The 288,358-nt window shown below is 43.7% G+C and overlaps 4 protein-coding genes and 1 long non-coding RNA gene across 11 annotated transcripts; 2 read left to right on the top strand and 3 right to left on the bottom strand.

The window, feature by feature from the left end:
• Positions 1 to 45,705: 45,705 nt before the first annotated feature.
• Positions 45,706 to 47,195, bottom strand: LOC116965464. The gene is made up of 2 exons (XR_004409373.2): positions 46,633 to 47,195; positions 45,706 to 46,039 (listed from the first exon to the last, which is right to left on the bottom strand). It is a non-coding gene; the product is annotated as an uncharacterized LOC116965464 (long non-coding RNA).
• A 224-nt stretch (positions 47,196 to 47,419) lies between these two features.
• IRF2BPL (interferon regulatory factor 2 binding protein like) lies at positions 47,420 to 51,013 on the top strand. Its single transcript, XM_042791198.1, has one exon. It carries the CDS (start codon positions 48,052 to 48,054, stop codon positions 50,272 to 50,274), a length of 2,223 nt encoding a protein of 740 aa, XP_042647132.1. The 5' UTR covers positions 47,420 to 48,051; the 3' UTR covers positions 50,275 to 51,013.
• A 105,977-nt stretch (positions 51,014 to 156,990) lies between these two features.
• On the bottom strand, positions 156,991 to 176,601 carry LRRC74A (leucine rich repeat containing 74A). Its single transcript, XM_009964135.3, has 14 exons — positions 176,547 to 176,601; positions 172,743 to 172,850; positions 171,360 to 171,535; positions 170,624 to 170,731; positions 169,800 to 169,896; positions 169,323 to 169,372; positions 168,444 to 168,525; positions 166,725 to 166,810; positions 166,183 to 166,377; positions 164,406 to 164,501; positions 160,336 to 160,479; positions 159,059 to 159,166; positions 158,340 to 158,425; positions 156,991 to 157,066 (listed from the first exon to the last, which is right to left on the bottom strand). The coding sequence occupies exons 1-14, from the start codon at positions 176,599 to 176,601 to the stop codon at positions 156,991 to 156,993; spliced, it is 1,467 nt and encodes a 488-aa protein (XP_009962437.3).
• A 2,504-nt stretch (positions 176,602 to 179,105) lies between these two features.
• Positions 179,106 to 270,196, top strand: ANGEL1 (angel homolog 1). 5 transcript variants are annotated; one of them, XM_033008724.2, is made up of 12 exons: positions 179,171 to 179,354; positions 181,015 to 181,614; positions 182,144 to 182,370; positions 182,981 to 183,050; positions 183,460 to 183,893; positions 184,563 to 184,689; positions 185,556 to 185,666; positions 186,448 to 186,517; positions 186,949 to 187,112; positions 187,974 to 188,138; positions 220,301 to 220,381; positions 270,138 to 270,196. In XM_033008724.2, exons 1-12 carry the CDS (start codon positions 179,291 to 179,293, stop codon positions 270,179 to 270,181), a joined length of 2,157 nt encoding a protein of 718 aa, XP_032864615.2. In that variant the 5' UTR covers positions 179,171 to 179,290; the 3' UTR covers positions 270,182 to 270,196. The 5 variants fall into 5 exon arrangements, with proteins under 5 accessions (XP_042647064.1, XP_042647060.1, XP_032864615.2 ...); XM_042791128.1 differs by lacking the exon at positions 270,138 to 270,196 and adding an exon at positions 225,179 to 225,252; XM_042791130.1 differs by lacking the exons at positions 179,171 to 179,354; positions 220,301 to 220,381; positions 270,138 to 270,196 and adding exons at positions 179,106 to 179,163; positions 208,527 to 210,241.
• VASH1 (vasohibin 1) lies at positions 190,638 to 211,261 on the bottom strand. 3 transcript variants are annotated; one of them, XR_006165171.1, is made up of 8 exons: positions 210,671 to 211,261; positions 205,545 to 205,633; positions 204,401 to 204,457; positions 203,248 to 203,322; positions 201,824 to 202,205; positions 201,324 to 201,436; positions 200,534 to 200,737; positions 190,638 to 191,811 (listed from the first exon to the last, which is right to left on the bottom strand). XR_006165171.1 is itself a non-coding variant. In XM_033008725.2 (7 exons), the coding sequence occupies exons 1-7, from the start codon at positions 210,935 to 210,937 to the stop codon at positions 200,665 to 200,667; spliced, it is 1,056 nt and encodes a 351-aa protein (XP_032864616.2). In that variant the 5' UTR covers positions 210,938 to 211,261; the 3' UTR covers positions 195,602 to 200,664. The 3 variants fall into 3 exon arrangements, 1 of the variants encoding a protein (XP_032864616.2); XR_006165170.1 differs by lacking the exon at positions 190,638 to 191,811 and adding an exon at positions 195,602 to 200,317; XM_033008725.2 differs by lacking the exon at positions 190,638 to 191,811 and having other exon boundaries at positions 195,602 to 200,737.
• Positions 270,197 to 288,358: the final 18,162 nt, after the last annotated feature.

The following is a 288,358-nucleotide window of genomic DNA, read 5'->3' as shown; positions in this document are numbered from 1 at the left end:
AACCCCCAAGTTAGCAGCACCGAAAGGGTCACATTAGCAGTCTGAACTGTGGACCTGTCAAGGGTACTCCAGAAACAATGAAACCAAAAACCAGGGGATAGTCAACAGAGTCTGAATAAAACAACAGAACTGAAACTGTTACTAGTCTAAATCAGCCTTCTGCATCAGCAATCAGTTTGGCCAGTGTTTCGGGTATTCTGCTGAAGTATCTCGGGGGTGAAAGATTCAGGAACAGTAACTCCATTAAACGCTGCTGAAGACTGTGGCTTTCACAAGTACCAACTTCTCATTTTTTTTGTCATACAGATAATGCAGCTCTGGTATCATGTACATTTTCTGCAAGAAGATGTTGATTACATTTTCTGGTTTGTTTTTCCTCTTCAGAAATAGCTCAGTTGTGAATGACCCTGTGTGATGAGTAAGAGAAGTTCAGTATGCAGTTTTGGTGCTACAAAAGGGCCTGTTGGTAATTTCAATGCATGTTCCCAAGTCCTTGGAAAGGTCATTGGGGGTCTCCATTACGTGCAGTCTAGAGCCTACTACAATTTTCTCATACAATTTAATCTGCTGCCTGGATGGCCTCCAGTGTACAAGCAACTGACAATCTACAGTCTTTGGAATTGATTTCCTGGAATCGTGGAAGGCCTGCTTGGCCTCCAGATGACAGATGTGTGCTGGAGCTCTCAGTGCAGCAAGATGCTTTACAGAGATGAGAGAAAATCGGCCTCATTTCAGCATCTTCTGTAAGCTTTTAAATCTTCTTCAAGTGATTTTAGGGATAAAGTTATTGCTAAAATACAAGCATCATTCTGAGTGGGTATTATTGATAATAATCCTTTGCTTTCTGTAGCACTTATCATCTGGGGAGTCTTTATGGGTTTATAAATATTCTTTAAGACAAACACCCCACTTATGAATTTGATAACTGTTGTCATAGTCATTTCACAGCTGGGGAACGCTCGACCTACTGGCCACACTTCTCTTGATACACTTCAGGACACAGTTGGCTTTCTGGGCTTCAAGTGCACGTTGCTGGCTCATATTCAATTGTTCATCCACTACTACTCCCAAGTCCTTCTCCTCAGGGCTGCTCTCAATCCACTCATTGCCCAGCCTGTATTTGTGCATGGGATTGTCTCAACCCATGTGCAGGACCTTGCATTTGGCCTTGTTGAATTTCCTTAGGTTTGCACATACCCACCTCTCAAGCCAGTCAGGGACCCTCTGGATGCCATCCCTTCCCTCCAGAATGTCAACTGTACCACACAGCTTGGTGTTGTCAGGAAACTTGCTGAGGATGCGCTCAATCCCACTGCCCATGTTGCCAGCAAAGATGTTAAAGAGCGCTGGTCCCAGTAATGAGACCTGAGGAATGCCACTCATCACTGGTCTCCACTTGGACATTGAGCTGTTGATCACAGCTCTTTGAGTGTGACCATCCAGCCAATTCCTTATCCAATGAGTGGTCCATCCATCAAATCCATGTGTCTCCAATTTAGAGACAAGAATGTTGTGCAGTATAGTGTCAAAAGCTTTGCACAAGTCCAGGTAGATGATGTCAGTTGCTCTTCCCTTGTCCACCAGCCCTGTAACCCTGTCATAGAAGGCCACCAAATTTGTCAGGCACAATTCGCCCTTAGTGAAGCCATGTTCACCTCCTTACCACCATGTGCCCTAGCACAGTTTCCAGGAGGATCTGCTCCATGATCTCGCTGAGCACAGAGATGAGATTGACCAACCTACAGTTCCCTTGGCCTTCTTTATTTCCCTTCATAAAAATAGGGGTTATGTTTCCCCTTTTCCAGTCAGCGGGAACTTTGCTGGACTATCACAACTTCTCCAATATGTTGGATAGTGGCTCAGACTTCATCTGCCAGTTCTCTCAGGACCCACGGATGCATCTTGTCAGGTCCCATGGACTTGTACACCTTCAAGTTGCTTAGATGGTCTTGAACATGATCTTCTCCTACAGTGGGTGGTTCTTCGTTCTCCCAGTCCCCATCTTTGCCTTCTGTGTCTTGGGTGGTGTGATTGGAGCACTTGTCAGCGAAGACTGAGACGAAAATGTCTTTAAGTACCTCGGCCTTCTCCAAATCCCAGGTGACCAAGTCTCCCTTTTCCTTCCAGAGAGGACCCACATTTTCCCTAGTCTTCCTTTTACCACCAACATACTTGTAAAAGCTTTTTTTGTAAAATCTTGATGTCCCTGGACAGATGTAATTCTATCAGTATTTTGGCCTTCCTAACCTGATCTGTGGCTGCTTGGAAAATTTCTCTGTATCCCTCCCAGGCTACCTGTCCTTGCTTCCACCCTCTGTAAACTTCCTTTTTGTGTTTGAGCTTGTCCAGGAACTCCTTGTTCATCTACACAAGCATCCTGGCAGTCTCACCTGACTTCAGATAAATGAGTTGCCAAAGTTCACACCAGGGTAGTGTCGTCATGAGAAAAAAAGGTTTTAATCTTAGAGTTTACTTCAAGGAGTTAATGTAGATTCATACTATAACTCTCTTGTCTTCACTAGGATTATATCTGTACTTTATTTAAAGCACATGAGAAGTACATGATCTTCTCAGTAAACACAATGCCCACATAAGTAACAGAGTGAGAAAATAAATTGAGATTTCTAACTTATTTTCCAATTCTAAGGCCAAATATTCCTCCTGTTTATCTCCTGTATATAGCAAATGCTACTAAACCCGGACTATAGGTGCCATTCCTTTCTCTCACAGTATATAGCAGCAAAAACCACATCTCAGACTGAGGGTCACCAGAAAAAAGCCCTAGTGGTGAATGCACATCGAGAAAAGTTTTTTTTTTTTTCATTGAAAAATAAAAATATAAACAGTTCCATGAGAATGGGTGTTAATTTTCTCTGTTGATGACAGGCTACACAGGCAATCTTAAGCCCAAATGATCTGCTGTACTTTCAAATCTAGAAATGTCTCTTCGAACATAGAAATCAGGAACAGAAAATAGGAACAGAAAAGCTGGAATTCTTAATACAAAACTCCAACTCAACTAGCATAATAATAGCTTGTTAGAATGGCTCATATGACTAAAATATGAGTATAAGGGCACATACGGTGTCTTGTCCAGAAAGAGGATACATACACCTGTTATAAGATATAGGAGATTTCTGTTGAAATCCCAAACCAGAAATATCTGTTGTAAAAGGCTTGAGTTCAGTTTTGGCTCTTTTGTTGGGGTGGCACTGTTTTGGATGGTTTTGTTTTCTTTGAGAAACTAGCCAAATCCTCTAGGGCATGGAAATTCATAAAAACAGGCAAAAAAGTTTACGTAGACTTCAGCTGGAAAGGAATATAACAGTTTACAGAGAGAGAGCAAAGTATATATATTTTTTGTGGCAGCCTTGGTACAGAAAGTAACCAGGGAGGTTTGAACACAGTCTACAGCAGCCTTGTGCTAAATAGGATGTGGATGAGAACATGAGAGTGGAAAAGAGCTTGTGTCAACATGAAACAAAAGTATCCATGGTCCTTTTGAAGGAAAGGAGGGAGAACAGCAAAATAAAAGAAGAGGATTTCAAGAAAGCGGACTTCAACAAACTCGGGATACTGGAAGATCACATGTCATGGAAGAGAAGTTTAAAGGAATAAAGGAATTGAGCACTTCCTGATGAAAAACATGCTATTCGGAATTTAATGATCCCAATGCAAGGAAAGAATAGAAAGTATATTGCAAGAAATCATCTGGTTAAATCATATACATTGACCTCAAACACGTGAAAGAGTCATACAGGAAATGAAAATTATGTGAGATTACTAGGATTATCATAAAGGAATGGATAAGTATATGGGGGACAGAAATCAAAAAGAACAAGGCACAGAAGAAGGTATAATTAAGAGGAACAAGAAACCTTTCATAAGTGACCAGCTTAAAAAATATGTTTTTATAAAGAACATTACAGTTCATGACTATTGAGTTTCTATTTGAATTCTGTAAGGAGTAAGAGAAAGACTGAGGAACTATTCGATACTCAGTTGAGAGAGAATACTAGTAATGAAAGATGTCTTAGGCCAATACATTTAATGCCTTTTTTGCTTCAGTATTCACTAAAGAAATATACTGTAGTCATGCAGCTAATACAATTATTATGAAAAACTAAGGAGCATGATCTTACAGCCTAATAAAATGGACTGTAGTGTATTTAAAGCACTGACCAAAACTATTTAATGCTGTCATCAGGCATCTCTGATAACCTGGAGTTGCTTGCTGAGCTCTAAGAGATTGAAAAAGGACAAATGTAGCTATTAAAGGGTAAAAAAGAAGAAGACAGGAGATGTTACATCAGTCAATTTAACTTCCATTCCTAAAAAAATACTAGAACAAATAATGAAAAAATAATCAAACAAGTTATATGTAAACATCTGGACAACAGCAAAAAAATGTCTAACAGATAGAATGGATCTGTTGAGAGCAGCCCATGTCAAACCAGTCTGTTTTCCTTCTGCTTTGGGCTAACAGGGCTGTGAACAGAAGAGCAATAATAGATGTTGTGTATCTTGACTTCAGCAGGGTTTCTGACCATCTTTACATGTAATATATGTATGCCACATTTTTATAAGCAGGAAAACTTGATATGAACACCATGAGAGTAAGATGAATGTAGAATTATTCAGAAAGCAGATGACAGCAATACTAGTAGTAGCAAAATAACAAAAGTAATCAGCACTGACAAATTGTAAGTATGTATCAACTAGGTTGAACAAGCGTCTCTCCTGTGTCTGGTACTATTTAGTATTTTCAGTAGTGGCATGGGGATGGAATACAGAGTATGTTTGTTCCATTTACAGATGGCAGTAGGCTGGCCACAGCAAGTTGGAGGACAGAATTCAAATTCAAAATGGTCTTGGCCAGTTGGAGAAGCAATCTGGAAAACTGGATGCAGTTCAATATGGAGAAGTGAGAAGTTTCATAATTAGGTGGGATTAAGCAGTTTTAACAGCTTGGAATAGGAAATAACTGTCTAGACCTTTAGAAGAAGATCTGGGGTACAGGGTAGGTCTCTCTTGGATGCAAAACAGAAATGTAGCCTGTAAGATACAGGAAATGGTGGTACTTGGTATCAGTAAGGTCTCACCTAGATTATTATAGTTAGCATTTAGCATTACACTTCACAGAGGTGGGTTAACTGGTGTGAGTCCTAAAGGAGAACAATGAGAGTGATCATGATTTATGAGGAAAATTTGAATAACTGGTGGTGTTTGTTTTATAGGAAAAAATGCCTGAGGGGAAACGTAACTTCAGATATGTCTTCGGGGCTACCCCAGAAAGGGAATAATTTTTCTCCATATTCAGCATGGATAGGGCAAGAAATAACAGGTCTAAAATGCAGCTAGAGACATTCAGAATAGATATTGGGAGGAATAAGTAAGAATAATTAAGCACTGAATATGTTGTGAAGAGATGATGTCAAATCTCTATTACTAGCATTCTTTATGTTCAGACTACCTGTGCTCAGAAATGCTACTGATATTTCTGTCCCACATTAAGACAGCAGATAGATGAGATGAGCTTTCAGGGTCCTTTCCAGTGGTATCTTACATCCAAAGTTTGCCCTTCTCCAAGCTTGGCTGCCCCAATCTTGTGTATATGTCAAACATTTCAGACAAAAGTGGTGGCAACCAAGCACTATTCACCAATATTCACTTCAATCAAGTTTTGTAAAAAGGAAACAGGTATTCTGATTTGTATAATACAAATGTTGGGAGGATTGTCTCTGTATCTGATAAGTACCATGTAGAGTTTGGGGCAGAAACTGTTAGACTTATATGCAGTAGATACTTAAACCAAAAATAGCTTCCATGTTTTCACCGTAAAAGTCACCATCAGCTGTAATCCATCTTCATTTTCCCTTTTGCCATGTTTTTCCTCCACAAGTTTTTTAAAATACTGCATTGGGAGCTTCAAAATTACTTCTAATTTGGTAAGAGCTTTTTGGCTCCACCTAACAAGTGTCTGAAAGTCATATCTGTAGTTCAGGTACAAATTGGAATTTCTGTGTAGAGCATCTTCTTACCAAAGGAGATCACAAGACCTTAGCACAGGTCTACTTACAAAATGAGAACTTGGAGCATTATTCTTAAAGCCCAGTAATATGGTGGTAAGTCACAACATGGTATATGTTGAACTGTTTAACAGAAAACTAGTTCCAGACCTCCAGTGACTTGAAAAAATCAGGATTCTTTTATAGAAAAGAAACTCCCAAATAATGTAGTTTTCCAGAAGTTTCATTTCACTTTTATTCCTGTTTCCCTTTTTTGTACGTGAAATCTTTGTCAAATACATACTACAAAACTGTAAAGTGCTTTTTCTTTGTACTAAGCATTAGCATAGTTGTAGAAATAGAAGCCTTACAGGGAATGCATGGTATTCTTAGTTACGGGAGGACAGGGTTGGAGCTAAATGTTAGATATTGTGAAGGAGAAAATAGGTAAGAGTATCATGTCATCAACAATGGATTTGATCTGCTAGAAATTAATGGAAGATAAATCATTGGAGAACATGATTAGCAGATCATATTTTCATTCTTTACAATGTTAACTTCAAGAAGTGGTTATTTTTATGGTAATTTTAGTAAATGGGAAAGCTTTTTATTAATACAACAAACAGGTAATTTAGAAGTAGTTATTACTAAACTTCCATGTGTATTAACCTGGGTTGAGAAAGGGAATACTAAAAGACAGTGGGAAAAAATTATTGGAAAGACTGAAGTTATGAAAACAGCTAATTTTTCTGAAGTGAAATGTAAGCATTGTCAAGAGTTGTTAAATCACAAGATAAAAAGAATTCACACTTATTTCAAAAAGAAAATTAGTTTCTTCAGAGTCTCCACATCAAATGAATGAAGCTTTGTCTGTTGAAGTGGAAGAGAAAACATGGGTTTGATCATCTTCCAAGTGAGACATCTTCACTGTCATTGAAAGTTAGCCACAATGAAAATGTAATTCCCTACTTTAGGTCTTCCAGCAGCTCTTCAACAGCAACCTTCTTTCAGAGCATTCTCGGTTCATATTTGAAAACCACAATATGACAGATCTATTGGCGACTGCACCTTAAAAAAAAAAAAAAAAAAAAAAAGGAAGAAAAGAAAGAAATTAAGGCAAAGGCTTGAACTTGATAGAAAGTTGCAACCTTCTATTCTTCTAAAAATATCACCTTCAGTGTAGCACAAAATGAGCAATTTAAAAGCGATTGAAACACTTTGCCCTGAATACTCTCATTCAGACAGATTTAAATTTGTGGTTTCATATTAGATACTGCAAGTGAAGAGACAGAAGAAACAAATTAAAAAAACAACTAAAAGAATCAACTTTGACGTTAAAGCAGATGGTTCGTTGCACATGAGAAATGATCCAATAATGGGTACAAGTATCTATAGAGAAAAATGAGTTCTTACTTAATGCTATCGATTTTGTGTCTGGAAAGAAAAGCAAAGAATATTGTGTCCAGGTTGGTATAGAAGTTGCCTACTAGTTCAAAAGAAAAGCAAAGGGGATCTTTTCATTTGTTCTAATGATGGAAATAAAGAGAATAAAGCTATTTACATTAAAAATCACTTCCAATATTTGTATGGTAGGTGTTCAATATACATTGAAAATATAATTGGGAAATAATGCAACTTCTGACACCAACATATGGCACAAGAGGATTGTTGCTGCGCCTTCCCAACATCATTCAGAGGTACTCCATTGAAAATTGTTGACCAGATTTTAATTTACAGTAAAATGATGGCTTGCATTGCATAAAGTGGCTTAAACACACCTGTAAGTTGATTTTACACCATCCAAGCAGTATAATGTCATCTTTTTGTCAAAGGAAATCAGATCTAAAAGATTTCTATACTTTCATCAGAAGTAACATAGGCATTCAGATTTGTGTTGAGCCCAAAGTGAGCTGTAGTCAAAACACAACAGACTTACTGGTTTTGTTTTACAGATGTGCTGCATTTACAAAAGCTATTATGTTGTGGTTTTGAGGAATAGAAAGTTTATGGACATACAAGTCTACTGTCACAGTCACAGTGAAAAACTGGCACATCTAATTAACAGCTAGAACCACACAAAGAGAAAAGATGTTCTTTGATTGTTATTGGATTTTTTATAATTAGAAATGTTACTTAGCCAGCATCACTGATTATTAATACAGTTGTCAGATTTTGGTCTAAATTAGGAAGAAGGAGCAGAAATGTGGTAGGTAGGCTCTAAGCCTACTTTTCTTCCTTCTTTTAACACTTACAGGCTTTGTACATGACATATGGGAAGTTATGTCACAATTTATGTCAGAGTAGTAAAATTTGTGAATAGAATCACAGTGGATAGATACTCAAATTCTGAAATATGTCAGTTTTGCAAAATATATACAGTTCTTTTCATCAAGCTCAGTATGCCTCCATGGTGATTCAGATTAATTTGGTTGAACTGTTAATCTCTGAAAATCACTGTTTTTAAATATTCTGAAATGGCTTGTCAGAATCTGGCAGCCAAATCCACTGAACATTCTCTGTCTCTACTGATCTTCCTTCCCAATGGGTCTCCTTCCTAAAGGGAGTAAAGATGGTCCATTTCCAAAAACTGTCTGAACAACTAGCATGGACCATGACTTTTCCAGACATCATTCTTCTGGAATGACATGGCACCAGAGAGGAAACTGGTAAGACCTTTTTCCTTTGTATCTTGAAGCTGCTGCTTCTTGCTAAGACGGGGGGTGGGGGAGAGAGAAAGCAAGCTGACATACAAAGGAATGAGTAGAAAAGGATAATCATGGGTCAGATAGGGGTACAATATTTGTCAAGATGTGAGAAGAACAGCATAAGCTAGGATCAGTAAACAAAAAGGGAGGAAAGTAAATTCTTTAATTAACAGAACATGTATTTAAACCTGAGTCCCAGTGTTCTTTTGCTATCATAACATGTATCTGAAATCTACCAGAAAAGTGCATCTTCCTCCCTCTACCCTCTGACCTATATCGCAGTTTACCATCTATACTGGTGATTTTATTAGTGCAGTCTGACTCTGACAGTGGCATGTACTATGAATTTAAAGATTAAAGCCCTCTTATTATAGAGATCACATAGATCCATATGGTGGAATTTGTATTTATCCCTAATTACTTATTTATTTCATGAAACTGGAAAAGTAATAAAGTTGTGCTAACATTCTAGAATGTAAGCAGACTGACCTAGGTAATTATAGATCTATTAGCCTGGCATCAATCCATGCTGATATAATGGAAAGTTATTAAGGATTTATTAAAAAAAAAAAAAAAAGAATGGAAATATAATGAATGCCAGTCAAAGTAGATTTAAAGGAAATTGGTCTAGTCGAATAAGTCTGACTTCTTTGTTTACTAATGTTTGCTAATTTATAGAAGCAATATATACAGATTCTTATAAGATGGTTGAATTCATACCAAAAAAAATCTCCATTCGAATTCAAGAACAAATCCTATACAGTGTCAATGAGGCATGTGCCACTGTAGTTGAAGAACTTGGAACACAAAATAGTAGTTGTCAATAGAGAGTGATCATGAATGGAGTTTACCTTGCCTATGGATTGATACTAATGCTATCAGTGGGCTAGTGGAAGTCTAATGCTATTCAGTATTTTCCCCATTATTTTAATAAATAAATGGTACTAAATGTCTTTGGTAAAATTTGTGGATAATATAAAACTGGGAGAAATGCTGAATGAAGTCAGGGCTGTCTTACAGGACCACTTGGACTGTTTGATTAATTTATGCCCATTCAGAGAAAGTTATATTTTAACACTGCCAAAAGCAAGATCATGTATTTAGGGACAGAAAACATATTGTCTGTTGGTCTATAGGAAGAGGAGTTGTTTCCTGGAAAACAGTGATTCTGAAAAGATTTCAAGGTCACAGTGGACAAGTGACTCAACATAGGTTTCCACTAGAATGATTTGGGAAAAATAAGTCATTTGAGTAGGAAATGGACCATCTGAGAGGTCATTTAGATTTCTGATATGGAATTGGTACTACAATCCTGAATAAGTATCTGGGGCTTGCATTTTAAAAAGAATGGTGAGCAGTTTGTGTGGATAGAGAGCCACAGAAATAATTCTGAAGAATTGCTTTGTAGTTTGAAAACTGAAGAGCCCAGTCATATTAGTTCATTAAAAAGAAAAAAAAAAAAAAAAAAGAGAGAGAGAGAGAAATTATTCACAAGTTATTTAATTACAATGTATAAATACTTTCCTGTGGAGAAAATCCCACATTCTAAAGGACTTTTCATTTTAGGGGAGATAGGCATAGTACCATAGCATCCTTTTGTGCTGGAACCTGTATCCAGATAAATTCACATTAGAAACAAAACTCATATTTTTTAACAGTGACAGAATAAGCTACAGAAGAAGATGGAGATTCTTCATCTCCTAAGATGAAGATTTGAAAGTTTCTCTAAAGAAATATGAATAACCTTCAAATCAAAAGAGGATTGGGTCTTTTTTATATGCATTAGTGAAAAATAAGTTAGTAGTCCTAGTATAGAGTGAAATTTAATAGACTGTGGTATGACAGAGATCGAACTAAAGGATTTTAAAGTTTTTTCTGACCTATGAATTTATAGAAAAAAATGCATTTTAGTTACAAAAAAAGTTCTAAGCCATGCATTCAGAAGGGGGAAAACCAGAATGTAGTATTCCTGGGCAAACTTGATTCCAAAATATTTTATCTGTGCATTATGAAATAGTCCAGTTACATGTTCTTAGATGTTGGAAGTCATGCAGAAAATGGATAAGGTACAAAAGAGGGTAAAAGGCACTGTCTGAGTAGAACAGTGGAATAGCACCATGGAAATATTACGTGATCATGCAATTATAAACTTACTGTAATGAATATGCATGAACAAAACTACTGCTGGCATTTACCAGCTTGTAAATGCTTGTCTCTGCAACATCTGTGATCCTTTAATGGGAGCAGTCAGATCGAAGGAGAATGAGAAAGATGCCAATGCAGTCAAATAGGAAAAGAGTATCCTAAAGGCAGATCTCTCTGAGAATGCTACAGAGTGCTTTAAAAATATTGTGGAAGAAAAATTCCTCTTTTAGGGATTGTTTCTGCTTTGAAAATAATTATTTAGTCCCAATTCTTCATTTACTTTGTCCTGTCATGGATTAATTTGGGACATATCCTAAAGGCTATTATGTTTAACTAATTGCCAGATTGATGTTACCTTGTTTGCCCAAGCATATTAGGGTGGCTGATCAGAGCCTGATGAGAGACTGGAGATACTGGAATAAAAGGAAAGATGTAATTTCTGTAAATTTTGTACATAGTTCTCCAGTCTCAGGGATGATTGAAGTACTGTGAGACCTCTGTATTTTATTTCACATTTCTGTGGGCTGAAAAAGCAGATAGAGGAAATGTCATAACTCTCTGAATAAAGAGAGAATAAGAACTTAATTTTAGTGATTGCTTCTTGTTCTCAGCTGCATGTAATGGCATAGGGATGGCTTTTTCTGCCATATGTTACCTCAGGAAGAACTTAAATGGGCTTCTCTCATGGAATAGTAATAGTGAAAAGAAAGCAATACAGAATAATAAGAAGCAAATATAGCAAGCCAGTGAATCTGTATGTTCCTCTGTTTACAGACTATAAACTTGCATTTTACAAAGCATACACTTTTTTGTTTGATAAAATTTCATTGCATAAAACTGAGCTGTTCTTCATTTCTCTTTGCAACACCTTTCTTCTCATCCTCCTTGCATGAAATAAGGAGTGAAATCAATGTAATAGCTTTTTCTTCACACTAAAGGGAAAAATTGCAACAACCTTGGTGCCTTTAGTAGAAAGTACCAGTGGGAATTATAACTTGTTGTGAATGTTTTCTTGATTTCAGCGATAGTCTTCAAACATCACTGAGCCAAACAATGTTCATGGAGTTTCCTTCTTACTGTTTTATACTGTGTAGCCCATTTCTTATATCACATTAACCGTAGTGCTAATATGACATGTACTTCTGGGGTTTTTTCTGTTCAGTAACCTACTGTACTTAAATATGAAAAGATGTTTTATAAGAAAGAAGTGTGCTCTTCATGATTTGAGAATTAGTTGGAGAATAAAGATAATGACATTCAAAGGACACGGATAGTACATCCAGTGGGAATAATGAAAGGGTAATAGAAATTACTATCACCAGTGTGGAAGAATGTAGAAAATACAGACTTCTTACCCTGAGAAAACAGGAAAACTATATTATGTTCCAGAAAGAACTGGCACATGAAATTACAACTCCGCTAGCAAGAATTTTCAATTAATCTTTCAATTCTGGGATGGTACCATGTGATTGGCAAGTATCAAAACCTGATTGTTTTTAAAAAGAGAGGGAAAAGCTATAGGATTGTTCTTTTGACCTTGATGTTGTGCAAGGTCTTAGAAAAAGTTTGAAAGGAAGGAGTAATCAAGATCATGTAAATGGAAAATGGGATAAAATGTGAAATAGTTTTATCAAAAGTAGATCATGTCAGACAAACCTCATATTTCTTTGATAAGATAAGGTATATCTTTAAAAAGGGCAATGCAGTGGACCTGGTACATCTGGATTTAAGCAAAAGATTTGAAACAGCGTTCATGAGAATAATTTAAGCAGGAGAGGTCAAGAATTGTAATTAAAAAGTAGCTAAAGACTTATAGTGGGGTATTTTGAAATCGAGGTTGTAAAAATGTGAGGAGTTTATTTATAGTATTTTTCAGAGATTCATCTTGGGGCTGATTCTGTTTAATATTTCATATTAGTGATCTTAGTGCAAAACCCAGTTTGTGCTCATGAAATTTGCAGATAACAGAGAATTGGGAGGTATTACTGATATTAAGGACAGTCTGCCTATAAGATAGGAAGAATGAGATGACTGTCAGTAGGAATCATCACAATGAAAAAAAAATTTAATACTGCAAAGTCATGCATTTAGGGACTTTCTGCTGTGAGCTGGAGGCTTATTGGTCAGCAGGGATGCAGGAAGTTAGACATCTGTGATTATTAAGATAAATGCACTAATAGTATTTTTCAGCCATGAAGAAGGCCACTGTAAATGTCAAAACCACATTTTCTGTGGGTATTGGAAAATACTGATATGATTAGGACAAAATACTGTTAAGATGTCATCTGGATTACTGGTATCAGTCTGAGCATCCATACTGGAAAAAAGGTGAATTTAAACTGGAACAAGCCCAGAAAAGGTCTCCAAGGACCATTAATGGAATGGTAAAAAAGTCTTTTGAGAAGAGATTAAAAGAATGTGGCTTAGTTCAACTGACCAATATGAAGATTCAAAGAGGATATGATTACTTTTTAGAAATACATTTGAGGGTAAATAGCAAGTAGGGAGAAGAATAATTAAAGTTAAAAGATAAGATCAAATGAATATCAATTAATCAATAATACATTTAGACAGGAAGTTAAAAGAAGTTCTCTAGTCATCAGAGAAATTAACTTCTGGAACTGTTTTCCAGACAGAGTAATGGGTGCAAGGAATCTGAATAAGTTGGAAGGTGAAGCTTGATAAATTAAGGACAGGAGGGGGATGGTCATGAAGTTGGAAAGTAAAGCTTGTGAAATGAGGCTTTGTGCATTTGGTTTGCTGTCATTCTTATAAGAGCACTAAAGGAAGATTGGCATTTCATATATGGCTGTGTCAGAAAGTGTTTTGTGCAATGTGTTTTGTTTGCTAGTAAGTGGAAGAGAGTGAAGCCAGAAAAGTTGGTAATGAGATACAATAGCACAGATAAAAGGAAATGCTAAGTACTGATGTGGTTTCTGTCCTGTAGATACTATGTATGTCCTTGAAAGCAAACTGACTCTGTTCAAGGACATGTTTCAGTATGGGATCCAAAGGTTTCTATGGCTGATGTGTGCAAGGACAGAAGATTGGGCCAACCCAGACCCACTCATTAGATGAGGTTCTTCATCTCTTGCTGGATCATGAGCTTTCAGTAGTAATTACTGTATTTAATTGTTGCATTTAATTAATGTATCACATGCTTCAGAGTTTCCATTCATTGCCTGAAGAGGAGAAGAAAAAATTCACATTTTCTTCTCTCCTTTCTGGTAGTGCAATTTCACTTTTGAAATGTTTTTCACTCTCCCATCTTTCTCTGATGAGATTGGCCACAGCTTTGATGGGATTTCAGATTTGGTGCACGGATTTCAGGTTAGAAACAAAATATTTTTACTCGTCACGTTGGCAAAGATCTTGGGAGTTCAGGGTGGGGGTGGAAGGTGCCTTTCCCTGTAGTTTGTAAAGTTGTTCATTTTAGTATCATTTGAGTTCATTTCACCTAAGAAATCCCCTATCATTAGAGGGGCCTTGGGAGTGACTTCTGAAAGATGAAAAGGAAAGTATGCATGTTTTTGGGCCTGCAGTGTCCTTCTCAGTTCTGTGTTCCAGGTTTGAACTGATGCATGATATTGATGATAGAATTATGATTCAGAAAGTACTGTTTTACTGATGAAGTACAAACTTGAATTCTTTGTTGTTTGATTTTATTAAAGATTGGTAGCATCTTTCTCAGGGATTGAGGTGCTAACGACAGCTTTGTGATTAGTAACCAGCAGCCTGACAACATTCCCTCTAAAAGTTTGACGTAGGCATGATATACTTCATCACTTCCTGAACTGCTGTGTAGTACTGTTATGTGCTTTTATGCATTTGAGAGTTCGGATGCATTTAAATTATGAGACAGATAAATTTATAATCATCATCATACTGTCTTGCAGAGAGTAGTTTCTAAGACACATTGTGCTGAGACATTAACATTTATCATCTTATGTTCTTATTAAATTATTATGACTAGTATTTATACTTCTTTACTATTCAATATGAGATAAAGTATAAAAGTATTCCCTACCTTAAAAGGGATTGTAATGTTAAAACCCCAAACCAGACAAATAGTAAAGGAAAGCATTAAGTGAAGTAATTGACATGATAATTCAAGAGGAATTAATATTTTTACCTCCAGAAAAGAAAAATGCAGCCCAAATGCAAGGTGTAAGGAAGAATTTAAAAGACGTATGAGAGATTCTAATGGAAAAAAAAAATATTACCACCTATCAATTTTTAAGCTTTTAGAGTTCTCGAAGTAGCTGAGCTGCTAATAAAATATTCAGTCTACTTTTAAAAATCTGAAATAAGTTACCATGATATTTCAAATATCTTCGTAGAGGTAAATGTTGTACCTATTTCTAAATGCTGCTGGAAAGATACTGAATTTACAAACTAAATGCAATGAAGTAATTGAATTTATCAGAGACTTTACTTTCAAGTAGCTGCACTGGAGATCAGTATTCAGAACAAATCTCTTCCTTATAGAAGAAATAAATTTGTAAAATTCTAAATTATATTAAAAAATCTTAAAGGCCAATTCACAAAATCTATTTCAAAGACAGGGGGGTTTTTTTGCATGTTAACAAATTTGGGACATTTTAAGTCTTCTTGGACCTTCCCCAGTGTGGCAGATCCATTCTCACTGATTGTCATTCCAGGGCACAGAAACTGCCTTTATGCTGTTGAGAAAGATGCTGTTATGGGGTATAGTGTTGAAAATCTTTCTGTAAGGGGTCCAGAAGGGACACAGTTCTTAGCTTGAGAACTTAGTCTTTCAAGCCTTTCCACTAAAACCTAAAAAACTTGACCATGTCCTAAAAGATCATGTAGGTATAGCCAGTACAGCTTCTTTTCATTTAATCTTTTAAAGGACGAATTTTCTTATAAAGCGAGACTAGAAGAAGCTGTAGGGAACTATGGTAGCCTCCTTGGTTTATAGATCATTTTTTTTTAGTTTCTTCCTCCCTTCATGGGAGGAACGTACCTCCTTCTCCCCTCTACCCCTGCTTTCTTATTTTGTAGCCTTCCGTACTAAGAGAGTTTTCATCTCTTTCTAGCAGTCTAACAAGTCACAGCTGTTAGTTCAAGCAGCATGTAGGAGCTACTTTCCTGTTTTCACACAGTGGGAGAAATTAAATGCAGAGTGAACCAGGAAGGGGTTTATGTGTGTTATCCCTGACACAGAACTGTTAAGTGGGTTCCAGTGGGTAAAAGTTTAGAGTTTGTCAGAGAAAGTGAAGGAGAACAACTCCTGTAATATGAGCAAAGAAGGGAAGAGAAGGTGCTCCAACAGTAAATGGATCTGTTTACTCAGCCACCTTGGATCCTATCTCAAGGATAAAAACTTCTTGCATCTAGACTGACTGGATCATTCATCTATAGCAACGTGCCACTTAAGTTTGCCTGGGCAAGACGAACTCCGCTGACATCTTTGGAGACACTGAGGAAAGAAATGTCAAATAATCGAACAGTTACTCATGCCTCAACATCTTTAGGAAGCATTTTCTCTGGACTAAATGAGAGTCCAGGAAAATGAGTCCTTCATGTAAAGGAAGTCAAAGTTCAAAAAGAACTTTATGTCACTGCATTTCTCAAATCTGTAGATCCCACCTTGCTGTCATAAACCTCTCAGAGTCAAGGACCTGGTTTCATATTATTCTTTTGAAACTTCACTTAATAAAAATCATGTTTAAGGAAGAAAACGCCTTTGAAGCCATTGCTGATAGTTTAGATAGCTCTAGAGTTCACCTTCTGATTTTATTCTAGGCATTCTATAGCATGGGCTGTTGGTGCTAAGGTTCTACTCATCTATCACCCATCCCTCCAGCAAGAAACACCTGTCAGCGTATAGAAATTGAAGCATCACCCTCTTTCAGGGGAATACTTCTTCAGATGGTTTCAGAGTAGCTTGTGGCATGCCTTGCAAGTGCACTTATAGCCAAGTTTACTCCCATTGCAAGTGATCACTTAAAGCCTTTTTATTTTTTTATTTTTCCTTAGATACAGAAAAGGGAGGGGGGGGAAGGGTTTTGACATGGGGAAAAAAAAATAAGCTAAGCAAGATCTTTATTTTGTCTGCCAGGTAGGTAGACTTAAATTTGATTGTTCTATATAAAGCCTTAAAAGGTGGTATTAAGTGTCGCTGCTATATAAGAAGCGAAAGACTAAAGAGAATTAGTTAGGCAGCACTGAACTGTTGCTGCTGGATGCCAGTCCTGGGTTGGTTGGTCCATTGGTTTGCTTTATAAATTAAAAAAAGGGAGATATGTGGGAAAGAAAAAATAGCATAGAGGGTGAGTGTAGCTTTCATTTGTGTCATAGCATACAGATTAACTTCTGGGAAGTGGTAGGTCCAGCATTCGTCTTAGACACTTAAAGACTTTTCCTAGTTCTGGTTTGTTTAAGGCACCACTTTCTGGTCACTGGCTCACAGAGCATTGTGCAAACTGAGGATTATTGTGGCTGCTTACATCAAACCTTCATTAGACAGAAAGCAAACATAAAGAAGATGGGAAAGACTGGAAAAGACTTTGCGGAAAAGCTGGACACACCACCACTTTGGGCAAGAAAATGTTAATAGCAATCTTAAGTTCATATTCCAAACATTAAAGATTCATCTAAATGTGGCGGTACAGATATCATCCAGTACTGTCTTCTCATTCATACAGCTTTTTCAGAGACAATTAAAAAGAAGCCCTAAAGGAGAGATAATAGATACTAAACTGGGTGGGATAAGAAGGGCAGGAATGTGTAGCAATTCTGATGATGAAACTTGTTCCTTTCCTCGTCTCTTGAGTTGTTCAGTCTGACAACCTTCCGGTCCACAAACCTAAAAATGTTGCCAAGTAGCTGCATAAAAATAATTTCCAGAAAAGGGTGGCATCTGATTTATTTCCTGCATCCTACCCTGTCTTGTTGTGGTTTTGGCTGCAAGATGGCAAGTCTAAAACTGAGAGAAGTGTCATGGGCCCCTAGAGACAATGTCCAAACAATTGAACATGTTTGGAGGAAAGGTTTATTCTTTGGCTCTCTCAATACTTGTAGCTGCCAATTATTGAGTAGTTATGGCCAGACACAGACTCACTGTGGTTCATGACTGGCTCTTGGGTTCAGAAGTATCTGGAATTGTTCAAGGAAGGCTAAGGAGGTGTCCAACATTTCCTCAAGGTTCCTTTGATATTTTGTGCTGCTGGCGGTCTTTAGGCACGATGGTTTATCTCAGGAGACATTACTGACCCACATCTCAGAGATTAGGCTTGTATAGGAACTTAAATAGAGAAATGAGAATTCCTTTTCTGTTCATCTGAGAAACTGAACTCGCTCAGATCTCTCCAGCTCAAGGCAGACAAGGTTTTGGAAGAGCTGAAAGCCATAGTGTTCATAGCCAATTTTCAGGGCTTGAATCAAACTCTGCTTTTGGAGGAAATCTTTTCAGTTCTGTAAGTGACAGTGGTTAGCAGTCCTCTTTTAGGAACTGGCTACCTGCAAAGGCCACAAGAATCTGCCAGTCTTAATCAAAGGAGAACGCAAAAAACAGCACCCCTCTTGCCGTTCTCCCTCTTCTGCCCCCTTCAAAAAGAAATCAAAATTGCCTCTGAAATCTGAAGTTAAAACCAAAGTTGAATCTAGGTATCATTTATGAATATGACTGAGAGATCTCAAGCCAGAAGGGAGCTGTTTTTATTTCTCTCCTTTTGATGATTCATTGTCTTGTCTTTTCTTTGGCTCATTTGATTTGAAAGGCTCAAAAGTGTGGTGATTCTGACTAGAAACAGAACCAAAGCCTATAGATCTTGTCCCCTTCTGCTTCTGGTATCTTGCTCATGAAAAAACCCTTGAAGAGTATAACTTGGCCATGGTGAAAATATGAATCATAGAAGACATTTCCAGGAGGAAGAGTTTTAGTTTCTGTATTCTTTTTAGACACACTCACTCACTCACGCTCACACACACCGTATACTGGATTTGAATCTCTGCAATTTGGACAAAAGGTAGAAGAAAATTCTGCATGCTTTACTAGAGGAGAGTAATCCATCCTTTCAATGTTCAGGATGGATTTGGATCTCTAGGCTTTTGAATCATTTCCGTCTATATCTCAGGAAGACAAGAAACTACATCACATTCTTGGTGGGCTGTGACCATTGCCTTTCAAGCTGCTATCCTTCAGATCTTCATTAGTCCTTAGGCTGTCATTAAATGCTTGGCAATGGTTTTACCTTATCTTTGTTGTTAACGTCTGCAGGTGCATTAGTTCTCTAGAGAACTTACTCATTAGAGATCATTTTTAGAGCAGGGTAGTTCATGCCTTCTGGGAAACTTGTTACTTGAAAACCCCTGTCAAAAGAAGACTTTCTGTTGCCACATTTCAGGTTCTTCCCTTGACAGAGGCCACCTGGGGTCTGAAAAGGGCTCTAGTTTACATGTGCTTGGACAGCTTCTAAAATTTAATGGAGACAGGAGATCAAGCTATATCCACAAGAGAATACCCAGGTTATATTATTTTGTTAATTTTATACTGAAGAATGGTATGCAGTTTGGATATGACCTATGCTAGAACAAGAGAGTTTAAAGTACAAAATAAGCATCTGAAGTTTGGACTCAGTGCATTTTCCATCAATGCATGAAAGATTTGATCCTATACTGACCAAATATACTTTGATGGAGATGCCCTTCTTTTAGCCTGCTCCAGAAATCACGATTGGTAAGGAATACCCAATCCAAAAAACAGAGCAACTCTTAAGTGTTTATGTGGAGAAAAATGCTAACACAGAGAAAACGTTTCTATCAATACGCTATCGCCTACCATTTACTTTTACCAGCTCCCTTTTCTGGCAGCTGGGCCAGAAAACACTCCTTTGTGCACCAGTCAAAGTTTCTTACAGCATCAGTTTCATAGTGAAATGTGCTCATTCTTGCAAAGAGTTTTTCCCTTTAAAGAAAAATTGGGGACATCCAGTCCTGGGCTTTAGGAATCAAGCATCATCAGAATAAGCTTATCCAGATGGCACCTCTGGTTCCAGAGCAGTCCACTTGCCAGGTTCATGCCCAGAAGAGTCCCTAGAAATTGTGAGATCCACAGCATCTTTCCAGCAGAGGTGGGAGGAGGGCTCTACCCTTCCTCTGGTTTGTCAGCAGCTCATCAAAAGAGATGTGTTTCTTCTGGATCTGCAGTAAACATGCACATTAACAGGGCTCTTCCACATTCATTGCTGGAAGGACAAAAATGTCATCTTCTTTTTCTTCAAGACAATCTTTGAATCCCAAGCTGCTTCTGCTTGCAAATTAGTGTAGCTAGAGCTTATTTTTCAGGAGCATGAGACAGACACAACTGAAATCAAATGTAAATAACCAAGATCTCTCACGCATTTGTCTCAGGTCCTGACCAATGAAGGAAACTCATTCTTAGATAACCAAGTAGTACATCATTTGAGGGCAGTGCCTTACCTCTCTGTGGCTGCATTCTCCCTTCATCCGAGCCATCAGCCTTAACCTCCCCAAGTCTGAGCTTCTTTGCACAGAAATCTCAGAGGAAACTCCTAGCTGTCCGACGTTACCAGTCTTCCCATTGGCTCTCCATTGGTTCAGCGTATGAAGGGGTACTATAGGGTAAGGGATTTATACCTTCGCTAATAATTAATCTCACAAGCAAAGCTTCAGTCTAACCTATTAAAATTATTACAGTCACAGATATGAGGTAATACTTTTATGAATTAGATTCTGATTAAAAGGCAGAACTGTTAGATTTTCCACATAACAAAAGGCTAATAGTGGGGTGCCACAAGGTACGGTACTAACTACTACTATTGTGTGTAACATATTGAGCAGTTATCTATAAAAGGGGGGTGAACAATGATATGGCAAATATTGCAGATGACATAAAAGCAAATCAGTAGCTGGAATTCAGATCCATACCCAACTCTCCTAAGAAATCCCCCTGATCCATTGCGGTTTTTATCACAGCAGATTCTTTTAGTCCTTTTCACTTTATTCATGAATGTAACTTGCACAATACAATATCCCAGCAACCTTATGCTTTCCATTCTGCTGAGTGAGGTTTATAGCTTTTCATTTTCAATTTCAGCCTTAGGCTGTCTTGAAAGACTGAATCCATGTCCCAGCCTGCAGACTGGAAGCACTTAATTAGTATGCAGGGCAGGTACTGAGGGAGGCTGTCTCTATGCGACAGCTCTCAATCCACTCCTCTGATTATTATGGCTCAGGGAAAAGAGAGAGCAAGGGAAATGGAAAAAAGTGAAAGGAAAAAAAAATACTGCCTTTTTCAATTAAAAAAATATATATGTATATATATAGAGAGATATATCTCAGTATAAAGTATCTGGAAATATCAACCAAGATAATGTATCTGCCTCTGTATTAGTAGGCAATCATTCCCCCAGTAAATTTAAAAGCAAGCATCTGTTAAAGATGGTCACAAGGGAAGAAGCCAAACCTCAAATACTAATTACCTGTTGAATTTATTATTTCTGGACTCTTTTAAGGAAGAACTTCTGACTTCAATATGAAAAGCATCATAGCATCAAATAACAATCCACTCTGCTGCTAATTTTCTTGTTTTCTGCCTGGGCAGATGTCTCCCTATCAAGATTGTTAAAGCTGAGCCCATTGTAAATGGGTGCACTTGCTCATAGGGGAGAGAACAAGAAAGATAGGGAAATGTGAGATATTATTATGATTTATCTGTTTTGTTTCAGCAAGATATGAAACTATGGGGAAAAAATACTTTGTCAGTTGTCATTCATCCTGAAGGATGACGTTTCATAGATAACCAGATCCTCTTCCTTTTTCCAGTTACATATATCCCAGGCAGGTGCTTGTTCATGGCTAAAATACTGCCACTTCTGGGTACTAATATCATGGCTGTTTAACAATGGATTGTTATACTACACAGTAGTTTTAGGACTGAAAATTACATAAGGAAACATAACATAATTTCTTCTTAAAATGAGATTATAGGGGTCATCTTTTCTATGGTGGTTACCTTAACTTGCGCTACAGGTCTTGCCTTTACCCTCTGAGCCAGTGGTTGAGAGCACTTACCAATGAAGTCCTTGGGGTCCTGAGTTTATTTTGCTTAAGGAGGTTCAATTATGCCATCTTCTTCCTCCCTAGGAGCCTGCCCTAACAGTTATCAAACTGGTTGAGGTAGGGGCAGCATTTTTCTTCCTGTTGGCTCTGTGCCTTCATGCTGAAAGGAGTACAAGATTTATGGTTCAAGAAGAAGGGCAGACAAGAAGGAGCATGACTTGCTAGCCTGGTACTCCGAGTTCTCACCTTGAAGATGGGATTCCTGGGCTCAACAGCATTTCACATTTCTCTTCCTCTATGCATCTTTGTGCAGCTCACCACTCATCCTTTTTGACTGTCTGATTGGGGCATTTAATTTTCTCCTGGCACAGTACAGAAAGCCAAGGTACCTAATCTTCTTTGAGTGTCAGGCAACTAAAATGAGCTGTTACAGTACGTAAATTTTTTATTAGCAGCCTGTGGGTGTGAGTGCCCATTTTATCAGAAGCACAACCTAGGATTTTGATCTTGGAAAATTTACTGGGATATTCAATGAACAGCTAATTCTGTTCAGTAGTAAGATGAAAACAACGTGAAAGAAATGATGGAGTCAAACTTCAGATGACTGATTCAAGATCAGTTGTAACGTCACTAACAGAGGAACATTTCCAAGCTTCAGGAGGTGCTGGGGTTTACTATTCATCAATCATATACAATCCAGAATTATCAGTTTCATTATTTGCAAGCAGACTTATTTAAAAATCAATAATCATCACTGTAAGTGAAAGCTATAATTCCATCAATGAGAAGTGATGCAAAGAATGGAGGAAATGAAGCCCGAGTCCCTACATGTCAGTCCTGGGATTTCCTGGGTTTAAGCTGCTGTGTATGTATAGCCTAGCATCTGCATTTCTTTTCTATTGTGAATTTACAGTTTATTTCACAGTTCACCTTCTCTTTGGAGATGGAGCTGATTGTTTACATAGCACAATAATTATAATATATTACTAATTTTGATGGGATTAAAACACTCTGTCACCTGTCACTAAGGGGACAGACAGGTTTTTAGGGATCCTTGGCAGAATGATGAGGGCACTAAGTTATAGTTACAATTAAAACTTTATTTTCTTAACAAAATATCATGATTAATATAGCACAATTTATTACTATAATTGCACAGGATTTCTGAGCAGAAGCAATGTAGTGCAGTTTATAAGTAGTGCAATACAGAATTTATAATACAATTTATAATTTCTAATCACCCAGACCCTAACTTAACTTATGGTTTCCAGTCACCTAGACCTTCTGCAGATCAGATCAGATCTTAATACATGGGTTTCTGTATCAATATAACAATCATAATCTAGACCTGAAAATCATATAAAGAATTCAAGTCACTCACTCAATCCTTGGAGGAAGCAAAGGTGGAAGTGTCCCTGGCCATCGAGAGGTCACAGGTGTCATTGTCCAGCAGCAGCTCCAGTCCAAGTTCCCGGCTTAAGGACTTGTAACTGCTTCATTTTGTAGACAGTGCTCTATGTGCTGTTACACTTCCCTGTTCTGTCATGGGGTCATTAACAACACAGGGCTGCTGTGTGCCTGGGACCTTCAAGTCCAGTCAGGAAGGGAGTAATCAGCCTGGCACCCAGGAACCTTGAGGCCAGCAGGGAGGAGAAGAAGAAATTTGGTTTGTCTACTCAGTTCACAGGACCTTCAGGGCCTGGTAATGAAACGAAAGGAAAGCCGTATGTGACTGACTCGGTCAGAGAATGGCTTTGCCTCATAAAATGGCGTTAGTTATGCTAACCATATTATCAGGGGTTGGGAGCAGGGGATACCAGTTTTACACTCTGAGAAACATTAAGTCATTTTCTATCTCTTTGAGATAAACATAGACAAGAAAGAGGCCTAAATTCATTCATCATGGAGCACCTTTGAAGATGAGAAGATTTGCATCACTCATGAAACTATGATTTATTTTTTCAAAATATTTACATGGTAAATGAATGGCTGATAAAACGTCAATGTCATTGTCCTGATTTCTAGGCTGTGGAGTCTTCTTCAGCACAACAATTCAATATGTGTTCTCTGCTAAATACAAGATAATCCAGCTGATTTCCTGGGACCTACTTGTTCCCACAGTTTTAACCATGTTGCTCATCTTGTGCTCTATGTGAACAAGAAAAGAATGAATTAAGATTTCATGGCAGTGTGAATTTTAGCATTTAAAATTTTGGAGTGTTTGACTTTGCAGCCATAATATTCTTTCAATATAATCTCTTTATGTGCAATTTCCTGTGTTAATTCCATCATGTGGAACCACATTAAATCTAACATGGTTCATTAGTAGAGCTGGAACATAGATATGCATGTACAGATCTCTACCATTTGAGCTAACTGACCTTAACAACAGGCAGCTATCCTTTATGAGAAGCAGCCTCTAAAGGCAAAATGAGACAAGCACTTTACGAAGGGATTTCATGGCTATTTGCTGACAATAGAGGAGCAATGGAACTCAGGCAGCCTTGTCCTGGTACTGTATGCGCGCTAATGGCTACAGAGCCTCTGCTCTAACTCTTTTTCAGTGTATCTCTTGTGCTTGGCTCAGCCTGGAGTAACATGTTCAGTATGGATGAAATAATCAACAGATTTACTTGCTAGCCGCCTATTTACTAAGTGTACACAGCTAGCCATTGTAGACTTTATTATGTCAGGTTGTTTTCCACCTTACCGGTGCAAATTACCTAGGGAACAAAGAAAAGGTTCTCTCTACTAGGGCTACTCTAGCAGTTGGTCTGTGGTTCTGAAGCATCAAGGTGCTGAACCTTCTGAAAACAAGTGTAAGAATTTTTTATCATTGACAAAACAATCCAATTTTCTGTAAGTTATTAATCAGAAAAGACAGAGACATTTATGCTGACATTGTACAAAGTATCAGCCTGAGGCAGACAGCACAGAAAATTTAAATTCAAATTATTGAAATTTGGAAGCTACAAGCAACTAAACCAAGGCCTTACAATGTCAAGTGTTAGGTAACTATTACTTCGTTATACCAGCCCTTGACAAATGCTAAGCTTTCCCAGTAAGGTCTGCAACTTTAATAGGGGAAATACCCATAGAGAGATACATAGGACTCAGAAAGTGCAACTGATTAGAAACAACCCTGATGCAGATCAGTTATGTTTCACTGCCAGTATTTAGGGAAATCAATAAACAAACTAAACAGCCTAACTGTTGAAAAATAACTTTTTAAAGGGCTTTTGGATTCAGTATCATAGATTTTGTTAGCAAGGGCATTCAAAGCACAAAAATTTATCTTCATCATCTCCTTTCAGCATTTTTAGTCACTATAAACTGTGAGAGTTGTGAAGATGTTGGTATGAAACACAGGCCCATAACAAAACAATTTACTTATTTTGGTAATTGGCTGGAAACAAATCTACATATGCCAAATATAAAATTGAATAATTTTATCTTGCAATTTCCATCAGTTTCAGTCTTCTGTAATTATTGTCAATTTCTTCAAAGACACTTTAATAACTGAATTTTAAAAATACAGTCACAGCCCCTTTTTTCTGTAAAAAGCCAATTGGAATCTCTGTTGCAGTGTACAGCATCATTACCCATATTAGGTGGGATTTTCAAAAGTTCTAACTTTTGAACAAAAAAAGTAACTTGCCTTCTGTCTTAGAACAAAAGTTCTAATTTAATACAGTTACCCTATATTCCCACCAATATAGTTAGAAATACAGTTGATTTTCTGACTCAATCAACATTGGACTATTTCAATCTGAAATTGATGATCTGTCAGCTAATGTGATAGTAATTTGAAGAGGATAATCTGTACATTTATTGATATTTTTGAGAAGTACTGGACTTAACCTGAGACCTTTCCTTATAGTTTACCTGACCCAGGTAACAGCATAGTTTACCTGACTATGGCCTGTTCTATTTTGTGTGTATCTGTATACCATGCACCCCTGTTTCGTGCTGGTGTCTTCATCCCTTATCCATCACTACAGAATACAAGCTGAATTTATGCTGAGGTTTTCTACTAAAGGGAAAATTAAATAGGTTTTGGGGCAGGAAAACTTGCTTTGTTTATAGGCAAACAGTCCAGATTCAACCTGTGCGAGACCTAGTTGTGCTCCAGGGTTCCAGAGATATCCTGATCAGCGTTCTGGCCTTGCAAATCCAGATGCTTCCCAGCAAACTTGGCATCCTGCTGGTGGACGGTGAAAAGCAGGAATTGATGGGAGAAGAGATAGTAAAATGTAAAGGTATTTATGTCCCTTTTGTTAATTTATTGTTATTTTGTTAATTTTGCTTTATGTTAAGACCTTTCTACATGATGCCCAAACCTTCTGCTATATTCTTATTAGTCCCCGAATCCCTAGTTACTTTGTTTGCTGAGAATAGTTTATTGTTCTGTTTGGGCTTTTTTAAAAAATAATGAGTTAGTTGTAAAATGAATAGTGCACAACAACAATGTGCCCTCTTACATTTTTCTGAATTTTTAGGCGCTGTCACTTTCTTCATGTTTTGTTCCTCTCACCTTCCTGGGTCTTCATGTGTGTGCCAAAATAGGCATCCTTGTAGAGGAAGAAAATGTGGTCCAAAATGCACAGTGTGAAGGCAGTATGGGCAGTGAGCACTGGGGATGGGACTGAGGGAATGGGGTGCCCCTGGAGGGGCACTGTATTCATAGGAGAGAAGCTTTTCTAGCAGAATAGGAGGGAGCTCCTACCAAATGCATATGACCCAGTAACTGGAAAATAACACTAACTAGCCTCTGGCTTTCTTTAGGGGCTGAAGTCCATGGACATGCCTGGGGAATAAGACATCAGCCATGAGGGGATGAAGGGTTGGGTCATGAGGGAAGAGGGGGAGAGGAGGAAAGAGTGGCTAAGAGAAATGGATAACAGAAATGGCCACTGTTAGTGGCCATTTACCCACATGTTTGCACTTTATGATCATGCTGCCAGTTCTGCTGCAAAATTAACTCTGATAGCTTCTCAGACTTGTCTCTCCACCAAGAATCCAGATTCACACTGCCTACACTGGTGCTAGTTTTTGTGAAGTTGCTATGAAGGGCTCTATTTGCTATGAAGGGCTCAGATTGCAGTGCTTACGGACATAAGGATAAAGCCCATTATACTACTGAGCTGGCTCCAATTGTTTGCACAGAGTGACTCCTTATCCTAAGGTGGTGGAGTCACTGTCCATCCTCCCTCTGTAAAACACAAAGCAGTCCTCCTGGGGCATGCTTGTCTCCTTCTCCGTTCCTCTATTTGCTGAGGGAGAGATCTGTATTTGATGAGCTCTGCTATAGGAGTAAGTCTATATGATAAGTGGCAGAAGTGTTCTGTCCTAAACAGAATAGTGTCCCTTTGTCAAGGGGGAGAGACCTGCAGCCCCAACTCTACCCTGCTCATCAAGAACCATTGTGTCCCATCCCACTGTATCCAAGTCAGTTCTTCAAAGTCTGACCCCATCCAAACCAATCGTAGCAGCAGCAGAAGCTGCAGCAAGCAACATCATGTATCTAGGTCACAGTTGCAAAGCAGAGCCTTATAGACAGTGCTGATTGAAGCCCTGTTTGTATGGTCACAGGCTATGTGTGAGGCCAATGAGTCAAAGTGAAATGCACGCTTCAGGGATTTGTGTTACTGGGAGGCAGAGCCAGAGGGTAGTTCTTCCGCTGTTGTTCTTACCTGCTCATTCAGTGTACGCTCAGGGTGTATGGGTACAACCTGTGTCCTCAAAAGGTCTTCAGGTTGGAATAGTGTATGCAGTCCATGTTGCATATCCCAGGTATATAAGATTCACTCTGACATGCCTACCAAAGATGTAATTAGAATATGTGTTTTCCTGGTGTAGTCACTGTCAGTGGAATCAGTGAAAAAGAAATTAGAAGTTAAAATAGCCTCCACATGCTGTATATTTCTATTAGTTTTTTTCAAGGTGGAAAAGGTTAAGATAAAGACTCATAATTACAAGTGGCGATAATGTATTACTGCATATGTGTGTCTGTGCATGCTTGCTTGTGAGAGACAAACTGAGTTGTATTCAACATCTAATTACTCAAATTCTTTAATGCCATAATCAGATATAGCAGTAGGAATTTGTGTGAATCAGGCAAAAAGAACACATGCTAAGGTTTTAGGATGTGGTCTTGGCTGACACAGAGTAGGTATCATTCCTTTTTCTCCCCTGTCCTGTGCTAGAGATTTTCTGCTGGTAAAGGGGAGTCTTAAAGGAGGTCTTCCTTTAGAATAGCTCAATTTGTATGGCAAAAAATTAAAAAATCAAAAATTATAGCAAGCCAAAATCCTAATAGTAAAAGCACACATTTTGCAAGTATTAAATGCTCTACATTTAAATAGGAAAAGGAAGGAATTAATGTAGGAGGTTAATCAAGCTGTTAGAAACCTATCATTACCTCTTCATTTTCTAAGGTGTGCACAAAGATTCTGAATTCATCATTTTAGGAAACTTTTCATCTTTAAACACATCTTTACTTAGGCCCAGATTCAGCAAAACATTTAAATACAGACATGAAATTATTTATATGCTAGCTGCCCTTGATTTGATTGGGTCATAGAGGAGCAAAGCTCACCAAAGGCACTGTTTATGGAAAGGACTTGGGAAACCATAACTTCCTGCATTGCATAAACTTCCTGAGTCAAAAAACTAGAAACTGAGACAGGTTTGGCTCTTGTTCCTTCAGTATACAAGGTCTGCTAATGCACAGCAATTGGCCCAGAAAGACTGACTCAAATGGAGGCACAGGATGGGGCCATTATAACTGCTTCTTGTGTAAGTGCAGGAGCTGGAGGGATGATGGAGTAACCCTGGAAGTAGGACCTGCACTGCTAGGGCTCCTGACCAGCTGCAGCACAGAGGCAGCCTGAGACTGGCTGGCTGTCATTATCTGAGCAGCAAGTGTTGGTCTGGCTGAAAAAAAGAGACATCCATATTCTGGAAAGTTCCCTACCTACTCTCCTGTGAGCTCTGTGTAGCTTTGCCAGCAGGAGCTGTGCAGACTCAGAAATTCCTCCTCTTTTTCGTTTGTTTAAATATAGTAAGCTTTAAAGTAGATTCAAAAGGGACCGACCTGCAAACTGTCAAATCCATGTGAAACCAACCTGGCAGATCACTGGCCATAGTTGTAGTTATGGTAGATCTCATGGTATGCTGTTGGAAGTCAGGTTATTAATTCTTACTGTCTTGGCCAAAATCCAGCATGCTTTATTATTTTCTGCTTCCTTCAAGCTCTTCTCTGCACTTTCAATAACATGTTGAAGTTTTCCTCATCTCCTAGCCTAAGCTTGTGCACTGTTGCTTGCATGATGCCCCAGGAGATGATAAACTGATAGTAAGCAATGTAATTCAAATGTACATACCTGTGGGTAAGACTTAGCCCTCTGAGCTCCTCCTGCACAGGGCTTAAATACAACTGCTGTACTTTTGCTCTAGGAAGGCAGAAGGGGATGAAGAAGGTTAAAGCTGAAATGGTGTTCGCAAGTCTCCACAGAGTGGACAAAAAAGGATACCGTGCAAGCAGAATTTTCTTCTGACTCAGCCTACAGAGCTGATCTAGCTCACAAAAAAACATCCATTACAACATTTTAAGAAGTACAGCAAAGCCCATTTCTGCATTCTTGGGTGATTCTGCTAGGTCCAAAGGGCAAACTTGCTTCAGCATAATCCATTGTTTGCTTTGGAATCTCAAAGATTAAAGGTGTCTATAAGTGTCAGTAATTCTCATGGTTATTGTTAAATATTTCCTTTTATTATCTGTGTAATAGCAGTTAGAGATTAGAAAAAACAAGGTGAGTTCTCAAGTGCACCCTCACTGTTTCCTGTCTGTGAGCGCAAGAATGTTCCGTGCGTGAGGAGACTCCGACTCACACGTCCCGGGAGAGCAGCCTGACCACCAGACTGCAGGCTGTTTTGAAGGCAGGGACTCTCCACCCTTCCTATTGAAACGGTGCCATGCTGCAGAAAATAATTTAAGTTCATTGGGCCAGAGAGAGAGAATGGGAGTCACAGAGAGCAGAGAAAGCGTAAGAGAAAACATGACTGTACTGGTTAAGGCACCCATCTGGCAGAGAGAACTTAGATTCACTTCCCAGCTTTCAGGACTGTTTCTTAAATATTTCATATAAATAGTCACTGGATAAAATACAGAAACAGATGTTTTGGATACCATACTCAGAGGTGCCTAATTTTTCCCATGCTCTCTATAGGAAATCTAGACACAGAACAAGAGGTTCTGAACTCCCCTCTAGGAACCCAGTACCTTTCACTTTGGCACTGTGGGGTTGGAGTTCTTGGTAACTAATTCCCTTATTGGACCTGATTCTTAGACTGTCACTTCAAAAATCTATTTCAGAGATGTAATTTCTCCATCTCATTTCCCTTCCCAGTGTATTTGGCACTGACATTTTTTTGTATTCCTTCTAAGTGCTCCATTATTCCTTTGGCTTTTCCAGATAACTTTAAAATTAAAAGCTTCAAAATCAGGTCAGACTTTATCTTTGACTAGGATACATTTTCTGGTTTATATTTGATCTGCTAGAGAATGCAGCCATTTTCCCATTACAGAAGCTTGACTATGCCTATTTTCAGATAACAAGCTAGATTGGAGTTGTTTTTCTAATCAAAAACATTTGTGATACAGTTTGGTGGCTTATGCATTTCTCCAAAGGACTGCCTGGGTTGGAATAAACACACACCTTCCAGATGAAGTTTTGGTTTATATTTGGAGAAAAACTGACTTTGGAAAATGTTTGAGGAAAATCAGTAGAATTTTTCCTCCCCCTTTTTTAAAAAACTAGAACATTTTTGATACAATTGACTTTTAGGGAGTTCAGCGTAAACTTCTACTGTTTTGCAGTGATTTGCTTAAACCTGACTGGTTCAGCATTCTGGTAGGGAGCACGAGGAAGGGATAGACATGAACTTCTTCATGAGCAGAGGTGGCTCACTGGTGTGAAGGACATTTGGAAGTGGGCTATGGCAGCAACCGATGAGTTGCAGGACAGCAGTGAGGGCCAGAAGTGGCAGACTGATTTTCAAATATAGTGTCTTATCTAAGAGATGAGGTTTTATTTCTGACAAATCAAGGAATAGATGAAATTAAAAGAGTGTATCAATAGAGTTGGATTGTCTGCTTGGAGGTCATCCTCTCTCAGATCTCTAGATACCTTGACAGTCCTGTCTTTTAACATGGGAAAAACAGTGTGGGCTAGTGTTGTGAATTACCAAGGTGATGAGTTTGTTGGTTTAACCTGCTTTCTGGTGTCTGACAGGGTTGTAGACAAGAATGCTTCTAGGTGGGATTAATAAATGGGAAGGGACAAGAAGACAAAATGTTTCAATTTACAGAGACATTTAATGGGGAATTTCAGTACAAAGTCCAAACTTTTGGACGTAGTTTTCTCAGGGAGCTTTGGGAAAGAGCATTCAGTGCCCTTTAGAATTACCATACCCTGGTACAGCTGCCTTAATGTGCACTGCCAGCCTAGAGCAGGGTTGCTGTGAGGTGTCTTATCCCAGTCTTTGAATGGTTCTAATCGTGGTGACAGATGTTTCATCCAGTTGTAGAAACTGCAGCAGGGGCTGATGTTTCAGGGAGCATTTTTGAGACGGTGAGAAGAGCTACTATCACAGGAAGAATCAGCTATAGAAGAGGTTTTTGTAGTACCAGAGCAGTCTCTTTTGGCCAAGCCACAGCTTGTCATCTGGTCTCTGGACTTGCCAAGACAGAGAGGAAAGAATTTTACTTTAGTGGTTCAGAAATTACACAGGTGCCAGTACGTCCTTTCCAGTCCCTGTTCTGGAAGCAGCTCCTCCATCTCCAGTTACATATGAGCACTGTAACATGCTTTATTACTTTCTCAGGCTGCAGCTTATTTCCCAGGTTCATTTGTATCATTTTCCTGGATGGAACATGGTTCCAAATGTAATAGTACACTGGCTTTAGCCCCATTCAGCGTTCAGATTGAGAAGAAATTACAGGCATGGGCAGTGAAAGAGGACAGGATGGGGCCTTGTTTTGGTTACAAGATCTAGGCAAACAACTAGGTAGTTTTTTGAACAAAAGCAACTCACAACAGATATGAGAGAGGGAAGAAGGGAAGGAAGGGAAGGGGACGGAGGGACGGAGGGAGAGAGGGAGGAGGGAAGGGAGGGAAGGGAGGGAGGGAGGGAGGGAGGGAGGGAGGGAGGGAGGGAGGGAGGGAGGAAGGAAGGAAGGAAGGAAGGAAGGAAGGAAGGAAGGAAGGAAGGAAGGAAGGAAGGAAGGAAGGAAGGAAGGAAGGAAGGAAGGAAGGAAGGAAGGAAGGAAGGAAGGAAGGAAGGAAGGAAGGAAGGAAGGAAGGAAGGAAGGAAGGAAGGAAGGAAGGAAGGAAGGAAGGAAGGAAGGAAGGAAGGAAGGAAGGAAGGAAGGAAGGAAGGAAGGAAGGAAGGAAGGAAGGAAGGAAGGAAGGAAGGAAGGAAGGAAGGAAGGAAGGAAGGAAGGAAGGAAGGAAGGAAGGAAGGAAGGAAGGAAGGAAGGAAGGAAGGAAGGAAGGAAGGAAGGAAGGAAGGAAGGAAGGAAGGAAGGAAGGAAGGAAGGAAGGAAGGAAGGAAGGAAGGAAGGAAGGAAGGAAGGAAGGAAGGAAGGAAGGAAGGAAGGAAGGAAGGAAGGAAGGAAGGAAGGAAGGAAGGAAGGAAGGAAGGAAGGAAGGAAGGAAGGAAGGAAGGAAGGAAGGAAGGAAGGAAGGAAGGAAGGAAGGAAGGAAGGAAGGAAGGAAGGAAGGAAGGAAGGAAGGAAGGAAGGAAGGAAGGAAGGAAGGAAGGAAGGAAGGAAGGAAGGAAGGAAGGAAGGAAGGAAGGAAGGAAGGAAGGAAGGAAGGAAGGAAGGAAGGAAGGAAGGAAGGAGGGAAGGAGGGAAGGAGGGAAGGGAAGGGAGGGAGGGAGGGAAGGAGGGGGGGGGGGAAGGGAGGGAAGGAAGGGAAGGAAGGGAAGGAGGGAAAGGAAGGGAAGGAGGGAAAGGAAGGGAAGGAGGGAAAGGAAGGAGGGAAAGGAAGGGAGGATACATTTCCAGGTACATTTCAAAGCATCAGTTATCACACATGGATGGTGAAACTTTAATTGCAGATTTGAACATGCCTGGGGTCAGAAATAAATGGCACTCAGAATATTTTTATTTTCCACTATATACAGGGATGCAGGAGAACTATTATTTGCAGCTTTACCAGATAGACAGAGTTTTATGTTATTTCATCCCCAAACGTAGAGACAAATCATGATCTGAGGAAACACAGCCACTCTGGAGGAGGAGACAGTAGCTGTTCAACTGCACAATAGATTAACACCATAAAACAGGACAGGGACTAAAAACCTCCCCTTATCCTGCATAAACACAAACAGTTTAAGAACAGAATATAGTTAACTGGCTTTGAATTTTAGAGAGATACTAAATTTGATACTTCCAGATTTGTGGGAAATGTCCTGGGTACATTAAAAAGTCAGATGTCCAATTGGTTAATTTTATTTCTCATTCAGAGGTGTCTATATCCAACAGCACAGACACAACTTTAAGATTTTCATTGGGATTGATGAATTTTAACAAGCCTTTCTGGGCCCCAAGTTTGCCTTGGTCTTTTATCAACGGGCTTACCAGAGTTTATGCTACTTAGGCTGTGAACCATAATAATAACATACAAATGGGAAAGATAGTCAGGATTTATATAGCTTTATATTTAATATGGGGAGTTTCTAGAAGGAGTCTGTAAGTAGGGACTCTTGCCCAGACTCCAGGCTTTGGCCAAGCAGTTCTTGGCAGGCTTCAAAGAGGGTGGTGAAAATGCAGCTTTAAGCCATCCTTGCATCATCCTGGGGTTGTCTCCCTGCCAGTGTGGTCCCTAGCGTAAATTGTAACACCACCAGAGCTACTGTATTTTGCACTGGCTACCACTGGACTCAAGAAACTGGTCTGATAACTGGGGATCCATGAGAAAAAGGCTCAGTTTAGCCATTTCTAAACTGTATGATTTTCACAAGGACTCAGAAAAGAAAGAGCCATTGCAGTCCCAGCAGTGGCTGCAAACCAGCTGAGGCTTCGTTGTATCTGCACTGGCTGATGCGCAAGTAGCTGGCTGAGCTGCCTCGCAGACTCCATTGCATTGATAATGTGGCAAAAAAAAAAAACAGTTTTCAGTGTCTGGAGGATCTGGCCCCCATGTCTGTGTGCATATGCAGATGTGCGTGATGTCAGTGAATGTCCCCACTCGCTGCAAAGGTCACTTTGAGATTTTTCATTTGCTTCAGAATAAAGCAACCTCGAGAATGTAATGAAGGAAATGAGGTCTGAAATTTGTTTCCTAACATCCATGAATTGCAGCACCGAGCTAAGGGGAAAGCATTCAAATCCCTCTCTGCCCTCTTGGATAGGATTCTGTTTGTAGCTCTGCAGTAATCAGCAGACATCAGTGTCTGCTACAACTGAATATTTTTGGTATCTAATTGGCACTTAGATACCAACGTGATAAGAGCTTTAGAAATAGCTAAAGCAGATAAATATTGCTTCTTTTCCTGTGTGTACGTCTATCGTCTGTGTGAAGCTGTGTATTAATGTGAAAAACTTCCTGTTGATTTTAATGGGATGCATCTCTCTGCAGAGGATTTGCTTCATTCAAAGCTGCAGTAACGTATAGAAGGGATAATTTTTTTCTTTGTGCTTTGAACATCTAGATCAAATTCCCAAAGTATTATTTGTGCAGAAACTGTGAATGCTCCCAGCTTGCAAATGAAGTCAAACCCTTGTTAATGTTTACAGTAAAACAGCTGTTCTCAGCATTTCTCCCTGAGCCTCAGCTACTTTAGCTCTACCGTACTCAGCCTTACATCATAGCAGCTGCAATAATAAGAGGCTGAAAGAGGTCAGAAGCAGCCAGTCTTGCTAAACCACACCTTTGTTTAAAAGAGATTTTGGATTGTAAAATGTCTCAACTGCTAAATTTTTCAGCCTGACTGGACTCCATGCATGGGCTAGGTCTTCAAAGACCTAGCTCACCAAAAGCACACAGGCACTGCCAGCAGAGTAAAGCAGAACACAGGCTCTTTATAAATTTTCCCGGGAAACTTTCTATAGATCCAGACTGGGAAATGTTCCAAGGCTTCACAGAACTAAAGATAACAGTAATAAAAAAATGGACTGGAGCACACTGACTTTTAAAAGAAATAGCTGAGCCTATTATATTTGTGTGGCAAAGCCTGGGTAATTTGTGCAGCAAGACTTTGCTAATTTACACTAATAAAAGTAAGATCACTACAGATTACTGAATTTTAGCAATTAGCAGGTATGTAAACAAACAACATTCTAAGAAAAAAGCATCGGCATGTAGGTTGCTTTCAAGTCTATAATTTCTTTGAAAATATTTATGATCACTCAAATAATAAATGCTACTGGATGTATTTTGTAAAAATAATTAGGTGTTAGCAGAATGTAAAATAGAGCATTCCACTGCTCAGTCTTCTTTTCAGAAGAGAGAGGCCATCATTTTTCTACTAGATATGAAGTGTAGGAGTCTATTGAGCTTCTGCAGTGTCTACATTGTAGAAATACATGAATAAATAGGAGTTTAATGTGAATTTAAGAACACTTTAACATTAGATGTCCTACACATGATTTACTGAAACCTCTTCTTCTGTTGAGTAGCAGTGGAAGATACATGGTTATTAACACGGAAGAGAAAATGTGTTCGTTGCTGATTTATTATACTACATAGGAATTGGATAAAATTTGTAATTTTTATTTTACTGAAAATGGAAAATTGAAAATCAAAGAAGAAAATAAAAACTGTACGGTTGAAAAGTTTCCAGTTTTATAGGTCCTTTATTCTATGTACAAGGGGTTATTTTATCAGCATTTTCACAGTTAAAATCAAGTGTGAATATTGCAGTCGCATGCCAAACACTACCTTTTAAATTCATGGTGACTAAGGAACAGCAACCTTTTCTGGTCTTGCGGTTCACAGGGTGATGTCACAGACTGTCAGATGATGTCACAGATGTCCTAGATTATGGCAGTAGGTTGGGGCAGAGAGGCTGTCCCAGCTGGAATGCTCACTGAGTTTAGCAGATTCCACAGCATGATGCCATCAAAAGGACTTAGTAAGAAACCCCAGATGTGCTTTCCAGTGCAAGAAAGAGAAAGAAGAAGAAAATTATAGAGATCAGAGAGCAAAATTTGTAGATTCCATTGATATCAGTACTTTTAATTAATACAGATACTTTTAATCCAGTGGGATTGCAGATTCCACTGATACATTGGAAAGACAGTGTATAGTAGAAATTATTGGGTCTAAATTGGACTACAGTTTCAGTTCTGACTCTTAATAGTGGTAAAGTATTTGCCTTGAAATAACTCTTTGAGATCCTAATGATGTCAGGGTGTAGTTATATGAGGCATTGACCAGCACAATAAAATACATACCCTTTCTTGAAGAGTGTAGAGGCTAAATGTACAAGGACTAGACAAAGCAAATAATATGAGATGTAATATTCAAGCAAATTGTTTAAATTAACCATAGGTAAGTATGGTAGCTCTGTCACAAAAATCATGTAGTGTCTGGGGGAGAACTGCCCCCAAAAAAGCAAGTTTCTATACCTTCATACATATATAACATATATACAACTGTAATATGTATGTATATATTTTGTACACATAATCTAACACTGAGTGCTTGTAAAAGATGTGATAAACCTTTTGTAACTACACAGATGAGCTAAATATTACTTAGCAGTGTGCATTTTTCTTTGGGTTTCACTGGTGCGTTCAAAGCATGATCAGTTTGTTTCTTCTGGTATAAATTGTCACCTGTACCCCTGAATAAAAATATTGCTTCTACTCTGTCATATGGAGAGAATATATTCTAACTCTCTCCCTCTAGGTACAAATGTGTCTGTCACGTTTGAAGAGGCAACAGTTAAATACATGTTTCTGCTGTCAGAAATGCAGCAGTTAAACCCTAAATAATATCTATAGGATTAAGATCCAAGTACTTTACAAGAAATCTATATGCAGTTATCTTTCCACATTTACTCTCTATCCCCTGTCATAGACTATGAAAGATAATATTAAGAAGTGCTCTAGTATGTATGCTTATCTCATTATCTCCATTTTCAGGTAAGTGGAGCAAACAGTTTCACCCTAGTAGATCTGTAGCAAAATCATGCACACTTCTCTGTGCTAGAGGAATGAAAAAAGCAGGATAGAGCCCAGAATGGGAGCAGAGGGGGAGAGACAGGAGGTTTTTTTAAAAGAGTTTTCTGAATAATCAGGAAATCCAGTGAGACAAACAGAATGTGTAGAGAGGAAGCCAGAATTATCAAATTACCATGACAACCGAAGGCAAGAACCCAGAGAGAATCAGGTAAAGAAATTACAGTAGAATTACAGTTAACTTCACATTTATTTATTAAAAAAAAAAAAAATCCCAAGAAGTCAGGAAGAAATATTTCCTTTGGCCTACCTTGGTGTGGTGCAAAGGCCTGTGAAATGCAGCCTTGTTTGCAATTTTGAAATTGCTTTGCAAATGTATACAAGTAGCTTTTATCTAGATTTGCATATGCAGATTGTTTTAACCAGCAGGATTTGATGGCAGATACAAAACTCAGAATCACAGATGCCTTAATTTGTTTGAAAACAGAAACTAAAAGAGAATTCAGAAAAGGTAATGGGTACGTGTATATGCACACACATATAGTGTGTATTTCTGTGTTATTTCTAAAACATTCTCCCTTGTATGTTTTTCAAATGACCACTTTCTTCATTCAAACCCTTGCTTAACACATTCACAACCAAAAAGCTTTTAAACAATGAATATAGCAAAAAATAAGTGAAACTGAAGCGAAACTAAAATAAGTGAGAGTGGTGGTGGTTTTTTTAAAAAAACTACCATCAAGTGGTTAACCAGATTATCTGTCGAATTCGGGGTGAAATTCTGTTTGTTGAGTATTAACGTGCCATTTCATATAGTGCCATTCACATATACTGGAGAGATACAAGTATACAATTCTGAAAGGCAGAGATCCATGTTCAGGGAAGGAAGGGGGGAATTTGTTCACGTGGGGGGTGGCTGACTTTTTTGCCACTTGTGAACAAAACCCTCAAACTGCTAACACTCCAGTATATAAACAAAATTCTTCTGATGCTTTATCTTTCCTGTTTTATGCCAGTATCTGAATGCTTATTGTGTTTTATATGTGTTCTGTAAACACAGATACATGGCCATACTGATTGTTTTAAACGCTGCCCTGAAGTTTGCTGCGTGGTCAGGGAGGGGAGTGATGCACTCCATTGTTCCCTGCTATGATGTCATGCTCAGACTTTGCCTTGGTTAAACAGAATTCAGTTTACTGAACTGCAGCAAAATGTCTCTAGGGAACCCAAATTTATTGCTATAGCAGAGATGGAAAGAAATAACATATAAAAAAAGAAGACATAGGAAAAATGGTATAAATTCTGGCTAAAATATTTGCCACCTATATTTTACTCTACACTTTTTCAGAAGCAGATGTGCACACTCATTTATATACACACTCAAACTGTGCATAGCTCAAGGGTGTGTTTATTTTAATCTTGGGAACTAGGACGAGCCGAGATTCATTCTCAGGACTTGCATCGTCACTAAGATCTCTGTTAAACATGCAGGTTTATATCACACTGTTCATTCTTTTTACTCACATTAACCACACACAGAGTCCACATAATGGATCTAATCCTGCTAGCTGTCCAGTGATGTTAATGAGAGCTAAAGGCATTGGGCACGTTACAAGATCCAGTGGTAGATTAATTCATTTCCACCAGCATCTGAAAACTGTATGTGGGGATAGCGAGGGGAAGAAAGGGAGACGGCCTTTTAATTATGTTAGGAGATCCTGAACTGGAAATCTGAAGGGACTGAGTGGGGAGAAGGAGGCCTTTCCTCCTCCTCCCTCTATTCCTCCTTCCCTCCCTCCTGGCTTTAAAAAAATCCCCGGGGCCAGTCCTTCCCAAATAGGGACAGTTGGCAGGTATGTTTTAATCTTGTTCCCAGCGCTTTGGAGGAGCCATGCACAGAGGCTGACTCTGTCCTTTCAAACCAGCGCTTCCTGTCCTTCAAGAGTTAACCTTCTCTAGAACATTTATTTCACCATCTCACGGAAAAAAAAAAAAAAAAAAAAAAACTGCAGAGCTGAGAGGCTGCAGATCACAAGGCCATTCTGATAGCCTCCTGTCCCCATGGCAACAGCAACGGCATTTATCAGTTCCTTATGAGAGCAGGCACAGCAAATCTGCATTGCACATGGCAGCCTTCCAGCCTTTCAAATGAAAGAGCACTTTGAACTGCTGCCAAGTGTGGAAGGAGCAGAGCTGTCAGGACTGCTTAATGCTGGCAGTTTGTACTTGGGAGCCTTTCAGTTCCCAGAATCCTTCAGCCGTGGCAGCCTGCCAGGTACTTAGCGGAAGCTAAAAACTAACCCCCAGACCATTCACTGCAGTGCACTCAAAATTTTCCACATGTACCATGTCACAAGTGCAGACTGTACAATGAAAGCAAACGCCTTCTGCTTGGGATTCTAATTTTATTAATAATCTAGGAAAAAGCAATTGGAGATTAGCTGGCTGACAGCACTACAGTATAGCCACTGTTTATAACACGGGGGGGTGTGTGTCAAATGTATATTTCATCCCTCAGAAATAGAATCGGCTCTGACAACAGGGGCTGCACAGCCCCAAATCTGCATGCAGTACCTGAGCATGGAGAGATCGGTGTTAGCAGAAGAGAGAGTGTGGTTATTTACAGTGGAGTTTTTTTCAGCAATCATCATCAGCATAGCAGTGAGACATGAAAAAGAAAAATAAGACAGTATTGCTGGCTGGTAAATATTTTCTGCTCTTACTCTCTGCATTTTGCTGACATTGTGAGAATCTCGGAAACTGGCTGATGAATGTAGCAGAGATACATGGCTCTTGGTGGGTTTCCTTTCAATGGAGAGTTTTCATGTGAACTTTTTATTGTTTTGCATTACCCAAAGCACAAGGGCTTCTGTTGGCAGAGGAAACAAATTGGCACAGTTCTGCTTTTTTTTTTTAATCTGCACTGAGATCAAGGGCAAGGGCTTCATTTTCCAGCACTAGTCATAAGCCTTTAGCACAAATAGAATGAAAATTGTCTGTCGCTCAGGCAGTTGGACAGGGTTCAGGAAAACTATGTCTGGCACTAATTCCAAAGGGAAGGTTTGGTTCAATCCAGCATCATTAATTTCTGTAAACTGTTTTCACTAGTCTATATCCCACTGTTCAAGAGCTGTTTATTATCTTTTACTAAATAATGTCTTTTGGAATACAGAGTAATGAAAAATACCTTATATGACTTACATATGTATGTATACTTTCATATGTATTTATACATACAAATAGGTACAGTATACATGGATGCACTCACATTTTTTTACTTTTCTGGTGTTTCTTAACAATTGCTTGTTTCTTACCTTGCCTTCCCATTACAAAACACATTTATAACACCAAATATAAAACAGTAAAAATAGCCCAGAAGGCAAAAGAGAGAGAGAGAGAAAGATGAAAAAAACCCTGGAGCAAAGACAATCTCCACAAATTTGTGAGTTTCACCACAAAACAAGGAAATGTAGTGCCTCTTTTTCAGCTTGCAGCTATCTTTGGCTGCTGCTTGAAGACTTGACTTAATTCACCCAGGCAGTAGTGTCTAAAAGTAATACACCAAGACAGTTAATTTTGGCACTTAGTCTCCCTTAGGAATTTTACCCACAGTCTTTGAAAAGAAAGTAAATGATCTTTTTTTTCCTCTCAGTTTCCCCCCATAGCTCATCTTGATATGTGCTAATAAAAGAAACTGCTTCCCCCCCCTTCTATTCTCACCCTTATCCTGTGCCCGTATCATCCTTTCAATAACAATGTTAATCAGCATTTATAACATGGTCTTGGAGAAAAAGTGGTTTAGGTCTTTTAAGATGGCCTAGTTACAGAGGAAAAGGAGGTTATGCCGTGTGAAATAACTTCAGATAGTGCAGTTCCTTTTCCTTTCCCTTCCTTCCTTTCCTTCTCTTTTTCTTTCTTTCTTTCTTAATCCCCCCCCTCTTGCCTTCTTCCCACCTCCATTTTTTTTGAAAACACAGTAAAGTTTTGTTCAGTTCTCAAGTGTTATTAATCACTGGTGGAGGCCAAAAGCAGGGATATTTTTCTTGGCAGCACGTTTTGATAAACAATCTGTGTATGGGGTGAAGGGAGGGGGGAGCCTGTCTTGCTGGTAACTAAGCTAATGTTTGGCAGATTCTTAACTGTCACGAAAGTGCAAGTGGCTCTCAGTGGGAATAGCCTTAAAAAATGTACCGATTCAGTTGATTCATTATTGTTGATTGTTTACTACGTCCACAGGATGTAAGATGAAAACAGTCCAGGGATAAAGTAAAAATAACAACAGCGGAGGACACAGCCTCTGCATATCCCAGCCTAAAACACGCTACCCAGTTGCTTGTCCCTCGTGGAGCAAGCAGAATAAATTTTAAGTGTCTTATTTTGCACTGTAATATTTGGCAAAAGGTAATGTGCGGAAATCTGGGCTCACAGGCAGTTTTAAAAACCATAAGGACAGCTGTAAGAAAATTGGTTTGGGGTGGGTCTCAAAGAGGAGCCTTAGCTGGTTTCCAAGGCAGAAGCGAGAGGTTGGTGGGGTCCGGGGGCTGCAGAGCTGCCTCGGCGGGACACAGAGGGTGGCAGTGGCAGGCAGGGCAGGGCAGGGCAGGGCAGTCCTCGCCCGGCTGTGTGAAAATGGGAGCGGTAAAGGTGCAGGACATGACTGGCAACGTCTGTTAAGAAATGTATCTGCACTGCAGACCAAGGAGAGGAAGGAAGGAAGGAAGGGAGGGAGGGAGGGAAGGATAGGGAGGGAAGGGAAGGGAAGGGAAGGGAAAGGGGAAGGGGAAGGGGAAGGGGAAGGGGAAGGGGAAGGGGAAGGGGAAGGGGAAGGGGAAGGGGAAGGGGAAGGGGAAGGGGAAGGGGAAGGGGAAGGGGAAGGGGAAGGGAGGGGAGGGAGGGAGGGAGGGAGGGAGGGAGGGAGGGAGGGAGGGAGGGAGGGAGGGAGGGAGGGAGGGAGGAAGGAAGGAAGGAAGGAAGGAAGGAAGGAAGGAAGGAAGGAAGGAAGGAAGGAAGGAAGGAAGGAAGGAAGGAAGGAAGGAAGGAAGGAAGGAAGGAAGGAAGGAAGGAAGGAAGGAAGGAAGGAAGGAAGGAAGGAAGGAAGGAAGGAAGGAAGGAAGGAAGGAAGGAAGGAAGGAAGGAAGGAAGGAAGGAAGGAAGGAAGGAAGGAAGGAAGGAAGGAAGGAAGGAAGGAAGGAAGGAAGGAAGGAAGGAAGGAAGGAAGGAAGGAAAGGAAGGAAGGAAGGAAGGAAGGAAGGAAGGAAGGAAGGAAGGAAGGAAGGAAGGAAGGAAGGAAGGAAGGAAGGAAGGAAGGAAGGAAGGAAGGAAGGAAGGAAGGAAGGAAGGAAGGAAGGAAGGAAGGAAGGAAGGAAGGAAGGAAGGAAGGAAGGAAGGAAGGAAGGAAGGAAGGAAGGAAGGAAGGAAGGAAGGAAGGAAGGAAGGAAGGAAGGAAGGAAGGAAGGAAGGAAGGAAGGAAGGAAGGAAGGAAGGAAGGAAGGAAGGAAGGAAGGAAGGAAGGAAGGAAGGAAGGAAGGAAGGAAGGAAGGAAGGAAGGAAGGAAGGAAGGAAGGAAGGAAGGAAGGAAGGAAGGAAGGAAGGAAGGAAGGAAGGAAGGAAGGAAGGAAGGAAGGAAGGAAGGAAGGAAGGGAAAGGAAAGGAAAGGAAAGGAAAGGAAAGGAAAGGAAAGGAAAGGAAAGGAAAGGAAAGGAAAGGAAAGGAAAGGAAAGGAAAGGAAAGGAAAGGAAAGGAAAGGAAAGGAAAGGAAAGGAAAGGAAAGGAAAGGAAAGGAAAGGAAAGGAAAGGAAAGGAAAGGAAAGGAAAGGATTACTTCTAGGTGGAAAAGCAGTAGGCTCTGCATGTCAGCAAGGCTCACTATCTGAAGAATGGTAGGAAAAAACAGAAGTATAATGAGATGAGAACTGAAGTGATAAACAGAAACACGTAATTATACTCCTGTTTTTTGTAACTAGGTGTTTTGACACTTCCTTGCAGCTCCTAGTAGAAGACAATGTTGTTTGACAAAATTATGCAACTCCTTCCTGAAGTGTTTGTGTTTTGATTTGCTGAACACACTCCCTTTACCACTGAATGCTCTGTTCACTGCTAATCTCTGCATTGTTTTGAACTCAATAATTTGATTGTGATGGATTTTATTTTATTTGCTATACTGAGGTAAATTCATGTAAATCGCACTCTCGGGAGTGTGCTTCCCTTCTGGTTCTTGTATTTTTTTCCAGCTGTATCTGCTGTTTTGACCACTGAGGAAAGAGCCATTTCTGTAGGTGAGCGTCTGCAGAAGAACCAGCTGCGGTGACTGCTGCACTGATCAGTGCCAAAACTTTGTAAAGCAAGCAGGGGAGAGTTAAACGTATTCCTAGGCTGTGAGCATTTAGAGCCAGACCAGACCATTCATTCCCAAGCTGCTGAGATCATAGGCTCCTAATTATTACTGCTTGCAAACTTCGGGGCTGTCCTATATTCCGCACAGTTAACCCTGGACTGCTGGTCGATAATCAACAGTACTCCTCTCACATCCAGACCAACAGTAATCCCCGGGCTTTGGGAGCTCACGCACGGTCATGGCATAGAGCAGAGCCTGGCAGACCTGGGCTGTGGCCAGGCACCTGGGTTTTGTCACATCTTCCTTCATCCCTCTGCTCCCCATACCTGCCGGTGGCAGTAAGGAAGGTGCTGGCCGGCTCCCGCATGCTGTGTTTTGTATGGTTGTTTTGATTCCTTCGTTTAAATCAAAGCTTCACCTGCTGTTTTAATGTTGCACAGATGTGTGTGTGTACTTCCAAACAGAGAGGGTAACAGAAAGAAAGGGAAAGGGATTATCGGATGGCAGTATTTATCCTAGCACCGAAAGGAAGGAGTTAGTAGATTTCACTTCTGATAGTGAAAATTATATTCTTTGTCCCTTGGGACTACTAGCAGGTCATAAACTTTGGGCAATCTCCTCTGAATCCCTAATGCTGCATCCAAAGTGCTGACTCGTGTTCCTGCACAAGAAGCAGTAGCTGGGTAGCAACTGTTTGTGGCCGCGGCTCCGTCTCTCCTTGCGCTCCCCTCCATCTCACTAAACAAGCTACTGTCGGGGGGTTCTTAGGCTATTTTTTGTTTGCTCTCTTCTTTCATTCATTTAGCCAGATCAGGCACCTGAATGGCTTCATTGTTTGGGCTTCCTCTTTTCCTTCTCCAAACATAATTTTAATTCCTGGATTATTTCAGAGCTAAATAAACACCAGACGTGTTTAGTATAAATCCAGCAAGAGTGATCTGGATCACTCCTGCCCTGCCATTCCCACGGCAAAGGCGAGGAAAGGCGGAAGGTGAGCAGGGAAGCACACTGCTACCCTCGCAGGGACAGCGCTGCCATAGATTGGAGCTTTGTTACATTGCCACTATTCAATCTATTTTCCCTCACCAGATTAGATTGATACTGACAACTCGTTCCCTGTGAAGGTGCCACAGCGTGGCATTTATTTGCATTTACATTGCAGTTCTCTTCATCAGTCAGTTTTGCAGAGATCACCACTGCTGATGGCCATATTGTTGCTATGCTGACACTTCATCCTTCATTGCCGCTTGCGTAATGGTACAGTACGTGCCCATGACCAAAGTTTAAATCAAAGTTTAATCATTACGGAAAAACAAACATATTTCCGCGACTGTGTATCCTACAAGTAAAAGTAAAGGCAGTTTGGTTGGGTCACAGATGCTAATCTCTCCTCTTTTTCTATTCACGAACTATAAAGGGAGTTGACAGCACCTGTGACTGGTTTTCTGAGGCTAGATTATATCTAAGGTGATTATTATTTACACCCACTATAAAGACTGCTCTTGTGAGCCAAGAAATCTGTTCCTGTGAGGTGAGTGTTACCAAAAAAGGGCTTTCTTGCAGGAGGATTCAGTGGAGCGAGGAGCCAGAGTGAGGGGCGGTTCAAGCACACAGAGTGCCTTGTCATGTGTTGGGTTTGTATAACCCGGGGACTGAAATACAGTCGGGATATGCTGCAGTTCTGCATTCCCAGACATTCAGGATAAAGGGGAAAGCCTCAGCCCTCTCAACCTGAGTTTTTTAAGCAGGGGCTGACCTTTTCCCACAGCCCAGTTCTGCTTCTCATATGAAGATCAACACAGGGCAGTAAAAGGATAGGAGAGGAGTTGACCTTCCAGTATGAATCAGAGTGAACACATGCTTGTTTAGTCAAGTAAAGTCATTAATGTTGAAATCCTGCAGCCATCACTAGATCACTGTGGCTGGAAGCAAAGACTTTTACTTTGACCGGCTTTCAGCTGCCTTACTGGAAGCTTGCTTCTGTCAAGCCTTTGTACTGTCCACAGTTTAGGTGTGAAATTTCTAAGTGTGAAATCCACTCTCCTTTAGCGCATTTTCTTCAGCTAATTTGCATATGGGAGACTCACATAATTCAGAGACTTTTCTATCTCTACTCGCTGCTTCTGCAAGCTTCCCCTGAAAAAGAGTCGCTTTGCCAGAACTGATTTTCTTACTGTACTTTATCTGGTCCTACCATTTCTGTAATTTCAGCGTATGCATTTCATTACGCCTTCCCTGTAAAATAATTCCGCTCACATACATATCAAATTCGTTTGCCAGCTTTAAAGTTTATAACCAGACACATATAAAACGTTTTAGACAACTAAAAATGGAAATGAGACGCGTTTGCGATACGAAACGAATTATTTAAAGCAACAACTTTTTGTCGCGCAGAGTTTTGAAACGTTATTAACCGAATACAAAGTATCTTCCCTGCTTGCTGGGCGTGCGTGTGCGTGTGCGTGAGTGTGTGTGTGCGTGCGTGTGAGGCAGCCGTGGCACAACGCCATAGAAACCCGGAGTCCCTTTAAAGCGCAGAGGGAAACCTGTAATGGACGGGGGGGTTCGGCGTTTCTAGCAACAAAGGAATCAGGAAGAGGCACTGAAAGAAAGAAAGAAATCCAGCACAGCCCAGCCGGGAGAGGCTCCGCTTCCCCCAAGCGTGCGAGCGGTCCCCCCGCTGAGCGCTGCCTCCGCGGACACCCGTGAGCGCGGGTGGGCGCCAGTGGCACGACGCCGGTTGCCGCCCGCCGGGTCCTGCCGAACCGCGTCCCCGCTGCGAGCGTTTATTATTCTCCGGACACGGAAAGCGGTGTCGGTGTTTGCAAAACCAGCCCCCGAGTGCCGCGAAAGTAGAAGCGGGCTGTGCAGAGCCCCTCCTGGCGAGCGGGGGCACCGGCGTGGCCGTGGGGCGTGCGGGGAGCGGGCACCTTGGGGCATCGCGGTCGGGGGAAGGCAGGCTCCGGGGGTTTTTGTTTTCCTCCCAGTGAAATGAATTCTCGGCTTATTTGCATGAGCCGAAGTTGTTTTGAGTAATTTGCCTGTTAGCAGTGTTATGCAAATGTTAGTAAGCTATTTAAAGGGGGAAATAGAAAGGAAAAAAAAAAAAAAAAAAAAGAGCCGTGTGTTCTCACAGCGCCGGGGAAATCCTATGTCCCTTTGCATTAGCGAGATGAGATCACAGCGATTACTCACCTGCCTGGCCTCTCCTACACCCTTGAGCAACGCACAGCACTATCTTTCCCAGCCCAACCTTAAACACTCGGCAAACATGGCTGATTTAAACAAATCAAAAGTGGAAGAGCTTCTGATGCAGTGACGGGCTTACAGAAAGTGTGTCATTCTGTCACCGGGATCACTGAAAGAGAAACACGAAATCGGATATTAAGGCGGGATCCCCCCCCATTTGCCTCAGCAGCCGGAGCGCACGGGAATCCCACCGACAGCCTCGGTGGCAGGACGCCGCGCAGCCGTCACGGAGGCAAAGCGGGGCGATCCGCGGGTTTACAAAATCCTGAAAACGAGACGTTTGAACTTAGAAAGCCCGGCCAGGAAGAAAAAAAAAAAAAAAACAAAAAAAAAAAAAAAAACACACAACAGGAACCCCCCACCCCCCCCCCGCAGGGTGCATGCGCTGCCCGGGCGCGGGCCGGGGCGGAGGGCGAGGGCGCGATCTGGCGTTCAAGTTTCCAAACATCGCCGGCAGCGCGGGCTGCCGCGCGCCCCGCCGCGCTCCAGCTGCCGGCCGCGCGTGGGGGGGGGCGGGCAGGGCGCCGGGCATGCGCGCCCCGCGCAACAAGTGGGCTCCGCGCCGCCGGCCGGGGGGAGGGGAGCGGGGGGGGGGGGGGGGGGTGGAAGGGAGGGGCGGGCGCTCGGCGGTGACGCGGGGCCGCGCCCGGGCGCAACCGAGAGCCGAGCCGAGCCGGGAGCGCGGCGCGGAGGAGGGGAGGGGCGGCGCGGCGCGGCGCGGGGGGGGGGGGGGAGCGCGGCGCGGCGGAGGGGGCGCGCAGGCACACGCGGCGGCGCGCAGCACCCCGCGGTTGGACTGCGAGCAGCGGCGAGGATGTGAGTGAGGAGCAGGCGGCGCCGCTCGCCACGCTGCTGCCGCCGCTGGCCCCGGGCCGCTACCGCTCCGCCGGCGCTCGGGGAAGCCGCCGCCGCCGCGGCCGGGACCGGACGGCTCCGCGCGGGTGCCCCTCTGTCGCTCCCGGCGGTGGATCGGCACGTACCGAAGTGCGAGCTCGCCAGGCAGCCGCGGCGGGTGGAAGGTGACCCCCCCATCTTCCTCCGTGCACCTCCGCCTCCTCCCGGAGGAGGAGCAGCAGCAGCGGAGAGCTAGAGAGCGCAGGGAAACAGAAGCGGCTAGAAGGCGACCCCCACCCAGCCCCCCGGAGAAGCCGTGGAAGCGGTTCCCACCCCACCGGGGCAGCAGCGGCAGGACCGGGTAGAAGAAGCCCTCTCCGGCAGCAAGCGAACTGAAAGCAGACGGTCCCCCCTCCTGAAAGGGGCAACAGGATCAGGTACGGAGAGCCACCCCCCCTGCAGCCCGGGGGGGAGGACTGAGCCAGCCCCTACCCCGGCGGCAGCGGCAGCAGCTCCCCGGCCAGCAGCACCATGTCCGCCGCGCAGGTGTCGTCGTCCCGGAGACAGTCATGCTACCTGTGCGACCTGCCCCGAATGCCCTGGGCCATGATCTGGGACTTCACGGAGCCCGTCTGCCGGGGCTGCGTCAACTACGAGGGCGCCGACCGCATCGAGTTCGTGATCGAGACGGCCCGGCAGCTGAAGCGGGCGCACGGCTGCTTCCAGGACGGCCGCTCCCCGGGCCCCCCGCCGCCGGTCGGCGTCAAGGCAGTGCCGCTCTCCGCCAAAGAAGCGGCGGCGGCGGCGGCGGCGGCCCAGCAGCAGCTCAACCATGTGGACGCCTCCTCCAAGGCAGCCTCGGCGGGGCTGACCCAGTCCAGCCTGGACCGCTACGGGCTCAGCGCCGCCGCGGCGGAGCAGCGCAGCCGCTTCGAGTACCCGCCGCCGCCGGGCAGCCTGGGCGGCAGCCACGGCGCCCGCCTGCCCAACGGGCTGGGGGGGCCCAACGGCTTCCCCAAGCCGCCTGAGGACGGGCCGCCGGAGCTGAACCGCCAGAGCCCCAACTCCTCCTCCTCCTCTTCCTCCTCCCGCCGCGGGGCGCACGGGGGGCTGGTGTCCGGCCTGCCCCCGGGGGCCGCCGGCGCCCAGATGAACGTGCCCCCCAACCTGCTGCCGCAGACCTTGCTCAACGGGCCCCCCGCCTCCGGCGTGGCGCTGCCCCCGCCGCACGGGGGCCTGAGCGGCCGCGGCGGCGGGGGTCCCCCGGCTCCCTCCGCCTCCTCCCAAGGGGGCACCTGCGGCGGCGGCGCCGGGGGCGGCGGCGGCTCGTCCTCCGAGGCCTGCGGCAAGCGGCCGGGCTCGGTGTCCAGCAGCGACCAAGAGCGGGAGCTGAAGGAGAAGCAGCGCAACGCGGAGGCGCTGGCCGAGCTCAGCGAGAGCTTGCGGAACCGGGCCGAGGAGTGGGCCAGCAAGCCCAAGATCGTGCGGGACACGCTCCTCACGCTGGCCGGCTGCACCCCCTACGAGGTGCGCTTCAAGAAGGATCACGCCCTGCTGGGCCGCGTCTTCGCCTTCGACGCTGTCTCCAAGCCGGGCATGGACTATGAGCTGAAGCTCTTCATCGAGTACCCCAGCGGCTCCGGCACCGTCTTCTCCAGCGCCTCCGGCGTGGCCAAGCAGATGTACCAGGACTGCATGAAGGACTTCGGCCGCGGCCTCTCCTCGGGCTTCAAGTACCTGGAGTACGAGAAGAAGCACGGCTCCGGCGACTGGCGGCTCCTGGGGGACCTGCTGCCCGAGTCCGTGCGCTTCTTCAAGGAGCTGGTGGGCGCCGACATGCTGCCGCAGCCCTACCTGGACGCCAGCTGCCCCATGCTGCCCACGGCGCTGGTGAGTCTCCCGCGGCCGGGGGCCGGGGCCGGCGGGGCGCAGGGCACGGCCGCCGCCTCTAGGGGACCTGGCGGCGGCGGCGGCGGCGGCGGCGGGGCGATGCGCAAGAGGAAAGCCTCTCCCGAGCCCTCGGACTCGGCCGAGGGGGCTCTGAAGCTCAGCGACGAGCAGCAGCGGCAGCAGTGGATGGCCAGCCAGAGCGAAGCGCTCAAACTCACCATGTCGGCCGGGGGCTTCGGGGCGGTGCACGGCGGGGGCCCCCCGCCGCCGCCGCCGCCGCCCCTCGGGCCTCACTCCAACCGGACCACGCCGCCCGAGTCCGCCCCCCAGAACGGACAGTCCCCCATGGCCGCGCTCATGTCGGTGGCCGACACGCTGGGCAATGCCCACTCGCCCAAGGACGGCAGCTCGGTGCACTCCACCACCTCCACCCGCAGGAACAGCAGCAGCCCCGTGTCGCCGGCCTCGGTGCCGGGCCAGCGCCGCCTGGCCTCCCGCAACGGGGACATGAACCTGCAAGTGGCCCCTCCTCCCCCCAGCGCCCACCCCGCCATGGACCAAGTGCACCCCCAAAACATTCCGGACTCCCCCATGGCCAACAGCGGGCCCCTGTGCTGCACCATTTGCCACGAACGCTTGGAGGACACCCACTTTGTTCAGTGCCCCTCTGTGCCCAGCCACAAGTTCTGCTTCCCTTGTTCCAGAGAGAGCATCAAGGCCCAAGGGGCAACTGGCGAAGTCTACTGCCCCAGCGGAGAGAAATGCCCCCTAGTCGGTTCCAATGTGCCTTGGGCATTTATGCAGGGCGAGATCGCGACCATTTTAGCTGGGGACGTTAAAGTGAAAAAGGAGAGAGACCCTTGAGTAGGAAATCCAATCCCTTCAGACTCCTGAAGATGTAGAATTGTGAATATAACAAACTGCAAAAGTTAGTCTTATGTATAGACATTATTTTCGTCGTATGTTTCTATATTTTGAAACAAAGGTATGTACTCTTCTTCATTTGAAGGATAGAGCTGGTTTTTGTTAAACAGAATATAATATTGTTTGGTTACTACATAATACCTGTTCTCATTTCTTTGGCAGTGTGTTGGCTAGGTACAAAGTTAATAGCCCTTAGCGATTACCTGCTGCTGGTGTGTATTTTTGTAAATGTATGCACTTCTCTGAAAGAAGAAGAAAAACACAAAAAGACAAAAAAAAATTTTTTTTTTTTGCCAAGGCCAGTGTTGATGCCTAAAAAATTGCTACAAAAATGGTGACAGCTTATGTTTTACAAGCCCTGAGTGTTAGTCTTTCACTTTATTTTTTTCGTTTTTGTTTTTTGTTTGCAAAACGGTGGGGTGGCTCTGGGGGGAGGGTGTTTTTTGTTGCAAGTTTGTAAGGAAAATGTTTCAGTTTGTTTCTATTGATCTGAACGTTTTTAATCTTCATGTGTTTTTTGTTTTTGCTTTTATTGATGCACGGATGCTTTTGAACAGTAGAGCAAAATGCTGTACATGAAAAACATGCTCTGTTTGTCCTTTATACATTTCTGTAGTTAACAGAACACTGTAATGTGCCTTGGAGCTTAGTAAATTGTAATAAATTCAATTGATATTAATACTTCTCGAGTAGCAAGTTTTATTCTTCCCAGAGCTTAGACAGCATGCACAAGCCATGTTGTCTTTTTAAAAGTCTCCATTATACCAAGAGCCTGCAGTTCGTTGTGATAATTGTGGCACTTGTGCGCACATTTTCACATATATGTAGTAAGATGGTGATGCTGATGGTGTTATCAAACTTATTTAAATCTTGGCACTGTGCCTATTTACATTTCACCTTTAATGTTGCAGTAACAGTTGCTGACTAAGCATTTTCTATTTACTGTTTCTGCATCTCATTTCCTCCTCCTTTCTCCCCCCCCCCCCCCCCCCCCCCAGCTCTCCAGCTGCAAACAGTGTTTGCAATACAGGATGCATCCATTGCCTGTACAATTTAATAAGGCTTGAGATTTGAAACGAAGCCCTCTTTCACAAAAGAACTAGCATCACGTGGTTAATAATTTTAGTTGATTTTGAGAGCGGTCGTCGAAGCTCGACATTAGCAGTAAGACTCTTGGCAAGGCAGGACTGTAGTTGAGCACGACGCAGAAAGGGGTAGTGAGTAATAACAGCCTAGTGTTGCAGCTGGTGGGTAGCTACCCCATTTAGGCAATGACTTTTCATAACTGAGTTGGTGAACAGTTCAGGGGATGTGGTGTGTTTTCAGGTGAGGAAGCTTACTTAAAGCACTGAAGTGAGATGCTTTCCTTTTGGCAATGATCATATGTGATTCTTTGTATAATTACCTATTTTATGTAACATTGGCATTTTTCTGGAGATCGGGGACCCCTGCAATATGTGTTAGGTGATCAACAGGCAAAGTAAATACACAGGCCTCACACTAGCTAGAAAATGCAAACAAACCTAATGTGAACTTTGTCCTTTCCAGTGAGGCAAATGGAGGAAAGATAGAAAACCTGAAACAAAACCAGCAGCACTGCAGCAATCCTTTGCAGTTTGAGCAGCAGAACAAGGAGCTGTTCCAAATGCAACAGTGTCATAGATGATGAACTCTGAGTTTTACTGAATATTAAGGATCCCCACCCCCTAAAGCCCCATAGTTGTATAAAGAGGTACTTTTTAAATGTCTGGATGGCATTTGGTATCTGGTTGCTCTTAGTAAGATATTTTTAATTTGTATTCCTGGTGGAAAGGATGATAGAAACCTTGAGACTATATGCTTAGTTTGCCTACAGATCGCTGCTCTCCTGTATAAGTACTTATTCTGGCTATTTTATGTGTGGGATGGGTGGGTTATGTTTTGAGATTCAGTCTTTGGCATCACTATATCTGTGATTTCAGACAATGACTTTGTGTATATATATTTTTTTCTGCCAAGTGATATACTGGTGCTTAAAAATCTCAGAACATACTGTTCTTATGTAATGAATTGGAGGGAATAATGCAGAAAAAATAATGTTTTGAGTTAATTATTAGATCCAGCCTATACGTTTTGAGTTAATTACTGTATACAACCTATACAGTTTTTAGAGTATAGATTTGTACTGATCCTATTTTCAATTATTTCTAAGCATGCAGTTCCCACACAGCAGTTTATTTCTAAATCACGAGATAGGGGGACTAACATTGTGAGCTCATGACTGGCAGAGAAAAAAATTGTACACATGGATGAAATGCAAGTTTAAACCTAACAAGGAGAGAAGTAATATTCATGTGTGAACTGCAACTGCCATGAACAGAGAAGAACTACTGGGTATTCAACATTTAATTATGTCACAGAAGCGTGAATACCCTGATTTATATAAACAGAACCACTCCTGTAATCTTGAAATCAGTCATCAGTAGTTGAAGTTCGAAAGAGCCCCGTTTGGTGGATTTCTTTAATTACAGAGCGTTCTTGAAAAGCTCTTATCAGTCAGAATTTTGGAAACATAAGCCCACTTATTTGACTCATCAATTTGATTTTTAGCAGGCAAAGGAAAGGTAAGGGCCAGTAGACACAGGTGAAAAATAAGCTTGAAGTGAATTGTAGTACTGCAGTTAATTAAAGTTAACCGTAGCTACGGGGCATTTGTTGTATGGAGGTTTTTTTGTAACCATGTGACCTTTTCTTTTACTCTGGCTCATTAAGCAGCCAGTCTGGGCATATTAGCCAGCATTTCTTTGAACCCACTCCATAGGTTTTTCTCTTTCTGAAGATGTCCACAGCTGACAAACAAGCTGTAACCTTTTTTTTTTTTTGAGGAGGAGAAGGGAGCTGCTGAGTGAGTCTCATGTACAGAGATTCAGCTGATTTCTGTATTTTACAGTAATCCACCCCTCCCCCATATTTGTCAGTTATTTAAGGTAAAGCCCAGTGTTTGCTTGAATAAATCGTGTAAGTGAATTTATTTGTCCAGGTGGTCATTTGTTGTGCTCTCATTCCTTCTTGTAATGGGGAAATATTTAAATGGTTTATTTTCCCAAAGAGGGTTGTGGTGGTGTTTTTTTCCAATTAGATTATTCTCGACATTTCTTTTAATAGCCTTGTAGCCTATTTTCTAAGAAATGGGTTAGAACATGTGTGTCACTGGATGTTTGTTTTTTAAGCATTGGCAGCTCGTGTGTGAGTTGGAGATGGAAGTGTTTGTGCAGTGAAGAGATGCTATGTCCGTTTAGGGAAAATACTACACAGCTCCATCAGGAGCTCGAGTTCACCAGTGCTAACTGGTGTCATTTAGTGCAAACCTTGTTGTCTTTTTTATTTGCTTAGCAATGTTGTGCATATGAGCATGCTCTTTTCCCCCGCCCCCCTTTCAACATTTGAGCTCCAAACTAGTCAGAACTAACATTGTTTTGAAACTGCAATCTCTTCAAATAGGCTGGCTGCCAGCATAGCTTTGCAGAGCTGCAGCAGTCACTGGAAAAAGGGTTGTCTGCTTCTTTATGCGTCTTGCAAGCTGAGTTTTTCTTCCCTCAAGGGAAAGGGCTTTGTCTCCTCAGAGCTCTCAGGTTCCCAGCTTACTATGCAGTAGTCGCTTTGCAGCTTCCCTCTTCCCTAGGTCTTGCCATTTTCTTTTTTTTTGTGGTATGCAGCCATTCTCCATTCATAGTAGGATGGTTTGTGTTGTGCATTAGCAGCCTCTTTCTCTGCCAAAGTGACACATCCTGTAGATTTGCAGCAGAGTACTGAACTGTCACTGTAATGCTGACTCTTGTAAGGCTATTCTTGAAGCAGAACAGCTTCCCCCTTGGCGTTCAGCCACCAGAATCCATTACAGCATGCATTTTCTACCCAAAACATAGCTCTGTACCTACATCGTTGTCCTTACAACGATCCCTTGGAAGACACAGAGGGCATAGTTACACCCTCCTGTACAGACATAGGCACTGCTGGGTTTATTTTCAAAGCGTCTGAAAACCATGTACTGAGCTTTTGTTGTTTCAGCCCTTGCCTTAAAACCTGTAATGCAAGACTGAGCAGGGGAATGCCTCTGTTGATGGGGTGATGTGAAAACAACTGCAGACAAGGTATTTTCCCTGGTACATGTCCTAAAAGAAGAATTAGGGGTGTGTGCACTGAGCAAGGCTACTACTGGGCTCCTCTCACGGGTCAGGCGAACATCTCCCTCTCCACGTGTTCACCACAGGGCAGCCCAGCCCTGTGCTGCTGGTCTTGATGGGGAGGCTGTGGGAGCCCAGCTCTTCTCCTTGGGAACACGCTCGCCTACCTCCGTGAGAAGAAACACGGGAGATTACATGTCATTTCGAGTTTCTGACAGCAAACCCACTCTCTTTCAGCCATTCAGGGAACTGTAGAGTGAAAAGCAGAAGGGAGCAGTTAGACATGTGAATGGGAGGGGGAGGATGCTCGTCACCAGTTTGTCCGGCCAGTACAGTCTCTGACTGGTTGGACTGGCTGAGCTACTTGGGGCTAGGTAGGTTCAAGATTGCAGTCTGTCTGCTGTGCTTGGCTCGATGAAATGAACCTTGCTGGTATCAGTGCGCGTTGCTGACGGTGGCTGCAGCACCCTGAGGTGTCCTTTTCTCCCCCTCTCTCTGACACACACACACACACACACACACACACAGAGCCCTGGCTGCTGCTGGGCTGAGATTGCATTCCCCTCGCTGCTGTGTGCCTTGCCTTCCCGATGCGCCCTTGTAAGGTTATTCGGAGGCGGTGGGAGCAGGGGTGGAGGTGAGGAAGGTCAAGCTTCTTAGGTTTCAGCTGATTTGGCATCCGCTCACAGCCCTCCCCCCTGTAGCCCTGCACAGCCATGTGCACTCGCTGCTGCTTTTATGACCCTTCGCAAAGAAACCTCAAAGATGTGACCTGCTGTCAAATAGCAACTTATTTTCAGGAAAACACCCCCCTTCCCACACGGATCAGCTTTAACGGCGAGAAGACTATGTTTTTCCTTGGCCCCAGAGAGAGCTATAGTGGGGAGTTGCTACTTTCTCTGAAGGTGGCTCTGCTCTCCCGGCAGCACCGGGTGTGCCATGACGACTGGCTCCCCCAAACCTGCTGCTCTGGGGTCTCTTCCTTTCTTTTTTGGCCAGCGCAAAGGCCCTTTGCTTTGTTCGGCGCTCTGTGAGCGCAGGCTGAGCCTGGCAACCCCGCCGCGGCACTGAGCAGCTAGCTTGGCACGGCTGCGGCACGGCAGCTCGGGCAGGGGCTGGGAGGTGACGAACCGAACCGAACCGAGCTGAACCGAACCGAACCGAGCTGAACCGAACCGAGCTGAACCGAAGCGGGCTGGGCCAGGCCAGGGAGGGGGCACCGGGCCCCCGTGGCGTGGAATTGCCGCGGGCCTGGGCCCGGCCTGGCCGGCCATGTGATCCCCCGCCTGCCTGCCTGTCTCTGCGCCGGGGATGGGAATGGGGACATGAAACATGTCTGTGCAGCTTCAAGGAGCCGAGCAGAATTCCCCACTGTCATCATCCTCCTCCCCTCCCTCCCTGCAGGCTGCCAGAGGGGAGGGCTGATTACAGCTCCGCTATTGTTCAAGTAACCTACAAATGGATTTGCATGGAGGCAGGTTGGGAGGGGCAGAGGGGTGGGATTTATTAGCAGCAGCTAAATTCGTCGGGATTACTATTAGGCTGAGAGCTTCTCAATGGGAATGATCCCTGGGCGAGCGGTGGGGTGGAGGGGAGGGACTGGAAAGCTCCTTTTCTGCAAATAGGTGAAGGGGTGGCTGGCTCCAGCCGAGGAGGGGAGGCAGGCAGGGTGCAGCTGGCTGGGGACGGCGCTTCACCTCGGTTTAAACTGTAACCCTCTATTCCGAGCACGCAGCTCCTGGCAGCGCCGCTCATACCAAAGCCTTGACTCAGGGTTATCTGCATGCTGGGTAATAAGCAGCGTCACCAGAGGAATGTGCAGAGAAAGCAGCCATGCTGCTGCAAGCCTCCGCTCGCTCCTCGGGCAAACCACTGATTTAGCAGCGTGCTTCTGCCTCTCGGCCGCCGAAGACTGTCTAGGGGTTAGGGGCTTCACCTGGAGGGGCAGCCCCAAGTCTGTTTCAAAGCCAAAACAGCGTTTTGCCCTTCTACAAGTGCTTTTTATGCAAAGCAGGCTGGGACATTGTTAACCATAATTGAGGACTGCACCCAGGAAAGGGTGAAGTTACTCTGCAAGTTGCTACCTTAGTTCATCCGTTTTCCAGATGGGTAATCTGCAGTGTTTTAGCCAAGGTCACACGGCAAAGGCCTATCAGAATGAGGGAGACCGCAGCCTTTGGTTACTGCCCCAACTGCTGGTCTCCTTTCCTCTGGAATAAAAGCATGTTGTTACAACAACTCTGTGCAGCTGAACGCAAAAGCACTTGTAGAACACAGGTGTTCGGGAACAGCCATGCTCAGTGCCAGGCCATTTGCCTGTAGCCAGCGTCCTTCTCTCAGATAGCTCCAAGGCTGGAGGCTGTTGCCATTCTTGCTGATGCAACATACCAAGGGCTGGGGTGAAGGAGAGTGCATACCTGCATGTCAGAGGTAGGAGCTCCCCTTTGGCTATGATGGGAAGCACAGCATAGCCAAATCAAAGACAGGAGGGGGTTGCTTTGAATTGTTGTATTCTGGACCTATCTGAGGCAATCTTACTCTTTACTGCACACATCATGGTAACAAGAGACAAGATCGTAGTGCAGCCCAGGTTTTCATTTGAACATGTCCAGGCTGGCACATAGTTGGGGTAAGGACAAGACGCTGTTGTAGGCTTGATTTGTGTCAGAGCTAGGGGCAGAACTAGGGAGGGAGTGGGAAGCCTGAATATCTGGTCTGCTACTGAAAAATATAGGCCACTGACTTGAAGACGTTGGAGGCTTATTTGATCTAGCTTGATATGCTAGACATTTTCTCTTAGAACTCTTTCCCTCAGTGTCTGTAAATTACTTTTGTAAAATGAAGACAGGGTACAAAACATCTGGGATTAAAACAAATGAAAGAGTTCTTATATTCCTGCAGCAGTAAATTTTGGAATATTATTATTACTTGCTCAGTGTTGTTGATGTGCTTGACTCCCTGTTACATGTAAAGATAATTCCTGAAGAACTCAGACTACACTGATAAGAAGGGCCACTTGGCACATCTATTTTATCCCACCTCCGTCCATGAAAGATTATGCCATGTATCTTATCAAAAGGATGCAGCCTTTCAAGAGCTGTACCTTGGTAAGTGTATATACTAATTTTTGGCAAACATTTGCTGCGGTTTTGAGTGGTTCTTCTACCCCTTCCCTGCCCTCCCCCCCTCCACCCCCGGCAATCAACTCTTCTGTTCATCCAACTGTACTCATTCAGCTGTGCTCGTTGCATCATTTCTGCTGGAGGGGAGGCAGCCAGAGGTGCAGCCATCAGGGATAGTATCATTTGTTCGATCCATGGACATCTAGTCATGTTGTGCTAACAAGGACCTGCAGCCTAAAATAGATTCATTAGTCAGCATCCTTGATAGGATGTCTAGTGGCTTGTGTGACAGTTAAATACCAGGAAATGATGCAGAAATTCTCATGCTCTTGTGTACCTGTCTTTCCTCATGTTAGAAGAGACAACAGCGTTTCTTGAGAACTGCACTGCACATGCTTAATCCAAAGAGCAATTCCTTTTCAGCTTTTTGCATGATTAGTTGCAGCTCTCTGCCTAGATCCTCCTTGCTCTGATGGCTGGATTTTTACAGTAGTGTGTTTTACATATTTTGCAAGTTACAGCTTGACACTTCCTCCTCGCAAAAGGTTCTGTCATTTGAAGGAACCCCACCCTGCTCTCCCTTGAAGATGTGCAATCCCAGGCTGTGTTTGAGCATGCCTGGGGAGGCAGGTGCAGCCTGGCTGGATCCTCCACATTACCTACAAATAAGCACTGTTTAAACAAATTGGACTAATAATAACATTCAAGATTCAAGTAATAATCAGGACAGGTTTTGCTCTATAGACTTCATTCCATGCTTTTCCCATCCCTTCTCCCTCTTGAGTTACAATCCAGAATATATGACATGATCACGTTGCTATGGAAATTAATTACAACATGACTCTATAGAACTGTATAACAATAACAGTTGTTAATAGCACCTTTGTTGAAAACAACATCAGGTTAAAGTCACTTAAAAAAAACCCTCACATTTCCTTCCTGCTGTTGCAAATAAAGACTTGCATAAAATTAAAGATTTTTTTTTTCCAATATTTTAAGGAAAAAAATCTTTCCAGCACAGAACCTGTAAATACAGTTGTAGTCTTCCTCATTTGCCCAGGAATTCTGTTGCATCAGGTCTGCCCTCCAGGCCTGAAAATATGGCAAATGCTTAAAGCCAGTAGAAGTTCTTCAAACCTTAGAACCAGGGGACTAGACCAGAGCAAGGTTATTTCTCTGCTCAAAGCAGGCTCTTCGTGCTCTTATCTTGGTCCAAGTCTGTGGGAACTGTAAGCTGTCACCTGCTCCACACAGTTTCCTCCCAAGATGAGCTCTCTGTAATCCCAATTCCTTCCCAGTGCTGTGAGAGTCACCATATTATTTGCTGCAAGCATTTAAGGGATCAATCCTTGGCAGTAGACACATGATTACCCTCAGGGTCTTGTCCAAACTAGTTCTACGGTTTGATAGGGACCTATCTCATTAACACACAGCCTTCTCAATGATGTTCTGTTTCAGGGTTGTCAAGTCTGCATACTGATACACCAGCTTTCCTCAATGCTTAAAGATGACTTGGTTTGGGTACTTTTTACTAAGCTTCTTAAGCCTTTTTGGCTGTTGTTCCCTGAGGAAGCCTGACAATGTAGTCACCAGACCTCTCAATTTTTCATTTGGGCAACAGTGGAGTTCCCACACAACTGGAGGACATTTGGTCTCTATTCAACATTTTACCCCTCACTCAAGACTTTCTCTGGTTGCCTCATGCAGGAAGCTGCTGTGTGGAACAGAGATCTCCACCCATGGATCAAATGGCACGTGACACATACCTATATATGCTGGGCACATATCTATATATGCTCCAGTCAACAATCCCTTTATGTGCACAAGTTTGCATGTCAGCTGCACATTACTGGAGTTTCCTTGCTCTCAGGAAGACCTTCTGTAAGCTGATGTGGGACTAAGAATGCTTTTGAAGCTTTTTGGCAAGCTACAAATCTTCCTTGCCTTTTGTAGCAGGGTGCTGTAGTCTGTCACATGAATTCATTCCTTCCACCTCTGTTTTCTCCATCATGTTACTTGCAGAGGAGTGCCCAGAGTGGCAATCAGTTTAAGCTCTAGCAGCAGGCCCTACAGATGTCATTCCAAGGCTACCGTTCTCATCTCTGAAAATATAGGTAGTGATGTTCTCTGGCTGTTTGATCGCTATAAATGAGCACATTCCCCATAACTGTAATGCAGCCCAGATGCAATGACAGGATGCCTCTGGAGCCAGTCTCAGCCTGACCAGAACAAGAGCCAAACATCTCAACAGTCTCTGTGCTGCATGCCCCCCCTCTCACTGGGGAGGCTCTCTGTAGGTGCTCAGTTTTAACTCTCCACACCAGCAACACTAGGCATTCAGAGATGTAGATGGGCGTGTGAGTGTAATGTTTTAGCTCCATCAGCACAGAGTTAAGACGGCCCAAACTACCTTCTGCCAGTCCAGCAGTACACCCCAGACAACATGTTAGTGAACATTGCAGCAATCTCTCCTGCTGAGGTGCAAGCTGCAGTTCCTGTTGCTTTGTTGACTCTGCAGGAGGAGTGCCTGGTCTGCTGCTATTTTTTCAGCTGCAGATAAACATTTCCATCTTTCCTCCTCACGACAGAAGAATCCATTGAGGTATATGAGATATCCATTGAGATATGGTTTTGCCATTATCTTTTATGTAGCTGCTCTAGTTTTCTCTTAGTGCTACAGTCCATTTGCCTGTCAACATGCTTCATGGTGCACAAGCTTCTAGTTTACTTTTCCCAAGGATTATTCTGTCTCAGGGTTGCCAGTCCATTCAGTCAGCAGCTTGTCCCCCTTTGAGCACACAGTTAGAGGGGCCTGTTTGCCACAGCACAGCAAACCACACAAACTCACCCATTTAATTTGCCCCCACTACTAAATCCTTTCTGTAATTCCTCTGGCTCCTTCCCTGCTAGGTCTGGTAACCTTACATAGCTGGCTTGCTCCAGGTTCATGGGTCCCTAGAGAGGCAGGTTACACTTAACAATTTGTTTGCAAATACATCAAGGAAGCTTTGTATATGGTATAACCATAGCATCTCATACAAAATGCTTTTTACCTCTTTGGGAATTTGTGAGGTTAAACTAGATATGTGTGACAAACATGAACAATGAAAGGCCCTGAGTCCTTTCTAAGTATTGTTGTTTATTTGGATGTGTGATAGATGTTAGGATTAGAAAGAAGTACACCTTTCTTGGGACAGAAGAACTACTGTTGTTTTTTACCTCCATAGCTTGAAGTACATATCACTTACAGATACACTTAACGTTCTTGGCCAGCATGGCTTTCCAGTGCCTCTTACAAATTCTTGAGCTTACAAAGGTGGTGCTGACTTGCTACTGTATTTATTTCCTTATAGAAATTAAATTGCTGAGTGTGGAAATGGATGATTGCTGTCAGGAAAGATCAAGAAATGGAAATGTACCTCTTTTGGGACACATGTCAAGGCGATCTGGAGACCCTTAGCCTGAAATAGAGGGTGAAATAAGAATAAGTGCCAGAGGCAAAGGCAAGAAAGGAAAATGAGGCAAGCTCTATCCTTCAGCAGGCAGGGATGAAAAAGCGAGGGAGATACACAGAGTTTTCTGGTTTAAAATGCTTGGGAGATGCTCTGAAGCTGTTGTGATGGACAGACAAGAGCCAAATGGTTGCATAAAATAAGAGAGTTGACCAATAAGTCGTGCAGTGAAGAGTCCCTCATTACCAGTTCATCCATGAGTAAGAAACAGAAGTTTCTGAAATGAGAAGCAATAGATAATCAATGGCAAGGTTGTCACAAGATAATGGCTCTTAATTGGGATCTTGTAAAATACCTCAGTGGTCTTTATTGTTATTCTATTGTATTAGCCAAAGATGTGCAACATGGTTTTTAGAAGAACATACTCTTTTCAGAAATGCTTGCAATTTAAATACCAAAGGAGAAAGAACAAGAGTGTTGAAAAGTCTGAATGTGCTGTTTGAGCATAAAAATATCAAACCAATAGGACTTGGCACACTGGTGATAGGTGAATGAGCCAGATAGTGGCAGGTGAAATTTATGGCATATGCAGTTGTGCACACTGTGAGGAAACCATTTTCCTCAGAGTTTGGCCTAGTTTTAAATTAAAGGTACCAGTATATCTGGGGGAGGACCCGATTGCCACTGGACAACTTACTGGAAGCTCACCTCTGTAAAACGGGTGTCTTTGATCAGAAAGCAAACACCAGGATGCACGACGAATGAAATGCTGAATGCTGTGTGGAGCTTTGTACCGCCATTACAGGAACCAAAGCTCTGCCCTTACCTGAAAGAGTATTGGTGACCCCATCTTAAAAATGATAATGAACTGCTTAAAGGCGTTTGGAGGTAAGCCCATGAGAACAGTTAGAAACATGCAAAAATGTCTCCGCACCACAGCAGAAGTGCAGTAATTGTTTATTTATTCTACAGCTAGAGCCCCTTAGTATGCATAAGACTTTGTAGACAAATGGGACAGGTCTGTGCCTGAGGAGTTTGCCTTCCGAGCAAGACAGCACAGCAAAGGGAAACAAACCAAAAGAAGTGTGTTGGTACATGTGCAGAGCAGCGAGGCAGTGGGAGGCAGAGGGAGCCACCGAAGAGGAGAGGTCAGGGTCAAGGGTGTCACCAGAGCCCTCCCAGGGTATGCACTTACCTTCCAGTAAGGCAGGCCCCTCTGGTGTTGCTGTGCTGAGGGAAAGCGTCTTGTTTCATTATCTATGAGGTGTGACCTGTCGGCATACAACTGCAGTCCTGTAGGAAATATCCTCCAGACTCCAGAGACTCTGTTTTCACTGGCTTCTTTTTCTACATATGCAGCTGCTTTTACATGAGCTCCATATTTGTATGCACAGAAAAGCAGCTGGATTGCACAAACAGCAAAAAAAAATTCAACGAATATTTGAATTCAGAAGTAAATTTTGGGGGCATCTGTGTTGCAATGCTTAAATATTCATGCACTCAAGATTTATTTGTGCAGATGAATTTTAAGTTGACTTCTAAATGTGAAAAAGGTAGAATTGCACATTTTATTGTAAAATTCAAGGTAACTTACCAAACGTGGTACAAAATCAGTATCATTTGATATATGTAATTAGCCAGCACATCAGTAGACCTAGAAATGTTCATCAAATAAACTAATCATTTTGAGTGATGAAAATCCTGAGTATTTCCTAATCCAGTTGCAGCTAATTTCAGAACAGAAGAAAATAATATTAATAGAATATGTTTTTGTTGCATCTTACTTGCTCGGTTCTAGCATTATGTATGCAAATCAGGTAATTTTGTACCTAATTGCCTGATTTGCATGCATAAATGTAGGTTGCACATGTGCAAATGATTTCATTCAAATTTAGTATATGCCTAATATGTAGAGTGGCTGAAAACTTGAATCTGTGTATCTGAATCACTCAGAATTTTCATTTAAGGAAAAAGCAAAATTTGTCACCAGTTTTGGAGGTCAGATGAAGTAGGTGGGCTTTTTGGATGATTTTGCAGGGGCAGTAACTGTGGAGCTGTGCATTTTTCTTGAGAAATGAGCAATGGTGTGAATGCCCAGAGAGATAAGTAAATAAAAGGGATCCTGTTGCTTTATAAATGCCATAAGAAAATCACAGAAAAATGTGACACTTGCCAAGTGGAAAAAGACAGAATCACTCAGAAGGAAATGTGCCTTTCGAAGTCTAAGATGGTTTATCGGACAGTGAAACCTAAGATGAAAAGTGTAAAAATAAAATACTAAAATCTAAGTGCATTAAAAATTATTTCAGGTAATTTCACGGCCATGAAAGAAGTTGGACTGACAGTTCTTGTGAATGAAGTTATGTGACCTTAGGAGCAGGAGACCATGGGCAAGGGATAGAAAAGCTTCATTTGTTCTGCCATGTCATGCGTTTCACCTCTGATCTGGCAGAAAGGGAAGATCTGGACCTGGAAGATTAGCAGAAAAAGAAAAAGTCAGGCTGAAGAGCCTGTTTCATTATGGGTCTCTGTGAGGAGCTCCCAGTACTGGGATCGGATGCGTTGTCACCAGCAGTTTTCATAACGATGTGGAAGGGCAGGAAGTGTCCCTGAGGAAGGGAACTAAAATTACCAACAGCATTTTTTACTGTGGCATCAGCTGTAGCCTAATAAACAGTGGTAGGCTGTTTTCTCCCTATTACTCAGAACTCCTCTGCAAGCTTTATTTGCATACACATGGGTGACAAATACTACTAAAATAAGCAAGTAGAAAAATTAGAAGCAATTTGGAGGCACGTACGAACTCACAGTTCCAAATTCTCATTCACGCTAGTATGAAGTGCAAGCAGGGTCAAAACAGGTATGGTGTATGTTCCTTCCGAGGTTCCTTCATGCTGGCAAGAACTGTAAAGAATTATGGGTGTAACATATAATTTGCACAAAATACCGCTCTGTCCATCTAAGGGCAAGTTTGTCATAGCCCTGCTGACATGAGTATGGTATCAGATGATTTCTGACCAGCATAGCTTTGCTAGTAAGAATTTCTAGTGTCGATGTGTTTATAATGGCAAACCCATGCTTTTCTTGGAATAGGTTATTTTACTTGAGAAAGGGAGACAAACTGGAGTAAATTTTACTTTCTGTAGGAAGATACAGTGGCAGGCAGGGAGGGGAAGGTAAGGAGGGTTGGAAAGTACTTTTGCATGTGTGACAGGCAGCCTGTGCTCTGCATGGGGAGCCATGGCAGCGCCTGGGCCACAGCTCCTTCAGTTTTCTCACCTAGTGAGCCTCCTCCTGATGCTGCAGAAGAATGGCTTGCCTGTATAAATTCCAACTACATTTGTAGTGCTTTCCCAGTTACCTATCCTGGAGAAGTGCTCCTTAATGCAGACTTGACTTTGAGCGCCTATTTTTTGCTCCCAGGCATACAAAATGGTTTTGATGTAAATGGGAATCAAACTCACCTTTTTCCTCCTGTTCTATCAGTGGGAGAGAGAGCACCACTTGACTAACAGTGTGTCTTGCCTCATCAGAGCAGCACATGCAGAGCTCTGTACAAAATAAATAAACCCAAACCCTGGGCTGTATTCCCAGCTCACTCTCTGAGTGTTTAGCTAAAGCACAATTTCTGTTAGAGTGGAGAGATGCTCTGTTATTTGACTAAATACTGTTATTTCTACTTATTTTCATTCTATCATAGAGTAAAAAGACACTTTCTATTTTCTAATTTTTCAGTAGGAGTGAAAAGCACTGCCTGATAGTCTTGGAGATTGAAGGTTTCTTGTTTTTCAAAGAATGTATATAGCTTGGGTAATATTAACTTCCTTCTCTCGACAGCTTCCCGTTCCTCCCCAGTTTAGTGTTCAGGATTGATTCCATTCTTGATCTCTTTTCTGAGCCTTTTACTTTGGGTGTTTTCTGCAATTGAGGCAATTACTGCCTGTTGCAATGCAGGGTTTTGTGGTGGGCAGCAGTTCTGTGAAACTGAACTGAAACTGCAAGTCCATCCCAGCAGTGCAGAGCATATAGAACAGGCACCATATTTCAGTAGCCACCAGCCCAGACAGAATTAAGATCTGGGGGAAGGGGAGAGAGTAGGCACATCACATACCTGGTTACCTGAACCATGGCTTTCCACAAAGCAAGGCCCCCATGAAGGGCATGACACCGTAACTATACTAGGGCAGGACAAACTCGTGCCAGAATCCCAGAAGGGAAAGAGCATTTGCATTGATCCTCTTTTTGTTGTTGCCTTGGAGATCACTTTAGTTTATTGACTCAGATTTTACGTTGGTTCATAATACATTCTTTTCAGGGAGATACAGCTTTCTCCTGGTTGCCTTTTCTTCCCCTTTTTTGTAATCCCTGGTTGGCAGTTAAAGCGGTCTAACATTTCTGTATAGCTGATAAAAGAAATTATTGCCAATGAGAGAATTCTTTCTTGAGTACATCCCTCCCCTTGGGTTAAATATAGGTTGCAGCATCCCAGTATAATGAAAAGATTGGAAAGCATTTATGCGCTGGTGTAGTTTCTGCTTTGTGGTAACAGAGTAAAACCTTCACAATTGTGAAAATCATACCTGCAAAGACAAGTTTAGTCAGCCTCCACCTTACTGTATTCAGTCCATACACTAAAATGTTTCCCATTTAAACCAGATCCTCTAGCCTTTGTGTTTTATTGCCTTGTGATGTGCTGTTGGCTACAGCATACTGGTTTATTATCTTACCATGTGCACTGCGGTACTCACACTGGTTTTGTACTGCAGGATTGCACAGGGTGCTGGACCAGGAAAGTCCAATCCTTTTGATTATAAAATATGAAAGCAAATCTGAAGAGGTTTTACCGCTATGTAAAATTAGATCTGTATTGTATTGTTGTCACCAAAGATACTTGATTTAGGACACATTTGCAGTTGCCGTAAACTATTTGCTTTGTAACCTGAAATAATCTGTATTGCTAGGATGAAAATCTTTAGATTCAGAAAGTGGTTAAAATTCAAACTGTAAAATAAATCCTGAGAAACATTTAGCCTTTCTAATTCAAACACAATCTCCGTATCTTTACATATGCACATGTATGCACATGCATTCCCAATCTTGCTTATACATTCACAAGCTCACACATTCACAAGCTCACACACACATTCACAGGCACTCTCGCACAGATAATGTGTTCTGCAGTATAGCTGGTACACAGGGTATTTTTGAAGACAGAACAAGATGACTGTAAATTGACACTTCCACCCACTAATGAAAGAAAGCCAAGAAAACCTCAGTAGAGAATGAGTTTTATAATTAATGCTGAACAATTTTCATTGACAAAGCAAAAAGAAGCAAGTGGATGGCTGATTTAAATGTTGAATGATTAATGCACGGAGAGGCGGCTGAGGAAAACGACAAATTCAGGAGCAACTATGGAAATTTATGTATGAGAGAGTCAGCACCATATTCTGATCTCAGTTACACAGTTGTAAATCTGTTATCTTAATGGAGGTATTCAGCTTTTATATTTGCATAGCATAAGTGAAAATAGAATTTAACCCAGAATGCGTTTGCAGTTGTGTATTTGTGTGACTGAAAGAGCTGTGTATGTTTGCATGTGATAAACTGCAAATGCATTAGACTTTTTGTATGTCTCAGTGAGAAATGTAGAGAATGAATGTGTGTGTGATTGTGTATGTGCATGCCAGTTGTGGGGCTGTCTGACAGTGAGTGGGAGGGTGAGAACGTGTTTGTTCCTAGACTCCCTGGTTGAGTGAAAATGGCTCCTGGAAATGCCGTTTCAGATTAGAGAGCAACGGCTGGAGAGGTGGAGATTTCATTACCTTCCTCTTTGTGTGATGTTTTGGAGCTGGTAATGTAAAAGCAGAACTATAAATAATCCAGTCACACCTGTGGTGTCCTCAAGATTTATAGTGCCTGCTAATGCCAGAATCTTTGGGGTGTTTCACTATGCAAAGCAAAATGAGAAATAATCACCCCTCAAACATCAAGGCAATGCAGACCCCACCTGTCTTTTCTCATGGGCCAGGCAAGATGAAATTCTCCTTCCCACCAGATGCCCAGGTTTATTCCTAAATTTGTGTGCAATGCCCATCACCACATACAATGTTCTCTCTCATCCTTGCCTTGAGGGCTGGGGCTGATCACCACCTGCCTTGGGTGTGTGTGCTGGGAGAGGAGGGTGTGGAGGTCACAGGCAGCAGTTTGCTGCGTGCAAGCTTTTGAGATGCAGGGGCTGTATTTTTAGCTGCTCCAGATTCTCTCCTGGCTGGGATATGATGCTGAGGAGTTTATTGCCGTAAGGATGTGCCTAGAATACCAGGCAGCCTCAGAAATTTACTGTGCCGCAGAGCCCTGACTCAGTGCTGCTCTGTGACTTTCCTGTGTTGCTTCCGCGCTGGAAAGAGAGAAAAAATGGTTCCTTGTGTTCCCGGCTGCTGCTGGCGCTGGAGGGACAGCTGCTGTGATTCAGTGAGAAGCCCTGTTGCAGGGAAGGGCAGCAGCTCTAGATGTGGCTAAACTGCAGTTCGCTCAGTGAAGCTGCCCTCAGATTTCTTCTTAAACATTATTCTGCAGTTCTGTCTGACTGTAGGAATAAACACACGCTGCCTTTCATTTGTGCATTTCCCAAGCATGTCTGTAATGCCCCTGCAAGCAGTTTTTTGCAGTTGTACACAGTAAATGCTTCCAAAATGCCAGGGACATTTCACAGGTAGTTCCTCTGTGTGGCATTTCAGGGGAGGTCGTGAAGAGATGGCCATGGGTGGATTTTTGTACACCTGGCTGTGAGGAAGGTGGACAGCCAGAGGGGTGAGAATTTGCTAGGGATACTCCCTGTGGTGAATCCTGTAGAAAATCAAATTATATTGTGGTTCTCCTGTCCCACTGGTGCAGGTGCACCTGCAGGTATGAAATGGTGGTTTCTACCCCAAAACCCACTTGAATTGCGAGACCTGGTACATTTGCAAAGTAATTTCTGTATATGGAAGATCAGCAACTGACTTGACAGTTTAAATCCTGAGGAGCCTAGCTTATCCCTTACAAGCCCAGTGAAACAGCATAAACATTAGATGAAGAAAGATTATTTGTACCATCAGATTTTTTTTAGAAACAAGAAAGGAGTGAGATATACTGAAGCAACCTAGCAGGACGCTCCCAGTCCGTCTGCTTGCGAAACACGGTAAGACCCCGTGTATTTTCCTGGGGCTTTGCTGTATCGTACTCCTCAGGGAGTGGGCTTTCCTCCATCGCTGCCCGAAGGTGGGTGGGTGGAAATAAGGAGCTGACGCCCGTCTGCTCTTGCTCGATGCCGAGCTCTGCTCGAGGCTCCCTGCTGCCCCCTTGTTGCTGGAAGTAACACTGGAAATACGGCGGAATACTCTTTTCACACTGTGATGTGAGCTTGACTAGTATCCGCAGATTTGGGGGAAAATCGTAGACCTCGCATAGGAATGTCTGTCTCATTGCTGTGGTATCCGGAATAATAAATACAGCAATCGCAGCTGTAATGCTTAGTGCTTGTCTGAACTGCTGCATTCTCGGAAGTGCAAACATGAAGAGGGTCAAGCTGTAGAGAGGCGAGGTTTGTAGGCAGAGGCAGGATCTTTTTTAACTTTTTAGTGTAGCGAAATGCAGATGAGCTTTCAGCCATGGAAGCTCTCCCACCACACGCTTACTTTTCTTGTGTGCTTAGTTTGCCGCAGCTACAAAAATCTACTGATCTAGTAAATGCTAGAGAGTGAGGCTGCAGTGACAAGAGTGTTTCCTCTCCAAAGCGGCCCCGCCAAATGCCACACAAAGCTCGGAGCGGCTCCAGGCGGGTACGGGATAGCTCGCATTTTCATTTTATGTTATTCATTCTTTACTTTCCTTGGGTCACTAGTGCTCAAAAGTTGTTGTCATCCACATTGTATACAGGAAACCTATTAGAAATTTTTTTAGTGTCTCACAGCTCAGTTCCTGCTTGGTTTGCTGGTTGGTTTCTCTTCTGAAAAAAATAATCAAATCGGATTCTAAATTGCTCCTTGTTTGCAAAGGCCAGTGGCTATGAATGGGATACGGAGAATGAACTCTACTCTGTCCAGTCATGAATGGTAGCCAGGTCAGGGCTGAGCCGCATTGGCAGGAGGCAGTGATGTGGGAAGCTTGCCCTGCCATTATCTATTCTGCAGACAAGCAGCGGATTTAATTCTCAGAGGATCTCAAGCCTATAATAAAATCTCAATGGGAATAAAAAACCCTGACCCAGAAGGCAGTGGCATGTTCTACTTGTCCTCCATAGCTGTGACTGTAAGCGTGGCTGTGCATCAAGGGAGCTGTGTGACAATTTTGTGGAGCCCGGGTAGCAGAAGAAACCCATCCCCCAGTGTTCTGCTGGAGTCTGCGAGGTATGTGTACTGCTAGTGAAAAACAGAAGGAAAAAATGGAGTGTCTCTAGCACATGTAATCTGCAGAAAAAATACACATTTGCACGTCTGTTTAAAGCAAGGAATTTTTGCCGCTAAGGCAATAGTGGTGCGTGTGCTTTTTCCCTCTTGTGTGCAGTTTTCTAGGCCCACATCCACGAACAGGTATTGAAAACCTGGCATTTTTCTTGAGCTTGCATCGCCGGGTGATCTCATGCACCTACGTGTCATCTCAGCAGGTTTAGCTTCAGTGTTCTTCCTTAGGTTCATTAAAAAAATATTTAGCATCCGAAGAAAGGAAGGCATCCTGTGACCTGCAGTGCTCCCCACAGCCAAGCTGGTAAAAACAGCCCCAGAGCTCATTCTGAGGGTGCAAGGGTGGTTCCAGGGCACTTCTGCCCCTTTGGAAATGGGAGAAATGGGTCACATCTACAAAAAATGACCAAACCCCAATCACATTGACCTTCCGCATCTGAAGATGTTTAGAAGGATCTTTGCACGGTGATGCACTTAAAAAATCATGATTTTTAATAAATCACCACTTCTAGAGGAATCTGAGAGGCTGAGGTGAAACCGCTTTCCCTTTAGTTTTGGGGTTTGTGGCTTTTCCCCTACAAGTCTCTTTAATCACATGTGCACAAGCTTGTTATCAGAAAAGCTGCTAGGGACTCCTGAACCTTTTAGCACTAATGTTGTATGTGCCTGTTTTTTTACAAAGGAAAACGAAATGGAAGCTATTATCTGAAGGGAGCTTTCATTGTAGCAGCGAGGCAGGGAGATGCTCGGATGTATTAACACAGAATGTGAGACAAATGTTGCCTCCTCCAAGCCAGCTTCTGACCTCGGCAGCGAGAGCTTTCCGCTAAGCTGGCTGTTTACAGCCCCTGCTCCGGCATCCATCTTGGGGTTTGTGGGATGCAGTTTCCATTCCCGTCCCTCTGTCTGATCTGGCACGAGCAGCATATATTCCTCTGCCTTCAACCCCACCCCCAAGGTATGCTGACATCTCACTTTTCCTCCCCCCTTCTCCATGTCTCCCAGCCCAGCAAGCAAGCTGGGAGAACAATTTATAGAGCACAAGGGGGCCTGGAGCCAGGGAGTCACCCTGCTGCTGTGTGGGGAGAGCTAAATTTGGGAAGCGGGACTTCTCCAGTATCGCCAGGCCTGGGTGGGCAGCACCATCTCCCCATGACTCTGCAAAGCAAATTACCTCAGTAGCATGAGCTCGCCGGCTCTTCGGCCCCTCTCTCCCTGCTCCCAGGGAAAAAAAGCCACCAAGTGCCGCAGCAGGAGCTGATTCAGGCCACTGGTGTTAGGTCCCTTCAGAAAATGGGGCTGGGAGGAATGATGGAGGAGGGGATGCAGCGTGTGCTGCTGACCTGCTGAATTATGACTTTAATGCAGTCGCTTTAATAACTTGCTGTAGCTCCAACCACCAGATGCAATTTATGGCAAAGCAGGCGCCCAGGCATTTTTCTTTCTATGAAGACTAAGCAGATCTCTGATTACCACCCCCTCCCCCCAACCCATTACCTTCCTCCGCTTGCTCTGCTAATGGAAAAATGTTATGTGTCTGTGTGCTTTTTCCCCAAGCCCTGTTTTCAGGAAATGGTGGAGAATGAAAAACTAACACACGCGCGCACACATGCGTTTGCGGGAAAGATTGCTTTTACTCTCCATTCTTTGACCATGCAAAATTCCTCCTGCTAGCATAATTGCTGGTTCTTTTTCTAAAACCATACAACCTCAGCCAGGAGGGAGGCAAATTCCAGGATTGATTTGTAGGGCAAAAGAAAGACCCCCTCCCTCCATCTGACCAAAATCATCTGAAGTCTGAGTGATTTCATTGCATAATGCAAACCCCACTGCCTCTCAGATCTCCCTACTATAAGGAGGGCTTGAATACAACCCCCAAACAAACAAACAAACAAACAAAAAAGCTGAACCTGAGAATAGTGAATAGGCAAATCGAATCCAATTTTTAATTTTGGATTCGATGATTGTATACAAAAGATGGGTGCCTTAAAAAAGCAATGCACTGATAGGCAGGCAGATACCCTGCCAGTTCTCTTTATTTTAAAGACCCATTCATTTTCCATCTAAGGGATGAATTCTTCCTCCCACTCTCCTCCTCTCTCTCCTTTTCTGTGATTTGCATGATCATTTGCTACATATATTATGAATTACTGTTTATCTTAGTCCACAGCTTCAAAGTAATTTCCCAAATAAATTTCACTGGATCAATAAACTTGGATTCTGTTTTCTTTTCTAAATTGAGGGAAAGACAAATAGTAAGAAGAAGTAAATGTTTTCTTTTTAGCCAAATGGAACAAAAATCTGAGTTAAACAGATGTGCCCATTTCTGAATTACGAGGCCTCACACAGAAGCCCAGTGATTAAACTGTTTTGTATCTTGTTTTTGCTGACCCTTTCCCTTTCTGAAAAAAAATGTATATTTGGAACTGTGGCCCTGAAAAATGGCATGTACTGCTTTGAACCCATTGAAAGAGTGTCCATACAAGGCATCGCAGATCAGTCCTTTGTGACTGTTAAATATTTATCAGCAAGGCAAATTCCTCCTAGGTTACAAGTAGTACAGTTTGCAGTGACCTGCCTCTGTGCTTTCAAAAATGAGTAGCAGACTCCTGCAAAATGCCCAGCTCCTCATTCAGCCAGAATAACGTTTTCCTCTCAAGCTCTGAGTTAGCTAGATTCATATGTAGCATACACTGCGAATTTCTTAGTAAAGAAGTAGCAACATATGGGAGCATTCAACTTCCAGAGAGGAGAGTATAAATTGGATGTTTCTATGTGAATTCGGTCTGATGTGTCTGTCTAGCTGTGTTTACAGTGACCTGCCCTCAGCCTGTCCCCGGATCACATTACTGTCTCCAGTACCCCGCAATGCACCTGCATGCACACACTCAACTGCGCAGGTATTTCTTTTAGGTGTGATGAGTTGTCTTGGAACAATTGAATTTATCTCTGCTGACTACAGAGGGAGCCGAGACCAGATTCTTGACTTTTGGAGGGTTAGAGTTAGGTGAAATGAATCTTTGCTCAAGCATTCAACCACAGCTCCTTGGCTTGTGCCGTTAGCTTCCTGAATTCCCAGATGATCTCCCCACCACAGCTAAGCCAGGCCTGGAACTGCTTATTTTCTCAGAAGGGATAAGTTGAGATGCAGTTAGTTCAGCAAAGCCATTGGCATTTCAAAATTATATGTAAAAGCATGTATTGTACTCTTGTTTTTCAAATGATGCCATAAATATGCTTAATACTTAGCAGGCTTAAAGCACTCTCTCCAGTTGTGATCATTCAAAAAAACCCTATTCAAATTTTTATAAAGCCGTAATGAAAAGCATCCATACAGTGATCTTTAAATCAGTAGTACATACACACATCAGAAAGCAGATGCTTTAATTTATGCTTGTGGGCAGCACCCAGTGCAGGTATTGCTGAGAGGGAGCAAGGTGCCTTCAGGGTGCGGAGAGCCGGCTCTGGCCCACGGGACGGGGCGGGGGTGGCTGTGCCCATGGGGTGCTGTGCCCGTGGGGTGGCTGTGCCCGTGCTGTGCCCGTGGGGTGGCTGTGCCTGTGCTGTGCCCGTGGGGTGGCTGTGCCCGTGGGGTGCTGTGCCTGTGGGGTGCTGTGCCTGTGGGGTGGCTGTGCCCGTGGGGTGGCTGTGCCCGTGCTGTGCCTGTGGGGTGGGGCTGTGCCCGTGGGGTGCTGTGCCCGTGGGGTGCTGTGCCTGTGGGGTGGCTGTGCCTGTGGGGTGGCTGTGCCCGTGCTGTGCCCGTGGGGTGGCTGTGCCCGTGGGGTGCTGTGCCCGTGGGGTGCTGTGCCTGTGGGGTGGGGCTGTGCCTGTGGGGTGGCTGTGCCCGTGGGGTGGCTGTGCCCGTGCTGTGCCCGTGGGGTGGCTGTGCCCGTGGGGTGCTGTGCCCGTGGGGTGCTGTGCCTGTGGGGTGGGGCTGTGCCTGTGGGGTGGCAGTGCCCGTGGGGTGGCTGTGCCCGTGCTGTGCCCGTGGGGTGGCTGTGCCCGTGGGGTGGCTGTGCCCGTGCTGTGCCCGTGGGGTGGCAGTGCCTGTGGGGTGCTGTGCCCGTGGGGTGCTGTGCCTGTGGGGTGGCTGTGCCCGTGGGGTGGCTGTGCCTATGCTGTGCCCATGGGGTGGCTGTGCCCGTGGGGTGGCTGTGCCCGTGGGGTGGCTGTGCCCGTGCTGTGCCTGTGGGGTGGCTGTGCCCGTGGGGTGCTGTGCCTGTGGGGTGGCTGTGCCTGTGGGGTGGCTGTGCCCGTGCTGTGCCCGTGGGGTGGCTGTGCCTGTGCTGTGCCCGTGGGGTGGCTGTGCCCGTGGGGTGGCTGTGCCCGTGCTGTGCCCGTGGGGTGGCTGTGCCCGTGGGGTGGCTGTGCCCATGCTGTGCCCGTGGGGTGCTGTGCCGGCTCCCGAGCCCCTTGGTGGGTGCTGACTTGCCCACGGTGGCAAGGCAAGAGCTGAGTATGAGGCTAGAAATTCGGGGAGTTATGATGTAGCCACGAAATTGTGTGGAGATTCTTAATGGCGGTGGCATGTGACTACAGGTATGCTTTGTGACAGTAGAGCTCGTTCTGGAGGCTCCTCTGATTCTGCTGTTTTTCCTTTTAGAACCTGGCCTTTGATTAAAATGCCTCTCTTCCAGCTCACATTGCCTTTTAAATGGCTCTGCAAAGCCCTCTCGCGGTTCCCAGCTCACATCAGAAGCAGGGCTGGAAGTGTTTCACTGCAGAATAAACATATGGGCTGTAAATCCTGTGATTCAGAAGATTCGCCTGCAATATTCCTCTCCGCTGTTGCCATAGGTAACCGGGCTCTGCAAAACACCATTTACCCTGGAATGCAAGGAGACACGGAGCTCAGCAAGGGCACTCCGGTTAACCCTTTCCTAGCAAAAAAAAAAATCCCTCTGGTGATCCCAGCAGAAACTGCGCCTCGCGTGTAGATTCACACACAAATAGACCCGCACCGTGTAAATTAAGGCAAACTGCTGAAACGCTCGCACAAGCCCCAGGCATATGCACATAAAATCTGTGGGAATGGCGCGTTTCTTCGCGCACCCCCAGAGCAGGGCAGACGTTGAACATGTCGGGGTGCTGTGTTTTCAGGACTGCTGACTCACCGGGGCTGTGCGGCTCACTGCCCTCGCCCTGAGCCCGGGGAATGGGTTAAGCTCCTCTAGTGGCAGCAGATAAAGGAAGGCAACTGAGACAGGCTGGCCTGGTCAGCAGTCCAAATCCAAGGTTTGTGGAGTGGTATTTGTCGTATTACTTAACACAGGACCTTAGAGAGGAAGACTTTTGAGCTCACAGACACCCCAGAGCTTTTTTTTTTGTAGCTGACAGGGAATCCCTAAGGTCTACAAGGTTTTGCCAATGCCACCTAATGGAAACCTATCAAGTCAGACACCAAGTGCAGAACTAACACCGTTGTTTCCTGCCTCACACCATTTTGCAGCCCAGGCACTCTTAACATCTCCTAATGGACTGTCTTCTACTCCATCACCTGAGGCACTGAAAGTGGGCAATCAATAGTTATCTTCATGGGCTGTGCCTGGTGGTCCAGGGTGTGGAGAGAGGTGGTGATACTGTGCTTCAACCAGAGGATGTTCAGGCACAAGTCCCCATGTATTCAAAGGGGTCTTGCTAAGATGCAGACATGGGGCCCTAGTATAGTGCTAAAGTCCCTCCTACGTTACAGACCCAGGCACTGTCAGAGGCCTTGGAGCTGTCTCATGCACTGGAGAAGACACCTGGGGGGCCTGGATGCATCTCTATTACATTAAAGTGAAACCATGCTCAATGCACATATATTTTCTATGTGTAAATATCCATACAAGCATCTGACATGTACATTTGTGTCACCAAACTGCTACACAGAACATGTTGGATTCATTCATTGGATACAGTTTTATGTCACTCTACAACAAATTAAACAGATGGCAAGAGAGTTCAACACGAGCTGAATTTGTATTTGCTGCAGTTTAGGAGAACAGGGGCAGAAAGTGGCCCCCAATTTACTTTTTTACCTTTTTAATTCTGACCCGCCTGTGGGCTAACGTGGATCTCAGCAGAGTGAAAGAAGCCAAAGTGATGTACTATGTCTGAACAGTGTTTGTTGCCGCAGATCCAGCAGCAATGCTGCCCAGAGAGCAGGTAGCAGCATATGCTTTGTCTTTGCCCTTCCCACATGGAGCTGAGGAGGATGTGTGTGTGAAGAGTAAATGCATAGTCCTGAGTTCAGGCAGTGGTTTATTTATGCTGGAGGTGAGACTGAGGATCTGTCTTATTTCCCAGTTTCACAAATCCTGTTACAAACCCCCTAAATATGTTGTCTTTCAAACCACTTTTGCCTTCTTCCTTATACTCCCCTCTGCAGCTCAATGCACACACATACATACCACCAAAACATTATTGCTTTTATAACACAGTATTGCTCTAGGGTCATAAAATGCAAAATTCCTGCTCTGAAGAGTTAACCATGTCAGTTACTTTTACATCAAAAGTCTGATGGGATACAGAGAAGTCAGGAAATGTGGATAAAGCTGAAATTACATTAATAGAAGATCTCGCAGTGGTTGTGAATCACAGCCCATGCATGGACAAGCCTGTATTGAGACCGCTGTAATCCCTGGGCAGAACAGGGGGGAGTGAAGGAGAGGTCAGTGTGCTTTGTGGGATTCTCTGGAATTACTGGGGCAAGGGGAGTTAGTCCCTCTCTGTTATTTGAACAGTGAGCAACTATTTTTTTAAGGATCTTTTTTATGTTGCTAGAATAAAAAGGAACAGGCAAGAGAAAATGACCCCAAATCATTAGGGGATTGCTGTCTGTGGAAAAGTGCAAATACAGAATCAAATTGTTTTCCAGCAAAATCCTTTTTTTCATGGCTTGTTTCCATGCCACCACAGAGAAGAATGGTGAAGAAAAGGGCTGATGTACAAGGAAAAGTGGCTTTTAAAGATTCCCAGGAACTACTGAATGGGTGTTGCTGGTTCAAATTCTCCAAATTGCTGTTATATCAGTCTGGACAGGGGAGACAGATAAACTGTCAGAGAGCCTATAAGCCATGGAGCAATGTGTGGAAGCAAAGTGATATTTGTGTGTGCTCTGACTTTTTGGATTTACAGGATTTATTTTGCATACTCCCTTGGCATTGCTGGAGCCTCTCTGCAGACCTAACACTCGATCCTCTGTTGTGCTGAGTCCCGTGGGAGCTGGTGCTGTCTGACTCTCGTGACATTGTGGGTACCTGCTGAGGTGTCACGGCCAGGTTGTGTGGGTGAGGAAAAGGGAGCATGAGGAGGTCAGAAACAGGGGTGTCTGCAGGGCAGAGCGGAGCCATAACTGGGCTGGTTGCGCCTCAGCCATTACCTGAAGGTCTGAAAACAACTGGGAGCACTGAAGATGCAGAGGCTGGAGCCTGTTCCTTTTCCTGGGTTTATACAATTGCCTTGAGTCAAGGGTATTTAAATGTCAAGTTTTTATGTAGTTCCTAAATTTACTTAGGTTTGGATGTTTATAGCAGAAGGTTTGTGTCCTTGTGCACTCCTATCTGTGCATTTGAATGATAAATGCCAAGGCTTTCTTCTGGGGCTTGTGTTTTTCCACAGCCATGGTGACACACTCCCATTATGTTTAACCTTCTCCCCCACGAGCTGATACAGTTTATTTCTTTTGGAAGGGAAATACCAGTGCATAAGCAGGCCCAAAGCAATTTTATTTGAAGGCTGCGTTGGCTGGGACTGCAGAAACAGTGACAAAGAGGAGATTGTGGAAGAGCGTGCTAGATGGGAGCTCCGGCAGGAAAGGGTTACTGCCTGCACAGCTTTCTCTGTCTGCAGCTCCAGGCAAAACCCAGAGAGAGACAATGATGTCAGCACTACCTCCAGGCCCAGGGCCCCTTGCCTGACAATGTGGGCAATCCAACACATTCCCATCTGCCACAACAAGAGCATTCATGCTCCTATTTCCTGACCTCTTTGGATTAAAACATGTGGAGTTAAATATACATCCAGCCCCATGCTCATGCACTTGCATTGCACCAGGAATAGACTTATGGGAAACTGGCTGCAGCTTTTGCCACCCGACACTCAGGATCTGTGTCAGCGTTGTCATCGAGAAAAGCACACACGTTGGTCTGGTGGGGAGATTGTACAGTCATGCACACATCGCTAAAATACAGTTCGCTTTTGTGCCTTGCTGTGCCGCATGTAATCGGTGCGAAATCAGAAAGGGGGGGGGAAGGGACAGCTTAAACAGAAAATGAAGATTAGTCAGAGGCAGTGATTTCAGCCTTTTAACCATATGAAACTGGCTGAGTTTTTAGTACCGCAGAAAAAGTTCTGACAGGAAGGGCAGACCTTGGCTGAGCTGGGTGTCTGCACTCCAGGCTGGTGGAAGAGGGAGAGCGTGCGGCAGCCCCTGCGCGCTGCCATGCCGGGCTGGCAGGCACCCGGAGCGCAGCTCTGATGAGGAGAAGCTTTTTGTTTGCTTTACAGTGAAGCCGGTCTGGTAGTGCAAAATGCTAGTAATAGAAGGATTTTATTGCTGCTTTTATTCACGATGCCTGGGGGCGTCTGTTGCATGCACATGGGTATTGTGTTGTTTCTTTTTCACGTCTGTGTGTGCTGCATATCTGTGGCTGTGTGCCCATATGTATCTGTGTGTCTCCATATTTATCTGTCATTCTGTGTCTCCATTGCTCAGTCTTTTTCCTTTTAAGTGTAGGAGTTGCATTTCTTTCTGTGCAATGATGAATTTTCCTTTACCATACATGAAGGAGAAAAGCAATGTAGGGATAGCTCTCATTTCATTTATGTCTCGCTTGACAAAGGCCTTCACAATTCAGAAATATTAATGAATAGACTATTTCTTTTCCCTCCTCTCTCTTTTGTCTACAGTTTTCTAACTTCTCTTCCCAGTAAATTCTTTTCTTTTATCTACCTTTTGCCCCATCGGACTGCAAACTCTTGCTCCCATAACAAATCTTTTAAATGTAATCTATCCTGCCTGCACAAATAGTCAGGCCTCTTTTCATAGTGTGTTTCTTGTACAGTCTTCTCTTTCTTTTATTCCTTTTTTTTTTTTTTTTAACTCATAGTGGGCCTCAACATAGCAAATTCCTGTGGGCAGTTCGGTTTAGCGTCTCTCCCCTTCATTTGGCCCCTGCCTATAGCACTCAAAATCTCAGAGAGCACAACACAGGGAAGCAGAACAAAAATAAGCTCCCCAAAATCTATAGTTCCCCAATGGCTCACAAGGGTCTTGCAAGAACATTTAGCTGATAAAATCCTAATCTGGTGCTTGGAGGGGTGAGGCCAAATGGTTAATGTAGGATAAAAACTGCAAACCTCTTAATTCTCTTAGTGTTTGGCTTAACCTTGCCTTGACTCTGAAGAGATGGCAGTAAGTAAGGATGAGCTTGTATGAGAAATAGGATTCTCTCTTCCTGCCCAGCCCCTGCCGTGCCAGTTCCACTATTACAGGGCATCAGTGGTACAAATTTCTCTATCAGTTTCTGTTTGTGGAGGTTTGGAACTGCCTCAATTCTCAATTAGTGTAATCAAGGCCAAGACCCTGGCATCTTTCCCAAGAGCTTCTTCCCCCCTGTGAAACAGATAATACTGAAAACCAGTCAGAAAAAGTGAAGCCAGACTGTAGCAAGCATTGGATTTCACCAGTGGCACAATAAGGAAGCTGCCTCTAGTGTCAGCCACTCTAAATGAGGCATACAGACAAGTTAAAGTGGTAATATGCATAATGTCTGTCATCCAGCTATTTCAGAGCATATAATAAGCTGTGATTAAATGACTAAAGAACTTCAAAGGGGTCTGTCTGTGCGGACTGAGGATCTACATGTAAGAAATCTCCAGTCCTTTTCCCACCTTGGTACCTAATTTGCCACTGGTAAGTCTGCTTTAAACTAGTTGTTTCACACTGATCTTTAATTTTCCCATCAGTAACACCAGGGGTTAATAGACTTAAGCAGAGCAGTGCCTCTTACAGAGTTGTTTTGAAGGAAATGGAGACTTATTGCAGGAGGCTCTGTGTGGAGACTCATCTGATAGGAACTTGCATGCGAGTTTTAAGTTCTTTGGGAGCAAGGTGGAGGAAGCATGTTCAGCATGAGATCAGCACTGACCTCCTCAGCACCCTAAGGCATGAAGATCTGCAACCCCGGGGGAAATACAGCATGAAAACCAAGAGCCCTGCATAGTTTTCAGGGACCCTAAATTAGGCTGCGGAACCTAGTAAGAGTTAGGTTTGCAGTTTTGGACTGAGACACAGGCAATGCTTACGATCCTTTCTTGGAGCCTGGTGGATTTCTGCTTTTACTTGTCCCAGCTTCACACACAAAGTCAGTGAAATAGGTGAGAACAGAATATGTCCTGACACCCCATCTCTTGCCAAGTATACCATATTGGGCACCAAAAATGAGGAGAGTATGTCCCCAGGTTCCCTTGCTTTGATTAGGACCATTATTTTGATTGGGGGGTGTGTGTGTTAATTTTTCCATAGAAAACCAGCAGCTTCTTTGTGTTTACAGCTACACATGCATCTAATATGGCTCTCTTACCCCAGATATAAGCAGCCTTGTGAGAAGTGCTCAGCAGCTGGTTTGGAGTGGGACAGAGGAAGAGAGGAAGCCTGCAAATCACATCCTCCTGACCTCCTTCCCCTTCACTGATGTGTTCAGTCACACCGCCCAAAGGAGCCATTCGGGCAGATTTGAGAATGTATGGAGCAAGTGCTCCTTTTTATTTACGATCAAGATAAACAAGGGTGTCAGCTGAAGCAGAGCTGCTGAGGTGTTCTGTGCATTTCAGTGCCAGGCAGTAGTGGCTGCTGCTTAGGAGATGGATTTATTAAGATTATTAGTAAGTGTTATTTGGAGGTGACTGAAATCGCTGGGTGAACTCCAGAGGATTAGCTTTCCAAAGATAGCAAATGCAAAAAAAAGCAACCCCAAACAAACAAGCCACCAGTACCAGTTGTGTTTATTTAATAAAGTCTCTGCACAGGATTAGCTCACAAGCATTTGCTTGTTTTTGTGGCTGGAGATATGGGGGATGGGAAGGAGGAACCATTTTAGCATGTAATTCTCCAAGTAAAAGCAAAGCTGCAGCACAGCCTCTGGCCCAGTTCACAGAGTAGGTGACAACCTGCTGTAAGCTGGGCAGGCAGAGGAGGAATCACCTCTTCCTGGATTGCACTGGATTTAGGGAGCCTAGTGTGCAGCAACTCTGATGCAGAAATAACCTGGGTGAGGGAGACTCTGCTCAGCAGCCATCACGTCCCTGTATAAAGGGCACGAGAACCTTAGGCAGGGCGTCACGCTGACCCGAGCCTGGGAAGTGGCCTGTGGGAGAGAGAGCAGCAATCAAAATAGTCATCTCCTATTCTCTGGTGAGGCCACAGAAGGACCTCAAAGTGCTTGTAGACACGAATTCACCAAACAGCACCCCCACAAGCCCATCCCTGTGGGATGGAGGTTGGTGTTACTAACCCCAGATGGCAAACTGGAGGCAGGGAGAGGGCGTCCCAGGTCCCACAGAGAGCAGGCCAGATGGGAGCACAGGGGGAAGACAAAATCGGGCGGAAAAAGCCATCCCTCGGAGAAAACTCAGGGGAAAAGGGGCTTTAAGGACCAATGTACCCAATATTTTAATGTTGTTTTGGTGCCTAGATACAGTTCCTAGATGAGTTCCTCCAAAATGGTGCTGGTTGGTGCTGTAGAACAAATCAGTCAGTTCTGCAGTGCAGCTTGGCTGTCTTCGCTCCAGTGCTGCCGCCCAGAAGTGAGGCCATGTGGGAGCTCCCACTGACCCTTCAGCCTTCCACAGCATTGCACTACCAGAACCATGGTCACCCAGAGGAGAAGTATCTTGTGTTGCTCTTTAATGATTCACTGGGGCCCCTTTGGGACTTGGCAGGAGAGACTGAGGGATTCTCTGTTCAAGGCAAGGTACTGAAAACGGGACTGTGAAGCCGGGTGCCGTTGCAGTTTCCAGTGAAATTGCTTTTTTTTCTTTCATGAGAAGCTGCTTGCTTGTCTGCTAAATCCACAGAAGCTGCACTGGCTCCTCTTCCCTCCTTCAGAAAAATCCCTTATGCAGAGCTGGGCCTGGTTTGCTGTTGCCTGTGCTTCCCAAGACTTTCCTAGCCACCATGACAACAGCAGCAGAACTCCCAGATTTTGTAAACCTGTTCAGACAGGAAAGGCCTTTAATTTTACACAGTCACAGAGCAGAATAGGACCTATGAATATAATTTAGCAACCTCATTCCTCAGCTGGGGGAAGGGAACAATGCACTACTTAACTCTTTTGGGATAAGCCATCACAAGTGGAAAAAGGAGGAGGGAAGGGCTGCAAGTCACTCAAGTGGAAGAAAAGGGGTGGGAAGCCAGTGATGCAGTTTTATACTGAGTGGACAGAATCGTCTGGTAACCTGTGTGCTTAATCCCATGCCGAGATTGAAGGATATGTCAGCAGTAACTAAAATAGAAGTTAAGTGGGAGGTATAGAGCCCTGGATCCAAACTAGCCAGCTTTTACAGGAGATGTCTTTGGTGCTAAAATTTGTGTTACTGAAATCCTTGATTCCTACTAAAGAAAAAGTAAGAGAATGTTGGACTAAGAGGCAGAGGAAAAGGGAAGAAAAAAGGGAGAGAGGAGTAGAAAGAGACTGTAGCATTTCAGGGTCATGTCCTTATCCCTTTCTGCTGGGCTCCAAATTTTTGATAGCAATCATAATTTCAACATGAGAAGCTGATGGTTGAAGAAGCTATTTTCTTTCATAGATAAAATGAAAGTACCCACATTAAAATAAAAAAGGCAGGGTTTTCCTTTTCCATTAGTTATTCATGCATTAGAGAAACATCCTCTATTCTCAAGAAAGGAGACAAAAGCTAACATTTATTTGGAAAACTGGAACATGTTTTGCAGTAGTAATAAAAGATAGTATAGGTCTGGTCTGCTCTAACCTTTGATTTACACAGCAGTCCAAGGAGTTTATTGCTTTCGCTCTCTGAAGCTGGCCGAGCAGGTGCAGGTTGCAGTGCTGTGGTGGTGAACAGATGGGTCCCCAGCCTAAGCCCTAGACTGACTGCTGGAGCATCTCACTCCTCCAGACAGAGAGAAGTGCTGGGGAAAATCCTACTCCCAGGCTATGTGAACCCATCCAAGGTAAAGGCACTTGACTCTATGTGTGACTGATTCACAACATCTCCAGAAAAAATCAAGCCCCTTTAGTGAGACTCATTGGGCTGCTCTAATTTACATCAGAGAACCCAGCACCCCATGACTGGTGACACCAAAAGTGGTTTAAGGCCACTTTTGTCCTTGGACTTAATACATACCTAGAGTATAGCCAAGACTAAGGGTCTGTCTCTTTCTGTGATAAATACCCACTTTTATGGGACTGTGGCCATGAGTCCAATTTAACATTATAAAGTAATTTTCTGTGACAATTCAGATCCCAACTTCATTACTCTCATCTTTCTATCTGATATATTTCAGTGTTTGGTATTATGCCTAATATGGAGAGATTGCAATGAACTGGATGAGGCATTTAATAAGGGAGATGTCTGGAAAGTGAGAAGGTTTTTATCTCTGAAAAAGTCTTCCAGTGATTTGTTGGAACATCCTATTTCAAAATTGGTTTGGCATAGAAGGGCCACATTTGTGTGATTTGTCCTCAATAGAAATTAGAGCCTCTCCGTATTTTTATGCGGCTGAATGATGATTTTTGATTTATTCATTATAGACTTCTGAACCACTCAGGAGTCCATGAGCTCTTTATGAGCCGTATAAAAGGATGCAGACTCACTATCAGAACAGAGAAATTCCCACGAGGAAAGAGATTTGTAACTAAACTGAGATGGACAGAAAGAGATGGAGAATGTAAACTTCAGAAAGCCTGGAATAAAAGCAAATGCTTTAACAGCCTAACGACGACTTAGATTCCTGCCAGTCAGGAACAGAGCAGGCTATACCACGAACGTTTAGAAGAAAGCACGGGACTATCTTGCAAAATTTATTTCATATCTAGTCTGGCAGCAGGAGAAAGATAGAAGGTTTGTTTTCTAGGGCTTTCTCAAAACAGTAACCCTGAAGGAAACATGCCTGCTATCTTCACAGGACCCACTCATGTTATTGACGTACAGTATACTCTCCAAAAGAAGAGTCATTTGTTTAAAATAGTCTGTTTACAATCAGCAGGGCATACAGGTCAAAGTGAAAGAGAGCAAAATTGCTATTTCTGAGAAGCTACAGACCAAAGAATTTAAAGAAAATGCACAGATGGAAGTTGTACATCCTGTAAGTACCTAGGCCTCTTAATAAACACCTTTGGGATTCCCAGACAGGTTGGGAAAACATTGCATAGCAAAGCTCCTTCTTACAAAGAGGCAGCTAGATAAATGCCACCTGCTGATTGCAAAACTGGCTAAAATGTACTGGGATCCACACATCTGACAGGATCCAGCTTATCTTCCTACCTGGGAGCAAAGTCTGATAGAGCTGCATATTAAATGGAATGGGACAGAGCCAAAGTTGGCTAAATAACATAAATGTATTTGCGAATATTTATTCAGTGAAAATATTGCCAAAATTCACAATGTTATTGATAATTAATTATTTAATCGGCTCCAGACAAAACTCCAACAGAATCCCTGGCTGTACTGTTCTGCCAACAAGTATTATGCATGCATAGCACTCCCTCCTCAGTGACTGCAGAAATGTGCTCTGCTTGCCAGCCTCCAAGAAAGGATGCGACTGCTGCTATCAGCTGAGTCAAAGTTGCACAGTACTGATAGAACTACTCAGTCAGGGATGGACTGAGTCAGGCCGGTGGGCAGAGCTGGGCACGCTAGTGGGTACGCTTGAGGCAGAGACACACCACCACACACATGCCCATACAGAAGCCCCATGTACAAATAAATGGGTGCATATGGGATATCTGGCAGCGTTTCTCCCTCCATGTAGATGTGTGCTCTATAGAAGCGTGCATGGGCTTATGCAGCCGTGGTGCAGTGAGGGGACGTGTATGTCTTTGGCAGCTGCGCGTTGGGGTAGACGTGTGTGCTATATGGGCTGTCCCACCTGCGCATTTTGGGGCACCGTTCTCCATGAACTGTCTGGGGAAAAGGGAATTCCACAGGGCCCCGTCTTTTGTCTCTTCCTCTACTTCCTCTGGCCCTCATTTTCAGGTAACCTTTTCCACAAACAGGGCCTTACGTGGCCAGGGTGTGGGACTTCTGTTGCACGACTGCGTAGAACTGCACATTGCTGCCTGGAGCGGCTGGAGGTGCCTGTCCTGCCTGCAGCATCGGCCCAGGGACCTCTGTGCCTCTTCCTGTGTCATCTGCAGTTCACTGGCAGCAGTTTCGCACTTTGGCCAGAGGACTCTCAAGCCCAGATCTGCTGTTTAAGCAAATGGCAAAGGCGGTGCTCAGTGAGGAAGTCCTGCATGTTTCAGGCAGGTTTAGGGAGGTTTGTTCCGGACAGCGCCTAGCTTGTTGATCTCACTCGTCTTTATCCCATGCAACACACATAATTCGGGTCAGCCCTCTCCTCTCTGCCCTGGCCTGCTCGAGCACATGCTATTTCCAGATCAGGTCACACGTTCCTCCCTCTCTCCTACCACGGTTGAGCCTGTTCTTTCCATTAGGGTTTAATGAGAGGCCCACCAGCCATGGCAATCCCAGCCCTCCAGTCACTGCTGCAGCCAAGGTCAAGCCCAGGGCAGGAACTGTCCACAAATACAGACACTGGAACGAAGGGAAGGAAAGAACAATAAGAGCCATTTACTTCCCAATGCACTTGAGTGCTTGAGAGAAGCTGTCCCCCCAGATTGCTGAGTCAGCAGCGGCTGACAAATTAGTCAACAGGATGACTGGGCCTCAGCTCCTGGCAATTAGCATCGACAAAGCTTTGTCTGTGCCTGTGTGTTTTCCCATTAGCTGTGGCTTGCACGCCTGCAGAGGGAGGAGGGACTGGGGAAGGAAATGGCTTGCTTTGACTTCACAAACACATGGAATTTGCATTCCCAAGGTCGCACAGCAGTCATTCAGCTTCCTGTTTCAGCATCTTTGCAGGCTGTAGCCGTTATGAATAAAGTATGCTGAGAGAGAGCGTCTTAGGAAGGAGGTGCATCAACACAGCTGGAGGAAGGGTGAGCCCTGAATTGCAGTAGCAGAGGCAGTTCAGATTGGGAGGAGTGTAGTTTAAGTGATCAGTGTGGCTAAGAAAACCAGGTATTGTTGGGGTAGAGGAGTGTTGGCAATGGCCAGACAGGGGAGTTTACTGGTGAGAATGGAATTGCTAATACTAATATTCAGTATTGGAATAAGAAGGGTGTCACAGATCCAGAGTGAGAGGCTTTGGCAGAGCTCAAGAGTGATGAAATGATGGATGGAGACAAAGGGGGATAAGGACTGGAATAAAAGAGGATTCTGTAGGTCAGGAGTTCAGTGTCTTGTCAAAGCGATTTGGGAAGCCAGGGGCTAAAAGGTGGAGCTGCAGGTCAGGATTAAGATGAACCTAAGAGCTGAGTTCTGTCACCGTTTGGCAAAGGTCACTGCCTCCAAAGCAGGCCGCAGGGGTCATGGCCCATGCAGTGAACAATGACGTTTCCTGGATTCAGCTCTAATGGAACTACAAACACACTTTGTTGTTAAAATCCCGTGTATCTCCTCTTGGCTTCCCATCTTTGAGGCCAGGTCACCGGTGCTCTCAGACAGGGTGTGAGTTGAAAGTCCTCAGAGGACCCTGGAAGAGAGGTCAAGTACATCTGCTTTTTTAGTCTCACCTTCATCCACCACGTATCCATCTCCCTGGTAAGTCAGACACTACCATATTATCATTCTCATTCATGATGAGCTGGTCAGTCTGATGTATCCAAAGTTCAGTGATGCCCCCAGCTCTGAAAGGCCTAGCTGTGACCCGTGAAGGTTTAGTGGGCTTTGTTCTGGGTGCTCGGAGACCTGTCTCTCCACTTACAGCCTTTCACAAAAGTTGAGCTCAACTGAGAGCAGCAGAAGCATTCAAGCTATCAGTCCTGTTTGCGAGGGTGGGGGTGAGAAACATAGTCTTTGTATCCAGGGCACCACAACATGCTCCTCTGCTGAGCCTAACTGGAATCCCCGCACTTCAAATGCTGCTGCTGAGAGCCTAGCAACAAGTGAATGTATCTACTTAAGCTTTTAAGGAATGAGTAGGCTAATGGAGGTGAAAGTAGGTCAGAATGTTTTATTTTCTGAGTTAGTTGGGTTTCTTTCTAGGAACTGTAATGCTCCACTTGTAAGTCGTCTTTGTATCCAGAGACTAGCAGCGCCATAGCCATTTACACTCCTTTATGCCACACTAAACTTGAGACAGTTCATTTCCCCTTCTGTTGACGGACAAGCTGCCTCATACTACCTCACATTTACCAAAGGAGAGGAGTGTGCACCAAGGTGCTTCCTGTGGAGCAGCTGACACCCAGCAGCATGCTGTTCCTGCAGTAACCTCTCCTCATCTTTGACCCCTGTGATTTTCTCCTTGGACGGAGGCTGATTTAGGTTTTTACTGATCTCTTAGCTGCCAAACAGTGTTTTCTGAAAATACCAGCTGGCATCTATCTGCATTATTAGGTGTGTAAATAGCTTTTGAATCTGAGTGTTTTTTCCTCCATGCTTCAGTTCTTCATTGAAAGGGTCTAACTGTAGTTTGGGCTTGAGTCAGGGTTATACTCCCACATGTGAATGTGGCAGTGGAGGAGCTGTGGCCATCCAGGTGCTCCTGTGATCCTGTTGAGGAATGTGGCTGGGATCTTCCTTCTGCCCCTTCTAACATGGTGGTGGTTAGACAGCACTTTGATTATGCCTAATTACTGCTGCTGTGCCTGAGCTTCAAAACTTTAACCTGTGAATTTTGCCATCCTGTCAGCCTACAAGGAGTAAATCCATTTCATCCAGGACTCAAACCACTGCAGATGCGAAGAAATAGTAAGTCCTGAATTGCTCAGGTTTAGACTTCCGCAGTACCAAGAAACTTCAGAGAGGCCTTGCTGTTGTGGTCTTACACCTTGTAGAAAAAACCAGGGCTGTCTAACCCATGTAACACACATAATTTATCAGTTATAGGTCCCATAAAGAACTGTGGACAAAAATGAGCTGAGTTCTCCCTCTGTTCACTCATTTAACCTTCCTAGTGAATGTCAGAAAGTGGATTATCACTTCATTACAACTGATAAAGTTCAGGGCAGCTTCACTGCAAATTCAGCCCCTTGGTTTCAATTCCATCATTTTGCAACACTTACTTCTGTTCTCTCTCAGTAACAGATCTCAGTGATTGCCTTGTCTGATGGCAGGATGGAACAGGAAGAGAAAGTGGCCAGACCATGTGCTTGTAGGACATGACACTATTCAGATTCTTGGTTTATGGGAAATCTGTTCACCTTTTCTCAGGGTTATGCTTTGGATCTAGCTGCCAGAGCCAATTCCACCTCTGGGAGAGAAGAATTCCAATCTCTGTTTGAGTGATACCAGCAATACTGCTTCTTTGCATTGTTCTGAGCCAGTCCTGCATTCCCATCAGAAATAGAAGAAGTGACATACCCTGTGATAACTGTTGTTCTTTGAGATATTATACTTCACGTGAGCCTTGTCACTGCGTTGACACAACTGCAAGCTAACACAGCCACCAGACTATGAAGGAACAGAAAGTTTCAGCTGCTCTGCTTTTTCTCCCCTACTTCAGAGTACCAGAACCACATGGTTCGTGCATGGCCATGCCAAACACAGTTGTTTAAAAAATCCAGACTTGTTCCCATGAAGTACATGTGCAACTGCAGCAAGATCCACGCTGACTGCAGCATTTGAAATAACACCTGAAGGGGTACCCCATCAGGGTATCATATGGAAAAATATGGCAAGGACAAGGTAGTGCCCAGGTGTCACAGGGAGGACACAAGGGCATCTAAGATATTGTAACCTTGAGAGTCAGCTTCCTCTGTCTAGCCATGTTTTATTCTAAATGAGCTATGCTTGGTGCAGCAAACAAACTAGGGACAGATGCAGTGCTGGGCTGAAGAAGTATTTTAGTAATGCTGAGTTATGACAGACTGTTACTAGCTGCAATTCCCGTTTCTTTCCTAAGGCACACTCCTAAAAGCAACTACTTTCAGGAAACTGCCTGCAAATAACACTCTCCCTGTCTGACTGATACCCACTGTCTCTGCTCTTTAAAGTGGGTATTTTTCTGATGGAAGGCACTCAGTTAATTTTGGAGTCTAAAAGGTACATGTAGGAGAGGGCAAGTTTCTTTAACATGGCCCTGACATTATTCCTCCTGCCCTTCTGGAAGTAATGTGTCTGAGGAATGCAATAGCCTCTTTTCTGAGCTGGCAAGCAGTGGCATTTGTAGTGTTGATACTTGTCCCACTGGGACTCAGGGTGAGATTTTTCCATCCTTCCCTTGCCCAGTTCATTTTGTCCAGAGTGCCAAAAAGCTGTCAAATGGCATTTTTGCAACTATCAATCTGGACTGGGCTGGACCTGGTGACATGGAGGTGAAAGGATCTGGAGTCTGTTTTCCTGTCCTGCTAAGCTAGCCTGTATCTCCTTGTGCTTATTCAGGGGGTTAGCTCTGATAATGTCAGTATGAATATTTTGCTGCCATTTAGCTAATAGCTACATTTCCCATTGCAAAATCATGTAACGGGAAATAAGGGAAAAAGAACTGCAGTGGCAGGAGACAAAGGCACAATTCAGTGACTGGATTAAGGTCTGCTTGTGCCATAGCCTGATTCCTGTTTAGTGGCAGGTCTGACATAATGTTATCCAACTGCATTGAGCAAATATCTCTGAAAAGATGTTTTTACAAACCAAATCATTGAGATTATAATTTCACCATTTCTCTCCAGCTGTTCTTTGGTCTACAGATACCATATGCAGAGCAGATCCAACTCAAAAAGAATGAAAGGACTATAGGATCTCAATAAGAAGCAGTTAACCCCCCCTAATATCAATGGTAAAAATAATTAAGTCTTTATGCTTCTCTAGGGTGTTCCATCTGAGGGTCTCAAAGCATTTTACAAGCATTAATTAATTAAACTTTTCATCTCCTCCCTGAGGCTTTTTCTGTGCTGGAGGTGGTTCAGTCCAGTTTGGTGGATGTGGCTGTGGAAATCACAGCTGATTCTCAAACCAGTGGTTAAAAGCTGCCTCCAGAAATCTTCAGTTCTTAAAATTGCTGCCCTATCATCCCACAACTGTGCTTCCTGGTCTCAGTTTGGTGGATGATTTCTCTTCCTCTCGCCCATGCAGGCTCAGACCTCTAGGTCCCCATCTCCAAGCTCTGCCCTGTCCCGGGTGGCTGATGCCACTGGCACAATGCCCAGGAGCTGAACTGACCCTCCACTAGCACCAAAATTACTGAAGTGTTTAAGTAGCTTAAACCCACTTTTGGGTTCCATAACTCTTCCTCGCAGTTAGGCCATGGGATCTGGACCAGAAAGAAATGAAAAGAGAAGGGATAAGGGTCACTAAGTGCAAGTATTTTAGAAGTAACTCTAGGTAAGCATTTTAATTTGAAATATGTCAAGTGTTTATGAATGAAGTGTAGAAATTGCTTATCCTATTGCTGAAATCCAGTCATTCTTAGGGCTGAATGTGACAATTATTTAACAGTACAGATCAGCAGTTGGTATCGTCTTTTAAGAAAGGGAGGAATCGGCTTGCATCTAGCTGAAACTGGAGAGGTAGTGGGAGACGGTAGAAATTAACTACCCAAGCTCCCATCTTAAAGGAAATATATCAGAGAATCTGTAATCATAATTAATATGTTGTATTACTTGACTTTTTAAAAACAGTGATAATAAAAATAGTAAAAGTAATAAATAAACAACTATGCTAAGTATGCAGCAAGCCTTGGGGCTTTTGCTGGTGAGAGAAACTGTTGAAATACTTTTGCATTGATATTTATGTAACATCTTTTGTCTTGGGGATCCCAAACTATATCACCAACTGCAGCATTGAAAAGCTTGTGAACAAGGCAAGCCATATGTTGTTTTGTTAACAATATCATTTTGGAAATCATCTGTAGCATTTCTAATTAGAAGTATGTAAAGTATTTGATTTCATTAATTTGAGTTCAATACAGTGCATTCCTCACCTAGAAGCCAAAGCAACTGGCACATTATAAATATGCTGGCATATAGAATAGTAGGATAAATTAATAATTTAATAATGTGTACTACTAACTGTGTGTCATATGTTTCTTTCTGAGCAAAGAGCTTTACAAAGGCTGGTGGCAATAAAGAATGATCCTTTCAGTTAATTAGAAATGTATACTTTGTTCCTGAGATAGATACACAATTATCCATTCATTGAATTCCACAGCTTGTGTTTAGAGCATTTTACTGCCTGCATTTTACAGGTAAGGTAACAGAAGGGATACATTAAACCCCACAGTCAGTGGCAAGGCAGTAACAAATTCAAGTCTCTTGATCCTCTCTCAACATTGAAAACATTGTTCTCTCAGTTTCACTGGGCAAGGAACACAGGACTAGAAGAAAGGCTTTTCTAGGATAACCTTCTGGGTCATCCTCTCCTGTCTCCTGCTATCAGGGGCAACATGCCCTATCATGGCTTTTGTGACTGTGACAAAGAAAGAATGAGTCACACTTCTCTGCTGGACACCAGACTGCTCAGTGATACAGTTCAGGTTGCCTTTCTGAAAAAAGGCAAGGGTGGTATCTTAATGGAGTTTTCAGTGGGAAAAGGCTGATCTGGTTTGTGCTCTGGGATTAGAGGAGAGTGGCAGCCTTCCAGCTTCAGGTGCTGGGAATTGAAAACAAAGTTGCTGCTGAGTAGTTTTTCTCACAGACTTGGCTCCAGCTCTGCACTTCCCCAGCCATGTCAAACAGTCCTTTTTTTAAAGCTAGAAGACTCTCTTTAAAACACAGGAGAAAATAAATTCAGGAAGCGTCTTGTAAGAGCATCCTGCAGACTACCTTTTAAACTGGTGCCTGAGTTTAGTTAGGTTAGTCACAGGATTGGAAGATAGGATTAGAAGAACATTCCATTCATCCCCTTATTCCCAGCAGGATAGCATTCCTGGCAAGTGTTAGCTGAACGGTTCCTGAGGCTTTCTGATGAGAGACTCCACATCTTTCTCTTGGGTTCTGTCTAGGCCTGGTCACCATAACAGATTATCGTCTCCCTTGCCATTATTGGGCCATTTTGTCCCTTCTCCATGCTCTGTACAAGCTAGCCCTGCCTGAAGAGCTGTACTAGGCGGGTTATTCGTCCACAAGTCCCTGCATGTATTTGGTCCAGTTTTCCTCACCTTTACATCATATCAGTGGACGTGCACAGGCGTCAGCGGGGCCATTAGGGAAGAGTTCTGGGAACACAGTGGGAATGTCCTCGCTCTGAGAGCTGGGAAGTCTCAGCTTGTGTGAACTTCCTGTGCAGAGACTGTTTTCCTCCATGACTGTACAGTGCTCAGCAGGCAGATGACACACGGGAAGTAGCCAATTCTGTAGCCAGTTATATTCTTTCTCATTTTACTGTCAAGGGGAGGGGAATTCACAAAATTTGTGAGGGTCTCACCCATTTCCTCTCCCCACTGGAGAGCCGCTGATCTGTTTTCGTCTCATAATATAAATACTTACAGAAACAAAGCTCCCGCAAACCTTGAAATGAATCCCAGCATGTAGCACCACACATGGCAAATCTATGTAAACATGCTTCTCATCACTGTTGCCTCCATCCTCCCCACCTGGTAAGTATCCTTTGGTTCCTGTCTTCAGCTCTCTCTGTAAGGTTACAGAGCATGAGAGGAGCAGCAGTTGGATGGCAGGGACAGGCAAGAAGATGGTGTAGAATAATATAGCAGGAGGGATGGGGAAGTGGATGAGTGACAGCAGAAGGGTCACAGGAACACCAGTGAAGCTGGGAAAAGCATATGCAATCACAGAAACACTCTCCTATGGAATCTGGATCAGAATTCATTATATCTGCATGCTGACATTTCTCATCTGTCAGTTTACAGCTGCGAAATCCACTGGCAAGTTGTACATCACTGTCTTTGGTAGTACATGCAGTTGAAAAAACATCAAGCCTTTTAATGTTACTAAATCCCTTGTCCATAAACTCAGGCTGCAGGAAGACTGGAGAGGGCAATTACACTTTGAAGTCTGAGTTTTGTTCAATTCACTGGGCTGGAAGGAAGGTTGGTGATGTCCTCATTTGCTGAACACTTCAGGACACCTGGTATACTGGATAGGCAAGGGTCTGAGGGAGGGGAAAGGAGAGTAAGACCACATTAGAAACACCTGCCTCTGCTTTGTGTTTCTTACTCCTTACTGCTCATACAATCTGGTGAAACTGTTACTCACACAAGTCATGGGTTAGAACAATCAAAATATACTGAATCTTTTTATTTCTTTAGTTAGATTTTACCAAACACCAGATGTTAAGTCATGGTGCTTTGTAATCTTCAGCACTTCACACCTATATATGCTGTTCAGAATCACACCTGAATGGATCCCTGAAGGGGTGACATAGCTCACTGCTACTGTGTTCAAAGCAGAGGTTGTTGAGAGCTGTGTCTCTGTCTATTTGGTCTAAGGAGAATTTTTTATCTGAATATACTTGACTGAAATAGGCTGGAGGGGATAATCTGGCACTAAACTCTCCTTCTTCCCCACCCACCCCCACCCTGGTTGGAGAATCGATGGGAACTAATAGGTCTTTTCCTGCCTAACATCTCTGATTCACAAAACTTTCTGTGGCTGACATGGTGCCAGGAGGCAGAGGGGTTATTTTGGGGCAGATTCCTTTTCATTTGTTTTGTTTTTCTCTTTCTATAGCAGTGTGGCAATCCCTGTCCTGGCAGCAGGGATGCCCTGAGGGAAGGGAGAGGAGCTGCTGCTGAAGACAGAGAATTCTTCATGGCTGCTTGTCCTCTCTTTGACTGCGGCATCAGCTGGGGGCTGGGGGAGGAGAAGTGCCTCAGGCTCATTCAGAGTTGACCCATGATTATTTTTAGCTCCTCAATGCTCTTTCCAAGCACCTCCACCCCACCCCCCCACCCAGAGCTTATTTCTCTCCTCTTGGCAAATGGCACTTTGTGAGCTACTCAGTCACAGGTTAGAAAGCACTGAAAAAAGTCAAAGGGCAGGCAACTGAGGTACTCCTCCGAGAGAGGCACTTGAAAGGTCAGGAAATGCCTGGGCTGTGGGTAGAAGCCCCTCCTAGCCTAGCTCTGCTTATTAAGCAGGCTTGCCAGCCCATGCAGACAGGGTGATGGGCTTAGATCTGAAAGAGCATGTGAAGGAGGCAGAGTAAGAAAGAGGAGAGGGTAAAGGAAAAGTAGGAAAAGAGATGGGGAGATAGGATAAGGAGAGTTGTGGTATACAAAGGGGACTAAGTGAGTTGAAGGAGGATGTGCAGTGTTGGAGCATGACTGAGAAAAAGAGGAAACAAATGGAGAGCAATTTTACTTCCCTCAGATTGCAAGCCCAGAGGATTTCTTGCCCAAGGACCCTGAGCTTCCTCTTCCCTTGGGGAGTCCCTACACGTCAAAGCCAGGCCCACGTCCTACGGGCATCAGGAGAAGGCATGTAGGCAGCTCCACTTAGAGGACACACCTCTTACCTTCCCATCGGATGGGAGCTGCCAGTGAAGGGTGAACAGCTGGCCAACGGGAGGGTGCTGAGTCCTGGAGAAAGACAGGTTTAGTCTTTAGGGAGAGAATGGAGACAGCCACCATGGAGAGGCTTTTCTTGCGCAGAGCTTCTGACAACCCGCCCTGGCTCCTGGCTGGTAAAGCATCAGGTGAGGTCTGAAGCTGGGCCCAAATCCTAGGACCTTGGTCAGAGCAGCAGTGCAGGATCTAAAACTCACCTGCACCTGGTGTCAGTAGAAAGCGATGCAGCTGTCACCCAGGCAATAAACAAAGTACTAACTCCTGGGGTGCTCAGCTGTGGAGGACCTGAGCGTGGAGCGCTCCAAGGGTTCATGGCATCTCTGCCTGCATACGCCGGTGTGTCTGTCCATACATTTATGGTTTTGGCCCTTAACAAGTGCAGGATTTAGCTTTCCAAACAACACAGGATTTCTCCTCACAGTGCCCTGGGAGGCAGGGCTCCAGTGCACTCGCACTCTCCTCCTCCAGGAGCTGGGGAATGGCTCCTGCAAGAGGCAGGGCAAGCCTTTCCCCAGGCCGCTCCTGTGGGAGGACGAACAAGCCGCTCCCTTTCCCTCCTCTCTGTGGGGACCCGGAAAGGAGCAGCTGGGTGGCTCCACTGGCTACTGTCGCTGGGCTCAGTGTCACGATTATGCCAGGGCAGAAAAAAACCCACTCAAAATAACACGGCTCCCCCCCTGCAGCATATCCCCCCCGCCCCCCCTGTCGCCTGCTCTTTACAGTAGCTTCTTCTTAGTTTTCCAAAGTCCCAGCTGTGTGTGCTTGTCTCAGGCAGGGGAAGCGGGTTGCCTGGATACAGTCCCTTTGATGAGCAGTGCAGTCCCCCTGGAAATCAGGCTGTAGTCCCTCCCCTTCCCCAGCATCGCTGCTCAGTATGAAAGATAGATTTGGATCCCTGGAGAGCTTCTGAATGCAAAAAGGGATGGGGGGGGGGGGGGGCGGGAAGACAAAGCATCACAAATGTCAGCATTCCCCCCCCACCCCAAAGGAACAGCCAGGTGTAGGGATCACAAAGACAGGCAGGGCCAGGAAACTATTCCACCCCTTGCTGGAGGACAGCATGAAGCTGGTCCTAGCCTGATAAAAGAGGATCCCACACTTGAGCTGAGCCAAGAAGCCACTCAGAAATGTGCATCATGAGCAACGGAGATTAGAACTGATACAGTCCAGCAAGGGCAAGCCCAAGTGAGTTTACCCAGCCATCAGGATAACCAGTGCTCTGAAAATGAAGTTGCACAGAATGGGGCAGGGTTGGGAGGGGATAAAACAATTCCCATTCCTCTTGGTGTGTGAAGGGATAAAACAATTCCTATTCCTCTTGGTGTGTCTTGCTTCACAGTTTCGCAATTACACAGCTTCCTTGGCACCAGACAGTTTCCTTTGGCTGATGCTGCTAGAAAAATTGGCTAATGTGGAAAAGCACCGTGATGTGCTTACAGGTGTCTAAGCTGTGAAGACCACAAGGAAAAGTTCACATTGTTTCAAAAAGCTTTAACCAGGAAGAATATGAGAAAGATGAAAGAGCATACACTATCAATATCAGAAAAAATATCCAAATCAGTCTTTTTTGCTTTATTCCATAATTTTCTCAATGCAAAAAGCCACACCCACTCCATTTCTAGATAACAAGTACATATACTGAAAATCCTTACAAAGGATAATTTCTCAGCAACATTACAGAGTCTCCACAAAACAGAATTCTGTAATTGAAAACTACTGTCTATATTACTGAAAGCATTCTTGTACTCCAGTCATCTGTCTTCAGTGGTGTGTCTCTTCCCTGTAAGCCTCTGATGTGGGAAAATTTCAGAGAAAAGGTAACAAAAGAATTGGACTAAACTGGCTGGTTCCAGCAGGAGAGTTCCAGCTCTAGAAGTCCAGTAAAGTAGGTGGCCTTTGTAGCAGAGCTTAAAATACAACAAGTGAAATGTAAAATACAAGTATATTTCAGGACCAGGAGAAAAAAACCTCCAAACTAAGACTCTTTTATGAGGGTAGCCCTGCCAGGAGCACTGAGCTGCCTCATCTGTACAGGCAGGGCATCAGTGGAAGTGCCTCTGCCGACTACGGTGCTGCAGGATCTTGGTGGGAGGTAGGTATCTCTCAGTTACACAGGTTTCACTCAGGGCTCTGTCGAACCAAACAAACATTTCACATTCCCCAAGAAAAGCAATGGCCACCCACTGCAGTTTGGCGAGCACTGGTAGTTCCCAGTGAGAAAGTCTATTTAGCTGGCAGTCATCTGCATTCTGCAGTGGTTTCAGTTTCTTGGTGCATTTAGAGTACATCCCCTGATGCTGTGCTTTAGAGCGTGTTCAGCATGACGTAATTCATAGATGACAGTAGGGATTTCTACTCTGAGAGGAATGGTTGCAGCCTTTTAGCCTCATTAATATATAAAAATGCAGTTTTGGACACTGGCACGTATGGTAATCTAAAATCATCCCAGGCTTTGATAGCTTCCCTGTGGGGCAAACAAGACAGGCCCCAGCAATCAGAGAGACTCATGCCAGCCTTGCCATTCTCCCTGGCTGCTTCCTTCAACCTATCATCAGCACCTCAGTCATCTCTTGATGTAAAGTTGGAGAGTTACAGTCAGGCAACTGTGGGTTAAGGCATTCAGCTGCATCACATGCAAGTGGAAAAAGACTAACCACAAAGCTGGGATTCATCCCTGTATACAGAATGCCACAAGCCATGCCTTCTTGCTGGCCCTTGTATTAATCCCATATGAATATCAAGTAATGAAAGTAGCAAGGCAGAATTGCACAGCACCCAGCAAGTGAAAAGCCCTGGAGCAATTGCCACTAATATCCTTCAGATGCTGCCAAGATAGGTGTGGAAGCTTCTCAGGGCAGGGAAAGGAGAAAGATGGTACAGATCTCTCTCTGGCAGGGGCAAACAGGATACACAGAGGCAGGGTTTCTTTCTTTAATCTCAGAAATTAGGATTAATCAGTGCATAACAGGACAATACTGATGGGCCTTTTTAATAATGATGGCTCCTCTGCTCCATTTTCTTCTGCATCAGACACACTGAAATCGAGAGACCAGACAGAGATGTCATTGAGAACTGGGGTCTGACTGAGGAGAGAAGGAAAAAGGGAGAGAGAAGTCTAATCACATCTTATTTTTTTTTGCATTTTTTTCTCTCATTCCCATTTCAAAGACAGAGAAAAAGACACATATAGAGAAAGAGAGCGTGAATCATTTAACATGAATTTTGCCTGAATGAGGACTGACATTAGTGTGTGAAACAGGAAGGAAATGTATGAATAATGCAGAGCAAGGCTCCGTGCAGACGGAAGACTGTTATTGTGTCCCTGTTCACAGCTTCTGAAAGCACAATCAAATAGATATGGGAAGAGTGCAAAAAGCCTGCGTGGTCATCTCATGTTGAAAAGGTGTTAAAATACATTGCAGATCACAAAATAACACCTCTCAATCACTGCACGGAATTCACTCATCTGCTCACACCAAGACAAAGAAGGGGAGTTAGTGTTGCTTTAAGTTATAAATCAGTGGAATTACTTCTGTGCAGGTTAGGCTTGCTCTAAGCTCTGCCCAAGCTGCAGTGGCAAACTAAGGCAGAAACACAGAGGGAGAACATACCCTGAGCAGCTTTGCCATGCAGCCTTTACCACACATGCCTGGGAGAAGGGTTTGTAGAACTACAGAAAGGAGATTTTTTAATGAATGTAACCCCTGAAAGAATTAATACCTGCCCTTCTGCTTATTTACAGTTGGTGCATGCAAGAAGCTGAACTCATTTCTTATTCCTTTTATGGGAGAAAGTATGGCTAGGAACTAGCACACTCTCCCAGGACGCTGGGGACAGCTGGTTTCCATTTGTGGTCCTGCCACTGGCTGGTTTTGGCCAAGCATCATTATTTTTGTGCCACTGATGAAGCACTTTGAAATCTTCTAACAAAAAGCAGCGTGTAAGAGCTGGATATTAATTTTGATTATTCTAAGAAGTCCATCATCATACCATGTGGTCTCTTGCATTCTGTAATTAAGGCACACTTCTGCCCTAAGGAGGGTATTCTTATTCCTTCCCTTGCTTTATACCACTTCTGGATGGAATTTGCAATAATTTCTGAGGTAGGCTGTTGGATCCCCTCCACGTCTGGTCCTTTTCCAAATCACAGTCCATGAGTTCATCTGAGTAGTGATGGGAGACTCTGTATTGTGTGCCTCAAGAATTCAGTAGCAGCAGAACTCACACAGTCATCCATAGCTGCTGAAGATTTCTCAGAGAGCTTTAAGAAAAAAAGCTGACATACAGAATGACTGATTTATTGCTTTATTAGACTAGCAAGAGATATAATACAACATTACATAGGTTTATGGAGGTGAGTGGAGTATGTTCATATTTTTTGACAATATAGAGAAGCCCACCTGGAGCTTTAAGGAAGGGCATCTCAAAGAAAGCCTCCAGGGAGAAATCGAAGGAAGGTAAGGGGCAAAGCCAGGACACTAGGGCATAAAGCAAGCGAGTTTAAGAAACACTGATGTTAAATTTTGGATTGAAAAGAAACAGAAAGAGAGAAGAGGCAGGCGCTTTGAGGACAAGAGTGTAGGAGACATGAAAGCCTTGAATGAGAAGGGAATTCTTTGTGGAATTAGCCAATTTGTAATAGAAGTACTCTTTGCGTGCAAATAGGCATTTTCACATTCAGCCTGTCTACCTAGCTAACCCAGTATCATATAAAAGGGCAGACTGTGAAAAGCCCTGTTGCACACAGAGATACACACAGTTTTAAGTACAGCACTGCAAGCAGCCAGCATGGAGAAGCAGTTATGCTGATGCAATGCAGTGATGAAAATAAACATGCCTGCTACTTCAGGGATGGAAGAGGCACATTCCACCTTCTGCCTCCTAGAAATCTGCTGCAGCCTTTCACCAGCCAACAGAAGCAGCGGGCCTGGGTCAAAACCAGTCTGCTTTTGGTTCCCCACCTCACGCTTGTCCATTTCCCCTTGGCACCCGGCAAAAAGGAGAGGGCCAGCAGGGATTGTCCTCTTTTCAATACACTGTATTTCTATGGTGATGTTAAAGTGCCCTCTATTTGTTTTTTATTTTTTCACCTTGAAATATGAGCTGCAGGTGCTTGTATGCTGTGTAGCTATTGCACATAATGAAAAGTGACAGGGCAGTTCGATCTCTGAGGTCCTTTCCGTCCATAGGCTCTCTGCTGAGAAACTCAGCAAGGTGGGCACTTGGGTTTATTTTTTTCCTAGGTTGTTCTGACATATCTCCTTCAGGAATTGTACTGATGCCCCCTAACTCATATCATGCAATCCCCTGGATGCATCAACTAGCATTTACTTCTGGTCACTGCTAATCTGAGCTCCTATCAAATCAGTAGCCTAAATATGAAAGGCTCCATGTTGTGGTGTTCACAGAACTGCAAACAGGCCTGGGGAGGTGGATGTTTAATAGATGATTAGAGGACAGGTCACACTCTACTCAGCTGGGCTTTGAGCAATTTTGAGGGAGGATGATATGAAGGATGGTGATTAGTGTCTTTTGGAGACAAAGACAACAAGCTTTAGGCCAGAATTAGCAGGTCGAAAATGCAGTGAGATCAGCTATTTCTGCAGACTGTGTGACACTGAAAAGAAAAATCATACCAATAGTAGACCTGGTGTAGAAGCTGCTTGGGATCTAATGCCACCTTCCCCTGTCTTCATAGCAATATACCCACTAGCCCTGCTTCACTGTGCTCTGAGGAGCTGTAAAGCACTTCCTTCTCAGACACTCAGATGGGCTACCACAATGTTTTGGTCCTGGAATACATCATACCCTTTTCTTTACTGCTACAATTAATTCACAGTTCATATTAGCTTCCTATGGAGCCCAATGAGGAACAGTGAACCCAGCTTTTGTAAATGAGGGAGAACACCACCAAACCTATCTCTCCATAAATGAAGAACTATCTGGAGACCATCTCCTGTAAAGGAAGATGTATTACATTGAGTCGAGGCTTCCACACACTTAAATATACAGCCAGATTGAATCTGTGCCTCTCATGAATGGGAAAGCACAGAGACACTTCTGAGTCAGGAAGGTCTACCACGCAGAGCCTATAGTACCTCTGTATTGAACCTGCCCCTGTCTTTTCAGACCTAATGTTAAGCTGAAGTACATGCATCCTTGTGTTAGCTGGTGAACCATATGGTGTCCAAGCCTTATATATGTGAAGGCCATGCTGAATCATCTCCACATACATGGAGAGAGCCATATTCTGTCAATTTGCTCTAAAAGCAGATAAACCTTACTCAGTACAACATACTACCCACTTTAATGAAGGTTGAGATATTGATCTCCCCAGTAAATCAAGGTGAGATCTATAGATCCCTCCCAATAAATGATGGTGGCTGTATTGATTCTCTCCTTCCAACCCCCCATAAGTGAAAGCAAGACATATTAGTTCCTCCCCATTAAATGTAAGTGAGATGTACTGAGGCCACCCCCATAAATAAAGGGTGGGCCATGCTAACTTAGACCTTAACCACATAAATGGAGGTGAAATGTATTGATTTCATCTTCTGTAATTGAAGGAGCGCTGTATTATGGTCCTCCTTCCAACATAAATGATGGCAAAGCATATTGATTCCATCATTCTTGAAGTAAAAGGAGAATTTTGTTGAGTATCCCCAAAATAAGGAAGGAAAGCCACACAGAACTTAGCATCTTATCCAGAAATGTATTTTGGTCTGTTATTTACACATTGAGGCTTTTATTGCATTTGGATGGCAGAAGTGTGTTACTGCTTAAAAGCTCTAGGCATGATAAGGCACCATGGTTTCAGCAAAGGGATGTGATGGCTAAGCAGAAGGCCTCCTGAGTTCCAGTCCTTGTGTTCATGTAGTCTACTTGCATTTAAGCAAGTTTCCTGGCTTTTACATGTCTCCTCTACCCAGTGAGGATAATGAACTTCCTCTGACATTAGGTATTAAAATAGATTTGTTCATGACTGTCTACAATGTTCTGTTGGCTAATGGGACCAAGTAAGTCCTGGAGATAACAGTGGAAGTGAATGGAGAATTATAGGGCAAAACGGTTAAGAAATAAGGTGCACTGCAGATGCCCTGTGCCTTAAAAGAGGCTAGGCCTGTACATTGCAGATAAATAATTAGCAGCAGCTGCCTGGAGCCTGTGGTGATTTTTGCTCTTTAATTATTCCTGCTCCCTCCTACTCCTTTCTACTAACAGCACTGGTTTTAAATGGTCTTTGCTGTTGAGAAAGATACCAAAGGTACCTCACCTCACAGCCGTGCACTAGTTCAGGAATTCAGCCTTTTAGACTGTGACTGTTGCAAGTGAGGCAGCTGGGACAGTGCCCATCAGCAAAGCAAAACACTCAGATTCAGCTGCACCCCTCCAGGAGATCACGTTTAGCCCAGCAGCATGACAAAACCTAGGACAGCACAGGGACAGCTACCGGCGGTATGAAAGAGAGGTGCTAACTCCTTGCTTCCCTAAGGAAATATATTAATTTTCCCCACAGTACTCCACTGCACAGTTGTTGTCTTTTGTTATCTGTTATGAACATCATAATCCTTGGGGAAACTACAGAAGACTAGTGAGGAGGACAGAACCAGCGAAGCCTCACGGAAGGCCTGTCTATGTCTTTCTTCCCGATTTGTCCCAGCAGTAGCAACAAGATAGAGAAAAGAAAAATAAACAAAAAGACAAAGAACAAAGTGGTCAGGCACATGTAGATGATATGAGGAAGTTCAAGTCAAGAATAAAGCCCTTAAACATCCCACACAATAAATCATACCATTGTCACTTTTTTGCCCAACGTCACAGAAAAGAAACACACCTCAGGTCTTGTGTGAGCAGGCAGAGTTACGGCATCTTGTGGTTTGTTGCCAAGCATCTGCATGGCACCCTCTCCACAATATATGGGAGATACGCATTCAGAGAGGGGGATATGAGAAGGACAATTAAAGGAAAGCATGATTATTCTGTGAATCTGTAGCAGTATACATCTAAGAGGGACTCAGGTGTCTTACATTGGCCATATCCTAGGATACAATCACGAATAGTGCAAGCTTTGATCTTCTCTTTAGGATGAAATACCGAGGTGTATTTTACCATGTGTTTCTTAACACATAATAATTTATCTTAAGATCTTACAGAAAACAAGATGTGATAGCTTTTATGTGAACTAGCTGTTCCTGGTAAATCGTGTGTTCTTCCCATGTGGGTATTTCCAAGCATACTGCTTTGCCAGACTTTGAAAATGCCAGTCAAGCTCCAGTCCCCCCTAAGTCCATGAATGGAAAAGCCCAATTTCTTTGCAATTCTCTCATATCACCAGCTGTCTAAAACCATCTCCAAGAGGATTTAGATTGGATTTTGTGCTGATTTTATACCGTTGTCTTATGTCTTCCCCATGAATGGTGAAAGAGATTTGTTCCATACAGCATTGGGGATGCAAATATCATTCCTGTTTCACTACATCATTGGAAAGGAGGACCACGGAGTTGCCATGGCAACAGCACATCTGAGCCAGCTGTAGTTGCCATGGAAACAGAAACGATGGGAGCCAGGAAAAATAGTCCCAGAGGACAAACCATTTTAAAACACACACAAAAATTTCCTTAAACTAAAATAAAATCCTGCTTTGAAATTCCAGGGCCTCAGAAACAAGGGGCAAACCAGAGGAGAATGCAAACACCCTCTCGTGATCTCAGTGCTCTCCTTTTTCACATTTTTGAGAGACAAGGGAAAAGTCATTGGAAGTGATCCAGTGATTGCCAGAAAGGAGGTGAAAGTAAACTCCACCATACCTTTGGCCCAGTCTGCTGACCCTGTGGGAATGTGAATGCTCTGCATTGACAACTCTGTGTCACAGAGGCACAAATCAGTACTCCAGTCAGGTATCCCTCTCATTCTCAGCAGGCCCTCCTTCTACAAAGCTAACCATTCTCCATACAAGTGCTTTCAAATAATGAGATTATATCTTTGGAGACTCTTTAGTCCCTGCAAGAGGCATAGTTTTCAATCATTAAATAGGGGGCAGGATGCACTATTTGAGATGTCCAAGGCTTAAGCCTGGCAATCTCAAGCAGTGGCTGGATGCCTGGCAGCACTGTGACCTGCACTGTGGCCTGCAGGGATGGGCCAGTCTGTTTGACAAGTGCTAAAGTGAGGAATCCACAGCATCCTACATCTCATCGGGCTGTTTTGTTGCTGTTTAACTGTTTTTTTAGCTTTAATGTTATAGTTAATCAGAGAGAATGATTAAAATGAGAAATGAATGATGTTGTAGAAGAGAGAAAGGCAAACAGCTTCAGCATCCACACAGAGATGTGTGGATTTGGGGTCTCCTGAACATGTAATAGGGCAAACACAAGTGCTGACACTGGGAGTGGGGGAAGAGAGCAGATGGAGGGAGAAGCTGATGGAATAGATGGAGTAATAGGGGAAGGTGAGGCAGGAGAGCCTCAGATTGGGAAATGATGGGGAAGGAGGATGCTGGAGTTGAGTGTGTGCGGTTAAATGAAAAGCAGTGAGAAGGTGAGCAGGAAAGCAGGTGAAGCCTGTGTCAGAAGAGAGAGATGGAAGCAGGCAGAGATGAGAGGACAGAGGGGAGCAGGATGGCAGACCACAGGTTGTAAGGGTGGGCAAGCTGGGGGCAACACATTTGACACAGCAGTATGGGACAGGACAGGGAGGCAGATGAAGCCTGGCTTAGTAAGTACAGGGGCAAGGAAAGGCAAAGAGAAGCAGGAGGCGTGGAGGCCAGATAGGGCACAAGATGGTTTGCAGGTTAACACACTTTCTGTTGTTTTTTGTAATACTGCCATAATTCAGCAGATTTCTCTGGCTTTTCTAGAATCACTGCATGTGTAAATACTTTTGTTAGCTGGTTCATTCATCACACCGTGGTGAGGGCTGCTTAATCCAATGTAGTGATGTACTTAAATTTCCCAAGTACTTCTTTCCTTGCTCTATATCAACAGCTAACGTTATCAAATCTTTCCATGTTTTCCAGGTGCAGACTTTCATTATTTTCTTACCAAAAGCAGATTTAGAAAAGCAGTTCAGCATCTCAGGTGTCTTTGAATTGTCACTGTATTTTCTGGCTTCTCATTTTGTGATCACAGTTCCTGCCCTTTTGTTTCAGTCTTACTCCTCTCTTTCTGTCTATAAAAAAGGGAGATGGATGCTGCAGTCTGCACACACCTGTAATTTCTGTTGAAGCCAAGGGAATCTGCATGCATGTAACTAACAGGACCGGAGGACTTGGCTAAGGATTCCTGTTTAAAGGAATAATAAACTGTTCACGTTTACTGAGAAGGAGAAAGAAAAAAGTCTTTATTCAAAATGTAAATCTCTTCCTGCTGAGGAAGGAACCCAAAAGTCAGCCTTCAGGATATAAATATTTATGCCTTTTGCATAAACAGCAGATGTAACATTTCCAATTAACTGTCGATCTTTCCATTTCTCTGGCTGCTGCTGCTTTCTCTCACAATATCAGAATGAGCAGTCCGCTTGATTTGCCTGAGCTCAGATCTGTCACAAATTTCCACAGTCAGTAAGATGAAATTGTTCCTGAAAATGTTTATTTATCAGAGGCTAACAACTTCCCTGTATTTTTTATTCCTTGTATTCAACGTAAGATGAATTTTATTCTGCTGAAAGATGTGAGTCAAAGCCCAGATAAGAGGACAACAGAGAAGGAGCAGAAGTAGGTATAGGTGGAAGCGTGCATTCAGCTATTGCAGAACACTTCAGCCCAGCCCCAGAAGAAGCCCTCATGACATGAGAGATGCCAGTCTCTGACCCATTTGGCCCCTGGCCCTTCTACCAAGGCTGCCAGCCTGGAGCTGGGTAGCACTGAGTGTAAGAGGTTTTATGATGTAGCCACCGGTTCACAAGGAACTGCCTCCATCACTTCTTTAGTGTCAGCTTTCTCAGGTGTCTGACATTCAATCCTGCTAATGGCAGCCTCCCACTTCCACAACTTCTTTCTCTCCGGGAGAAAGTGTGAACTGTGCAAGCAAGAAAATGAACCCTACTAGAGCTGGTAAACATCAGTTTTCATTGGCACCATGCCTACAAAGCAGAAAATTTTGCTGGAGCACTAGAAGGAGGGTAAGAACAAAAATCAACAGCAGAGAAGCAGTAGTAGGTAAAAAACAAGCCAGAAGGCAGGTGCAAGGGGAAGGAAAAGCCCTTGTCTAGCAATATGTCAAAAAGTGGGAATCCCTCCGTTCTCTCCTGCTGAGGATGCTTTTGTGTGTTCTCCTGTCCTCTGACCTGTCCTGCAACACCACGAAGTTTAGCTCAGCATCTCTTCATTCCCTGGGAATCCAAGAATCAGTTGGGCATTGCTTCAAACCAAGAGCTGCTGTTCAGCTGATCCAGCTTTCACCGGGGGCTCAGGTGAAGAGCTCTTGGCCTTTCTGCTTACAGGGAAAGCACTGGCCTGGGAGCCACGCAGCTCCCCTGGGACAGGGCTTTGTGCTGCTGGCTGGGCTGGTGCAGGAGGTCGGCTTTGCTCTTTACCTTTCTCAGGAGCTGCATCCCAACGGCTGGCAGCTCTGGCAGGTGCTGTTGCTATGGGAACTGGCTCTGCTTTAAAACCATCCATGTGGCAGTGCAGGGATGGAGGCATCTGCAATCCTGACTGTTGAGGGGTACACCCTCCTCACATGCTCCTCATAGCTGCTGCCTGCTTTTCTCCAGGCTCCCGGCACTCTGAGCTGCATTGTTGCCCTCTCCCCAGGCTCTTCTGTTTGCCACATCCTCCCTGGTTCTGGATTCTCACTGGTGTGAACAGCTGGCCTTTCGCATAACGTGAGTAAGCATCAATTGCTAATCCAGAAAAAAGGGTCCAAATTCACAAGAAACTGGAAGTTTAATTGCTTAGTAAGTACAATTTTCACTTTGTTCTGTGCTGTGTCCAGAAGACATATATATTAGTTCTTGCCTATATTCAAGTATAGTCTCGACTCAAGCATCTGTGACCAGTGATCAGTTTATCTGCACTGTAAAATCCCAGATAATTACCAACGTTTGCTTTGGGTGAGCTAACTAAAGTACATTTTGATTACAAGTAGAAGCTAACTTTGCTTGGCTCACTTCTTGCAAATCTTTGCATGTGTAGGATTCCATCAGCAGTGGAGCAGGTGTACTAACATAGCTAAAGTTATTACTGGCCGCGTGCTACCTTCCTCTTCTTCGTATCAACCTCTCTGTTTGATCAGTTACATCTAAAAGAACCTGAGGTAGTGTCAGCAAAATGTCCAGGCTTTGCCTTCCCACCAGGAGCAGGAATCAGGGCAGCACCAGTGTTGACTGGCTCTGTCATGCCCTGTCCTTGCTGGGACTCACACTGTTCCTCCTGCATGGGGAGCTGCACAGGCATGAGGCAGCCCTACCAACTTTCTTAAAGTGGATCAATGTGGATTAACAATTTAGAATGGAGCAATCTTGAAAGGAGACTGAAAGTCAGTTTTCTTAAACCACAAGCATTTATTTCTTTTTTTTTTTTTTTTTTTTTTGATTCAGCCCCCTTGACTGTGGCTGACTGACTGGTATTTCTCTTGAGTTTTCACTGCTGGCTGAAGAGGCTTTCTGGTTTAATGGCATTCATTAATCATACAACAATGCATCTCTGCAGCACCAGAGCTTCGAATTCAAGTTACATTACTGATGGGCGTTGGCCCAGCTTCTCAGGTTGAGGGTGCTCTAAGGTCAAGACAGACAGTTCAGGCTCTGTGCGCATTTTGGATGTAATGTAGGACACCCAGAATTCAGGGCAGCTGCTTGTTCAGGCGCAGGAACAGACTTTCAGCTGAGCTTGCTGAGTGCTCCAGGTCACGAGTCACTCTTGGGGCTGAGGCAAAGGGAATTAAGCTACTGTCACACTTCTGGGATTTGAAGGGGATCTGAGAGCTGCAGTGACCCTCCCAAGAACTGTCCTGATCTCTATCATTTATAGCAGATCTTCACAAAGCCCGGGATATCAGTCTCTCATGCCCACTGGCTGCTCTTCTAAAAGCTGATGATCCTCCTATGCACTCTTTGTGTTTTCCCTAAAACAGTTTGTCAGGTTGTTACCAAGGCATCCAGTTTTTCCAGTGCTAAAGGATGCAAAGTCAGTACTGTCTTCTCTCACATGCCTTGTGGATGCTGTGATGACCTGCAGGCACAGTCAGAAGCAACCTCCCAGTCTATCCTCCCCCTCCTAGCTGGACACAAAAGCAATTGCAGAGCCTGTGGCTATAGTCTGTAGGAATGCACTAACAAGTGGCCTCCAAGGGCTTCCTTAATCACCTTTCCCTAGCTCTTCTCTTTGCCAAAATGTTATTCAAAGGAAAATGTCAAGGCCTGATCCCAGCCCACAGACTGCCAGTCAGACACCTCAGTGCTAGACACTCCCAGATACGCTTGATGATCCTTGTTTCAAGGCCTGGGGTAAGCATAATGGTATGCACCACTGAATGACAACACTGATACCTTTCATCTAGCATGGGACTGCAGTTGTTTTTCTCACTTTTTAGGATGCAGGATCCTTCCTGTTACCATAGTCCTGTGCTTTATCATTGACAGAGCTTGACTTACTCCTGCTGCTCTTGCTTTGGGTAAGAGTCAAGTTCCCTGTCAGGAAGGCCCCTGGGCAAATTCCTAGAAAGTGGCATTTTAGTAAGTGACCAGAATTTTGACTGGACACTGTCTTCAAGGCCCCTAATACAGCTGTGAAAGAGCACTAGTGCAGGAGCAGGTGAGATATGTCCTTTTACAGCTCCCATGGAGCTTGAGACAGACCTTTAGGGAAGGTCCCTTTTGAGAAAGACATAGGCTGTTTGTGCATTACACCACTCCCCTTGCGCATATGCTCACAGAGCATTTAGATTACCTCATTCCTCCCAGAATTTAGACCACGTTTCAGTAGCCAGGCCCTTGAATTTGCACATTAAGCAGCAAGACTCACTGAGCTGAGTCTCTGGAGCCCTACTGATACATAAAAGATCCATCCTGCCTTTTCCATGTCTTCCACATACCCCATTACTTTCCCCATCTGTGTCAGGCATAATGATTCAGCAAACAGATATGCTTCTCACTGGCAGGTAGTGGAGGCATTTAGCTTGATAGCAACTTTGAATATTGTATGTCCTTTTATTTTGCCTGAGTGCAAATTTGACTACAGGCTGTTCCATTGTCTATTTAATATTTTGTCCAACCTTATAGCTTCCTTCTAGAGAGGAAGCAGCCTGCAGGTGCTGCAAACACGTTTTGTTACTTTATGATTAGAAGAAACTACTCTATTCCTCTAAGGTTTTTAGTCTGACTTGATTCTGGCACGCCCACCTGCCTGCTTTCTCTGGAGAACTGGCAGGTGAATACTTTCAATAATTTACTTTAGAGCAGTCCTATCATCCTGCTATTTATTTCTGCCATGAATTATGCCCAGAGGTTAGGAAGCTCTTATCTTCCCACTCACAAAGGAACCGAAGGAAAATATTCTGCAAGGCACAGAGGCATCTTTGGGTGGTTTGTAAATATTTCCAGAGGCAGATATACTGGAGAGTGAAAAGAGCTGTAGTCCTTACCCTGTTAGTATTGCCTGATATAACCTGCATCTTCTAGGTTATGCAACAGGGAGCAGTTGTGCTCACACAGCCCCCTCTTCCTACTGTGATTTACATCCAGTGTCTGAGAGATACACCTGCTAGTGCTTCAAAGCATGAAAAGGAAATAATAAAAAAAGGCCTTGAGAGATGATAGCTCACTCCTCACACAGTGGTTTGACTCATTAAAATCAGTGGAGCGATTTTCAGTGACTTCTCTGGGATTTGGATCAGACCCTAAAAGCACAAGCCCCAAGAGCTGGACTGCAGCCAACTAACTTAAGAGAAGCAGAATTCCCAGCAAATGAGTTTTCATTTTTAATTCAGAAGCTAAATAAAATTGAACTGCAGCACATTTGGATGGGATAGCTCCAAGAAAAATCCAGGGAACTGAAGGAAGTGATACTTCTGGTGTGTTTGCCTCTTCTTAGCCATACCCTAAGGGGCTAGTTGCTCCACAAAGCAGTATCAATTATCCAGCAATGGATGCTATTGCTCTTATTATTTCTATATGCCTAAATGCTTATTGTAGACCAGGACTCCAGCAAGCTGGACAATAGACAAGTACAGAGCAAACAGATGGTCCTTGCCTCCCAGAGCATCTCTGAGTCTAGATTTACCATTTTATGTTCAGAGTTTGCTGATGGGTGTTGCACCACACAGAGTGGCATTGTTTTTTTCCCTGTTGAAGTCAATTAGGTTCTTCACGCCCTAGGGAGGTGATAGAGAGATTTGTGCTGCTCGCTTTGATAGAAGATATAAAATATTAGTCCTGGTTTTGCCACCCAAATTCTACTATGTTTTGTTGGAAAATGCCTGCAGAAGCATATTCAGCATGAGGATGAACTTGGTTGTGTCATACAGGCTTGTTTACAAAATGCAGCATTGCCTGCCTGAAGGTCAAGCAGGTACCTTGTGCCAGGGGTCCCTGTCCAGGTCTAAGTAGAAATGGAGAATTAGCCTACACTATCTCAGTGCTTCATGAGTACACGCTTCCCTCAGGAAGATCTCTTTTACTGCATCTTCTTTTTTTCTCAGCATGCCCTGATTTCCTGCCCTTTCCTCTGCTACTTTTTTTTTTTTTTTTTTTCTTTTCTGATAGCATCACCTGGTCACCCTCTGCAGATAACTCCTCTGGAGAACAGGAGACTTAGAAATATAACACTTGTAAATCTCTCCCTATAATTCACTTGGTTTGTGAGGTGCAAAAATAGACTTAACTACTGAATTTTTGGGGGAGCTACTGTGCTTCTTGCATTCAGATGAGCTATACTTACGTTCCTCCACACCCAGCCAGAAAAGGAAGCTCTAAATCCCATAAGAAAAGGTTGTCCTTGTTTCCAGCTCCCTCCATCAAAACCTGTGCCAGTATGAGTTAAAAAATACAGCTGTGACCAAAGAAAGGAGAGGAGAGGGAAAGCGACTCAGAAACTTGAGGGCAGTCCTGGCTCTGCTCCAGCAGCTGGTGCTCATCTTTGACAGGTACAGGGAGAAATTGGACTGAAGAGGGGATCTCAAGCAAGCAAACAAACAAATCAACTAAATGAACAAACTGAGTGATAAAGTAGAGCTGAGAATCAGTAGCTAACGAACACATCTCTGTTGCTGCACCGCTTTCTCCCGGGTGGAAGGGGAGTCAATTACCCACCTTCCAACAAGCTATTGATCAAGCTGCTGCCATGTATCGAATCGGAGCCCTGGCCACCCTGCGTGTGGCTCTTTGATTTTCTCTCCCTCTGTAGCAGCACGTGGATGGAAGCCAGATGAGCTAGCACAGGACTATCGATCAATCTGCCTCCCTTCTCCTCCTCCTCTTCTTCACCCCGGTCACCATGACAACCACAGCTGCTGCAGCAGCAGCAGCACTGTTTACCTGGCCCATTTATTTTCCTTTTCAATATCTTTCCCTTCCCCCCGCTGCTCTCACCTTGGCATGTTATTGGCAAAGCACTCAGCACTTGTAAAAGGGATGAGTTTTTATGACTCTGAGGAGGACAATGCAGTTCTCGGCTCTACTTTATCACCCAGTTTGTTCATTTAGTTGATTTGTTTGTGAAGAATCATTGCCTATAAACAACAGATATCTCAGTCACCAACTAGGTCATGCTCCAGTCCTGGAGGAGGACCTGTCATTCCAAAATACAGGTCACCTTCATACGGTTAAGTGTGCCTGTAGTACGACCCACATTTTCTTCTTATATATTGCCCTAGAGCAGCAACAGAGAACTTATTCCAGGTATGCCATCGTTTACTGGCTGTTAATCTCACAGGGCACCTGGGACAGTGTAACATCACCATTGGGTGCACCAGACTTTCTTTCAGGTCTTCAGCCACCCTTGTAACTTCTGTTGAGGGCACCGTGTCCAGCGGGGGCCAGCTGCTGTGGAAGGAGCAGTGGAGCAGGCCCCGTGTCACCTCCCAGTAGATGGCTTCCAGCTGCATACGCTGAGCGGTCCAGTTCCCAGCTTTGCTCAGTTCTACAGTGCTTTCCATCATGCCTGCAATCTGCCCAAGTTCCAGCACAGTCTTGTCCCATCTCTTTCCTTGTATTGCTTCCACTGCCTGAAATTGTCTTCCTGTTCCTTGGCAGGATGACAGTCATGCTACAAAGACCAAACAGTAGATAAATGAACAATGTTTAAAGAGTAGCCCATTTCCCCTCTCCTGAATGTTTTATTTGTTGTGTGGAATCATCCATCTGCAGATTTTCAGTGCAGGATTCTCTGCTGAAATGTAAGACAAAGAGGCTTTGTGCAAGGGTATGGAATATAAGATATACAAATAAATCTCTTAAAATATAATACAGGTGTCCACCTGTCTCAAAGGTTTTCCTGGCTTCCTTTTAACTGAAATTCTTCACCCAAGTCACATTCCTGATTCTTTCCACAGTAAAGCCATCAAACCCTTCCAGGAGGCTCCTAGTTTTCCTTACAATTCAATATGATTGATACAGGACGTAAAAGATCACTTGATGTTATCAAGTACAGATTACCCCTCCTTGAAGCAGAAAGCTACAGGATAAACTGTGGAATTTGCTACTACATGATATTAGGGAAGCAAATACTCTATATTGAAGAGGAAACAGACATCTATGAGAAAGAGAAAGGCACTGGCAGTTGGGTGCAAGAAAGTTGCAACCCCCAGTGCTGGGAGGCACAGGAAAACGGGGGTCAGTGAGGAGTCCTGCTTCATCCTTCTATTTCGCCTATCCTAGAATAGTGCCATGCAGGGAGTATTAACAGAGCTGTCATCCCTTCCCCTGAACAGTCTGGCAAGTCTCACTCCGTCAGATACATTACCAAGCTCAATTAGCCAGGAGTGTCTCTTTATACAGCAGGAGCTCAGATCTGAGATTGGCCGGGCGATGGATTCATTCAGAACGAGCAACCCTGGGACAGACCCCGCAAAATGAGACTGGGGTTGGGGGTCCAACCACCAGGACACGCAAGGCCCTGGCCTTGCTGGGGGACAATAAGTTCAGACCACAATGAGAAAGAAGGCTGTGTCTGGCTGGCTGGAGCAGTGGTCTGATGTGACATGGCAGGAAGCATGATACTAATGCAAATTGTTAGTACTTATTAACTAATTAAATTGTTGTTATGCCCATAAGGCACTTAACACTTTCCAGGCACAGAAGAGAGCCCAGTCCCTGCCCTCAGGAGTAGAAGATCTAAAAAGGCAAGCACAGAGGAATGATGAAAGAAAAACAATTAATAGGGAAGGGGTGTAATGAGAAGCAGCACATGGTTTTGCAGTTACAATGTATGTCTGGTTTTGCAAAGAAAGAAGGCTTATGTGATCACAAGATCTTTGTCAGGGGAGCGCGTATGACATGTCTCAGATGCATGTATAATTTTTGATGCATTGGTCAATTGAGAGCAAGCTGGATGGGTGAGAAGCTGGCTCAGATATACTTAATTTCATTAAAATAAAAAGCCAAGAGAAGAGAAGACTCTTCAGCACAGAAGAAGGTTACGATAGGAGTTTGTATTTTTTCAGACTTCAGAAAATTTGCGTGGGCTGCAGCTCTTAAAAACACCCGGTTAGAAGTAAAGGCTGTAACTGGTGCTTTGAGTCAATGAAACACAAAGCTGTCGGAAATCAGACTTAGTTGCAGAGAGCTGGCCGGAGTAGAGATGCTGCTGCAAAAGGTAGAGCAAAAAGAGGTACTTATTGGAGAGATGGCATGAGAGTGTGAGGAGGCTGGCAGGAGCTCCCATTGTCAGTGCAGGAGACACACTGGAAAAGACGGATGAGCAGTTTCACACAGGTGACTTTCATTATAAAAAGTTCCTTAAACTCAGTGCTAAGTAGGAAGTAGTGAATAAATGCAAGACAGGAATGAGACGATACGGTGTGCTGCAGAGATGACCTTTGTAGCTCCATTTGCTGTATACTGCAGGGAGGAGAGGTGCACATCAGACCTGGGATGTGAACATTATAGTAATAAAGATGAGAAATGCAGAGCCTTTGATGCGATGGCTGTAGGAGAAAGATCTTCTGAATACTGAGTGTGGAGAAAAATTAAAGTCTGTCCACTGATGGGATGGATGGGATGATAAGAAAGAGTGAGGAATTTTAACATCTAAGCCACACAGGGGCTGTCTCTGGAGTCTATTACAAGCAAAAGCAAAGCAGTGAAGAGCGGGTGTAAAGGAAGATTAGGATTTCATTTTTATCCAGAATTTTAATTAATGGCAAGATGTGCAAGAGGGAGCATGCATTCAGGATACCAAATGACAGCCTGACCCAGCCAAGCCCGTCTATTCCGCAAAGCATTAGAATTTCAGTAAACACACATTGCTCTGTTGTTTCATCAGACACGCCGCTCTGGTGTGTATCATATGATATGGCAGCCGTTCAGCCAGGCGGGGAGCAGCACAGGCTATAATTTCCTGGTCATATGTAACTGGGTGGGGAAGCGCCTGATCCTTGGGGTGAGTAATGCTGGAATCGCACCATGTGGCACCCTGCTCTTTGCTGTTCAAGGCGTTTGAGGTGTTGCCCTCGCTAGTCAGGCAGACATTGCCCAGGGCATCCGAGTGTTCCTACGCTCTCCGACACTTACAACACCCTCCCGTCGCCCGTTTCGCGGCGCACCCACATCGCCTTCCCCCCACATTCCCCAGCGTTTCGCCGGGGTTCGCCGCCCCGAAGGCAGCGGGGGCTGGCAGCGGGGCGGGAGGGGGCCCAGCCTCCCCCGCCCCCCCCGACGGCGGCCACGCACTGCTTTTGGAAGCGGCGTGGATTCTGGAAACGCTCTTTTCCGGCACGGGGTGGGGGGGGAGGTCAGCCTCTCCCGGCCAGCGCCGTTCGCCTGTGCGGGGGCATCGCCACCCCCCCCCCCCCCCCGGCCCCGCCACCCCCCCCCCGGCCCCGCCACCCCCCCGCACCAGCCGGCTCCGGCCCTCCCGCAAACCACGCCGGCCGAGGGTTGGTTTGTTGCTTTTTTTTTTTTTTTTTTTTTTTTTTTTTTTTTTTTCCTGCCCCGAGACATTTTCCTACGTGTATTTTACTCCTGCCGAGCTGATTTACGAGCTGGGTTTGGCGAGGGCCGGGGCTGCCAGCCCCAGCTCGGGGGGCGGGGGGCGCGGGGGAGAGGGGCTCCCGCTGGCCTCCCCAGCCGGGGGAACGCACGTCTCCCCCCGCCCGACATGAGCTGTAATTTCCGGCAGACATTTGAGGTCCCCGACATCTGGAGCAGGCGCGGCAGCCTCCCGGCAGCCCGGCGAGGAGGGGCGGCCATCGCCGGGGAGCGGGGCGGCCCCTCCTGCCTCCTCCCAAGTCATTTATGTTTTACTCATTTCCTGCTCCCAGTAATGAGGCCAGCGATGCCGGGGTGGCGGCGGTGCTGCTGAGAAGGCAGATTGTTACACACACACACACACACACACACACACACACACACGTTTTTGTTTCAGGGTGGATTTTTAGTGCTCGTGAAAGGGTGGGACTAAACTGAGCTCGCTGGAGCCTGGCACAGGACCAGCAAGCTTCCCGGCAGCCCTTTGCCAAAAAAATCCAGACATGCAGTTTCCCTCCCTCCCCCCCCCCCACCCCACCCCCAAGCCCCGGTTCCTGCGGCCCCTCCTTGCCCGCTCTCTCCCCCCCCCCCCCCCCCCCCCCCGCCTCCGCAGGGGCGCAGCACTGCCCACGGACCCCGCAGCCCCCCTGCCCATCCAGGCCACTGTCCCCTCCCCGCCCCACTGTGAGGTTCCTCCCGCCACGCGTGGACACGCCACGGTCCTGACCCGTGACTCCTTAATCCCAATCTCTTTTTCTGCTCGTCTGTAGAATTACTGCAGGAGGGTGGGGAGACGCTGCGATACAAACATATTATCCTTGGAGGCGAAAACAACTGGAGGCCAAGCAGATTCATTGCAGTGGTGATTTAAACTAGGTGAAATGTCGACAGGGTTACTCAACATTACATTCCCGAACTCTTGTTACATAAACAAACCTTCTAGTGATGTTTTGTATAGTCTCCAGCCCAGCCCCAACCCCACCGATTTGTTTCATTCCCCACGGGACAGCAGGGACGTGGGTCTCCTGGCTTGCGACCATCTTCCCCTACGCATCAGCCACAGATGAACTCTACCATTTGTCTTCTCTGTTATAAAGCACTAACAGGATTCTGCGGGTTTTGTTCAGTTTTGTTTTGTTTTTAAAAATTTGTCGTTAAAGAAAAAAAAAAAAAAGAACAAAAAACTTTTTTTGGCTGCAGCTATCAGCTCATTTTTGGTTGCTTTCTAATGCCAAGGCCAGCAGGATCCAGGAATTCATCTACCGGTGCCAGCAAGAAAGCACTGACCCAAACAAGGGAGCCAGAACTTGGGCTGCAGTCCTCGCCAGGGATCAGCAAGAGGCCAGAGAGCCCATGCTGCTGAGTCATCACCGCTCCAGCTGCTACGAGCCTTTTCTGGGGACGCGGCTGCTGCTGCGATTGCTGGGAGCGGAGCGACGGCTCCTTCTATAGCCATGGCCCGCGCACACACACACACGCACCCGCCGGCGCAGGACCCGGGCTGCGGGCCGGGGCTGCGCGGCCGCGGGGGGTGCGCGGCCGCGGGGGGTGCGCTGCCTCCCTCTGGGCTCCTTTTGCAGGGCTGGAGGTACCTCCCTCCCGGGGCGCTTCTCCTGTCACCCGCTCGTGGAGGTGTTCCAGAAGGCGAACAGGCCAGGCGGTGGTTCTGTACAGAGTTTTCTTTCTGTTTGTACTTGCACGTCTCACCACGTTTGCTTTAGATCAGAGAGCCAGAGACTTGAAGAGGTAGGAACATGCTTAAAATCCATGCGTTGCATTCCATGTAGGGCCAGTGTTGGGTCATCCCTTCATACAGTAAATAAATACGTCCAATCAGCAGGCAAGTGAGCACTTTCCAGTTCTGAGGACCAGAACTGAAATTAATGACATTTCTGATTAAGCCCTGTCAAGTTTGTGTGTGTTCTGCAGCCTCACACACAGGGAGGGAACGCTTTGTCGTGTGCATCCTGCATTTTCTTTTGCCCAATTTAATATTTTTAATCTTTTTAATCTTTTTATTCTCCTGCCTTTTATCTGCCTCAGCTACTCGCCTCCCCCAGGTGCTGCAGTTACCCTTGTTTCCTGCTCCACAGTTGACACTCAACAGACTAAATGTACTTGGGCTTTTAGATCTCTCCGCTCACATCTAGGTTGTTAGACCCTTAGGGCATGGGACCAGTCTTCTCTCTCTGACATTAAACACATCACTGATTCCAAAGGAATAACTAATCATAGTAACATTTAATAATAAAACTAATAATTCCAGAGCTCAGTCTCCCTGCTTCTCTTCATCGAGTGTCTGTTTTGGTGCCAAGCTCAGAATTACAAATTGTCAAATAAGGTTTCAGAACACTTGAGTTTCATGGTCACTTTTTTTCCAGCAGCACCTCAGGGTCCTAACCATGGACCAAGACCAATGTATACTGTAATACTGAAAAAGGGTCTCTGCTCCAAAGTGTTCCCAGTCTAAGAGAAGAGACAAGCAACAGTCAGAGATAGACAGGGGAAGCCCAGCAGGCAGTGGATTGGTTTTGGCCAGCATGGCAGGAGGTGGTCTTCACAAACAAGCAAACCAACTGAATTTTAGGGCAGATTCAGGTCAGGAAGAAGGGATTCTCTGAGATCCCCCAAAAGACAGTTTTCAACTCAATAGCTCCTTTCTTGTAGGAGAGAATAGGCACCTGTGGTCATTTCCCGAAAGGAGGTTTAGGTATTGCATAAGATCAGTGGCACATTTAAATCCACTTCTGGCCAAATCAGCACAGAAATAGTCTCTTGGCATGTGAAATCTGTTTATATAGCCAAATGCAGACATGGGTAAACTTACCTGTTAAGTGTTTTGAGAAAGCTGTTAAGAAATTCTATACATACCAATATAGAAATAAATAAATTTTAAATTGCTCAAAGTGGATGTGGGTAGTCTCCACACCAAATGTAAGAAAAGCCTGGGGGACACAGTGAAAGCGCTAGTGAGAAACTGCTTGGGGACTTCACTGGGGGAAGCCAACTGTACTGACTGTAAAGGGACAGATTAAATGGGATCAGATATGATTTTTCTAACTTTAATTTGTACAGTGTTTTAGGTATTGTAGAAAACAGGGGAAAAGCACTACACACAATAAGTTTCTAATTACTTGCATATGCAGATTTGGAAGCTGCATTTGGCTTGTAGTTCTCCGACAGTGTGCCTACGTGGATGGTGAAAGCCATGTATGGGGGAGGCTCATCCCCTCCACTCCATGCAGCTACAAGTATGCTGTCCTTAAAAAATTCTGCAGTTACAATGTCTGAATCTTGCTATTTGGTTAACCAGGAGTGTTTTTATGTCCCTAGAGTGGCTTATCTTTCATAGTACAGAGAACTTTGCGGGGTATTGGTCACAGAAGCTCACCATCAACAAAACCATGGAGAAAGTACACCCTGAACTAAAGATGCTACACAACCACCCTCATTCTCCAATTTAGGGCATTTTGGCATCATGAGACCCTTAGATGTGTTACAAAGCATCAGTCACCACTTGTGTTTCAGACCCATGTCTGCTATGGCTGGGACGTCCGGTGAAGGATGCCTGGGAGCAGCTTAGGCTGCAGCTGACAGGAAATGTTAACGCTGCCTTTGAAGAAGGGGTCAAGCTCCGCTCTGCTCTGAGCCATACTGTTGTTCAGCCAGTCCTACAGATACCATCTCTGGAGCAATCAGATCTTCAAAGCTACTACTTGGTGTCAAACCTCCCGTATTCGAACAAGATGATAGAGTGGCCCATGAAGAGTTGCTGCCTGTGCACCTATCCATCACTGAAATGTTGGACAGTCCTCAGCAGAGGTTTGAGCTTGGTCATGGGGTGGAGGGTGCTGGCAGCACAGACAAACGACCTCCTTCAAACCAACAGATAGGGAGAGGACTTCTGTATTCATTCTTCTGGGTCTGCCTGCAGTGCTTGCTACAGTTAGCCTCAGCAAAACTTTGTTACCCCAGACACTAGTGATATTTAGAGAGCCTGTGAAACGGATCCTTTCTTTTTGTAAGAGTGTTTGTTCGCATGAGATGGTCATGGATAGCTGCTTCCTCTGCCTTCAAAGCAGTCATGTGAAGAGCCCCAGAAGGCTTCAGCCTTCCCCCCAATACTTTCTACATCAATTCTAGGTCTTGACATTTATTTTCAAGGCCTTCTGTGAAACTATCCAAGAATATCTTAGAAAAGCCTCTTTCTTTGCATGTTGATAGCACTGTTCCTCTGAACCCTGAGATAATGAAAGACAAGGCGTTCTCTACAGCAGGGTCATGGCTTTACAGATCCCTCTGCTTGAAGATATAAATCTCCTTTCTCTGGTTTTACTGAAGACAGATCTGAAAACAGCAAAGAAAAAACAAGAAGGTGAAAGAAAAAAGAGATAAAAGAGAGCATAAGTGAAAAGAGCTAAAGCAGTGAGAGAGAGGGAGTGAGGAAAGAAGCAGCTTGAAAATGACAATTAAATGACTTATAATGAAGAAAAAGATTTTACTTTTCCTGAGACGTGGGAAAGAAAATCAGCCCGGTGGGATGCCATGCATTACTCTGCTTTCAGATACTCCAGAGGGAGAGTTTATGAGCACACGGAGAAAGGAATTCCACACAGTACAAACAGAGGTGCTTGTTTAGGTGGTGTCCCTGCTTATGCAGTTTATGCCAGTCTAGCTGTGTGTAGACTTTCAGTCCAATATATAACCAAAATAAAGTCCTGTGCTACAGGGTTCTCAGCTGTTTTCTAATGTCATTCACATGAGCATTTTACTTAATGGTATCTATGTGGCATTGCACCCCAAATTACAAGATTTTGTGTCATGTAATTTTTAGCCTTTCCCGTGTTTCCATCCTGCAGCTTTAAAATTACATTTTCTCCAGTGCATTGTAGTGATACACTCTTTCCAAGGTCATGCCACAGCTTTCAGTGTACCAATACTAAACAACTCCAGTACCTGCAGATGCTGGGCAGCTCTCAGGGTCACTGTGAGATTATATTAATGGCAGAGTAAGGGGTCTGGCATGAGGAGAGACATTTCCACTCACATGTGCCTCCTTTTGAAGGCCTACAAATCTTTAGTCCAAGAGACTTAATAGGATTGTAATAGCATTGTAATTCTTGGAAGCGTCATGGCACTGCTTTAATGTCAGTGTCATAAAGATTTTAAAAAGGGTAGTTAATCATTAATTGGTTCATGATACTAGAACACACTATCGATTAAAATGAAAACATAAAAATCTAAATAAAACACACATATCCACCAGCACTTCACAGTGCTGATCATTAAATTAATGGTAGCTCAGTGGCAGCTACATTCCCTTGTCCAGCCTTCTGACATGGTGCAAGCCTGACTGTATTATTGTAGCACTTTAGCCTTACCAATGGACAAAATACTTTTACAGATTTTCTTTGCATAAACTATTAGCAGTTTTTATTTCACCTATGGTAGGACCATCTGGTTTTATTTTTGTTGTACTGTATTATAAACTATCTAAAACTTCTTTTCCTTTTTCATATATAATGTAGTCCACTTGCAAAATCATGGTGCATCCCCGTTCCTCAGCAAGGATTCAATTGCAGAATGCTTTGGTGAATTTTAATGTTAACAAGATCTGGTTTTACAGACCATATTGCACTACATTTAGAGAGAAATTTGAAACTAAACCTTAACTGTTGTTCTGAAATAAATGAACAAAAGATGTTTCTGAAGGCATAACAACTCACAGGGTTCAGTGATACACAACAGGGCTCTAAGTGGAGCGTGAGATACTGGTTGATCGCAACATCACTGTTCATCAGAGTACTTAATCACTTGCTCAGCATTAATACATGTATGGAGAGGTTAAAGAGAATTAATAGAGGGCAGGGAAGCACCCAGCTTTAAAAGGGGCAAAAGCGGACTTTGACATTGTAAGCAAGACAGCCGGCTTCAATATGTGAAAGAATATGAGAATAAATTATCAAATAATCAATTCATAAGCACCTAGAGGATATCAAGGTAATCTAGGACAACCTGGGTTCATTTGTTAAGAACAAATAATGTCAAAACAATCTAAATCCCTTTTTGACAGCGTAACTGCCTAACAGTGAATGGCAAAATAATAGGTATTTATGTCTGGATTTCAGTAAGGATTTCAACATCTCATCTGACCTTCATCTAAGCATATGGCAGAAATGTGATGTAAATTAAATCATCATGAAATAGGAGCACAGTTTTGTGGAGATACATTTTTGAGGAAGAGTTCTCAGTAAGTAGCTTGCTGTCAGATGGGTGGCTAGCATTTAAAAAGGAGCCTCCACACAGGTCTGTGCTGGTCCTAGTCAAAGATCAGGATTTGTAAGGTTCTGGTTAATGCAGAAATGGCCAAAACTTGATTTAGTGAAGGCAAGTGGCATCCCTTTCTTTGTGTCAGCATAGGTTAGACAGAGTTCTGTGAGCACCTATTAAGATATACCGCCTTAGAACAAGAGTCATCTCTGAGAGTCCCTCCAGTCCTACATGTCTTTACTTTCTATTAACTATTTAACTGAAATTAGACTTTTTTTTGCTTAATGTTTCTTTTTTAAATAGCAATTTTGCAAGGCTGTTTTCATTTCAATAGTGCTATATAACTTTTCTTATAACCTCAGAGTAGGGGCACGTGAACAGGTTAAGCTGGGGTTGTTGATTTGTCTCTCAAAGTGACATAGTCCCTCTCCTGGCTTGACCAGAGGGTAACTCATGCTTTTTGTATGCATGCGGGCCAGGATGGAGCCTGTGCGGGCTTCCAAACTCCTGAGCTGCCTGCTTCTGTGCAGCTACTGTGGTGAGATTTATGCTGCAAGCTTTGTCTTTCCAAATCCGTGTCTCTACCCCAAGAAAATGTTTAATAAATTGCATATGTGAACTGATTTTAGTATGCAAATATATCATCTCTGGAAGAGGGAATATATTTTTGTCTATGGCACTAGATTTTTAATCATACCTTTGTGTATAGCGCAAGCATAGGACAGGAGTTTGGACAGCTGAAGGGAAGATGGGTCAAGTTTTCAGAGGTAAAAGGATTGAGTACACGTGAACCAGCAGCTATCAGGTTTTCTGCTGCAGCCAGTATTAGGGATGAAAGACTGATTCTTGCCTTGATGTGTGTCCCAGATTCTCGTTGGCAAAACCTGTAGCCACACATTTATGATTTTGAGTGTCATGTGTCACACAGAAAGTGGAGACTAAACTGAAGTATGTGCGCTGGAGCTTGTGACAGAAACAGCAATAACAACTAAAAAAAAAAAACCCCAGCCTATATAAAATCCCAGAATCAGAATGATGCAAAGATTAATTAATTTCAGAGGACTGTGCGGTGTCTGACTTGGGGTCATTACAAATCAGCAGTCACAGCTGTCATAGTCAGGTTCTATAAAACATAAAAGGAGCAAAAGAAATCCCTGCATGTGCACACAAGCACACACACTTTATGTCACATGCTCATCAGGTATTCAGCGAGGAAAGAGGGCTACACACATATATGCAAATATTCTCCCCTGGACAGAAGTAAAGAACTGCTAACGCCCATAATTGCCCTGCTACCCCCTCCCCCAGGTTACTTTCAAATGTTTCATGCATTTCCATATGGCAATTTAATGATTTTCCCTCCTCGATATCCTCCCTGTCACTCCATGGCTGCAGCTCTCACTGTGTCACCCTCCCAGTGAATAAGGGCACAAATCCTGTCTCTGGAGAAGCCCCAAGTCAGAGGCTTTGCAGTTCTGCTGCCTTCTTTCCCAGCCAAATTGTGCACAGTCATGGGAATGCAGGGCTTGGTTCTAGCTCATATGCTTGAAGTAGATGGGAGCTGTGCCTTCTGCTACTGAAATAGCTGTTGATTTATTTAAGTATGAAAAAATCCGTATCTCAGATAACTGTGGCCAACATATGTGATCTAACATGAGGTTCCTAAATTAATGTTTACACCTCTTGACAAAGATGTTGTTTTTGGTATGGGACAGGGCCACAAGAGGTTAATGTACTGCCCTAAGATAAGGGACCTTATATACTTACTCCAGAGGCTCCTATTAAAAGATTCAGAAAAAGTTACTTTGTAAAAATTCTCTCTTGCTACTGCACACAGAGTTGTTCTGATTGACTTTACCGATGGACATAGTTGCCTACTCTGATAAGCCAGTGTAGGTAAGGGAGTGAGCTGGCTGTTGTTCTGCACGGCGTCTCCATCACACCCATGGTGGCTCAGGAGAGGCAGGGCTTAATCAGGCTAGAGAGGGGTTGTGCAGTGACGCCCAAGGAGGGAGAGGGAATCAGTCTGTTTTCTGACCGTGTTGTGTTCTCCTGAATTCGGTACCCCTCTCTTTTGAATCCTTGTTCAACTTCGTGGACCGGTGGTGTGAGGATGCCCAGCTCCCAGCCCTCTCCCTACGTCCTTTAACACTAACTGTCCCACAGGTGACCAGCTGAAGAACATAAAGACTGTAGAAGTCATTTTGTGCTGGGTGTAGCACAAGCAGTAGATCCTCACCAGGTGTTTCTGTATCAGTCATGTAAGGGATGATCAAGGGCTGAGTAGGAACATAACTCTCTCATGAGTTAAAGAACTCAAACAGCAGAAATTCTCCTGCATCCTAGACAAGATAATTGACCTTGCTGTTAAACTTTTTTTTTGTGTTTATCTAAATCTGCCTTGTGCCTAATTCAAACCACCAAATATTGATATGCCTCTTTCTCAAAAATGATACAGTCAAGTACTCTCAGAACTCTTTCCTATATATCCACTTAGAGACTGTAAACAAACTACCTTAAATAAACAGATTAAGCATCCCAATCTGTCATGGAGGGATGTGTTTTACGGTTCTCATATTATTCCTGTATCTTTCTTCAGAACCCTTTCCAGCTGATCATCATCCTTTCCTCAGGTATGTGTATTTAGTTTCCTCTCATCATCTCTAAATATTTTTTCCAGGTCCCTGCAGTCCTGGAGACACTCCCATTTGGGAAGCTGTTGTGCTGGATATTTGACATTTCACTTGACTGTAGTCAGACACATGTTGTTCAGATAAGTCCACCTTATGAAGCTCTTCAGACGGATCTTTATAACTACCATGTCCCATCATTATTTATCTCTCTGCCAATTTTTCTGTCACATAAATGGATTATCTATTTTTCTTTTAGGTAATTGATAGAGATATTGAGTAGTTTTTGTGCCCAAAAACAGATTTCTTAGGTGCTCAGTAGAATAACTCACATATAATGATGATTCCCTATTTACATTTACTTTTTTATGATTTATCAGTGGAGTGGGAATTTAATTTGTTTAATAAAGGCAACATTGATTTGTGTAGTGCTTTTTTTTTATCAAATGCCAGAAAAGACAAAGTCGGCTGCCTTACAGAAACCTAAGTATATTGTATCAGTACCAGTTACTTTAACAACCAAATTTGTAAATGCATCAAAAACAATGTTAAGGGTTTAGGTGGGACAAGATATTGCATATTGTTGCATTGTTTGGTATCAATCATGCCTCCTTCTTTTTATACTTCACTGACTGCTTCCCAGTTTCACAGAACTTACGCGAGGTTAAGCAGCCCAGAAGCCACACAGCACGCTATTTAACTTTGTAAATATTTGTACACATCAGGTTATTTTCTTCAGTGTGCTTGAATTGTCTTGGGTTTCTGAAGTTTATTAAACAGAAATCAAAATTAAAGATTCAGGGTGGCATACACCTCACCTAACATTAGCTTTCTAAGCCCTGGGACCTTGTGTAAATTAGTCACATAGGCGTCTGCTAAGAGGGCAGTTTGCCTGTTTGTAAGGTATATTTCTGAGTAGGTGAGATGAAATGACAGAGGATGAAATGTCCTTTGGGGTGCCGTTCTGTTTCTTTGACTATGAAATGCATGAGGTGAGCAGTTTATTTCATCTTTTGGGTAGCTGGTCAGTTGAGATGCTTGCTAGCCTCAGAATGTTCCTCATTCCTGCTTTTAATAGTCTTGTTCCCAGACATGCATAATAATTTTTACTCATATGACCTGAGCATGTAGTCTCTAAATATTTTCTTAGCTAGGCATTCAGCTTCTCATTTTTATTCCATAAACTAACACAGATACATTGATATGTCTTCGTTACATACCTCTGCTGAGATATTTTGGTGTGCAGGCAAGGCAATTGATCACTTCAGGATAGACCCTGCAGTCTTTGACTGAAGGAAGGAGATTATATGGCCCTTCATTTGGGACTGTTCATACAAAGGACAGCTGCAGACCCATGGTCTGTACACATCGCATGGCATAGGCCAACGTCCTACATCGTTAGCAATGGCAGCATCAGGAAGTTAAAGGAAACAGTGAAAATTATTCCAGTACAGTGTAAAGCAAAAGGTAAAGGGCTAAAGAATGGTTACAAAAAAGTTGAGATTTCATGGATTGCTATTTAAAAAAGAAGACATGTTCTTTTATCTGGATTTAAATTTCCTGTGTTAACCAAATCCAATATCAATGGATTTAATAAATATAAATGGTTTTTACAGTTTTCCAAACCTATATAACTGTACAACAGACTAATGGCACAACTAGCTTAGTTTTCTGTTTCCAGCAGTGCCAAATGGAGACTGTACTTAGGGAAAGCACATGAGTATTTGATAAAAAGAGGTATAAAAAATTTTTGTATAAACAAATCAGCATTGCCCTTATTAACCAAATCTGGTTCCCTGGGGGCCACCTTGGGGAGGTAACTTCTGAGGCAGTTGCTGTCCTACTTGCTGTTGGGATATTTCCTTGTGGACATTTTGGAAAGCACAGGACAGTATCCTTGTGTGCAGTTGTTCTTCAAGCTGTTGTTCCTGGAGTCATGAGGCTCTTTGCCTTCAGGATTTGTTACATGGACAAATCCTCATGAGAGCAGATAAAAGATGAGAGAATTGACCCCTTAACAATTTCAGAAATCAGACTTAGAAAACGTACGGCAGCGTTAATATTTGAAAATGTCTTGTTATTGTAGTCCTTGACCTTTGGTGTATGAATGCTTAGCACTGGCTAGTGGCTATGGTTAATCCCTCTGTCCCTGTGCTTCCTAACTTTAAAATGCAGAGAGTAATATCTGTCTCCTTCACGGGATACTGTCATTATAAATATTTTAAAGATTATGAGATGTTCATACCGAGGAATAGGCTCCATCCAACAATCTGACCTAGATATATATAAAATAAAGAGATTTCCAAGAAGTGGCTGAATTCTTTTCTTAAAGGGGAAAAAAAAAATCACCATTGGGAAAATGAGCAAAATGTGAGCTTGGGCATTACAAAATAAGAATGCAGAGACATCAGAAGAAAGATTATAAGGAAGCTTTAAGCAGGATGTTTCCATAGATGTGGTTATAAGGGAATCACATGGGAGTGGGAGAATTCTGCCCAGATCTGGAAGACCCAGTGTGGACAGTCATGTCTCTTCTGCTTTCAAATTCCAGTGTCACCATTTACTGGCCATGTGGCTCTGAGTAAGTCATAGCATGCACGAGGCACCATCCTCTCCATTGGTGGCACAGGATAACAGGGGCCCTGACAGGGAGATGTGAGATTAGAGACGGGGAGATTACGTTAATTGATGTCTGAAACATTGTAAGATCTTCATGGGGATATGCTAGAGGAAGATCAAAACCACCACCATTTGTTAGTCATAACATTGACTAGAAAAATTTGGAAGAACATGGACTCTCTGTTGTTATTTTTAAACTAGAATGGATGTTCTCATTGATGGAAGACAGAGAAGTGACACGGGGACAGGTTCTCATGCGGGAGCATACTACTCATCTGATCGCTACAGAGTTCAGTACCGGCAAGAGGTATCTGGTATCCTCTTCCATGAAGCAGGAACAGAAACAGTTGTTATCCCCAGCTGTGCCTCAGACCAGTCCTGGAGCCATCTGAGGAGGAATAGCTTATTCAGCCTTGGGCTGCTCCTTTGAGAGGAAGAGGTGCCAGGTATGATGTGGCTTTTGGAAGGTGGGAACCATGGGAACTACACTGAGAACAGATAGCGCTTTTCCCCTGGTCAGCAGGGAGACATTGCCAGTGGTCTCTGCCCTCCTGGGCTGTGTTAGAACAGGGAACACGTGCTGGGAAGCGTGGCGAGGACACTGCAGAGCACCTGCACTGTCCAGAGTTCAACTCGCCTTTTTCCAGGTGGAGATCCACTCTCCCCTCCCAATTATGAATAACCTAAAGATGCCTTCAGCTGCTGTGTTTCAAGAGACAAACCATGGATATCTGGCACCTGTATGAACCATCTCACTGAATTAAAAGAACCAGAGTGCATCATAAAGACCTTTAAGCAAACCTGCTTGTTGCCATATAATTCAGAGGCTGACCTGGTGGTAGCCAGCAGTGGTTGGTCTGGATTCCTAGCAGCCTTCCTCTACCTGTGACACTATCTCTTTGTCCCCTCCATTCCCATTGTAGCCATCTCACATTTAATATTTAAACACTGCTTTCCTTGGGCAGGGCCCATTCTTTTCTTCTCTGTTTGCACACTGGCTAACACAGTGGGGTACTGGTCCATGAGCAGGAGTACTGGGTACTATGCTAATGATTATAATGGCAGTAATTAATAATGCTTTGTTCTTTGATCTCTGGGCTTGCCGAGGCAGTCAGCTGCTGCAATTGTTCTCTGCCCTAGGGCTGAGTGTGTAGTCAGGTTGCTTTTTTGGCTATCTGGTGGTTTGATCTCGGTGCCCCCTCCTATATGCTGACCCTGCCTTCAGACTGGCAGACTAGAGTCTTCTAAAATGGTTTTGAGGGCAGTTGGCCAGGTTGCCTTTGGATCCGCTCCTTCTGTTGGGAATAGATTGTATTCCCTTGTATGCTCTGCTGCTAGTGATACCTTTCTCAGTGCTCACAGCAGCTCCCAAATAAGGTGTTCAGATTTCTCCTCTGTGCTGCTGGCCTGTTGTTTTTCACACTGATAAATATATGGTTTATTGATGGGTCACTTGTTACTTCCAAGTCCTTATATCCATACACAACTTCTGTTGGTTGACTGGGTATTTCAAGGAGTGAAATCAGAAGCAATAAATATCTCTGAATGACTAGCCTGAACATCTCAGGTGATCCAAGGAGGAAATCTGAGAGGATAAATTGGTACGGATCTGTGTTCCATGTCACAAATCATACATGCTTGTGCATTTTTCGGGGGATGCACTGACAGGGAAATTTGTATGTGCAGTCCTGGAAATTTCAGTGTAGATGGCACGAGTTCCCTGTGCAGCCTTGAGGGACAGAGGGAGATTCCCCAGATCCTGAGCAAATGGCTTCTCCAGAGCAGATTGCTTCTCTAATTCATGCATAAATTCCCCTAATAACAGAAGTGATGAAAACACTAACCGCAGCAAGAATGGGTGGATTATTTGCCTTTCCCTCCCTCTTTTTTTACCTTTTTAAAAATCATTCTAAGGCCACTATTGGTCCCTCAACAATTGAAGAGTCTCCCACCTAACTATCCTGCTAGGTAGCTGAACTGTGTCCTGTTGATAGCAGCCATGCTGCCGGGGTCTGAGTGGAGTCACTGGGACAAGCCAGCTAAAAATGATGTGGATATCTGAGGTCCTAAAGAGAAGCAGAGAAGCTAGAGATAGGTGTGGCCTCTTCTCCCCAGCAAGACCTCTAACGCTTTCTCCAGAAGTGGAGTGGTGCCATCAGTTTGAAAGGTTTCTGCAGCTGTGATACCGTTTATATTCCCATATACCAGCGTGCCATTGGGAGGCAGAGTGTGAGGAGGTAGAGTCTGGAAAAATGGGAACTGAAACCCACTTGCCTTTATTCCAGACTCTGTCTAAATCATTGCCAAGTCACCCAGAACAGCTTGAATACTGCACAAGTCCAACATCTAAAGAGGAAACTAAACTAGTGAGTCACTCCAGGAGGTTTGGACTAAGGCAGCAAAGTTGGAAACTTCATCCCTTCACCAAAGCCACAGGAGACCAGGGGATGGCCTGGGCTGACAGGATTAGAAATACAAGGGTGTTAGAGAACATGGCAAGAGACCTAATCCAGCTTTTGGTGACCTGCCTGAACAAACAGTTATGACAGAGAGCTGAGAAATACGATATTTGTGCTTGTGTGAGAACCAGCCCAATGGAATGGTTATTATCATCTGCTGAATTGGACAGAGCATGGTGGAAAGTCAGGACGGATCTCTTCTAGCTGGAGAATGTGACCTATCAAAAATGATTGATTGTTTCTCAGGACTTTCTGAGTTTTCCAGGTTATTCAACATCACTTCAGCTGTAATAGTGGAGAGGACAAAACATTTTTGCAGCAAGTCCGTCTGTTCACTTTGGAGTTCCAGAGCAGGTCATATCTCACACAAGGCTTCAATTTTCTTGTGAGGTCTTCTGAGGCATTTGCAAGCGCCTTGTTACATCCAGGTCCCATTTCGCTTGGGGAAAATGTTTCCTGCAGTGAAGACAATCAAAGATTTCCTTTCTGAATTCTCATACTCCCATCCCCTCCTCTTGGCAAAGCAATCAATACCTCTAGCAATGGATTCAGCCTTGCAGATGAACTGTGGGAAGAGAGCTGAGGCCCAAACATCTCACCCTGCCAGATCCTTGCTGGCTGGACTCCTTTAGTCTACAAAAGAAGGAAGATCAACATAAAACATCTGAAAAGCAGAACTTGGAACAGTCAGCTTCTTCTGAATACTAAACTCCCAAGAGTTTCTTTTCCAAACAAGATGGGGCAGTGCAGGGAAAAGCCAGAAACCTTCGGTTCCATTTTACTAGTGCGTTAGCAAGAATCACCCATTAGCTCATTCTCATCTTGCTGCTTCACTTAATGGATTTCAGATACACTCTGATGTCTACCCTGAGACTAATGCTGACCCCTTCTGATCCCTAGCCTGTCCTCCAGATCCTCTCCTTGCAGATAGGAAAAGAGAGACATCTTCCTGCAGTCTTGGAAGAAATGAAGGATCCAAGTGCGTTTAAATGCTGGTAGGCAAATGTTGTTAAAGGGTAGAATAAACCCTGATGCAGGGTTATACCATTGTGTGTAGAGCTGTTCATTCTTGTGCTGTATTGATGTTTCATTCCCATTTTCTTTTGTTTAATGAAAGGTTCACAGTCCTTCGCTTTTCATAAAGGGACTGTGGTATTTATTATGAGCATTCAGACTCCCTGCTCAGGGGACAGTTAATGAGCACACAGTAAACAAGTAAGAGCCTGTGTAAACAAAAAATAATGATAATTCTTTTCACCTCAACCACAGAGTCCTGAGTCTCTGAAAATCTTGGCAACCCCCAAACTCAGAGTTCCTCCCTCCACCAGGATGAGACGTTAGTTAGTGTATCAAGCAATTACATAGGGTATTTTTTTCTGCAGAGCTGTGACATCATGCCTGGCAGCTCCCCAAGGCACCAGATCCAATTACCTGAGTCACCAGCAAAGGGAAATTGCCAAGGGGCTGTCACTGAATTCAGCTCTGGTGAATGCAAGAGAAGAAAAAGCCAAGTGAAATGGCTGACAGCAGACAGGGGGAGGGAGAGGGGAGGAAAGAGCAGCTGCAGCAGTTCCTCATCAGAGAAATGGAAGGAGAAATGGATAAGGAAGGGATGAATGAAATCTGGGGAGAAGAATCTAAGAGCGAGCCGTAGGGGAAACTCTGTAAGGGGAATTTCTAAGTATTCCCCTTGTCCCACATAAGAGATGACTGGAGCCACTAGATTGACACAGGTCAAATGCTTTTGGAGGGTTTTTTTGATATGTAATTTAAAAATTAATCTTCACTGTCAATGGAACTGATGCCCTTTTCTTTTGTGATCCCATCTGGAACCTCCTTTTCTAATTGGCTGTGTTTTCCAGCTTTCTGCTAAAGGTTTTTTCAAGGACTGAGAAATGGACCTCCTCAGTGCTCGCCGTTCCCTGCCCTGGGTTATGTTCCTTTGCAGCTGCAATATCTTCCTTGCCTGGAGGAGTTTGCAAGGAGTACAAGGTTCCTCTGATGCTGGCACGTGGAGCCTTGTTTTCATAACCAGGCCTCTGGAGGCTTCTGTTAATTACTTCACCAGAATTCTTATATATAGCAGCAAAATGAAATTCCCCCAACACAGGGAAGAAATATAGGCCTCTGTTGCCTAAGGAGCCAGCACTGAAATGGTGACTTTAACACGCACAAAAGTATAGCAACTGATATCAAAACCCCAGCATAAATAGGTTCCCTATACAGATCACATTTGCAAAATGGGAGGTGCTCCCAGGGAGAATTTCACCTGCGTGCGGCATAACCAGCTACAGCCACAGAATAAGGTTTTATGTGCTGGGCATAGGCAGCACACACACAGAGAATTAGACAGAAATGCAAGCATATGCAGATACCAGGTAAGATGAAGAAAGAGAGTCCATAAACCACAGAAATACACACTGCTCACAAGCGAGATTGAAGTACTGTGCACACACAAAAGCTATTAAGATGTAGATGCAGCCTCATTAATCTGGGCTGTTTTACAAACCTTATTCCCTAGCTTTCATAGGGGATTTAGGTGATAAATGAGGCCATTTTGAAATCTGGCAAAATGCCGCCTTCCTCGGAGCATACTACAGAATAAAATTCTTATATAATGTGTAAAGCACAAGGGGGAGGGGGCATCTCCAAGAAGGAACACATGTCTGGGCGTGTGTTTGCATGTAAACTATTAGCTTTATCTCCACTGCAGTGCGTTTATGCAAGTATTTTGTGTGTCTGTGCTTTGTGTGTGTGGGGGGGATGGATCTACTGCTGAGGCTATGTGAACTGATTTGTGCGTCAGATAGGAAGAGAAGGGACCTTTGAATGTGGATCGCATACTTGCCCCCATCCCCAGGTTGGAAAACTTGCAATGGCTGACCTTCAGGGTCTACTATAAATGTTATGGGTTAAGCTGGAATAAGGGCCTTAATTTATCATGAGTGAGTTGGGGAGTTGTCTAGCAATAAAGATATCTTGTCAGTGTCATGACCTTTGCTTTGTGTTTGTGAACTTCTACTACTGGTACCCTAGGGGTTTAGGAGAAATGAAGGATACAAGCAGATATATGGGTACATATATGATATGACTATCTTGTTCATTAATTGTGGAGCTACGTGCTAAAAATATTTACATACATCTTTTTCTTTTGCCTTCTGCATTAATTTCAGAGTTGTGGACACTCAGGAACTTAGCGATTGGTCTTTATTGAGATTGCCTCTGGCAGTGCAGACCCTCAAGCAGCTTTGAACGGGTGCTGCTGACAGAGTCTTCCATAAGTGAGTGATGCTTCGTCTCCTGTAGACTCACACCCTTCTCCCTAAATTGCACAGTAGTCCATGTCATCTCTACAACACCCCATTTGGGTAGGGAACTGCACATATGCAAGTTGCCTGTGTGCTGACTGGGCAACAGTACAGGCAGGCTGACTGGTCAGCTGGCTGCTACCAGAGCGTACCACAGTTAGATTCTGTCACCCTTTCCCTCCGTGCAGACACTAATTTGGGGTGCAGTACTTTATCCAGCTATTCATTTTCATGAAACCTATTGCATGAGATTTTTCCTGGGTTTTAATTGCCTGAGAATTCTGTGAATTGGACTACAACTCATCACAGTGTTAAAAAGGTAACAAAGGAGAGAGATGTGTAGGCAGCACACTCACATAAGCTTTCTTTCCTTGGGAAGGTAGTCTAAAGAGGACTATTTACTTCTCTCACCAAGCAGAATTCACCTGGCCTAAGACTGAAGTTAGGCAAGATTCAGACCTCTAACACCAGCAGTCTTCGAGTCTGATATCTCTCTGCAGGGGGAAAAAAGAAGGACAGCTTCATCCTATTGGAAAGCTATTGCCAAGGAATTATGGTGGGGGAAAGAGATGATTTATTTCTTTAAGATTATCTCCCCCCAGTCCAGTTTCAGATAATTTCCATGTCTGAAATAACCGACCTATATAATACCATAGTCCGTCTTTCACCAGTTTTCTGTGGGCATACTCTCCTAACTGGATTTGTGGAGTGTATTTGCAGAACACAGAGGCACACCCAAGCTAGCTTTCCCCGGGTTAATTCAGGTTAACCCACTGCTGCTGGAGAAATGTGATCCATAGGTAGCTGCCTCAACACTTACCCCATTCCCAGGAATTCCCGCTACCTCTGCAGCAACCCGTCCTGCTGCGCTCCCCTTGTCCTCCTCCCCATGAGCGCTCGGTTAAAATGAGGCCTCTTGCGTTTCTCTCAGGCAGAAACGTGCAGCTGCCAGGGCAGACAGCAGAGCCATCGTCCACCCGCAGAGCGACGGCGCGAGGGCCGGTGAGCGCACAGCCACGTGCCGCCCGCCTGCCTGCGGGTAGAGCGGCCGCTCGCTCGGGACTGCCCGGCATCGGGCACGTCGGCAGAGCTGTGGTGGGAAGCGGGGGGGCTGCTCCCAGACAAATGGCCGGCCTTGTTCCTCTCTTTTCACCCGTGCAAAAATCTCTGGGCGAAGAAGAGGAACGCGTTGAGGAGCGGCCCCAAAGGTAGTTCAGGCGCACAGATCTGTTACGTGCTGTTTGCAGGATGGACTGAGTCCCTGGGTGTATCAACAGCCCAGCTCCAGGAGGGACTGCGATACAGGGCAGAGATCCTACAGCCCCTCTGGTAGCCTGGCTTGGGTGCTGGGAGCATTCTGGCTGCAGCAGCACTGAGCTTGACTCGCAAGGATTTTCAGTGCTTGCTTTGTCATGTATAGGTTTGGTCTCGTTTTGAATCAGACTGTTCATCACGTCTCTTCATTTGAATTCAGTGTCCCCACTGTAATGGCATCTGGATCCTGAATAGGTCCCTGAGGTGTTGCCATTGCGACAATAATGACAATAATGATAATAACAGCAAGGGAAGGATCACAAGTGCAGCACAAAGTACTTGCTTCTAGCCGTCAGACAGATCAATACTCTGACCTTCAAAGTCAAGCCGTATTTATCTACTGAAGATCTTTTTAATACTTATTTGGAATTGTAATGTGTTTTTATACTGCCCCTCTGCAGCTTCAGCTGTTTGGTTTGTGGTACCAGGGTATCCGTGTGTCTTGACAGGTAGAAGCATTCAAAATAGCCTCTGTAAAAGGTTTCAGAAAGCTTCACACGCTTTCTAAAATGGCTGCCCTCTAGCACACATATCTTAGAAGGAATAAATGGCAATAGGTGGTTAGAGATTTGTCTGCAGTAACCCGAACGATTCATTGACAACAGGGGTGTGTGAGCGGGTGCAGAGAAAGCCGTGCAGCTCAGCCTGCCTGTGAGCCTGCCATCGACCAGGGAGTGCTGCACTGTCCCCCTGTGCCCACACCCCACTTGCAAAAGCCCCAGAGCATGGCTGTTCAAGCCTGCTTTATCCTCCCCCGCCCAGGTGTCAGCCGGGCTGGTGGGTGTCACATAAGCAGGACCTCGTCTGGGGTGCATCTCGGGCAGCCGCGCTGAGCTTCAGCCGGCCGTGACGGTGTGTTGTGATCTGTGTCCCCCCCGGGTGCCTGCTCTGCAGAGGACGCTGGTCTCTCTCCTCTGTCTGCTACTTCAGCTCAAACAGCTTTAGAGACTCACACTTCACATTTTGGAGACAGGCACTGTAGTCCCGAGGGGGAGACAAAATGGCTGTCGTGGGTATTTGCATATATCCCTATTTATGCGTGGTGGTTTAGGCATGGATAATGTACAGTGCAATGCAACCTGTACGTGCATAAATGGAGCCTCCTTTCAGCTTCAGCGCGCACAGCAGCACGCACTCAGCCTTTTCTTTACAATAGTGCTGGTCCCTGGCTCTGGCTGGCGTGCAGCGCATTCCAGCGAGGAGTGAGATTTCACAGCTGAACCCCCTGAGGTGGCCCTATTCTCCTGCCTCCCGTATTGCACAATAAGGAATGGGGTGTCTAACCAAGACTTCAGTTCTCATGTTGCTGGCGAGGGAGTGGAAACAGCAGCAGCATGATTTCTAATGAAATGTACCCCATGACCTGTACTGTCCAAAGCAGGAAGCCATTCCCCAGGGGCCTCCCCCTGTCCCCATGTCCCTGGACTAGCAGGGGGTTCTTTGTGGTAGGCTCAGGACCCCCAAAGTGGATGGATTTTCCACGTTGCATACACAGCCTGCTTCCTCCTTTTAGAGGATGCAAAACATGTGCCAGGGGCTGGGTCTGCAGTGTTCCCAGGAAGATGGCAAACATGGCTGCATGTGTGGTGGTGGGGGTGAGGGGACGGGGAGGAAACGGAGGATGGAGAAGAATCCCCTTTCTGCCATGCAAAATCTGTCCTACTTCCTCTTCCCTCCTTGTCCTCCCCCCTTCCTTCATATTTTGGTATCTCCACATCTGTGCAGAATTTCAGGCACTTGGGGCTCCCAGGAGATAGCGTCATTTTTGTGCTAAAGATGCTTATTGAATTTGACAAACGATGATTTATGACAGGGCAACCCACATGGGGCGCGGTGAGGAGTCTCAGCGCCTCGTCACGGACCGGGAATCTGTTTCATTCCCATCTCAGCTCCTCGCCTGCCTCTCATTGGAGCTCAGAGCAGATCAGACTCGACAGATGCTGGAAATGTATTGCTTAGCTGAGAGAGAGAGTGCAAGAGAGACCTCGACAGAAACAAAGAGAGCAGAGTGAGGAGCTGATCTCCTAGTGTCTTTCCCTTTAACCCGTGACCACACCCCGCACCTCTAAGACCTTGTAGGATTCTCAGTAAATAAATTAGCTTTAACTGCCCTGGTAGCCTGAGTTTGAATCCAACTTCACTGAATTTCTTGCATGTCATGACAGTCTAAATTCAGTTTTCAGGCCCCCTTTGTTGTCCTCTGGCCCAGCTGAGGGCTGGACCTTCTTAATGCAGCTTACCCATATCTGCAGCAGTCCCTCCTTGCTACTGTTTCCTCTGGCCATTCCACTTCCACTGTGCACCTTTGTCCTCCAGCATCCTCACTGTTCTGGTCCTGGAGCCCACACACAGCTCTGCCTCTGCGCTTCAGTCCTTGCTGCAGACGCAGAGAAAGTTGAGCCAGGCCAGGTCTGGCGGGACTCGGAAACTGAGAATTTGTGCTGCACCACGCGAGTATGGCCGTGCTGCTTCCAGAACTGGTTCACATCTCGGAGTGGCTTTGCCACTTCTGCAGAATGCAGAGCCCAGCTTGATAAACTTGCCCAGAGCAGAACCAGAGGAGTTGTTTCAGGACCAGTGAGGGCTGGGAGCTGTAGTGCAAGGACACCTGAGAGATTTCATACAAATCCTGCTGGATCCAGCAGGGCCTGTTAAGCCTGGCTTAGCACCAACCTGGCCAGACCTGGGTTCCCTTAAAGCCAAGCAGGTGTCTTTCCACTGTGCTCTGGGCATGGTGAAGCTCTCTTAGTTCAAGCACTATATGGATGCAGAAAAGCAGCTCATGCCTGGCATTGTGCCCAAGCTAATAAACTCTCCCACACCCAGAGTGCTGGGAAGCACAATGTGGAGACACTTCAGTGGTCCTGTTGGGAAGCAGCCCAGGTCCGGCAGGGGTGATACTGAGCCAGAGCTAATAATCCCTGCTGGGCTCGGACTGAGCTTGTACAGAACAACTGGGTGTCCCTGCATCGCATTTCTAGCACGTCCTGTGGGCCCCACATGAACAGGGCTTTCCGCTGTCTGAGGTATATCCCAGTCCCCTTATCTTGGGTCATGGAAACTTGACAGTAATGTCTTGGGGAGAGACAGCGCATGCACTGATCCTCTCGGTGACAGCAGCGTGTGAGAGGCAGGAGGGTGGGAAGCTCTGGAGGGAGACACTCCTCTGCTGGCAGGGACCTCAGCGTGGTGAGGGGGAGGCTGGGCAGCACATGGCTGCTCCAGATGGAAGCCATTAACCGGGAATGTCTGTGATGTGGTCTGGAGCAGTGTAAACAAGAGCCATGAATTATCCAGCACCTTGTAAGCAGGGCTGGAAAGGATCCCCTGCCATCCTCTCCTTCCCTCCCTCTTTTCCTATCTCCCTCCTTCCTTTCACCTCCTCTCCCTTGATTCCCCATATTGTTGTAGACGTTTATTTCCATGTGTGGTTAAATAAGGCTGTACTTTCTTCAGTTCTTCTGCTTTTAACTCATGCCACTATTCCTGAGAGAAGGGGGGATGGTGGAGCTGTGGAGGGGCCAAAGTCTCATGTACCACCTCTGAGCTAAATCAGCCCTTGGGTGAGTGAACACAGCTCACTGGCTTGCTGGGTACATCCACCTCCCCAGACACCCCTGCCAGCAGCAGTGCCCTCCCAGTAGCCCTGCCAGTGACTCTGACTGGCCCTTTTGCCTCTGTTATTGTCCAGTGGTCTGACTTCTGAGGAAGGGGAACATCATCAGCCTGCTGAAGGTCTAAACCAACTTAATATTATGGCACAGAGTCTAAAACACAGCTTACGACAGCACTAGTGAAGTATCCTGTCTTATTCAGGCTCCAGAGTAGTGTCTTTCATGCTGTCTGAATACAAAGATCAGTGGAAAGTGTTGAGGAGAGAGTAGTTGGGAAGAAATGTCCTTTACCTGGCAGGTTCTGGTGAAGTGGCTAAACTGACCATACTAGATGCGTCTCCCTGTTAACTGCTGCTTCTCCAGACAGCAAAATCAAACCATAGATTTATGTTTATACATGTCAGTGATCCCAACTAAAAGCTCTAGAAACTATAAATACTAGGATCTCTTCACTCACTATTGAAATGTAGCTATTTCTGGCAAGGAAGAAGGAAGTTATTTATCAGAGCATAGCAACGCTATGCAACATTTGAAGTAGCAAGATGCTGCATCCAACCATCTATGATATGGAAAATTTAGGAAGCAAAATTAAATTGGTCAATTTGGAATACTAACTAACACCACGGTTCTCCAGCAGAGCCATGCATTATTTCAGGACCAGGAAAGGAATTTCAATTTTGAAAACAAGATGAGTCTTCTAGCTATACCATGTGCCCAACACCACACTGGTCTGTGGGATCACTCCTCACCATCTGCTGAACTCTCAGCGCCCCATCCTGTAGCACCTCTTTACCTTGGACTCTGAGAAGGTGTCATCCAGTTAGACACTTCTGCATCTGAGCCCCTATGGGAACACCCTCCTGAGTTATATAGCTTCAGAGAAAGCATCACGAGTGTCTGCATTTCTAATTCTGCAATAGTTAATTATGAGTTTGTTCCATTTTAGCCAGCCAAATGCAGAGTATCTCCATGGGGGGGAAGATGTCCAATGCTTCTGATTTAAGGTGTTGTAACCCCCCCAGTCTCCGCTGTTGGGTCCGATGTCATCTCTCCAGGACAATGGATAGGGCAAGGTGGGCTGCCTGCAGCGACACACGTCCCAGGAAGCTACGCAGCTTGGTGGCAGAATGGCTTTTGACGGAATCTAATATGGATGGCAGTATCTCAGAAAGCAGATGTCAGGAGGAATAAGCCCTGGACAGCTGGACTGCTGCACGATTTAGACAGCAGCCTAATGTCTGTTCCTTACCACCTCCAGGAGGGTGTCTCTGCTAATAGGGCTTCTTCCTGTCAACAGCCGTTCTCAGTTTCTTGAACAGTAATGAAGCAAAACTGCTTTGGGGAGAAAAACGTAGATGAGAGTGGGCAACACTCCAGACCTTTCCCAGGGTTCTTGTGAGCACATCCAGAAGGTCACATCTACATCTACGCCATAGGGCAACCCACATCGTGATTCTTCTGGCAATCCCATGGCCTAAACGTTTTTAGCGGGGTTACTCTGTACACTTTGTGGATCCATGTCCTACTGCCCACTGCAGAGCCAAAGAGCCAGAGTAATGTTGTTACAATTCAAGTGATTTCTGTGAGTTCAATTAGGATGCACCATTTTATGCCAAGAAAAGTGGCCCCTTTATTAGGTCTGGGCTGTAAAATGGTCTGGATAATCTCTGATCACTAGCAGCATCTGCCTGGGAAAGGTAGTCTGATATGGTAAGTACAGTATGCACTTCAAACAGATATAAGTTTCAGGTTTTAGGGATCACTCCCCTGGTTCAAGGAAATTTCTTTCACCGTATACCTCAGTATGCTCTTGGCCAGATGGTTTACCTGCTATTCTCACTATTCTCTGAGGCTTCGTCAGGTGGACACTGTTAAAACCAGCCTTCATAAACAGATATTCCCAGTCGATCTGATAACCCTGTTGCTCATGTTTTCAGAGATTTTAAGGACAGAACAGATCACCTACTCTGTTTTTTTACATAATGCAAGCCCTGATTTTAATTCAGCTGGGGCACACCCTATTCATTTTCACTTTCAAAGATAATAAGGATAAAGTATGTCTTTGTACAGTCCTTGTATTTAGAGCTGGAGAAGCCCTAATTGGTCTCATTTCATGTGTCTCCTGGGGACCGACAGAGGATCATTTCCTTTACCAAGTGCAGATATAAGTTCTAAATTATTCAAAAGACGGAGTTTCCACTGCTTTCCTGGGGAAAAAAAAAATCTCCTGCGAAAAGATCTTGGTTAGTTTCTCCAGTGTTCGTAATACTATCTGTATAAATACAATAATTCAAACCTCTGAAAGTGTTTTCATTGCAAAAGAGTGCACCAGCTTTCTTTGTGCACTGCCTCTCAGGGGTTTGTACAGATTTTGCCTGCCTCCAAATTCACCTTGGTCTCACTTTGACATTTCTTTTCAGGTGTAAAGTCCCCAGATCCTTCGATCCACCACTTTCTAATTTTCTTGGCCACCTGGAGAAAGCCCTGCCTGTCATCCAAGCTGAACCCTCTGCTTTAGAGCACGCCCAGCAGTGAGGAGCTTGCACAAGTACCAGGCTTTGGGCGTCTCCGCAGCCAGGAAGCTGCTGCCGCCCACTGGGTACATCAGTGCCAGAGATACTGTCTCCATAGCAACGCAGGCTTTTTGTTTTTCTGATGAACAGTTTCAAAGAATAGAAAAATCACATCTGGAGTTGCCATATCAGCTGCCCCCCACCCCCCCAGGCTGCCAGAGTCAACAGGAGACAATACCTCAGTTTTAGCAGGCTTAGGGCTGAACATCCCAGGGGACAGCATGAGAGCAAGTGAGGTGCACAGGAGAGAAGGGGAGCGTAGTGGGGTGTATTATTGATTTAAGGGTGGGTTTGCTGTGGGTACCTTACTGCTGTCATAGGAGGGGCTTTACATGGGAATAGCTCAACCACATCAGCCTGCTGTGTATTCTCAACCACATCAGCCTGCTGTGTATTCTCTACCTGCTACATGTGTTGCTGAATGTTTGTGTAGGACTAATTTTTCTATCCCTCATTTGTAAAGCCACAGTTTCTAAGTGCCCCTAGTTCAAGTGCACATGTTTTAGTGGGTAGAAAACTACCATCTAACATGTTTTGTTCAGTGCTTTAAATAGGCTCTTTAGATATGTCATTATTTTCTTTTTCTTTGTCTAGTGCTAGCAGCAAGTGCATTGCTGCTGTTGTCTGCTGTGCAAGAAAGCCTTTTTGCAGCACTTACTGGCTTAATGGGGTATTGGGCAGGAAAGCTGTTACTGCCATGGGACCATACATAGCCCATTCTGTACTGTATACAGTTTCTTTAACTTCTTTGACTCCTTATGGATCGTCTTTCAGGTAATTTTTTGCTCTCTTCTCAGAATGGAGAGCGGATGATCTTGTTCCTTCCCTGCCCCACTCCAGCTTCTGTTGCATACAGCAGTTTTAGCAGACAATTTAAAAAAGAGGTGATGCTGGCTGGCTGTGTCCAGCACAGGAAGAGGCAGAGAAATCAGGCTCCCTGCCATCAACCTCTAACTTCAGCAGGAGGGATGTGGGAAAAAGCAAAGCCCAACCCCAGCCAAATAAAGCTGGCCTGCAAAAGACCTTCATTCCTGAGGAATTTTTGAATTAAATACTGACTATAGTCAGCCAGATTCCACTGAAAATGACTATGTCAACTGGTTTTAAATAACAGTCTTTCATGTATATGTTTTTTATGTTGCTTCCCATTGTCTCTTGATTTCCCTGTAGACACTGGGAAATTAAATCTTTTGCTCAACACATTTTTGTTCCTTCTTACTTGGCAAACGTGTTTTTTTGAGTCTGACTGGAAACAAGATGGCTGGCTATGCATTGCTCGCTGTCTGCTCCCCGAATGGCTGGCGGGAGGAGGTGACAGCTGCCTTTGTGCAGCCGACAAAATCAGTGCCTCCTTTGGGTTTTCTGGATGCCTACGACTCATTCCTGTAGCAGTCCCTGTTACTCTTCCTATTATTTTAGTAGTGCTGTTGGTGTCTCACTGTACTCCTTATGGAACAAGCCAGTCCTGACTACGCTGGGCCTTTTTTGTAAATAGTCAATTTATTTCTAAACCTTCTCCTAAAAGTGCCAGCTTCAGTGTGCAACAGTAGCCACAGATTGCAGAATTATTTTTGTAACTTACCCACCTCCAGCGTTGGGCCAGAAAATGAGTATTAGTCCCTCCTGGGGACATAGTGCCCTTATTACACTGTATTAGAAGAAGTCCGATTTCTTCGGGAAAAAAAAAAAACAAAACAAAACAGAACAACTAAAGCCACCTGAATGCCTCTGTCTGGAAGAAAGTCTGACAGAGACTTGGAAAAGGCAGCTAGAGTATTCCTTGAAATTACTGAAAGCAAATGGTAATGAGGAGCAGCTGGAAGGAATGAAATCTTCCACATGGCTATATGTGCCATCCATGTTGGCCCAGATTGTATTCAGGCTAAGGCCTGAAAATGAAGACAGGTCCCTTACAAGCACCATTGTGTTCCATACCACTGCTACAGTATGGATTTATTTTTACTAGCACCCAGAAGTGCCACGAGGAAGCACACGAGGCTGCCTCCCCACAGGACAAGGCTGTTACTGTTGATGTTACTGCAGCACCTAAGAGTTAGTGGCTCTCCTGCTGCAGAGTAGAATTCTTCTTCTTAGGGTCAGTAGCACATGTCGCTGTTATTCAAACATTTCTGTAATACTGTAGGTCTTGAACATGGTTGGTTATCTTCCATTGTTGTCACTGCTTTGATATATAACATTAGGTGAGCATAGTGTCCCTCTGGCTTTTGGCTGGCAAAGATAAAATAATCTTCTACGGCCCAGCATTGTATGGAAAGACCTTCAGGGCAAATGTGAAGCCTCTCCTTAAACCAGTGTAGCTCTGGCTTGGCCTGGCCCTTCTTTGCCTGGAGAAAGCGCCTCAGTCATGATCTGCCATTTGATCTGCAGATTCAGTTCAGCCTCTTGGATTTAAGTGAGCAGGTAAGGAGGAAGAGCAAGGGAGGGTTGACTGCATGACCTCTAGTGCCATAACCTGGTGGAAGTGAGTTTTTCTAATGGTTTCTAATCTCTGAACCTCTGGATTTTTTTTCCAAAACTGCTTGATACCTAAACTGGTCCCTAGGGTGTGGAGTAAAGTCATCCGTAGCTACCATATCATACCTGGAGAGAGACACAAACCTAGGAATGTCATTTGTTTGAGTTTGTCTTACTTGCTATGCCAAGTATTTGTAAATACATAGGGAGTAAACCAAAACATAGCAGGTTCACTATCTTTAAATAATTTGAGTTGGCACCTAATTCATGGAGACACCACAGCAAAAGGTGAGCTGAGAAACAGTTTGAAGGAAGACAGGTTCACACTATCGTCTTCATAGAGAGAAGCATATCATTACTTGCCAGAAGGACACAAAGTGGGAAGTGAGAGCTGTTCAGATGAGTGAATGGACAATACAATAAAACCAAACCTTCCTCATGAGGTGAGAGGGTAGCTGGTCTTTCAAATCAAAAAGCAATTTCTGTTTCTGCCAGGAATTAAGTACGTGTCTTATATTCAATTATGTCTTTGAGTACATAGTCTGGGGTCTGAGGAGGAGGAGGAGGAAGACCATGGTTATGATCATTAGATTGCTTTTGCTTTTGCTTTACAGTGTTGTAGGGGTGGCATAAGCTGGTCATCTTTGGAGTTTTTCCTTTCTTCTTAACATCTTGACCTGTTGGAAAGAGCCAGGCAGCTGCTGCTGAGCACAGAGGAGTCAGTGCCAGGAGAGAACAAAGGCAGGTGGCTCCCTTGGGACAGGGTGCAGGGAGCTGCAGGGAACCCCACAGGGCAGCAGGGCAGGGCCCGCCAGCCCAGGCTCGTCCCATCACCCCAGCCAAGGGCACTGGGGCAGCCCCAGCCCTCCCTGGGGATGGGGACAGGCCAAGGCTGGGCTGCGATGTCAGCTCCCTCATGGGGAGTTAGAGAACAGCATCCTATGGTGTCGCTGATGCAGGGACTGATGGCTCTGAGAGGACTGAAATGGAGTCCTGGGCTGTGGGCAGGGTGAAGGGATGCCCAGGTGAGTGCATCAGGGTCCTGGCTGTCAGGATTAAAACACCGTGAGCTGTTTAAAGACAGCATCAGAAACCTCATGCCGTTTTCCTGGTTTGGGGTCACCGAGTGGCTGGGGCTGGATCTGGGCTCCCTGAGCACGCTCCCGCTCTTCCTTTAGTCTGAGCGAGCTTGGTCTGAGTTAGTTAACTACATTTAAATCTTTTATGCACCAGTTTTGTGTGACTTCATTGTCAATCCAGAAGGAATTTGGCCACTTCTAAGTGATTTCCATCTGTAAATAAAATGTGCTCCTGGCACCCTTCCAGTAGAGAGAGCTACTGGTGATGCCTGTGTAGCACCAAGCAGTATCATACAGAGATGTTAAAAATTAGATAGGAGAGCTAATTTGGGTCAGGAAAGAAATGTAGCCATGTTAGGTGCATACATATGAAAGAGGGTAAGAAGCCCAGTGAGAGAGCTACGCTAGTGGGACTGCATTGCTTTGGATACTAGGGCTGACTTGAGCATCTCAACTGCACTTCATGGTGGACACCCCTTAGAGGCTTCAGTTTACATTCCTAGCTGTGTACATCCCTTGGGTGTTTTAAAGTCCTTCTGACGCAGAAGAAATATTCCCTACTGAGTCACCCCTTTCACTTCCACAGTGCCACAGCTCTGGCCCTGTGTGGGAACACTGGGGACTGACACAGACTCTCTAGCAGCAGCACCCCAATGAATCACTCCTATGGAAATAGCCAGAAATTCTGCATGTGACATTTGCAGAGCTTCCAAAGATGTAGCTCTAACTATATTCAGCCCAGGCTGTGCACATATCTGTGAGTTTTCCACTGTCTTCTGCCCAGGGTGCCATGTGTGTGAAATTGTTCAGACTCCTGTTTTGACTAGAGGAGGCCTAGCCAGTTGTAAACTAAAAATAGCAAAAATATAACTGTCAGCATAAAAATATATATACATTTAAAAATTAACTCCTAGTAAAAGAATGTAAAAAATGGAGCGTGTCAGTAAAATATTTTGGCATTTTATTGGTATAAATACTCAGACTCCCTAAGCACTTTCAATGCATAACCTAGATTTACTGCCTCTTCGAGATGGCTGAAGTGGTAGATTCTTTAAAGCTTGACATGACTGACCATAAGCATGAATTGTACAAATCCAGAGTTACAATTTTACGGCCTGTGTGAACACTTTTAGCTGTGTTCATTAGAGATTTATTGAGGTTCTCTATGTTTGAAGCGTTTTTGTGAAGAAAATTAGAATGTCAGTTAAAAATGTGAAAATGACCAATAAATTCTCTTCAGTTTTGGGCGGCTGAAGGAAAAAATCTGTTGGTTTGCATCTCAAATAAAATCCCCCCTCAAAGGAAAATCAATTTTTTTCCTCATCTCCTATTTTTTAAAGTTGATTCAACCTGATGAAGGTTACCAGGCCAAGAACTTTATACGTGGAGGATGAGAAGTGTCTAAGCTTCACACAGCCAGGAAAATACAAGTAGCGACAGGACAAGCTTCCCCTGTGTGCAGTTCCCCAGCCAACATATTGGTGCTTTCATTCATGCAGTTCTCAGCTTCCTAGACTACTGCATAAAGTTAGCTAGTAATTGGATGGAAACCTTGTACCTCATTTCAAGAGAACGTATAACAGCCGTCACCTTTCAGCATCAAGAAGACCTGAACTGGTGACTTAAACAGAAGCCACATCTACATCCTTCTAGTGCAAGGAACCATATTTCAGACTTGACTCAGCTCATCACCTCCCACCCTCATTACCTCAGATTCCCACTGAGACTGACTGCAGAATGATGAAAATAGCAAGACAAGGCATTTCACATTATATTTCTGATCTGCAAGGAAAAGCAAAGAATGAGAAATGTCAGAAGTAAAGCCAGCCTTAGGAGATATCCTCTTCCTGGGCAAAAGAGATTTGGAAGCACAACCATCTTTATTTTAATGCCTTTCCGAATAAAACCTCTGAATCTCTTGATGCATGGGCCACCACTAATGTGATCAAATCATACTTAGACTGTCTGTGGATTTCTAAAGCACCTATCACTGCCGCAGCTAGGTGACAGATTACCAGAATTAGAAGAGACATTGCTGCAGTTCCATTTATACCATATTCTCTGTCCCCCCTAAGGCATTTTAAGATGGATTCTCTGGTCTCTGCTAAATTTGCTTTGCACTGGTTATGGTGCATAGAGAGAACTCAAACAGGCAGGAGATTCCCACAGGAAAATTCCCTCAATACAAGGGAGGTCTGTGCCAGTTGTATAGCCGTCTCTTCTCCGCTGGCTGTCCCTCTGCTCTCAGCAGGAACAGGATGAAACAAAGTGCTATATTACAACAGATCGTTCTCTGGTATAAGGTCCACTATCTTGTTTGTGCTGGTGGTGTAAACTGGACTATGTGATTTATTGTTATATCTTCCAGTTGGATAAGGCGGCTAAGATTTGGACATCTGCCTTTCCAGCATGCCTTAGTCAAGGGTCAAAGTCTCTCTTATTCTGTTTTTCAGGATAGCCACAGGGAAAGACACCCACTGTCTGTCTGGCAAATGACTTCATAGAGAAGGATTACTGCATGCAGGGGCACCACGTATTGGTCTCAGCCTGAGGTCAAGCTGAGCTCTTACTCCACTGGAGAACATGACAAGATGTTCTCATAGCTGAAGGTTTTCTGGCTCATGAGATCTTTCTGCCTCTGAGGGTGGCAAAACAGAGCTATGGACTACCCAGCCTCAACCTGCTCACAGGAAAACCATTAATTATTTCTTTTCTTCTCTTGCCTATGTTTTCACACAAACTAATCCCAGTCTTTTTACTGACTGTGGTTCATAATCTCTTCCAGCCCCCACAAACCTCTCTAAACCAAGCCAGCCAGCCTAGTCATTGAAGAGGGGTTAGTTTCAGGTTCCAGTTTTACCTGGATTGATAATCTGCCCACTATGCAAAGAAGGTGCAGTTTAAATTTTTCAGGTTTTATTAGTCTTCCAGTTCTTTTCCATCGTGTTCATACTGGGCCCTGCAGCTGGTAGGCCAACACTCATCCTGTAGAGAACCTCAGGATGTTCCTTCTGGGCTTCTCAAGTCCAACTCGTTGCTTACACAGCCAGCCATTTCATACATTTAGTTGACTAAATGTGTCTAACTGCCTCTTAAAACCAGCTTGGTTTTTGGCCTTACTACACCCATTGGGAGGCCTTCACAGAGCGTCAATGCTCTCAGCATTAGAAACCTGACAATCCCTAGCCTAAATGTATGCATGGCTAGTTTATACCCATTTGTTCTTGTGCCAGCATTGTCCTTTATCTTTAAATAGCTCTTTCCTCCTCCCCATGTGTTCACCCCCTGAAGTATTTATTTATAGATTGCAATTATATCCCCCTTTGCTAGGCTAAACAAGCCAGGCTCCTTAGTTAATTAAGCTCTGGTGAATGATGCAAGGCCAAGCATCGTGAATGCCCAAAATCTGCCTCAGTCAGGGCTACATTAACAGATTGTTAGGAGCCAAAAAGGACACACCTAATTTTTACCGGAGCTGATTCTAACTGCCCTCTGACTTAATGGGAAGCTTCTTAGTTCAAGCTGTGATCAAGTCTTCACTAGCCAGTCCTCTGTTTTATCTTTAAGGTAAGGCAGATGTGTGCTGCTTTTGAGGCACCCTGTTCCATCCTGCTTGGCATATCCAAGCAGCTGGGTAATCCATACTATATTAATCACATCAGGGTTTATTTTTAAAGTAAAATTAATAAGTGAAAAATACATTAATCTCACTTGCTTGCTTGTTCAAAACATGTCCAGACAGAAACAGGAAATGTGTGAGAGGCAGCAGTCCTGCATCAGCTCTGGGAGATGGGCTGGAGGAGTTAACAGGGCTTTTCCATCTCTAGCCTGTAGGACTTTTGTAATTCATCATTTCTATAGCACCATAAATTAGATGGCACTTCGCAAGCACAGAGGCAGTTCTTGCTTCCCTGAAGTCTGTAGCAGGACTCTCAGGACAGGGTGCTTGGCTGAGGCATGCTCTTCCCCAGAAAGACTTCCACTGTGAATACCATGCCTACGGGACTGTGTGACAATACTTCCCCATTGTCCCATTTGGAGTGGGAGTAAAAAATCTGGGGGTGGTAGAGGGCTTTTTTTCCCAACTCCCCCGTATCACAGCTGGACTTCTCGTCTCTCCACGGCCTGTTTTAGCATTGCCCGGATGGAGAATAGGCTTCTTGGGGCTTTGATGCAGTCTGGCTGTCCTCCAGCAATATCCACAGTACTCCCTCCCCTCCCATATGCTCTCCATTAACATCCTCCTGTCTGCTGAATAAGGAAAGAATAACTCTCCCAGCCCCAGCCAGAGCCCCTGAGCCGGGGGAGTTCATCAGTCAGACTGGTTTCTCCTGAACCCAGAATAGGCCTTGTTAACGGGCCAGGAGGGGATTTTATTTTGCCTTTCAGCTAGTGGCTACCCTGAGCCAGGAGTAGAGTCAAGTTACTGTGTCCGGGAATCTCAGCTATTCCAAGAGTAGGAGCAAGTGAGCTGCTGACTCAGGAGGTTTCCTAGTATTTTCAAGCAGGGCTTGGTCCTGTCAGAGCAAACTGAACTGTTGGTCTTGCTTTCTTCTAGCCCCAGGACAGGGATTAACAAAAGTCACAGTGGACTGGAACAGGCTGGAGAATGGAACTGGAGCAGGACTGGATCACACCCTTTCCTGGCATGGACACAGGTCCTTGCAAAGACTCATATTAGTCCTTTACCCTTTTTTACTTCTTTCCTTGGAGGGCTGTTTAGTATAGTACAGACATCCACAAGCTATGAGGCAGCTCAACTTTATTTACAGCATTTTCTAAAAGGGAAGATAAAACCAGAGGGAGAAACAGACTCATGAAGCAAAATGTTTCGTTGCAAATCAGTGTCAAAAAGCAGACTGATGTTCAGGGATCCCTGCCTCCCTGCACCCTGCTGTCTCCCAGAGACCACCTTGGTTCTGTTTTGTGCAGGGATGCAGAAGGATCCCTCCTGTGTAGCCAAATCTTCCTTTGGGCTTCCCAGAGCCTGGAACTGAGGCCCAGCCTATGTCTGGAACAAGTGGTTAGAAGTCATGCTGAGTTCAGGATTCTTGTCCTCATTTCAAGTCTGCCCACGTGCTCTTATCTCTTCAAAAGGAACCAATTTCTAGAGGTTAGCAGAGATGAGGCTACTAAAGTGGTCCCCTGCACTCATCCCTTGTGAAGCAGAGCATACTCCTTTGCACAGAGAGTGAAGTCACTAGAGAGCATATGTTTGCACATTTGCACCCCTCCATCTTCCAGCACCACTGTGACTCCAGCTGGCCTATTATAACGTGTCTCCTCTCAGCCCCTGCAAAGTTCTGTGAGCGGAGAGAGCCTCAGCTCTCTTCTTCCACGTCGTGTTAGTCCTTTCTTCTTTGCTGCCTCTCTCCATGGGCTGTTTTCTCTTGCTGTCCTATTCCCTTCCTCAAACTCACTTCAGCAATTAATAACCAGTCTAGTATGTAAAGGACAATTGGATACAAGCTGGTGTTTATAAAACAGAAGGTTTCTATCTGCCTGCAGCTATTGGCATGTCTATCCCAGCCACATCCCCTAAAACTAGGATAGGGGCAAAGGCAGGTAGGAGCTTCTCTTACTTTCCTTCAGTCTTGAAGATATGAAGGTCCCCAGTTTGAACAGTTAAGGAGTTCTTGGCTTCTGGCCCAAATGCCACCTGTCTCTGCAGTATGGCCAGATGGGTAGGATGCCTCTCTTAGCTAGCATCTCACAGAGATTTCCCTGCGTAAGGAGAATTTTCAGCTACCTTTTTGAAGGACTTAATATCTCTTTAGAGTTGTGCAACATTACAATGGTGACAAGCTGCAAACTAAGGCTCTGGCCCACTTACCTTTGGCATGCTCCTTGCTTTAGATCACAAGCTCTGTAGAGATCCACAGATGGTGCCCGGGAGTTGTGATGGGTATAGGGAAGCAGCCAGGGAGGAAAGAGCATGCTCTGGGATATTTTATTTTCTGGAAAACTGACAAGTGCTGATTTTTTTCCATTGCTTCTTAACACATGATTTGGATTAGTATGGGAGTCCCATCTACAGAGTTTGTCTATTGAACAATGACCCCAAGAAATCTAGGTGTCTTCCTCCAAAACTCCTTGAATCAGAGGGGACTGAACTGTTTTTTTTTTCAGCTAAACAGGGCATGAATTAAGTATGTGGGACTGGAATAAATTAAAAACAAACTGTGGAGAACAATGCCTGTAGGAATAGATTTAATTTGGCCTGCTTGCTACCTGTGAGATAGGGATTCCTGTAAAAAAAGCAGGACAAACATACTCTGATAAATACGACCAGGTGAAATAACTTATTACTTGTTCTGTCATCTAGTTCAGTGAGTCACATGTGGTATCTCTAGAAAGTTGGTAACACCCCAGAAGTCACTAACTTAGTACATGTTTAACTGAGGTCTTGTCTCATATTTAATAGCAACTCCAACTGCGCTTGCATGACAATCTAGAGGAGGGTGGGGAATGCCAGCATGTGCCTGAACAGAGTTCTAATAACCCTTTCATATCCAGGATGCCTAAGAAAAAGTCAGTAGAGCATTTGTATTTGTAGCCAAGGCTTATTTGGAAAAAGTGGTAGAAATATGATAATCAAGGCACCATGCTTCAGTTATATTGGCTAAAATGCAGGAATCCAGGCCAAGGGCAAAGGATGGATACGGAGAGATGGTGGGGATGCCCTGAGCAGAGTGGAACCCATCTGAGGGTAACGTTCAGAAGATGCTGTGAGCTCCAAATGTCCAGCTTCAGAGACGAAGACTGTCTTGAGGGTGTTTGGATAAACACAGCTAAGCTATCAGGATGCTTTATCTCCTCGGAGGGAGGGAGCCCAAATGCTGCAGTGTTCAGTGTTGCAGGCAGCTAGAATAGCATGTGCTGTGTGATGTGAAATACTTAAGCACACACGGGCTTTGTGATGTTTCCTGCCAATCTGCAAAGTATCAGTGTGGTGACTTGTAGTGCCAAGAGCTGGGTTAAAGAGAGGTGTTCCCTGGTGGGCATAACCTAGCTGCCATCCTACATGGGGCACGTGGCTGAAAGGCATGACTTGGTTATGGGGAAACCCTGAAATGTCACACTGTCTCTTCCAAAAAAAAAAAAAAAGTATCTGCCCCATCTATGTCTTCCAGAGATCCCTGCTCCTCCTCCTTCTCTAGATATACACCTGAGGAAACAGAAATACTCTCCAAATTCCCCAACTTGTCCCAGCTGTACGGAGCAGTGGCTGTGACGGGAGGAGTACAGCATGTAAGGGCTATAACCTGTGCCCACAGACTGCCCTTCCCTCTGGATGACTTCTCCCCCATGTGCAGAAGTGACTCCTGGTGAGGCAGTCATCCAGCGGCTTCGGGTGATGCACATGTGCCCACTTGACTCTCTCCTGGAAAACCTCACACGTTCCTTAAGGGTTGCTCACACCCATCCATATACATACATATGTAAACAGTGCGATACCACATTAACACAATTGAGACCTATGATAATGGAAATGAATCATGAAAGCCTCTCCCCTCATCCTTGTTTTTCTGGTTTGAAAGAGCAGGGTGTGAGTCCCTGAGTGGATGGGAGAGGGGTAGGTGCCCCTTCTGACAATTTAGCAGCTCTGCTCCAGCACTGCCTGGCCCAGCACTGCAACTGCTTGTATGCAGCTCAAGAGCTTCACGTCGCTTCTGACCCGAGGTGGCATTTAGTGTCGCTGGTAATTGTTACTTCCTTACACAAAGCAAACAAAAGTTCCTGCTGCACCAGCACTGTCACCTGCTGTGGTTTACCCAGGGGGACAGGAGTGGGCAGTGATGGCCTGGCTGATGCAAGAGAATGCTCTGTGCTGCTCTGTGCTGCTCCAGGCTGCTCTGTGCCTTTTGGGGAGATTAAGGACATTCAAAATCTTTGAGAGTGCACGTTATCCAGTTTTCATCTCCCATATGTGTACACCCCACACTAAACATGGGAACTGTCTACCAGACAGTCTTGTGTAAGGAGGTAAATTGGAGTGCTTATAGGTGTGTGACTTGAAGAGCAGAGGACAGGGACATGCGGATATCCCTTCCCTCCCAGGCCAACTGGGAGGGTGGGTAGAAGGTGCTGGGAGTGGGGAACGGGAATTATCCACAGAAGTTGACCAGGATCTGTAGGAGAACCAACCAGTGCCCCAAGCTTTTTGCAAATGGCTTCTTCCACTCTGCACACCGGGAACTTGTGAAGCGAAAGGAGGTAAATGCCGTTAGCAGAAGAGATGGGATTTTTTCGCCTTGTTGCAGGCAGGACCAGCTGCGTTCCAAACCTGTGACTGCAGCAGCCATGACCCCTCTGAAGGGAAATCTGAGCCCACAAGCAGTTGTGCTGGGGAGGGCTACGCTCTCACGTTTCTCTGTTTTGTTTTGGAGCCTCTGATAAGTAGTGGGCTTGCTTTTTTCCTTCCTTTCTTTTCTTTCTAGTTCTTTTTCTTTCTTTCTTTTTTTTTTTTTTTTTTTTTTTTTTTTTTTCTGAACGTATTTCCACAGCCTCAAGGAAGGCATTTAAAAAAAAAAAAAAAAAAAAAAAGGTTCTGGAATGGGAACAAGTATGTTTCAAATTACAGAAAGGATGTGAAAGGTTCAAGAATTTGAGCCCTGACTCCGCCTGTGTCTGTCTCCACCCCCCCAGAGAGCAGCTCGCATTGTGGCTTTTCCACTGCGCTGCACAATAACGTGGCGGCGGGGCCAGACCGCCCGGCGGTCCCGGGGAGGGCGAGGGTGCCCTTGGCGAGGGGCCGGCCCGGCAGAGCCCGGGCTCTGCTGCCGGCTCGGGCCGCTGCACGGACACCCCCCCCCGACCCCCGACACCCCCTCAGCCCCCCCCGACCCCCCCTCGGCCCCCCCCGACCCTCCCCAGCTCCCCTGTCCCCCTCCGGCTGCCCGGCGGGCTCTCACGGGTTTCAACAAACCTCCTCTCAGCGCGCAGTTTGTTTTGAGCTTGGGTGTGTGGGTTTGGCTTTTTTTTTTTTTTTTTCTTTTTTTTTTTTTTTTTGTGTGTGTGTGTGTGTGTGTGTCTCCTAGGGTGTGTGTCTCTGTGTGTGCGGGACTTTTTCCTTCCAGTGGTGAAGCTCCATCCCAGGAATGCGCTGCGGACCCACTTCTGAGAGCGGAGCGCCCTCTGCTAGGTGGAAAGGGAGGAAGAGCAGGCAAAGGTGCGGCTCCGGGGTGGAGAAGCAAGTTTCTTGCTCCTGCTGCTGAGGTGTAGGTCCTCCTGAGACACTTGCACACTGAGAGAAGCCGGTGCGCGGTGCATGGACACGTCAGTGGCCTCACGGTGGCTCAAGGGGAGGGCGGGTAGCTGCGTTTGAGCTGTACAAGGGCGGTAAGCCTCTGATTCCAGCTGCCCTGCTTGGACTTCCCAGCACATGTACCCAGTGTAACTGGCTCCCACGCCAGCTCCACAAAGATGGGGTGTGGATACACCGCTGGCAAAGAGGAATGTTGAAAAGGCTTGATCTTCCCATACTGGGATTGGATCTGGACTCAGTCCCTCATGGAGGACCTTCTCCATCATATGACCACTTTATCCTGTGACCCCAAATGCAAACAGAGACCACATATTTTGTTTACCTGGAAGGAGGATCCTGTGAACAAGGTTATACAGCAGGACATTATTTCCTTGTCCTCCTGTGACATGGTCAGCTGCCTCCCCCCCGTGAGGCTGTAAAAGCTAGCATATTTGTCCCTTGAAAGATGCATAGTTAATAGCATGTCAGTGGAGGAGCTAAGGCTCTTACGAAGTGTCTGGAACAGAGGAGGCTACCAGAGCAATCTGTCCAGCCTGTGGCGTGTGTCTGGTTGCCATCTCAGCAGCCTACAAGAAAGAGAGTGACAAGGAATGAACTATGGGTTGATTGAATTCTTCTGGCAGGCCAAATTCAGAATGTGATCCTTTGGCTGGGCTCTCTGAATTAAGAAACAATGAAATAGCTTTAGTATTGTTGACAGATAAGAGGTCACCCATGTAAGAATAAAAGAACAGCCATTACATACATTTTCAAGAACTGAAATGTCCACTATGATCTTGACCTTTTCCGGCATCTTGTAAAGACTGATTAGCATCAGTCAGTTGACCTGAATCTACTGAAAAAAAAAAAAAAAATTTGTCCTTGCAAACTTTCACTCCATCATCTCTTCAGATTCTGTAGTGTTACTGTGACAGAACCAGGTGAGGTTTTACTCAGTGAATGAATAGACAGGGGACTTAAGCATCTCAGTTGCACTGACCAGTACATTGTGAATGGCATGCTCCCAGTCCCATGAGGCTTGATTTTGTGCATGGCTGCATGATGCCCCTTTGCGTAAGGTTTATGTCCATGGTATACACTGAACACCTTTTGATATTATATGGATGGGAGGCTGCTGGAACAAAGAACTATTGATGCAAGTTTAAAAGATGAAGATTAGTATCAGTGTACACACTTTAGCAGCCCATGAGATTTCTCTTTTGAAAGTAAAGCCAAAAACTTTTAGGCCAGTTCAGCTAGACAGATCAAAGATCTTCAATGTGAACAAGATGAGATAGTTTGGAATATAATGTTAGTCTTGATACTTACTCTGAGATTTCCAAAGATTCTGACTAGTGATGTCTTTTTTAATGCAATGTTGTCATAAGTGTTGTGGTAGTGCCTAAGAAATCAGTCTGAATTGGGTCTCATTCTGCTGGATGAGATTCACAACAAAGAGATGATTTCCCCATGCAAGAGATTCAAAGGTTCATCTAAACTAGCTAAGGCATTAAATACTCTGGTGTGCATGCTGTGTTTTTAAAATATGTTAAACGGTGTTATTTTCATTCTAATATTGAAGAGATTTGTGAATGTCACTCGACTGTGTCACTTTCACAAGCCATGGAAGACACAGAGATTATGTTTAGCCAGCTTTCTGCACTGTCTAATTTTGTTCTGGCAGGCTGAATTCCTGAGGTATGTTAGATGAGTCTCAGAGCTGCCTTAATTTATGCTGGCCAAACCATTTCCTTCTGCGCCATTTCACAGGTGCAGGATCAGCAGAGCAATTCATGTTCCACTCTCCGACCGCCCCTGCTCAGTATCTACCACAGTTTATCCCTGAATTCTCAGCAAGGGGACAAATGCTGCCACCAAGCTTAAAAAAGCTTTATTGATCTGAGAGTGCTCAGAGAGACTCTGCAACAAGACAAACTGCAACTACATCCCTCCACCACACTGCTTACATGTGAATTTGGAGAACTAAAATTTTCACTAGCACTCCCAGTTTTACGCTAGTATTTTAGTTGCACCAGGCCACATAGTAGTACAGAAGGTTGCATCTAGTTCTTTCCCAGAGATCCAATCTCTTTTGATTTTGTGTTTGGCAAAGTAGATGATTTTTGTTTATCAAGCCCTTCTGGAGTAGAAATTTGGGCTCAAACTCTTCAGCTGGAAGAATCTCTCTGTAGGTTTTTCCTGGTGTAAAGGTATAATCTAGCTGCCACACCATTGTTGAGTCTGGAGTTTAAGTGGACACTCAAATAAATAAAAGCCACACCTGCCACAGGCCAGTACCCGTCTCTATTTGATTATGTTGTTCTCTTACAGAAGATTTTTGATGGCTGTAGCTAATCTAGAATGTTAAGGGTGATAATTGGACAAATCAGTTTAGTTGGGCAGCTGATTCTGTGCAAACCTAAGCGGAATAGTAATGCGTGACTAATACACAACAGCACTCTGCATGAGATAAAGATGCATGTGTAACATATGCAACACAAACCCAAGACACTGTGGGAAGAAAAGACTAAGATATTTAATGGTATATATGTGCTACTCCTCCACCCCAAAGTGCAGAGGTCTTCATTTCAAAGTGCATCCATTTCTGCAGAGCAAGCACAGTGCTGCAGGGACAATGAAGCATGACCTTTGCTCTCCGCCATCAGGTACCCCGAGATCCCATTGTTCTCTCTTCCATGTTTTCCAGTCTGGAAACAAGTAAATAACTTCTCACCCCTGATCCAGCTTAACTGACCATAGAGCATCTGCCTGCTGATAAGCCAAGAGACTAATTTTAGAGGAAAATCTGAGATGCTGTAAATCTTGTTTGTCAGGTAACAATAGTTGCCAGTTATGCCAAAAAGAAAAAAAAAACCACTCTCTTTTTTTTTTTTTTTTTGGTGCAAATATAAAATCATTAAATGTTTCCAGCTCCCTGGCCTTATTTATCAGCCTGCACATGTTGGTATTTACATTGTATGCCTCTTAAGCTGAAAAAAAAAGACTCAAAAAAGGATTTATTGGGTCTGAGGGGGAGAGAGAGGCATAGATAATTTACACTGGCATATCCAGTGAATGGTGAACACTTGGCCAACAGACTTGGAACCACTGAAGAATATCCTAGAAGATGACTTGTTTTAAACAACAGCCCCCTCCAGAAATTATGAGTAACTACATTAGGGTCCATGGATCTTGTGCAGTAACGTTAGTGGATCCAAGAGGTACTAAAACTGTCTTGCAGCAGTGAAACCTCTCCATACACATCACAGATGTGGGCCAGCAAGGGATGTCAGAGTTGCCCCATGGGTAGGGACCAATTGTCAGGTTTCTCCAGTCCTCAACCACCGATGTGGTGAGTCCAGCACAAAAAGTACCCAATCCACTGCTCACCAACCCACCAGCCCCTGGAGCAGGATGGTGGAGGAAAGTCTTACCCCAGGAAAGATGATGCTCCTGGTGATACTACTTCTTAGGGAAGAAACAACGAAGTCATTTTTGGAAGAGGAGCTGAAAGAAGGCTCCGAGCAAAGCTGGTGGGTTGGCAGGTGGCCAGTCCTGGTGTGGTGTGGCGTGGAGTGGTGTGGCGTGGAGTGGTGTGGTGTGGTGTGGTGGGGCCCACGTGGGCACTGCAGCCCAGCGGTGGCCACAGGAGCCACTGTGGGCCTCTGCTGAGCCCTGTGCTGTGAGAGCGTCCTTCCCTCTCCTGGGAGCAGTGTGTTAGCAGGTCTTTCTTAGGAGTCAGCGAGCTCGAATTGTACAGTGATGGGCATGGGCTGCTCCCCTTTCCTCCCCAAGCCCAGCTGTTCAGGAGTAAGGGCTTGCAGGTTTGGGTTGTACTTGTATAAAAACATACCCCAGCGCTTAGGAGCAGCCAAGTAAAGCTAATTACATTTTAGGCATGATTAGGAAAGGAACAGGAAACAGAAAACCCCACGTGCAAACTACTCAACATCTCAAATGCTCTCTGCTGCTCTGATTCTTCATCTCAAACCCCACATACTCAATATGTGAAGTGGGCACAATCACAGGTAAATTCTGGAACAGTCATAGGCATCAGAGGACACGGACCTGCAGTAATGAGTTAAAGCCTACTGAAGATGACTACTGAGCAGTCATACCAGTGCCATCATATCAACAGTTGTGTTGACCTCTGATGGGGCACTGGTGCCACCTGAACTCTAATTCAAAGATTTTTTCCATGTGGGAATTCTGCTGGGATAGAGAGACTTACCAGATGGTTACTAGCTTCTTTTCCTTTCCACAGAAGTCTGGTCTTCCCAGTGGCCAACATTTACCAGTTCGCCAAGGTTCTTGGTGTATACTCTGTGTTGGCAGTTGCTCACATGGCAAAGTGTACTTCCTGTGGATCTGCTCATCTATACATGTTGACATTTTCTAAATCCTATTTATTTATAATTATTAATATTTGCAAGGCTTTCATTCCTTCTTAAGAGTTGATGACATATTTTTTTAGATGTTGGTTTTAAAAAAGCAGGTCAGTATCTAAGCCATTTAAAATCTGTTATGGCTTCCATCCTTCTAGCATATTTTTTTTTTCCCATGGAGGTATTAAATAAAATTCCTGTTACTCGTAAGTTTTTAAGCAACATGAGCTGTAGTTTCTCATGAATTTAATTCTTCTCCTCTTCCAAAGGTCCCTATGTCAGAACAGCTAAGTCTGGCAGGGCATGTCCGCAGGGCACTTGCTTCAGTCTTTGTCCATGTGCTCTCCCTCAAAAGGGGGTAATAACAATATTATATACAATATATGTCTTAGTTTACCAATTCCTGCTTTTTGTCTCAGACTTTGCAAATAAGTTCAGCATTGTCAGCATACAGGGTAAGACACATTTGGTAACCAGGTCCAAAGGACCAATCTTTCCTTAACCAAAGGATCAGACTGTATAGGGACCTGCTGTGTAGTGGAACATCAACTTTATTTCTACATTCACTAACTTGGACTATCAGAGATCCCCAGTGTTGGGCCTCCCCAAGCCCAGGGCCACTCTGAGCTTTCTTCCAGTGTTTCTCATACAATCTCTCATTGTTTGACCTGCCTCCTTTCTTGATTTTTATGGCTCTTCCTTCTCTTCCTCCTTGATTTCCCCTTCCACAGGCTTTTGTGCCAGCTTCTGCTCTCTTAAGTGACTGATTGAAAAGAAGGAGGTAAACCAGTATTAATCTAGTAAAGTCAACCTTCCTTGTCAGGTATCTTAAATCTGCTGAGAGGACCTTGAGGAAAAGAGCCTGCTGTGGGAACAGGAAGGACAACAAAGGTCACAAGTCTTCTGACTCTTGTCTACAAGGTGAATATTACCACACGTGCTACAGTGCTAAAATGCATTAAGAAGCGAGATAGGGAGTAGATCCCCACACATCAACTCAGCTGCATTAATGGCACCAAATGAAGTCTTTGCTCACCATTGGGTTTCAACAGTTCCTAATCTGCTTACTACTCAATCACAGTTTTGTAATTTGAGCCTAAAGTACTTGGGAACTCCATGTAAACTTTGATTCAAGATTAATCAGGCTATGGCCCATCTAGCATCTGAGCATGGATGCTTTTAGTACAGCATCAATGTATGTGAAGGAAAAAAGCCTGGACCTAACAAAGGCATTTACTTCTGTGAAAACATTAGGAGGCTAAGAGGGAAAAGATTTGCAAACCTGACCCATTGGTTCTATCTTTAAAACTAGACTACAGTATATCTTTAAAACCATTAGTATGTGCTGAGGGATGGGGATATTTGGGCATGATTAATAGGGCTTTCAGCTGATGAGTCACATGTCAGAACTGACTGAAAATCTAGTGGGAATTTTGGGTCCAATGACAGGCGGTTTAGCCTGCAGCGACTGACAACCTCCGAGGAGTTTGCTGCTGACTGTTCAGGCTTTCAGAACTTGGACATGATTGCTACAGGCACTAAGGAAGAGGCACTTTCAAGAGAATGAAAAGTTCTGTAGTTTGAAAGAGGGTTTCCAGGGAAAACTAAGTCTCCTATGAAGAAGGATCAGAGGGATGGAAAAAACCTGAGAGTCCCTGAGGATTGAGGAAAAGGTCTGAAAGCACAGATACACTGTCTCTGCAAATCTTACCCTGGCTTCAGAGAGAGGACAGCGTTGAGCTAATGCTTCTCACACAGGCTTAGGAGAATGAATGAAAATGCCATTCAGCTCTGTGATCCCTGCACTCTCACAGGTTTACCAAACAGAAAAATAAGACTGACTTCTAGTTTGACTCAACAGAGCTTCTAAGTATACAAGGTGTTTTTTCATCTACCTTTTACTTGGGTAAGTAATGGACTGGCCAAAACCGTATGTCCCTTCACCTCCTAAGGTGAATAAGGTTATGCTTATTTGGTGCTGAGCCAAATGAAAAAAAAAAGAAAGGCAAGCCAGGACAGTAAGTGGAGTCACTCACCTGTAGTCCACGACCCCTGTCCGGTTCCGGTCTAGCTTGCGCACTAGTTCCCCAATTTGGACTCGATTCAGTGGGATGTTTTGTTGCTAAGAGGAGGAGAGAAATGCTAGAAAACCTGGGTATTTTTAAGCAGAAAAATCCTCTATATCAGACTGGGGCCTGGCTATCTTTCAATAGGTGAGCAGATGGCCTGGTGCATGGAGGAAGGGATGGAAACAATCCAGAGTGGTGGTGGGGAGGCAGTTTCACTCTTTTAGGATTAAAATAAGATTTTTTTTTTTCCATTTTTTGTTGTCCTGGGTTGAGTATCATGTCTGGTTGACCACTGCTACTGATCCCAAGCACTATAGTGGTTTTGGCAGGAGGCAAACTATCTACTCAGTGTGTAGAAGCAAGGGTTTAAATGCCTCTTTTTCACTTTCCCATAGCAGTAAGACATAAGTATCTAACAAGATCCTGTATATCCTATACAAACAGCAGACCTCTGTGATGTTCTAAAGTTAATCCATTACCACTGATGCCACCTGTAGCATTTATTGGATAGCATAGCATTTCTGTTGGTCTCATTCAGGGCTCAACTTTTGCGATGGGCGAATTTAGCCTTTTAGCCTGAACAGTGTCACCAGCAAGGCTGGCTGGTGGCTGTGCTGCAGCAGAGAGGTTGCCCTAGAGCAGTACCATGCCAGAAGACCATCCTGGCCGTGTTTTCAGAGGCACACCTGCAGCATGGCTCTCCGGAAGGCTGCCACAGGGATCTTCATGCTTCCATCCCTGTCAATATTCCTAAAGAAGTCCCAGAGTTGTAAGTTGTGCTCTTTCAAATAGTTCTAAGAGAAGCAGAGATAAAACATGGGCATAACCATGAAACAGCCACTGATACCCACCTCCAGCTCTTCCCTTATTTTTCCATTTGTCACCCTGCCTTTACTCAGCCCATCACTGAGATATATGAGTCCTTAACTCCTTGTGCAGCCACTCTATTGTCAGAACAAAATCCTTTTGTTCAGGTTAATCCCATTCTTCTCTGTTATACCTTCTTCTCCCCCTACCTTGAAACGAGGCTCAGTAGTAAACCTGTTTCTTCTGATAATTGCGTTTGGTTACTTGGTCCCCATCCCAGCAGCCACTGCTTGGCTAGGCTGTCTAATCCAGAGACAGTACTCTCCCCCAGATCTCTGATCACTTTAGTTGGTCTTCTCTGAATTCCTGACTGTTTGAATGAGGACACATCTGAGTACCATAATGTCTGTTAAAAACTGCAAAGCATGATAGTGTGAGCATCACTAGCTGTGAAGCACAGCAGCACTGTTTGATGTGAGCTAACAGCCCAAGCTTTTGCTTAAGTTCATCTGAATTCATATCTACAGCAAAGTCTCACCCAATTACCTGAAAATCTGCACAGCAGCTAAGAAACACAGTGAAACTGGTAGTGAAAAACTGTTATTTAACCCAGCAATACCCAAGTGCTTCTGTTGCCTTCCAGCAAGGAGGACAGCACCATCTGCTGCTATCCATAGAAATTACAGACCTTGAAAAGCTAGGTAGTTACTATTTAGAACAGCATTTGCTCATACCATATTCTACTTTTATGAAGCATATTAATTTTGATGCTAAAGCACAACTGTCAGTGAAGGGTTTTATGAAAGTCAGCTATTGGTGGTGGGCTTGTGATGGGGATGGACAGTCATTTGGATCAGACCTGAAATCAATCAGTTTGTGTTACACAGTGATTATTCAGATTCTTTTTTTTCCCCCCAGTGCTCTCAGTTCCCCAGACATTGGCTTCTCCTGAAAATCAAAGGATTTGCATAGTCAGTCTGTGTGGACTGAGATATGTGAACATTGTGACAGTCTTTTTGAATATACTTTTCTGAAGGAAATTGGCTGAATTTCCCACTTGGAAGAAAGCTTACCCCTTCCAAACTCTATCCCTCCAAGTGCTTGCAGAATGTGTACTGTGTACGGGGGAGCTATGGACCCAAATTCAGTAGCTCACCTGAATCACTTTCGTGGGATTTGGATGCTGATTGTGGCTCGTGGTGATACAGCCTTCAACCTCACCATGGATGACATCTAGTTCCGGACGCATTTGACACACTGCATCTAGCAACTTGATGAAAGTTTCATTCACCAACACATTCTGGTATGTAGGAAGAAGGAAAGTACAGTCAGCGTGGACACCCAATGAACAACAAAGACTTGTTTGTATTCACAAATCCATCTAAAGTCAACATTAACAATTCTCTCCTAGGGGTGGTGCCTTTTCCTATTTCTGCTCTTCACTTTCAGGCATCCCAAGCAGGCCTGACCTTAAATAAGTGTTCTTCTTTCTGTTTTCCCATGTATGAAGCAGGAAAGGGTCTACCAATTTATGTAGAAATTAGCTTAATTCGTCAGGTAAATGTCTACACTGAAGACCTCATGTTAAGTGATTCAAGTGATTCATGCTCATCCCCAAGAAAGTTCTAGATGGGTCTCCTCTCCATTTGGTTAAGAAGCAAACTGCAAGTTGAACAGTTAATGGACAAAATGTGCCATAGAGTTCTGCAAAACTAAAAAAAAAAAAAAAAAAAAAAATTAATCCAAGACCTAAAATTATAATATCCCAGGAACATAGATTTATAGCCCAGACGAGAAAGATGCACCTATCTGGGAAGGGTCCGGGTGTCTCCAGGTGAAAAGAACTTTTGGTAAAGCTCTGTTTCATTGTGTAACCTTAATGGGAAGCTCCAGTCAGCAGTATGAGACCTGACATTTGTTTTTTCCTAAGAATTTCAAACAGGGTAATGCCAGCTCAGCATTTCAGAGCTCACACTGTGAGTTTTCTGTTTTAGCACTTACAGAATGGGCAGCAGCACAGTGTCCTGATTCAGGATTTGGGGATGTTAGAAATCTAGCTATCAATGCAAATATTATTTATGTCACTGTAATTTAGTCTTCTAAACATTTCAAGGGCATGTAGTGATAGGCCAAGGGGTAATGACTTTAAACTGAGAGAGGGTAGATTTAGATTAGATATAAGGAAGAAATTCTTCACGATGAGGGTGGTGAGGCACTGGCACAGGTTGCCCAGAGAAGCTGTGGCTGCCCCCTCCCTGGAAATGTTCAAGGCCAGGTTGGACGGGGCTTTGAGCAGCCTGACCTAGTGGAAGGGGTCCCTGCCCGTGGCAGGGGGTTGGAACTAGGTGGTCTTTAAGGTCCCTTCCAACCCAAACCATTCTACCATTCTATCATTCTATGATTCTATGAATCTATTCTATGATTCTAAATTTAAGTTATGAATAATTTGCCTTTGCCTTGACTGATCTTTTAAAAACATGATTATGATTTTGTTCATACCCATGATGACAGGGGAATTGTTCAGGTACTATGTTAGTTATATACTTATTTGTTGGAAATTTCAAGGATGTTCGGGAAATTCATGAAAGTTTCTGTTTTCTGTCATCGTGGGAGGTTCCCAAGGCATCAAGCAACTTATATTTTCACAAAGTTTATTTACAAAGTCTTCCAATGCATTCTTATAGCTTCTTTTTAGAAGCTTAAGATCCACTGTTCTTAAGATCCATCTAGAACCTTATGATCTACTGTGCAGCGAGCGAGAGCTACTACTCGAGGACAGTCTTGAATGAGTCTGGGTCTGATCGGGTTTACTAGCTTTCATTCAGCACCAATGGTTTTATAGATGGAGAGTGACTCTCTGAAGAAGCCATTCAGACATCCTTGTACTCTGAACATTAGCTGAGTGTCCCAGTCCTGGGAACACAGCACAGGAGAGCCCGAGCTGGCTCTGCTGGCTGCCAGCTCTCTCCAAGGCTTGCCAGCCTGGGCTTGACCCCATGAGAAAGCCAATAGCCTGCCTGTGCGGCCTCAGAAGCAGCATAGCCCAAGCACCGTGTCTGGCTTGACAAACTGTGCTGGGGTCAGGCAGCACCTGGAGGGAGCCAGCTTATGCATTTCTTCATGTTTGACACTGTCAGTCCACAGCCCAGAAAAAAATGTGGACAGCTGAAAAGCAACAGTATTTTCTTTTGTAGTGTGATGGTGAAGATGGGCATGTGCTGGCTATTTTGATTCATGACTTCTATAAAATGTTTGATACTTAGTATCTGCAAGTTAAAACCCTATAAAAAGTATATTGTTAAAAGAATGTGGGGAACAGTCATGCTTAGAAATAGTGTCATAAGCAATAAATTGTTAAAAATGTGCCTTTCTATTGCTTCGCCTTTGCTAGTGCTGTCAAATCCATGCAAAGATTTCTAGATATGATCCTTATTTGAAGTCCCTCTTACAGACACACTAATTGTTCATTCTTTAAAAGCCAAGATAAACCTGTATCACTGGGAAAAAGGGCAGAAGAGGCTTTTGTTTAGGTCTTCCATTAAGCTTCCTATAAAAGATTAAAATCTTTACTAATTTCTTAAAGGTTTAAGACAGTCTAAGATCTTTGGAGCTGTATATTTGCAAATACTCTGAATTGAAATGCAAGACTCCCTACATCACAGGTGGAATGAAGTCTGCCAGACAGTTTAGATGTTTGCCTACAAGCATTTGATTGGGATACTGAAATGTCATTGTAAATTTATGCCATTGACCATTTATCTTGCGAAATGCCAGGTTATTCATATTTTCTGAAGGGTGAGGTGGAGGGAGCATCTGTTAACCCTAAAAGGCAAAAATTCATAGGAAGATTTATGTTGGATTAAAGATTCTTAATGTTAATTAACTCATTGCCTCAAAATTTCTTGAGTGCCTCCTTTTAAATAAATGCATTTAAATAATTCCTTTAATTTCTCAGAATCTAGCTAAAATACATTACTCTTTCCAAGATCATGAATTGTTCAGGTTATTAGTAATAAAACTATTAGAACCATGTATACTGTAATTAAGTCCTTTACCCCCACACAGACCATTTTAGTTTTCCTTTGCGGAATAAGGCCTGTCTCCTTGCAGACTAGGCAAATAATTCTCTTTGAACTTAATTTATGCACGAAAAATTGTCTGCCCTAGAGGAATGCCTGTTCTTCAGATGATCTCTATTGAAAGCCCTTGATATTCTCAGGAAAGACCATAGATGAATATTATTTATTCTGCTTTGTTTCAGTTTCTTTCTTTAACACAGTAACTACAGGACAAAGAAACACATGCAGATGTAACTTAGATACAACCCATTACGTGAGTCTCCAAAACTGTCCATGAACTCTTTTTTAGCTTGTTTCAGGTGTGAACATATTATTTATGTCCCAAGTCCCAAACCTAATATTTGTGAAAATCCTCTTTCCTTTAATTGTGGTGCTCCCAAAGGTGGATGGAGGGTCCTGAGGCCCCTGATACCTTCTGTAACTGCTCCTGTGAAGCACCAGTGCATGGACGGGGAGGGCCAGGAGCAGACTGTGTTGGTTTGCAAGGCAACCCCTGCCCTCTCTCAGGAGTTCAGAAGCATTTCTGGGGGTCCCATTTTAGAAGCAGCACATGAGCTTACAGCACCATGTGTCATGCTCCCAACTTGCTATGAAGTAGCATACTAAGATTTGGCCTCTTAGATTTTTTTTTTTCCTTCTACACCAGCCTTTTAATGTTTTTTTGTTTTGTTTTGTGGCTGTTGTTGTTTTTGGTTGGTTGTTATTTTTTTTAAATAAAATTTCTTTGCTTTCAATGCCTTGAAGCATCCATCTTTACTCCTCGTACATACTGACAGGGTATCAAAGCATTTCACAGTATCTAGCATCTTAGACTACCCTGGAGGGAGACAGCTCAGGGGTTGAAGAGAATTCATCCTCCAGTGGGAACTCACTCTTTGTTCTTGTTCTGCTATTGCAAAATGGAAGGGAGTGCAATGTAGTGATATTACAGGCACTTCTCTCTAGAGCTAGACCAAAGCCCTAGAATTTCCACATGGCTCCTAGAAAGACTGTAAAATAGTAGCCTTGTTTTATTACTGGCTGTGCATAAGTGAAACAAACAGCAAGTCTCAAAACAGTTTTGGAAGGGGGCAGCTCTGCGATCCACCCAGTTCCTAAAAACGTGCAGTGTATGGTCCTGGAGGCTTTCCAGCACATCAGCCCTTACTGAGATGTTGATCTCCTCCATCATGGATCTGGGGTTCTTTCTGACAGATACGACTAGTGCAGTGGCACCTTCCACGGTCAGTGGATTACTGGCCATCTGTGGAAGAAGAGACATAGATACAGACACACTGAAAATGAGGATTTCATGCCTGGCAGAAGGTATGCTGTAACCTCAAGGATGAGCCTTTCTTTCCATTCTTCATCAGGACTGTAAAATAACTGTGGTGCCTTTCGATGGGTTTGTCTGTTATCTTACCATCTCTCGTCACTGCTCCACAAAACTCTGCAATGCAACTTCCCAGTGGAGCTGCCTTCTCAGCTTCTCTCTGTCTCCTTGTGCAAAATTCTACATATCAGGGCCCTTACATCTGTCACACAGGAGTATGTGATGTGGATCATGTTCAGTCATGTGATGGGGAAAGGCTGAGGCAGTGGGCTGCATGTGAATCTGTGCTTGCTAGTAGGGTCCCTCTGCACGGGGGTTTGCCCCTTGGGACATTTCCCATACCCTTGGCTCCTCTTGGCAGCACAGCAGATCAGAGCTCAGGCTGACCAGCTGCCTCTGGCCTACAAGGTCTAGCTATCTGGTGTTATGGGGTTGGCATTGCCATGTGCATCTCTTTGTGCAAATATCACCTCTTCCCCACCTTGGACTTCATGTGCCATTCCCACTCCCATTATTTGAAAGAAAACTTTCTTGGTTACCACTGACCAGCAGAAGACATGTTTTCCTTTAAGTCCTTTGTGTCACCAGCTCCTAAGACAATCTGTGCAGCTACACAGGCAGAGGAATGTCTTGGTGTGAGCTAGTGACCTTACCTCAAGCCAGGTTAAGAGCAAGGCAGACAGATACATTTATTTACATAATCTGGAACAGCAGTCCCACAGACTCCTTGCAGTGATTTACAAGGATAGGGATGTCCAAAGGCAGGCTTACATGAACAGCTTTAAAGATGTCCCTCAATCACCATACTGCCATTTGCAGGATCCCAGGATGGTGATGTTAGATCTAGCTGAGAATGCAGCTTGTAAGCAAGCTGACTTTTCTGAGCTGAATTCCTAGAGAATGATCTTGGATTGATAAAACATGTTAGCTCTCAATCCTAATCTCTGAAGCCAGTTTGACTGGTCATTCAGTTTTGCCCTTTCCAGGATTACCGGACCCTAGTTTACTAGAAGGCAGTTCTGGCTTTCTTTCTCCAGGACTTGATAATACTCCTCTCCTTTGGGTAGTATTGTGTCATTGCCCTGACATGGAAATAACAGTTTTTCCGGTGTTTGAATACATTTTTATCAAATCATTAACACACCTTGAAAGGCACACTTTTGCTCGCCTACAGACTTCAGTGTGAACCTTTGCTTTAGGTTGAAACGCATATTACGTGTACAGATGTACCTTCACAGCTACATTTTATGTATATATGCAGCATGTATATATGTTGAATGGCTAGGCTCTCTGTTAGACATGGTGAATGCCTAGGTTCTCACTTGACTGAGACTAGATATGACAGGTATCAACCACTTTGGGGTGATAATGGCTGTGGGGTTATGCCAAGCCAGTCCCTGGGGGATTTTTTAAGGGAACAGTTCGGTTTAGTTGTCCTGGTAGAAATGCACAGGATAGAATTTACTTTCGCTCTGTTCACCTTTAACCCCGAGCAATACTCATTTCTTCCAGTTCTAGCTCAGACAGCTCACCTCTGTCTTCTGTCCCTCCTGACTCAGATCTTTCTACTCCCTCTGTTTATTCTTCTAGCCCTGTTTGGGCTTTATTTTACCTTCAGGATTTTGAGATTTCCATTGACTTCAAGGCCCCTGCAGAGCTTCTTGGCTCCCTCATTCTTGATCTGGTTGTTGCTGATGTCCAGGTGAACCAGCACGTTATTGACTTTGAGAGCTTCTCCTAGGGCCAGTGCTCCCTCGTTGCCAATGCCGTTCCAAGAAAGGTTGAGTATTTTCAGTGTACCATTGCCCTCCAGGGAGAGAAGAGGGATTTTAGCTACTGCATGCCCATCTTCTGTACCACTCTACCCTTTATTGCCTGGCTGAGAGAGGAGCTTCCCTCAAGTCACACCCAGGCAGCCCCAATGAATCCAACATCTCTGCAACACCACCAGCGTCTCTTCATCCACATAAATCACCAGACCTACTCACTGCTTTAGTCTTTCTTCTGGTGCTGTCTGCCACTGTTAGTAGGACGAGCTTTGCTAGAACTGCAGAATCCTGCTCAGACCTCAGGGATGCGAGTTCCCAATCAGTGTTTCAACCAGCTCCTGGTAATAATCACTGTGAAGGATATCACAAAAAAGGGCATTCCTACCCTGAGACCTGTGCCCAGTGCCACTATCCCCTTCCTCCTCAGGTGGTTCCAGCTCAGGTCCAGAATCTCCAGTGTTGTGTTGTTGGCTAGGAGAGAGAAGCCGAGATGTTAGCTCATGAGGAGTGGTCTGGACACAGCTGCTGACCCACTTAGGGACAAAGAGAAAGTTTTCTGGGGGTTCAGCAACAACCTTAATTGGCTGCAGTAAGAGGAACCTGTACATACAGAGTCTTTGCTGTCCATAGTACCCAAACAACAGAGGATGGGCTGTTGATCACAAGCAGAAAGGGAGCACAGTTTTTTTTCTGACTTAATCAAAGAATAAGTCATGAGTGAGGAAGGTAGAGAGAGGGAGGATTTCTTATATTAATAGACACTGTCTGTTTTTCTCACTGTGAAAAATGGCTGGATTCTCCTTGCCACATCTAAAATATCAAGACTCACTCTGTATATATTTGATTAGCAGAAGAGAGAAATTCAGCTTCATATGATAACTGTGCCCAGCTGTATATGTGCCAGCGCCAATTCACATGCATAGCACACCTCATGGTGTAAGTTCTACTTAGAGTGGGGTATGTGTGAATTCATTTGTGTCTACTGCGACACTGGGAGGGGTAGGACTTGCTGCCAACACTTGCTTTTTATTCTCAGAGAGAATTTCTCATCCAGATTTTCCATGGATGGGAGGTTGGATGGAGGCAGATGGTGAATTTAGCTGACTTAAAAATATTCCTTTAAGAAACAAAACAGAGAAGTAACAGATTCTGCAGTAATCTCTGCTGCTTCTGCCTCACGTGAGCTGGAAGGATAGAAGAGCTGTAAGACCTTTAAATTTGGAGATGCATTTTTTTTTGGGCTAGGAAGGTCACAAATTTTAGTACTGATCTCTGTGTCGCCTGCAGGCTTGTTCAAGGCAGGGGCACAGTGCCTTGTCCTCACTGCAGTTTTAATTGATCAATTTTTTAAAGACATGGACTGTATTTAGAAAGGGGTACGTATCAGTGGAAATACTGAACCAGGAGAGGGCAAGCATTAGTTAAACTGAAGGCATTGTGTATTTGAGATGCTAAAGGAACACTGGATGCTCATAGAACATGCTTGTGGCCATTATGGGAGCAGGTGTGTTGGACGTACTGGGGGAAAGAGAGCCGTCAGCTATTCATGCAACTCTCTCTCAGTGCACTAGTAGCACCTGAGATTACTGCAGGACTGTAACTGTTTTGTTTGCTTTCCCTCTCCAGGGCTACTAGCACACTCTGGGTCTTTGTTTGAACAGATAAATTAGGCGGCATAATTTTATTTCTTCCTAATCTGTTTCCCTTGCTGCTTGCTGTGCAGTGGCTCAAACCATTAGTGTTTGGGCTACTTAAGAAAAATTGAAATCACTCCTGAACTTTGAAATCAAAAGCTTAAAACAAATGCAATTAGATTTTAGTTTTTAGTAAAGTGCAATTTTCTGCTTTATACTCCCTGATGGACTTATATTTCAGCTCTCTTCTCTCTGACACAAACTGCTCTGTTACTGTCATTTCTCATCCTGTGTTTGTGTTCTGAGTCACCTGTGGCGATGAGGGTGAGCCTGTGGACCATGCAGGAAGCTCTAAATTTGGGCTCCCTGTCTTTTGTACTACCCACTAGGTCATGGGGCATTTTTGCTGATGCCATCAAGTTCCGCAGTGCTTGTACTCCTGGCTTTGCAGGAGTAATAAATTAAGTTACCGAGCATCTGTCCCAGGAGCTGTCCTCCCTTCTCAGAGAACTCATTGTGGCTGAGGTCCAGCTTCTTCACTTGGTAATTGCTCTGCATAGAGATAAATGTATAGAGACAATGAGATCTTCCAGCCGGCTGCAACCAGGTGCCATGCCAAGGCCCCACATAAGGATGAAACAGGGATATTGGATACACTGAAATCTTCAGTGCATGAGTGATCATCAGCACAGAGACTGCAACTCTGTGTGTCCCAAAGAAAAGCTTTGTCAGGCTTATAACATCACAGTGTTCCCAAAATAACAAAGGCAATGAGTCTTTGTGTTTTACAAATTTCCCTCACACAGCTCATGTCTGGCCTGCAACATAACCTGCAATTCTGTTCCTGTCCCTGTTTCACTCCCACCATTGAACCCTGACCAAAAGCACTTTCTGATATCAGGTCAAGGCCTTGCTTCAGGGCAGCTTCTGGTCATGCTAGCTGATGCAGAAGCTTTGAGGCAGGAACTAAACAGAGAAGTCAAGTATATTATTTGTATTGGAGAATTGCAAAATGATATGAAGTTGGGTTACTTATGCTTCTTGAAAATTTTTTGTCACCCAGATGTTGTTCTGCTGTTCTGTTGTTCTGTTACACAGTCCTGAAGGTTTGTTTCTCAGCCAGATTCACACAGCTGTCCTGAAAAAAATGTTAACGCCGTCCATCCTGCTCTGTATCCTCCTATCCTCTTTCATTTCTGGAGTAAGCAAGAAGCACTTAGCAGAATTATGCCAGGAAATCGTATGGGCATTGCCAAGTGAAATCATGCCAAGTGAGTAGCAGCTTCAAGATGAGGAGAGTCTGTTACACAGCCAGGGCTGCAAATGACCTTGGATTTCAGGTAACTCACCATTAATGCCTCAGCAAAGTATGGTGCAGTCTCCTCTCCAAAGTTGTTTCCTGGGGAAGAAAAGTATGTTAACAGTGTGCTGATCTCCCCCTTGGTGCTGTTTGGGGGTCTGCAGGAATCTGTGCTTTTAGGTGGAACCTCCAGTTAATCACAGCCAATATCTGGTTGTAAGAAGTTAGTCACCATTCCACTTCTCTCCATAGAGTAGAATTACCCCAAGATGTGGGAAACACTCCAGCAATTATCTAAGTTTCTCATAAGGGACTGGTTTTCAGAGGTGCTAGAGATTGAGCAGGCCAAATATTTAATCACATCCACTATAAATCTAGATTTCCTTTTGCTCTGGGTTCTCATCACAGACATAACTGAGAGACTGATTTTGCCTACAGTCTGACTAATATTCTCAGGATGAGAGACTGAAGTGAAACATATTATTTCACTTCCACTGCCATTACTGTTTGGGTGCATACAGCCCACCTGAGAGCTGAAGAGAATGGAGGTAGGACATGTTATCCAAAAGCAAACTGGCAATGGCTTCAGCTCCTGCTGTGTCTAGGTGGTTATTGGAGATGTTCTGGAAGGAAATAAGGGAGGATAAGAAGGATAGAGTCCAAAGAATGAATGAGCATTATTGTCTTCTTAATGCCCAAGATATCAAGGGAATAATGCAAGATGAGCAATATAAGAAATGTCTGCCAGACAGTAATTAACATATGAGTTATAAGTGTGCTTAACCCTGCATCCATCCTAACAAGAATAAAGCCCTAGAGCCATCAGTTTCACATGGGTCTTTGTCTTCAGTGAACCAAGAGGCATTTGGCCAAGAATCTTTTCTTCCACTGTAAACACAGATCCCATGGCCTATCAAAATGCATTTTGTATACCCCAGTTTCAGATCGAAGGAACATTCCTACCAGTTCAGATCTGAAAGTTTTTCATTATTCTCTTAATCTATTTAGAAAAGTTTCCCCATGTCATATTGGAGAATTAAAGTTCCTGACCAAAATGTTTTTGCTGTTGGCTAAGCATGAATTAGAAAGACTTAGTTACGGTAATTATTGTCACATCTGCTAATGAAGACAACAGTTCCAGACTCACCAGACTGCCATCACATGAACACTGCTGTTTTTCAGAAGCTTGTACATTTGAAAAGTAGAGGAGCATAAGATATCATGACTTTCAGAATGTGAATGTTTTTGCATGGGAACAATGATTATTTGGTTAAAATTACAATGTAATGAACTGGTTTTCTTTCAGATGATTGAACTTGGTGAGCAATAATTTTGTGTCAGATTAGGTACCAGTTTTTGAAGGGAGGAATTCTCTCGTAGCATCTCTGCTATGCATATGGCTCCTTCTGCCCGAATGCAGTTGTCTTCCAACTCTAAATGGGTAACAGTTGCATTGGACTGGGAAGACACAAAGGTAAATAAAGACATGCACTTTGAACTGCTGAAGAGTTAATGAAGGGGATCATTTTCTCAACAGACACTGGACATTTTCTCCAAACCTCAGAAAGCTTCTCAGGTCCTGAGCAGGACAGTGATCCAGGGATGTGATAAAGCCATGGCAGTGGGAATTGGCATACAAAAGAGATGGTTTTTTTGGAGACATTTTGATGGGTAGGACTTTCTGTTGCTTTCTGCCAGCCTGGAGACCCAGGTTCAGATCCCAGCTCCTATTCAGGCATCTTGGGCTTGTCCATTGGTGAGTGTAGCACATCCCTATGAAGAACCCAGAGTGGGGGATATCGACCCCTCCAGCCCTAGCTCTGGCCCTATGGGGGTTAGGAGCACTGGGGACTTGTGTCCCATGGAAGAGCATCAGTTTGCTTATGGGGATAACTCCAGCAAAGGCCAGCAGTTGCCACACAAGACTTTCCTGTGCAGGGGATTAGAAACATTCATTCCTCCTGTCGGGAAACTACATCACTTCTTCTCCCACACTGTGTACTCAGTGATGGCTTCCAGGCCTGAGAGAGGCCTAAAATGCCTATTGTTCTTGAGAACAGTGGCCCCACTCTTACTGGCTACTCACCACCAGAGCAATAGCAATGGCTTTGACACCTTTGGGTCCTAGACCACGGTGGTTCAGGTTCATATAAGGCTTGGTCAAGTTCTGAATGAAATGTGAGACAGGCACCACCTCCATCAGCCTGCATGCTTCCAAGTACAGCTCTGCGCCTGTAATGCCTGCAAAGGCCTTCTCAGGATCTACAGAGAAAAAGTGTATTGATGAGTGGTGCATTCAGTGTCCTCCCTCCTCTTTTAGATAAATTAAGTAATTTAATAAAAATAAGTAACACTATGCAACAACAGTAAGGTTTTACTCTTAAAGGGTTATCATCCCCTGGTTCTCCCTATTCCTTTATCCCAAGAGTTAATGTATCCTCCTTGCTTCTCCGTTTCATATCCAGTGACTCGCTGCAGCTTCTCACCAGTCTGCAATGTGACTCAACCTTTCTTGGTGTAGTTGAGAATTCTTGACATCAGGCAAAAACATTTTCTTTTTTTTTTTTTTTTTTTAATCTAAAATGAAGCACACAGCTGATATTGCCAGCAGAGCTAGGGCAGCTCAGAACATTTTGGCTTGCAACCAGCAAAAAGAATCCCAGCATTCTCATCTTGGCCATTGGGTGTTGTTGACACAGCTGCAGTGAGACATATCAGTTCAGCTGGCGGCTGTATTTCCACAAAAACCTGTCATTTGGAATTCCTTCATCAAACCCCATACTTAGAGCTCATATTTCTCCATGTCGTTATATGCATTCAACGGTCTGACCTCAAGACAAATCCCCTCTCATCAAAGCCATTTTCCAGTTCACGCTGAGGCCTCTAACGAAACAGTCTTTTGTTCTTGCGTTCTTATGGTTTTTGATTTTCCTTCCATTTATAACAAGTTAGAAAGTTCTTATCCTAAATTATGGACAAGTCCTACTGTTACCAAAATGAGTGCAAGACTTGTTTAGCCAGAGGGCTGATGTCACTAGGCAGAGGAGGAGAGCCACCAGAAAAGTCTAGGACATTTGTGGCAAGCCTATGGTACACAGACTGCAACTTCTATGCAGTGTTTCATCAGGAGCACACAAACAGGGCCTCAGTCCCATCCCTGGTTTCAGCTGCCCAGGCGGTGGGCTGGTCTGGTAGTGTTGGTTGTTAAGGACTAGAGGAGAGAAGAAGGAACAAAGAAATAGCCATGGTGTATAGAAAGCACTTGAAGGAAGATGCTTGACATCAAAGGGAGAGCTCTTAGAGGGAAATTCATTTCCCTGCCCCGTCTATATCAATTGCCAGATTACATGTGGTTGTCAGGACCCTGGCAGGGTTGTGTCCTTGGTCTCCATTTCGGATATGTACCCATTGGTAGGTACAGCGCCATAAGGGGAAAAGCTAGTGAGGGCAGATATCAGAAATCATTCACCTTCAACCGCTGCGTCAGCGTCAGAGGCTTGTGTGGCCTTCACTGAGGTGTCAGCCAGTGACACAGACTGCAGAGGCTCACTGATTTCGGACATCTCTTCATCCTGGCCTGCCATGAAACCAAACAGAGTAATTTTGTCAATGCAAGAGCAGCAGAGATGTGACTTCACGGCTATGACAGACCTCCCACTGCCCTCGCTTAAGCCTGCGCCCCTTGTCAACATGCTGTGGATGCAGTCCTTCCCCAGCCCCGCTGCGTGCCCGCCGCTGCCCACACGTTGTACATGTGGTGCTGGCTCTGGTGTGGGGGTGGGCTCTCTCTGGGGCTGCAGATCTTCAGACTGGCTGTGGCTTGGAAGCTTTTGGAAGGAGCCTTCCCCAAATTCTGCAGCCCATGTGCGAGGGACTCACAGTTCTCCCTCATAAAGTCTTCATTCCCACATAAGCTGCCTTTCCCCCCTTTCTCAATTTCTGAGCCCTCCAGGCAAAGCAAATATCCCCTCTTCATCCCATCTCCTCACAAACCTACAAGCCAAATCCATGACAGCTCCTCCGAGCTCTCCTGAACTGACTCACACTTCCCCAGGCACAGGCAGGACACTGTTGGCTGACTTTGCGATCAGACTGGGAATGCTTTGTAGTACACTTCAAGTATGTCAGAAGAGAAAGCATTTGAATGCTATTGTATATTGGGACCGAGTGTAACTAGACGCACTGGAAGTGATTCTCTTGCCTACAATTCATAATTTATTTTATAGTTAGAGAGAAGAAGAATTTGGAAAATTCCTTTTTAAGAGGAATAAATGCATAAAAAATAATGAAGAGTAATTTTGCCAAAATAAATTCTGGCTAATAACATAATACATATTTTTTTCCCCACTCTGAATCTTCCTTTTCATTCCGTGTCACTGCTTTTACTACCTTCTTCCCTTAGTCCTTATTTCCCTTTATAGCTCCAGGCTATTGACCTGTAATTTTGTACCCTTCTTGGGTGTCACTCAGCACTGATATGTGATGCAGAGCTTGCAGTTTGGCTGTTTATTCAGATCTATGTGAGGGAAGGACTGCCCAGCTGGCACCCGCATTACCGCATTTCAACCAGCCCTGCAGCTGCAGCTCCTTCATTAAGACCTTCTCCTGCCAGACTTTATTTGTTCAAATGATGGGTTTTCTTGCATTTCTTTAGTGCGAGGAAGACAAAAGAAAGGGTAAAAATAGGCCTAAATCCCATGTAAAGAACTCGTGAGACAAGTAGAACCAAAGATTTGGGACATTCTGACAGTACCCACTGATCCTCTTTGCTGAATGGCCTTACAGTGCTGGACATGCTGATAAAAATACACTTTCCACTCTGGGGAACAGACTATCTATGCTATACAAAACCCATCCAGACTGTGTCATCCCCTGATAATATGGCTGTCATGTGCCCAGGACATCAGCTAGTCTTGCAGTGTGTGGCCTGAGCCTTCTGAGGTAGATACAGAAGTGGTTCCTGCATCCCTGTGGATCTGTAGAAGTTGGGACTGATACAGATGATAATACCATCATTCAAGCACAACTTTGAAAAGCATTGAAACGATTATTGGTGTTAAAACCAATGCAGTGGAAAGTGATGGGTCTGGAGACTCCTTTATCATCCCCTCCTTCCCGCGGGTGTTGGGGCTGCAGAGAGCTTTCTGGTCAGCCTGCCTCATGCACGACTTGCACCAGTCATGAATCAGGATCTAAGAGGGCAATTCACTCCATGGTTTGTTGTGTGACTTGTGCAGGATGCATCCAGATAACTGCAAATCCCTTCCCTTGTGCTAGGCTAACAATGCCTGTTCTCTGGGTACATTGCTTTATGTTGTACCCTCATTTGTGTTATACAAATATTTGGTAAATCACACTAGCAATTTATACTTCAATAGCTTTGCGGAGTACAGAAAATGTTTCTTATAATTTGCCTGGCATTGCAACAAGGTCCTAGTTCATGCCACTAAACTAATGAAGTGGTCTCTCTTAGAATCACTAATGATGGATGTAAAGGTCAGATGAAGATTTTGATAAATTGTTCTCCTTCTCTGCCAGGATAAAATCTAATTGATATGTACTAAGGAATTTCAGCTGTGAAAGGAAGCTACCAAGGTTGTCCTCACTTCTTTAATTCTAAACATCTGGCATAAGAAGTACATCAGAATAACAGCTCAACTGGAGCATCTCATAAAATGGAACATAGCATTTTGCAGTAAACAGACAAAATGATACTAATGTGAATGCTCAAATATAAGCATTTTTTTACACTCTGTAAGAAATCAGTTAATTCAGTGACGTGTCAAACTATATGATTATACTAACTTGGGAGTATTAGGTGTTGAAGGAATTTATGAGGAAACAGCTATGAGACGTGTTTTTATATCTAAGCAAAGTATTTGGGAATTGTCATTTGTTGAAAAATTGAGAAATCAGGTTTACTGTGGTTTGTAAAAAAATGTGTGTGCCTTAACTTGGTCGTCTAGTCAAGGGTATCAAATCTCCTATTTTAAGTCGTGCCACTGTGGATATAAAAAAAAAAAAAAACAAACAAACTGTTTTTTTTTCTCCATCCTAATATAAATAATTTAGACCAAGAAAAAAGCAAAACAACCAGACATTTTGACAACATTTTCTATCTGGAATAGGGTAGGATTAACAATTATATAATTCTCCTCACTGCTGCTGTCAGTCAAATTCAGCCACCATTTTACCCACGGTTATTTAATCCAATATATAAAGGAAAATGGCAATCAACTATTAACTGGACATGTATTTCCTAGTGATAACATTTTTAGAGATAATACTGTCAAAAACCCATGAGAAATACTAATTTTAATATAATTGTTTGGGCTTGATAGCAGGTAATTAATTTTGTCAGATCCCACTTAAGGAGTGAAAATTTCAAGAGTTCATAGTCAAGACCAGAAACCTTGTTTGTAGAAAAGCTGTCTAAAAGGGGCTAATCCTAAATAGGCAACAAATTATTACTGCTGGATCAGAAAAATCCCCAGAGATACCTTTACAGGAAAATAATAAAGGATATTTAGACAAACGTAATTGTGAATCAATGGAAAATATCTGACAGAGGATCTCCTCTATTAGAGGAACCATTAGGGAAAATTATTATGTAAAACTTCATAAATTGCATTATACTCTATTTAAATATAGAAAAACAAGAACCAAAGAGAGAAGTTGTCCCACATATCTGGCTACCTTACAGTAATTGGATTATGAAGGAAAATAAGGAATTAATTTGTAATGACTAAGCGACAGATCAAAGGAGGTTTTGAACTTTAAGAGGAACCGTTATGCTAATCTAGGAAGTCAGGCCAAAATGCTGTGAGCAGACCTGGAGCCTGACTGCTGTGTACAAGCACAGCCTGACAGGAGCAGGCTCAGAAAACTCTTTTGCCCCTCACACCCTGCCTGTCCCCCTGGGTGATGGAGGGCTCCAACACGATCTGGTCTCACGAGGTGCTGAGCTCTGACATCTCCTGTGGGCATGAGGGGCAGCTGGGTGGAGTTGCCTGGGAGCTGGTACTGGCAAACCCCCTTCTGATGCATTTTGTTCTTTCCAAGCTGCTCCTGATAGCAGGTCCTGTCTCTGGGCGCTGGCACCCTGGATCCCTGTTTGCCACCTTTCTTCTCACTGCTGCCTGGCGTGGGGAAGGGAAGCCTTCCCACTGCTGATAGGCCTGCTGCAACAGCCGTCCCTCTTGGGTGCTGGTGATTTTTTTTAGCCACTCCTGTCTATTTCTGAAGTGAGTTTGCTAGTAACTAAACACCGCACCTGTGTCCTTCTCAGACTTGTTCTCCATGTCACCACCTGTGAGCGGTGGGTCCATTTGCTTTTCCTCTTCTGTAAATAAGGAGTTCACAGCCACCTCCTTGACCCTGTAAGTGCCTCACACCTACACACAAAAAGCGCAGCTGCTTGGCTACTATTAAAGCATCTCCAGGAGGAATGGTGTCACTTGTAAGATCTGTGTTCTTGATTTATACTACTTATGATCAGGAGAATCCCATTTCCCACTTGCAGGGGCTGGCCAGGTGTCATGAGAAAGCCCCTTGCAGAGCCTGCAGCTGCCCTGTCCCCGTCCTGCCACCACCACCCTTCTGTGACCTCACCTGCACCTTCTGACTCCAAGGGGTGACATTCAGTGCTGGAAACCCTGTTGCTCTGGGATCCCGTTGGCTCCCAATAACTGACAAGAGAACAGATGTGATTTTGGCTGTGAAAGTCCCCCGGCTTATCAGAGAGACGTGCCAGGCTGTTGGTAAGAGCTCTCCTCTCCTTTGAGTTCATATCCTGGTTTGTACAGTTTCATGAGAAAGCCAGACTGCGGCAGTTATCATCTTAAAGGAGATAAGGATAGAAAGAGCATGTTCGCCTTATTAGTCTTGTACAGATTCAGACTTCCCTACCACCAAATTCCTGGAATGTTCAGTAATAAAGTGTGGCTTGTAAGCATGTCAGCACTTAATGGGGCCTCGAATCCAATACTCATTCATCCCACCAGCTACCGTTGGTGCAAAAATTGGTTCAGTGCTTATTATTTTACATCATTTATACCAAGGACTTCATGACCTTTCCCAAGGGGCTAAAGCCAAAAGTGTAACAGAAGAGGCTTTATGATAAAGGTTGAGCAGAACTAATAAATACACTTAGAAATCTTTCCATTATGAGCAATGCTCAGTGGACATAATCTCTCATACAGATTTTGAAGTTTATGTAGCCTACACAGTGTAATATGGGCTATACGGAGAGGAAGAAAGAGTCCATTTCCCCAAGGATAGGGTATTTTTAGTGGTTTTATTCCCCTATGTTCTACATAAACCTCTCAAGTAGTCCCGTCATTAGAGACCATGGTAGGTTTATATTTGGATATAGAACAAAATGCCACAAAAGCCAGTGGAAGGTTTGACCCTGAAGCAGATGACCATTGTCAGCTTTGATTTTACTGCCAAAGTTTGTAAATATTTTTTCTAGTGTAGGCCAAACAACTGTGGCTGTCCAGATACTTGCTTGTTTGTGGCACTGGCTAACATTCTTCTCTGATTTTGCTCTGATTATCCTGATGTGGGTTGGGTCTAAAGAGACTTTCTTAGATCTTTCCTTTTAAAGAACAGCCTTTTTTAAAATGCCCGAGTCATCAGCCCTTAATGTTGCAGATCCTTCCTCTGGAGAACACCCTCCATTTTCTGACTAGAAACCAATGGTGGTCTCCAGAGGTTTGCTTATGGCAGCAGGAGATGGGAGACCACAGCCCAGTTCTGTGCTTTGCCAGGGACATCTGTGGGATTTGAGACAAGTCACTGTGTCTATGGTCCGTGGTGTTTTATAACTGGGGATTTGAAAATTACACCAGTGGAATTATTATTTATATACATTATACCATCAGCTTAGATCCTAGATGCGGACACCCATTGTGCTAATCACCATACACAAATAGGTTGTCCCTCAAAAAGTTTCATTTAAGTATAATTCATGAGACAGCAGCTAGTCACCATCAAAGGAGCAGTTTGGCAGCACTCATCAGTGCAAAAGGCAGGGATGACAAGAATCTTGAGCCCATTGCAAGTGCCCATCTTAAGGAGAGTTTGGAAGGATACCAAGATTGCACATTAGAAGTGTGTATTTGGTGTAAAAAGCCATAGCAGTGCTCAGTTCGATCTGTTTGCCTTTAGATGTTGCATACATTCAAATGTGGAACAAAGCAGAACATTAAAAATGTGGACTTCAACCAGGACTTCTCTTTTCACAGTAAACTGTCAGGTTTCAACACGTGATGGGTCTCAACTTGCAAAGGCCACAGCGTGCTCACAGCCAGGTGAGAGGGAGGGATTTTGCAGAGCTGCGATGAGCAGCGTGCCCGAGGAGAGTCACTGGTATTTCACCCACCCCCAGCGGCATTTGACCACGTAGAGGTCGTACGCTGCAAAACCTTGACTACCATCAACTGTATTTGCAACGCTGGTGTAATTATTAACTCACCTGGAGCAAATGGGGCTTTATTTACTCAGTGCCTTTCCAGGGGGAAAAAAAAAAAAAAATCTTGGAAATTTTTCTTTCTTTTTGATTTTCTGGACAACGCGGGGACGTGTGTGAAAACTTTTGTTTGAAAACACAAATTTCAGGGTGGCGGGGCCGGAAAGCTGCCGTCACCCAGGTGAGGGTCACAGCTCCTGACCCCGGGCACGGCAGCGCGGCCGGGCCCCGCTGCCGGTACCGGCCGGGCCTGGGCCCGGGCCCGGGCCCCGGCTGCGCTCCGGCCCCACCCCGGCCGGGGCCGCCCCGCCGGGGCCGTCCCACCCTCCGGCCGCGGCCTCCCGAGGGCGGGCAGCCCCGCAGCCCCGCAGCAGCAGCAGGGCCGGGCCCGGGCCGGCCTCAGCCGCTGCCCGGCGCGGTGAGTGCCTGCGCGGCGCCGGGGCACAGGCCGAGGCCGCGCCCTAAGGTCGTTGCTGAGGCGGGGCCGGCGCGGCGCCTGGCTGGGGCCGGGCCGGGGCGGCGGAGAGCGGGCCGCGCCGGGCGGTATGATCGGCACCGTGCTCTGCTACGTGCTGCTGCCGGCGGCGCGGCTCCTCCGGGCCCTCCGAGGTAACCCGGCCCCGGGCGGGCGGTGGCGGCGGGGCCGGGGGAGCCGCGGCGGGGTGCGGGGTGCGGGGTGCGGGTGCAGCCTTGGGGGGCTGCGGCCGGAGGGGCCTCGGCGGCTGGGGGCCGGCGGGGGGGGGTTGGCCTGGGGCTGCTGCCCGAAGGGGTGCGGGCACCTGTGCGGGGCCGGGGGTGCTCGCCCCCCGGGGCAGCGCGGGGGCTGGGTTTTTGGAGGGAACAGTTGCCGGCTGTTGTGGGGCAGCGGCAGATCGCGGTCTGCGTGGAGGCCTGGGCCTCCTGGCCCGGAGCTGCGCTGCGGATTTAGGGAGATCTCTGGAGATGGGCTGCTCTGAGGTCTGTGACTCCCCAAGGACCTGCGGGTGGCTCACGGATGGGCTCTGGCTTTGTGTGCATCACTATTTCATTAGTTTCCTAGATCCTGCTGCTGCTTCAGAGTCACTGGTGACTGCACTGATGTAAAGCCACCATCCTGCCTGAGCCTGTCCCAGGCCTGTAGCAGCCACTGAGATGCTTTGGTCATACTGAGCAGCTAGCTGACTCCTCTCAAATTCAGAATCTATCCTGTAGTTAACAAGCTCTTGTAACAGCTGTGCCTGGCTAGTGGTGTGTGAAAATACTAACTTGGTACATTGGTGTTTCTGATGTTCATGAACTTAGTTACAAAACCACAGAGAGGAGAATGGTTCTTAAAGCTCCATTTCTGATACATACAGAAAGCTTAGACACAAAAGATCCAGTAAAAGCATACACAGATATTGCTGACTCCTCTATGTTACTGCTCTGGCTGACTCTCACAGGGATACAGTAGAGAAAAAGTGATTTGTAGACGCCAGAAATTGCTAATCGACAGTAGGGACCAGTGTCTGTGCAGAATTCATAGCAAAACGTAAATGCTGTCACCTCTTATATAGACAGAAGTGAAAAGGGTCCCTGTCTTTTTCTACTTTACCCCACCAATATTAGTATATTCAAGTATTCCATTAACAGCAGAGTTTTTTTAAATTTTTTACCACAGATGTCAGTCTGTGATCTGTAATTCTTACCAGGATTTCTTCTTTGCATATATTCTCTCTAATAAGGCTTTTAACTGCACATGTCAGTCCCTCTGTGTCTTTATGTTTCATCTCTTTATAACAGAACAGTTCTTCTTCCACAACATATTTTTGTGATATGTTTGGTCCTCTTAGCTGAGCACTACTTTCTTACTCAATCTCTGGAAAGAAACTTGCTCCAAGTGGTAATCTACAGGAGCTTGTCTTCTTAGCCTGTGGACCCCATATCAACTAAGTTCTACAGACTGTGCCTTGATATGTGTTGCTGAGAGGTAGTTTCCATAAGACCTGTTAGCTTGGCTGACTGTCTATGGTGCTGCATAAGTTAGAACTGCATTCCTTAGAGTTGGTAAAGCCATTGCTGTCCTGTACAGTTTCAGAGACTTGGACTAATGTAACTGGAATTGGGCTGTGGCCTAGCATTCAGGAGGAGGCAGAGTAAGTTATTCAGACTGTAACTGTTTTTCTTCAGAGAAGTCATTTGGGTTGCGGTACTGGTTGGTTGTATTGCACAGTTACAGCAAATGCCTAGGAAAAAGTGAGAAAGGATTTCCATCTGTCTCATGGTGGTTTTGTTTGGTTTTAAATGGCAGATGCTTTCTTTACCTGTCGAAAGAATGTGCTTCTGGCGAAGAGCACGTCCACCCAGATAGAAGGAGTCTTTGCTGCGACTAGAGGAAGGTCGGTCCCAGAAGAGCAAGAAGCCCTTCTCCAGCAGTGGCTGGAGGAAGGAGCAGGGAATTTGCCAGCCGGTGAGAGTGCTCCAGCAGTGGGGAAAGTATCAGTTACGCTCACTAGTGACTGGTTTGAAGGTTCAGAGCTATTGATGACTAGCCTTAATGACCTGAATTCGGCTCCAGAAGTCACCCAGTGTGCTGGTCAGCAGCTTGCAGAGCTACATGCCTTGGCTTCTTCAGAACCACAAGATCATGTAGTGACTGAACTGTCAAAATTAACAGCAGAGGAAACAGTGGCTGTAACAGGCAGTGCCCCTTGGGCAGCTCTGGTGCCCCAGACGGATCTCCAGAGAGCTGGCTGTGCCACTGTTGATGTAGAAGTGCAGAATGAAGACCCAGCTGTGCTGGCCTGGAGTTTAGCACGTGACGCAGAGACACTGCCAACGGAGCCCCCAGCCTGGCCCATTCAGGATGCGGTACAATTTTGTCCTCTTCCGACAGAGGTACCCTACCATGGTCAGTAGTAACAGCTCTGAATCTGATGTTCGGTTTGGGATTTGCATTTGCAGTGAACGTGGTCAGGTTATTGTGCCTGGGCTCGCTGTCAGTAAGACGTTGATTGTGTCTGTCCATGCAGAATTGACAGGATCTGCTAGTGAAAACCATGAAGTGAGTTTTTGCTGAGGGAGGGCTGGTCGCAACTAGTAGTCTCTGTGCTATCAGACCATCTGGTCTGAACGTCAGTGTATGTTTATTTCCCAAGAACTGTTTCCAACTGCTGGCTTTAAAATATAAAAAGCACCCAAAAGCCAGTTGAGTGTTTCAGTATGCTTGACTGGTCTTCTGTTATGCCATCCCCATTGGCAACTATCCAAAGGCATCCAAAAAGAGCACCAGAAAATCAGAGTGGGTGAGGATTTGCTCAAAGGCTAGAACACCCTGGCTTAGTGAATGACAATGGCTATTTTCTGGGTCCCATGGGGGCAAAAGTGTCAGCAGGGTACCCAGCATGGCTGTAACTTGGCTTTTTGTCTCTTGCATATAGAGATTTTATGGAGAGACTGGGAGGATCTCTCTGTCCAGCCCTGTGTGCTAGAGCAGGTCTCGAAAAACACTCCTCTTTTTGAATTTCGAGTCATGTCTTACAACATCCTTGCCCAGGACCTGGTGGAGCAGGGCCTTGATCTCTATCTACACTGTCATCCAGACATCCTGAACTGGAACTACCGCCTTCCAAACCTTTTGCAGGAGATCCAGCACTGGGATCCTGATGTGAGTATGACTGATCCCTTCCCACGCCAGTGTCATCAGAATTTTAATTCCTTGTTTGATCTAACAGCATTAAAAAAAAAAAAAAAATTAAAAACAGGAGGGAAGATCTAGGAAAAGAGTACCTGCTTGGTAACTGAACACTAATTCCTCTGAGTGTCTGAGGCCTTGTGCATATGTCTTTTTGGTGTCTATCTTGCTTTCACTGTGTTACTGTAGAAACCAGTCATACTTTGATAGCAGGGCTTGGCATCTTTAAACAGAAGTAGAGGGTGAAGAGATAATGTGTGTTTGGGGAGGAAAGGACCCGGTTTATAAGGCAGCACAGGTGGAGAAACCTGCATAGAAGAGGACTTCATGACTTTCTCTGTTCCTTGAGTCCACTTTGTGTGATGAAGGATCTTCTGCCTCATCACTGGAAAACTGAGTGATAAGCTAGAGTGACCCAGAAAGTTATTACTCTCTATCTGGAAAGTACAGGACAGAACTTCAGCGATGACCTTTCTGGTTCCAGGGTTTGTATGTGAGTGCACTTTTCCACTTTCTTCCTTCCCCAAAACAAGGTAACTACCAAATACTGGTGGAGTGAGTGAGGTCTCTACCTTCCTTCTAGGTTCTGTGTCTCCAGGAGGTGCAAGAGAACCATTACTGGGAGCAGCTGGAACCGACATTCAAAGAGATGGGTATGTCCTGCTTTTGTGTGTCTGTACTTTCAGATCACGGGACTGGCCAAGTAGTGCTTCCTGCTTAACATCTTCAAAGCACTCAGTCTTGAAGGAGCTCTTCCTTTTTGTTATGTGGCTGCCGGCCCTACTTCTGAACCGTCTGCCTAGACCTTTACTCTGTCTTTTGTAATTGATCTTTCTCATAGTTGACAGATCAGTGTAACAAAACCGAGAGGGTCCTAAAAGGACAAGCAGAGAGAAAATAATTGATAAACTGTGATTATTGGAACAGAATTGGGTATAATGCCATACTCAAATGTAGTAGGAATTTCTTCTGCAACACAGACTTGCTGAACTCCCCAGTTGACAGGGGGAGCCTGAGGTAGTGACTGGATAAACCTTTTAATATGTGATGGCTTCTTTTCAGGCTTTGCATGCTTCTATAAACGGAGGACTGGGACGAAGACAGATGGCTGTGCAGTGTGCTATAAGCACAGCAGGTTCCAGCTGCTCAGCCTCAGCCCTGTAGAATACTTCCGGCCTGGCCTGGATGTCCTCAATCGGGATAATGTGGGCCTGGTGCTGCTGCTGCAGCCTCTGCTCCCGGAGGGCCTAGATCTGAAGTCGATCAGTCCTTTGTGCGTGGCCAACACTCATGTGTTGTTCAATCCTCGTCGGGGAGATGTCAAACTGGCCCAGATGGCCTTGCTCCTAGCAGAGATTGACAAAATTGCAAAAACTGCTAAAGGCAGCTACTGTCCTGTCATCTTGTGTGGAGACCTGAACTCTGTACCTGATTCTCCACTCTACAAATTCATCCGGAACGGTGAACTGTCCTACCATGGGATGCCAGCCTGGAAGGTAGGGCTGGGACTGGATAGCTCTTTATTGCATGCTGCTAGAGAAATTCATGGCTGCATTCTTTCTGTCATGAGGAAATAGCCTGAATATTGAATTCAGTTATTCAGGAGTCTTCCTCAATGCCTCCAGCGCTGCTGGGGAAAGAAGCGGACAAACACGTGCATGTTGTTTCCACCACTGCTCTTTTGTTTTCCCTTGAGGCAGACCAGTGATAATAGACCACTTAATTTCAGGTCCTGGTTTTTCCTTGCGATGGGATTTTTGTGCTTGGGTGACTGGAGGGAGTACAACTCCACCAAGACTTGCTGAAATTTTATGTGGGTGCTTGATCTGAGAATGGTTTCAGATGAGCACCTGTGCTAGAGTCTCTTGTGGTTACCTGTTACTGTGTATCCATGATCAAATACATCAGTGGCTTTCAAGCTAAACATCAGTTCAGATGTCTGTCAAGTGTCTTGTCAAGTGACTTGTAGCTAATTGTATCCCTCTCCCACCGCTGAAGGTTTATTACCTCTGCACCATATTCTGAATAGCTTAGTTCACGCCTTTCTAGGAGGGCCTTTTCTTGTCTTGCTCTTGGCCAGTGTATATACGTACGTTATCTACAGCTTGCAAAAGTTCTGCTCTGTGTTGCTGATATTTTCTCTCCTGTTTCTGGCCTCCTTGCAGGTGTCTGGTCAGGAGGATTTTTCCCAACAGTTGTATTCACGGAAACTGCTGGCCCCGCTGTGGCCAAGCTCACTGGGTGTAACGGACAACTGCCAATATGTCACCCTGTGCCAGCCAAAGAAGCTAGGTGAGCTCCAGTGTGCGCTGAGAACATGAGTTTGCTGAGGATGGACAGTTTGTGGGCCTTCCTATCTCTGAGTAGCTTGGGCATGTGTTGCATGAGGCACCCAGCAAAGATTCTCTTCTGTCCATTTCCTTGGTATATGAATTGAATTTAATTTTTCTGGAGTCTATTGCTGTAGCCCCAATTTCTGCCGTTTCCTTTCTCTAGTCAGGAGCTGAATGTTCCCTTACCATTGCTCTATGTATCTCTTTTTCATATTCACAGACTTACGCTTTTGTGCAGTTGTGAACCATGTTCAGCAGCCACAGCTTTCAGCTGCAGGTGTTTGTGGGAGTGGTTTTGGGCAGTGTTTGCACACCACTATTAGGAAAGTCCTCAGAGCCCAATTGTGATCATGACTATTCTCTGCTGTCCTTAGAGAGGATTAAAAAAAAGGATCCCACACTAAATAGCTTTTGTTGGAATCTTGAATGTAGAACTTGTATTCAACCTGATCTCCAGAACTGTTTTTTCTTTTTTGTCAGACATTTCCTTAAGTTGCACACTGCTTAAAAGTTCCTTGAACTTGTGATGTCTCAGAGGTGACATTCTTCATTTGTTTCATCAAGGTGCTGACCATGACTGTTGCATTAGCTAAAGGGATAGCAATAACTGTGCTCTGTTCTGCATTTACACATCTGTTCTGTTCTACGTTTAGGTTATTAAGTGATTCCTCTTCCCATGGTATCAGAGTGCTTAGGCAGAAAAACCTCTCTCAAACTAAATAGGTCTAAAGGTCTGAAGACCTTTAGGTGGAGGTGCAGATGCTCCCTGTAGATGTGACTTTGCTGTAGTTATTTTCTTCTTTTAACTTGTATTTTTCTCTGCAGGCAGACGTAAATACAGCCGTGACTTCCTGCTCCAGTTTCATTTTTGTGACATTGCCTGTAAACGACCACCGCAGCTGATCCTCTTGGAAGGTGTGACAGATGCTAAACCAGGTATTAATGGGAAATTTTTCAGCTTGTGACTCTCCTAGCTAGATTTTGATGAAAACATGAGGTGGAGGTAATGCCTAGTGAGAAAAGTGGAAGGCAGCGGGGTGACTTCTGTGGCTGTGTGATTACTAATGGATTCTGTGAGAGCTCAGAGGAGTGCAGTCTTACCACCCCCATACACACTGACTGTGTTCCTTGAGATGCACTGAGATCCAGCCTCTTTTGGAGGCTGTTTCGTATAAAGTGGAGTACATATACATATTTATTTTGTTCTGCTTCAAGGTTTTTGGTGGGGGAGAACAAACCTGAGGACTCTAATGTCACAATGGCCACAACATATATGTGTCTGGATGCTGGTAGCCAGTAGACAGTGCCTCACCTCCAGGTCTTGTGGCGTGGCTGGTTCTGCTCTCTGCATTTCTGTTCTGCCTTTCGTAGACACCATTTGAGAAAGCTGTAGGCAAAGGAATTTTCTTTGAGACCAAAGGTTGAAATACCCTGAGCTTTGATAATATTAAATGCTTTAAGGACATGTTCTTAGCAGTATAGAATATGACTTCTCAGTTTTTTGCAGTGATCTATTCTCAGGCTGTTCCTGTTAGTCTTAGACCTGGGGTTTCCTTTGAATATTTTTTCTTTAAGGTACCTGTGACTGGAAGCTATCTGCTCTTCTTGGGCAAAAAGATTCGTGAATTGGTCTCAGGAGAAGCTTCTCAGACTTGAGATGAGCAGCCTGTTCCAGGATCTGTGTAGGTCTGGCTGGAATCTCTTTGCTCCTTTGCAGACCGCCCTGCACACTGGCCCAAGCCTGCTGCCATGCTGGAAGACCCTGATCCCCAGCCGTTCGTCCCAAGGTAACTTGATGCACCTGCCATGGCCCCACTCTTCAAGCCTGGTCTTGTTTTCCTCAGCACTGAAAATCTGGCTGAAGTAAAGACTGAAATAGATGTGAGGAAGGAAGAGAGTAAGGAGGGCTATCTGGAAGAGCCAGATCCACCCAGGTTTGTCCCAGCAGCTGGGTGCTGTTCTGTCAGCATTGTGTTGGTGAGGTCAGAAACGAAGGGCGTAAACAGGACTGGGTATTGGAGACAAAGGAGGTTCATAGTCCACAATGTCTTTGGTGTAAGAAGAGTGAGTAATTCTGAAAGTCTGTCTTTTATGTGTTCACAAAGTAGAAATAGTTTAGGCAGTTGCAAGGGAACATCCAACTTCAGCTGTGACTGCAGTACTGAACACTGCATCACACTCTTTCCTTCCTTGGTAAATGGTGGCTGTTCCTGTGCAGGTCTTCAGGCGTTATCCAGCATGGCCTCAACCTGACCTCTGTCTACAGCCACTTCCTGCCACAGAGGGGACGCCCGGAGGTCACAACGATGCCTATGGGGCTCGGAGCCACCGTTGATTATATCTTCTACTCAGCAGAGCCTGTGGAGAATGGGAACAGAGGAGGTGAGTGTGGCAGTGCAGGGCTTATCCATGTGCATTGGGAGAGGGCTGTGAGGTGTGCCCAAATGCAGCTTGGTGTTGGGCAGTGAACTGAGGGTTAAGCTGGGGTGGATCTACAGGGTGTGGCTTTGACTGAAGTGATGCACAAAGTGAAAGCTGCATTTGCTCAGGTATCATAGGAAGACACTGTGTATCTTTGCTGTGGAAAAACTGAAGCTGTTTAGCTTAGGTTCATGTTACTTTTGAGGAAGCTAGAACAAAATGGATTCTGTTCTTTTGTATAATTATCTTACTTGTGCTCCTGATGACAGGCAGTGCTGGGTCCTAAGTCCAAGGCTTGGACTTCTGGTCTGACTGATACCACACACTGGCCTTAGAAGGTGGTCACTCTGGTTACCTGACAATGGCACCACCTCTCTGCTACTTGAAACAGGAGTCATGTTGATGAAAGACTGTGTGTAAATGCATCCACGAACTGTTCATGAGCTGGTTTGGAGCATGTCAGAATCAACTCTGGGGAGGAGGTTAGGAATGAAGAGATGAATTCCTCCTCAGGGGAGAATCTGAAGCTATTGCTGGGACTTAGGACCATGAAAGGAATTTGTCATGTAAGCAACTGCCTGGTGAATTTAGTATGTACTTGATTCCTGTGCCTGCAAGTGTATGAAACCACTGAACAGCAGTATTGTAGGATGCTCACTGCTTTCACATCTAAGCTTAAAGGTGCATGCAGTGTTTGTGCAGGCTGTCTTCATTCATCAGGGAAAGAATAGGAAAGCACTGCCAAGCATCCTTTTGTGAGTGTATAGAGTTAATCTACAGCACCAGTTTCTGGCTGATGTTTCTTTCCATTTTCTTTGTCAGGTCGCAGGCTGTACCGGGATGGAGCTCTGAAGCTGCTTGGCCGCCTTTCCCTTCTCTCTGAAGATGTCCTGCTGTTGGCAAATGGCTTACCAAATCCTTTTTGTTCATCTGATCATCTCTGCCTGCTGGCTAGCTTTGGCTTGGAGATCTCCAGCCTCAGAGAGGGTTAGTTCTGGTTCCCTTTCCCTAAAGAAAAGCTGTTCTGAATATAGCAGTTGAGGCTCTGGATTGCACAACCTGCTTACAAGAAAACTCTTTCCTTGTCATGCCCTAAAAGTCCCTTTCTCCTCTCACACCCTCAGAAAAAGCAGGGATGGGGGAGTTGGGGCGTTTTGTGCATTGGTACTTTGTGGGGCTCTGCAAACCTGAGCTGTGTTCTAAGTGGGCTTTCAGCTGTATTCAGGCATTACCATCTCTAAAAGGGACCCTTGTTCTGCTGCTTTGTTTAGCAGATGTTTTAGTGCTGCAGGAACCAACATAACTCCCATGTTTATTTGTCCCTGTGTGAGATCTTCAAGGAGCTGGGAAAGAGAGGGGCAACTGCTTCTGGTTAGTTAATTGCTACCAAGGAGCAGGGGATGTATACACCAATATTCTTTCACACCAAAACAATAGTTCTTTTAATTTCTCAGTGATGGTTTATGAAGTATGGTCTTTCCAGGACTAGTTGTCACGTTGCCTTTGAGAATGTTGGCTCTGCTAACTGCTTGGAAATGGCTTTCACTTAATAATGTGCAATGGCTGCCCTGCTGGCAGGAGGAGTTGTGTAGTTGAACAGTTTCTACAAGAAGCTGCCTGCTGTGACTAATGGGCCAGAGAATGGCATTGGCAAGAACGGAGCCACGAGTTCTACAGGTCCACTCACAGGAGCTCTAGAGCTGCAGCAAAAGCCTAGAGGCGTTGGGAAAGGCTCCCTTCCTTTCCATCAGTCTCAGAATGGTACCTACTTTGGCACATGTAGGAAAAATATTTATGATCATCCCAGTGAATGTCAGGTGGAAAAGGTCGTCCTGTAATGCATGACAACCCCAGGAGCCTAATGCTCTGGGAGATTGTCGTGGTCTGAGCCTGGTCGGCAACCAACCACCACAGCTGGTCACCCACCCTTCCCCCTCCCTACCTGGGAATGGGGGAGGGAATTAGAGGGGTAAAGGGAGACTTGCAGGCTGAGGTAGGAACAGTTTAATAATGGTAATAAAATGAGAACAATGACAATAATAGAAAAAAAAAATATGAACAGGCAATGCACAATGTAATTGCTCACCACCCGCTAACCAATACCCAGCCCGTTCCCGGCTGGCGATCCTGAGATGCCAAGATCCCACAATCGCAATCCCAGAAGCGAGAGAGAGCTCCTTCCTGACCACCCCTGCTCTATATAGTGAGCATGACGTTCCATGATATGGAATATTTCATTGGCCAGTTTGGGTCTGGTGCTGTGTCCGTGCTCCCTCCCTGCTCCCTGTGCCCTTGCGCACGGGCAGGACATGGGGAGTCGGAGAGTCCTTGAAGTCTCGGTAGCAGCTGAGAACACCAGTGTGCTATCAGCATTCTTCCCATACCAAACCCAAAGCTAAATCCAAAACACAGCACTCCTCTAGTCCCTGAAAAGGAATATTAACTCTATTTCAGCCCAAACCAGGACAGAGATCCCAAAAGAGATGAAAATGGAAGGCATGCAAGAGGCAGCAGGGCCTTCAGGTGGAAGAACTGATACCTGTCACTTGCCCAACTCTTTCTCTGTGCCCTCCCGGTTCCGTTCAGCCTGCCAGGGGTGATAGCCAACCTGTAGCATCCTCCTGCACCAGGCTGAAGTTCTTGCAACTGCTGCCTTCTTGAGCAAGGCATGTTTAGGTACGTAGACCCTGTAGGACTGACTCCTGTCTCTTGACAGACGCTGGGAGGGAGGGGAAGGCTGTGTAACTTGGAGCCAGATTGTCAATCGCTTGGATCCCAGTGTGTGTTTGGTGTCCTACCAGTGTACTTTTGTCAGCAGTGGCTTGGGCAGTACAAAAACAATAGAACTGTACCTGTTCCTAGGGCAGATTTGCCAGTCCAGCCTGACATTTGGTGCTCAGTTTTTCCATGAGAGATGAGAGCAATATTGGCAGAAACTTGTATCAGTCTGTTCACAAATGGGGCAGGGAAATCTGGTCTGATCTCAGGTTTCTATGGGAAGGTACACCTGAAATATTGTTCTTTCTTCCTGGGTTTTGTTGAGGGACTTTCATATTTTAAATGTTACTTTCTTACTGAAAAATAAAATTTTTATAATCTAAGAAAAAACCACAAGTAACTGCAGCACCTTGTGCTCCTGGCAGTTGAACCCTGTGAGGACTTGCTCAACAAGACTTTGCTGGCTGGGATGTGAAGGAAGAGAGGACAAATGAGCTACACAAGATAGTAGTAATGGGGATTGAAGAGAGGGAAAAAGTGAGCCTAGCTGTTGTCTCCCAGCACATCCCCAGATCCCAGAGGTGGTTTATTTGGCATTGGACTTGTCTTGCAAAATGGTTTGTGTTCAGGAACACTTACCTCCTCCCAAAGAAAGCGAATACTGCTGATCTTTTACAGCTTCTGTAAACTGTACAGAAACAAGTGGTGTGTGGGGCCATTGTGTTCCATGCCCATGTGATTGTGTAAGGACTGCATATTCCCTTCGTGCCCCTGCGAGGTGGTGTGGTATTTGCCTGGTGATGTGTGGCTGGCTTTTGCTAACCCAGTTGGGATAACATGTAGGAGTCCGTATAAGTGAACAGAAATCTGGGGGTGAATAAATGTGTGGCTTTGTTTGCCCTTAGTTTCATAGGTAATGGTGTGGCACTGGTGTTAGTACATGGGGAGCTGTGTATTATTATGGCTCTGCTTATCTGACAGTTGCACTAATTTCTGCAAGTACTCTTACTCTGATTTTGTAATTGGTTGCATTTGTAAAGTAGGGGAGGAAGGAGAAATTGGTGAACTGAGAGCTTTATTTTCTGTCAGGCTTGAAAAGAAGTTGCCAGAAGGCAGCCTGGTTGCACATAACTCCCACCAGCTGGTAAGATTGTAGTAGGAAATTTGGAAGACACTAAAGGTTTAAAAACAACCAAGGAAAAGCAAAACAAAAACCAGTGACACATTGTGTTGGCATTTATATCTTTGGCTGTCTGCTTCAGTTATAATTGCTGGCTAGGTCTGATGGTGAGCTGGTGAGGGGGCTGTGTTTGTGTGAAAGCAGCCCTCCTGCCCTGCCTGTTGAGACCCACAAGGTGGGCACCCTATAGCACCAGGTGAGCTGGTTGCCCCTGCACTGGCCGAAGCACGCTGCCAATCCTGCGATGTCACCAAGGCATAGGAGCTGTGCTTCAGCATCACAAGTGCTTCTTCCATGTTGTTTAAACCAAAGACTTGACTTTTCTTTTAGATAATTTGCATAAAGGCATCTCTCAGGGAGGTTTAAGGTTCCAGCTATATTTTGTTGGAAAATCTAATGTTCCACGGGACAAGCTAATGCTTTCTCTTTCGATATATGAAATACTATGGTATGAATTCAGAATGGTTGAGTTGTTGAACACTGGATATGGAATCATGTGTTATGAGAAACCCCAGGTCAGTGCCTGCAAGTCCTCCAATTCTTCTTTCTGAAGGTTAGAAAGGTCCCAGAGGGACCTGCAGCTCCTGAAGCTTTGGCTCACACATTCTTCCTTGGGCATTTATAAGTGAAACTATTGCAGAAGTGCAGGACCAATGCTTGTGACTGCATGTAGACACACAAAGGCAGAGTTGACCATTTGAGTGCTGTGGTTGTTTTGACCATTGTCCCTGAAGCTCTGGTACAGGCTCCTGCAGACTTGTCCTGTTTCAGGAAAGAAAAAAACCCTGTTTTCTAGAGCAATTTGGAGTTTATATCAAATGGATCTGGAGACCTGTAAATGCCTCTGGCTGTGGGGAACTATAGGAGAAGTTTGGGTGTGGGTTGGGTGGAAAGAGTCCCTACCTCTAAAATAGCAACTAGTATATAGTTGTAGGGAGAAAATAATATGTTCTGTGATGCTTTAAGAATAGCACACAGTGGTATAAGAGGCTGTGGTAATGAGCAACTTGTGGTGGGACGCAGAACTAAGGTTCCAGATGTAGCTCTTAACACTGTTTCCTGATCTGAATGCATGGCTAGTTGTCATTAGCACAGCTTTCTGATGACTTAGAGGGGTCTGTAAATGCATATGAAAGCGGAACAGGAATAACTGCTATACTCAGAAAGGGAAGGGATCATTAGGTAGGATTATTTGCATCATCTTAGTAGTGATGCAGAGCTCAGGGAGACGTACTTACAGGGAAAGGATGCCAGAGTCCACTGGTGGTGTGTATATATACCCTGTTACCAGTCTCCTAAGCTGCAGGAACATGCAGCTGTAGAGGAAAACAGATACTTGACAAAGTATCTTTGCTAGAAAACAGCTTAGATTGCAGCACAGCTGCTAGGCTGTATTTAGTTATGGTATTTAGATAGAAGTTGGACTTCCTTCACTTTCTCAGTTTTAAGTTCATCACTTCAGGAGATGCCCTTTATAATCAGTTTTCCCAATTACATGGGATGGGAGGAGTGGTAAACAATACAATTGCTCTAGTTTCTTTCCTTTTCTTAATAAATGAAACTTGGCTGCTGCTTAAGGTCTTTTTTCTCCATGCCTGTTCCTTATGAGGTATCTCTCCAGCAGCTGTTTTCCCACGACTGCCATATCCAGTTAGTTTTCTGAGTTACTGATGTTTATTTTTTCTGCAGCTGTATTTCTTCAATTAAAAGCTATGGATGGAACTCTTTAGGGCTAAGTCTTACTATAAACATGACATTTAAATAGCATCAAGCCATAAGATAGTGGGTTCCCTCACCCCTGAAGAGTTAAGTGGGAGGGTTGGAAGCTGTGAAACCAACACTTAGATGGGAATAACTCATGTGATACAAAACAAAAAAAAGTTTAAGATTTATCATTAGTGCCCTCTATGCCGTCTGCTTTGTGAAGCACTGAAATATACTTGACCTTAGTACCTTTTCTCTGAGGAGTCTCTTAGAAGCTGTAAGAACAGTTCAGCATCTCAGAGAGAATCTTTTAAGAGCAGATCAAGGTATGTGTCCTGCTCCTAATGCTGGTTGTGAGTGGTGTTGGCAAAGTCTGCAAAGCAGGGTGTTGCTGCAGTGCAATTTCTCCTCCCATTGCCACCACCTTACTAATGAACATTTATTGGATGTACTGTTAGGAACTTGCAAACATATCCATTCTTCATCCAAATGCAGATGAAGCCTTTTGTGGCTCATCTAAAGGAGGAGCACACGAGCCTTAGTGGGATACCACCTCCTTTCAGTAGGCTTCCTGTTGTGCAAGTTAATTGAATTCCTGGCTATGACCTGCTTCTTACCAGACTGTAGCTGCCTGGCCAGGCCACTGAAATGCACAAGCTGCATGATCTCGGCGATTGAGTGTACTGCATTGTGTTTCAAAGTATGATACTGAGCTTCTGTAGAGAACTCACCTGCTATGATGATAACCAATGTTACTGATTTAACAGCTGGCATGCCTCAAGCTCCTTCCTTCTGTCAACTGTACGAGTTTGGCTTCTCCTGTCAAGGCAAGTTGTCTCCAACTTCCACTGAAAATGTCATTCTAGTCTTGAAGCTCTTCTTCTTTTTATTTATTTTAAAATTTATTTATTTTGTTTCAGATCTAGGCTGCACATTCTTGTGCTCTAAGGCAATAGGAATGCTGTATAGTAGAGCTGGAAAATTTTTCCTAACTTTGGTTAGACAAACATAGCAGCTTTCAAGGTGCTGAGGTGGCAAATAGGAAGAGGACTAGACTAGATGCTGGCATGTGCTAAAACAAAAGATGTTTTTGTTCCATCCAATTTTTCCTGTTATATACCAAAAAGACTTGACTTCAAGCCTTAGCAATGTTATTTAGGTTTTTTTCTTTTCTTTCTGGATGGAAAGCCTTCTACAGCAGTCCTAAGTTTATTCAGTTACTGGCTGCTTTCAGGAGCTGCTCCTCAACTGGGGGTAGATGAATGCAGTAGTTAGTTGTTCTAAAGCTATTCTTTTCCTCACCCAGAGTGAGGTTGGAGATAGGAGAGCAGTCACTCTTTGCCAAAATAAAAATATAACCCAGGAAAGCCAACTCAGTAGAGTTCACTGAAGTCTGTAGTGGCATGCTATCCACAGCATGTCGTACGCCTTTGCCTTCTGTAATCCTGCAGCCTCTGCATGAATGGTGCTCTTAAGGCTCAGTCTCACTCTCTCATGAATGGATTTTTATATGCTTTTAGGCATGTGAGAGCCTTAAGTTTTGTGGTCTTCAGCTTCTCGGTGTAGTAGCTGACTGGGTTTCTTTTTCTAAATTATTTTTTTAATTGCTGCTTCGCTGAGTTGTGTATCCTTTACACAATAAAGGATTTTTACTGAGGTCCAAGTAGCATAATCTCTAAGTAACTTAACCTATAACTGCTAGAACTATCAGTAGCAGGGGGAAAGCTTGATCTAGGAAGAAGCCAAGTCTTATTTTTAATCTCAGCTGTGGCCAAGTCACTGTCCTGCCATTCTCACTTCATTATCTAGCAGTCACCCTGACCTATCTATAGGGGGGTTAGGAGTTACCTGATTTTCACCACAACCTGTAAGACATGAGGCAGAGGGTATTTTCAAGCAAGCATCTGAAGTAGAGGTTTACAGAAGTCATAGCACTTTAATCTTTTTTTGCTATTATTAATCTTTAAGTATTTAATAGGAGAGCAAGAAGCCTTTGATTGCTGCTGAAGTCAACTGTCAACTCCTGGGCTTGAGCAAAGGCCACGCAGGCTTATGAAGTGGCTACTTTCTTCGTGTCTTCATACCATCTACTAGGTGCTGTGCAATTGCTTCCCCTCAGGGCAGAAGTCGTTCATATAATTAACTTAGCTAAGAGGGACTATTTCATGTGCCATTCTCTTTGGAGTAACGGGTTAGGGGATGTTTATTCCTTTCCTCTACACACTGTAGGCTTGCCTACATCCTGGCCCTGGTCCCGGCTATTACTCACTTCCCTAGAGAGAAGGGGTATGTTATGCCTGAAAGATGATAGCCTGAATAAAGTTGGATCCCCTTTGCTGGGGAAATACACTGAATCTTGCAGCTGATTGTCCTTTGTTAACCCAGCATTTGTCTTGAGAAGGCCTGGTGAGGTCAGTAGTCTGGAAGGCCACTAAACTACAGACCTTAAGCAGAATTGCTTTTCAGGCCAGGAAGGGAGACTGGATTGTATGTTGAGAGCAGAGCAAGCAGAGGCTTGCGTTAACCCTTACAGTCTTCTTTCAAGACTGAAATTTCTGTTGCTGCATTCACTGACTTTTTTTCCATCCAGCCTGACCAATGGCAGTTCAAGATGAAAAGATGAGTTTTAGCCTTTGCTATACAGCCACATACGTGCTTCTTACTCTCTGGCAGCTGCCTCTGTGCGTACAGACGTACACTCACCTGCTCAGATGACTGAAGGAAAATGAGGGTTCTTCCATGTCCACAGTGTTGCAAGTACAGGGCATCTATACCTGATTTGTCTTTGACTTCTCAGCTGACTGACAATGGGAAAGTTTAAATTGGAAAGAAAGACAGTACAGACATCTTGTTTTCTCTGCACAAGCTGAGAGCAGTACAGAGGGAATTTTATTGTCTAAGTGTCAAAGGAAGCAGGAGGAAGTATCAACATGAGGGTTATGGGAAGTGCAGTAAGAACTAAATCTAAATACAAGTTCTGTGTTGGCTACATAAGAACATGGAACCACACTGATTAATTACAAAAAGACACACATGATATTGTTCTTAAAGAAAGAAACCTTCCATTTCTTAGTTCAGAGCTGTACCAGTGATAAAGATGTAAATGGTTTTGGAGCACCCTAACAGTGCCAGAGTAGAATACTGATGTGCATGGAAGGGGACCGCTTTGGTCCCACTAGCACCTTCTTAACCCTGTCCTGGAGGGAAACTCTGCTCTGCAGAGATTAGGGGGGATTCAGTAGCCTTCTGGGCCTAAGTTGAGTTGCTCTTGAGCAGACGGGGCCAGGGCACCACTGAAGGGAAGTGGTTGTGATACATGTAAACACCTGCTCAGGAAACAGACAAAAATATTAAATTCCCTAAGGAGTTCAGCTTGGCTGTAGAGGGACCATCTCCACCTTGCTCTGGCAGAGCAAACACCAAGCCAGAATAGCACTTGCTTTCTTGGGTTAAATTATATATCCATAATGCAGGTCTTAATGTTGACAGGGCAATAGTGCAAGACCACTGGAATATGCGGTGTTATTTCAGCCAGACTTGCACACACAGTACACATGGGATGTGGGGCACCTCCTGCTTATATCTAGGGCCTAATCATCAGGACCACTTGAAATACTTCACTTAGAAGGAGCAAGTGGCTAAAGCAACCACCTGAAGCGATTAGCCAGATCCACTGGAGCAAGGTCAGGCCCATCTAATCCAGACTCTTGCCCTTTGGCAACAGGAGCATTCTTCTGTTCATTACAGTTTCTTAAACTCTGCAATTTTGAGCACAGTCATGTTTCAGTCCCTACAATACCACATGTGAGCCTACCTTAAGGGGCAGGCACCTGATTAAGGCTTTCATCTGAAATACTTAAAAAAAAAAAAAATTCTTCATGTTAAGCAGATCTGGTAGCTGCAATACAGCTACTGCATGAACAGAAACTATGTTTCAGCCACAGTTCTGGAGTCATTTATTCTGGTAGATCCGAGCATACTGTGTACTGATCCAAACATACAGTGGCACACAGGTAAAATTGTCAACTGAAAAAAAGCACTCCACTCCCAGCTAAAACACTTGCTAACATACTTTAAGTTCCTAAAGACTCATTTAGCTTATCATATCAGAGTTAAAAAAATGGCTAGTGTGTCACAGACTGATGGACACCCAACCCCGCTCTTTAGCATATGAAATTTATATCAGAGTGACACTGTAGCAGAAAGTTTTGCTCACTAATCCATTCATCCATTAAAAAAATTGCAGTTGGCCAGGTATTGTCAAGGGACTCATCTGCATAAAAGTATAAAGAGGAACTCTTATTTCAAGGTTTGCATTACATTTAAAATAGTTTTGCTAGTAGTAGGTCAGCCTTTGTTCAAGTCTTTCAAAGCTCACCTAGATTTCACATACAACATAGGCAGTGTCTATCCATTCCTAGTGTATGGATGCAGTTCCCTTCCAGAGTTCAGGACTCGTGCTGCAGAACAGATATCGGGTGAGACCTACTGAGCAGTGAAATTCACACCCCAGAGCTACATGAGTGATCATATCCACATTTATCAGGACTCCTCAAGATCCATCATTTTTGTTCTGCAGGCACTAAGGAGTTTGAGTTACAGTTTAGTTCTGTATTTTCATTCCTTCTCTGTAGCTCTAAAGACTGCAAAAGTGGAAAGGACTCGCCTCCAGCCTTTTTTTCCTTATGGTTAAAGGAAGACAGACCAGAAGCCAGAGCAGGTAGATAAGAGAGGAAAGAAGTGGAAGTGTAAAAGTTCATCTTTCATTGTACCCTCGGGTTTCTTACGGCATAAAACTGGATAGCACTAATCCTCTCTGTCACAGGGGGATGCTATGCTGTCTTGTTAGCAAGGAAGCTAAGCTTTGTATTGAAGTGATTCATCTTGTTACAAAGATTTGGGGAGCAAGAAGGGGAGAATTGTTAGGTCATTTTCCAGTTTCCTGCACCATCTGCTAAACTAGACACATAGAAACAGTAAGGGGCAGGAATTCTAGCACACATAGAAACATAGTAGAAGACTTGAAATAGCTCTAGTAGAGGGCTCATGCCTGCTCCTGTGTCCATCTTGAGAAGGGATCAACATCAGATGCATAAGAAGAATTAAATGCTTCCTAACATACATAATTGTGCAACTAAATCTTGAAAGAGCATATTCTTGTCTGCCTGCAGTTGAAGATTAAGAAACCTTGAACTCTACCTGTCATTCATTCCTTAAACATCCACTTCCTTTGGTTTTCTCAACTATTGGCCTCAGTTACATCCTGCAGGAGAGCACTTAATTACCAAGTCAAACAAAGCATTTTGTTTTAAGCCATTCTGCCCTGGTGATCTAACACTGCTGAGCATCCCTTTTGCCCTGCTCTCCAGAAAGCATCATTAGCTTGCAGCTGACCCTTCACTTGCCCCATCTGTTTTGAAGTCTTCCTCCCCCAACACGTTTCTGCTCCTTTCCATCTAAAAAGGCTCAAGTCTGTCCAGTTATTGAATGTGCTCTGTATGAAGCTACTAATTATTCTCAAGAGCTTTCCAGTTACTCTGAATTAACTAGCCAACCAAAGTCATGGTGAGGATGCATCCTAGTTTTATCTAAGTGGCTTTTAAATTTTTTTTTCTGGATTTCACCCCCTTTAATAAAACCTGACATTCAGTCTCCCTTGCAGACTGCCGTTTGTATTTATTGTATGATTCACAGTGGCACCTGAACTTTCAGTCTGCTGCATAGCAAACATTACGCAAAGGCAGTTTGTGGCTTCCAAGTGACCTGTAGTATTTACAGGTAACTGTGGCACCTTTACAGCTAACATCATCGATAGCATCCAGACACTAAATATGTTCATTTATAGCCACACAAAATTGACCAGAGGACATATTCAAATGGGTGCTTGGCTTGCTACTGCTGTCTGATTTCAAACTGTTGCATGTAGCTGGAGGACAAAGGAGGAGACGGGTGTTGCACCCACCGAGGAAACTGGCATCCTCTTCTGGATCAACCTTATCTTGGATCAGCAGCAAGTTCTGCCACCTCCCCATGGATTGTCCTCCTGGTCGTACAGCATAGCAGGAAAGTACAGACTAGAAACGCGAGCTCAGAAGGACAGACTGCAGCAGTACAGATACAGCGCCTTGCAAGTTACATCACAGTTAAGGATGTACAATTAGGAACTTGTAAGGCCTGAGTTAAATATCTTGTGGGTGGTGCTTCAAGGATTAACACTGCTTTAACTCCACAGAAGAGCTGATTTGTTTGGGGATAAGAACCCATTTTCTGACACCAAAATAACACTGCTTATATGAGGGTGTGGCACAGCAATACTGCGACATAAAACCTGGTAGAACTAAGCTCCATCATGTTTCGAACAAGTTCACAGGAAAGAATAAGCCCAGTTCTAAGAAAATTAAATATGTAGTACTTCCGAAAGTTCAGCTCCTTTGTCATCAAGGTGTAGTTTCTCTCAAGGATACTCCTACTCCCATGCCTCAGTTTTTGCATGCCCTAGATCCATACATCCAGATCACTTCAAGGCCATGCTGTTCTGACTTCTGGCAACCCCATTGTTTCCAGGCCCTAGGCCTCAAAGAGAGGTCTGACAACGCTCCAGATTTCTGACAGATGTTACACTGCTTAATCAGTAGTACAACATTCCCCTGAAAAGAAGTGTAGGAAGAGTCGAGGCTGTAAGCAGGCAGAAAGGCCCAGCTCAGCCCTTTGGCAAAGGCTAGCTTAAGTGGTGCTGTTAAATACTGCAGCTATCTGAAGAGCCAGAAAATGAGCACAGGTCTAGGACTGAGGTGGGGAACTGCCTCCAGGAGACTCCAGGCTGAACTGTCAGGAAAGCAGCTGCCATCTCCTTGAGCAGGGCTTCCCACCAACAGGTGTCTGTAACTCTAGCACTAACACTACAGTGAGGAAGGAGCAAGACCCTTGTGGAAAGGAAAATTGCTTGTAAAACCTTTTCACATCATTAAATCCTTCTTTAACTTTTAAAACTCGTACCTCAGTGACTGGAGTGCCTTCTGCAAGCTTTCACAGTAGCAGTCACTAGAAGTTAATAGAAGGCTGATGAAGAGATGACTCAAAGTTCGGGTTTCCCACCAGCCCCTGCCTGCCGTTGCCTCCACTGCTGGGACGATTGGGGTCTGTGTACCTGTTTTCATATGGCAATGTTACGGGCATATCCTGACCCCCTTAACCACAAAAGGACTTACAACGACAGCTCACTGGTATCGCAGTGGGTAAAGAGGATCATCATCCCACTGTCTACCCCCTCAGAGACAATGAAATGCTTTGAAATAGGGAGGACTAAACACACAAGATGTGGTTTCTCCAGATGAGAGGTCTTTGTATGATCAATAAATCAGGCTGAACAAATTCAGCCCTGTCTCTCACAAGAGCAATGCTAAACAAAGTATTCATAATGACAAAACCAGGAGTTTTTGCACAAGATATGGGGGCCATCCCATTGCAGCATCACTTCTCTCTCAGCCCTGCAGGCCTTGCATGGGTTGAAGACTTCTGTGCAGACAGGGCAGAAGTACTGTCAACAAGATGCTTCATCTAGTTGCTGTCAACACAAAAAAATTGATAGCAAGTCTGCTGACCCCACTCACTTCGTATCCTTTCTGCAGCAAGCTCCCACCAACGTACATATCTTTTTAATTTTTTTTTTTTAAAAATATTTGTTTCAGTGTATTAAGATGGACACCTCTCCCAGAAACAGGCAGGTGAATCCTCTGGGACCCATGGGATCCAGCTCTGGGACTGGCCCACTAGGAAGTACCTGGGAAGATCAGCACTCTGTTCCGCTCCCGCTCCCCTGTCCCCTTTGCCGGAATCACTGCAGGTGGATCCAGGTCCCCATTGTGGCCAGCAAGAAGTCCGTGGAGCCAGGCACACAAGGCACAGCTCTCTTCACACCCGGATCTGGTACCCATTGAGGTCTGGCACGGCTTTGGAATCGGCAGGCTTTTTCTCACCAGATGGCCTGTGAGCAAAGAGGGTAAGAACTATTCAGAAACCTTTTTCAATCAGGAGGGGCTGCACATAGAGATGGCAACACAGGAAAAGGTACAGGAAAGCTTCAGACTTCTACACTACTGAGGGCAGGATTATTCTGCAACCTCCACTAACACTCCCAACGATCTCCATAGAAGAGAATGCAGGTTAGGAGTAGAAAGTCTGCTCTGGTACTCCAGATAAGTTTCAGGAAAACAATGTCACTGACAGCAGTATAATTTTTGGAATCTGTTTGGAGCACAGGTCTGTGAAAACACCAGAGCTCAGACCCCTGCGTAAGGTTAAATATCAGCTACCAAGATCACTCTCTGTTTGAGCTGTCTTCCTCCTCCCTGCCAAAATGAAAAAAACCCAGCTGTCCCTCCACTCCCTAAGCAATGATAAACTCACAAAGGCACAGCCTAGGCAAGAATGCTACTGCAGGTGAGAGAAGTATCCCCTGTTGTAAAGAACCCCGGTAAGACATCAGAAGGATACAAAACCAGACAGTAAGGTGGAGTCTGAGTAAACCAGAGTTGGTCTAGATCGGTCTCGTGCCCAGCAGCCCCACTCACCGTCGGTCCCCACGGCTGTTGCGCCGATGGGGGCTGGCCTGACCTCGTTGTGGGGAGGAGACATCTTTCTTTCTGTCCTTGGTGGGAGATGGTGGCCCAGTTCCTTTGCCAATCTGCCAGAAAAATTAAAGAGTAACATGAGCAGAAAACCACTATAAGTAGTAACCAGAAAACACAAAGCTTAACAATGGTTGGGAACAAAAGACAAAAAGGCAAGGCAAGTGCATCAAAAATGCAAAAGCCAGAAAAAAAACAAGCTACAGTTACAGCTATGGCTCCAAGGACTGTATACAGTCCAAGCTAATTGCAGCTACAGTACTGCATGAGCATCTGTTGTGGACCAGCCTGTAAACAAAGGAAAAGAGCCCCCGGCCTTGAATTCACCCTCTACTCCACCATCATCAAGGACAGCCTCCTGCCACTTCATTCCCCCAGCCCACCATCAGCCAGGCAAGACAGAGGATGCAGCAGTGAACTGTTTCTTCATCCTTGCTGCTTACCTTCAGCCTCATATCACGGGCATGTCTCTCAAGCTCTTTGCGGAAGTCTTCCCGGGTTAACTTGTCTAGATCCAGGATGGAGTGCTTCCACTCAATCTGCTCCACACTGTGTGGGTCATGGGACACACAGTGGCCCAGCTTCACCTTTTTGAGAGTGTGCCAGCAGCGGCGATACGCCTCCTCGAAGTCAAAGATGAGTTCGCTCAGTGTGCGGAAGACGGGTGCTTTGTACATGAGCTCCTCACGTCGGCTGATGCCCAGTGCCCCATAGCGGCCTCCAAAGTTCACCCCCAGCACAATGTGTCGGAAGTAGTTCCCTGAGAAGTGCGTTTTGAAGCTGATGGGGAAACGGTCCAGCGTGGTCATGTTGTTGGTGAGGTAACTGACAGCAGACACTGTTCAGGAAACAACCAGTGATACCATTTTCTTGACAAGATACTTTGTTCCTGCTCCAAACCCTTCCAGCCTGCTCAGCAGATTCACCGCTGATTCAGGCATCACATAGGCAAGATTTGTTCTCCAGGTCAAAAGTCCAGCTCATTGCAAGCTGCCCTATTTTCATCTGGGTCATGGGGAAACCAGACTTGGCCTCTTCAACAAGACAGTCAACAGAGGGAGGTTAATTTTGAGGCACTTTTGTGATGCAGAAGTTGCAATGCTAACACCTCAAGCGTACTGTATTCCATAGCTCCCAAACTGTTAACGCTGTAGCATTATTCCTCAGTTTCTTTTATCTGTTTTACCAGCTACTGTTTCACACTCAAACCAAGGAACCTTCAGGACAAAATACTCATCAGACTGCTCTTCTGAACCACTCACTTGCCATCTCTGCCCCTGCAGCTGGCTTTGCCAGTGTGCATCAAGAATCTATAGCCCGAATGACATAGACTAAGCCTGGAAGATAGCTAGGAAAGATGTGTATTTAAAGATGACACATGTCTAGAATTAATAAAGGTATTGCCTAAGCTGGCAGGCAGTGTTAGACATAATAATAAAGTGACATACACCATAATTAGAAGTTGGGGAGGATCCCTAACTTTAATGTAGAACACATGCAGGCAACATTGCAGGAACAGAACAATGTTATCCACAGAGGACTTCCTGACCTAACTCTAGGTAATGTTTTTGCCCTTCTTTAGATGTTCCTTAGATCCTTCCTTTATCTTTTACTCACTTGTAGAGTTGTCCAGAGCAGCACAACCCTACTTGGGAAGAAGGAGCAACTCCAAAGAATTAGTTCTGATATTTCAGAGAATTGCTTGGATTTGGATTTCATTGTTGGGGTTTTTGGGGAGAACTGGGGAGGGAAAACAGAGGGGTGTGGGGCTTGGTGACAATATTAGCAGCAGCCTGAAAGCATCATAAGAGAGCTGAGAAGAAAACAAGGATGGGCAGACATGCACAATGCCAAGAGGAAAGGATACATTCCCAGGATCACAGCTTCCAGGCATTTTATTGGCAGGGCCTCTTTGGTCATTTCTTTGGCCAGGTCCATCAGCCTGCAGAGTGGGACAAGGGAAAGACAAGGACAGTTAGAGGGCTTGTGCTATGCAAGTACAGCCAGCTCGGCCCTTTCGCACTCTATATGTAAGGTAGGTTTCCAGGAGGGAAGGTGGCCCACTGAGGACATGGCAACAGAAGAAAATATCTTCTTTAGGAAGATATTAAATCCAAACCGGGCCTCTACCACATGCTGTCACTACTTTCAAGGAAGTCCCTTCAGTGAGTTACAGCAAACCTGCCTACTAGGCCAATCTCTGTTCTCAGGGAGACCACAGCACTTGGCTCACTGAGTTCTGGATGGACACCAATGTGACCATAAGCAGGAGCCTCAAAGGACCTAGAGCCAGCAATGTTTGCCTCACAAGGTTCAAGGACAGTGCAGCCCTTTTCTCTGGCATGAACCCTACTATCCGTTCAACAAATACTGTGGAGGAGACACTGCACCAATTACAACACATTTGGAGTCATGTAAGTCTATGGACTAGACCAATAATAAGAAGCCAGTCTTGGGAGACTCATATTCTGGCCACGAGAGCCAGTGAACATCAGGTGCTTATCTCCAGGAACTTATGGGGCACAACTCTTCCCAAAGTCTGCAGTCAGGAGAATCCCCCTTGTCCTTCAAAGTATGAGACACCAAAAGCTTCGTGAACCTGTATTTTGCAGAGGCACTCACGGGAGCTCTAAAGCTAGACCTATAAAGATACTTGGCTTTTTCAAAGCTTGTTTAGGGCAGGACCTAATTCCAGAATCCATCAGAAGTTCATATAGTTACATTCCAATTAGAAGCAGGCAGAATCTGCACATCTTTGAAATACATTTATGTTACTTTACTGATTTTACAGATTCATGACAACAAAACCTACTCTTGTCCTTGAAAAAGACCAGATGCAGCTCTGCCTGGCCGTGCCTGAGGCAACAGACAATAAAGTCACTTAAAGTAGGATGGAGCTGCAGTACTGAAAGAGTGCCACATAGACCTTGGCCAGGGGATGGGAGAAAAAGCAGTGGGTATAGCAAGGCCCCAACATCTTAAAGTAAGGATTAAATGCTGTACAGGCTGCCAGCACTTACCCAGTCAGAGGTCTGCTCTTCTTAATCTCAAAGAATTGTGTCCCAGTGTGATTGTACCTGGAGGCAAGAAGTTAAGGGCTTGACAGCTTGGAAAGCAGAGTTTAAAAAAAACTTGTCTGAAGAACTTTCATGTTACTGTTCTCACAGCAAAGTCATGATCCCAGCAATGCAAGAAAGTCTCCACCTCCCTCTCCTCCCTTTCTCCCATTTATACTCCCTCCTTACTTCCACTGTATTTCCTTCCTGTCAATTCTCTTTCTCCTCCCCACACACAGGTTTCCACTCCATTTCCCAAAGGTCCATGATGACGGCACATGCTCTGCTCAGCTTTCCAGTTACCAGGGCAGAATAAAGTTTGATACATCTGTGCCTGCTGTGGTCTGCACAGCACGCACAGAGGATTGAAACATTCGTGGCACTCTATTCTAAGACTGACTGGGACCCAATCCAGAGCATAACCACATTAGAAGAGTGCGAGGTGCCAAAGGTCTGCTGCCTTACCTTGTTTTAGGGCTGAAGCCAGAACTAGCTCTGTATCTCATCAGTGAGATTAGACTCTGCTTGCACGGCACATACCTGCTGTCCAGCACGATAGGGATGGAGAAATCTCATTCCCAGGACAGTCACACAGGCAGCTCTGCATATAAAGGGGTAGGCTACCATAGATGCACAAAAGCAGGATGGCTGACTGTCCTTTAGACAGCTACAAAGAAGATTGTTTGAGTAGGATGACCTGAGAGGCAGTTTTCTCACCACCACAGCTCACCCATACCGTAACAGTGAGGTGTCACAGTTTGAAGTCCACTTGAGACCCGGCTGCCAGGGTCTCAGATACACATGTTTTCAATGAAATGGCACTGTAAAGCCACTGACCTGGAAGGGTGGGCGGTGGGGAAAGGCCCTTGATGACATGCCCATTTGTTACATGGAGTGAACAGGATCAGAACATAACTTGGGCAGAAAAGAAAAGAAACAGCAGCAAAACTGTCGTCCCAAGTCCAGCTTCCTGTTTTCAGGGAGCAAGTTTCAGTTCCCCTCTAGCTACAACAGAATGACCTTTTCTGTTCTTCAGAGGGAAAGAACGTCCCCTTGCTCCCTCTTCCTGGGTTATCACACCAGGGGCTGAGGTAACTGTAAAGGATACTGAAGCTCCCTGATGTAGCGCTGTACAGCTTCCAGGCGCTCAGGGATGGGGGTGGACGGCTGGAACGCAGGCACACTTGGTATGGGAATCTAAAAGGGGGAGCAGAACATAAATCACTGCTTGCAAACCTCTCCAGCTTCTTGCTGAACTCAGTAACATATAGCTACAGGGAGCCTGTTCCTTTGAAACCAGCCCCCTTTTGCTTCCCAGAGTGATGATACCAGGAACATCCCCCTGCTCCCACACTGATAACTGGGAAGGGATTGAAAGTGAAGCACCACCACAGAGCTGCAAGAGAAACTGCGTGAAATGCTCCTGCATTTAGGCATCATTACATTGAAAGAACTAGATAAAATTAACTGACAATGCAAGACAGGAAAGCTATCACCTGAGGGAGCTTGGCCTCATTTGAGTATGCAAACTGGAAGGAACAAAACAAAAGTAAGAGAAGGAGAGAGAGGTAAAAATGGAGAATGAGTTTCCCCAAAGCCACCGGAGCATGGAACAGTCCTGTAAGCAAGGATATAAAGGTCCCTCACTGCCTCCTGACATCTCAGGTGAGCTGGCACTGACCAGGATACAAGCTTGACAGCATCTTGACTCCCCTCCCTGCAGCATCCGTTGGTTTGAATTATGTTGTCACAGAATGACTTCTGAAAGTTCACCCTTGGGACTGCTGTCCCATTCTGAGGCCTCGGCCTTATGGGTCCAGTTCGATTTTACTCACCATTTGCTCCACAGGGGATAACTGCAGCCTTGTCAGCAGCTGAGAAAATGTGTATAAGGAACGAGAAAGATCCTGTCCACAGGACAAATACAATGAAGACGACACAAATTTGGTGTGACTGACAGGCTTGCAGGAACAGCCCAGCATTTTCCTTCTGAAGGACAGCTCATGCCTTGCACACACCTCTCTGATACCAGACTGCAGCTTTTCGTAGCAGTTTGGTTTTTAGTATTTCAGTTCCTCCTCAGACTTCCCCCAGCGCTGGGCTATCCCCAGCTAAGAAAGTGAGTCAGAACCAGATCTTCCCTTGGGCCTTCCACTCCGCTGTGCACAGCTGCCTCTGCTGGCCACGGTTTTGTAGACAGCAGCACTGATCAGCCACTCATAACCCTCCATGTGTATTTCTGTGGCCACTCATTTCCATACCTCCTTCTTCTGCCCTGGGTTGGCACAAGCAACTGGTGAACCAGGCCAGGCACCTGAACCAGCTGAAAGCCGAGCCAGCAAGCATGGGTAGTTTTCAGTCAGATCAGTTCCCTGTCCTGGTTTGCCACGTGGTCGCACTCTGCTTGTGCCTGCACAGCACAGGGGCCAGAGACCGCTTAACCTTGAGAGGTGGGCTGTTGTTGCCTCTAGAAACCGTAATCTATAAGTATTTTTCAGTCTAGCTCCAAACACTATCATCAAGTAAACAGTGAGCTAAACTCAGCCTCTGTGTTTTCTCCCCCATGTTTTGATTTTTTTTTTTTTTTTAAAAAAAAAAAAAAAAGTACCATTTGGCCACTGGTACCCATTTTTCTACCACCTCTTGGAGGTGCCAATTGCCATCTCCAGTGCCTCATTTCCATACCCTGCATGGATCAAGCAGAGGCACCGGCTGGCTCACTTGCAGGAGATGGCACAGTATATGGCAGGAGCAATGTGAAACTGGGTTTGTTCAGCTGCAGCAGGAGCAGGGAAGGCTCCAGAGAGTGGCACAGGGATGGAGCCGTCTCTGGAACCACACGAGCTGAGTCAGTTTGGATGCTGTGAGCTGACACACTGAGTCATAGAAAATCATTTTCAGGCAGAAACAATGAAAGAGGTAACAACCAGGACAGGCTGGCTATTTAACTTTGTTTAATTTCTTCAGTAGGGAGACTTGCATGCTTTTTGAGTGGAGACAGAACGATTGAGTGCATGTTGACAGCACAGGTTAATGACTCTGGTTAGTTACTCCTTTCTTTACTAGCACAGACCCCCAGATCCCCTTTTCCTCAAAGGACTGTGCAACACTGAGGCAGTGTAATGGCACCCAGTTCAGCAGGGGACTAGTTAATGCAGAGGAGCCTCCTGTACCTCAAGTGTTTAAATTGATGAAAGTACAGCATGCTCGCTCTCTCTCTCTCTCAGATCTGGGCCTGCAGCCCAGACTGGGCTACAGTTTCTTTTGCATCAGGTCTATAGCATTTTAATGGACAAAAGAAGCAGGGGGAGAGGAATAAGATCTCCATCCCTCAATCCCACACTGACAGGACAGGAGACCCTAATGCTTTGTTCTTACCCAGCATCATCCACTGCACATCTCAGAAAGGCTATAAATATTAGGCAGTCTTCACAGTCCTCCAGAAAGCAGAGGAATTTATTTGTAACAGAAAAGATAGGAAATCAGATCTATTCTGCTTTCCCTTTAGTTATTCTGAAAGCTGGAGAGAGAACTAGGAAGAGAGCCCAGATTTCCCAGAGCACATACCTCTGCCAGGCTTAGCAGACTGACTGAACGTGTCCTTGGTCCCTCATCACTCGCGTAGGGGGGTTGCATCACCCCACTCCTAGATTCATGCACCCCCAGCAGGCTGACTATATGCATGGGATTGGGCCTCTGCTTTTAGAAGGGGGATCCTGAGAACAACAGAGATTTTCATGTACTAAGCCGGCCATGCTGTACATGAGACAAGGCGGGTGGGAGGGAGTCACAGACAAAGCTCTACTGTTATCCCTATCATGGAGGTGCTTCTTGGGCCAGCCTAGTTTAGCAACAGTTTCTTTTATGGTGCTTATATGTATCCAGGCACCTGCCTTATTTTCCATTTGCAAGCAACATGGGAGCAATACCAATCCCAGTTGTTAGCCTGACTGAAGAAACTGGATTTTTCTCCCTCTCTCTCTATATGAACCCATTAGATGCAACTCTTCCTGTCTTTGTCCTCATAACCACCTCATTTAAAATCCATCATTTCTTAATGAGGCAAGCAGACATCACTTTGTGTTTCCAGTGTGCACCGGTTTTATGGGCCCTATTGCTAAAAAGGAAACAACCTACAGGAGAGTGGCACTCCCAAGCCTAGCATGCATGGCCAATCAACGATGTCCTGCCACCCTGGGATGGCTCACTGGATTCCCACTCTACGACACTATGGGAAGGAAATGGAGACCAGAGAAGATCTCTGAGCTCTCACACCCCAGTGAAAGACACAGACCCTGCAGCTGATCTGTGAACATATTTATAAAGTCTTATCACAGCCTCCCGCAGTCATCATTTTATGGTATTAGGTTTAGTTTATGGACAACCTTTTTTTTTTTTTTTTTTGAGAGCTATTTTCCCCAACACCCAATACTGTCCAAAAAATTTCAGAGCAGACAAACCACTGTCCAGCTCCCAACACCTAAAAAGGCCTGTTCACCTTCCAGCACATGGACAGTACCTGGTTTTACAAACGAGCTAGCCCTGAGAGTACACTCCTTGCCCTAATTCTCATCTGTTGCATCATCCATTTGAAGAAACATGATGGCATGGAGGCGGGTGGTAGTATAGGTGGGTGGTGATATAAGCAGCCCTCAAAGATAAAAACACATCACTAGAGGGGAAAAGGAGCTAGGGAAACAGAATCTGTCCATCCTTGCTCCTTCTTGCACCCCAGCATCCTCTCAGCTGTATGCCTGGTGAGCTTGGGAATGGGATCTCAGACTGTGGAACACGGAATAGCACCCAGGGGTGCTAGCAGATGCCAAAAAAAAAAAAAAAAAAAAAAAAAATCCCAATTCCACCTGTTATTGCAAGAGCTCATACCACTTGCATCCCCTAACTGTAACCCTTTGGCACCAAGACTATAATGTGAGAACAGTGGAAGTACTTCACATTAAAACCAAAACCAGAGACTGAACACTGCATTTCCACCCCCTCGTGCACTGGACTCTTGTTTGTGAGCTTGTTTCTTCCATTTCCCTCACCTCTGCTGGCCAAATCAGGCCCTTTTGGTCAGGAAATTAAGTAGTGATTGATTTGAAACATGTTTTCAGCCTTCACCCAGGCTTGGGACAAAGTCAGAATAGAGGAAGGAAACCTGAAAAGGAAGGAAAGTGGGGATAGAATAGGGACTGTAATCAGGATTCAAGATTTGTTCTGGTTGCTGCCACAGATGCCTATAACTCTTCACTACACAAAGGGTGTTACATCAGACGCTTCTTCAGAGTTCCTCATGGAAAGCAGCACAGATTGCCTGTGCACTATATAATAGCGTGTTCTTGCATACTTCAAATTACCTTCTCAAGGAGGTAGGTCCTTGCTAAAAAAGCCTGAGCAGAAAAAAACTTCATCTTTTTGTATTTGAATTTCCTCAGTGTGATGGGAATACTCTCATAACCCACCAATGGAGTGACACACCAAATGTTTGCAGTGTCTTTTGTTCACAGGATGCCAATGAAAGGGGGGAGATTTTTCTCCAGCTGAGGTGCAACACAGATAGCAACAATCCCAAGAATTCACATGCAAATGTTTCAGAATGGCACAAGGGCACAGGGTTAAGAGAAGCGATTACCGGTTGTGGAGTTCTCTGCAGCAAGGCCAGGAACAGGCTTGGAAATCACAGCATCTGACTTCACAGCAACGACAAGCTCTGCGAGCGTTTGCTAACTCCTCTTAAAACTCTTTGGCACCAAGGGTCTCTTTCCTGACAGACACCGTTCTGTACAAGAATGCCTTTTGCTGTGGGAGGCTGTAGCCAAACCTAATTTCTCCTGGTTCACGGAGTCGCCTCTCCCTGTCTCACTTACCCTCCCACCTCAAGTATTCCGACTCTTCATCTTTCCGTCATTCACCCAGGCTTCCTCTTTAGGGCAATCCGCCTCCCCCCCCCCAGGGGGGCTCGCACACGAGCAACTTGAATGCTGCTTTCCAGCAAGGCCCCAGAAGAAGAGGGGGCTGCCCCGCACCCCCCCGCCCGCCCTCCGCGCCAGAGCACCCGGGGCCCTTTTCCCGGGGGATCGCTGCCGCGCCGGGGAGCCCGGCCTCCACGGGGGGCGAGCGAGCGGCCCCTCCCGGCAGGACGCCACCGTTCCCCGCTTCCCTTCGTGGTCCCGCCGGGACCTCGCGCCGCAGCACCCCCGGGGGGCGGGTTTGGGGGGGGGGGGGTCGTCTCACCTTGGGCAGGTCGGCGGCGCCCCGGATCCTCTGCACCACCCGCTCCCCCTCGGGGTGGATCCTGCCCACATGCCGCCACATCCGCTCCCAGGTGGGCTCGTCCACGGGCAGCCCGCCGCGGTTGACGAAGAAGGGGACGCCGCCGTCGCGGAGATCCTCCTCGCCCTCCTCCTCCTGCTGCTCCTCGTCCCGCGGAGCCGCCGCCGCCTCGCCGGACGGGGGGTGCCTGGCGGCGGCCGCGGCCCCGCCGCCCCCCGGCATCGGCATCGCCGCCGCCCGCGCTCAGCGCCCGCCGCCCGCCGCCGGGCCGCCGGGGGCCGCGCCCCGCATGGCCGGCGCACCGGGCACGGGGCGTCGCCGCCCCCCCCCCCCCCGCCTCGCCCCCCCCCTCCTCGGTCAAGGCGGAGGGGTTTCGGGGAAAAGGGGCGAGGAAGCCAGGCGGGGCGGCGCCGGGCGCCGCATCAGGCCGCCGCGGCGGGGGAGGCGCCGGCGGCCCAACCGCCCGCGGCAGTGACGGCGGGCACCCCGCGGGGCGGGCCTGCCGCCGGGGCGCCCCCGCCGCGCCGCCTCCCGAGCGCTCCGCGGGGCGGGGGGGCGGGCGCGGGCAGCCGCCTCCCCGGCGGATGCTGCATGCGGGGTAACAAAGCCCCCCGCCGCGGGGCCGGGCCGGGGCGGGGCGGGCGCCGCTCCCCGCTCCTCTCCGCCCCGCCCCGGGCCGGGCCGGGCGGCGCGGGGCTCTCAGGGGCCGCACCGCCCTGCACCGAGCCGGCCTGCCGCTGGCGGGGCCGGGGCACGGCGCTGCCCGCGGGCGATAGGGCCGGGAGCCGCCTGCGGCCGGGCGATACGGGGGGCGGGGCGGGGCGGGAGGCAGCCGCTGGTGGAGGGGGGGGGGCGCGCGGGGGGGCGGGGCCACGAGGCGAGCGTTTAACGGTCGCCGCGAGGGGCAGCTCGCGGCTGGGCGTGGCGGGCTGCCGCCTTCGCTGGGGCTGTAGGTGCGTGAGGTGTGAGGGCGGAGCGGCCCCGCTGGAAGCGAGGGCAGGCTGCCGTGCAGAGGTGGCTTTGAGGAGCAGAAGAGCTGGGGTAAAATTGTCAGGTGGGGGAAGCGGCGGGTGCTAGGGACAGGGACGAGGATGCTCCTGTTTTGATTTGCCGAGTGGCGCGAGGTAATCCTGGACTTTCCCCAGGGGGGGATCTGGGCTGCTGGTCTTGGGGTGCGGCACACGTAGAGTGTCTCGCTCAGGGGAGGGGTCCAGGAGGGCTCTTCTGCCTGGGAAGAGGCAAAAAGCACCTTTGTTTAAGGTCTGGAAGTGCACCCCCAGTGAAAGACTGAGTGCCTTGCTCTGGTTCTCTATTTCTGCCCCTGCTGTAGCACTGGGAGGTGTGCAGCTGTGATGGGAGGTTCGCCGCACAAGGCAGGTGATGTGGAAGCCTGTTCTCTGGCGTGTTCCTGGAATGATGGTTGTGTCCTCATCCCTAAGAGTAGACGATGTTTTGCCATGGACAGGACTGCTGCCTGTGTTTTTTGCCACCCTGTAGTATTAATGTATTTTGAAAGCACTGGTATAAGAAAAACATTCTCTAACTTAAGCACAGAGTAAAAGAAATGTGTACAAAGTAGCAGGTTGACTGTTGAGGAACCTTCTGAAGGGCAACTCGAAATGCTTGCATTTAGCATGCCAAACAAAGAGCTAAACATTCTGGGTCTGGTTGCCATGGGATTTTATGTGTCCTGAGAACTGGGTATAACCTTTACGGAGTCTGGCAGAGGATTTCAGACCTGTAATGCTCTGTGGGCAGGTGCTCACATTTTCTGAGGGCAAAGTACTTGAACACTGTCTCTGTTGAATTCAGCGTGGCCCAAATTTCTGAAAGGTTGATTTTTTTTCTCTCAGGAAAATTAAGCCAAATGCATATCCCTGCTTCATCCTTCTGCCTTCCAAACAAATCACCAGCATTGCTGCATGCAACCTACGTTGACTTATGTGATAGTTAAAACATATATTTCACTGAATAAGGATTTTCTCTTGAATGGGGACCTTGAGCAGTGCTGATTTATCATTTCAGTGAGGTTTTTGTGGTTGTCTTCACCTTTTACCTATGAGCAAGTAGAGATTGGTAGAAGTTGACTCCTCATAAATAAGGAGTCAGCAAAACCTGTGGCAGGAATCACTCTACAGCCTCTGAGTGGGCACATTTTGTAAGAATAGTTCATACCCTCCCATGTCCTTGGTCCCTTCTTCCCCAGTGGCCTCCAGTTCCTCTAAAGACACAGGATTGGAAGTGTGCCAGTTGTGCGATGGTAGTGCACAGGCATATTGGGGAACATCATCTGCATTTTGGTTGAAAGGCAGGTATATTTCCAGTAACAGCACTGGGGAAAGAATGGGGTGTAAAGGCTTTAACTGCTTCTTTCAGAGCTGTATTGCCTCCCCTGGCTGAAACTAAGCACAGCTGTCCATAGAAGCAAGGATGCTGGTTTCAATTTTGAGTTCCAGAACTAATTAATGACTGGTAATTTGCACTGCCTTCTATAACTCAGCTTTTCTATTTGTAAGGGAAATGCTAATAACCCTGACGTGCAGCCAGAGATTTTGTAAAGATTAGTTGGTGTTTTTGGCATGTTAATAATTATCCTTTACTAAAAATGAAAAACAATGTGTCATAGGAGAAATGAAATATAAACCTTGTATTTTTAATGCCTTAAAATATATTCTCAAATCTTAGTTGGAGGAAATGTAGCTGATGATCATCAGGCCTCAAAATAAGGCTTGTCGGGATTTTTGCTTCAGTTTGTATTAGTTAATTACTAGGCAGTGTCCCTCCCTTCTGGCCATCACATTAAATAATTTGGCAGCAGCAGGGGAATTGGTATTTGAAGGTAATAACATGGCACTACACTTTATTTAGTTGGGTAAGAACAGAGCACAGCCATGCCGAGTGAGCCAGTCCCTGTGGTGGGGACTGAACCTAACTGAGCTGATAGCAGAGGACAGAGACTTTGCTGCCTCTTTCGCACAGCTAGTGTTTCCTTGTCCACAAATGTTGTTACCTGTGGTGCAGGCTGTGTAATGAACTTTAAATACTCTCTCTAATTTCTGGCAGCAGATTATTGTGGCTAGGACAATGACGGACCAGAAGGCCATTCAATTTTTGTTTAATAACAATACAAATCTTTCATTTACCTATCCTCTGTAGAGGAAGACTCTGGAGACACTCTGTGTGAATCACACCTGAGAATGGTTTAAAAGGGTGAAGGTTTGTTAAAACAGAGTTAAGATTTGCTGTTAGCGAAAGAATAAATAACATTGATAAAGCATTGAAATAAAGTCAGAACTTCTTTGAATAAAGAAGTTATTTCAGAAGATGTAAAATATTTGATAAAAGTATTCAAGTGGTGTAGCGAGCACTTGAAAAATAACTTCTCTCCTCTGCTCTTCTGGGTGAATTGGGAGTTTACTCTCTGTTGGAGGGGATCCAGAATTTGTTTCTGTAAATGTGGATAGTGAGTGGTAGTGTTGACTTGCTGTTTTGTAAGGTCTTCTACGTTTTGATTAATATTTAATTTTTTAAAAAATGTCTTCCAATCATTTGTTGTTATGCTGTCTTTTTGGTTTTAAAAAAAAAGTATCTTCGAAAGCACCAATCTGTTATTTAAGCAGTGTCGTTATGAACTTGCATAGGAACAATTAAGACACTTACTGGAGATTTCTAGTTCTTGACAGCAGTTTTAGGCCACTATTTCCATAGTTTGGTTAACATACATTTTCTTAGTGTGAACTGGAACCCTTCATTTAAGATCATTGAGATCTTAACGGTCTTTTCCAACCTAAAAGATTCTATGATTCTGTATAACACTAAATGTTGTTTAGAGCATGAGCAGGGGTTGTGCTGTCTTTATCCATCTTGACCTAACTGTTTGTGACCTAAGCTTCTCTGTGCTGCTAACTTCCTTTTTTTTTTTTTTTGCTAACTGTTTGAGTGGGCTCCCTTTTCTGTATTCCTGAAAGAGTTAGTCAACCTCATATGACAAATCAGCGTCTTTCTGAATCTATTTCCCAGAGTTTATTTAGCTCCAAAGCTATTATCAGAACCCACTGAGTTTCCTTCAATGTTTTTTTACATATTAATTCTATTCAATTCTCTGTGTGTTTGAAATGCTTCTTTCAAAGGCACCTGTAGTTTGTCTACATTAATTTTCAGAACTTTTCAACTGAATCACCCAGTGCCTCTGTATCACCCTGGATAGCTTGCAACATACTTTGTGAGAGCTGTATTCCTGTGTATCACAGATGCCTTTTCACCTGTAGTAAATCTGTAGGAAACTTCCTGCAGATTCATGTTTTCATCCAGGCTTGACTCTGCTGGTGATAGTTACAAGAGGAGGTGAGGCACTGAAGGGCAAGAAGCCAAGTTTGTAGCTGCCTGACTGTGCTTGGGCCCTGCAGTGTCTAGCAGAGTCCCACTGAAGAGAGGAATGGGCTCGGAGGGATGTCATGGTGGAGTCCAGAATGGCCTTGACCTGATGGGTTAGCAGAGCTGCTGTGCTCAGTGAAGTGATGGGGACAAAACCTGTGTAGCTTTTTAGTTGCAAATTCTCTATGCAATATCATTATGTGAGATATGTTGTTAATTTGGAGTCACTGTACTTATGTTCTATGAACATGTTGACATGAATGTTTTTTGTTTTTTTGTTTATTTTTTGTGTTGTTTTTGTTGCTGTTGTTTGTTTGGGTTTTGTTTGTTTGTTTTTGTTTTTTTTTTTGTGGAAAAAATGGGGGAGCTAAATTGGTTAAGTCTGGAGGAGGAGAAGCCTGAGAGGGTATAGTCTTTAGATATACCTAAAAAAGGCATGTCTTACACTTCTAGAGTATATAGAACAAAAAGTAATACATATTTAAATTGTAATGAGAAAGATTCAGGTTATACATTAGAAAAAACTTTCTATAAGGACAGTGAAAGACTGGAAGAATGGCCTCAGCAAAATATGGAGTCCGTGTCATTAAAAAGCTTCAAGCATTGTTTATCAGCTATCAGTCATGAATTATTACAGTTGGACTCAATAATCTTAAGGGTCTTTTCCAACTGAAATTATTTTATGATTCTATAATTTAGGGTTGATCCTGCTTTTGGGAGGAGGGAGAACAACCTGTATGACCTGTTAAATTCTCTTAGGGCTCTCTCTTCTGTGCCTGAATATCAGTGGCCTAATGTATTGTCCACTGAAGGTAGGGAGAGTTATTGCTGATTTGAAGGGCTCTCTTGATCCTGAAATCAGCTCAGCTCGCTTCTGTGAATGACCCTTGCTCATACAAACAGCCTCTTGGATTCCAGTTACTGCACTTAAATAAGAGAAATAGTGTATATCAGGGTGGAACATCAGAGCAGACTGGCTTAATGGAAGTTTTCTTTCTATTGCCTTTTTTACACATTATGTAAATTGCCTTTTTTAAGAGGCTTTTTTTTTTTTTTTAAGCTGCTTTCAGTTAAAGATAGAGGGTTGAAACTCATGTTTTTAAGTGGTGTTTTTGTTTCTGTGGTGTTTCCTTTATCTGTGTTTAGTTTTCTCCGGCTCACAACTGTACTGCCTTTAGTCTGCTCATACAAATGTCTTTGTGTGATAAAATTCTCTGCTGTGCAGAAAACCCTGATGAGATCAGTATACTGCTGAACAGTACGCTTATGCTGCAGTAGATCTTTGCCCAGAGCAGGAATTCTACCTTTGCTCCTAATTCTGCTCTTGCCTTGGTTCTAATCAGGACTATCTCTGAAGATAACAGCAAAGCTTCTATTATTTGATTGCAAAGCTGATGTAACCTTTAGCCTGTCTGGGAGATTGATTGGCATAGCAGTGCCAGAGTAGTCCTGTTATGTGGGCAACTAAAAATTTCATCATCACAGACTGATATAGCTACTCCACACATTTTCCTATTCAGGTGCAGTCATACTGATTACTTTTCCTGTGTAGGTCAGATCTAAGAGAGAGGAGACTTAGATCCAATCAAGTTATCAAATGTCAGCAAATATTTGTGAAACTTCTACATTTATCTTCCTTTATCATTGGCCTGTTGAGTTGTTGCATAACACAGCACGTTGCGGCATGGCATTCTCAGTCCTGTCTGTCCCATGGTTGATACACCAGCCACGCGTCATCCAACGCATGGAGATTCACATACAGGGACTCAAGAAGGCTGAAAGGTTAGGACTTGCTGGAACAGGGAGAGGACTATAGATGGTGATTGGAACTTTACAATTTGACTGTTTTATTTGGAGTTTCTAATTTGTTCTTCCTTGATGAAAGGGACTTGGAGAGGGCTTGGGTGTGGAGTTTCAGGGTTGGGAAAGGAAGTAAACAGCCCATCATCTTGAGCGTGCTGTATGCCACCCCAGCTTAGAGGCAGGGTGTGAGACCAAAAGCTAGAGTTTTGGATTGTGTGCAGAACTGGCATCTGAAGATTTATTAATCCAAACAGGGAACAGAAAAAGCACCATGATACGTGAGTGACAAGTGAAAGAACTGTAAGTAGAAATGCTTTCCGAAGTTCAGCTATCTCCTTCAGAGAAAGACCATAGACTGATAGGGTTTCACATCAAACTTCAGTGGAAGGAGGTTGAACAGCTAACAAGTATAAAGTATTCTACTTTGTTGGGAAGCAAAAGGGGCTTTGTTTTCTTAAGAGAGTGGAAAACTCCAGTTTTAGGAGTCACAAAGACAGAGCTTTATTCTGTATGAGTGCTAAACAGACATAGCTCAGTTGAAACCTGAAGTTACACTAGCAAAAAAATTGTGGAACATAAATTAAAAATAAGTATACCTGATTTTTGAAGCTCCTTATCTTCTCCAGTGAGCTTTTGGATAAAGCTATACGGTTCTTTTATGGTAAAAAAAAAAAAAAATCTTAATTTCCTTTCTGTCTATCTGATATTTTTTCTAGAGGTGGAGAGGAGACAGGATCCTATCCCATAAAACCTCTTCCTGTTCTACACTGGTACAGAACAGACACTTCTGAAAGATTTAACTGGAACCAGAACAATGAATACACCAACACACAGGGTATTTATTTAGTTTTTTTTGGAAGAACTGCTTTAAAATTCCAACAATGCTTTTTGTAAAATAGAAATCTAAACATACGTGTCTCACATCCAAACAGGTATGCTGACCTTGGGCTATAACGTGAGCCTTTCTTATATAGGTCAGAGTGACCATTGTTACACATATAAAAGACACTATTGTCAGGCCAGAACTTATGTGGAGCCTTAGGTTCAATTCCCTGTGTCAAGTCTCATGATCCATGCAATTTAAACGTCTGTCTTATCATTGACTCTGCAGATTGTCAGTACATTCTGGAATTGGCACCTTTCCCTTTGGTTTGTTCAGAAAATCCTCCTTGAACCTGCGTAACCTTTCTTAGCAGAAATTTATTTTTCTTCAAGAAATTTCAATAAACTGGCTCTCCCAAGAGCAAAGGTATTTCCCCAAGAAATTTTTTGATTATTTTTCCTCAGTCAAATTGGTCCTGAGCAGTTTTCTGTTCACATCTTGGTCCTTAGTGCTTCCAGTTTTATCTTTGTCATTAATGGTAATAGATGTTTTTTTTCTGAAGCCTGGAATAAAGTTATTGCAGCAAGAAGACTTTCAAGTGCTGCATGGGTTTTAGGGATCTGTGCTGCATTCCTTCCTCTCTGGTACTCTTTTCTGTCCATGCTTCCCCAGTTGTCTTGGTTGTATGCCTGCAGCATCCTTGCAAAACATGAAAGTTACTCTTCTCGTTCTGCCAATGGGGAAATGAGATAGAGAACTTAAGCGTATGCTTTTACTGTAGGTGAAAAGAGACCTGAGCAGACTGTGTGACCACTGACCTCCAGCAGTATGCTCAGTGGGGTAAGCCAGGTAACTGGTTCAGAACCACCTCTATGCAATGATATCTGAATGTCCCAGCACTGACTCTGGTTCATACTGGTACATCAGTGCTGAGCCAGGTGTGGTTCCTGGCTTGGGAACCCACAGCTCAGACCTCTGCATCGTTCTGTGCTGTGGGGTGTAAACTTGTTCTGAATGACTTGTCCAAGGTCACATGGGAAGAGACTGGCAGACCCAGGGACATAATGGGAGTTTTCTCCTGAGCAGCAAGCCTACCTTCTTTAAATTTGTTTCTAGGCTACATAAAATTTAAGTGAATAAAAATTCTGTGCAGTTGGAAAGACTTCTAAAACATTTTTTGGAAAGTGGGTTAATTCCTATAACAAGATGGGTTTTGGGGACTGGAGAGAATTGGTTGGAATGGGATTAGTTATGCTGAGGAAACACTTTGTTTTTCACTGTTGGAAATGCAAATGATATTTTGATGGATTGGATTTCCATCTTTCTTTTCTTTTTTGAAGTTAGAGTAGAAATGCATCAACCTGCCCTATTATGTCACTGACTGAAAGGAATTGTTATATATTGAGGAATGTATTAAAATGAATAAAATGTTTCAATAAAAAAAATGAGTTTATTAAGAAATGGTACGTTTGTTTTGTCAGTGCTAATCTCCTGGTTCTTGATTCTGTCCCTCTTCCCCCTCTTCCCCCCATTACTAAATCATAGTAATATTGTGCCCAATTTATTAACTTTATTATTTGACATTGTGAATATGGTGTTATTTTGAAGATGGTGGTGGTGGTTTTTTTTTTGTTCTCTCTGCAGTATGGAAGCATTTTCTTGTTTGCACAATGCACTAATCAGTGGTGTTCTATCCCACCTTTGAAAGCACAGGAAGTGTGAGGAAATGGAAGTGTTAGTGGGTGCAGCTGCAGTGGGTTCCTGGTGCCAAAATCCCACATTTTGCCTTAGCACTAACATCAACGTTAAATGTAGACAATGGCTGGAAAACTCCAAATGCCATTTTTTTAATTGAGTTCCGTTAAACTTCCTCACGAGAGGAGAACAATTCTCTGAAAAGTGGAAAAGCTTGTGGAGAGAAAAAAACTTTTTGAAAAGTATTGTAGGAGTTGGCAGCATTTCCTTCCCCAGACTGAGCCTCTGCAAACTCTTGAGTTATACGTTGCATAAGAAAAGGACCAGAGAGGCTTCACTAGTGTCCTAGTTTTCACTTGAGTTCAGAACTGTTTGTGCACTGCCTCTTTGTTAAAAGATACTGAGTTTTGAAGACCTAAATTTAACCAGATTGATGCAGAGCCACAGAATTAACCATTCAAGCTGGAGATGCTCAGAGAAGGGGATTTGTAAGTGGGAGCTTTATTCTTGGCTTCTTTCTCCAGTCTATTTCTCAGAAATAAAACATATAGGCCCTTAAGAAAAGAAAATGCATGTCCCGATATGAAAGTGGTCTAAAATAAAACTCTGCTTTTATTTTACCAATGTCTCAGTCTTTTCTCTTTGCTTGCTTCCCATATATGTCTCCTTGCTTAGAGAAAAGCTGGCACATTAGGATACCAATCAAGTACCAGAAAACAATGCACAGGAAGTATCCTGAAGAGAATCCCAGCCAAATTATGACAAATCAAGTCCTATCCTTAAAGAATTTTACAGTGCAGTTCTTCACTATTAGCTTGGTTTGCTGAAACCTGCTAATCTCTTAGTAATGATACTTTTGCATTTGCTAATGCATAACTTTTTTTTTTTTTTTGTAGGTATCATATTGAATGTACTTGATGCCACACGGTGCCATCTATTCATACAGAGGAGAGAATTTGTTACTGCAGATGTTGGAGGTAGGGTTGGGTTTACATGGAAGTTAAGGTGTAGAACAAAGAGCAGATTTTTTTTTTTTTTTTAATCTGGCTGTAGACTAAAATACAGGTTTTCCAATGGAATATTGTATAAGGAATATACTGCAGGTCTCAAAGCTCACACTCTGGGAGTATAATGGACCCTGCAGAGGCTCGAGAGATGTGGCTTTCCACCCAGGTTTTTCACTTTGTTAGTGTTTGAACTGGAAATTAATTGGACAGTTAATAAGACTGTACCTATAAATATGGCAATTATAGATTTCACCCTCTCCAACTGAGTGGTGCTGAATGTAAGCCTCAGCTCCAAAACAGCTTGACCTGTGATTATTTCAAAGCTGGATTTTTTTTTTTTCTTACATCAGGCTTACAAAGATTGTGTTTGTGAAAGCTTTGTGCCATATTTGATCATTTGTCTATTTCTCCGTAGACTGATTATTTACATTTTACCCCGTGTAAAAATGCTAGAGGTCGTAGTCATGAGAACGAAATGGGAGGAGTGACATCTAGTGGTTAGTAACGAGAATGTGCATAATTAAATTTTTTCCCTCAGGACAACGAAAAGTAAAGCAATTACTAATAAATGGCCTGAGATTCACTTAGGATTTATAAAACTTGAAGTTTATAGAAGATTTCTGATCGGTGCAACTTTTTCTGTGTGCTGTCAGCCTCTGGTAAGCAGTAACTTTCTTGCTTGATGACTGATACCAAGGAGCGAGTTTGGTGTCTGCCGAGGCCTGGTTACTCTCAACATGTCCTAATGCCTGCCTGTTTCTGTTTTCCATTTCATTGGGTTTTTTTTTGTTTGTTTGTTTGTTTTTTAGGAATATTTTTACATGGCTATCCCTTTTCCACAACCAGGATGACTTTAGGATCATAGGATTTTATGATTACTTTTTTTCTTTAGGGCATTGCAGGGAGATCATCTCATGAATAGCTCAGTTGTGAGGAAAAATTATTTGAAAAGGAACTGATCTGGCAAAGATCAGCTGTTTGCCTATGCTGAGAACCTAACTTTGTCATTTATTGCTCTCTGTTAGAAGAGTTGATGCTGTTCACTTCTACTGGGAAGGATTCTAGTCCTAGACTGGAATTCCATCATCCAGCCCAGGTCTCTGCTAGCTCAGGCAACCTTGTTGAGTGGATTCTGTCTAATGGTCCAGAGTGGATTATACCTGTATGATGGCTGGTAGAAGAAAAGGGTAGTTTTAACAGGTCCTTTACTGATGTCATTTCCAAGGACTTGTTTTCTAGGCTACTGGGCTAGTGTAACTAATCTTGCTATCAAATACTTACAGACAAATTCCAGCTGTCCAGTTCCTGTTGAAGCAGGAGCTAGATAAAATCTCTATTGCTCTAGGGCAGTGCTTGGCTGCTTGTATTATACAACACTATGGTTTCAGGTTAAATTTGGAACGCCAAGAAATGAGCTAGTGTATGGTCATATTTTTTAGATCTCAGTAACAAAAAATGTTGTGCCTTCCCACTGGCCTGGCAGGCTTTAGAGAGAATGGAAACAGACATTTCCTTAGACTTGAGAGAAGAGGGACCTCCACTGGAATTAGATCAATCTCTCTCTTATTTGGCTTCCTGAGAAGTCACAAGTGTCTTCAGATATCCCCCCGCCCATCCAGGGGATTCATAGTATGAAGTTGGGTCAAGTTTAGACGAGTGGCCACTGCAGTTGAGCCAGTAATTAAGGTAATATGTGCTCCAGAAGGCTTTTTTGAATGTATAGCATATAAATATGTATATAGCTATGGAAAATTCTGTGAAAAGAGGTGGCATTTAATACCTAGGAGGAACAGTAGCTGTGTCAATCTGTCAAGTCTCATGAGCCTTTGATTGGGCCTTGGATACATCCAGATGACTCTGTCCAGCTTTGTTTCCTTTCAGTTTTTCAGGGGTGCAGAAATGGAGAGAGGAAGATGAAGGGATGTGTAGCACATGTGCTGTGTGTGTTAGTAACATATCCGTCACAGCTGTGGGGTCTGAAAGGAGAGGGACGGAAACAGGTGAAATCTGTTGTGCTCAGAGGAAGTCAGCATGTGTTTAAATGCTAGCAAATTACAGATTTTTCCTTTAAAGTGCTGTGCCCATATTATGAGAAAGGGACAGGCTTGTCATTGTTAGATACCTCCTTTATGAAGCCATAAGTTGAGCTTGTTTCAGCACAAGTTTTTTGGACAAGTCTCTACTATGACAGGGACAAAGCTCACTGCCATCATTGAATTCCTCTGGAGTGGTGAGTGTTATGGACAGGAGCTGCATGTCGGGGAGAACAGCAAATGAATTTTTCCAAAACTTCAGTAATTACAGCTACTGTGATATGACAGAACCCATTCAGAATTTAGCTTCAATGTTCTAATAGGTAGCAAAACCCCTTCAAAACATATGCCTATTGCATTATAACTTCTGCACGTATTTTTCAAGTATGGTATGTGATAGCAATTACAGGTGAAGCCACACCAGCTTCTTTTCCTGCAGTGAGTTGGGCCTCAGACTATAGTGTCAGTGGCCTTTCTCCAGCCATGGCTTCATGCATAAAAGCGTAAGAAATGCCATATTGTGTCAAACCTATGGCCCATCTGGACTGATATTTCTGCCTTAGGTAGTAACAGCAGGCAATATTATATGGGGCTAGGACATGATCCTGACCATTTCAACTTGTGCATTCCCCTTGTATTCCCAGCATCCTCAATCATCGGATTAGAATCATTAGGAGGTACACTTGTGTCCATTGTTTTACCTGTTTTGGAGCTGCTGTCCATAAATTACTTCTCTTTGTATAGTCTATTTTTGTCTACCTCCTGATGTTATCAGTCTCCTCGGCCCCATGTGAGCAGAAATTCACTACTTGCTGTGTTTGTAAAGGAGTTATTGCTTTTGTAAAGGAGTTATTGCTTTTGTCTGTTTTAAACCTACCTTGCACATAGTTTGACTGAGTCTCCATATGTGCAGTATTGCAAAGTTTGAGTAACAGTCTTGCTCTCACTTTTTCCACTGTGTTCATGATTCTGTAATTCTCAATTGTATCCCTCTCAGCCTGCATGTCTCCAAATTAAGGAGAGAAATCTCTCCTCATAATGCAGCTGCTCCATCCCCTAAATTCCTCTTGTACAATTCATGTGCTTGCATGAAACACAAGTGCTTAAATGTCGATACAGATCAGCCTCTCACTAGCCCTGTTTCCCAGCTGTCTGTCACAGGGCAGAGTTGGCTGCCCAATTAAAGCAGCCAGAGTGGTCACAGTATAACTATTTTTTTGAGCACCTTCTATATGACCTTTTTCAAAGCTGTAGCAAGCAGATTCCAAGAACACTTGTGGGTTGAACTGCAGCAGCTTTCTGTGTTTGTGGATGGAGACTGGCCAATTCACAGCCATCCCTATGGATGTCTGGCTTTTTCTTGGCCTGAAACCAGCTGTTACAAAGGGCCAAATCCTCACCAGCTGCACATGGAGTTTCTGATCATCTGGGTTACAGTGCTGGCCAGTCACCCATATGTACTTTTTGTGGTGATTCTTGCCTGTCTCAGAGCTGAATGTGTTGAGTTGTTTTTCTGCTTCTTGGTAGTTAGTACCCTTGCTGCATGTGACAGGGTATCTCACCATGGCGAGAATGTGGCCAGCTGCAGGGCAGATACAGGTAACAGCCATGCTGGGAGGTAATTGCACTGATTTTGGCCAGGACACTGATGCCGTCCATCCTGAGAAGTGGATCTCTAGAGGAAGTTGATGCTGCTGGCAGCATCTCTCAGCTCACTGGTCTCCAAAAAGCGCAGAGGTTATCTTTGGTGGTATGGTTATGGTAAAACTGGTTTTTATGTTACCATTCTTGTCTTCTGGAAGCTGCTTTTAGATTAAGTTGTATTGGTTTATTGAAAATAATTCAGATATTGTTTTTAATCACAAGTTGATGAGTTATTTCTTTCACAGATGACTGAGTAGTTCTTCATGGGACCCATGTTGAACAAATATCCTTTTCTCAGTTTTAAGTCCTGTAACTGATTTGACTGGATAGTGAAGGGAAGGCTGAAACATTTAATTTTATTATATCAGTAAGAATTAAAGGGTGTAAAAGAAAAGATAGCTAAGACTAACACTTGGTCTAACTAAATGTGTATGACTGTGTAATCTGGTAAACAGAAGTCTGCAAACATAAAATTTGCTGTATTTTTTTCTCTTTTAGAAAAATAAAGATTTAAAAAAATGGAATGAGAGCAAGTGTTGCTTTCGATATTAATGAAAATCACTGAATATGTTCACCTAATCTCATTGCTGATTTCACCGTATTAATGACAGAATATTGTGAGCTACAACAATTTTGTGTTGCAGTGGCCTTAATTGTATAAGGCATAGGGCACACTTTCTCTTGCAGGTTCTATACACACAGTGATATGAAACCTGCAGCACCTTTTCTGGATATATTCTGTATTGGAGTGTCTTCCTGGCTCTTAATAAGAATAATACTCCCCAGAGTCAATCTTCCATGTCTCTAGCCTCTACATTTTCACTGTCAAGAATGTAACCTCATTCATCCTTTGCACTGAATGGTGTCCTGCAAACTTCATAGGTGAAACGAAGCGATGACGATACTAGAATAAACTCACAGACAACAAGTGAAGAACAAACACTTTCTACAGACAATATTAGCAACTAAATTTGTCACCATAAACTGTGGACTCAGTGGAGATACTGTTTTTATAGTGAATGACAATCTTTCTCTCACAAACTCTCACGGTTTCACGTAGCAATTATCTATCTCTTTTTTTCCCTAACAGATGTACACCATGTTCCTCATTCACAGGTTGTCGTGGTCTGAGCCTGGTCGGCAACCAACCACCACAGCTGGTCACCCACCCTTCCCCCTCCCTACCTGGGAATGGGGGAGGGAATTAGAGGGGTAAAGGGAGACTTGCAGGCTGAGGTAGGAACAGTTTAATAATGGTAATAAAATGAGAATAACAATAATAGAAAAAAAAAAAAAATAAACAGGCAATGCACAATGTAGTTGCTCACCACCTGCTAACCAATACCCAGCCCGTTCCCGGCTGGCGATCCTGAAATACTAAGATCCCTCAATCGCAATCCTGGAAGCAAGAGAGAGCTCCTTCCTGACCACCCCTGCTCTATCATGATGTTCCATGATATGGAATATTTCATTGGCCAATTTGGGTCTGGTGCTGTGTCCGTGCTCCCTACCTGTAACCTGTGCCCTTGCGCACGGGCAGGACATGGGGAGTCCTTGAAGTCTCAGTAGCAGCTGAAAACATCAGTGTGCTCTCAGCATTCTTCTCATACCAAACCCAAAGCTAAATCCAAAACACAGCACTCATCTAGTCCCTGAAAAGGAATATTAACTATATTTCAGCCCGAACCAAGACACGGGTATGAGCTGATTTTTCTCTTGGATGCTTTACCAATGCCTAAGTAAATGCAGAATTCTTCTTCTCAGTATGTACTTAGCTGTACTCAGAAAGGATTTCTGTTACTGAAGGCTTTTTTTTTTTTTCCAGTTATCATGTTTGGTCTAATAAATACTACACTGGTCTACAAACTCATCTTAGAATAATTTGCAGCTATAGGAGGAAAAAGTGTACTTTGTGCAGCTACTGGAGGAAAAAAAGTGACTTGGAACAACTGCTCCCTCTGCTGTGTAATCCTTCTAACAGAAGCTCTGCACTTGCAGTATTGATTCAGCTCTGATTTTCCTGTGACACAGTTATGTTGTTGGGTGTTGATTCCTTGTGCATAGTAGAAATTTTGAGAAACACTCAATCCCTGGGCTTTTGACAACAAACCACTAATTTTTTAGTCACATCGGTGAAAAAGAATCACATTTTTAGATTTATAAATATGAACATAAAAATAGAATTTTGGTAACAAAATAACTATAAAGTATTTAAAATTCCATGAGGTGTCACATGTGTCTTAAGAACAGTCTTTCAAGGATTTTGGTTTTATGAAGCAGCGCTACCCATAAATTTTTGATTTAAATTAAAATGGAAACATCCATTGCTTTCAACAGTTTTTCATGTACAGTAAATACATTGTTACTTCAGCACCTTCCATGTAGCATAGATAGTATTAATAAAATTCCTCATCAGTATCTATATAGCATAGACAGAGCTAATAGGCTAAAAATTTCTTGGTGGTAGTGTTTTTTGTTTTTTCTTTTAGCTTTTACTGGTTTTATTTTGTTATCTTCCTTCTGGGAAAACTAATTTTTTTTAAAAGGATAGACAAGTGTGTCAGTATTGCTAAAGTGATTCCTGTGGTAGACAAGGCATTTCAAAGGGGAAGCAACATTTTCTGGAAGGTCATGCATCAACTGCCTTATCTCTTGAAGCCTGTTTTCCAGGAAGATGCCCTAGGAAGAACACTGTGAACTCTTGAAAGTTCTTTGTCCTGGCATTTGTGAACTGGATTGTCCTAGAGGAGTATGGTTTCAGACTGCTTCAATGATGGGTATTCAGCCTTCACTCTAGTTGAGACTTGATGCCCAAACTATTGTAGAGATAGAGACAGTGATCTTAAACAAACATTGACTGCATCTACTTTAGCGCTTTGTTTCTGAGCTGTAGTGTACTTTTAAAGCCTATCTGGTCACCTTCATTTACTGCATGCTTGTTCATCTTACAGGGTGATTCTGATGTGTGTGGACCACATATGAAATCCTTTGGAAAAAATGGAACCAAAATATGTCATTCCACGTATTCAGCAGATGCATCCAACCCAAAAGGAGCCACAAAAGTTTGAAACAAAGATTGGTTCTTGCTACTGCAAAGCTCTCCAGTGTGTCCTGAACAATCCTGTATGGTTAGAAGGCACACCAACTATGGAAAGCACTTGCAACATAGCATCATAGATTAGTTTGGGTTGGCAGAGACCTTTAAAAGTCATCTAGTCCAACCACCCCTGCAATGAACAGGGACATCTTCAACTAGATCTGGTTGCTAAGAGCCTTCTCCAACCTGACCTTGAACATTTCTGAGGATGAAGCATCTACCACTTCGCTGGGCAACCTGTTCCAATGTTTCACCACCTTCATCATAAAAAAATTATTCCTTATATATAGTCTAAATCTGAAGAAAGAGGCATCAACCTGTGTAGCTATAAGTCTGAAAGTGTCTCTGGTGAAAAGATAACCCTGCAGGAAAATTAAAATTTCTATGCCTCATGCAAGCAGAACAAGTAGTGTTATATTCAAAAAGATGAAGGCTCAATTCTTGAAAAACTGAGAGAACAATAATTTTTCCTGGGCAGTATGCCCCGTTTCAGAGATTTGAAGATACTTTTATCTTGGAACACAGCAGTGACCTTAACACTGCTTTTGGGTCCTGGGGTCACCTAAGGTAGAATGTGGAGGAGAGCATGTTCACCAGTGGGCTCTGGAGTGTTTGGTCCAGGAGCTTTCCAAGATTTCTCTGATGGTAAATTCAGGCTTACCTCTTGGGCCTGCTCCCCACTGTGGTCTGGTGGGCCACAGAGTTCAGACCTCATTTCTCTTAAAAATTAGGACAGGTGGGTATGTGTCAGTTCTCCAGTTACCCTACAGAGGGCTCATAGAATTGTAGTGTAACCACAGATATATGTGGCTGGTCAGCTTGCCTTTCCTTCCATTGCAGAGTCCTCTGATGGAGAGAGTAGGAGTATGATGGTTATCTACCTCTCCCTGTCAAGTAGATGGGTTCTGTGGATGACTTAGTGGGGAAGAAATCCTGCTTCCAGTGTGGTTCAACTTTTTTCTCCTCCTCAGCTGGCTCCCCAGTCACTACTCAATAGCACTGCTCGATCTGCTGCAGGCAGGCAACAGTGAATGTTCTCCATAGCCATTCTGCAGTGATGGTGTGGCCCTCCCAAAGTCCAGCTGCCATCCATCAGGGGAGGAGACCATGCAACCAGTCTCTGACAACATTATCCAGTACCAACTACAGTTGCACAAATTCGCCAGGTTCATACTTCTTACTGAGGCTTTGGGATGTCTTCGGGCTCACTGTGTTTTTGTTGACAGCTTTCCAGTTTCCACTGCAAACTGAACTCCTCAGAGGCATATGAGCACAACATACTTGTCATTGTGCTCTACTTGCCTTATGATCATAATGAGATTTGGAATGGAAGAGGATATTGCAGCTGTTGTTTGATCTGTTTTAAATACATAAATGCCTGTCTTTGCAGTTAATGCCTTTAAAGTCATAGTGTAGTGTAGGAGACAAGTTGTCAAGCTAGACTGGCCTTTGGTTTGACTCAGTACAGTTCTTGTATCTTCCATCTCTGCTCTCTTTGTTGGGTAAATTTTGCAGAATACCTTATAGGTCAGCGTATTTCTTCTGGTTTAGCCAAAGAAAGGAAATGTTTCACCTGAAGACCCATCTTAAAGAACCTTTTTCTTTGTAGTCACCAGATGTTTGGCTTTTTTACTTCCACTATCATGGAGGTAGCCTTTCCATCTGGCTTTTAAAAGCATGAAAGGTCTACCCAGAGGGTAGCTCATGCCTACGACAACAGGTAAAGATCCACTGTCTGTTTTTATTCACCTCCCCTATTGCCTTGCTGGAGCTTCTACATTCTGTGGGCTGAAAGATAAACAAAAACTGAATTGAGTCCATTGGTATTAAAAAATGATCTCACAAAGGCAGGTGCTGAGGAAATGTGTACTCGAATATGTGGTTAGCAAAAGGACCAGTGATAGCAGCCCAAGGAGACACCTAGTTTGTAAGTGGTGTGAATTTTCTGCATTTTGACTTAGAATAGTGCTGTGTTTGCTGGAAATGGGAAAAGTGAAAATGAAGAAAAAGGAAGTGATCAGTTAGTGAAAATACTAACCCATGTCCCTGGGGAATGTTGTTCTCTTTTAGATTTACAGTGGTAAAATAATATGTCAAAGTAGCTGAAGGGCTATTTCTACCCAATTTACAAACTACAGTCTGATTTAAAGGTTCCTTTATTGTTATATTTGCCTCTTTCTGTTTCTGAATAACCTTCAAGAGTGCAGTGAGTTCAGAACTGACATAAACTTAGCAAGATGTCAACATTATATGGATATTTCATGTTCTGCTACTTGGGGAGTACAAGGTGGTAATGGCTTAAAAAGTTGAATCTAGAGAGACATCAGCTAGAATACACAAATACATGGAAAAGTACATAGCCATTGATTAAAGTTGTGATGAAATAGTGTGTTCTAGGAAGTACCTCTTGTGTCTCATCCCCTTAGGCCACATTATGGAGCTATTACCCACAAAAAGTTAGGAGGCTAAAGTCCAGTGGAGATTCACAAGGTTGTAAGGGACCTCTAGAGATCATCTAGTCCAGGCTCCCTTCTTAGAACATGGTCAACTTGAGCAGGTTGTTCAGGACCATGTCCAGTCATGTTTGTGAATTATCTCTGAGGATGAATACTCCATAACCACTCCAGACAACCTGTTCCAGTGTTTGGCTACCATCACACTAAACTTTTATTTTCTTATGCTTAAATGGAGTTTCCTGTGTTTCAATGTGTGCCCATTGCTTCCTGTCCTGTCACTGGATACCACTGAGAAGAATGTGGCTCTGTCTTCTTTACTTCATCCCATCAAGTATTTATACACATTAATAAGATCCTCCCTCAGTCTTCTTCTCTTCAGGGTAAACAGTTATCTCTCAACCTCTCCTTGTATGATAGGTACTTTAATCCCATAATCATCTTTGTGGCCCTTTACTGAGCTTGCTCCACTATGTTCATGTCTCTTGTGCTGGAGAGCCCAGTGCTGGACACAATACTCCAGGTAGGACCTCACCAGTGCTGAGCAGAATGGAAGGATCACCTTCCTCAGCCTGCCAGCAATGTTCTACCTCATCCAATCCTGGAGGCCATTTGTCTTCTTTGCCATAAGGGCACATTGCTGGCTCATGTTCAACCAGGATAGCTGGATCGCTTGCTTCAGAGTAGCGATGGTTGGCCCCCAGCCTGTACTGGTATATGGGGTTATTCCACCCTAGGTGCAGGATTTGGCATTTTACTCTGCTGAATTTCACAGGGTACCTGTTGGTCCACATCTTCAGACTGTCAGGATCCCTCTGATGGCAGCACAACCCTCTGGTGTGTCAACCACTCCTCTCAATTTTTTACTGTCTGCAAAATTGCTGAGGGTGCATTCTGACACATTGTCCAGACTATTAATGAAGATGTTAAATACTATTGGTCCCAGTATTAACCCTGGCATACACCAATAGTGACAGGCCTCCAGTTGGACTTTGTGCCATTGATCACAGTGTGACAGTTCAGCAAGTTTTCAGTCCACCTCGCAATCCATCAGATTCTGAGGAATTTCAAAGACAGTAAACAATTGCCAAGTATGAATAGGAAAGTGAATCCTTATTCTTGTGAGATCTCTAATATGTTTATTGGATGGACCGTAACAAAGTGTTTCTGCTGAATTAGTTTGGTTTTCAGTTTACAGAGAAATTCACAATTCCCGCTTTGCTATTTCTGCATGGATGAGGTCAGTGTCAGGTTTGTTTTGGTATGAAGACAGAATTGATCAATATTCCCTGCATAGCTGATTCGGTGAAAGTGGGAGTTCTACTGTCATATAAATTACTTGGTTATTTGCACTTCATATAGTTAAGCCATGTCTAGAAAGGTGTGTAAACAATATTAATAAAATCAATTATGTGAGGATTTTCCCCCAACTTTTAAAATATTTTGGTTTTGAACAATTTAATTGCATTTTTCCAGCTCAGACCATGAGTGAGTTCATGTGAGTGAACTCATATTACTGTATCAATCTGAGGGCAGAGAATTTTGCATGAGATTTCTGTGCAGAATAAACAGCAGAAACTGAATTAGTGCAAGGTCCTGAATCTTTCTGAAAGTGCTTACTTGGTATCCTGATCTTCTGTCTGGGAGGAATTAAGAACAGTTTCTATGACCCATGTAACTGAGCAACAGCTAGATCTCAAAGAACCAGCTTCCTCCAAAATGTGTGGGAACTGTCCACACACTTTGATGCTTTCCAAGTGAATTTTTCACTGTCTTGCCTGGACCAGTTGATGGGATTGTGCAGGTTGTCTCCAGAAGTACATCACTGCTGTTTGTTAAGAGATTCTGAGGGTTAAGTACACTGAACTGGGGCTTTCTGTCTCTTTCCCAGGACTGGGCATGTGAAGTGTCTAGGCTTGAGGAATCAGCACCTCAGACCCACTAAATCCTTCTACATACTAAGCAAAGTATTTGCCTTCCTTCAATAAATGGTGCCCAACAAAACAAATACCAGAACCAGGAAGAGCATCTTTCTGTCTGCCTTAATGTGCACTTGTCTCCCAGCCCTCTTGGCTCCTTTTTACATTCCAATCTTAATCCTGAGCATCAGACACCTCTCCAAGAGTTCTTGAGATGCCAAACTCCTCTCAGCTCTAGAAAACTTCAGCCTATTTATCTTTCTTTTAATAAACCCATCTTTACCCTTCTGAAAGATCTCTTTAAGTAGGCTTTCTGTCATTTATTTCTCTTTTTGTTTATGCAGCCCTATCACGGCAGGGAGGACCATCAGAGGGAAGTTGTAACTCTTCTCCTTCATCCAAATTTATGTTTTTGTTGGAACATGAAATACTTGAGTGAAATTGTCTCAGTATCAAAAACAGAGGTAGAAAGGTCATTTCTCAGAGGAGATCTCTTAATCTATGACCACATTCTTGCAGATTCTGTGTTTATGGGATAAGAAGGGCATATGGGGCTGGCACCTCTAAATTCCTTTGTGTTCCATTTTAAACATATCCATTCAAACTCATCCCTGGTGTCTTTAACCTTGACAGAGCTTCATACAAATAAGTTTGATCCACCATAACATTAATAAACATTGTGAAGGCACTTGTAATCAACCTACAGCAGGTCAACAGCAGAGACTTTCAGCATGAAGGTGAAAAATGAGAGCATGTGAAGTCAGGTTAGCTGTTAACTTCAAGCTTTTACATTTCTAGCAGTAGAACATCAGTGGGAGTTAGAAGCATATATAGAATCTCTCAGAGCGCTGCCAAGGCAAGGATTTATCTGGTAATTTACAATTCAATTTAAAGCTTTATAGACAAGTGAGTATTGTCTATTGGTGATGTTGGCTATTCATTTGCAACTCATGTCATTTTGCCTTGTCACAAAGATTGCTGCTTGCTATTTTAAAATGATACTTCTATCTCAGACTTGGGAGTGGGAATCCGTTTGTGTTTAGGTGTTGAATGATGTGATTGAAACACTTTTGTACCCAAACAGAAGAGAAAGGCCACAAACCTTTGAAAACACTTCTTCCAGGAAGCCAATGGAATGTATTTGTCTCTGAAATAAGCCTTATGTTAAGACATCCTGCTTTTGGAAAAGGATTTTTCTTGAGTATTGCAACTCTGGCCCATCTCTGTTTTCAGGACCAACGCAGCTTTAGGCCTTAGTCCCTGTCAGACACAGTGTGAGAACATAATGGGCCTGATGTGTGACAGCCTGCAGTAAGCAGCACTATCATGAGCTCCTGCAGCCAGGCTGAGGCAGTGCTCAAGCAGAAGGAATGCAGAAGCAGTGCTGCTGTTCCAGCTGCCAGAAGGTGCTGCTCTGCAGGTAACCTCTCTTGCTCTCCTCTTCTTGTCACACAGTCTGGGGTAGAGGAGCCAGCAATTAGTGGCTAGTGCTTGCAGTATTCAAGGCTAGTCATAGGCTTGGGTCAGGCTCCACAGGTCTTCTGAGTCAGCAGAACTGTTCTCAGGGATGAGCATGTGTTGCCCCCCAAGCAGAACTTGAAGAGCTTTGTAACCCCACATGCTTTACTTTTACCCATTAAGCACAGCATGTATGGATGCAGTTGAATTTCTCCAGTTGATCTCCAGCTGTAACCCTCATATGAAACAGCGATTTACTGCTGACTTGAACAGCTCTCATCACTCTCCAGTAAGCACTGACCTGAGCACCTCTAGTACCCACTGGTTTAAGCATCTCTAACCAGCTTTCCTTCTACTGTGTGTCTCAGCTTTCTCTATAGACATGCAGGACCTGCATGCATATCCCTTTGTACTAATTTACACAACCCTTTGTATCAATGAAAAAGACAATGAAAGAGTTATTGGAAGTGCTTGAATGGGTGTTGACTTATTCCTGTGACTGTCACCCCATATACCAGAAGCCTGAGGCAGACTATGTTGGCCAAGCACTGAGATTTATAGGTTATTTTTAAGATTAAATTTGTCAGATGGAGCTGGTCATAACTTGATAACTAGGAAAAATGGCTTGTTGACAAGTCTGACAAGTAGCGTACCTTCTGTGCAATGGAAAAGCCAGTCCCAAACAGCAGTTCTGGTGTGATGTTAAGGAAGTTTTTAGGGCTCACAGCCATTTCCATTCCTCTTCATTAGCACCCACTCCTAACTTCTCTGCTGCAGTTCAGGAAGGAGGAAGTTAATTCTCTGCTTATTGGAGAGTAGTGAGATGGAGCAGTGGGAGTAGGCCTATTGAGTCCTTCTGGGGGATGTAGGAAAGAAGCTGGTGGGAGCTTTGCAGAGCTGGTTCAGGTAGAAAAACATGGATGAAAATTTCACATGGCAGAAGACTTTTGCTGCTGAATCAGTTAATTTACTTCCTCAGACCAGAACTGAGCAGGACAGAAAACATTTTGAATTTGAGGGTGATCTTCCTGTCCACAAGCTCAGCTCAGTTGTGAGGGCAGAACATGCTGTGCAAAGCAAGGGAGGGCAGTGATTAACAAAACATTATAATATAAAAAGGTCTGGGTGGCAAGTCTTGGCTTACTTAAAGGTCATAAAGTTGTTTCATGTCTTTCTGATTCCATTAAAATGAAATAAACGGTGGCCAGTTGGCAGAATATTAAACTCATGCGTTTAAGCGCACAAATTGGTAAAATACATAGGGTAGAGTCTGGGGTGCAGTTATGAGATCTTTGGGTATTTGTACAAACTTTGTGTCTGTATGCTGACTGTTTCGTGGAAATAACATTCACTAAACACAAAATTACTTCCTCAGTCTGTACCATATGTTGTTAGTGTATGTCCAGGACAGCATAGGTTGTCAGATGGAAAACAGGAAGCCTTAACACAGCAGATTGTACCCCTGACCAAAGAAATGGTTCAATGACAGGCCATAGGAGCCCGCACAACCTGTGAAATGTAGCAGAAAGCATGTTTTCTCCTCTCTGGGAAGCTGAGCTCCTGGCAAAGAAAGGCACCTTCTGTTGACAGTGGTCTCGCTGTATGGCTAGTGAAGCAGATGACTGCACTCATTTTGCTACAGTCCTATTTTGGCATCACAGTGTATTTTTCAGGTTAGACTGAGGGTGTCTTCTTTCTCCTCTCTCCCCAAATACAGTGCTCAATCTTTGTTAAATTGTGCACATAAAACCTGGCTATTGGCACTTCACCCGTCCCTGGCCCAGTTTCCTTCCGCCTGTTGTGAAAAGACCATCCATGATGTAGCGGGGAGAAGGCAGGGAGAGACTGTCATGTTCAGTGCTTTCAAAGGGCTTCTCTGCTGTTTTCTACTGAATTAAAACCAAAGGTGGGGATGCTCTATCATCTAGTGGCAAAACACTACATACATTGCTGAATCTCTATGTTGAACTAGGCTTAGCAGCACTGTTTCATCTTGTTTTGTGTAGGGATTTTTGAGATCCAGCTGGGACCCAGCTGATGCTGCTCCATAAAGGTAGGCAAATACTGAGAGCAGCTCTGGGTTATTCAGACAAAATCTGAAATGCAGTTGTCTCTTCAGTGTTCTTTTGTTGGTTTTGAAACTTTGTTGTTGTGAACAAGTTAATCAAAAGATCTCATTGCAAATAGTAGTTTAATATGGAATGGTCCCACAAAGTGAACCTGGAGCTTCTTGGCAAGAAATTTATTTCAAAAGTACATTATTTTGGGCTGGATAATGGAAGTAAGATTATATGCATTACAAAACATGTGTAAGGAACTAATTGTATGTAGGCTTCAGATCGAGACTGTTCATATGAATTAGTCAGTGGATTATTTTACTTGAATAAAAGTTGGTAACAAGGGATGGGAGTGAGCTATCAGATGTTTGGAGACAATTCACAGATTAAATTTATCTTCATGTTTGCCTGACTTTGCTTAGTTTCTCTTCTGTGAAGAAATTTTAGTGTAGTCCTGTGAATAGGGGCCATGGAACTCCTATTAACTGACTTCCGCAAGTTTTTATTCCTTTATGAGCTTCATTAGAAAACTACTTTATTTTTGAAATTATTTTTATTACAATTGTGACTGTTTTCATTATGGGAAGCAGTGGACTAAGAGAAAATCGTGAGATTATAAGTGACAGGTCTGAAGCCAGAGAGGGAACTTTTCATCGGAAAAATTAGTACTTTTAGGTTTCTATCACTTGTGACCAGGAATTGTTTTGGGAAAAAGTTAGAGAGAGGGGAATACTGAAGAAAATAAGGTAATTTTGGAAGGATTAATAGTTCTGTTATCAAATGAGACCTAAGATATATGTGGCCTGAACTTTCTAGTTCTCATATAAAAAAAAAAAAAAAAAAGAGGGAAACAAAAATTTAGTATTTTTCCAGGAAAAATATAAGCAGATGTATCCTGATTCTGCCAACAAGATCAGACAACTTATCTTTATGTTTTAGTTTCTTTGCTGGAAAATGAGAGTAAGGATATTGGCCAGTATTTGTAAGGTGGTGAGCTCTAACTATAAGTGCAGGCTACCAACAGCAGTACTCTGATGCTAAATGCTCAGCATGATGCAGGACTAAGAAGTGACTTGCTAAATGATGGTGGGATTTAGGAGCATATGACAATCACAAATAATGACATTTGTGATTTTACACAAATACATGTAGTTTGTTCTGTTTCCTCCTGTGTTGTACTTTTTTTTTTTTTTTCTGTGGGGGAAAATTAGGCAATTGCTTTTTCTAGTGCTGAGGTAAAAGCTACAAAGCTGATTCTGATGAAAAATTAGCCTATAGTCTCTTGACGAATGATCAAAACAGGTACCAAAATTCAGGTTTTTTTCAAAGTTGTTTCTACGGAATGATTCTTAAATGCCTAAGTTTGAACTTGCTTTTAATCACTTATTTAAATAATATGCTAAATTAAAAAAAAAGCACTTGATTGACTTTTCCTTTGTTTTACCTTTATAGTTCTTAGTAGTTTTCCTAAAAAAAAAAAGATTCATATTCACTATAAACAATTAAACTTGTAGCTTTTACTCTGATTTTTTCAGGTCTGTTGCTACCCTTTGTCTCCTTGAGCTACTGCACTTGACCGTACAGTTCACATGGTATCACCTAATAGCTCTGCTCTTTCCCAGAAGCATCAGGTCTCCTGTGTGTGTGTTGGAAAGGTCCTTTCTGTGTGAGTGTGGATGGATTTTATAGGTATTTGTACATGCAGGGGTAGAAATAGACACCAGAAGACAGCAAGTCAAAGAGGTGAAAAGTGTGTGCTGAGAGGTCATGAAAGTCTCCCAAAACTTGACAAGCTCCAGAGGTTAGTAATGCTGTTGAATCCACAAGATGAGTATATTAGCATGTGAGTCAGCCAAATCTCTTGAAGGCCACCAGCAAACACCAGGATCAACAGTGAGATATGTGACTCACACTGCATCCAGGACAGTGGTGGCTGCTATCTGCAGATGGGAATGATGGGCATATATAATTACACCAGCTGAAACAAGGGAACACTTGAGGCACTTTCTGAGCACCTGCCTGGAAGCTCTTGTTACAGCAGTACAATCCTCTGCTTCTGATGAAATGACTAGGATTGTCCTCCCAGCTGTTGCTCCAATCTGGTAACTACAAGTTAGTGTGTTGGTGTGCATATGAGTGAGTGAGCTGTGTGAAGTGGTGCTTTGTCTAGTTATCTGCTATTAAAAATAACAAACAGCTTGATTTTATTATTAGTAACAGCTTTATTAAGAAAAAAAAAAGTGTTCTTTTAAATATGGGTTGTGATCTCTGGCATCCTCCAACTTGATACTGTCAGGGAAAGAATATTTTCAACATATGCACTAAGTAATCCAGGCACACTGATAAATCTCTGTAAGTTCCTCAATGATTCCTGGCTGGTAGTGAGGCCAGAGCCAGACTGGAGGACCAGTCAGGGAACTTCTGCTGGCACATACAGGGTCTGTATGTCATGGATGGGGCCTGCCTGTAGTTCTGCTCATGTACATTCATAAAATTAATTGCATAGACTTATTTAGATTAGTCAAGTTATTTTAATGGGTGTCACATTTTTTAGGTGCTAAGATGTGGGGTTTTTTTTGATTTGCCAAGCTAGATTTTGTATAAAAATGATAATGTATTAAAAATTTACAATAAATTATTAAAATTTTATTAAAGTACCTGAAATATGTTAGACCCAGAAGCTTTAAAACTTCTAAAAAATTTATTAAAATATAGGCATTTTATTAGTATTTGGAAATTTTATTATTGGATGCCTAAATTGTGAAGACCAGAAGCAAGAATGACATACTGGAAAATGGAAAGTTTTATATGGGAAAGGAGGAAAGATATCAATAGGCGAAAATAGTGTTGGAACATATATGAGAATAGTCTGGAAGACCTAGGTCTAAGTTTGCCACATTTTGGCAGTGGTAGATATCATTCTCTTCTCTCTGGTTCTTACATGTGACTGGAAACAGGAATATTAGTTTCCTTTTTTCTCAGTTCCCAGGTGAGTTTCAACTGCCATTGAGTTAATGCATATGAAGAAAATAATCTCTCTTCACTTTCTAGCTAGGAATAGCGAGACTAATTAAGGCATATTTTTTTTTGTACAAGAGCTGAAAATACTGGGACAATGGAAATACAAGTTTTTGTTCTGTTGTGAAGACTGGAAATATGCTTGTCATGAATAATGATGTTTTATAGAAATGAAAGACTATTATGTAAATTTGTATTTGTCAGAGTGTCCTGGGCTGCAAAATGGAGACTAAGTACCAACTATGCTGACAGTGTTATGCAGACCTTTGATTATAAAAGGCTGAATTCTGTAGAGCACACCAGTGCACAAGAGAGGCTGGTTGGAGGAAAAACTCAAGACTTTTATTAGTTGCAAAGGCAGTTCATTCAAAGAGGTGTTCAGCCTGCTGGGAATATCTATTTCACCCTAGGCATGCTTTTACTGTGTGCTTCACATAGGGCATAGTTTTAGCAGTCCCTTGAAAATTTTAAATCTGCATGAAACATGGCACAAGCTTGCAATGACAGTAGGATGGCTTCCAGGAGATCATAGAGCAGCTTTTAATATTCAAGTGCTGTGACTGTGTATCCATCAAAAAAAAGTCTGTGGTGAAATCATTAGCCCTAAATTTTAATGGAAAAAGTAAAACCTGATAGTTCTTCAGACCTTTACAGCAAGATTTCCATTGACTTTGAGGCAAAGATTTTGCTCAGTAATAAAACTAGTAACTGATTCAGTCTTTACAGTTATTACTTGTTTGTGTTTTGCTGAAAGGTGATCTAGCAAAGTGGAACATGTGTTTCTACAATTCTCAGTATGATGCTTATTCAGAGCCATTTATGGGTTACCCTAAAATTTAAGAAAAAAAATATGCTATTTTGTTAGTTAAAGATCTAAGTTTCCTTTTACTGTTACCAGTGTAATGCAATCACCTTACAATTAATGAAATTATTCACGATTTGCAAAGCTGTGTAAGACAGAGGAAAAGCTAGATTTGTTATTAGCTATTTCTCGCTTATTCACTTCACTCTTGTGTGAATTAACTTAACACTAGACACCAAAGCATCAAATGTGATATTAACTGGTGGAGGATGTTGTTTTCCTCATATTGCTCACCTATTGTAATCATCATTGAAAAAAACTAGTAAAATCTAGTTCTCGAGACAAAGTCCTTCACTGGCAAAAGTCAATGTTATTTCTGGATCTTCCCCCCTGATTGATCAAGCCACTGTAGGAAACCGAGCAGGGATAAAACTTGCTGCAGACCTCACAGTGAGTAAATGCTTCCCTGAGTGAATAATTCCAGTGTTCATCAACTCAAAGACATCTAACGTGTGGCAGAACTGTGAGGAGAGAGACAGTGGTGTCTAAGAAAACCAGGTTAACCCCATAAAGGGTGCTCTAGGACAATGATGAGTCTCATTACCTTCTGTGATGGCTACAGCTGATCCTTCTCCTGACCCTTGCTTTATACAATTTCTCCTTGAATAAAAATTATCAAGTACATATATATTCAGGAGAAAGGGTTAAATGTTTTCTAAGTTGCTTTTATTACCTAATATAAAATCTTCATAACCTATTTAAGACATAAGAGTCTAAATTATTGTACTCATTAGAAGTAGAAAAGCCATGATTTTCCAACATTTGTAACTGAATTCAAGTTCTTCATCTTCCAGGCTTGCAGTTTGAGTGTGCTATTCCAAGAAATACAAGATGAGCACAAAGGAGGAAGGAGAGAACTGTTGACACCAAAATCACAGATTTGCTCACTCCCCTTTGTTCTGGGCCAAGCATCATACCTAGAGAAATAATTTCTCCTTCGTCTTCCTTTACAAATCAAATTCATACACGAAGCATTCTTTGCTGATGCTCTTATCCTATCAGTTTTGTATGTGTAAGTTTGTGGTCCCCAAGACAATTTAGGATATTGGTGCTGTGCATGTCCTTGTGAATCAAAAGACCTTCAGCTTTGTGGGGTTTAACCTGCTTTTACTTAAGGGAGGCATTGCTACAATTATATCTGAGGTTTCTCCCATATTTTTCCCAGATGATTGTGCTTTGAGACTGGAGACAAGTCCATGATGAGCTATGGAGGGTGGGAATTTGGTGACTAATGACTTTGAATTTCTCCTGCTGTTTTGTGGGTCTGTAAAAAGAGAAAATCTCAGCAGAGCATGCTGGTCAGTAGCAAGGTGAAGTGTGGATAGGGTGATAGGGACCTTCTAAGTATTGTGGTACCTGTCTGTCTGAGTTAAATGACACCTAACCTTGGTCAGGCCTGGAAGGACACTTTTTGTTCAAAAAAAGAAAAAAATGTACACGGTGATAAGACCATTTCCTTTCTCACAGCGTCTCCTTTAATGTCAGACCTGAAATATGAAGTCATTAGGGGATATTAAAACAGTGCTGACAAACTAATTAACAAAAGACATTACGCCGGATGGGCTCAATTTATCCTTTTTAATGGTTCTTATAAATGGGTGCCGCCAATTAAAATTAATAAAGATTTACCAGCGATTGCCCAGCATACACTGTTAAGGAGCTCCACTGAAGGTCGCCTTAAAGTCAGCCTTGTCAAAGCTGCAAGTTCAGCTCCCAATACCAAGCCATGCTGAGTTACTCTCAGTTATGTTTTCCCAGGCAGTTTCTCTTTCTTTGTATTTGGCTGAAGTTTATACACTTCTGTCTCTGTCTCTCTAAAACCTCATCCATCTGTCTGTTGACTCTATTAAAAAATATCCCCCTATGCACTATTAGATTTGTCACTGTTTCACAAAGGAGGATCTCAACAGTCAGTATAATGAGAACTTTGTTATTTCCAAATCTGTTATGAAGAAAATCTTGACATACAGCTTTCTTTTTCAACCACTCTATTTTCTCGCTGTCAAATTAAAGTACAACAGGGTCCCTGCTTAGGGGCAGAGTACGAATGATCAAGAATGCTTGGTGTGGCTGTAGCTTTGTTCAGCCTAGACCAGACTGAATTCTGCCAGGCCATGCTCTTATGCTGCCAGCATCCACCGTGTTTGTTGCTCATGTTATGTGAACAAGGAAGTTTAGGAATTCATCCTTATACTTGGCTGTCAAGGAAGGCACTCATGTTGAAAGAGTTTTAGCCAACTATGTGGGAAATGAAAACACTAGCTTGTGTAGGTGATTAAGTATTAAAAATATGAATTAGGAATGCATCAAGGGAGAAGTCTTCTAATACCCCAGCAAGTAAAATTTGATGACAAACAGTAACTTCTTTGCAACTGGTCCACTAACAGGAAAACAGCTAGATAGACTAGCCATGCAGAACACCAGCCCGACCGGCTCATCTCTGAGGTTCTGCTCTCCATTTCCATTTTGCAAGGCAGCGGGGCAGGTAAACTGGCTGAATGCCATTCTTTTCTCCCTTACCTTCCTTGAAACAAATGCTGTCAGAAAGAGTGCTGTAAGTGGCTAGACGGAGATGCAGCTGTAGCTTGTGCTGGGCTGTGTTGGCAGCTCTCTGCAGATCTCTGTGTCATGGGAATGTATTGGCTGTAATGGGCAGGAGACAGATTCTGTGGGAGAAGGTGGAAATGTCTGGTTAAGAATTGAATGATTTGGCACAATCTTTTGGTGTTGCTGCTATTAAGGATTCCCCAGAAGGCAGCACTAAGGGGCACCTGCTGCTGTCTTCTCATGCATATTTAGAACTAGATCCCCACTGTGAGATGGCAAGAACATGCTAACACTTTCGGAGAGTAGCAAGCAGTTCCAGACTCATTACTCTTCAGTGCCTGGTAAATGACTGCTGCATGCTGGAAAGAGGAGACCAGAAATGGTATCTTCTGTTCTGTTCTATTTTACATTTCTTTGTAAAAATACAGTAAATTAACAGTTCAAACAAGGAAAGAGACCCATGGGAGCAATGGTAAAGGCAGTATTACATGAGCTAGAGAAACAGCTCAGTTGATTTTGTGGGAAACCACCTCAAATTGCCACAACCAGGGCAAAGCGACCCTGCTGGATCAGCTGATGAAACTCCAGGGAAATTAGAAGGATTAAAGCTGTGAGAACTTCAAGGGAACTGAAGTTCCATTTTGTTGTATAGATGCAACTACCTCACTGGAGCTCATTTCTTACTTTACTTCTGGCATCTCACTTCCCCACTTTTGAGTATGCAAAGCACATAGAAGGATCTATACAGTATATTCCAGGAGTGAATGCGTCCTTGTGAAGCTTAAAGGACAGAATAACAGGGAAATGATTTTCAGATTTTCTGGAGAGGAAGAGAGGGAGAGGAAGAAAGAAAAGAGGAAGAGAAGAAACAAAATCAAGGAGGAATTAGAGAGAAAACTAAACCTAAACATTGTTACTGAGTAAAGTCTTTCAAAATGCTCTTAACCCTTGTGCAAAATTTTAGTAACATCTCTAGATGAACTTTAATTGATTTTTTTCCTCACTTACAAGCAATAATCATTGGCAGAAAGATACATTATTTTTTTCCAATTAGAAATATGATATATTGGGATTAGGGCACAGACTGTGGATTTTGGAAGCAAGTTCTTTGCTCTATTGAGACAAGTCAGCTGCAAGATTATAGTTTTAGAAATGTGAATCCAGCTGGGGTTTTTCAGGAGTGACTTGTGGGTTCACCTGTCACAACTTCTGTATTTATTTCTATTATATTTGCTATGTGAAAAGACATCAGATGTAGGTCTGGAGAACAGACAAGATATGGTGGTATGTCTGTTGATGGAATCTGTGAAGCCGTGTATTCTGAGCGGAAAAAGGCTATATCTGTTACCAGGCTTTCTGCAGAGTAAAGCTCTCATCTATAGCTAAATCTGATAATTTCAAAATATATCTCATTACAGAGCCCTCAGAATTGTTCTTGAGCTGTTGGAATACCTAAAAGCCCCACTAACAGCAAAACCTATGAAACCAGTTGCCCAAAGCAAACCCTCTGTTAGATTGCCTAATAAGTTGATGACAAGAAGGTGTTTGCACACCACTTCAGCATTAATTTTAATAGTATGCAGAATCTGTACTCTTCCTATTCCACTTGGTTCTATAGTGTTGCAAGTATCCTTGAAATAAGTCTTCTGTTGAATCCAGTTCCTACCTTGTGTCCTATTGCACTTAATGTCACAGGACTGACTATAAATTGTTTACTGTCCCATAGTAAAATTTTGGCACAGATATTTATGGCAGAGGTCTTAATCTTTGTAAATCTCCTTAAATGTCTTCTCCTGTGCCAGCCTGTTGGATGACAGAAAACCTTTATTTTTATAATAATGTGAATGGCTTTGTACTGTTTAAGAGTATTGCTCTTTCATAGACTTGTTAATCTTGTTAAAGTAACCACAGACCTTTAGGATTCTGTTGCCTAATAATGGTGCTTAGAACAAAGGTTGTTTTTCTTCAGATAGTTAATTTTTCCTCTTCATTTTCTCTCCTCTCTCTGATGCAAATATAAGTAAGAGTCTTATGGTGTTCCTGTAAGCTGTTCCCTGTTTGGTATTTAGTTTTCACGTGACTCTGGAGTAAGGAAACTGAAGGAAGGAAAATATATCTTCTAATTTAAGAAATATTCAGCTAATGGCAAGATATATGTATTTTGCATGTTGAGACTTCTCTTATCTGACCCTCTAACTGCTGTGTAGTGAAGCATCTGCCTACCTGAGGCCTTGCATGTTTTCTAGCTTTGTACTACTCAGTCTTCTTAAATTCCCAGTTGCTTTGCAGGTTTGTTTGAGCTAGATCCCCACTAAAATAACCATGTAAATAGGCAGGAAAAGCAACAGATGAGAACCAAAAATGAAAAGTAGCAGAGCATTGTGATTTCAAAAGGTCTAAACATAAGGAAATAAAAAGCTCAGAATGTGTGAGATTTCACTTTCTCATCACGTTTAGTTCATAAACCAGTATCATTTGGAGAGCCTATTCTGGAGCTTTCTTGGCTTCAGCTCCCATAGTGTGCAGAGCTGAGGGGATATAGTGATTAACAGTGGCTGTTCTCTCAGAACTTCTCTGGATCTTTCCATCCTGATGGGCCATACAACCTAAACAACTTGGCATTCTGGAATCTCTTTGTACAATGAAATTACAAAAAGCCCTGCTATTCAGGAACAGCCATATACAACCTGCACTCACCTCTGGCTAGAAAGTGGCAGCTGTTCTGTAGCCCAAAAATGCAACATTTAGAAAATAAGATCTGCAAATTATTGCACTGCATCCTGCAATGCAGCAGGGTGATGCACAGGTATGCACAATAAAAGCAAGACGTGTTTGGTGTTACTCTGCTTTGTCTTTTAAAAAGGGACTATGTGTCCCAAATTGTGGCTCATATCTTCCCTGGTAAATAGTACCATGCATGACGGAGCAGGTGGGTCCTGCTTGTGAGCTGGGACATACCTTCAATTTCTCTAATGTTTTACTGACTCCTTTTTTTTGCATGCCCCCAGTTTTTTTTTTTTTTTTTTTCAAATACTGCTGCCAACTGGCTCTCTTCACAGAACATATTGGTAAGCTTCTTGGTGCACCACTGAAGTTTGTTTGTGTAAGTCGGTATGAGCTCTGACCCTTCCCTATGCAGTAACTCCCAATCAGACTTATTCAGAATATGTTAAAGAGGAAATTGGGGTGTATGAGTTGCAACCCGGTTCCAGCCTACTAAGCTTTGCAGTTCCCTCAAACAAACCTGCACTGAGGGATCACCAGCTTTTGCCTGCGCTCTTGATGTACAGTACATTAATCGTGCCCTCCCTAATTCCTGCTTCAAGATAAATCTCTTGCGCTCCCATTATTTGGCTAATTGCTGTGGATTATATGGCAGTCAGGTGCTCTTTGGCGGGGAAAGATTAATGGAGGACATTTCCTTTGTTTTGATTTCATTTGCTAATTGCTGTGTGGAGAGGTGGTTATGTTAATTCATCCTCTCTCCGTGTTAGATAGCAGAGTTTTGTTTAGCATGTGCTGGGAAAGGAGTAGGTTGCCAGGAATCCTAAATGTTTCTTTGTCTTGCTCTGAGGATTTGAGAGGGGGGGAGATCTTCAGGCAGTAGGTCAGTTTTATCACTAGGTAGATGGACTACTCATGCTTATGTGCTTTTGTATATTTCCATGCACAGAAGTAGTAATTATAGGTGCACAAAATGGGGAACAGAATTTTCTGCATTTTTGCTGGAGGATGAATCATTTGGTTGTTGCTGTCTTTGTACCTCTGTCAGACTTGTGGTAGAAGGTCAGAACCCCACTGAATAACCCGGGCCTTTTAAATGAACATGTACATCACCATTCGGGTCACTGGACAAGATACAGCAGGGTAAGAGCCTGTGAGCAGCTAGGCATCCTTGCTCTCCAACTGAACTTGTTGGGAATTGAGTGCTATTACTAGCTCTGTTTTTATTAGGTAATTTTAAAAACAACTGTCATCAAACGTGCCGTTCTTTCAACTTTAGATAGATGCAGAAGTCTGAGGGAACTGGTCAGATAATTGAGCCATTCACACTTGTTAGCCAGAAAGGAGTCCAAGCCAGTCACTGGTGACTGAAAATTGCTGCCATCTGTTGCATGTTCTCTAGCTTTTGCAAAGTGTCTTGGATGTCAGTCTTTCCTACTGAGACAGATGTTCCCATTGCACATCTGCAATCAGGGATTTGCACTAATTGTCCCTTTCCATTGACAGGTTCATCCACAGCCATGAAAAAATCCACCTGCACTGCAGCAGAGCTGCCTCAGAACAGAGATTTTATTGGAGTAACATCTGAAAGGCATAGTTGGGTGGAAACTGCCTAGTGCCTTCTATAATTTAATTGTTCTGTGAATAAATGAGACACCTCAGTCTCCAGAGTTATCAGCTTGACAGTTTTTACTAGAACAAAATTTTTTTGGTTCAGTGGCTGCAGCTATTAATTTAGCGATCCAGACATAAAGTCTTTATTATGGAAGATTGCCAGTCTTTCTACCAAGAAGGCTGTCAGCCAGTTCTCTTAGCTTGGGGAAGATGAACAATCTGACCATCTTTAGGTTTGGTTGTTTCAAAGAACTTTAAGTTGAGAACAACAAAATCAACTGTGGTTAATGATAGCAAAATGGAGGGGCAGGTTTTAGTTGTCTTTGGATTTATGAACTCTAATTATTATTTATTTTTTAAATAATAAGGCCTGTGGAGGCCTTTCTGTTTTCATTTTATGAGAATATAGACAGGGGCACACTTACCTGCTCTAGACTGTTCATTATTTTACTATTGCCATGAGAGCATCTTCTTGTCTCTTTGGTAAACTCAGAAGGAAACATTTTGGGGCCTTTCATAAATTTGTTGCTCTGCTATTAGTGCTACTGTTTCAAGGTAGGCTCCCTGCTCTAGGGCACCATCTATATCTGCTGTGCCTGCATATTGCCATTATTATTTTTTGCAGGGAAAACTGCTTTCTTTTGCCATATGGTAGACTGTTTCTATAATTGTGAGTGAGGGTGCTGGAAACATGAAAGATTGCAGGGTGTTTCATGTTGGAAATTGTTTTGAGATAGGTTATGATTAAGAGTGTTTTACAGTAGGTTTCTGAGAGAAGGCCTACTGTGAGTTAAGTCATGTGAAAATGATTCCAAAACACTTAATGTATTTTGCAATTCGTAGTACTTATTATCCATGGCTCTCAAAGCACTTTCAAGAAAGGTTAATGTTGTGAGAAGTCTTTAACACAGGGGCTATTGTTTTGCATGGAATAAACTTACAAAACCGCAGAGTGGGATGTTGAATTGGGCAAGGTGATTGGGAAATCCAGAGAGAAAAGTTGGTTAGGAAAAGGATGAGGCTCAGATCCTCATATGATTAAACACCCTATAAATGCACAGGGTACTCATTGGTCCAGGTAAGCTGTCTGAACTTTGCCTCAGGAGTCCTAGCTGTTAATTCATGTTTAAACCTTGGCCATTACTCCCTACTGTGATACCATCAATGAGATAATTGCAAGGCTGGATAGGGGAGGCACTGTTCAGTATGAGGGAGCAATAGCATCAGAAGACCAGGACCTCTCCAACACTGTGTTAAAACAATCAGAAGCTTATGACATCTCTTTTATGGCACTAGGATCAGACAACATTGCCATCATGATACCGAAGCCACCAAGTCTAAATGTATAGTAGCTAGTGCTGCCTTGAAGAAGCAAAGAAAAAATGTGTCATAGGGTAACATGTTACTGCCAATCAGTGACCCAACACTTAGAAGTGGCCTTTGTTGTTCATGTGTATGTACCTCTGAAGACTGAACTGAGATTATAACTTTTTTAGTGGCATGAAGGTTGTTACTGGAAACAGGGGCTTGCATACACCAGTCATTTGGAAAGCAGTTCTTGATGAAACATCATTAGCAGAAAATTCACCCGAAAAGTGGAGATGAATTTCACAGGCCATAGTAATAAAAAGGATCATGCTAAGTATTGGGTCCAGTCCCTTGCAGTTTCTGATAAACTTGAAAGCTGTGTAAAGGGAAGGGAGTCAGGATATTTAGTCACATATCTCTACTACTTTTCCAGCTGTTGTTAGTGCTAGTAATATCTGGTTCCTCAGGGTGACTTTCCTGATCTTCTAATCTTTTAATTAACAGGAACTGATAACAAGGAGGTGACCTCCATAAACAGGGCAATGAAAATTATATTAAATCCCAAACAGACAGGAAAGTCCTACACTATTTTAGAGTTGAATACTATTATTTAACAAATTTTCCACACTGCAACATTGTTCAGGATGTGGCATTTGTCCTCATAAAATAAATTAAATACAGGTGGAGGACAGTAGAGTATGCAGCCTTGAAACCCATCTAATGTATTAATGCACTTACTATAGGAACAGAGAATGATAACCTCGGCATACCCATACTACACAGCCATTTTATTTTTGCCCTGAGCAGGAGAAATATCATTTGTAGTGATGGAGGGATGGAATTGACATGATCCATCTTGGCAAAGTCTGCTAACTGCATTGGATGTTTGGACTTCTGCCCTCCTTCCTGATTCTGTGCTAAAATCTGCCTGTTCGTTTAATGTAGAGATGACTCCCAGTAGTTGTTGAGAAGTCACTGGCATCTAAGCTTATGCCTTTGATGAGGCTGATGCTGATTACCTAAATATAAAAATCTGTCTCATCTACAATGCTTTGGACTGTCTTATCTTCCAAACCTGCTTGGAAATAACTTGTCCAATAGAAATGGGAGACTCATTAGCCTGTTGGTTGGCTCTTCTGATTTTCAGGTAGACAGAAGATGCCTACATAATTTGCATTGTCTTGGTTTAATAGTGATATCTCTTGAGTGTTTGTCTTCTTTCCAAGTGTGCATTCACTGTGATAAGCCTGTATTTAGTGGTCTGCCCTGCTGTTCCCCAGAGGTTTTAGTTTCCTTAAGACTGGGGGCTTCCTTTGTTCCATGGGTGGCACGTAAATCTGTGCAGTTTCTCTAGTGCTGCATCCTCAGCCTCCTGCCAGCACAGAGGCACTGAGCTCTTTCACAGGAAGTGAACTGGACATCCCCCTTCCTGAATCAAAGAGGCCAGAGAGATTTGTACCTGCTGTCTGGTGCACAGGTCGCATCTTGCAGATACTTGAAAACTAACAACCTTGTAAAGCAGACACCATCGGGTATTCCCTCAGTAAGGAAGGTAGCCTATAGCTTTCTAACCAGTAGGAAATACTGATATTTATCTATCAGTTCACGCTATTTCATCTGTAAGAGAACATAACAGAAAGAGTTGTAGTATTCATACTTTTCCCTCATTGAAAAGAAAAAGAAAAATATGGGCAAGGAAACACAGAAATTCTCATCAGGAAGTTTTTCTAACTCTCAAGTGTGTGATGTGTTTCAGGCAATTTTCTTCTCACTGAGTAGAGACCTAAGGGCAGGTATGGGGTCAAGTGAAGTCATTTTACTTCCCTAGCAGTACTGCTATAGCTGCAGCTTTGTCTTAACATGGCTATAAATGGCTGTTGTACACCTGTTTAGTACACATCACATCTCACCAACTGCTGTCACGGGGTGAGCCAGATTTCTGAGGCTCAGTAGTATCTGTGCCTTATAAGGCCAAAAGTGGAGAACATATGGAAGGCTCCTTTATGTTATGGGTCTTCCATGACAGAATGTGAAGGATGCTGGCTTGTCTTGGAGTCCTGAAATGGATCTGTGGAGCCTTTGCTTTGCTGCCATTCCTATCAACCTGTGTTTTAAACTATTTTTAAAGCTGTGTTTCCTGCTTGCTTTTAGAAGAGGAAGCTAATTCCTCATCCTCCCTCCAGTTGGTGTAAATATGTATGTGTGTTGGTTACTCTTTTGATTTAGTTACTCTTGCAGAGGAGGTGAAACCCCAGGGATGAGCCATGACCATGTGGGTACATTCACTGTAGAACCACAGAAGATGCTGACCCTTATCCTGAAAACTGTTATAGTTTATATGTAACTGAGTTGATTTCTGTGAGAAAAGGATGATTTGTCACATAATCTTCAAAGCACTTGATCTTTCCAGCTCTGTAAAAATTGAATTATCAATGGAGAATATTATGCCCAGCTGTGCAAAGCCCTGGGTGATTAATAGGGCCTGACTGTGAGAAATGATTTAGAACATGGCAGCTCAGTCTGAGGTTCCCAAGGGAGAATAAGCAAACCAGTCCCATAATTCCCCGTAGTCTCAAAAGGAATGCCATTAAAAAATTAACTTTATTGCAAAATTAAATTTAAAATTCAGAATGCAACCAGGCAGTGTCCTTAATAGAGGTCAGAAAGGTCATATCCATTGATTTTTAGTTTTCTTCATGGGATGTTGCCATCTGAGAATACTGTCATGTCCCAAGTTGAATTCTGAAATAGGGAGTTTGCAAGTGCATTTAATCAATCTGTAATTATTGATTTGGTTTCAGAGAGGAAAGTATGGTCAGTGAAATGACAGACTGGCTATACTTTCTATTCTCCTCCCAGGACCTAAGGAAAGGCCATGCTAGCCCAAGACCACTGACTGAACCTGTCCCAGGAAGGCTTCTTGCAATGACTGCCCTATCTTTGATAATTCCTGCATTGTAATATGGAACAAAAAATATTTCTTGTTGCCATACATGTTCTGTTCACTTGCTTGAACCCTCAGAGAGAAAATTCCTCCAATGCAGAAGCTGGCAGGTGTCCAAAATGGATGATAGCCAGAACCACCACCCCAAGAGAGTATCTATTCTTTCTGGGAAACAGCAAATGCACATCAGAAGAGCTCACACAAAAGGCAGCCCATAAAATGTTAGTAGACCTGACCATAGCTGAAGCTTTCTGGCCTTTCTACAAATCTAATTATATCATGCAAAATAAATTCTTGAACTTCCAACTCATCATAACCAACAAATTTCTCTTGGGTAGATGCACCTCTTGCAACTTGTACTATAGGACAAACCCTGCTGTTCTTAAACTATTTATGCGTCATTTCCTTGACAAGTCAACATTGCTGACATCAGTCCAATGGAACAGCTTTGCAGAAATCAAAATATGTGGACTGAAAAAAATGTAGTGATGACACTAGAGGAAGTACTAAGTTATCTGTGAATGAGTCAAAAGAATCCTACAGACCTGTCAAATTAGAATGGATGGATCAGCAACCTACTGAGAGAAGAGAGTGCAAAGGAGCATAAAATGTCCAACAAAAACTGGCTCACAGACTTTAAGCTGAAACTTAAGAAAGAGTTGATGAAACTTGTAGTGAAAAGATGAGGCTTGTAAACGTACACAATCAGGGTAAAGAGCAGGAGGGAAATATACCCTTTTATACTGTAAGAGGGTTATAAGCGAAGGAAACAGTAGATTATTCAGTAGATTAGAAGGATGATATTAGCTGAGGATATCACTATATCTGGTTGGTTTTTCAACTCACTTGGACAAAAAATCAAAGCGAGAAAAACATCTTAAAGACTAACAATGTGAGATCAGTAGTCTTCAGAAAAGACAGGGAAGAGCTTCTAGCAATCACACTCTCAATTTAATTGCTAATAAAGCAGCACAAACAAATGTATTTAGGCTTTTGTTAAGCATTGGCTTGTTTGCACATAGATAATATAGACAAAGGGGTCACTAGCTGAAGAAACTGTGGTCTGCAGTAAAGGTAAATGGCTCCAACGAGGGATACTGAGTGCCTGTTTTTATAGAGCAGTCATCTCCAAACTGTTTTGATAGGGCATCCCTATCAGTAAAAAATTTTTGAGCATGCTCTTCCAAGCCTGGGCCCTTGGAGTCAGTTCTTGAATCTGCTAGGCTCTGAAGAAGTTGCCTGATTTTCTGAGCTGATGCACACCTGTTGTTTCAACTGGGATAAAATCCAGGGTGGGCCACTGTCTGCTGGAGACACTGTAAGGCCTGGCATGAACCAATGCAGCTAAACACATCATTGTCATGAGCTCAGACAAAGGCTGACATAAAATCCAATATGCCTGAAGAGTAGCTACTGTATGATACTGTTTCTCTAGCACACTGATGCTCTTGTCTTAGAATTATCTCAAGGAGAGATTTCTGTTATTTCTCCGCTTATGGCCTCATGCCAACAGGGTGCTTGGCATCACACAAGGCAGTGTTGGGTGCTCTGTCTTAAAGTGCATAGACTGGAGGCCCTGAAGAAGGTAATGGGACTTCTGCTTGCTGATTTCAACAGATTCAAATCACAGTTTTTTCTCTAGAGCAGATGCAGCACACTAGGGAACAAGATGAGTAAAGTAGTAAGATTGATGCCTTCAGACAAAATCAAACTTTCAGTGCTTAGATGCCCGCTACTTGGATTCTCAAAGTCCCTGGCTTTCATTAGAGCAGATGATTGCTAGAAAGTGTTTCCACTGTTGTTGGTGTCTATGGAGAAATGAAAATGATTTCTGCTAACAGATAACAGTCTGGACATAAAAATGACAATTCTTTGAAAGTAATGTTTCCATCTGGTTGTAAATAAGGTATTGAACCTTTCATTAGAACACTATGATCTAAAATATTAATTTTGAACTGAGCAAAAATAACAGCACTTGGCATGTTGACCAGTAAAGGTTTGACAGTTTAGGGCTCAGAATAAAGAAATTTTCGGAAGCTGGAATTTCTTCTTTCTATCCTGTTCTAGTCATAGAAGTGTATAATTTATAAATATTCAGTATGATTTGAAAGATGCAGTACCTCATGGGTTTTTTTCTTTGTTTAATCAAAATCATGTCTTATTGATTTGTATGATGCTATTTTTAATGTTTAGCAATAATATGATTTCTTTTTAAATGCCAGCTATCTGAAAAGTGCATTTAATTTATTTCAAGGAATCCTTTTTAGCTGTAGCAGTGTAGGAGATCAACCCGCCAGGTAGCAGAAGCTTAATTTCCAATGTGTTTGTGTGCATAGAGCTAAGGCCAAAAACTATTTCCTTGTCTTTTCTACGTCCCAGGGATCATCAAGAATGCTGGTACTTAGTAATATTTCTCAGTTGTCTGGAATAATGAAAGGAAATGGCCTCTTTATTTACTTTTCTAGCTAAACTTCTGTTTTCCTGAGCAGGACTTTGAAAATCCATTGCAAATCAAGAATTTGCTCACTGTTGAGCACCATGTAACTCCAGGAAGATTAATGTAATCCATCAGATTCATTCTCTTGTTCTTTGGATTAACGAATCTAGCTGAATTCCAGTTTCTTTGTTTGATTTTATTTCCACTCCAGGAGTTTGCAAGGGTGCACAGATTCATATCGAAGATCTAAACTGAGAAACAGGAAATGTGATCTTTAATCTTGTAATGCTATTTTACATTTTAAATTCCTAAGGAAATAGTAACTTAATTTTGATGTTCACCATTGCCTCTTTCTTGTCAAAGACATACAGGCTGGTATGCTTGGTATGTTACTGCTTCTGACCAGGAGGATATACTATACCTGTACCAGTTTGAATCAAGTAACGGTGTCATTTAGGATCCTAATTTTTACATTTTATTATACTGGAAAATCATGGGTTCATTTTTATCAGAAGATTAATTTGTGTCAGGATCTAATTGGATTGAAATTGGAATTCAATTACAATGCACAAATAGCTTTAAATTTTTTTATTAATTATCTATCCAGACTGTTTGAAGGTATTTTTACTTAAAGCTTAAGAAAATATTTTTTACTGAAATCTGAGTCTAAAAAATCCATCTATACTTAGGGAATTGAACAGATTGTTTCTGTTTGTTCATGTCTCTCCGTATTTTAAACTAGCTTAATTTACACTCCCACACCTTATTTTTCTTAATGTTTTGTAAAAGAAAAATGAGCTTTCCTGGTTTTTCAACCCCCAGATGGTTTCTCAGCTTTCAGTGAACAAGTCTTTGAACTGAACTAGTTGAATAAACCAAAACATCTCCTCGTACTAAGAATAAAAAGCTCCTGTTATCAAGATAAAGTTGTTTTAACAAGCCATGAATCTCTAAGTTTGGACAGCGAGTTATATGGATTTCGTGGTTCGACTTGAAGTGTCAGCTGAGAAACTGTACTACTTGCTCTTTTCAAGTTGAATTTTAAACAAATTATTTTTAAAAAACAAAAGGGAATATGCTTCTGCACTTCAGCTGCTCTAGTTTACAGTCCAACATACGTTTAAACTGCTGATATTGGTAGCTTATTTTAGATGCTATGTGACAGCAGCAGTGGCTGTTGAACTGGTGTTGAGTAGCTTACATGTATACAAATTACTCTGAAAACAGTAAAAATGTAATCTTCATCCTACTATTGCCAGAACGTAGGTGTTCATAATTTCATTCTGACTGGAGGTGAGTGTGTTTTCTTCTAAGTTGAATCTGCTTTTTTTTTTTTTTTTTTTTTTTTTTTTTTCCCTCCTCTGCAGAGCATGAGAATAGACTTAGGAAGCTCATTGCACGTTAGAAGTCTTGGTTTGGCCAAAAATTAGATTAGATTTAGGGTGCAGGGATTCAGGTAATAAATGGCACAAAAGCTGCAAAACCCAGCCCAGGACTGTTTTCTCCAGTGTCTCTTCATCTTCAGCTATTCATAAAAAGGATTAAAGTGAGTCATACCAAGGGAGAGAGCCTGCTGTGATTTTTTTAGTATGCAGCCTGCATTCTCCTTTGCTTGTGTCACCTGCTAGGTCATCCTCTTGTGTTGTCATCATACAACTAGCTGAATTTAGCTTTATTTTCTCTCTCTTCATAAATCTGTACTGCCAAACAGTTGATAGCAGGTCCCAGCAGTGAATAAGCATGGAGTAATCCCAGCACACGGATGGTTGTCCTGCTTCTTACTAAAATGTCTGTACCCCTATATATAGGGTGCCTGCATTGTACTCTGACACCCCTCTTCCTTTGTTCTGTGCTCCACTTTTGTCCAGACAGTGTCTTAACTGCTTCCAGGCTGTGTATGCCCAGTGAGTATGTATCACTGGTGTCTTTTTTTCCCCAGCTCCTTTTCAATTGTCTCACTTAATGCCTGGAGCTCTTTTTAGTTAGCTATTCAGTCAGCAAAATTTACAAGTGCATACTGCTTTCCCTTAAGTTTTTCCCCTACATGTGTTTAAAGAGGGGTTTGAAGGAAATCAGGCTCGTGGTTCTTGCTCTTTTTATGATGAATAAATGCCTCCCATTCACAAAAAATATGTTCTCCCCTCCCACCCCGGTCCTAGGGAAAAAGCTTGCTTCCTTTGCTATTGTTTCCTATGGGAGGGCTCTTTGGAGGAGTCAGAGACAAGGAGCTTTCATCGCCCTTCATAAAAGACAGAGTTGTTGAAGCCTTTTCTTCTAAACAACAAATAGTCTTTACTGCCCATTTCACTCTCCCCTGTGCTTAGAGCAAAGTTACAGCTCTCCACCTCTGCCCATGAAGAGGAACGGAAGGCCTCCCTTCCTCTCAAGCTCCTCGGAGAGAGTCCAAACCGGTTGTTCTAACCGGCAGCTCCCGGGGCCGAAAGAGCTCGCCCCGGCCGGGCGGGGAGGCCGAACCCTGCTGTTCAAGCCGGTGGCCACAGAGGGGCACCAAAACCTCACGGTTGGGGCCCGGCGGGGCGGGAGGGGCCGGGGCCGGGGCCGGGGCCGGGGCCCGCCGTGCCGCCCCCCCCCGGCACGCCCGGCGGGTGCGGGCCCTGCGGGCCGGCTGCTGCGCCTGCCCGGGAGCGCTGCGGGAAGCGGGGGCCTTCCCCCCGCGACCGTGCCCAGGTGGAGCTTCGGGTACCTGGCTGGGAGGCGGGTGAGGGGCAGGGCTGGGGGCAGGGCTCGCCGGGAGCCACAGCTGGCCCAGGCGCTGGGGCTTTGTCACCTCCTAGCACGGTGGTCCGACGTCTGCTCGTGCTGCCCCGCTCCCTGTAGCGTCGCGGCGCAGCCATCGAGCCCGGGGTGCGGGAGTGCTGCAGCCTCCGGTTGCAGCCTTACATTTGTATTTGGTTAGTTACCTGGCGGCAGGGAGGGGAGAAGCTGAATGAGATAGCATGTCTTCCTCGGGAGGTTTCTCGTGTCACCCCACACAGTACTTGGGTGCTGCGCCCTGTCACCATCATCCCTCAGGGTACCACAGCCTCCTGCCAATTTCTTTTGTGCGTACTTCTTTTGGTGCCACATTTAAAAATCCTCTGAAGTCTGGAAGAGACTTTCAAAATCACACCTTTAAAGAATCTTCTTTTTCATCTGGGAATGGCAGGCACCCAGAGAGGAGCAGCCCAGGCTCTCAAGAGGGTGAAACAACCACACAACTATTCCGTGTGGGTCATGTCACAGACTCATAGAAATATATGTGCCACAACCACACAACTATTCCATGTGGGTCATGTCACAGACTCATAGAAATATATGTGCCAGTTGCACATATGAGTCTGGCCAATGTCACTCCTGTAGCTCTAAAGAAAGACAGTTGGGAGAGCCTGCTTCTACACTGTGTCTGAATTTAACAGAACAAATGAATGCTGGCTACTCTGGGGAACAGTGCACACTGAAAGGTACAGTGGAGACCTTTGAAAATGACTGTCTTGTGGTTTGCCTCCATTGAAGGCCCACCACTTCACTAAATAGAGATCTAGTGAAGCCCTACTCTACCTGCTGCCATCAGCTTAGTGTACAGCACCTAGCTCCATCGTGAGGCAGGATGAGTTACTTTTGGATGGTCATGTTAGGCAAGGTGGCAAGGGAATCCTTGAATACGGGTGTGATCCTTTGACTGTGTAACTGAGGTAGGGACCTGATTAGGCCTTTGCTTCGTGCCAGAGGGAGGCTATGTAGAACACAAGGTAACATAAAATATATTGATAAAATGTCTTTTTATTGCATGAAAAAATGTTGGGTGCTTAGGGTCCACAACTTATGCTGTCTTCAGTGATGTTGACCAGATGGTGCAGCTCAGAGCGTTGACATTCCTGCTTGTGCTGGGGAAAGAGCTAATCTCAGAGCTCGCTTGAGCTCTGTGTACTCTTTGGCTTCTCAGAACTGAGCTGCTCTGTGGTTCATGAGGGAGTCTGGAGGCACCTGGGAACAAATATATCCCCAGACACTAGTGGAGTGTAAAAAATAGCTGGCATGATAGTGGGAAAGAGGCGTGGCAGTTGTGGTTATTTTGTGCATTGAAGAGCATGTACTCGTAGGTGCTTACAGAAAAGTTGCTAACTTAAGCAAGGTTCTGAATGTCTTCCTGTAACTTGTCAAACTAGCCCTGCCTCCTATTTTTATTGCTCTCTGTCACAATGGAAGGTTTTGTTCCTGAACCCTTGCTGTATAGCCAGATAGTAACAGATGGACATGAAAATAGTGAGTATTCCACTGCAGCAGAGTGGTCCTTTTTTTGATAAAGATCCTGAATTCCTCAATCTCTTGAGGAAACTGCCAAAAACTGCAGAGACTACAGCACTGAGAATTAGGAAGGGCAGGCTGTGGCTTCAGGCTTCTGAAAGTAGCCAACTGTTGACACCAGTTTTCATAGTTTTGAGGCCTCCCTGAAACCAGAAAATTGAGAAACATGGTGAGATATTAGAGTCCAGAGTATAGGTTTGTGTTCTGGGGATGAATCTGACAGCAAACTCTTGGCTGTCTAGTGCATGAACCCCAATACCCTTCAGTCCTGTAGTGTCTTTCTCAGAGCACCCCAAAGTACTTAGCTATGTTTTAAAATGTCCCACTGTCCTATAAGCTGGTTCAGAGTCTTAAATCCAGAATTGACTGATGGAGGCCCCAAGGCATAGAACTGGATTACGTGACTGTTGCAAGGTCATACTAGTTTATCAGCTCCCATTTGCTGGCTTAAAACTTTAAAGGTTTTACAAAGCTTCAGAGCTGAAATATCTTTTCAGTTCTCTGACTCTGTGATTTTTGCCCTTTTTTTATGTAAACCAATTAAATCTCTTATGGGCAGGCTTCTCTGTAGAAGATCACATAATCTAACCCATTGTGGGAAGAGACTTCCAAAGCTGCACATACTAGACAAAAATCCTGCTGAGTCTTGTGTAATTTATTTAACCTCTGCAGAACCTGACGTGTGCAAAAGAAAAATTTGCCCTATATCTGAAAAGGACAATGTGCTTGTGTATCACAAGAGGATCCATAGTCCTTTCCAGTCTATTAGTTACCCCAAGAGAGTGTTAAACAACATCTAAAATGAGAAAACCCTTTTAAATCAGCAAGTCAAGGGTCTTAGGAAATCTCTGAATTACTGATATTGGCTTTTGTTCCATTTGGGGATTTCTTCACTATTTCAAGGACTGTGGGATCACCTGGAGAACATTCACCCTGGGTATGGAATGGAAGCCAGCTAGGAGGGCTCTAATTTCATATTAGTAGTGCTTGGTGGTGTATTTGGGAGTGACTACATCACTACACATCTCTTCTCCTGCACTTCTCTCATTCCCAACCATGCTGTGACTGCATCCTGCCCTGCCTTTGTATGCCAGAAGTCAAAAAAGAACAAGGGAGTAAGGGAAAATCTGATCTGGAAGTCAGTTGTTAAAGAATAGGGATATAATTAATGCCAGTTGATATAGCTTTGGAAGCTAGGTCTCGTCAAACAAACTTGATTGCAAGAATGTAATCTCAAATAATGGATTATTAAAGGCAATTGTGTAGATGTGATATACTTTCATAAAGCATTTGATTTAGTACTGCATGAAAGTTGGGCTAAAATTTTAGTATTACATGATATCAGTAAAATGCCTGTTAAATGGATTAAGAACTGGTTAGCTAAGAAAGCTCAAAGGCATCATTTGTGGGAAGTATTGCTGAATGAGAGAGTATCCAGGGGATTTGGCAAGAACTGATATCAAGTTCAGTGCTATTCAACAGGTTTGTCCATGATTTGGAAGTAACTCTAAACCATAGTTGAGTTTTAAGTTTTGCAATGTCACAAGATAAGGTAATAAATAATGGGAAAAACTTTATATAAAGTGATTAGCATCATGAACGAAGCTAATTCTAACAAAGCATGTATTAGCAATCATATACAAAGTAATACACTTGAGAGCAAGTACTGTATCTTGCAGTCCTCCATTCTGTAGCTATATATTGGAAAAAGGCTATTGCATTCCTTGGGGTTGAGTGCAGGAACAGGAAGTGAGAGTGATTTTTTAACCTACACATATGTCATTGACAGACTGCTACTAGAATATAGCATATAGCTACAGTATAGAGTTTTCAAAGGAAAAACTGTAGAGAGCACAGCAGAGTAACGAAGATGACTTGGAATAAACAAATAGAGCTCAGTATTTTTAGTTTCAAAAACATTGAGAAATGACTTAGTGTAGAAGTACCTTCACAGAGAAAAAATTGCCAGGTGTACTTTTTTCCCCACCATGATTAGAGGACCCTTTGACAGCAACAGGGACTAATATCTGGAAGCTAGAGCAGTTTATATTAAAACTACCAGAATAATTTGTATTAAAAATAAGGTATATTTATTTCAGCAGAAGAATGATTGACTATTGGAAAGACTAGCAACGATGGTTTTTGTTTTGCATATCCTCAGCATTTATCCAGTGCCTTAATGAAAGAGTAATTTTAAGTCATTACTATTGTGCTCAAAGTGTAATTCTGTGGCCTGAGATATTAAAGAGGGCATCCACATGGTCTTTCTGCCCTTAAGTATGACCCTGTAAAGTGAACAATATGCTGAAGAGATTCCTGTTAACTAAGCATCTTTGGCCTCATACCATCCTGAGGTCGTACACAACCTTGCTGTGTCTCTCTGTGCCAGTTCTCAAAAAGAACAAACTGGATGACCAGATAATGTATTGTATATACGTATACATTCTCTCTTTATATATGTATATAACTTGCAAGAACTCATCATTCTTCCATCTTGTGCTCCCAAAACATGAGTGTGTTTCTGAGAAGCCTTCTGTAACAGGTTAGGCTATATTTCCAACCTGCCACCTTCAGTCAGCTTGATGAGTTAGTCAGGCCAGCCTGCTGTATCTCAATCTTATTTTCTGGCCCCTCAACCTACACCTAGAGCTCTTGACTGTTCTGAAGATTTTGCTTGGTTCACACTGCTTTAGATCCCTCTTCCCTTCCTCAACCTAGAATGCAGGTAGGCTATTTCTGGCCTTCTCCACTGCTATGAACTGATATGGGAAGCTGTGGGAAATGAAAAGGGTGCTAAGGAGGTCTCAGTAGGTCCAAGTAGGAAAAACTCTGCTGTGTCCCCTTTCTTTGCACCTATGGGTTTGCAGATCCAAAGGAGGGGATATATTGGTAATACTCAGAGGCTTTGGATGAAAATTAATAGGCAAAGATGGGGAACAGCCAAACAGGCACAAGAAGACATGAGGTACAGGGAGCAGAAAGAACACTATGAGGAGGCTGAGGGGAGATCGGTATAGTTAGATTTCCTGTTAGAAGATTTCAGGAGACTAAGGAGAACCATTTGCAGTCAAAGCTGCTGTTTTGAAAACCCAGGGGCTTATGTGTCCCCCTCACAACAGAACTACAGTACCATCCTATTTCTTTCTCATAATGGACATGGGCTTATGTCCTCTCCTTCTTTTTTGTGCTTCCAATGGAGTTGGATTCACTGAGCTGAGGCAACAGCCGATCCTATTGTAAATACTAGTGCTGCTTTCCTGGCAGTACCGCTGCATTCCCACAGTGGTTGTGGGCAGGGTCAGTGACCCTTGCAACTGCCTTGTGCCCTTTGCCCTTGCCTTCTTTCTCTGTAATGGCACTACCACTGATTTAATAGCATTAATGTTTAAGCCTTTCTCAGATCATTCTATTTCCATTGGCCCTCCTCTTTCATCTTAATTTGGCTGGAAGAAATTGCTGTTTGCTAATGAACCTGCCTAGAGCAACTTTACAATTGGCAAGGAAAGTGATGTGTTTGTGGCAGAAAGCAAAGCCTACCAGAGTCTCTGTGGACCAGGACTTTTTCTCAGGTATGTTTCTTTTTCTCAAATCCAATGAATTATTTTGTGATTCCTATTTTTTTTTTTTTTTTTTTTTCTGTTCCACGTGTGATTAAATCGGCATTCTGTGAAGCTTTGTCCAAGGACAAAAAATCTCTGGCTCGTAGGATAGACAGTATCCAGGTGGTCAGGATTCTTATATGAGATACTGCAAATATTTACTAGAGCAAATCTGAGCTGGACTTTTCCACAGGCCAGTGCTGTAGCAGCTGTAGGACTGAGCCCTTGCCAAAGAAGCACTTATTATTTCACACAAAGTGAAAAAGTTCCCAACAGGAGAAACTGTTCCAAGAAGAAGAAATTACACCAATCAAAGCATTTAGATATCCTAGGGAAGAGCCAAGTTCAAGTCTCAGGTCCAGAAAATTAGACCAAGAACCAAAATCTCACAAATCAGCCCAAATCTCTCATATCCCATGTAGGTCTTCTACATGCAGGCTTCTGTATTGTCCAATGCAAATTAGGGAGCCTTCTCTAGCAAAGGTTTCCTCAGGATGGTGACTTCCTGCAAAACACATAGATTTCAACAAATCAAGTATATCCCAACAAAGCTGGTTATGACAAAGACAGAGGAAAATAACTCATGAACAGTTCTATGGATTAGGTTCTGACAAGTAGGTAGAGAGGGAGGTGTTAGGGAGATAATTAGATAGTTGTCCAAACAAGGACAGACTTGTGGCAGCTGCTCAAGCTGTGCATCTCTTTTGAGTTCTTGCAAGCGTCTTCTGTGCTTGGGCTGCAGTGTGTAGCAAATGAAGGAATTTTACTTGGAATCATAGAAAGGATTGGAAGGTTTGCAGCATTCTCTCCTAAATGCAATGTGTGTCTGCAAAATGCCACGCACCCTTTCCTTTCTGTGTGGAGGAGGAAAGGAGCTGTTGATTGATATGTGGTGTTTTCATGTGCGGACGTGAACTTTGGGATTTTGGCCTGTATGGTAGCAAGTCCTGCCATTGCATTTGCTCTACTTCTCTTGTTTTCAGTGCCATTATTTTGGAACAGCTCCTAGGGCTGTTTAGTTCAGACACGTGGCCACTTCCCCTTTCTGCTCACTTGGACTAGGGCTGCTAATCTGTGCTATCAAAAGAGATCTGAGTAGATCTTTGATTCACCACCTTCCACTTCCTAGAATTATTGTCATGCTTGCTTGTAACTGGAAGTATTTGTTCCTTCCAGACACTTGGTATTGCTTCATGTAAGTGCAAGGTCACTTCTACAGCACTGGTTTTCATCCAGCTCTGCTACTGCTTGGAAAGCATTCTCAAATAGCTGTTTGGCCTTTGGAGTGAGTGTGTCCCAGTCTACTGCCAGTGGACATCTGGATCAGAATCACGGCTGGCATTGACTGCTTCCCTTGACAGTAGTCTTGGCAAAGAAACCAGGGCTTGAACAGACCATTAGATAATTAGAAGCTACTGCAGTGACTTGTGATTAAAGAGCCTAAAGAAATGAATGCAGAGGGTCCTCTTGCACTACTAGAAGTAGTAGCTCCAAAGGAGTAAAACTGGCTCTAAAAATGTTTCATTTTCTCTGAGAGACACCCTGGGTGTATTGCAAGATTTTGATGAGTTTCCTGACCAACTGCTTTGTACTCCTGGTGGGGCTTGCAAAGCCAGGAGGCCCATAGGAGACAGGCCTGGATCTTTCTGTGGCTTGTTCACTATCTGTATAGTGGTTAAATGTTTTCACTGCACAGTCTTTTATTGCTAGTTGAGAAAACAGAGGGAATATAGCTGGACTCTCAGAGTCTAGAGAGGATGGCAGGACTGGCAGCTAGACAAAGCTCCTCTTTCTCCAGATTGCTCTTCATGGCTTTTGGATAACATGTCAGTCAGTGCCAGCTGCATGGTGCAGTTTTTGCAAAGAAATTGCAGAATCTGGGGGAAATTTTTGAGCATATCAGGAATGGAAGTGTAATCCTACCTCCTGACTGCAGAAATCCTGATCCAGAGGGACACGTGACTAACAGGCCCCAAATCTATAGGGAATCAAAGGTCAGGACATTTGTGTGAATTATGAATTAATCAATGAATGATAAATGTTAAGAACAAAAGTCTTCCTGCTTCAGAGCAATAGAAACTTGCTAGAGGTGGTTCAGATGAGGCTGCCTGGTGACTGCCCTCTGAGGAGATTCTTGTTTAAGCAGCAGGCACTGACAGTGTAAGAGAGGACAGCAGTCTGGGAGGAACATGACAATTCCTCAGCTTGATAGGACACAGGCTGCCTGAGGACAAGTTTCTTGTCTGAAGTGCTTCCTTTGAGCAGGAGGGAGGACTGGCTATGGGATTCGAATCCTTGCTGGTATGTGTAGGCGGAGGTGGAATTAAATCCCTCTTGGATCCAAACTGTACTTTAAGAACTTGATTCAACCCTCCACCAAAGAGGGACAATAACACACTAGTACATTTTCTGCCCAGAAACAATAAAATCCATTTTATGCTTTTGTTTTAAAGAGAACTTTCATTCTTTTCCTCACGCTACACCTGTCACCCAGAAGTAGGCATCGACAAGAAGGCTTGGCCATCAGATGCCATTTATGTTGTTTAGATCATTCTGTCTAGAAGGTTTTCCTTGCTAGAAGACTATATTGTAATCTGCTTGTGTTTGATGAAAGAGAAATTTACTTAAAAATGTGAGAAATAGTACTATCCCAAGTATGGCTTCAGGACACTTGTTCAGAAAAGCAGAATGTGGCAACAAAAAGTTTTTTTTTTCTTCTGTGAATTAGTGTGTCTGCAATATTTATCTGTGTGTCTATTAAGCTAAGCATTGACTGTAGAAATGGAATAGCACCTTGCCAGCTATGGTTGTGGTACCTTTCAAGGGGGTTGAGAAGAAGGTGGTAATGGATATGGACATTTAAAAACATTACTTGTTCACTGCATCAATTGAAAAACACTTTGTGTTTGGCTGACACCAGTTGTACTGTACACTTAGGTAGCTTCTGATCATTCCTCCAAGCACGGAGTATCTGTGATAATCTTTTTATTTCATCTTACTGCCTTTCAGCCTGTCAGCCTCCAAATACTTGTGCCTTTCCACATGGTGTGCTGGAAATGCTCTTTCCAAACTACTTTACCAAGGTCCTTTGAATGTTTGTGAATACCCTGAACACTCATGTCTTCTTATGAAGCCATTAATGTAGGATGTTGAAGTTCTGCAAGGAAATGGCAATAATGTCTCAACTGCAGTTTATTACTACTCTGTGAATCTTCTCTCTGTTCCCCTTTTTTCCTTCCAATCATTTTGTATGTGTTCATGACCTTACTAATTAGGTATTGCTGACTTGAGAAATTGTGCTTCTTCCCAGAGAAAGATCCCACCTTTGCCTGTTTCAGTGACAAAGCTAGAAAGGTAGGCAAAGTAAATAAAGCATAATGCCCAATCTGAGATCATAATTAATAATGAAGTTCCTTCTTAGTTGCTTCAGCACTCTTTTCTGTGGGTTTCCACAGCATCTTCTGAAATTCCAAAGTGCTCACAAAATAATGCTGCCAGCCATAACCTTAACAACCCCCTTTAAAACTCAGTCTAAAGCCAGCTAAGAAAGGGTGATTTGAGGTTATGAATAGAAGATTCTTGTGACTTCTTCTTCTGCTACTCTCACCTCCCTGGCTAACCAACTTTAAACAGCCAACTCTGAGCTTATTCCTCCCTTGCTGAGTTCCTGCTGGATCTTTCCTTTTTTCCTGATTTTATCCCACTGTCCTCATGCTGCCACTTCAGTGCAGTGCCATTGAGAGAGAGGTTTCTTTTGCTATTTGGAGCACTTCCTGGCCAGTTGCAGCTTTGTAAAGGCAGTTAAAGGGGCCTATAAATCATATATTGCAAGGCGTCTTCATCAATTATATGTTTTATTAACCCCACAACCTCTAGTGTGCTCTCAACTTTATATAGAGATCACAAATGATATACTAAAGACACAAAGGATGGGGATGGTCTTGAAATGTTCTATCTATATGGTTGTTTTCTCCCCACTTCTTTTTAGTTTTAGGGGTTCCTTGTGCCTGAAACATATTTATTGACACTACCACCTCCTCCTGTTTGATAGCTACCTGTTTTGGCAGCAGTTTGTAGTGCAGTTTTCTATCTGCATCAGTCCTGTTCTACATTTATTTCCTTTGCTGGTAGTTTTGACTTAAATAGAAATGTTATTAGATTTCTCTGAAGGGAAAACTTTACACTACACATAATCACCTCCCAAAATGAATATCACTTTTGTTGTTACAGTGACCTATGATAGAGACATTATTTTTTCTTTAATTGGTGGTCTATAACATGGGACTTAAACAGGTTTCAGGACTGTAGTTCAAACATATTTGAGTGATGGAAATCCAATGAAAAACTGTCGGTGAGTTCTTGGGGAAAGGTCACTGTTGGTACAACTTCCCTTCAGCACTCAGAGGACCGTAGTGACAGAGCTTGCCAGATTTCAAGATTCTGATTTAGAGAAAGTATGGAACTATGTTTAGGAATGATGTATCTAAATCAGCCAACCAAGAGAGAGGAGTTCATGGCACTGGCCTGAGGTCACAAAGAAAGTCAGTACTGTAGATAGAGTATTATGACTGCAGGCTTTTGCTCAGGCTGTGTGTCTCCTCTCCAGTATAGAAATGTATAACCTGTCCAATCTTATCTCCACAGGGCAGTGTTGGTATCACTAGCAAATGCTTCAAAGTTCTCAGTAAACTGCTAGTGGGGACCTCTAACTGGGCAAAATCTGTACCATCCAACCCTATGGAAACTAACTGCAAGCTGAAAGATTTGATTATTTTATTGTTATCTATATTATATTCCATCATGAAAGGTATTAAAATATTATCTTAACACACCCAATCCTCTGAAATACTAGCAGACATTTGAACAACATCATTCTTTTTGCACATAGAATATTTCTCTCCCATGGATCTTGCTGATTTTCCCTCATTCTTGATTCTCTCTGCTGATTGTCACATATCATTTCAGGAGCTAACCCCATCTCTAACTGCAGCTATTCGTTATCAGCCCCTTTGCCTTTACCACTTCCATTTGTAATTTAAACACCCTAATTTAATAGGTTTGTCTCATTATTTTGATTAATCATATTAACTCATATTAATTAAGAGATGGATTTAGGTAATGACAGAGGTTAATGGAGTCAGTTTTCACTTTCCCCTGGTTTTTCAGGGAAGGGGGGACACAGGGGTAGGAGGGGAAAATAAAAAGAGAGACTAGAAAGAATGAAAAAGAGAAACTGTTGGGGGGGAAATCTCAGTTAGCAATCAGAAATTCCCTGTTAATTGAATGTCTGATTTTATTAATGATGAAATTTATAAAGGTCCTTAAGAAAAGAAAAGAATTTAGCCAGTTCAGCAGTTAAGTGTGAATATTAACTAGCTCCAAGATAAAAGTTAAAATATCCATTTTCTTTTCTTTTCTCTAGTTCTTTAAATAAAAAGCTCTCTTTGACACTTCATCCCATTAGAGCTTTAGCTTCCTTTGCCATCCATTGCTAAATGGCTGGAGACTGTGCAGAGAATGTAATGGCCTGGATGGTTTAAGAAATGCTGACCTTGGAGGGCAGGAAGTTAATACATGGATCATCATAGTGCTTATTTTCCTTGATGCTTGCTCTCTGATGATGCTTTGGTAAGTGGAAGAAGGATTCCAGCTCTGCCCTACACTCTGTCTCTACTCTATCAAGCTTGTTTCCCTGAGGATCAAGAAAAAATGAACTGCAAACAGTGTCAGATTCAGACTGAACTTTGTGTTGGTGCTGTGGGCTGCATTTCCATCTCAACAAAGGCATGGTGAATCCTTTGCTTATCGAAGTCCCTCCATGACAGTGTCTCATGGTTATTACTCCTGGGCATGTCCAGCAGCAGACTGCTCCTACTTTGTCTTTTTCTTTTTCCCTTTTTTGTACCAATGCTATATAGGCATAAAATCCCATTTGAGGAGGGGAACTCTTTATAGCCCTACTGCCCTCGTGCAAATGACAGCATGAGGGCAAGTCAGTGGAAAGCTCTTTCATCCTGTGCTCCATGATGCTTCAACTGACCTGCTTCGATGAACATTTGAACAGAAGGACATTTTGGAGATGAAGCTGGTTGGTAGTGAATTGTGGGGTAAATGTGCAAGACACCAGAGTAAGCAGTTAGCCTTTTTCATTACCAGAAAAGAAGATTTTGTGACAAAGGTAACATTTCAGTGGTAACATTTTTGTGATAGTGGTAACATGGTATGCAAAATAAAGGGAGTTAACTATACAGGAATTAAAACTATTATTCAAACCCTAAATTAACAAATATCAGCAAAGAGTTTGTATAAATTGTCACAAATCTAAATAAAAAAAAAAAAAAGAATTAGAACAAGAAAGATGTTCTATGAACAAAATGTTGCCAAAAAACCTAAATATTTAATTATGAGGGAACTTGGCATCTTTGTATATCCGTCTTCCAGTAAATGTTGCTGTTGAATTGTAGTGCTCACAGGTGACTTGTAAAAGATAGCCAGTAAGGTTTATAAGACCATGTCCTAGTTTGAAGTGTAGTGTACTATCAGACCAAAGATTATTTGGCAATAAATTACAAAGAAAAGCACCAAGAACATGGTGAACATTCCCTGTGAGGTATTTGGGGAAATACTCTTTAAGTGTGACCAACTGTAGTCACTGTATTTACGTTAACTCAGTAGAATATATTGCCTGTGGAAAGACAAACAGTACCTCTTGACTATCCAGATTTCATGACTGCAGTACAGTCCCTTGCTCTCAGCTACTTTAAGCTGAAGTTTGCAACGTAGGCACTCATGTGAGTATTTAATATCATCCACCTGGAGTCCTTATACCTAACTTGACTGCAACTCAGAAGAAATTTTAATATAAATTCCTGAAGTTGATTACTTTTCAATGATCTATGATTAAAATAGCAGAAGTCTAAATTTGAATTTTTCCATAATCAGTATTTCAGAGTGGATGAATGAAACAAATTTCAGTTCAAAAGGCACTAGAACAGTTGAAATCTGATAAGTCTGACTGAGCTTTTTTGTGGCTTTGGTGAGAACTTAAAAAAAAAATTGCTTTTGCAATGATGTTTCATAACAGGTAAAAATATACCACATTTCAAGATTGTTGGCAACCTGAGAATGTTGACTGTCTGTTTCTATGATATTAGAAAACACCATAAAATTAACATCCTTTTTTGTTGTGTTTTATCTTTGCTTAAATAAGCATAAATCAACTAGGGAATTATTTCTGTGCAAAATGACATTTGACCTGAACAGTGGAGAACCATGAGTTTGAAAGATCCAGTTGGTGTTCCCAATCTAGTGTCTTTTGGCTTGTATATAGAAGTATAAACATGTAGGATTTGCATTTGAAAAGTACAAGGCTCAGAAGAGAGAGAATTTGAGGCATGTAACGTTAAGGGACTTCAGAAATAGATGACTAGAAGTGTCTAAATGCAGCCTGACATTATGAAATGACCCAACAAAATTTCACTAAATGGGGAATTAGAACAATATGACTGTCAGTGTGTTTTTGTTCAGAGGGCTCAGGTCTTGTTCAAGCAGGGAAAGCCTCTCGGGCAGACTTTGTCTCTGTGGAGTCTCGCTGCACGGTTACTGACCCACCACAGCTGCTTCTCTACCTGGGAGTATTCCTAAAACTCCAGCCTCTGAAAACCTGGTTTCCCTTGAAGAATTCTCATTTTATTAGAAGCATGCAAAGCTTTTATCTCTACAGAAAATCTTGAAAAAATAGAGTGTTAAAAGCTCAGAAAATGTAAAAGCCTGATAGGAAAATCCAATACATGTATATGCATATATATATATTAATAAAAGATGTATATATAAAAATGTATATATAAAAGACAACAGTACCATGTGATATTTTAAGACAGCTTTGGGATTATTTTGGAGCCTCACTCAAATTTGAAGTAGTTTGTTTTGCAAAGCTGTCAATTATTTCGGTGAGGGTTCAGATGGACAGAGGATACCAGGTACAACTTTTCATTGTGGGACTGAAGGTACTGGACTGCTCCTTTTTGGAGACTTTTAGTGGATACTGTTTGAATTAATATGTATCCAAGGGCGTGTTTGAATGGAAGACCTTGACTTTAATGCTATGATTTTTTTTTTCATACTCCTTCACTTAAGTTTGAGGTACAGATTTTTTTTTATTAGCAGTAGACATACATACAGCCAGAGATTTGCATACTGTGAGGAAGTGCTAAATAGGCAAAAGCAGACTGTAATACTAACCTCTGACTAAAAACAAAAATTAAAAAAAAAAAAAACAAAACTGAAAAATTGTGTAGATATGATATTTTTCCAAAAAAAAAAAAAAGCCATAGTAGTTTAATTCTGATTTTACTTCTGTTGAATTTACACCAGAAAAAAGTCAATGGAGTTGCTTCAAAGTGTACAATAGCATGAGGTTAAGACTGAGTCCTATATCTTAAAATATTACATGTAAGTGTATACACATTTCTTTGTGGGTGCACTGTATCTCTTTGTCTATGCATAATCAAGTGTATATATTTCACAGCTGCTGTCTGTATCATTCACTTCCAAAACCAGCATGCATTCATTTTCATAACTTTTTGTTCTATTACAATATTAATGGGACTATCAATGGGAAAGGACAAGAGAAGCATTTTTAATGTTTATCTGACAGTTGCAAATTTCACTTGAGGTTGTTTACTGGGATCTGATTGTTGGCAAAGAGGAGTAGGAAAGACAGCAAGATGAATGGGATCACAGGAAGAAGAGATGTATTTATGGGTCCTCTTAGCATCATCTAAGAGTAATAAAAAGTCCTGTCTTACCCCTCCCTTACCAAGTCTTAAGTTTTAAACAGCAAAAAATGAGGGATTGTTTTAATTAATTTCTGTTTAATCCAGGTGTCCTATTCAACATGAAACATATTGCATTTAGAGATGTGAAAATTAGATTAAAGTTTCAGTGTATGTGTTTAATCTCATCCAACATATTTTCCCTAATGGGGGATATGCCTGGAAGTGAGAGAGTTTGTGGACTTGTGGATGAACCTGCAATGTGATGTCAAACTATGTATCAAATTGCTACTGGAGCTTACCTTTTTGACCTTCAGTTCTAGGACTATCCTAAGTGAGGCTTATTTGTTAAGGGGAGAGCTCAACCTTTTGCTCTGCAGTTTTACAGACCCTAGGTTTTACAGATCTGAGCATTGCTCCTCCAAATTTTCTCTGCTTTAAACATCAACTTGGAAAAAAAAAAAACACCTCCAAATAAAACCAACAGTCTTGGAATTCTGCCTGTCTTTGTAGTAGTTCATGCTTTAAAATGTTTATTTTTAAGTATCAGTTTTTCAACTAGAAGTGCAGAGACTGTGACTTTTTATCAACCAATGTTTAAAAACGAACCAAAAATTTATATACTATAGATAACACAGAAATAGTAGGGTAAGAGTATTGTGTTCAGCTCTGGTCACCTCTGTTACAGATTACTGCAGAAATAGAAGAATTTCAGAACTAGGTAGCAGGCTGTGTTGTTTGGAAAAACAGGCTGTTTCATCTGAGGGAAAATCTTGGGAGAAGAGCATGGAGGTGTGAGGGAAAGGTTTAATTTTCTATACAAAATTAAATCCAAAACAACTGGCTATTTAGATTTTATTTAGATTTGAACTGTTAAATGCTTCTTCCTGGGAATTATAGCTCATGTGCTTCTCTTTCTGTTCTTCTCACTAGGCTTGGCTTTTTTGGTGGATTATGTCTCCTTTGATACACTTTGACTCCCCCACTGAGAAACTTTGGTGAGGACTTTGACCACCACTGCAGAACACTGTGACAGAATTTTTTTTTTTTTTTTAAATGAAAAGTAAGAAGTTTCCACAGGAAGCAGAAACATTCCCCAGGATTGTAATTATGTCAAAGGTAATTAATCTGGGGGAAGGCTTGCAAGAACTTTCAGTTGTCAGTATGTAAAATAATAATTCTCATAGTACATGAATACTTATTGTGTTTTGAAGTATCAGAGTGAGGACACAATACATTTGGAAAGGGGCAGATATAAAACCCTTGGAAAGGAAACCAAACAGCTATACAAAATGAGGTTCTCAGCTGTAATGGATGGCTTCTATTTGCTGTCTTTTGGTAAAGCAGTTGTCAGCCTGTGCTGAAATAGTGTGTGTGCTGGGTTTGTGTGTGTGGAGGGGTTTTGGTAGCGGGGGAGGGAGCTACAGGAGTGACCCCTGTGAGAAGCTTCTCGAAGCTCACCTGGCTCCAAGTCAGACTCATGTCTTGCTGAGACTGAGCCAATTAGTGACGGTGGTTGCACCTCTTCAATAACGTATTTAAGAAGGGGAATCTGGGAGGAGGAGTGGAGGTTGTGAGAGAGACATCAATGTGAACACTGAGGTCAGTGGAAGAGAGGAGGAAGAAGGGGGGGGTAGGTGCGCCAGTACAGAGACCCCCCTGCAACCTGTGGTGAGATGGCAGGGCCAGCCCCCTGCTAGCCATGGAGGTCTATGGAGGACCACACGGTGTAGCAGGCAGCTGCACCTGAAGAAGTGGAGGACTCTGTGGGAAGAAGAAGCCCACGCTGTTTTGGTTCAGTGCTGAGAGGATTGCAACATGCAGGAAGGATCCACTCTGGAGCAGCTCGGGAAGGGCTGTGGCCCATGGGAAGGACTCATGTTGGAGAAAGTTGTGGAGGACTGTCTCCCATGAGAGGGAAACCATGCTGGAGCAGGGGAAGAATGTGAGGGGTCCCCCCTACCTGAGGAGAAAGAAACGGCAGCACTGACTGCACCCCCCATTCCCTGTGCCACTGGAGGGGAGGAGGTAGGGACATCCAGAGCAAAGCTGAGCCCTGGAAGAAGGGAGGGGTGAGGGGAGGTGTTTTTAAGATGTGGTAACGTTTCTCACTGTCCTATTCTGTCTGTTAAGTGTTCTTGTTAGTGTCTGAATTAATTTTATGTTCTTTTAATTCCCCTAACAAGTCTGTCTTTTGCCCGTGACTGTAATGGGTGAGTCATCCCTCCCTGTTTTTATCTCTGTTCTGGAGCCTTTTGTTTTTACCTTCCCAGTGCTGTGGGGTGGAAGGGGTGATTGAGCGGCTGCACGGTGCTCAGTTGACCTCTGAGCTCAAACCTGTGACAGTGTGTTAGAAATACATGTTTCACAGGTAGTGCAGAGGAAAGACAGCTTGGATGGGTAAAGAGGGAATTTTACAATGAACCAGTCAACTAGTGACCTCTCCTAGATGCTTTTGTGAGCCTGCCCTGATCTGTGAGCATTTGATCTGGATGGTTTTGGTAGAGGCTTTCTTTTCTGGCATACCAGTCCTGCCTTTTTTTCTGCTTTCGGTGGGCTGGGGAGAACTGTGCAGACAGACAGCATATAGTCATGCACACAGTCCAGCTGCTTTGAAAACTGTCTTGTGGGACCGAGGGAGGAGCTGAGAAAATGCTTCATTGCTGCTTGTGCTGGGGATCCTGGAGAGACGGAGACATAAGTGTAATCCATACATCACTGCCTGGTAACTCCACTCTCTGTTTATCAATTACCAGGACTAATTTATATTCAGTGTTAGGTTTGGGTTAATTACAGCTAAGTTCCTTTCAGTAGTTAGGTTAATTACAGCTGGGTATTCCCTGTTGTCACTGCCCCCAAAAGAGAGGTCTGATCCTGGCCTGCAAAAATCAAAATTAGAACTGGGACTAAGGCAGTCTGGACCAGTGCTTTATTAAAAAGCCAATGGAGCAGCAACCATGTTGCAGATGCTTTCATTGCCTAAGGCTTCCTCAGCAGTTTTAAAGCAATTAGATTTGGTGCGTCCCTGCTCATGGACACTCCTATGCACCTTACACAGCAGACAGTGTAGGCTTAGCTATTCACTTACCTCTGGGCTCCATAGGCAACTCTCACCTACAGTGCCGTGGGTGGCTGGCTGTCCTAAAAGCTGGAGCCTCCTTATTTGGAAGGCCTCTGCAGGAAAAGAGGAGTCCTACCCTTTAATTTGATAGTGAAATTGTTGTTTCAGTATCTGAACATCTATTAATTGACTGCTGGGGCCAAACTCCCTGTAATTTCTCTCAAGTTTGCTGCAAACCTGGCCATTGGATTCTAGTACTTTGTAGTGCGACAGCCTCAGCAAGCTACCACCATAAAAGTAGTTCCAGAAGGACCTTTATCTCTGACATGGAACTGTCTACATCTTCATTCCCAGTAATTGCATCTTTCTAAGGTGATTCCTCTGGGGGGAGTTAGTGTGTTCTTCCCCATGTGCACAGGGACAGCTCCATCTGCTGAGCTAAGCATTAAACTGAAAACCCAGGACCTGTGTCATTAGACACCCCTTTTAGTGAAGTCAAATCACTATCCCATCTTCTTCCTCTGTGGAAATGAATTCAGCAGCTTCTTACAAGGCAAGGTCTGATAAGCACAGCTGGTAGAGTGAAGGGAAATGGTGGAGACTCGTTTCTCCCTCCTGTCTACACCTGAATCTATTTAGGGCCCCTGTGGTAAAAAATGCTATTTGAGGGAAGGGATCTCTCACAGTCAAGGTGGCAAAGTTTTGGTATGCTCTGGAAAAAGCTCTGTGGAAGTGCTATCAAAAGTTGCTTTTATGGCAGAAGATAATAGGTAAGAGAGATGGAGAACTGTTACTTGCTGAATTCTACTATATTAGAACAAAGCATTGTTCCACAGAACTGACAGGAGGTTGGTTTAAAGCAGATAAAAGAAAGAGCTTCTGTGTCTGGCTACTGGAGGCTGTGGGACCTGAGAACACTAGCATGTTCAAAGAAGGACTAAGCAAATTTATGGGCAACAGGCCCATTAAATGAGTGCTAACGAGAACATGAGGAGGTACTGCTGCATGTCTCAGTTCTGAAGGAAGAGAGTTGCTGGCAGAGGAGGATTCAGGAGAGAGGGTATGTATTACTGTTTAGCTTGCTCTGTCTTGAAGTGTTGTGTGTGACAGAAAAACGCTAGTGGCAGGACTGAATGTGAGGTGTTATGAGGGCAGACTTATCAGAAGAGCTTGTGATTCCACTGGCGTGTGCAGGTTTTAAGGGAAAGCAAATACCTCTACTGGCCATGAGAGGGGTGTAGCACCCAGTGAGTTGTTTCCCTAGGGTGATACTGACTGATTTATTATTTGCTGAAATTCTCCTTAGTATATCCCAGGTTGGCTGGTGGATGAAACTGGACAGTCACTAATACCATACCTCCGTGGAAAAGTATTTTCAGCAATGCTATACTGTGCACCAAGCTTAGGGCTCCTTCTGCGGCTCAGGAGGTTGGCGGCAGACCGTGTGCTTTCTGACTCTTCTGCTTTTTAAAAAGTCCCTTTAGCAGTGAATATTGATGTGCAATAGGCTCTGCTGAGCATGCTGGCAGCAATGAGTGATAGAATCGCAGATGGCACCTACTCATACTTTATGTTTATCCTGGAAGCTTGTTTCGCAGGATCATCACAAGATGCTGAGAACAACTATGTTGTTACATGCAGGAATATTATTACGGTGCCTTCATAGGTGCCTATGATGCCGAAAGCCCTAGGCCATCTGCTTGTATGAAGCTTTGTTCTAAGCTGACTCGATTCCATCTCCAGGTCATATGCTGAAGTGGTAAAGGCGTGTGCTGTATTTCTTCTCTCTTTCCAAGCTAATGTCTTTCAGTTGTACCCATCTCTTATCCAAATGACCTTTGGTAAGACACAGTGTGGAAATTTGAGGATTTATGTTTAATATATTTATGGTTACCTTTATTCATGTTCATAAAATGCTTTGCAGGCATTTATACTGTAGCTTTGGATCATGCTCCTAAAGTAAGAGTGTTATATCTAGCTTGAAGTTGGGGAAGTAAAGGTAAAAGGAGGCAAAGGGATTTGTCCAGGTCTGCAGATAGTCGTTGGGCATTGGCATATTGCATCTGATGCCTGCCTTTGTGTCCTAAAATGTGACTATGTTGCTGATAGACTGGGGAATCACTTTTCTATGTTGGGCAGTAATAAGGGAACTCTCATCTATACCTATTGGGAGGACAGCACTGGTGAGAGGTGTCTGCACGATGGGAAATGGGTGGTCAACTGTGATTGGGACCTACAAAGTTGAACAAACTAGTGAATAAGTCTCTAGGTTTCATTGGGTGCTACATGAAGACCAGAAGAAGGAAATACTCTCAAGTATCAAGTTGAATTTAGCAGTAGAGTTTATTTTCACTGGATGTTGTGGGTGACCAAGAATATAAAATTATATGAGATTATAAAATATGAGATTAGCAAGTCCACTGATGGCTAATAAGTGGAATGGTTTAAATACAGCATTTGGTCTTATGAACCCTTTAAAGGACTGGGTGCTGGAGAAAGTGGACTCTTTCCGAAGCACCTGGTGCTAGCTGTTGGTGAGACAAGGTATTTGGTGTGATAGACCTTTGGTCTGTCTGTTCTTATAAACTTGATAATGTACATTTTACTGTTACAATCAATGTAAGCTCTAATATTGAGAATGATGAGTAGTTAGTAACGTTAAATGCTATGACAAGATCCTACAGCAACTCTTCCACTCCAGTCTTCCTTGCTCTGTCATTGCAGCACTCTGTGCAAAAGTCCACTTTCCTACATTATAACAAGTTAACAAGCACTAGGGGCCTACATGGGGAACCTAGGTCGTGCTTTCAGAACTGCTGGTAGGGACTTGCTCAACCTGTGATTATGCAAGTCTGCTCTGAACTAATGTCCTGCACTGATCTCCTACTGTGCTGTGCTTGTGAGATTGCAGTGTTTCATAGAGAGTTTAAGGCTGAGGTTTCTTCATGCTTGTGCTGGGTTTGTGTGTGTGGCGGGGTTTTTGATAGTGGGGGTGGGGGCTACAGCAGTGGTCCCCTGTGAGAAGCTTCTTGAAGCTCCCTCAGCTCCAAGTTGGATCTACCTCTGGCAACAAGGCCTGAGCCAATTAGCTGCTCCTCTAATGATAATGTATTTAAGAAGGGACCTGGGAGGAAGAGTTAGGACATCTGTGTGACCACTGAGGTCAGTGGAAGAACTGGGAAGGTGTGCTGGAGCGGATCCCCCCATATCCCACAGTGAGATGGCAGGGCCACCCCCCTGCCACCCATGGAGGTCTATGGTGGAGCAGATGCTGACCTGTGGCCTGTGGGGAGCCCCACACTGGAGCAGGTGACTAGATCCAAGGGAGGCTGGGACCCTGTGGAAGGAAGCGGCCCCTGCTGGTGTAGTTTGGTGCTGGAGGATTGCAACACACAGGGGTGACCCACGCTGGAACAGCTAGGGAAATGCTGTGGCCTGTGAAAAGAACTCAAGTTGAAGACAGTTTGTGGAGGGCTGTCTCCTGTGAGAGGGGGACCATGCTAGAGCAGGGGGAGAATGCCAGAAGTTCATCCCTGCCTCTGCTCTGCCCAAGGAGGAAGAAGTGGCAGGACTGACTACACCCCCCATTCCCTGCCCCCTGCACTACTGCAAGGGAAGGAGGTAGAAGATATTGGGATCAAAGCTCAGCCCTGGAAGAAGGAAGGGGTGGGGGGACATGTTTTCAAGGTGTAGTAATGCTTCTCACTGTCCTACTCTGTTAAATGTTGTTGTTAGTGTCTGTATTAAATTTATGTTCTTTTTCTTCCCCTAACAAGTCTGTCTTTTGTCCTATGACCATAATGGGTGAGTCATCCCTCTCTGTCCTTATCTTGATTCCTGAGCCTTTTTGGCTTTATTTTTTCCTTCCCAGTGCTGTGGGGTGGAAGGGGAGAGTGAGCAGCTGCATGGTGCACAGTTGCCCTCTGAGATGAAACCATGACAGTGTTGATGCAAGAGCTGATGTTAACATCACTGTTGTAGAATTTGACAAATGTGTTAATTATACCCCATGTTCTGTAAGTGCTGTTACTGCAATACTGTTCACTTTTTGTCCTGACTGTTGCTTCCTGAGTTGTGAAGTAACCTGGCATAAATCTGTTTTAGAGGTGGCAGTGTTTTAAAGGGAGGTGAAATGATTCCTATGTATGAATTCCAAGGTCTTCTTGAAATGAAACAGTATTTGTGCCTGGTAGTAGCAGATAATAAGCCTTCTTTCAAACTCCATTTGTGCAACAAAGCTGCTGCCATATCAGTGTTTTGCATATATTTGTGAAGTAAAACAATCAGTAGTTAGGAAAAGCATGTATCCTGTACCAAAACTGTAAGATGTAAAATGAAGCAACTGGGGGCAAAGCTTCCCCAGATCCCCTCCCTATTTTCAAAAATCCTAAATAAGTTTAAATTTGAAATCTGGTGTTCGCTGATGGTCTAGGCTGGTAATATTCAGACTTGCTCCTGTAACTTACGTGGCAGGGAAAGGAAGAAATTTTGGAGCATAGGAAGTTTCTCCAGAAATCGCACACCTCTTTTGCCTGTCTGCTTGGGAAGAATGTAAATGTGAGTGTTTCCTGGTGATTGTCCAGGTGATAGCCTCTTCGGCATTCCACCGAACGGCCACCTGTCCGCCTGTAATAAATGACGGCTATAAAGGGAAGTGATCACAGCCATGATACAGCCAGAGGCATTTGTTTATATTCTTATAATATGTATCAGATTGAATAGAAATTATCACTTACAATTGACAAATGGAGAGTGGAGATAGTTGCTGGGTATGTGAAAGCTCATCCAGAGCTGGGCCAGCTGCAAACTTTCTTTAGTGAAGGCTGTCTGCAGAATGCAGGTGTCATGCCAACCAGTGATTAACGGTGAAGCTGGAGGCTTGCTTGTGTTAATGATCCACATATCTCTATATAGCAGCACTGCAGTCAATAAGCGTCTTGTTGCTTCCCAGAAAGGATTCTGATGGGCAGAGGCTGCCATTTTGGGGGTGGAGTGTATAATTAAGTAAATGGGGGCAAAAGCAGAGGAGTATTCTTGGGCATTTCTCCAGCAGAATAGTACTGATGTAGTGTTACCCCTCACAGTTTGTATTGTACAGAAGACCAGGATTGCTGAACCTAAGAGGAGCACAGCTGCCTGGATGCAGAGTACTATTATATGTTACTGTAACGATAATACTGTTGTGTGAACAGAGGAAAGGGGTATTCCTTGGATCTGTTTTCAGATCAAGTGTGCCCTATATGACTGCTTTCCTGAATGGCTGCTATTATTTCCCTCTCTTGTCTCTGTGTAGACACAACACTTCCTGTTCTGGATCGAGAAGCTGAGTATGTCCAAGTGAGAAGCCTAAGAGCTGACCAGGGCCAAGTGCATTCAATCTTCAAACAAGCTGAATGTTTTAAGCTCCCACTAGCATTTGATCCTTTCTGGCAAGTCTTGCAAGGGATATGGGAACTAAAGAATCTTGGATTAAAGATAGAAAACAATTTCTCAAGACAAGTGTTACCATCTTTGCTGCTTGTCACAAATTTAAAACTAGACTGGATGAATCTCTAGAAAATATGCAGCTTGTAGAAGTGGTGAACTGTGTGCCCTCTATGAGCTATTTGTCAGGAGACCTTTTTGGATTCTACATGTGAAGACCTATTCCTGCAGATATCTATAGTGATCTGCTGTGTTGTTATTTGCTGTCTGAAGCTATTTGGAGGTGGGGTTATTGAAAGAAATGAGATAGGAGTGGGAAAAGAAGTGAAGTGAAGGAGAGAGTGCTGCAGTGCAAGTCAGTTCCAGCCATTGTGCTTGCCTCCAATTTTGGTATGAAGGAATAAAGATAGTGTCATCATCTATAGATATTTTGTATAAGAAAAAATTATAGAATATGCAACAAGCTGTAGCATAAAGTTTAGTGTCCTCTCACCTACCTGTTCCCCTCTGAAAATGTTCTATATAGGCCCAGCTACCAAGGGTGTTTGTCTGAGTCTATGGGATAGAGGGCTGACAGGACTGAAAGCTCCATATGAGAGAGTCCATCACATAGCTAGTGCCAGGAGTGGGAATGGACTTGGTTATAAGCTGTCTTTGTGGTCTTCTTTCTGTTTACTAAAGTTCTGCCTTGTTTCTGGTAAGGGAGGCTACCCTCTAATTCTTGGACTTTTGCCTTAAATCTGTCTTTTCAGTTTGGTAGAAAACATATGTCCCAAATCTCTGAGAACTCATTACTAGTGCTGGATGATAAATTCAAGGAGTGCTGCCAGTCAACCCCGTGCAAGGACTTTCAACTTGGAAAAGAATACTCTCTCTATTTTCTGCCCAGATACAGAATACTACTAGGGAAAGGGTTATACATAAGTTGGGTAATTCAAAACAACATTACAAAAAAATGAAACATTTGAAAGAAGCATCGATTTCTTCCTAGTGTGTTAGCTCTACTGATGGCTGTTACCGTAGGTTTCCCCACCAGCAGAGGAAGCTATTGGATACAAATGAACTCTCAGTTTTCTTATGCTGCTAACAACTAAAAGGCAAATGGTGCTTTGTCTGGCTTACATAGGACAGCAAACTATTCTGACTGCAGACCCACTGGCTTTGGCTTGCTACCCTGTCTTAATTTCATTTCACACCTTATGTTTGTGCAGTGCAAAGGCTTCTCTCCAGAGATCTGGCTTAGATAGAGCATACTACTCTATTCACTGCTGCCTTGTCTTGCTAGGACAGACAGTTCCTTGCATAAGTTCATAAATCACATAATGCATGATGTAATCAATACATCCCTTCCATATTGAAACTCCAATAACCAGCTTGCCTGAGCAAGTAGGAGACTAAACCTGGTACATATATACCTCAAATCCTGTTATGTCTATCAACATGTTACTTTTAATGATTTTGTCACAGGTGCTGGCACTGTAAATTCTCTAGAGCAGTAATTTTGATATGCTTCTGCTTGTGAAGCATCATTCAACAGTAGGAGATTATTTTTGTCCCTATGCTCAGAATTATGTGCTTGTTTTGGCTTTAATGTCACAGCTGTGGGCTTGTATTCCTAGTTCTGTCACTGACTCCTATGCCCCGGAAAACTTACTATTGGTCTCTGTGCTCTACTTTTTGATGGGACAGCAATACCTTCTTCTGAAACCATTCCAAAGTCTTCAGGTAAGAAGAACCACCTAACCAGTGCTTTGTGAGCAAAACTGCTAGGCAGAATGATAAAGGAGAAACTAAAAAATCCCTATCCGGATTTCTTAATATCTTTTTGTTTGAAAAAATTAAACTGTCCTTCTTGTAAAGCTTACAAAAGCAGAACTGTGACACTTGTTTTAAGCCTGAAGTCTTTATGGTAAGAAAAAAAACCTGTTTATTGCCTTAGCTTTACTACGCTTTTTGTGTGCTACATTGAGTAATTCTTGTCCTCTCTCAATCTAGAGAAGCACAGAACAATATTTTGAGGGGGACTCTAAGGCAGTCTGAATTTATCTACTCAAGTCTGGTACTGAGACGAGGAGGTGATGAATAAAGTACTTACAACTTTGCTTAGATAAATGCCATTTTGTCATGGTATCATAAATAAAGCCTGCACAGTTGTAACAATTAAATTAGGTACTGGCAGCAATTGAGTGTTATCTCCTAAATATATTTGTTGGCAGGTGCTGACACATATCTCTAATTGCGATGTGTGATGGGGTGGAAGAGATGTCTTTAGAAAAACACCTAAAACAACAAAAACACATAAAACAACCATCCCCTCCTGTTGTTTGGTGGTTCACTGTCTGATGGAACATTATTGATCTGAAGGGCAGTGCTATTGCATTCATCTGACTGGTATTTAAGTAATAACTTAATTTGCTGCTGCTTCAGCATAGCTGTGCTTACGTGCTTTAAAGTTTAACTATTATCTTGTGTGTTCTTACTTTGTGCTCTTCTTGTAACTGAAGTTGAAAGTGTCTAATGCCATCTTTGGGAACACAGAGTTTCATTCAGAGATCCATTTGAGCTATGGAAACATTTAAAGTGAAATAGAAAGGGATAATGGGCAATGACAGAATATCTCAATAGTTTATAGTGCTAAATTCATTAAATGGTGCGAACTCATATTAGTAAAGTTATGGGAGATACAGGAGATCATAGTATATATTGATTACACAGCAGCAACCTGGGTATTTTCATAGCTGCAAAGGCTTTCCACCTAGCACAAACTGCTCTGTGTTGAGTGTGGGTTTTCTTTTTCTAACCAGGACTTCTCTATGTAGAATCCTGGCCTTTACTCCAGTCTGGAAAGTCCTCCCTATTTCATCAGCACAGATGTATGAAAAAAAGCTGTGGAGAATAAGAGGAAACAAAAAGGATGAAATTAGTGTGTAGGGAATATAGTCAGTGAAGTGAAAAGTAGGTGTGAGTTGATAAAAGCCGTTGCAGTGCTAGTGAGGAGCAGGGGGCTAGGCATGGTTCCTCAGCAAGCTTTTTAGAGGAGAATATCTTAACTCTGCTTTCAGTAGAGAGAATTTCCATCTTTGTCCTCCGTATCCTTACTGATGAAATTGATGGGAAGTATGGTAGTATGAAACAGCTGCAAACGTTTGAACAAGAGTTTATGTAGCTTGGTGTCCTGTTTGATAATGGCACTATTGCATACTTCTGGGAAGAACAGCAGTGTTTGGTAATCCAGCAGTTTAGGGGCTTCCTGAGCCAAATGTTTTGTATTAACTACTCTGATGAAAGGTCCTTGCAAAGACCTTTGTAAGCCTAAACTGAACTACATTTAGCAAAGCAAGAGGAGGAGCAGTATGAATTAGATCCTCTCGTAATCCTTGAAATGTACGCAAGTGTAAACAAAATACCTTCAGACAGCTCCAGAGTAGCTTGTAGGGCAGCAGTGCCCTGGCTGTTTTGATTAACTCAGATTAAAAATGCAAAGCTCACCTTTAAAATAGGTGGGAAGATGTTCAGTAAAACCCTGTGACCTGGAAGAAGGAAGGACCAGAAAATAGCATTTGTATGGAGCATTGTTTCAGACCAGAAGAGTTCTTGTTTGTTTGGCATAGGATGCGAATCACAGGAGGAACTTGTTCTCACTCCATAAATGAGTGTTACTTGTCTTGTTATGGAGAGCAAGCATAGCCTTGTTAATATGGCTGCAAAAAGCCCTGCCATCACCTTAATCTAAAGTTTGGATTTAACTATACCAGCGATCCTCCAAATTTTATATATTTCCCAGAGTGGGACTCTGAGTGCCTATAGGTACTTATAGTTCCTGTATGAAAGAGAATTAATTTGTAGCTACTTGCCCTCCTTGCTCAATACAGGGTGATGAGTCTTGGAGTATGGAGGAACACTTATGTGTGAGCAACTGGGCTGAAGATGTGCACTGGAGAAGGGGTAATGCTTTAGATGCATTACAGGAGCCTGCACAGTGTTCTTTGTTGTGCATAAGTCCAAAGAGGAACAGGCTGTGCACAATCAAACCAGTTCTCAACAGGCTCAGCCACAGATTCCTGGCAAGCTCATGCTATTTAGAAAGAACACTGGCATCTATTCTGAAGAAAAAATAAATTAGAAAGCCATTACTTGTTAAACAAAGTGATAAAAGCCCTAACACAGTATATGGGATTTCCTCTTTCTTACAGGTTTATTGCTTGCTCTCTCTCCCCTACCTTTTAAGGAGAATCAGGGATTTGATTTGTTTGTGGGGTTTTGCATGTGTGCTGTTGTTGTCATCTTGCTTTTTCCCTACCTGCTGGTTTCTCATCTCTGTATCTGAGCCTTCAAGGCTGATGCACACCTGGAGCATGAATGTGAAAATGTGTTGCTCTGGCACAAGGCCATTCCCTTTCCCCTCTTTACCCCCATAGCATGTGCCAAATATCTTAATAATCAGTCAAGAGGACTGCTACAAAAATGATAGTACTGGCATTATCTGTGGTCTTCCTACTCCCCTAGGGCCCCCTGTGCAACATTTACGCATTGTTGTTAACAGAATGGTGATCCTACCTCCCTATATGGTGCTTGGAAAAATGGTCTCCCTAGGTGATGTTAGACTTGTATCTCACTCTTGAGTTGGGGTTTTTTGTTTGTTTGTTTTTTTCCCCTCCCACTGTCCGAGTTGTGTATTTATTCTCAAATTTCAGTCTAGAAGGTGACCTCTGCATTTTGCTCTGTGGTGGTGCATAGGGCACAAGGAGACCCTGGAGCACTGGTGTTCTCTTTCCTTTCTTTACCCAGAGATCCTCCATGCAGGTGACTCTTCTTCCCATACAGGACTGATGGCAGTTGCTTCTAGAATACATCCATGCTGCCCCTACCCTGGACTGCTGGATAAGAATGAGAGGTATAACATATCTGGTGCTTCTTCTGCAACAGTTTTGCCCCATGTGAGGGATGTGTCCCATGGCAGTATATCTCAACATATCCTTAGTGTATAATTATGCTCTGGAGCTGACTTGTAATGGTGCTAATTACCTTCCCTGTAGTTTTCCAGTAAGGAACCACCACATGCCTTACATGTGTTAATGAATTAAATACCCCATGTGACATTGGTCTCTCTCATTATGCTTGTACTAGGGGGTTGAAAGAAACTGAGCATTATGATGGGAACTGACAACAACTAGTTGGAGCTAGATGGAGACCAGCCAGCTCCATCCACTAAGCAAAAGCGTACACTCACTGGATAGATTTTGGGTCCTGCCTTGTAGCCACTAGCTCATGATACTAGGCAATGCTTCCCGTTCTTGCCTCTTTCCTTTTCACTTTGGCTCTTCCTTCTGCCCACCAACCAATTCAAAGAGGAGAGAGCTAATAGCACAATAACTTGGGGTGGGAATCTTTCCACTGCACCCTCTCCCCACCCCCGCTCCTGTCCATACAAGATTGATAATGAAACCGATACCTTTCACCGGCGTAATTTTCATATTTAATGAGCGTGACTCAGAAACTATTACATTAATTAGTCAAATCCCACAAACCGTTAATGGTGCACGCGGTAATTAATATTGTATTCAATTAAAAGCTGACCTGTTTCAGGTGCCTTCCCCTGGTTTGGGGGTCTCTTTGCAGACAGCGTATGTTCCAGTGCCTGAGGCCAAGCCTTTTCTTTTGTTCCAGTGGTGGGTAAGGGAGGTATTCTTTTCTCCTGTTTTGCTTTTATGTTTTTTTTTTTTTTTTTTCTCCAGGAACATATGCTGTTTTTTCCCCCCCCCTCATCTCTGAATGTGGCTGCTCTCACTATACAGACAACCTGCTTGCTGTGATTTATGGGTTAGCACAGTGTGGGGCTCACAGACTGGAAAATTTCCAGTTTACACAAGAATTCCCTGAAAAATGAGCTTGGTTAATTTATTTCTTTCATTAACGAGTTTGAACTGCAAGATAATCTTTCTGAAACCTACTACCCTTGCTTTCACAAACACTGAGAAGCAAAAAAGGCCCCCTGCTCTGCTTCCACAGTGTTCAAATTCACATCTTAACTAGCTGTGGACAAAAACGTGTGGTCAAAACTTACTTCTGAAACCTTTTTAAAGAGATGAGGTTTTTTTCTCACCTGAAGGTGAGGGGTGGAAGTCCTAGATCTTAATGTTTCAGACCTGCTTGTCTGAGTTAGCTCACTTCTGTATCCTGCTGAAGTCTGCAAGGTTGCTGTTCATTGGTTTTGTGAGAACAGGGTGCAGTCTTTAAGCTAAGCCTCTGTGTCATAGTGGCCCCCTCTGTTTGTCTGTGGTTCACTGGTTCTCTTAAGATCCACAGACCATATCCAGTAGTTTCCTGTGCTGTTTCCTTCTGTTCAGTAGGGGGTGAGGAGTTGTACGTAGGTCCAGTCCTGATGTCTGCTGATGTGATCTGAGCACCACTGGATACAGTGACCTCTCAATTGGGAGTTGTTGCTTCAAATCAGTTTGGACTATTCCACCAGAATTAATAACAACTTTTTGTGGGATGTTTAGTTTTGTGTGTGGATTTTTTTTTTCTTCCTTTTTTCCCCTGGCTCCTTGGTCACAGTTATGGTCTGTTTCCAAGTTCTCTGCAATGCCTCTATTCCATGCTGAATATCTTGGAATATGCTAGCTAATCCCTTCAGCAGATGCAGAGACCTTGTTCGAACTCTCTTTGATTTTCCTATGTTCTGATGTGCAAGGGGGCAGTACTGAATACAGCCCTAAACTTTCTCACTAAACTTGAATAAAGAGGATTTATTGTCACCCATCTGTCTCACAAATTAAAACAGCATTTGTAACAAAATCACCCTGCTTCCTTCTGAATAATTTGCTATCTGCTCTGACCAAAGGCTTTTACGTTGAATCACTGTTCTCTAACTAGATCTCTTGGTTTTTATTGCCTTATTGCATTATTTTCCCCTACAGATAAATATGTTGCTATTCATACTAAGCTTCTGCAAAACAGAAGGGAAAATATGCTTATTTTGAAAATCCGCTATTGTTACAAAGGCTTTGAATGAGAAACACATGAAATACCACTGTGATTTCTTCCTAAATAAGCTTAGTCATCTTTTAAGAAAATAAGAAATGCTTTGAAACAAAATAGTACATATGCTTTGTAAACATCTATTATTATTCTTTATAGCAATAGAATTTACTGAGGGGTTTCACTATTATCATTAGAGACTTTCACAGCAAATCCAGTAATGGTGTCCACATACTGATGCCTGTTTATTAGTCCGTGTTTCTGTTCATGTAGTATTTGCCATACTTATGAAGTCTTTCTGCCTTTTTTTTTTTAAGTCTGTAGACCTCTAAAACACTTTTCCATGGGTGTGTGGGATCCTGCATAGTGACACTGAGCCTCCTGACAATGGGGTTGCTTCTTGTCGATGTCTTTTGTAGTTTTCTTGCAAGTGTTTTGAGGAATCCCGGTGGTCTGCAGACTGTGAGCTGAAAACAGTGTGGATGATGCAGGCATGCAGTATTTGCCTTTAATGTTGGGTAGGGTGGGGACAATGTTGCCTTTTGTTCCTTGTCAGGAATTATTAGATACTGTTTTAAATACGTCAGAAGTACCAGCTGAGTGAAGTATCACTAATCCTTTTAACCTGCATATGCTTCCTTTGGAAGGGCTGGTATCGGGTGGGGATGACTAGGAAGATGAATGGCTGTCTGAGAGTGCTAATATGAATACTTGTGTTCTCTGAGCCACCACCACTCAATTTTCACTGAGGGTATGGAAATTTTAATGAGGTCCACTCAGCAGGAGTCAGTGGGCTGTTCACTGGTCTGCCCAGTTGGTGACGCACTGTATGTCACTGCTGAGGCTGATGCTGCAACAGTGCAACACAGTGAGCACCCTGGGGCTGGGTGAGTGCTGAAAAACATGTGATCTCCCACAGGACCGTGGTAAACATTCTGTGATTTTGAGATTGCAAGGATCAGGCAAAATTTACTTGGAGACAACTTCCCCTCCCCTTCCCCCCACTCCCCCTCCCTTGTTGTTGCTCTGAGTTATGCAAATGAAGGATGGACTGTTCAAAATGACTGAAGAGAAGCTGGTTGGGGAGTTACCTAACTTCCACAGGTCTTTGCAAATCTCAGTGTAATGTTAATGGAAAACTGACGGGACTTGTTGGACTATTTAAAAAAGTATAGGCTATATTCTTTTACCCTTTTTGACAAGTACCTTGACAAGCATGTTGCCAGGTACAGTTCCCTGAGAAGCTGCAGGTTTAAGTGCTGCACACTTTCATACAGCAGGCATAGGAAAAGCATGCTTGTTAATTCCTGAATACCCTTTTGACAGGGTTTAACCCCAGCTGTCAGCTAAGTACCACACAGCTGCTCTCTCTACTCCCCTGGTGTTGGGATGGGGGAGAAGACAGCTTGATAGGTAAAGCAAAGGCCATACACGCACGCAAAGCAAAACAGAAGAAGGAATTCATTCCCTGCTTCCCATGGGCAGGCAGGTGCTCAGCCATCCCCAGGACAGCCGGGCTCCATCATATGTAAAGGTTACTTGGGAAGACAAATGCCATCACTCCAAACCTGTCCCCACCTCCTCTTTCTTCCCCCAGCTTTATATGCTGAGCATGACATTGTATGGCATGGGATATCCCTTTGGTCAGCTGTCCCAGATGTGTCCCCTCCCAGCTTCTTGTGCACCCCCCAGCCTCCTTGCTAGTGGGGTGGGGTGAGAAGCAGAAAAGGCCTTGTCTCTGTGTAAGCACTGCTCAGCAATAGCTAAAATATCCCTGCATTATCAACACTATTTTCAACACAAATCCCAAAACACAGCCCCATACTACCTACTATGAAGAAAATTAACTCTATCCCACCCTAAAGAGACACACCCTTAAATGTGACATAGGTATTTCTTGGACAGCTGGCTGTGTTGCTAGCTGACAAGTTGGACTCTCTGTATTCTGTTCCTTCAAAGAGCAGTTTACTGGCAAAACAAGGAAGACCTCCTTACGTATTTATGTTCTGTAATATAGTGACCAGTCTTGTTTACATAATCTGCAATGTTTTGTGTTGAAGAGAGAGACCAATCTTTGACTTGGAAGGTTAGCTTACCTTGCCTCCTTATGTTACTATGCTGCATCATGTGGTTAGAGGAAACCAAATGAATTTGCTGTTATTTTCAGGAGCTGGAGTTTTCTCCTGAGGAACTGGTGATCTTCACTAAGAAAAGTCAGGGCAGAGCAAAGTTGAGTGCATGTTGAAGCTGAGCTCTTGTGTTTCTTCTAGAGGCTGAAGTTAATGGGGTGGCATGTGGAGTCCTCCTGGTGCACAGTGACACAGTCACTGAATATTTGACAATTGTTTTTCTCCCATCATTAGGAAGTTTATTGTGCCTACATGAAGGAAAATGTGATTTTTTTTTTTTTTTTTTTTTTGGGGGGGGTGGTGGGGAGGAACATGAAAGTGTACATACTTTTTAACAGGAAAAACAAAAGAATTCTCTAAGTCTTGGTCACTGCTTAAATAGTCTCAATCTAAGCATAAGCTCTAATATAGGTGGGCAAAAAAGCCTTTGATTATGTTGTGCTAAAGTGTGGAAGATAAGGCAGCTAAACTGAGAAGAGAAACTGTGGCATGAATATTGCTTGATAAACTTCAGATGAAGAAGAGAAAAAGTCCTTTGCATATGGACTTCTTATCGTTCTCATTTAGAATGAAACCAAAATTTAAGTAGGAACATGTTTCTTCTACCTCTGATTTGTAGGACAATCCCACTCCTTTAACATAATTTGCAAATGCAAATAAATTCAAGTAAAGCTAACTGACAATCTCTAGGGTGAATCAGAGAAATAAAATGTAATTCAGCTCTTCTGCCTAAGTACAATACACTTCTAGATCAAATGGCATTAAGACAGTAGATGTTTGCATTTTTTTTTCTTTCTTGGTAGAAATACCTTCATTTAGTGTGCAAAAGATATTGCTGTGAAGATCTGAGACAATTACTTTGAATAACAAATTTGGAGCCTAGATAAAAACAAATAATCTGGATGCATCTACATTTTATTTTTTAGAATCTTTATCAGTTAGTCAACCACAAGTGATTGGGGACTATATATTTGTAAAAATAAGAAGGAACAAAGAATCTCACCCTAGGACATGGTACCACACTGAAACAATTTTCTGCTGTATCTGTTTGCGAACATGATGCTATTATTTTGGTAGCTCTATTAAAGATACTTCTCAGAGAATCCTATTGGGTAAGGCCTATCTTCGGTTCATAGCCTTCAGATCTTATCCTTTGGAAAGGCAACAGGGTTTTAAAAATTATTCAGAACTGAGTTTTACCTTTCTCCTAAAATATATTTGCCTTGACATCTCTTTTCTCTTCATACTAATCTTCTCTTGTAAGTTGCTGTTCTTGCTCCTATATACATTGAGGTCGATCTGTCCTCGGGTTGCTAATTTGTGCCCTTTTCAGTCAACAAGTTCTTTAGAGACCTGTTTCCTCACTGATTCTGTATGTAGGGGAAAAGGCATTTTTCTCTGCCACTATGATATCGTGCTGAGCCCACTGTAGTTGAGCTTCTAGGGGAGTTTCATTGGCATAATCAATTCTGTAAACCTGCCTATAGTATGTCCATACTGACAGACATGTAAATACAGACACGACTGCCAAAATCTGGTCATGCATAACCATAAGGACA

This window comes from Tyto alba, unplaced genomic scaffold, assembly GCF_018691265.1.
Source record: "Tyto alba isolate M040663 unplaced genomic scaffold, T.alba_DEE_v4.0 Super-Scaffold_18, whole genome shotgun sequence".
NCBI lineage: Eukaryota > Metazoa > Chordata > Aves > Strigiformes > Tytonidae > Tyto > Tyto alba.
Note: the sequence above shows the minus strand (reverse complement) of the source record. Positions and strands in the feature narration are given on the sequence as shown.

Excerpts from the sequence above, each read along its gene's own strand:
- IRF2BPL (XM_042791198.1), top strand. The coding sequence starts at position 48,052 with ATGTCCGCCGCGCAGGTGTCGTCGTCCCGGAGACAGTCATGCTACCTG.
- LRRC74A (XM_009964135.3), bottom strand. The coding sequence starts at position 176,601 with ATGGACCCACCGCTCACAGGTGGTGACATGGAGAACAAGTCTGAGAAG. Across the intron at positions 170,732-171,359 it reads CCATTGCTATTGCTCTGGTG|TCCAATGCAACTGTTACCCA; the intron begins GTGAGTAGCCAG and ends GTGTCTTCCCAG. Across the intron at positions 166,811-168,443 it reads GCTCCTGGGACAGATGCTCG|CCAACAACACAACACTGGAG; the intron begins GTAACTTAATTT and ends TCTCTCTCCTAG.
- ANGEL1 (XM_042791126.1), top strand. The coding sequence starts at position 179,291 with ATGATCGGCACCGTGCTCTGCTACGTGCTGCTGCCGGCGGCGCGGCTC. Across the intron at positions 182,371-182,980 it reads TCCAGCACTGGGATCCTGAT|GTTCTGTGTCTCCAGGAGGT; the intron begins GTGAGTATGACT and ends CCTTCCTTCTAG. Across the intron at positions 186,518-186,948 it reads CCCCAGCCGTTCGTCCCAAG|GTCTTCAGGCGTTATCCAGC; the intron begins GTAACTTGATGC and ends GTTCCTGTGCAG.
- VASH1 (XM_033008725.2), bottom strand. The coding sequence starts at position 210,937 with ATGCCGATGCCGGGGGGCGGCGGGGCCGCGGCCGCCGCCAGGCACCCC. Across the intron at positions 204,458-205,544 it reads CGCTACATCAGGGAGCTTCA|GTACAATCACACTGGGACAC; the intron begins GTATCCTTTACA and ends TCTTGCCTCCAG. Across the intron at positions 202,206-203,247 it reads GAAGCTGTGATCCTGGGAAT|TTACCTCACCAACAACATGA; the intron begins GTATCCTTTCCT and ends GTCTGCTGTCAG.